This window comes from Salmo salar, chromosome ssa11 (assembly GCF_905237065.1).
Source record: "Salmo salar chromosome ssa11, Ssal_v3.1, whole genome shotgun sequence".
NCBI lineage: Eukaryota > Metazoa > Chordata > Actinopteri > Salmoniformes > Salmonidae > Salmo > Salmo salar.
In genome coordinates, this window is record NC_059452.1 from 69,680,481 (window position 1) to 69,961,275 (window position 280,795).

At 43.6% G+C, this 280,795-nt stretch overlaps 7 protein-coding genes and 1 non-coding gene across 18 annotated transcripts in view; 4 read left to right on the forward strand and 4 right to left on the reverse strand.

Moving 5' to 3' along the window:
* The window catches only part of LOC106562976 (disabled homolog 2-interacting protein), a 256,858-nt gene extending 204,061 nt beyond the window's left edge, over positions 1-52,797 (forward strand). For 6 of the 7 annotated variants that reach the window (XM_014128136.2, XM_014128140.2, XM_014128141.2 and 3 more), the window contains 13 exons: positions 11,559-11,712; positions 12,653-12,751; positions 14,182-14,736; positions 34,401-34,545; positions 36,611-36,755; positions 36,882-37,118; positions 37,291-37,492; positions 38,639-38,829; positions 39,785-40,673; positions 42,572-42,706; positions 44,755-44,957; positions 46,071-46,158; positions 51,741-52,797. In XM_014128136.2, coding sequence (XP_013983611.2) covers positions 11,559-11,712; positions 12,653-12,751; positions 14,182-14,736; positions 34,401-34,545; positions 36,611-36,755; positions 36,882-37,118; positions 37,291-37,492; positions 38,639-38,829; positions 39,785-40,673; positions 42,572-42,706; positions 44,755-44,957; positions 46,071-46,158; positions 51,741-51,908 — 3,211 coding nt within the window. In that variant the 3' untranslated portion in view covers positions 51,909-52,797. The remainder of the gene's footprint in view (positions 1-11,558; positions 11,713-12,652; positions 12,752-14,181; positions 14,737-34,400; positions 34,546-36,610; positions 36,756-36,881; positions 37,119-37,290; positions 37,493-38,638; positions 38,830-39,784; positions 40,674-42,571; positions 42,707-44,754; positions 44,958-46,070; positions 46,159-51,740) is intronic. The other variant, XM_014128138.2, reaches the window with a different exon arrangement.
* trnav-uac (transfer RNA valine (anticodon UAC)) lies at positions 24,396-24,471 on the reverse strand. The gene has a single exon. It is a non-coding gene; the product is annotated as a tRNA-Val (tRNA).
* A 23,428-nt stretch (positions 52,798-76,225) lies between the features above and the next one.
* Positions 76,226-129,024, reverse strand: LOC106562979 (tubulin polyglutamylase TTLL11-like). 2 transcript variants are annotated; one of them, XM_014128145.2, is made up of 10 exons: positions 127,735-129,024; positions 117,478-117,577; positions 115,819-115,952; positions 109,149-109,439; positions 108,609-108,893; positions 107,670-107,765; positions 107,490-107,602; positions 80,555-80,782; positions 80,215-80,321; positions 76,226-78,073 (listed from the first exon to the last, which is right to left on the reverse strand). In XM_014128145.2, exons 1-10 carry the CDS (start codon positions 128,302-128,304, stop codon positions 77,703-77,705), a joined length of 2,295 nt encoding a protein of 764 aa, XP_013983620.1. In that variant the 5' UTR covers positions 128,305-129,024; the 3' UTR covers positions 76,226-77,702. The 2 variants fall into 2 exon arrangements, with proteins under 2 accessions (XP_013983620.1, XP_045545840.1); XM_045689884.1 differs by having other exon boundaries at positions 128,886-129,019.
* A 5,525-nt stretch (positions 129,025-134,549) lies between these two features.
* LOC106562980 (G protein-coupled receptor kinase 5) lies at positions 134,550-168,088 on the forward strand. Its single transcript, XM_014128146.2, has 15 exons — positions 134,550-134,933; positions 150,971-151,060; positions 153,547-153,659; positions 154,112-154,189; positions 154,356-154,453; positions 154,621-154,713; positions 154,809-154,872; positions 155,061-155,201; positions 155,345-155,535; positions 155,805-155,842; positions 157,915-158,004; positions 165,918-166,126; positions 166,709-166,846; positions 166,961-167,098; positions 167,253-168,088. Exons 1-15 carry the CDS (start codon positions 134,882-134,884, stop codon positions 167,400-167,402), a joined length of 1,683 nt encoding a protein of 560 aa, XP_013983621.1. The 5' UTR covers positions 134,550-134,881; the 3' UTR covers positions 167,403-168,088.
* Positions 168,089-170,009: 1,921 nt separating this feature from the next.
* ash2l (ash2 like, histone lysine methyltransferase complex subunit) lies at positions 170,010-181,560 on the reverse strand. The gene is given in 19 exon segments (XM_014128148.1): positions 170,010-170,299; positions 170,427-170,486; positions 172,325-172,423; positions 172,975-173,067; positions 173,226-173,419; positions 173,560-173,727; positions 177,219-177,327; positions 177,329-177,409; positions 177,411-177,438; positions 177,648-177,744; positions 178,345-178,362; positions 178,553-178,628; positions 178,739-178,834; positions 178,976-179,071; positions 179,264-179,358; positions 179,470-179,558; positions 179,747-179,892; positions 179,983-180,049; positions 181,453-181,560. Coding segments are annotated over 19 exon segments (1,779 nt in total). The 5' UTR covers positions 181,512-181,560; the 3' UTR covers positions 170,010-170,191.
* Positions 181,561-188,230: 6,670 nt separating this feature from the next.
* Positions 188,231-189,939, forward strand: pnx (posterior neuron-specific homeobox). The gene is made up of 2 exons (XM_014128150.2): positions 188,231-188,664; positions 189,048-189,939. Exons 1-2 carry the CDS (start codon positions 188,520-188,522, stop codon positions 189,563-189,565), a joined length of 663 nt encoding a protein of 220 aa, XP_013983625.1. The 5' UTR covers positions 188,231-188,519; the 3' UTR covers positions 189,566-189,939.
* A 2,990-nt stretch (positions 189,940-192,929) lies between these two features.
* LOC106562983 (inactive carboxypeptidase-like protein X2) lies at positions 192,930-212,789 on the forward strand. 3 transcript variants are annotated; one of them, XM_014128151.2, is made up of 21 exons: positions 192,930-193,837; positions 196,847-197,155; positions 198,028-198,072; positions 198,297-198,383; positions 198,625-198,669; positions 198,771-198,824; positions 198,922-198,981; positions 199,624-199,701; positions 200,344-200,453; positions 203,959-204,098; positions 204,468-204,552; positions 204,655-204,799; positions 205,765-205,844; positions 206,140-206,263; positions 206,473-206,669; positions 206,875-207,048; positions 207,250-207,381; positions 207,574-207,829; positions 208,465-208,604; positions 211,709-211,808; positions 212,019-212,789. In XM_014128151.2, the coding sequence occupies exons 1-21, from the start codon at positions 193,594-193,596 to the stop codon at positions 212,612-212,614; spliced, it is 3,201 nt and encodes a 1,066-aa protein (XP_013983626.1). In that variant the 5' UTR covers positions 192,930-193,593; the 3' UTR covers positions 212,615-212,789. The 3 variants fall into 3 exon arrangements, with proteins under 3 accessions (XP_013983626.1, XP_013983627.1, XP_045545841.1); XM_014128152.2 differs by having other exon boundaries at positions 198,300-198,383; XM_045689885.1 differs by lacking the exon at positions 198,297-198,383.
* Positions 212,790-217,650: 4,861 nt separating this feature from the next.
* On the reverse strand, positions 217,651-225,301 carry ddx56 (DEAD (Asp-Glu-Ala-Asp) box helicase 56). 2 transcript variants are annotated; one of them, XM_014128154.2, is made up of 14 exons: positions 225,168-225,301; positions 224,501-224,662; positions 223,334-223,488; positions 223,039-223,209; positions 222,107-222,197; positions 221,695-221,936; positions 221,453-221,587; positions 220,995-221,108; positions 220,669-220,763; positions 220,471-220,544; positions 219,125-219,214; positions 218,931-219,036; positions 218,719-218,822; positions 217,651-218,455 (listed from the first exon to the last, which is right to left on the reverse strand). In XM_014128154.2, exons 1-14 carry the CDS (start codon positions 225,222-225,224, stop codon positions 218,375-218,377), a joined length of 1,677 nt encoding a protein of 558 aa, XP_013983629.1. In that variant the 5' UTR covers positions 225,225-225,301; the 3' UTR covers positions 217,651-218,374. The 2 variants fall into 2 exon arrangements, with proteins under 2 accessions (XP_013983629.1, XP_013983628.1); XM_014128153.2 differs by having other exon boundaries at positions 217,651-218,458.
* Between the last annotated feature and the right edge of the window lie 55,494 nt (positions 225,302-280,795).

Consider the following 280,795-nt stretch of genomic DNA (forward strand, 5'->3'; position numbering starts at 1 on the left):
AGAAGCCAAGGTAAGTTGCTAGCTAGCATTAAACTTATCTTATAAAAAACAATCAATCAATCATAATCACTAGTTAACTACACATGGTTGATGATATTACTTGTTTATTTAGCTTGTCCTGCGTTGCAAATAATCGCTTAGGTACATTTACATTTACATTTTAGTCATTTAGCAGACGCTCTTATCCAGAGCGACTTACAGCAGTGAATGCATACATTTCATAGATTTTTTTTTTTTTTCTGTGCTGGCCCCCCGTGGGAATCAAACCCACAACCCTGATGTTGCAAACACCATGCTCTAACAACTGATTTAAACCAAATTGTACATGTTTCATTATTTATTTGAGGCTAAATTGATTTTATTGATGTATTATATTAAGTTAAAATAAGTGTTCATTCAGTATTGTTGTAATTGTCATTATTACAAATAAATAAATAAAAAAAATTGGGTGATTAATCGGCATCGGCTTTTCTGGTCCCCCAATAATCGGTATCGGTATCGGCGTTGAAAAATGGAGCTATGGTTGCTCCAACCATAAACATCAATGCCTTTCTTAAAAACAATACATAAGTATATATTTTTAAACCTGCATATTTAGTTAATATTGCCTGCTAACATGAATTTCTTTTAACTAGGGAAAATGTGTCACTTCTCTTGCAAACAGTCAGGGTATATGCAGCAGTTTGGGCCGCCTGGCTCGTTGCGAACTGTGAAGACTATTTCTTCCTAACAAAGACAGCCGACTTCGCCAAACGGGGGATGATTTAACAAAAGCGCATTTGCGAAAAAAGCACAATCGTTGCACGACTGTACCTAACCATAAACATCAATGCCTTTCTTAAAATCAATACACAGAAGTATATATTTTTAAACCTGCATATTTAGCTAAAAGAAATCCAGGTTAGCAGGCAATATTAACCAGGTGAAATTGTGTCATTTTGCGTTCATTGCACGCAGAGTCAGGGTATATGCAACAGTTTGGGCAGCCTGGCTCGTCACTAACTAATTTGCCAGAATTTTACGTAATTATGACAGAACATTGAAGGTTGTGCAATGTAACAGGAATATTTAGACTTAGGGATGCCACCCATTAGATAAAATACGGAACGGTTCCATATTTCACTGACAGGAAAAATGTTTTGTTTTCAAGATGATAGTTTCCGGATTCGACCATATTAATGACCTAAGGCTCGTATTTCTGTGTGTTATTATGTTATAATTAAGTCTATGATTTGATAGAGCAGTCTGACTGAGCGGTGGTAGGCACCAGCAGTCTCGTAAGCATTCATTCATACAGCACTTTCGTGCATTTGCTAGCAGCCCTTCGCAATGCATTGCGCTGTTTATGACTTCAAGCCTGTCAACTCCTGAGATTAGGCTGGTGTAACCGATGTGAAATGGCTAGCTAGTTAGCCGGGTGCGCGGTAATAGCATTTCAAACGTCACTCGCTCTGAGACTTGGGAGTGGTTGTTCCTCTTGCTCTACATGGGTAACGCTGCTTCGAGGGTGGCTGTTGTCGATGTGTTCCTGGTTCGAGCCCAGGTAGGAGCGAGGAGAGGGATGGAAGCTATACTGTTACACTGGCAATACTAAAGTGCTTATAAGAACATCCAATAGTCAAAGGTATATGAAATACAAATCGTATAGAGAGAAATAGTCCTATAATTCCTATAATAACTAAAACCTAAAACTTCTTACCTGGGAATATTGAAGACCCATGTTAAAAGGAACCACCAGCTATCTCATGTTCTGAGCAAGGAACTTAAACGTTAGCTTTTTTACATGGCACATATTGCACTTTTACTTTCTTCTCCAACACTTTGTTTTTGCATTATTTAAACCAAATTGAACATGTTTCATTATTTATTTGAGGCTAAATTGATTTTATTGATGTATTATATTAAGTTAAAATAAGTGTTCATTCAGTATTGTTGTAATTGTCATTATTACAAATAAATAAGTAAAAAAATTGGGTGATTAATCGGCATCGGCTTTTCTGGTCCCCCAATAATCGGTATCGGTATCAGCGTTGAAAAAAATCATAATCGGTCGACCTCTAATACAAAGTATTGACTTTGGGGGGGAATAGTTACGCACGCTCAAGTTTATTTTTTTTGTCTTATTTCTTGTTTGTTTCATGAGAAAAAATATTTTGCATCTTCAAAGTGGTAGGCATGTTGTGTAAATCAAATAACACAAACCCCCCAAAAAATCATTATAATTCCAGGTTGTAAGGCAATAAAATTGGAAAAATGACAAGGGGGTGAATACTTTCGCAAGCCACTGTATCTGTTAAGCGAAATACCGCAGTGTGCAATCCCAGAAGCAACATTTGTGACCTGCTGCCACAAGAAAAGGTCAACCAGTGGTTCAAAAACACAAATGTAAATACAACCTATATATTTATATATTTCCCCTTCGTCATTCGTACATTCTACTATTTGCACATTGTCACAACAATGTACAGTGGCAAGAAAAAGTATGTGAACCCTTTGGAATTACCTGTATTTCTGCATAAATTTGTCATAAAATGTGATCTGATATTCATCTTAGTCACAACAATAGACAAACACAGTGTGCTTAAACTAATAATACACAAATTATTGTATTTTTCTTGTCTGTATTGAATACATCATTTAAACATTGACAGTGTAGGTTGGAAAAAGTATGTGAACCCCTAGGCCAGGGGTGTCCAACCCTGTTCATGGAGAGCTACAATCCTGTAGGTTTTCACTCCAACCCTCATCTAGCACACTTTCTAATAATTAGCTGGTTGATTAGCTGAACCAGGTTAGTTGCAACTGGGGTTGGAGCAAAAACATACAGGAAGATAGCTCTCCAGGAACAGGGTTGGACACCCCTGCCCTAGGCTAATGACTTTTCCAAAAGCTAATTGGAGTCCAATCAGTGAGACGAGATTGGAGGTGTTGGTTAGAGCTGCCCTGCCCAACAAAAATACTCACACAATTTGAGTTTGCTATTCACAAGAAGCATTGCCTGATGTGAACTATGCTTCGAACAAAAGAGATCTCAGAAGACCTAAGATTAAGAATTGTTGACTTGCATAAAGCTGGAAAGGGTTAAAAAAGTATCTCTAAAAACCTTGATTTTCATCAGTCAGGAGAAAGTTCAGCACTGTTGCTACTCTCCCTAGAAGTGCAAGAGCACAGTGCAGAATGCTCAATGAGGTTAAGAAGAATCCTAGAGTGTCAGCTAAAGACTTACAGAAATATCTGGAACATGGTAACATCTCTGATGAGTCTACGATACATAAAACACTAAACAAGAATGGTGTTCATGGGAGGACACCACAGAAGAAGCCACTGCTGTCCAAAAAAACATTGCTGCATGTCTGAAGTTCGCAAAAGAGCACCTGGATGTTCCACAGCGCTTCTGGCAAAATATTCTATATGCTATCATCGACGGAAAAATGTATTCCCAAGTTTATCAAGATATTTTGCAAGAGAATGTCAGGCTATCTGTTCGCCAATTGAAGCTCAACAGAAGTTGGGTGATGCAACAGGACAACGACCCAAAACACAGATGTAAATCAACAAAGAATGGCTTCAACAGAAGAAAATACGCCTTCTGGAGTGACCCAGTCAGAGTCCTGACCCCAACCCGATTTAAAATGCTGTGGCATGACCTCGACAGAGGTTCACACAAGACATCCTAAGAATTTTGCTGAATTGAAACAGTTTTGTAAAGATGAATGGTTCAAAATTCCTCCTGACCGTTGTGCAGGTCTGATCCACAACTACAGAAAACGTTTGGTTGAGTTTATTGCTGCCAAGGGGGGGTCAACCAGTTATTAAATGCAAGGGTTCATATACTTTTCCCACCCTACACTGTGAATGTTTACACAGTGTGTTCAATAAAGACATGAAAACATATAATTGTGTGTTATTAGCTTAAGCAGACTGTGTTTGTCAGGTGTTGTGACATAGATGAAGATCAGATCAAATATTATGAACAATTTATGCAGAAATCCAGGTAATTCCAAAGGGTTCACATACTTTTTCTTGCCACTGTATGTAGCTTATGTAAAACTGTAAATGTTATACTACATTTTCTTCCCTGTTAATCGTGCAGGTAGCCTAGTGGTTAGAGTGTTGGACTAGTAACCGGAAGGTTGCAAGATTGAATCCCCGAGCTGACAAAGTAAAAATCTGTCGTTCTACCCCTGAACAAGGCAGTTAACCCACTGTTCCTAGGCTGTCATTGAAAATAATAATTTGTACTTAACTGACTTGCCTAGTTAAATAAAGGAAAACATTTAAATATATTTTAAACGTTGTTATTCTCTTTGTGTGTGAAATGTTTACTGTTAAATGCAGGATTGTTTTTGTCTTTGTTTTGTTTAACTTGCAATGTTCGTTTTTGTCGTTGTTGCATGTTTTTCTTGCCAATAAAGCCACTTTGAAGAGAGAGCGAGATCCAGATGAAGGCTGGCCAGCGGATACGAGGACAATGCTGGCTACCATTACAAAGAGCTTCCTAGGGTTATAATCTGCAGCTATAGCTGCTCCGTCCTCTCAGTGCCTTTTTTTTCCTGGAATGCTCTTATACTAGAGAACCAGGACTAGGGCACACACAGATACACACAGGATTAGCATGTAAACCTTCCATAGAGAGCATTATTAAACAAATAATTCCTCTCATTACAGAGTCTATTGACCCAGATTGTCACTGTGCTGCCAGTGGACCAGAGGCTATTGGCTAGTGTTAGCACTAGCTGCATCAGTCAGGAGAGAGTCAGGGGCTAAATGCTAGTGATTAATGTTTGCGCTAGCTGCATCATCCACAGAGACTGATCCTGGAGAATCAGAGGCTTAGTGCAAATGGATATTGTTAGCCCTAGCTGCATAATCTACAGAGGATAATGACTAATTATAGAAAGTATTCACACCCCTTGACTTTTTTCAAAAATGGTGTTACAAATTGGGATTAAAATGGATTTAATTGTCTTTTTTTCCAACAATCTACACAAAACACTCTGTAATGTCAAAGTGGAACATTTGTTATTTTTTGGGGGGCGGGGGGTTCATGAAAAATAGAACTAGTATATCAAATCACATTTTATTTGTCACATGCGCCGAATCCAACAGGTGTAGTTCTTACCGTGAAATGCTTATTTACAAGCCCTTAACCAACAATGCAATTCAAGAAATAGGTAAAGAAATAGGTAAAGAATTAAGTAAAAAATTAAATAGAAAAATGAACAGAAGAAAATTACATAACAATAACGAGGCTATGTGCGGGGATACAGGTTAGTCGGGGTAATTTGTAAGGTGACTATGCATAAATAATAAACAGTGAGTAGCAGCAGTGTAAAAACAAGGGGGTGGGGGTCAATGTAAATTGTCCGGGTGGCCAATTGTTCAGCAGTCTTATGGCTTGGGGGTAGAAGCTGTTAAGGAGCCTTCTGGTCCTAGACTTGGTGCTCTGGTACCGCTTGCCGAGAGAACACTCTATTACTTGGGTGACTGGAGTCTTTGACCATTTTTGGGGCTTTACTTTGACACCGCCTAGTCATATACAGTATCAGTCAAAGTTTGGACAACCTACTCATTCAAAGGTTTTTCTTTATTTTTACTATTTTCTACATTGTAGAATAATAGTGAAGACATCAAAATTATGAAATAACACATATGGAATCATGTAGTAACCAAAAAAGTGTAAAACAGATTCTTCAAAGTAGCCACCCTTTGCCTTGATGACAGCTTTGCACACTCTTGGCATTCTCTCAACCAGCTTCACCTGGAATGCTTTTCCAAAAGTCTTGAAAGAGTTCCCACATATGCTGAGCATTTGTTGGCTGCTTTCCCTTCACTCTGCGGTCCAACTCATCCCAAACCATCTCAATTGGGTTGAGGTCGGGTGATTGTGGAGGCCAGGTCAATTGATACAGCACTCCATAACTTTCCTTCTTGGTCAAATGGACTTTCATTGTTCTTTGCTTATTTGAGCTGTTTTTGCCATAATATGGACTTTGTCTTTTACCAAATAGGGCTATCTTCTGTATACCACACCTACCTTGTCACCACACAACTGATTGGCTCAAACGCATTAAGAAGGAAAGAAATTCCCCAAATTAACTTTTAACAAGGCACACCTGTTAATTGAAATGCATTCCAGGTGACTACCCCATGAAGCTGATTGAGAGAATGCCAAGAGTGTGCAAAGCTGTCATCAGGGCAAAGGGTGGCTACTTTGAAGAATCTCAATCGTGGGTGAAGAATCACAGTCGTGGTTGAACAGGGAGTACAGGAGGGGACTAAGCACTTACACCTGAGGGTCCCCAGTGTTGAACATCAGCGTGGCAGATGTGTTGTTGCCTACCCTTACCACCTGGGGGCAGCCCATCAGGAAGTCCAAGATCCAGTTGCAGAGGGAGGTGTTTAGTCCCAGTGTCCTTAGCTTAGTGTTGAACACTGAGCTGTAGTCAATGAACAGCATTCTCACATAGGTGTTCCTTGATTAGATAAGTATTCAACCCCATGAGGCAATACATGTTAGGATCACCTTTGGCAGGATTACATTGTTGAGTCTTTTTAGGTGAGTCTCTAAGAGCTTTGCACACCTGGATTGTACATTATTTGTCCATTGTTCTTTTTTAAACTCTTCAAGCTCTGTCAAGTTGGTTGTTGATCATTGTTAGACAGCCATTTTCAAGTGTTGCCATAGATTTCCAAGCCAATTTAAGTCAAAACTGTTACTAGGCCACTAAAGAACATTCAATGTCGTCTTGGTAAGCAACTCCAGTTCATATTTGGCATTGAGTTTAGGTTATTATCCTGCTGAAAGGTGAATTTGTCTCCCAGTGTCTGTTGGATAGCAGACTGAACCAGGTTTTCCTCTAGGATTTTGCCTGTGCTTAGCTCTATTCATAATTTATCCCCCTCAAAAAAACTCCATAGTCCTTGCCGATGACGAGCATATCCATGACATCATGCAGCCACCACCAAGCTTAAAAATATGAAGATTGGTAATCAATGATGTGATGTGTTGGATTCGCCCCAAACATAATGCTTTGTATTCAGGACAAAAAGTTAATTTCTTTGCCATTGGCCTCATGGTGAAACCCCTGAGCGGTTTCCTTCCTAGGGTGACTAGGGTGTATTGATACACCAAAGCGTAAAGGGATATTCATTGTCTGCATTTTTTTTACCGATATTCCAATAGGTGCCCTTCTTTGCGAGGCATTGGAAAACCTCCCTGGTCTTTGCGGTTGAATCTGTGCTTGAAATTCTCTATTTGATGGAGGGAGCCTACAGATAATTGTATGTGTGGGGTACAGAAATGGGGTAATTATTTAAAGAAAATCATATTAAACACTATTATTGCACACAGAGTGAGTCCATGCAACTTATTATGTGACTTGCTAAGCAAATCTTTCCTCCTGAACGTATTTAAGCTTGCCATACCAAAGCGGTTGAACACTTATTGACTCAAGACGTTTCAGCTTTAAATGTTTTATTAATTTGTTGACATTTCTAAAAACAAAATTCCACTTTGACATTGTTGGTATCTCAATTTAATGATTTTTAAATTCAGGCTGTAACACAACAAAATTTGGAGAAATGGTGCAGCTCTCCTTCTCTTGATCTCTCTAAGAGGCGTAGTGCTTACATGTCAATTAACATATATAGGTGGTATAGCTGTTGATTGTGTTTTAAATTGGGGGAGAACAGAAATGTGGATGCTTCAAGCTAATTAGCCAGTTAGGACAAAACGGTAATTAGCTTGGTAGGGCACTCAAATATTGTGCACAATATTATGTTTCATTTACTGTTAGTATTATACCTGTAATGGGGCCTTGTCATTGGCTGATGCAGGTGCTTGATTCTATAGCTGGCTTAACCCTTTTTCCCTGTGTGATGACATCATCAATGGTGGCCTTTAAAGTGTCCCAGTATTGTGTGTGCTTTCCAGTGGCTTTATACGTATCTCATAACATCATACTGTATATTGTAGGGATCATCAACTAGATTCAGCCGCTGGCCGATTTGGAACATAATTACAAGTAATTTGTAGACTGCGAATTGACCGCAAGAAATTCCAAACATATATCATATTTGACTTAAACATAATTTCAGACCTTGCTTACATTTGTATACGATCACGTATCTCTCTACTATGTGTGGGAATACTTGGGAACAGATTTCTTCAATTAAAATCACTTGGAGCTGATTTCCTGGTGTTGTTACAGTCTATTATGTCCAACAATGAAAATGCAAATACAGTTTGGGAACCCTGCTATATAGGATGTGTGTAGGATTTTGATTTGGGCTGTATTGTTGACTGTCGGTGTGACATCATCAAAAGTGGCCATGATACGATTGTGGATTTATATGTGTTAATGGAAACCTCCCTCAGCTTCTGTAGCACTACCATCTTATCCCAGACTATATTCTCTCCATAGAACTGTAACTGAACAGAACAGTCTTGTGTGTTTTCAGGTGGCAGTAGAAAGCACTCTCTCAGACAGAGCAAGTGGGTCGATATCAAACACCGTGCCAAAATAAATCTCTTTGTTTTTCCATTCTTCTGTGGCTGAAAGATGGATGCGGGCTTTAAGTCAGTCTTTATTTGAACTGAATGTACTGAGTGTGAGCACTCAAGAGCATTGTAGTCAGCTAGCTGGTATAGATGTGTGTGTGTGTGTGTGTGTGTGTGTGTGTGTGTGTGTGTGTGTGTGTGTGTGTGTGTGTGTGTGTGTGTGTGTGTGTGTGTGTGTGTGTGTGTGTGTGTGTGTGTGTGTGCAAAGCTCCGTAAAACAACACAGTAATTAAACAATTGGCCCTATCTTAATGAGCCTACATTTCCTCATTCAATAATTTGCATATACTGTATATCGTTTTTTTGTATATGTCTGCCAGTTTTTTTTGAAAATTGAAGAAAATTCTCCTTCTGACAACAGAAAACAAAAAATGAGTTGTCTCCTGTGAATGACCATGCTTTTCTTTACAACACTTCACTAGCTGTATATAGACAATAAGATTATACAGCATATGGTTTCAAAGGTAGATCGAAGGTGAGACAGGGCACAACGCAATATATTGTTGTTGTTTAATAGAGATGAAGAAAGAGAGATTTCTCAGAAAGTACCTGAGAACATGTTAGCTGAAGGTGATGGGGAACGTGTGAGTGAACGTGTTTGTGAACATGTGTTGATTTAAGACTGTGTACAGGTAACTGCCAAAATAAAGGAAACTTTCATAGGGCTTTTTTATTATATATATTGTTTTCTTTATGTAACTAGTCAAGTCAGTTTAAACCTCTCTGGGGTATGTGGGACGGTAGCGTCCCAACTCGCCAACAGCCAGTGAAATAGCAGAGCGCCAAATTCAAAACATCAAAAATCTCATAATTCAAATTTCCCACACATACAAGTATTATACACCATTTTAAAGATAATCTTCTCGTTAATCCAACCACAATGTCCGATTTCAAAAAGGCTTTACGGCAAAAGCATAGCATTAGATTATGTTAGGACAGCACCTAGCCAAGAAAAACCACATAGCCATTTTCCAAGCAAGGAGAGGCGTCACAAAAAAACAGAAATACAGCTAAAATGAATCACTAACCTTTGATGATCTTCATCAGATGGCACTCATAGGACTTCATGTTACACAATACATGTATGTTTTGCTCGATAAAGTTCATATTTTTATCCAAAAACCCCATTTTACATTGGTGTGTAATATTCAGAAATGTTTTGCCTCCAAAACTTCCTGTGAATGAGCACATCAATTTACAGAAATACTCATCATAAACTTTGATAAAAGATACAAGTGTTATGCACAGAATGATAGGTAACTTCTCCTTAATGCAACCGCTGTGTCAGATTTAAAAAAAGATTTACGGCGAAAGCAAACTTTACAATAATCTGAGTACAGCGCTCAGACATCAAAACAAGCCATACAGATACCTGCCATTTTGGAGTCAACAGAAGTCACAAATAGCATTATAAATATTCACTTAACTTTGATGATCTTCATCGGAATGCACTCCCAGGAATCCCAGTTCCACAATAAATGTTTGTTTTGTTTCGATAAAGTCCATATTTATGTCCAAATACTTCCTTTTTGTTCAAGCATTCAGTCGAGTAATCCAAATGCACTGTGCTTGCGCAGTAAGTTGAGACGAAAAGTCAAAAAAGTTATATTACAGTTCGTAGAAACATGTCAAACGATGTATAGAATCAATCTTTAGGATGTTTTTATCATCAATCTCCATAATATTCCAACCGGACGATTTCTTTGTCTTCAGAAATGAAAAGGAACACACCTCACTCTCACGGGAGTGCGTGTGATTGAGCTCATGTCATTTTCTTAGTCATCTGATTCCAAGAGCTCTTATTCTCTCCCCATTCACAGTAGAAGCATGAAACAACGTTCTAAAGAATGTTGACATCTAGTGGAAGCCTTAGCAAGTGCAAAATGACCCCACAGACACTGTATATTAGATAGGCAGTCACTTGAAAAACTACAAACCTCAGATTTCCACACTTCCTGTTTGGATTTTTTCTCAGGTTTTTGCCTACCATATGAGTTCTGTTATACTCACATACATTATTCAAACAGTTTTCTATCCAAATCTACATATTTTAGCTTCTGGGCCTGAGTAGCAGTCAGTTTACTACGGGCACGCTTTTCATCCGGACGTCAAAATACTCTCCCCCTACCCCAAAGAAGTTAAGAACAAATTCTTATTTTCAGTGACAGCCTGGGAACAGTGGGTTAACTGCCTTGTTCAGGTGCAGAACAACAGATTTTTACTTTGTCAGCTCGGTGATTTGATCTTGCAACCTTTCAGTTACTAGTCCAACGCTCTCACCACTAGGCTACCCTGCCACGCCGTTGGGTGATCCACGAGCCAGAACAGTGTCTGGAACTCTATTTGAGGGATGCGCACCATTCTTCCAAGAGAAATTTCAGCATTTGGTGTTTTGTTGATGGTGGTGGAAAACAGTCTCGGGTGCTGCTCCAGAATCTCCCATAAGTGTTCAATTGGGTTGAGATCTGGTGACTGAGACGGCCATAGCATACGGTTTACATCGTTTTCATGTTCATCAAACCGTTCAGTGATCACTCGTGCCATGTGGATGGGGACATTGTCATCCAATGGAGGCATAGCTATGGTATCCAAAAGAATGGCCTGACCAGCATTTTTATACATGACCCTAAGCATGATGGGATGTTAACTGCTTCATTAACTCAGGAACCAGCACCTGCTTTCTATATACTTTGCATAACTCATTTACTCAAGTGTTTCCATTATTTTGGCAGTTACCTGTATATGTAGTGATGAGCTGAGGACTGAGGACTGAGGGCGTCCCCTGCCGACATTGAGAAAAGACTTAGGAGCATACCCATGGCTTTCCCTCTTCCTCACTTACAGTGTCTTCTCTTTTCACACACACACACACATCTCTCTCTCTCTTTCCCTCTTTCCCTCTCTCTCTTTCTCTCTCACACACACGCACAACCACCCTCTCCCCCATGCGTGTTAACTAACTCTCTCTCTCCCCCCTCTTTCCCTCCTCTTCCAGATCTCATCTGATGCCGAGGCTGAAGGAGTCTCGCAGCCACGAGTCGTTGCTCAGCCCCGGTAGTGCTGTGGAGGCCGTGGACCTCAGCATGGAGGACGAGGTGCTCATCAAACCTGTTCACAGCTCCATCCTCGGACAGGACTACTGCTTCCAGGTGAGGGTCAGAACACATGGAAACACACACACAGAGAGACACACACACAGACAGACACACACACAAGAGTATGCACACGCATTCACAAACATGCGTGCACTCACATACTCACAGCATCTAGGGCCAGGACTACTGCTTTGAAGTCAGGGGCTGCAAATGTGCAGACACACAAGTGCACACACGCTTGTATACACAAAATGTGCTTTATCCTGGGGAAAGATATTTCTTCAATGAGAGAGATGAACACTAGAGACACATTCACTTGAACACACACCCATATAATACACCTGGCAAGGCCCTCTTCATTGAGAGCACACTGTCACACACACACACACACACACACACACACACACACACACACCCACAGGAGCGCTGCCTTGAGATGAGCCCAATTACCATATGCACACGCACACAGCAGGACCGCGGCTCTAAAACGAGCCCTGCTGGCAGTAGACACGGCACTGAGAGGAGAGGAAAGTGAGTGACTAAGCACTCCATGAGCACTGTGTGAGCAGGCTGAGAGTGAAAAATAACCAGCCATTGTCTAGCACGGACTGAAGAGGCCTTCACTGTTCTCTATCACCTTCATCGCACTGCACTCTCTCTCTCTCGTTTTTTTTTTCTCTCGCATATGCTCTCTATTTCTCTCACTCTTTTTTCTCTCTCTAGTACATTCTCTCTCTTGTCCTCTCTTATGTCCAATCACCACAGAGTACTGTCCAATCGCATCGTTCCTATTTCAGCTCCACCAACCCTCGGTCAGACACCTCATCTCACCGTGTGTGTGTGCGTGTGTGTGTGTGTAGTCTAGTATTCATATACCAAGATAAGACTAGTTGTAGGCATTTTTCCTTCTGAGACTCTATGTCCTGTGCCCTGTATCTGTTTTTTCCATGTATGAAGGACAGTAGTCACTGTGTTGTGTTTCTCTGTGTTTCAGGTCACCACTTCAACGGGAACTAAATGTTTCTCCTGTCGATCGTCAGCCGAAAGGGACAAATGGATGGAGAACCTAAGGAGAGCCGTCCACCCCAACAAGGTGAGACATGATTGACCAAGTGCAGGTTCATAACAAAAGAAATAGATGCCTATACACTGTTGGAGCCTCCATGTTGTTTTAACCAGACAATGTTGCACCAGAAGGTCTTTGTCAGGCTTCTGACAAAGGAAGGGGATAATCTAGTTCAAGTACAGACATTGACAGTCTGGATTCCAAACCTATCACTCACAACTCCACAAGGGCCTGGGAAAGATAGCCAAGTGACCTAATTGGAATTGAGCCATTGAGTCAGACATTTAGACCGAGGCAGTTGGATCATCCACACGGTCTGGGATACAGTATGGTACATCCGCGATGGTGTGATGGGCCTCCCAGTGAGACAGAGAGACAGATCTGTAAAGGGACACAGTCCAAACAGTCTCCAGACTGCCAGTGTCAAATAGAGGTCCCAACGCACATGTTCCCCTCCGCCGCTTTCCTCTCGGCTCAAAACGTTTTCCTTTAATCACAACAGCGCAGAAAGACGGCAGGCGAGCGGCTAACATATGGCTCCCTGCGTCAAGCCCCCCCTAAAAAATGTAAATCTGACAGCACTCTCCCGCTTTCATCTTTCTTTATTTAGCAAACGACTTGCTAATTAGAACTTTAAGGAAAAAGTTTGGCTTGAACCATTGCATTTTGTTTTCTTCTCAAAATACTCTCCTGGCACAGATATGAATTTTTCCATCTCAACCTTGCAAGTTTTTAATTATTATGTGATTTTTCCACAGATTAGACACAGTGTAAGTTTGCATGTCTGTCCATAAACATCAGCGGGAGAAACAGATGTTAAGGCGTTTTTTGAAAAGGGGAGGAAAGTCTTTGTAGTGGGTGTTAAATAACGTGTCATATCCAAAAGAGTCAGAAAGCCATTTTCAGAGTTCTATTCATGAGATACTTATTGTTTTACTGGTTAAATTAAATTAGCATAATGAACTGTGTTTATATGTAGGAGCTACCGTGCAGGCCCATTAACATGTGCATTTTAATCAGCTATTGATCTGCTTATTTATTTTTTATAATTTTCTGGTGGGGGATGTTTAACACCTTAATTGCCCGTTATATGCTAATCTCAACCCACCCTCCCTGCACTCCAGTGAGTCAAGATTTGATCAAGCACACCTCAAGTATTTTTTTATATTTTAGATATGTTGCTGTTATTTTTCCTTTTTTGGAAGGCTCGGAAACTACAATGTTTACTGAGAGAAGCACCACGTTCCCATAGAAAACTGCTAGTGGCACCAATATACCTGCATACTATTTGAGATATGTATTAGATCCAGATCTGGCTACCACTGACCCTAACCGCCCCTCTCCGCTCCCTCAAATATTTCAAAGTATTTGAGTTACAGTGAGTATGTACGAGAGTCTAGACCCAGGTCTGTGATCTACCCCTAAACCCAGCCCTCCCTCTCTCTATCCCCACACAGGACAACAGCAGGCGGGTGGAGAACATGCTGAAGCTGTGGATCATCGAAGCCAAGGACCTTCCTGCCAAGAAGAAGTACTTCTGCGAGCTGTGTCTGGACGACGCACTGTACGCCCGCACCACCTGCAAGCTCAAGACCGACAACGTCTTCTGGGGCGAGCACTTTGAGTTCAACAACCTCCCGGCCGTCAAAAGCATCACGGCCCACCTCTACAAGGACTCGGACAAGAAGAAGAAGAAAGACAAGAACAACTACATCGGACTGGTCAACATCCCCGTCGCCGCGGTGACGGGGAGGCAGTTTATGGAAAAGTGGTACTCTGTGAGCACGCCGACGCCCAATAAGGGTAAGACGCCGGGGCCCATGATCCGGATCAAGGCCTGCTACCAGAGCATGAACATCCTGCCTATGGAGATGTATAAGGAGTTTGCAGAGTACACCACCAATAACTACATGTTGCTGTGCTCTGTGCTGGAGCCTGGCATCAGTGTGAAGAACAAGGAGGAGATGGCTTCTGCACTGGTCCATATTCTACAGAGCACCGGCAAGGCCAAGGTAGGAACTATGTATTCACGCACGACTGTAGGTCGCATATTATTATATTAACTGCCGATCATCAAGATTACTCTTTCACATACACATTTACTTTTATTTTACACATGTTTTGGTTAAATTCGCGGGCAATGTTTACGGTAAAATACTTTGCTCAAGGTAGCAACTGCATCAGGAGTGTTGGCTAAGTAAGGTCAATATCTTTCATCCTCAACATGTAGGTATCAGAACTCAGCCTATGTTCTGTAATACAGTGGTACTCTGTGTCACCAAGTTCAAACTGAAGGCAAGTGAAGCCAATGAATGTGACCAAACTTGACAAAATGCTTTTTTTTTTTTACTTTGACCCGGCCAGACAGGTGATTTCTTGTTCATTCAACAGAGAGTCTTGACTTTTTCCTTTTGGAGTAGATGGCCACATGTTAGTTCGACAGAGGAAGTATTACATCTCAAATGAGCGTTTAATCCATCCTCAGTTCTCCTTAGTTCACTCTCCTGCAGGGTTGTAAAGCTCAGGGATGTTTGGGACGGATGTTCAACACAACAGAACATAACAGAAGAGACGTGATGGGTGTTAGCTGCTGTGTTATTAGGCCTAGATTAACCCACTGCAGTCTTGGCATGTCTACTTTAGTCCTTTTTAAATCTACCACAACAGGGGGCCCTTTTGGAGCGATTATCTCTCATCCATTCAGCAGTCTACACTTTACCACACTGACACACCCTCTCTCGCTCTCTCACTCTTGCTCGAGCTGTCTTATTGGTTATCTACTGCACTTCCTGTCATGAGTCGTATGCACAATTCATTGGCTGCTGCCTCGGTAAGAGAAGGATTCATTGCTCTATTCTCTTTATGTTATTTTCCAGTTGAAGCTCCCTGACTTTCTCTCTCTGACTTTAGAGCGAGACTGCCACGATGAACAATTAGTACTTAAGAGGTCCTGCTGGACCGCAGTAGACTGTCGCTGTCCCTGTTCTGGGTTGGGTTCACACACACACACACACACACACACACACACACACACACACACGTTACAAAGGTACTATAGGTCTCTGGAGAGATGGTCACACTGTTAATTAGACCTAATTAATTACAGTGTCCCTGAAAAGTGTTCAACTTTCGCCTCTCCCTTACCTCTCTCCTCCCTCCCTCCTCTTTCTCCCTTACCTCCTTCCTCCCTCTGCCTGTCGTCTTAAATGGAGACAGGTCGTTAAACTTTAATACCAGCGGAGAGAAGCAGTTTCAAGGTTGATTTACACTGGGACGTCTTTATTTTCCCCCACAGATCTATAGGTTTGGTAGATCACACAATCCCAATGGAAGTATTCCCCTCATTCGCTCTACAAATGTTTATTGCGACCAGACTAATAATTTAAAAGCCAGTAATAGCTTTTAAAGGGATAGACAAAATCAAATGGATACATTTAGCCTGGTCAAGAATGTATTGACTGATTCATTCAAGTAAAGCTGTTTTCCGTTTGGATATTAGTTTGGTTGGCTTCAGCTGTGGTCAGACAAGCAAACTACCCTCCTTCTAAAAGGATTTAACTAATTAAGGAAAACTTAGATATGATGTTGTTTGTCCATCCTCGTTTGGCCATTTCATGTGTGCACACATGCAGTACATTTTTTTAGAACTAGATTACCCTCGAATCCTAGGCTACATTCTCGACGGAGCACTATACACATTGTAGCCCACAGCACCACAACACATCCAAAATATTCCCAACTAATAGTCCCCAAAAATATTCCAAACTATATTTTACCCAGGCCTAATACTATGCTGTGTATTTTCATATCCTGATTTACGCTGTGTGGTTTGTCCTTTTTACAAGCTACAGATTAAGCCTTGGGCCAAACTTCCCTCTGCTCTGCTCATCTCTAAATTATTTTTTGCTGGCTGTCTTTTTCATCCAAGTCGATGACTGCTCCTTGACCGCAGCAACCAAATACACATCTACAAAATATTTGTCATCCACACAATCCTTGAGGGGAACCCATCATATTTTTCATTCGAAGGACTCTGCCATCATATCTGGCCAACGATAGCATCTGGAGAGCCAAAGTTAATTTGGCTGGTTGTTTTTGTTATCACATTCCATTTTTTATTTATTTAAACCTTTATTTAACTAGGCAAGTCAGTTAAGAAAAATTATTTTTTCCTTTGACGGCCTACCAATTACCCGAACGACGCTGGGCCAATTGTGCGCCACCCTATAGGACTCCCAATCCCGGCCGGTTGTGATACAGCCTGGAATCGAACCAAGGTGTCTGTGGTGACGCCTCTAGCCCCTAAATGACAGCCTCTTTGTGTTATGTCTGGCTGTTCTACACCCCGTCTTGTTTATTATTTCGTCTTGTGACTGTGCCGACGTAGTGTCTACAGAACAAGTCTAAACCTTTTGATCCTCTACCTACCTACTCACTCACTCATCCCTTCACCCCGCTGTTGATTCTAATGATGCTGATGTGAAGTCAGTTCTGGTAACATTAGCAGCGTTAACTTAAGAAAGCACGGAGACAGACTTTCCTCGGCGGTGCGTCACGATCAGCTGGTTAATTATGATTACAGTCATTGGGGTGGAGAGACGTGTCTAACACCTGCCCTGTCAGGGGGGAGTCGGTCTCTCTCTCTCTCTCTCTCTCTCTCTCTCTCTCTCTCTCTCTCTCTCTCTCTTTCTCTCTCTTTCTCTCAGGCTGTGTAGCCCCTCTAGTCTCTGTTGATTTGTGTTGAGGAGGGGGAGGGGACTCTGGTGATTACATTGTGGTTGGTTGTTTTTTAGGTGATGATGATGAACACAGTGTTTTCTTTTTTAACACGAAGGAGGTTCGCCTTTGGTGCTTTCTCTCTCTGTCTGTCACTAACACTCTCTCGCCTTCTCTCTCCCCTTCTCTTTCACCTTCTCTCTCTCTCTCTCTCTCTCTCTCTCTGCACTCTCTCTCTCTCTCTCTCTCTCTCTCTCGCTCTCTTCAATTACATTTCAATTCAATTTAAGGGGCTTTATTGGCATGGGAAACATATGTTTACATTGCCAAAGCGAGTGAAATATATAACAAACCACAACGCTCTTCCTCTCTATAGCTCCCTCTCTCGTGTTCTCTTTCTCCCTCTCTCTCTCACGCCTCAGTGCGTTCTAAGTCTAGGGATGTTTGAGAGGTTGTCATTGACTGTTCTTTTTCGCCGTCCAGCCGGATGCCTCGGTTGTCACGGCAGTCACTCAATGCTGTAGGCCCGGGGATCACACTCACACATAACAAGACATCAGAGGGGTAGATGGGAGGTCAATCCCTTGTGTTTACGCACGAGAAAGACTTGTAAATGCTTTATTCGGGGCGTTGCCTTGAGAATGTTCCAGAAAACACAAGGTCCGAGTGCTTCTCTCTCCATCCCTTTATCCCCCTCTCCACACCTTTATCCCTCTCTCCATCCTTTCCCTCGGGCGGCTTGTTCCACTCTCTGACCCGACCAGCATCTCAGTGCACTCACACAGCAGTGTTAGCCGCAGCACACAAACATCAACAACAACAAGACGGCAATGTGTTGGGGTGCCCCCAAGCAGCATTCTCAGCATTCACTTTTCTGTTGGTGAAAATGACTTTGCAAACACTATTGATTTGATTCTTCTTCTCCAGCCCGTTGTGGCAAGTAGGAATAAGGCGCCTCGTCTCGGAGAGGCTATTCAGGGCCTCATCTGAGTCCTATGATTTATACTTATGGAGTACAGCGCTCAGCTGGCCATAGATAACAGAAAGCAGAGAGGTGGTGTCTGCTTCTGCTGTTATTGTTTTTGTTTTACTGCTCCTGGAGGTAAAGGAAACTAACAGACGGTATTAAGTGGCCCTTCATCAGTCAGTCAGATAACAAATTCGCCCTCTCTCCCTCCCTCCATCTTTCCATCTCTCCTTCCTTGCCTCCTTCTCTCCTTCTCCCCCGAGCAACAGAGCTCTCGTTATTTAATTAGATGAAGTGCAGACATCCCCTCTTCTTGCTCAGCGGTCAATTCGGTCTTTGCGGGGCAGCAGCACTGCTAGTCTGCTCGATTCATCGATTAAAACCTGCTGTGTGCAATCGCACGCACGGATGAACACACACGCTGCTAATGAATGTCTCAGGGCACAAGACGGTTTTCTTGGATGCTTGTTGGCGGACAGCTACTGGGTCTTTAACAGTGCTCTAGTTTTGCTACTTCTTTAGGCTCTGGACTGGGAGGTTGTTTTTGTTTATAAACTGGATGGTTCGAGCCCTGAATGCTGATTGGCTGACAGCCACCGGTATGACAAAACATGTATTTCTACTGCTCTGATTACGTTGGTAACCCGTTTATAATAGCAATAAGGCACCTCAGGGGGTTTATACATGTTCCTACCACGACGCTCGCTCTACAGTTTATGTCTGTGATAGAGAGATACTGTGTGTCGAGATGGCGAGAGGGGGAAAGAGAAAAAGGAATGACGAGAGAGGAATGGGGAGTGATGGAGGAGAGAGGAAACGGGGGAGCTAGAGGGACAGATTGCATTAACTGTCAGTTTGAGTTTACCCTTTCAGTCAAACCTGGAACTGGGGTACTATGCAATGGTCTGCATGGGAAATAACCCCCCCCCCCCCCCCAAGTGATCCAGAACCTTCTTTGAAGTCACAGCTGGCACAATATTACCCTCACAAAGAGAGCCAGAAAATATACACTCTCATACAGCTTTGTTTTTGAAGAATTTTCTGGACTTTTTGGGGAGTAAACATATATTCCCACTCAAAATCCTATCTTCCCTAACCCCTAAACCTAACCCTAACTCCTAACCCTAAACCTAACCCTTAACCTAACCCTAACTCCTAACCCTAAACCTAACCCTAAACCTAACCCTTAAGAATAGCATTTTAACAAATTCAAGTCCTGACTTTAAAAAATAATGTTTTCCTGCCTTGGTCAGGACATTCACACGTACACACGTACACACACGTACACACACGTACACACACGTACACACACGTACACACACACACACACACACACACACACACACACACACACACACACACACACACACACACACACACACACACACACACACACACACACACACACACACACACACACACACACACACACACACACACACACACACACACACACACACACACACACACACACACACACACACAAGGGATCCCACCCCCCCCCCATATCTGCAAGGAGCTGATGACATTGGATGAAAGCCCTCCTCCAGCTATCATGGTACTACAGTGTGTTTACCACAGCAGTGATGTGGAGAGGTTTGGTCCTAGCTTCCTGTTGTTGTTCTGCTGTAAGGCTGACTGACACTAGGGCTACGGCCCAAGTAGTGCACTAGGGAATAAGATGCCATTTGAGACACTGCCTCACTCTGTGCCTGTGGGAAGACTGGGATTCATTTTCACCCCCAGCTAGCTCTCCCAGCTGACCCTACTCTGTAATACAATGTACTATACCCTCCATAGGAAGAGAGGGAGTGGTAGAGGAGAGCGGGAGCGGGAGGGAGAGAGGGGGAATAGATGAGAGAGAGAGTGAGAGTGGTTCGTGTCTGCTCCCCTAGAGTCTCAGCCCGGGGCTTCTAAGCCACAGTTATCGATCACCCAAATCGCTGATGTAATCTCTTTTCTTCTCTCTACGCCCTTTCTTTTTTCTATACCTTTTTTTAAAGTTGTCCAGTAGCTTGTCTTCCCTCGTTTATTGGAAAAGCTTCCTGTCTTGCCTTTGGGACTTTATGGTGTTGGCTATTAAACCCAAAATAGAGGCATACACACACAAAAAGAATGTGGTACACTGTGGAAATGATAACAAATGAGTGAAGGAAATGCGAACATTTCTGAAAATGCTGTAAATTATTATTATTTTTATTTTTTATTTTTAACAATCAGAAGAGAGAGAGCCCCATTAAAACCACTCAGAATTACCTTAGGATAATGCACTACTCAAGCATATGTAGAGCTTTTATTATTAAAAAAACATAAAATACAGTAAAATACAGTCACAAGTGAGAAAAAAATTGTGATGTGATATTTTGGCCATATTGCCCAGCCCTAAAGGAAAATGCCAAGACTCTCCCGCTATCTTTCGCTCTCGCTGTCTCTCTCGCTGACTCATTTTGCTATGGAAACACTTTAATAAAAGAGAGAGATCTTCTTTGACTGTTCTTGTCTGTGACAGCCGGGAATGGAATGTGCTCTGTATTCTGAGGGTCAGAGTATATTCAGTGTGTGTGTGTGTGTTATAACCAGTGGTTTGTAACGAGATGTATTGAATAGGTACACCTGGCGCAGGCAATGTCGAAGTCCTGATTTCTTCAGCTATCTTTTTTTGTATCCAGCTCCTGTTTATGTTGACATGTACACATTAACAAATAATGGTTCTAAATAGTACCAGAAAGGGGTTCTTTGGCATGTAATCTTAGTAGAAACCTTTTTGGTTCTAAATACTGTAGAACCCTTTTTGGTTCTATATACTGTAGAACCCTTTTTGGTTCTAAATACTGTAAAACCCTTTTTTGAAGGATTAATAAAGAACCACGCTCATAAGGTTCTAATTTGAACCTGTACGGTACTATAAAGAACCATTTAAAAAGGTTCTATATAGCACCAAAAAAGGTAGCGCTATGGTTACAACCCTTTTTGGGGCTATATATAGGCTATATTTTTTGAGAATCTTTATGGGGAATGGTTCTATAAAGAATCTTTCTCAATCTGAAAGGTTCTTTGTAGATCATTTTGAAGAACCATACAGGGTTTGTTATTCTGGTCAGCCATATTATATTGTTAAAACTCCATAGGCGTTATTATTGTGTTAATTGACAAGGTGAATCAAGTGGACTACCTCTGGAACAGCTGGGGGTCCCTAAGGAGAGAACTGAAAACCACTGACTGATTTAGTCAACTGTTCTCAAGTAACTCAAGGCTATACATGACTCTTTCACAAGACACTGTCACTGGCCATAGTTGTAATATGTAATGGCATAACACAACACATTAGATAAACTGGAATGACACTCTCACTCACGGTTGCACAAAAAGAGCTGTGAGCAAACCACACCCCAAAATATTCTAATGAGCTGCCTCCCCTACATTTTAATTATCACTAAAAGAGCAAAGAACCCTTTTGAGTGAATTGTAAAGAACCATTGGAAAGCTCAAAAGGTTATTTGAGTCATTATTGTTCCACATAAAACCATCACCCTTCCCAAAGAACCCTTGAGGAACTCACATTTTTTTGTGTGTAACACTGTCTTTGTATTGGTAGTTTTGTCATCAAGTGACTCTCGGGCCTCTGTTCCTCTAGAGAGGAAGGATGGATTGATGAGAGAAGGAGTGCTTTCTGTGGCCTTTAAACCTCTGACCTCAGGGATTTGTCATTGTTCAGTGGTGATGGGGACACTCTTAATGGGAAGGGAAAACAAGAAACACTTTCGCCCCAGTAAACAAGCACATGCCAACATGCGCACACGCACACAGACGCTCTCTATCACACACACATCTGCTGTCTCACTACTCCCCCTGAGAAAACACAAGAAAGCTGATCTCCGAAGTGCTGTCAAACACACACACACACACACACACACACACACACACACACACACACACACACACACCCCTGGGATGGTCAAGGCTTTATGAGTTAGGTGCTGCCAGGTAAGACAGTCTGCAGGGAGCCTCTTCTGCTGGAGTTTAATATCTTATATCCCTTTTATACCAAGACGAAAACCCGCCAACTTAACCATGCCATTTTCTTTTTAACGCCTTTTCCTTGTATCTGAAAGGTGAAGCCGGTACTTTTATTTCCACCAAGTGAGGTAGACATGATTGCGGTATTATGTTTAAAACACCCGCCAACGCCTCAGTATAAAGCGTTGCCTTTCATCTTACCGACTTTGGCATGCAATAACCATTTGACACGTACCAACACACAGGTGTGATCATTCTACAGTGGTCCCTGCAGCGTACGCTCAAACCGGTGTGATTAGAACGCTTGTTTAGAACATCCAGTTATGGTTGACGCAACAGTCAGCGTTTGAGCTGGCCACACTGTTTTTTTCACAGAAACATTTTGCACAAACACAGTCCTTCCTGATTGTGACCAGTTTATTTTTCAACGCAACGTTCAGACATTCACAGAAGTAGCGACAGCATAACACAATCATCCAAACCGGAAAATGTAGGCTACATTTTAGTCCTAACGCTAACTGAGGAAAGATTGATTAAACACAAGCGGTCATATTTAGCTAACTCTCAGCTGACAGAAACCATAATATGAGTTAGCTAATAGCAATTACTATTTAATATTAATCAGTCCACGGGTGAGCTCACCATTGACCAAAATAATTGAATAAAATGCTTTCTAAAAATCGAAAGTAATCCGACGATAGGTAGTTTTTGCCCACCGCCATGTTTGTTTTTTTCGCGTCAACCAAAGATAAGAAGAGGAGACAAGATGAGTTTGGTTTGTTTGCAGTATGCATGTTGAAGGGGCTGTGTCGTCTACTATCATTCACTTCCCTTCATTAATTTCCGGAAGTTTATTCGAAAAATGAGTGAACCATCCCTTCACGTCATTTTGTTATGACATCTTTGGTCTGACAAACGTTTATGTGACACCCATAATGCATTTTATAATGTCAACAAACATGGCGCCACACATAGTTGGCCAAATAGCTTAGCATTAGCTCATTATAATCAGTACAACCTTCAAAAACGTATTTTACACACATCACGTGTCCATTACAATCTATGCAAGAATCAGAATGCATTATTTGTCTCCAGTACTTGAAAATGTGAATAAAACAGTAAATACATTATGCTCCATACATACAGTACCAGTCAAAGTTTGTACACACCTACTCATTCAAGGGTTTTTCTTTATTTGTACTATTTTCTACATTGTAGAATAATAGTGAAGACATCAAAACTATGAAATAACACATATGGAATCATGTAGTAATCAAAAAAGTGTAAATAAATAAACCCATGAGTGAGTTGGTGCGTCCAAACTTTTGACTGGTTCTGTACATAGGGTATGCTATGTTAGAAACACTATATAGGCACTTACTTTGATAGAAACACACACATTTCCAAAGTTATTCCCTATTTGTTAGGAAAACAACAATGAAGGCAATCTGAGCGCCAGCCAGAAAATGTGCCAGGGGGAAAACATTTGTGCAAGACTGCGCAAACGTCTGCGCACTTGATCTGGGGAAACACTGGGGATGTGCTTGGGCTCTAGTCGAAGAGAGAAGTTTGTCTGGCTCAGTAAAGCCTCAAAAATAAATTGTCGTCAACAGTGAAATGGTCTATATGAATTAATGAGGAGGCAGAACACACCTCAATTCAAACTGTTGTTAGAAAATGTAACTTGTTTGAAAATAATTTGAAATTAACAAATTGAAACAACCTATACACTACCATTCAAAAGTTTGGGTTCACTTAGAAATGTCCTTGTTTTTTCAATTAAAATAACATCAAATTGATTGGAAATACAGCGTAAACATTGTTAATGACTATTGTAGCTGGAAACTGCTGATTTTTAATGGAATATCTACATAGGTGTACATTTGACATTTTAGTCATTTAGCAGACACTCTTATCCAGAGCGACTTACAGTAGTGAATGCATACATTTCATAAAAAAAAAAAAACATACTGGTCCCCCATGGGAATCAAACCCACAACCCTGGCGTTGTAAACACCATGCTCTACCAACTGAGCCACACAGGACCACCGTGTGGCTCAGAGGCCCATTATCAGCAACCATCACTCCTGTGTTCCAATGGCACGTTGTGTTAGCTAATCCAAGTTTATCATTTTAAAAGGCTAATTGATCATTAGAAAACCCTTTTGTAATTATGTTAGCACAGCTGAAAACTGTTGTGCTAATTAAAGAAGCAATACAACTGGCTTTCTTTAGACTAGAAAGAGGAGTGGGAGGCCCGGTGCACAACTAAGCAAGAGGACAAGTACATTAGAGTGTCTAGTTTGAGAAACAGACACCTCACAAGTCCTCAACTGGCAGCTTCATTAAATAGAACCCGCAAAACACAAATCAACCGTTTCCAGCTACAATAGTCATTTACAACATTAACTATGTCTACACTGTATTTCAATTCTGTGTTATTTTAATGGACAGAAATGTGCTTTTCTTTAAAAAGACAAGGACATTTCTAAGTGACCCCAAACTTTTGAACGGTAGTGTAGGTAATTAGCAGGCAGAGTGTCTAAGGGCAGCGCGGGTGAACTGTCCTGTTGCGTAACAATAACATTTTGGAACAGTGAGTGCATTCTGACATCACACTCATGAAAAAAACTCACGCTGTGGTGACAGAGATATTTGGAACTTACTCGTGAAAATTGTTAAATCATGAGCATTCTATTGTTGTCCCACATCAAACTTGTCCTTGTAGTTATGAAAAGGTATAAACACAAAAACAGCAGTCTGCATGACATCACAGCATTCTGGTCCAAATAGCAACTTTACCTGATATTTTTTTCCAAATCTATTTAGGATATGGAAATCAACCAAAGGGCAACTAAAAGCAACTGTCTAGACAATGGTTTAGTTCATTGCAAGCTATCTAGCTGGATACCCAGCTCATAATTACCAGAACATATCTGACAATGTTTTCAGTTGAACTGTAGCTAACTTTTTATTCATCATATCAGGAAAATTACAAGGTAATAGGTTTTTTTTTTTACAAGTATGACGCGCTAAAAATAGCTAACTTACTATTGTGAATGTAAAGAAATGATAGCAGTGCATTCTGTCGGAGGAATCTAGAACTTAATCAATGCTGGGTTAGTCCGGTTACCATGACAACAGTCGCAAAAACAGGGTCAAAGTTGAATGTCTCTTCTCCCAGCCCTCCCCGATGCCGGCTAAGCACTGGATGTATTAATGGCAAATGCCAACAAGAAAGAGGTAAAAATGGGACTGTTTGAAAGGGGATCATATAAACATTGCCCTTTTTTTTTTACAGGCAACATACCGTGAATCCTGGTTAAATTAGGTAATAGACTTCTTCTCCCCTCTTTCCCTGTCCTTTCTCCTCTCCTCCGTTTATTAACTCTGATCTGTTGAGCTGCACGTTCTTCTCCGGGCTCGCTCATCTCCCTCCTACCCTCCCTCTCCCCCTCCCTCTTCACTCCCTCCTTCCTGCCTCCCTCATGTCTCTCTGCATGGGAGGTTGTGGTGGTAGTGAGGTATAGTCTGGGTGATGGGATGTGACAGTAATATAGAAAGTGTCCCGTTTTTCCTCATTAGCACTGAAGCGAGGGAGGAGGGGGGCGGGCCGGAGGAGAGGGGGAGGAGTGGTGGAGAGAGAGAGAGAGAGAGAGAGAGAGGGGGGGGTTGGAGCTCTTTTTAGGCCCTTGTCTCGGAGTATTAGAGAGGCAGAGTGGGGTTCCTAGTAATACTCTGTTATGAGACTGGTCTCAGCTGGCCCTGTGATTACAACACGCACACGTTTACACACAGACACACACACACACACAGACACACACACACACACACACACACACACACACACACACACACACACACACACACACACACACACACACACACACACACACACACACACACACTCTGCCCTACCAAAGGTTTCTGTATTCCTTGAGTATTGCTAGTCCATTCTAAGAACCACATGATTTAGATTCATCATAGCCCTGTTGCTAAGCTAGGATCAGACCGTTGCATGTATTGAACAGGTTCTGTATTTATCCAGCATCCCTATCAGTACACTACTAAATTTAGGTGAGTGGAGGGGTCATAGTTTGCTCCCGGGACACTGAATCTAAGCTACTTGCCCCCCTCTCTCTCTATCCCTCTTTCTTCCGTTCTCTGCACCCCCTCCCATTTCTCATGCTCCTCTCTCTCTCTTCTGCCCCTGCTCTCTCATCTAACTCCTCTCTAATCGGATAAGAAAAAGGAAAGAAAAGGGGTGGAGATGAAGAGAGAGGGGTGGAGGTTGGAGAAGAGATCATAATTGGGCTGACATTCTCCCAGGGTAAAGAGAAGAGAAGAAGAACCCCTAGTCTAATGGTTGGCCAGGTGGCTGCCCATCCACACAGGAAAGGTCAGGTATCCTCAGGCTACCTTGTGTGTGTGTCTGATCCCTTACCCCTGCCAATTTCCCCAGCAGCGGCTTGACTATTGTCACACCACCCAGAGGTGTGTGTGTGTGTGTGTGTGTGTGTGTGTGTGTGTGTGTGTGTGTGTGTGTGTGTGTGTGTGTGTGTGTGTGTGTGTGTGTGTGTGTGTGTGTGTGTGTGTGTGTGTGTGTGTGTGTGTGTGTGTGTGTGTGTGTGTGTGCGCGCGCACGTGTGGTAACGGAAAGTCTCTCTTTTTATTCACATCCAGCTCTCTGATTGGCTTCCTGCTGCTAGTCTTTGATTTTCTGGGATAACATGCTTAGAACCACAGGACCTGTCTGAGTACCCTCTTTCTCTTATTTCTCTCTAACTTGCTTTCTCTCTCTCTCTCCAGTTTCTTCTCTCTTTCTCCCTCTGCCTCTTCCCTGCCTCGCTCTCTTTCCTCGTCTGTTCTTTATTAAAGACTACGGTACCCCACTGTTTCTTCTCCTCTCTCCCCTCTCTCTCTACATCTGTCTCTTCTCTGCCCCTGCTGGCGTTCTCTCACCCTGCTGGCGTTCTCTGGTTAAGAAGATGTCCAGGGACTTCCCGGCTCTGTCATTTTCAGAGAGTTATGAAGATTTTTCATTATTCCCTATGTGTGTCGCAGATACTGGGTTACAATTGAGTCACACAATGGACATAACGGCATATTAGTTTGGTAAACTGCACACTGGCTGCATATCTAGGCTGAAATGGCCCCCTATTCCCTATGGGCCCTGGTCAAAAGTAGTGCACTATATAGGGAGTAGGGTTCAATTTCAGAGGCAGCTCTACCCTGCTTCCTGCTCTGATAGTGTCTGGTTTGAGTGAGGTTCTGGAAGTGTTTAGGAGGTATTTGCCAGGGCCAGATGGCAGGGACCGGGATGGTCCATGATACCTTTTCCTCTTCCCAGTTTTCCAATTATCCCTAGCCATGCAGATCCCTGCACATTTCACAGATCGACACGCACGCTCCTCACACTAAACTGGGCTCATCTCACACACACACGCAAATTCCCTTAACGAACAGCCCTGCTGCCACAGGCCATTTAGCCATCACCGTCATGTGCTACTAGCTCTCCGCTTGTCCGGTAGTATAGTTCTGAGCTAGGTTAGTTAATACCGAATGGCTTTTGTGGATGATTTTGATAACACATCTCTATATTGCCATTACTGTGTGTGTGTGTGTGTGTGTGTGTGTGTGTGTGTGTGTGTGTGTGTGTGTGTGTGTGTGTGTGTGTGTGTGTGTGTGTGTGTGTGTGTGTGTGTGTGTGTGTGTGTGTGTGTGTGTGTGTGTGTGTGTGTGTGTGTGTGTGTGTGTGTGTGTGTGTGTGTGTGTGTGTGTGCGCGTGTGTGTATTCTAGATAATACAGACTCCCCCATGACTGCGTCAGAAGAAAGAGACAAACCATTATCACAGTGTGAGCCGTAATCACACTGCTATGGGCAGGGCTTGGCACTGTGACACACACACACACACAGTCTCACTTTCTCACTCGACTTCTAATGGGTATAGAAATGGACCGGAAAAATTACACTTTTTCTTTGTCAGTTTAATTTTTTTATTTATCAACATGTGAAATTAAACATAGGGCCATGGCGCCTTAGCAGAGAGCTCCTGTACATTATATCAATATTTGTATCATGAATTCCTTTTTATGGCATTTTTTACCTACAATATATTTGTTTTAAGAATGTGTGGTAACCTGAGTGATGGGTTAGTTCCAGATGGAGTTGCCGATGCGGCCATAAGGGACTCAATGCTGTAAAACAGGGGGAAAAGCATTTCAGATTTACCTTAAGAGGGAGTCCATGTGCCTAGATTTGAGTCTGGTAAAGTTTTATAAAAGAATGAACAATTAATCAGTAGCAGTGCGTGGGTAAAATCACTGGGGAAGCCAAGCCAATAAAAAAAATATATATATATTACAACGTTGTTTGCTCTATAACCCATTTGTTCATACTCCACCGTGATATACAATAAGGCCATGACAACGAAAAGACAACAGTCACACAGTGGCGGAATAATTTCAACTACACGTACGTTTGTTTCATCACAAAACTGGAAAGCAACATCTGTCCGGTGAAGTCCACAAAGCAAATATTGAACGTAACAAACCGTTACAGTGGGGGAAAAAAGTATTTGATCCCCTGCTGATTTTGTACGTTTGCCCACTGATAAAGAAAGGATCAGTCTGTAATTTTAATGGTAGGTTTATTTGAACAGTGAGAGACAGAATAACAACAAAAAAATCCAGAAAAACACATGTCAAAAATGTTATAAATTGATTTGCATTTTAATGAGGGAAATAAGTATTTGACCCCCTCTCAATCAGAAAGATTTCTGGCTCCCAGGTGTCTTTTATACAGGTAACGAGCTGAGATTAGGAGCACACTCTAAAGGTAGTGCTCCTAACCACAGCTTGTTACCTGTAAAAAAGACACCTGTCCACAGAAGCAATCAATCAATTAGATTCCAAACTCTCCACCATGGCCAAGACCAAAGAGCTCTCCAAGGATGTCAGGGACAAGATTGTAGACCTACACAAGGCTGGAATGGGATACAAGACCATCGCCAAGCAGCTTGGTGAGAAGGTGACAACATGATTTGGAAAGGCACACACCTGTCCATATAAGGTCCCACAGTTGACAGTGCATGCCAGACAAAATACCAAGCCATGGGGTCGAAGGAACTGTCCGTAGAGCTCAGAGACAGGATTGTGTCGAGGCACAGATCTGGGGAAGGGTACCAAAATATTTCTGCAGCATTGAAGGTCCCCAAGAACACAGTGGCCTCCATCATTCATAAATGGAAGAAGTTTGGAACCACCAAGACACTTCCTAGAGCTGGCAATCGAGGGAGAAGGGCTTTGTTCAGGGAGGTGACCAAGAACCCAATGGTCACTCTGACAGAGCTCCAGAGTTCCTCTGTGGAGATGGGAGAATCTTCCAGAAATCTCTGCAACACCACCAATCAGGCCTTTATGGTAGAGTGGCCAGAAGAAAGCCACTCCTCCGTAAAAGGCACATGACAGCCCGCATGGAGTTTGCCAAATGGCACCTAAAGACTCTCAGACCATGAGAAACAAGTTTCTCTGGTCTGATGAAACCAAAATTTAACTATTTGGCCTGAATGCCAAGCGTCACATCTGGAGGAAACCTGGCACCATCCCTATGGTGAAGCATGATGGTGGCAGGATCATGCTGTGGGGATGTTTTTCAGCGACAGTGACTGGGAGACTAGTAAGGATCGAGGGAAAGATGAACAGAGCAAAGTACAGAGAGATCCTTGATGAAAACCTGCTCCAGAGCCCTCAGGACCTCAGACTGGGGCGAAGGTTCACCTTCCAACAGGACAACGACCCTAAGTACACAGCCAAAACAACGCAGGAGTGGCTTCGGGACAAGTCTCTGAATGTCCTTGAGTGGCCCAGCCAGAGTCTGGACTTGAACCTGGTTGAACATCTATGGAGAGACCTGAAAATAGCTGTGCAGCAATGCTCCCCATCCAACCTGACAGAGCTTGAGAGGATCTACAGAGAAGAATGGGAGAAACACCCCAAATACAGGTGTGCCAGGCTTGTAGCGTCATACCCAAGAACACTCGAGGCTGTAATCGCTGCCAAAGGTGCTTCAACAAAAAACTGAGTAATGGGTCTGAATACCTATGTAAATGTGATATTTCAGTTTTTTATTTTTAATACATTTGCAAAAATGTATAAATAACACATTTTGCTTTGTCATTATGGTGTACTGTGTATACATTTACATTTACATTTAAGTCATTTAGCAGACGCTCTTATCCAGAGCGACTTACAAATTGGTGCATTCACCTTATGATATCCAGTGGAACAACCACTTTACAATAGTGCATCTAAATCTTTTAAAGGGGGGGGTTAGAAGGATTACTTTATCCTATCCTAGGTATTCCTTAAAGAGGTGGGGTTTCAGGTGTCTCCGGAAGGTGGTGATTGACTCCGCTGTCCTGGCGTCGTGAGGGAGCTTGTTCCACCATTGGGGTGCCAGAGCAGCGAACAGTTTTGACTGGGCTGAGCGGGAACTGTGCTTCCTCAGAGGTAGGGGGGCCAGCAGGCCAGAGGTGGATGAACGCAGTGCCCTTGTTTGGGTGTAGGGCCTGATCAGAGCCTGAAGGTATGGAGGTGCCGTTCCCTTCACAGCTCCGTAGGCAATCACCATGGTCTTGTAGCGGATGCCAGTGGAGAGAGCGGAGGAGCGGGGTGACGTGAGAGAACTTGGGAAGGTTGAACACCAGACGGGCTGCGGCGTTCTGGATGAGTTGTAGGGGTTTAATGGCACAGGCAGGGAGCCCAGCCAACAGCAAGTTGCAGTAATCCAGACGGGAGATGACAAGTGCCTGGATTAGGACCTGCGCCGCTTCCTGTGTGAGGCAGGGTCGTACTCTGCGAATGTTGTAGAGCATGAACCTACAGGATCGGGTCACCGCCTTGATGTTATTGGAGAACGACAGGGTGTTGTCCAGGATCACGCCAAGGTTCTTAGCACTCTGGGAGGAGGACACAAGGGAGTTGTCAACCGTGATGGCGAGATCATGGAACGGGCAGTCCTTCCCCGGGAGGAAGAGCAGCTCCATCTTGCCGAGGTTCAGCTTGAGGTGGTGATCCGTCATCCACACTGATATGTCTGACAGACATGCAGAGATGCGATTCGCCGCCTGGTTATCAGAAGGGGGAAAGGAGAAGATTAATTGTGTGTCGTCTGCATATCAATGATAGGAGAGACCATGTGAGGATATGACAGAGCCAAGTGACTTGGTGTATAGCGAGAATAGGAGAGGGCCTAGAACAGAGCCCTGGGGGACACCAGTGGTGAGAGCGCATGGTGCGGAGACAGATTCTCGCCACGCCACCTGGTAGGAGCGACCTGTCAGGTAGGACGCAATCCAAGCGTGGGCCGCGCCGGAGATGCCCAACTCGGAGAGGGTGGAGAGGAGGATCTGATGGTTCACAGTATCAAAGGCAGCAGATAGGTCTAGAAGGATGAGAGCAGAGGAGAGAGAGTTAGCTTTAGCAGTGCGGAGAGCCTCCGTGACACAGAGAAGAGCAGTCTCAGTTGAATGCCCAGTCTTGAAACCTGACTGATTAGGATCAAGAAGGTCATTCTGAGAGAGATAGCAGGAGAGCTGGCCAAGGACGGCACGGACGGCACGTTCAAGAGTTTTGGAGAGAAAGAAGGGATACTGGTCTGTAGTTGTTGACATCAGAGGGATCGAGTGTAGGTTTTTTCAGAAGGGGTGCAACTCTCGCTCTCTTGAAGACGGAAGGGACGTAGCCAGCGGTCAAGGATGAGTTGATGAGCGAGGTGAGGTAGGGGAGAAGGTCTCCGGAAATGGTCTAGAGAAGAGAGGAGGGGATAGGGTCAAGTGGGCAGGTTGTTGGGCGGCCGGCCGTCACAAGACGCGAGATTTCATCTGGAGAGAGAGGGGAGAAAGAGGTCAAAGCACAGGGTAGGGCAGTGTGAGCAGGACCAGCGGTGTCGTTTGACTTAGCAAACGAGGATCGGATATCGTCAACCTTCTTTTCAAAATGGTTGACGAAGTCATCCGCAGAGAGGGAGGAGGGGGGAGGGGGAGGATGATTCAGGAGGGAGGAGAAGGTAGCAAAGAGCTTCCTAGGGTTAGAGGCAGATGCTTGGAATTTAAAGTGGTAGAAAGTGGCTTTAGCAGCAGAGACAGAAGAGGAGAATGTAGAGAGGAGGGAGTGAAAGGATGCCAGGTCCGCAGGGGAGGCGAGTTTTCCTCCATTTCCGCTCGGCTGCCCGGAGCCCTGTTCTGTGAGCTCGTAGTGAGTCGTCGAGCCACGGAGCAGGAGGGGAGGACCGAGCCGGCCTGGAGGATAGGGGACAGAGAAAATCAAAGGATGCAGAAAGGGAGGAGAGGAGGGTTGAGGAGGCAGAATCAGGAGATAGGTTGGAGAAGGTTTGAGCAGAGGGAAGAGATGATAGGATGGAAGAGGAGAGAGTAGCGGGAGAGAGAGAGCGAAGGTTGGGACGGCGCAATACCATCCGAGTAGGGGCAGAGTGAGAAGTGTTGGATGAGAGCAAGAGGGAAAAGGATACAAGGTAGTGGTCGGAGATTTGAAGGGGAGTTGCAATGAGATTAGTGGAAGAACAGCATCTAGTAAAGATGAGGTCAAGCGTATTGCCTGCCTTGTGATTAGGGGGGGAAGGTGAGAGGGTGAGGTCAAAAGAGGAGAGGAGTGGAAAGAAGGAGGCAGAGAGGAATGAGTCAAAGGTAGACGTGGGGAGGTTAAAGTCACCCAGAACTGTGAGAGGTGAGCCATCCTCAGGAAAGGAACTTATCAAGGCGTCAAGCTCATTGATGAACTCTCCAAGGGAACCTGGAGAGCGATAAATGATAAGGATGTTAAGCTTGAAAGGGCTGGTAACTGTGACAGCATGGAATTCAAATGAGGAGATAGACAGATGGGTCAGGGGAGAAAGAGAGAATGTCCACTTGGGAGAGATGAGGATTCCAGTGCCACCACTCCGCTGGCTCAATGCTCTAGGGGTATGCGAGAACACGTGGGCAGACGAAGAGAGAGCAGTAGGAGTAGCAGTGTTATCTGTGGTAATCCATGTTTCCGTCAGCGCCAGGAAGTCTAGGGACTGGAGGGTAGCATAGGCTGAGATGAACTCAGCCTTGTTGGCTGCAGACCGGCAGTTCCAGAGGCTGCCGGAGACCTGGAACTCCACGTGGGTCGTGCGCGCTGGGACCACCAGGTTAGAGTGGCAGCGGCCACGCGGTGTGAAGCGTCTGTATGGCCTGTGCAGAGGGGAGAGAACAGGGATAGACAGACACATAGTTGACAAGCTACAGAAGTGTTGTTTCTTGTATTATTGTCTCTTGTGTCTTTAGAGAACTGTTTCACTTTGATATCCTTTTTCTTCTGTCCTGATTTTCTCTTTCTTTTCTTCTGTTAACTAGATATTCTTTGTTGTTCTTCGTTAGCTAGCTAGCTTCTTCCAAAAGAGTCCCTAGCAACTGCTTAGCAACTGGTAAACAATTCAGCTAGCTAAGATAACTACAATTTTATGAAAAATAGTTATTTTTCAAAAGCCTATCTTTTTTTGTTTGTTCTTTGTTTGTTGCTTGTTTTTTCTCCTATTCAGTCTTGCAGTTTTCTTTTGCTTTTTTCCGATGTACTTCACTCTAAAAACCATGTAAATTTCAATATTTGTAGGAGCTCATTTTTTCAGCTGCTGCTGCTCAAATTGGAGTTCCGGAACATAATGTATAGATTGATGAAAGGGGGAAAAAACGATTTAATCCATTTTAGAATAATGCTGTAACGTAACAAAATGTAGAAAGAGTGAAGGGCTCTGAATACTTTCCAAATGCACTGTAGTATTGACATTGCTTAGCCTTTTTTTTTTATTATAGCAACTGGCTTAAATCATTATGCATTTATCCCCAGCATTGATTTGACTGTTAGGAGTTGCAGTGTCTTCTGGGAGTTGTAGTCTCATCTCAACATGTTCTCTCTTCCCTGTTTTGCTGTAGGACTTCCTGACAGACCTGATGATGTCAGAGGTGGACCGGTGTGGGGAGAACGAGCACCTGATCTTCAGAGAGAACACTCTGGCTACCAAGGCTATAGAGGAGTACCTCAAGCTGGTGGGGCAGAAGTACCTGCAGGACGCACTTGGTAAGTCTGTCTGCCTCTTTTTCTGAATGTCTTGGTAGTTTGATTGTATTGACATTCCCAGCCTTAGTTACATTAATCCATTTTTGTCCAGCATATTGAGTCATTGAAACTGAGACAGTGCATCCCGAATGGAGGCAGCAAACAATGTACCAGGCCAGCTGTGATTTACAACCTGATAGTAATATTTTATATTGATCATTACATCTGATATTATGATGGTCTGTTTGTTTCATATCTGCAAAGTAGTTCCAACGCTGCCAGTTCCACTTTAAGTTCAGATGTGGCAAATTAGTATGTTTAAAAAATTAAAAAAAATAGAACATTCTCTGAACATTACTAAAGTTTTCTTGTGGTTTTTATGGAATGTTTTCTTAATGTTCTGAGAACAAAATGTATGTTTTTAAATAACATTATTAGAACGTTCCCTCAACGTTACTAAAGTTTTCTTGTTGTTTTTGTGGAAAGTTTTCGTAACGTTCCGGAACAATTTGAGAACATGACTTTAAATAGAACCATGAGGAAACCTGTAGGAAACGTTATGCTGAAGTACTGAAATTCCCATAGAAGAACATTCTCCGAAATATTTGACAACATTCTCAATGTCAAACTAGTTGGAGAACGTTCCTATAACATTACCAAAATTGAAATTAAATATAACCATCTTTTAAGTTTTAGGAAATGTTCTGTTAAAGCAATGAAGTACCACATTTTTTGTTAGTTCATAGTAAAGAGCTTACTGAGCTGTAGTAGAGGTCAAAGGTCATTGAGCTGTAGTGGAGGTCTTAGGGCAGAGAAGGCAAAACCCTCCTGTTCACAGGACTTTCTCTTTTTTTCCCCTTCCCTATCGCACTCTCCCTTTCTCTACCATAAGGTTAGTCCAGTGTTGTGTTATTGTTTGGCTGTGGTCCCGGCGATAAGCCTGGTGCATGTTGCTGTATTTACCTCACCCAGCCTGATTTAGCAACGTACACAGCAGCAGTTTTAGCTGCAGAAAAGCACACGTCCTCCCTGCAAATGCTCTTTCTTTTTCCCTCCCTCTCTCATTTCCCTCTCTGTGTATAGATCTAAAAGGTCTGTCTGTCTGTCTGTCTGTCTGTCTGTCTGTCTGTCTGTCTGTGTCTTTATTTCTGGGGTTGTGTTAAGCATATATTGGCGCCTCAGTGAATCATCCATGTGTGTATTCCTTGGAGCCAATGTGCTTTGAAGCCTACAGTAGGTGAATAATGGAACATCTCATCGCTGCCAAAGATTGACTGGTTCTGGTCTGCCATGCAGGGGTGACATAAGGATGACCAGGAGTAGGGAGAGGGAGAGGGGGAGGGAGAGAGACAGACAAACTGTACAGGGAAAATGATTACACCTTATCACTGTCAAACTACGGATGAGATCTTCTTTTTATAGTCTTACCACATCCACTCTCTCTCGCTCTCTCTCCTCCCTCACTCTCTCTCTCTTCCTCTCTTTAACTCTTGTTCTACTTCACATGGGAAGGACAAGGTTGACAGGAAGGGGGAGAGGGGGGGGTTTGTGGAACGTTGATGGAGCCTTGTCCTAATGTCGTCTGTGTTGTCGTTATGTCGTCTGGTGCATTGACTGAGATTGAGCGCATGAACATCAGTCGTGTTACCTGGGATGACCTGGGTCTCCGCTCAGGTTCACTCAGGGTTCTTATTGTTGGTTGACATATTGTTGCCATTGGATAGTTGGGGACGGTCTGAAGTGATGTCTTGCTTATGGTATGCTGTTATGGTGTGATGTTTTGAATTGAGACACGGTAATTTTGTCAGCGATTCAGTGTCACTTTAAGAAAAAAAATCCCAGCGGTCAATAGCAAAAACAGCCTCCTGGTGGTCAATCATTCTAACTATCGCCAGCAACAAACTGTTTACTGAATGAATGAATGTTTGTGTCTGAATTAATGAAGGTTTGTGTCTGAATTAATGAATGTCTGAATGGATGAATGTTTGTGTCTCATTACTCACCTGTCTCCCTCTCCAACCCTGTTGACTCTCCATACTGACTGAATGTCAGTGTCTGACTGTCTCTCTCTCTCCCTGTGTTATAGGTGAGTTTATCAAGGCGCTGTATGAGTCAGATGAGAACTGTGAGGTGGACCCATCCAAGTGTTCGTCCAATGACCTGCAGGAGCACCAGAGCAACCTGAAGATGTGCTGCGAGTTGGCCTTCTGCAAGATCATCAACTCCTACTGGTAACTACTGGGACACCAGCCACAATACACTACCATTTATCTCTCATGACATTTTAGGAACCACAGGTAACAGTACACTGTCTTATCTCCTCCCTAACGTTGTTGATACTTCCCCCTCCCTGGCAGTGTGTTTCCACGGGAACTGAAGGAGGTGTTTGCGTCGTGGCGACAGGAGTGCAGTAGCCGGGGCCGACCGGACATCAGCGAGCGGCTGATCAGTGCGTCTCTGTTCCTGCGCTTCCTGTGTCCGGCCGTTATGTCACCGTCGCTCTTCAACCTGATGCAGGAGTACCCTGACGACCGCACCGCACGCACACTCACGCTCATCGCCAAGGTTACTCAGAACCTGGCCAACTTCACCAAGTGAGTGTGTGTTGATGGTGTGTGTGTTGACGTTGTCTGTTTTTGCTGTGTTTGTGTGTGTGCCTGCGTGCGTGCAAGAGAGAGAGAGAGCTTGTTTTCTATACGCAGGCACTCACTCTCCCCCCTCCTCTCTCTCGCTCTCTCTCTTTCTTTTTTTCTCCCTTCATCCCAGGTTTGGCAGTAAGGAGGAGTACATGTCCTTTATGAACCAGTTCCTGGAGCATGAGTGGACCAACATGCAGCGCTTCCTGCTGGAGATCTCTAACCCGGAGACCATCTCTAACACAGCAGGGTTCGAAGGTTACATCGACCTGGGACGTGAGCTGTCCACCCTGCACAACCTGCTGTCAGAGGTCGTCTCTACCATGGACCAGGTAGGGCTGACAACCGGGGGGAGGTCAACAATGAATACAAGAGACATTTTGTCATTCGTTCATATACACTTATATCGTTTTTCAAGAATTGAAAGGAGACAGGAGTTTGTCCTGACCACTCAAGGCCCCAGCTATAAGCGGATTTTCATGATCAGAATTGATCAAGAACAACTCTGAGCCCTGGTGAAAGCCTATATAACTAGGCCCCAGACCTTTTCTCTGGTCAGGTCATGTAGTCAGGAAAGACTTCTGGCCCTAATTAAATACGTACTTTGAAAGTACATGCTTAAAAATGTTGTAGTGCATTATCACTACCCTTCAGTATTTAATGATGTACAGGGTGCATTAGCATGTTTACCTAACAACATTCAACAATGTGTGTAGCACACTATTGCTTATATAATACAACCACTGCTATCACTCTCTGTCAATGAAAGTGCACTATTGGTATGCTCTGACTTGCAAATGGATTTGCTGGGGCACCTAGTGCATAAGCCATTGTTCCGTATGGAGAGCCATCCCAGCGTGGTAATTACTAGGTACATTGGGGGCAAAACCCATGGACTCCATTCGTATGTGTGTGTGCTCCATCCGATCCTCACAGAGAACAACACACTTCCCTTTTTATTAAAGAAAAAACTCCTGTCTGTCTCCGTTCGACATCAAGTCCTCCCAGGCTCTGATTCATTATTCAAACTGACGGGCATAATTAGAGGAAGATTAGCACTCTGTAATTGGAAAAATAATACGCCATCTAGCAGCTGACTGACTGATACAGACACGGGGACGGACATTTTGGAGGAAAATAGTTGCCGTCTCATCTGCGATCCAAGGTTTCAGCTAGTGCCTATAAAAGTTGCAACAGCACCACATGAATGCTTAAAATGGCTTCGTATAGTGGAGTAGAAGACGGTGAAGAATGCCATTAATACAGAGTGAGCCTAAGTAGGATGACGTTTGCCCCCAAGCCTAGACACTGATCTAATGTCAGTCTAATGTCTTCCGTACCCCACCGCCCTAATTAGTTATTAGGATTGCGGGAGGTGGAAGTGGATCTTAGATCTTTGCTTAAAGGCCTCAACTTTTATACTGTGCTACCATCACCCCTGACCCCCATCTCTGACTTTTAACCTTTTGCCCCCTCAGACCTCCGCCTCCAAACTGGGGCCTCTACCCAGGATCCTCCGGGAGGTGAACACAGCCCTGACCAACCCGTCCAGTATGACCATGACCGCTCCGTCCCCCTCTGACCGTACGGGGTCTCCGCCCAACGCCGGGGCGGGCTGCAGCATCTCCACCGGCCTGCAGAAGATGGTCATCGACAATGACCTCTCAGGGTAAGGACAGGGTGAGGGTAGGGTAAAGGTTAGGAAGAACAAACAAACAAAAAAAGGAAACGGTATGGGTAAGGATGATTAAGGTGGTCAAGGTTTGCTCTTCAAAATTTCATGTGCGATAAAAGGTAATGAAGATCAACAATGAAGAATGATAATGAAGATCTCTTGTAAGTTCATTTCTTTGTCAGGGGAATGAGATGAAGGTCATTGTTGTCTATTGTGTTCAGCAGTGGTCCAGGATCAATCGGTATAATTAGCCACTGTCGTCGTCGTCGCGCCCCCCTTATCGGACCACGCTATGGTGTGTCGACCCAGTCACAGTCCCTGTCCCGTCCTGTCCCCTCCATTCCTTCCTTATCAGGCTGGCAGAGAACCTGTAACCCCAGTCAGATTTATGGAGGCTGGAGTGAACAAGCCTAGCATTCTAGCAGTCTTTCTTAATTACATCCCATTCACACAGGGAGGGAGGGAGGGAGATATAGAGAGAGGAGAGAGAGAAAGCAGCAGAGAGAGAGAAAGTGAGAGAGAGAGATTATGGGGACATAAATCGTGGTTGTCAAGGTAATCGTCTCCAGACAATAAAGCTTCTGACTGGGTGGTGGAGGAAAGGAGAGGAGGAGGAGGAGGAGGAGGAGGAGGAGGGGAGGGGAGAGAATGAGTGTGGATCACTTAACTTCTCCCTATGACTCACATCCTCACCTGCTGCTGGTTTGCTGTTTTTATACCATGTGTCCTGTTGTGTAGGGTGAGTGTTCATTGGGACTTCACACTTAACTGTTTCTTATGTGTGGGCTGAAGGGTTTGACTGGTCATTTTTCATGTCTGTAAGGGTCAATAGATACAGCAGTGTACAACTGTTTTACAGAATAGTCAAAACCTCTCTCTCTAACTTTGTCATTCCTCCTTTTTACCTCCTGCTCCTCCTCCCCTCAACCCCCCCCCTCTCCTCTCTCAGGTTGGTGGACTTCACCAGGTTACCCTCCCCGACCCCGGAGAACAAGGACCTTTTCTTCGTCACCAGGAATTCTGGGATCCACCCCTCCCCGGCCCGCAGCTCTAGCTACTCCGAGTCCAATGAACCCGAGCTGGGCATGGCCAACGGCAGCAAAAGCCTGTCCATGGTGGACCTCCAGGACCCCCGCATCTTAGAGAGCGGCCCCTCAGACGGACTGGGAGAGGGCATCGTTCCTGGGGGAGTGTGGTCGGCCCGGACCCCCCAGGGTAACATCATTGGAGGTCCTACACTGAGGAGGCCGGTCCAGACCCCCACCACCCCTGGGTCGGAGAGTGCCCCAGGCAGGCCGGCTCAGCTTCTGGCCCCCCTGTCCTTCCAGAACCCCGTCTACCAGATGGCGGCAGGGCTGCCAGTGTCGCCGCGAGGCATGGCCGACTCGGGCTCCGAGTGTCACAGCTCCCACAGTTCCCATAGCAACAATGAGGACGGGCTGGGAGGAGGAGGGAAACACAACACCTTCCTGAACCACGGAGGAGGAGGAGGAGGAGGAGGAGGTGGGGGGAGTAGCGGGGAGGAGTTTGCACGTCGTTCGGGGGAGTTTGTAGGCACGCGGAGGCAGCTGTCACTCACAGAGGCCCAGCCCACCATGCCCAGACAAAACAACGCCGGCCCCCAGCGCAGGATAGACCAGCCTCCTCCGCAGACCACCGTCACCAGGGGCCGCACGCCGCCCAACCTGCTCAACAGCGGGCCCTACCCGCGCCCCTCCAGCGGCAACATGATGTCATCATCGCCCGACTGGCCTGGCAGTGGTGCGCGGCTACGGCAACAGTCGTCATCATCAAAAGGAGACAGCCCCGAGACCAAGCAGAGAGCCCAGCACAAACAGGTCAGGCAACGTATGCTTGTTCAAATGACTGTGTATATGGGATAGCTGTTACAGCGTGGTTCTTGGCTGGCAGTCATGTTGGTAACTTCAAAATTGGCTTTCAGGGTTCGTACCGTATCAGCTTTGAAACATGATCATTTGTCTCTCAATGAGTTCTCAGGCTAAATAAGGCTTTAGATGAACAAATGACGCAGTGTCATGGAACGCTTCCATTAATACCACTTCATCCCGTTATGCGTTGCATGTTGACGATGCCTGTATGTCCAGTGGGTGGTGTCTGAGGCCTCTGTTTATTCTAGTCGTTGGAGCAGCCAGCATGTAATGGCCGTAAACGCCACGCTCAACGTCTCTGCACCGTTTTCACGTGGAAGTCTAATAGCACGGGATCACAGGTAGAGTGATGGATGCAGGCGTAGGTCTATCGTTTCCTGCTTTCGTACGGACGCATCGAGATAGACAGGCTAGTTAGTTTATTAGTTAGTCGTTTTTTGGGTTGGTAGCAGGTCACACGCACACTCACTCAAATCTTGCACTCGGTTATTTGTGTGTGTGTGTGTGTGTGTGTGTGTGTGTGTGTGTGTGTGTGTGTGGCTGTGTGTGTGGCTGTGTGTGTGTGTGTGGCTGTGTGTGTCTCGCTGTTGGGACTGGGAATTGTTCTAGTGTGTGTATAATTGATCTGCTGGCATCCTCAGGCTGTTAAAAATGACCTCATAGTCAGCAGGTCACATAGTCAGCAGGTCACCATCGACCAGGCTGGCTGTTCGATGGTTTCCCCCCCGGTGATCTCTGGCCTCAAGGTGACAGGAAGGACATTTACATTCCCAGTTTCCCGCAATACCCTGCTCCCCCCTAGGGACTGATTGGCTCGGCTTAGTGATTGACTGATTGGTGTAGCCCGAGGGTCGAGGGTTAATGGGGTCGTAATGGAAACCAGACGGACACCATGCGCGCTCTCGGGGATTTGTTAAGCATGTTGTTTTGAATGTCTTCTTCCTTCCTTCCTTCCTCTCTGAATTCCATTAGAGACACATAGTAGGAGGATTAGAGCGAGACATTGAGAAGGAAATCAATTGCTTGATTGAGTCGCTGTCTGGCTGCACTGACTGGTTTTCAGCTCTGTCTGGAGATGCATGTATATTTAATAGAGCTCGATGCTTATATACTGACAAGATTGCAACTATAGTTCTGATCCGTGTCACACAGCTGTAATCAAACCTGGCTTGGTTCTGAGTTTACAAAATGATCCTGTCTCAGTCCAATTTAGAATGCCGTTCCAGAAATGATGATAAGCTATTGTGCATGTCGCCGAACATCACATGAATATGTCACTAACTAACTAACAGACTAACTAACATTATATATTCAGTAGAAATCTCTTGTCTGTCTTGACCTTGGTATTTTTCTGAGAAGTGTCCAATGACAATGAAATGACAGTGTGAGGTTTGAGCTAATATATTTTAATTCATTCAGTTCACCATATCTGAGATTCAAATAAATATATTCAATGTTTCAGTTCCAAAGAGTATTTTGGACTTTGTCTGTGAAATGATCCCACTCTTCTTACACTCCCTTCACAGTCCAAAAGCTCCATCTCCCTCTGACCAACTGTCAGTCACCATAACTGACACATTTAATGACACACACACACACACACACACACACACACACACACACACACACACACACACACACACACACACACACAAACACGACACTCTGCTCTAGTGATCACATTATGTGTTCTTCACGTTCCATATGCATTTCATGCTTATTCCGGTGTGTATGTAATCTGTATGCCGGTGTGTGTGCACCGTATGCCGGTGTGTGTGTGTACCGTATGACGTGTGTGGGCGTCCCACTCGACTCAGCTCATGTGTGTGTTGTGTTGGTTCCACTAGGCCCCCTCCCCAATGAACCCCAATGCGCTGGACCGTACGGCTGCCTGGCTGTTGAATATGAATGTGCAGTATGTAGACCATGAGGGGATGGACCCCGAGTTCAGAAACAGAGAGGATCTCACTCAGGCCGAGAAGGTAACGTCCAACTCCCAAACCAACCTTAACCCCCTCTCAACCTCCCATTTACCTCCCTAACAACACCCCCGTTCCTCAGCACCCATCCTCTACCTCTCCGCCTAACCCTCAACTGTAAGCACTACCTCACTCCCTGTAACCAGTACTCTCTCTACTCCCCTCAACTCCCAATGCCAAGACCTCCTTCCTACCCTTAACTTTTCCCCCTTACAACTTACAATCACTCACAGTAACCCAGCATCTCTAATAACAATACTCTGAATGGTCAAAGGATTTCAACTTTAAGGTATTCTCTTTTGTAATTGTGTGTGTGTGTGTGTGTGTGTGTGTGTGTGTGTGTGTGTGTGTGTGTGTGTGTGTGTGTGTGTGTGTGTGTGTGTGTGTGTGTGTGTGTGTTTATGCTTCCTACTGCTTATTCACTTGCTTCTCATCCCACCAGCTCATGCTTTGACTGGCTGTCACACTCACACCTCGGCTGCACATGATTCATACATGATCATTACAGCTCTATCAAACGTTGAGGAAGTTGGAAAATGCATAACCAATACACAATCAATAATTAACTCCAGCTCTGATGGGATCCTTCAGAGGATGTTTTAAAACTACACACAAAGAAATCATGGTTCCTCAAGGGGATGGTTCTATGTGGAACCATAATGACTCAAATAACCCTTTGAGTTCTCCAATGGTTATTTACAGTTCACAAAAGGGTTCTTTGCTCTTTTAGTGATAATTAAAATGTAGGTGAGGCGACTCATTAGAATATTTTGGGGTGTGGTTTGCGTATCGCTCTTTTTGTGCAACCGTGAGTGAGAGTGTCATTCAAGTTTATGTAATGTGTTTTTATGCCGTTACATGTTATATAAGACTATGATCAGTGATGCTGTCTTGTGAAACACTCCAGGATGGCCTTGTGTCAATTGAGACTGGTTGACTAAATCAGTCAGGTGTTCTCAATTCTCTCCTCAGGGACACCCAGCTGTTTCAAAGGTAGCACACTTGATTCAACTTGTCAATTAACACAATAATAACACCGATGGAATTTTAACAATATAATATGGTTGATAGAAAACCCTGTGGTTCTTCAAAAGGATCTATAAAGAACCATTTAAAAAGGGTTGGAACCATAGCGGAACCCTTTTTGGGTGCTTTATAGATCCTTAGGAAAGGGTTCTTTATACCACCATATAGGTTCCGTTTAGAACCTCTATCTGGTACTATTTAGAACCATTATTGTTTAGTGCGTACCCTTAAATGCAGCTGCAGGATCCAGGATGTGTTTTATTAAAGGGATTTGCTTCTGCTCCTCATTTCTCCCAGCCAGCACAAACTCTCTCCTCTCCAGTACCGTTCACAGGTCCGTCTTCTCCCTCTCATCCCTCCGTCTATTCCCTCCGTCTATTCCCTATTCCCTCTATTCTCCTGGAACAGTGCTCAGCTTAAGTCCTCACAGGCCCAGGTTTAGAGGTTAGGGATCAAAGGCAAGTGCTGGTGGGATTTGGGACATGGAAGGAATGGAAACTTATCCCTCCCAGGAATACTGGTGGCTTAGAAAAGTTTGAAGTTTTACTGTGAGTGTTGGCTAATGGGTACTTATAGTCTTCCACACTTCCAACAATTTTTATAATCCTGCCTAGTGCGAGTTTCAGTTTCCCTTCAATATTTGACAATTGAAAACTTGAAACCAGGTAGACAAAAAATAACGAATCAGATCAGATGCAGAAATTGTGTGACAATGAGGTGATACGCCTGTCAAGGTCTACCGGAAGACCACTTTGATGAGGAGGACATTGACAGTGGTGATAATGTTGACGGTTAATGCCCTCTTTAACCTAGAAATAACAGGACAATTGAAAGAGCTAGTATGGGTCGGCACCATTTGAAACAATTATCGGGTTGGTACTGTTGATGATGATGATAATAATACAAATTCTGACTCTCTCTCTCTCTCCTGTCTGTAGTAATAGGTGGCTGTATTGCCGGTGACTCTGACTCTTCCTCTAACCCTGTCTCTCTCTCTCTCTCTCTCTCTCTCTCTTTCTCTCCAGTACCAGCAGGAGATCGTGGTCCTCCAGGAGAAGCTGCGTGTGTCGGTCCAGAAGCTGGAGGAGTACGAGGCTCGTCTGAAGGGCCAGGATGACGGAGGTCCGAAGGTTCTGATGGAGTACCAGGCACGGCTGGAGGAGTCTGAGGAACGCCTGAGGCGACAGCAGGACGACAAGGACCTCCAGATGAAGGGTATTATCAGCAGGTACGACTGGCGTGGGGGGGGGGGGGGATCAGACCCTTTCCTGACCGACCGGTGAATGTAAAAAAGGAGAGGTAGAGTGGAGGGATGGAGATAACGCCGGAGGTGAAGAAAGAGAGCGTGAGCGTGTGGTAAGAGAGCGAGGACACGCCAAGAGAGAGAGAGGGGGAGGGTGTGTGTCGTACGAGACACGGGGACGCGTTAAAACTAAAGGCTGATTTTACCTAGGTTTGTAGAGACACAAGGGACCTCAAGAGTTAACCAACCCTGTGAGTGGGTTTCATGCCTCGTATTTCTCTGCTTTAACAGAGAAGTGAGATATGTTAGAAGCTTTGTGCAGCAGAGATCTGGAAACAAAAAAAGGGAGAAATGAAGTGATCTACGGGAATTTCGAGAGGTCCAGCCGACCTTCTGATAAAGGACGCGTTGATGAGTATTAAACCGGTCACCTGTGACAAAGTGAAGCGGGCTGTGGTAGCGCGGAATAAAAGGGAAGGAGAGAGGGAGAGAGAGATGGGGGATGTTATCTTCTGTGTGTTCCTGATGTTATCTGCTGGTCTGTGATGTCAGGAGACACAACGCTTCCCTGTTCCCGTCAGATCCTTATCGCACTGCACTCTGCTGTTAGAGCCTACACACACACACACACACACACACAAGCACACAACTCACACACACCTCACATTACTCAATACACACACACATCTCACAAAACTCAATATACTGACATTTCACAAACTCAATTAAAGTGAAAAGTGTTATCCTGATGTCTAAACGCCTAGCAGACCAGTGCCCGAGACACACATACCTCACAAACTAAATTAGAAGCTCTACACTCCTACACACACCTCCTAAATACATAGCAGACGAGCGGGCCCAAGATACCCTCCTTCCTATAACTCTATTCCAGGCTGTGCGGCGTGCACTCCGGCATACATCTTTAAAGCACTAGCAGACCCCCATGTGTCAAGAGTAACACGCTCCTTACACACGTTCCTGCACTGTATCCACACACCTTGGTTCTTACACTGTGTGCGTCCTTCTGTTTGTGTTGCTACTGTCCCTCTAACACAGTGTGTGTGCGTCATGTCTTGCTGTGTACGTGTGTGTGTCCAGGCTAATGTCTGTGGAAGAGGAGCTGAAGAAAGACCATAATGATATGCAGGCTGTGGTCGACTCCAAACAGAAGGTCATTGATGCACAGGTGAGAGTCAGTCGCACGCACACACACACACACACACACACACACACACACACACACACACACACACACACACACACACACACACACACACACACACACACACACACACACACACACACACACACACACACACACACACACACACACACACACACTTACCCTAACCCTTAGTATACTACGACTCTCATTAATACGCGGGTGTATTATCCCCTAATCCATCTCCACTGCATGACAGATTTTCAAGTTGTATTAGTCGTATGTACAATATACACACGGAATGCTTACTTGCAGGTTCCTTCTTGACAGCGCAACAACAGTAAGAAACAATAAAAGATTACAAACATAAAGTAAATGGATCAATAGAATAGAGTAAACATTTTAGCATTAGTATAATGCAGGAAAGCACAATTTATAGTTCAATATTTACACAGAGAAAGTGTTTCAGTTGTGCAGTATTAGCAATAGTAAATAAGAGTGTGCTAGCAGACATTGTGATGGGTGTGTAGCATGAAGGTATATGTGGATGTGTGTATGTGGGTGTGGGTGTGTACGTAGGTGCGGAGAGGCAGTGCAGGTAGTCAGTTCAGTTCAGGAGTTTGATGGCTTGTAGATAGAAACGGTGAACATCTTGAGGTTAGGGTGTGTGGGGTCCATGATGATGCTGCAGGACTCCCTCAGGCACCGTCCTGGATAGGTGGGAACACGGACCCAGTGATGTACTGGGCCGTCTTCACCACCCGCTGGAGGGCCTTGCGGTTGTGGACGGAGCAAATCCCGTAGCAGGCCGGGATGCAACCAGTCAGGACGCTCTCGATGGTGCAGCGGTAGTATTTGGAGAGGACCCGGGGTGGCATGGCAAATTTCTTCAGCTGCGTCTAGAGACGCTGTTGCTCCCTCTTGACAAGAGTGGGAGTGTTGTTAGTCCATGTCAAGTCCTCTTTGATGTGGACACCGAGGAACTTACAGTGCCTTCAGAAAGTATTCACACCCCTTGACTTTTTCCACATTTTGTCGTGCTACAGCCTGAATTTAAAATCTATTAAATGTTGATACTTTTTCTTGTCACTGGCCTACACACAATACCCCAAAATGTCAAAGTGGAATTATTTTTTAAAAAATGTCTTGAGCCAGTAAGTATTCAACCCATTTGTTATGGTAAGCATAAATTAGTTCAGGAGTAAAAATGTACCGTGTGACGTGTGTGGGCTTCCCACTCTGCTCAGCTCGTGTGTTGTGTTGTGTTGTGTTGTGTTGTGTTGTGTTGTGTTGTGTTGTGTTGTGTTGTGTTGGTCCCACTGTGAATACTTTCTTAACAAGTCACATAATAAATTGCATGGACTCACTCTGTGTGCAATAATAGTGATTAACATTATTTTTGAATGAATACGTAATCTCTGTACCCCACACATACAATTATCTTTACAGTTCCTCAGTCGAGCAGTGAATTTCAAACACATTTTCAACCACGAATACCAGGGAGGTTTTCTAAAGCCTCACAAAGAAGAGCACCTATTGGTAGATGGTTACAAAGTTTAAAAAAAAGAAGACATTGAATATCCCTTTGAGCATGTTGAAGTTATTAATTACACTTTGAAAGGTGTATAAGTACACACAGTCACTACAAAGATAGAGGCGTCCTTCCTCACTCAGTTGCCGGATAGGAAGGAAACCACTCAGGGACTTCACACAAGGTCAATGCAATGGTGACATTAAAACAGTTACACAGTTTAATGGTCATGATAGGAGAAAACGGAGGATGGATCAACAACATTCTAGTTACTCCACAATGCTAACCTATAATTGACAGAGAGAAAAGAAGAAAGCCTGCACAGAATAACATTTTTCCAAAACATGCATCCTGTTTCCAACAAGGCACTAAAAGTAATACTGCAAAAAATGTGGCAAAGCAATTAACTTTTTGTCCTGAATACAAAGTGTTATGTTTGGGGCAAATCCAATACAACACATTACTGAATACCACTCTCCATATTTTCAAGCATAGTGGTGGCTACATCATGTTATGGGTATGCTTGTAATCGTTAAGGACTGTGGAGTTTTTCAGGATAAAAAAAAAATTAATGTTATGGAGCTAAGCACAGGCAAAATTCTAGAGGAAAACCTGGTTCAGTCTGCTTTCCACCAGACACTGGGAGATGGATTCACCTTTCAGCAGGACAATACCAAGAAGACAGTGAATGTTCCGGAGTGGCCGAGTTACAGCTCTAAATCTAAGGCAACACCTGAAAATGGTTGTGTAGCAATGATCAACAATCAATTTGACAGTGTTTGAAGAATTTTGAAAATAATTATAGCAAATGTTGCACAATCCAGGTGTGGAAAGCTCTTAGTGACTTACCCAGAAAGACTCACAGCTGTAATCGGTGCCAAAGGTGATTTTACAAAGTATTGACTCATGGGTGTAAATACTTATGTAAATAAGATATTTCTGTATTTCTTTTTCAATAAATTTACTAAAATGTCTAAAAACATGTTTACACTATGCCATTATGGGGTATTGTGTGTAGATGGCCCAAAAATATATATTTAATCAATTTAATCAATGGGGGCGGCAGGTAGCCTAATGGTTAGTGCGTTGGACTAATAACCGAAAGGTTGCAAGATTGAATCCCCGAGCTGACAAAGTAAAAATCTGTTGTTCTGCTCCTGAACAAGGCAGTTAACCCACTGTTCCTAGGCCGTCATTGAAAATTAGAATTTGTTCTTAACTGGCTTGCCTAGTTAAATACATTTAAAAAATTTAATTCAGGCTGTAACACAACAAAATGTGGAATAAGTCAAGGGGTATGAATACTTTCTGAAGGCACTGTAAAACTGTGGTGTGGATCGGGGCGTGTTCCCTCTGCTTCCTGAAGTCAACAATTAAGTTGTTTTGCTGATGCTGAGAGAGAGGTTGTTGTCCTGGCACTACAATGCCAGTTCACGTACCTCCTCCCTATAGGCGGACTCATCGTTGTGGGTTATCAGGCCTACAACCGTACGGTGTCGTCATCAAACTTGATGTAGTTGGTGTCGTGCAAAGCCACACAGTTGTGGGTGAGCAGGGAGCACAGCAGAGGGTGTAGAGCGTTTCACCAACCAATGGGCTAGGATGTCAGCATCTGGTGTGGGCCTTACAATTCTTAATAACTTCCACCACTTTTACACACACGCTACACCACTTTTAGGTAAGGAAGAATGTAACAGGATCATTTACTTGTAGGTCGAGGTTGCCTCAGTGGGATTCTGCTAGGATGGGATGAAGCCAAGTCTCTTGCGACAGTAGAGCTGAGGATAGGTTCTCTTCAGTCGGTGTTTGCTTTCCAAAGAGATCCCATGGGCGTGGCCGCACCTCGCAGAAACTTGATCTCACATCTGTTAGCAAGTTCTGTAATTTATAGGGATACTCACAGGGGGCAGGCATATGATGGTCCGGACAGGGTGGTTCTAAGAATTCAACACATTTTATGATCTTTGAGACAAACCTGAGTCTTCCTCATAAGTGTCCACAGCATGTTTCTACTGCACAGTTTAACAATCTCTAGGATGAAGTACATAAGCCTGTAGGCACCAAACATGATTTTGGTCAAATGTATCCGTTCTATGTTATAGCAAAATACCTGTTATACCCCCTTTAATGACATAAGACAATCAGGAGAAAAATAGCACATTATGCTTCCAGAGTACATTGATAAGAAAACATGTTTAAATGTCCTTCAGACTCAAAAAACTGGCTAGCCATTTAGCCAGTAACAAAAGTAGATCACAAGATGTTCTGTTTTCTGGCCCCCCTCAGGGCCATTCAAAGTCATAAATGGGGAAAGGGAGAGTTTATTTGTCTTGTGATAGCTTGTTACAACACTCATCTGGGAGGGAGGCTTCGGTGGGCAGCACACAGCTGGATTTGCCTTTGTAGTCTGTGTTAGCCTGTAGTCCTTTTTTTATTTTACCTTTATTTAACTAGGCAGTCAGTTAAGAACAAATTCTTATTTTCAATAGCGGCCTAGGAACAGTGGGTTAACTGCCTTGTTCAGGGGCAGAACAACAGATTTTTACCTTGTCAGCTCAGGGATTCGATCTTGCAACCTTTTGGTTTCTTGTCCAACGCTCTAACCACTAGGCTACCTGCCACCTTGCTGCATGTGTCGTGAGTCTGAGTTGTCGAACATCTATTCAAGTTTGAGTCTGTATTGTCTTTCTGCGTTACTAATGGATTTGCGGAGCTTGTACCTGGCTTGCTTTGTACGTGTTGCGCGTCATCGGGGTTCGTTCTGCGGACATTGAATGATGCAGTACAGGCTCTCAGCATGGTATGGATTTCTCTGTTCATCCAGGGTTTTTGGTTGGGGTATGTCCGGATTGTTATTGTGGGTACAACATCATCAACATATTTCCTAATGAAGCCTGTGACAGATAGATTTAGCCAAAGCATTCTCAGGGATAGTTAGTTGGTTGACTATATAAAATCCCAATGAGAGAGGGCTTGGCAGTCTGCGGTGACATAAATCAGTACTGCAGGTCATTATGATAATCTTGGAATGAGAGTTGAGCACTCACACACACGTCCTGTGTTTGCAATGTTTGAACCTCATAGAGAGAGATGCATGTAGAAAACAAAGAAGCCCATGCAGCGCCTAGTCAACTGTGCTCAATATATTGTGTGTGTGTTTTGTGACATCGGCTACAGGACGTGAAGGGTGACAGAACATGGAAATACATTGAGATGTTTAATTCAACCAGTCAGAACTCTGTGGCGGTGACGAGGCTTGAATGGCTGAGCGTGAAACGCGACTCTACGCTTCAGTGTTACAGACTAACTAATATTTACATTAACACTATTCTTCCTTACTTGTCTGCCAACAAGCTTGATTCATTCCTGCCCCTGCCTGTCTGTCAATGGCCGTGACTCATTTTACATTGTAAACTCTGTCTACTTCTGACAGGAGAGTGGCAGCTCTGTGTTGTGGCATAGCATTTTCCGATGCAAACATAGACACTGACGCAAGCTTCAACGTCAGTTAAACAAAGTTGTAGAAATGTAGTTGGAAGACGGCTCAATGTCAACTCACAGACAGCGGTGCACAGACACACACACGTACAAACAGAAGCTCATCCGCACAGTAAAGTAATGGGAGTTGAGTATGCAAACAAAGAGGCGGTGGTAAGGCAATGAGCCGCTCCCTGAGTCAACAGACAGAGAGAATGAATATGGAAAGCTCATTAAGAAGAGAGGGAGAGAAGTGAATAGTGAATTAGAGAGCACCTCGGGTGGATGAACATGAACGCGATGGGACTTCAGATGATACCGTAAACAACACTAACAGGAGCAGGAGCCTACATCTCCATTTTGCCATGAATGCGTCTGGTTGTCTGGCTGGCTGCCTCGCTGGCTGGTTGGCTGCCTGGCTATCTGTGTCTGTGTACTTCACCGCCTATCTTTGCACAGGCCTATATTTGGTATCTCTCTCTTGCTGTTTGCTGCTCTGTCTCACCCCCCTCCCACCGTCTCTCCCGCTCTCTAACCCAGTGTTTCTCTCTCTCCCTCCCCTCTCTCTCTCTCTCTCTCTCTCTCTCTCTCTCTGCAGGAGAAGCGTATAGCGTCTCTTGACGCAGCCAACGCCCGTCTGATGAGTGCCCTGACCCAGCTGAAGGAGCGTTACAGCATGCAGACCCGTAATGGCATATCCCCTACCAATCCCACCAAGCTCCAGATCACTGAGAACGGAGAGTTCAGGAACAGCAGCAACTGCTAGAGACTGATAGAGGGTGTGTGTGTGTGTGTGTGTGTGTGTGTGTGTGTGTGTGTGTGTGTGTGTGTGTGTGTGTGTGTGTGTGTGTGTGTGTGTGTGTGTGTGTGTGTGTGTGTTGCCTGGTGCTTGTAGAGGACACTTCCTTATATGGACACTAAACGGGGGTTAGTCTGAGTGAGGAGAACACTGTGAGGGGCCAAGCAGCGAGGAGGCGGGACTTCAGTTTGACAGACAGCTGACCAAGTCAGTGACAGCGAATCAATGGACAGAGCTGAACAGCAGTGGGCCCTGCAGAGGAGGAGGCGGGACAAGCTGTAGATATGAACTGAACTCTCCATTAATCAACCGATTTGGATGTTTCCATTGGATGTATGCAGTTGCTGGGACAATTTCAGACTCTCTTCCCTAAAGCTTTGGACAAACCACTATATAATCAACACAATGTCTGTCTGTCAGATAGTCACCCAATCCCCTCTCTTCCCCTCTCCTCTGTTTTCCTCTCCTTTCCAACCTCCTCTCCTCCCTTCTCTGTTACGACCAGGTCATGTGGACCGTGTACAAAACAAAACAATAATAACAGAAAAATAATTTATAGCAGTGTTAAATCTCAAAAGTATTTTTTTCCCAATGGTTTATTTAGATCTTATCTCATTTTTTTTTTAAACCAAATAGGAGCTTTGAAATATTTTTTGTCCAGACTGATATTTATTTTTAAGTCCTTGGGTGTGTTCCAAAGTGCCCCGCAATCACGTACAATAATAATACTTTTTGGGGGGAATTTTAGTTTGTGGTTAAAAAGACTGTAAAATCACTATGTGTTAATGTGTTTAATGTGTTTAATTTAGGAAATCTGTTCCTAAGTATTCCCAATAATAAAATAAAAAAAGAGACATACAGTGCCTTCGGAAAGTATTCAGACCCCTTGACTTTTTCCACGTTACGTTAAAGCCTTATTCTAAAATAGATTACATTTTTTTTTAATCTTGAGCAATCTACACACAATATCCCATAATGACAAAGAGAAAACAGGTTTTTAGAAATGTTTGCAAATGTATTAAAAATAAAAAACAGAAATACCTTCTTTACATAAGTATTCAGACCCTTTGCTATGAGACTCGAAATTGAGCTCAGGTGCTTCTGGTTTCCATTGATTATCTTTGAGATGTTTCTACAACTTGATTGGAGTCCACCGGTGGTAAATTCAATTGATTGGACATGATTTGGAAAGGCACACACCTGACTATATCAGGTCCCACAGTTGAAAGTGCATGTCAGAACAAAATACCAAGCAATGATGTCGAAGGAATTGTCCGTAGACCCCCCCCGGCACAGGATTGTGTCCTGGCACAGATCTGGGAAGGGTAACAAAAACATTCTGCAGCATTGAAGATTCCCAAGAACACAGTGGCCTCCACCATTCTTAAATGGAAGAAATGTGGAACCACCAAGACTCTTCCTAGAGTTGGCCGCCCAGCCAAACTGAGCATTCGGGGAGAAGGACCTTGGTCAGAGAGTGTGACCAAGAACCCAATGGTCACTCTGACAGAGCTCTAGAGTTCCTCTGTGGAGATGGGTTAACCTACCAGAAGGACAACCATCTCTGCAGAACTCCACCAATCAGGCCTTTATGGTAGAGTGGCCAGATGGAAGCCATTCCTCATTAAAAGGCACATGACAGCCTGCTTATAGTTTGCCAAAAGGCACCTAAAGACTCTCCGACCATGAGAAACAAGATTCTCTGGTCTGATGAAACCAAGATTGAACTCTTTAGCCTGAATGCCAAGCATCACGTCTGGAGGAAACCTGGCACCATCCGGACGGAGAAGCGTGTTGGTGGGGATATTTTTCAGCAGCAGGAACTGGAAGAATAGTCAGGATCAAAGATGAATGGAGCAAAGTACAGGGAGACCCTTGATGAAAACCTGCTCCAGAGCGCTCAGGACCTCAGACTGGGGCGAAGGTTCACCCTCCAACAGGACAATAACCCTAAGCACACAGCCAAGACAACGCAGGAGTGACTTCGGGACAAGTCTCTGAATGTCCTTGAGTGGCCCAGCCAAAGTCCGGACTTGAACCCAATTGAACATCTCTGGAGAGACCTGAAAATAGCTGTGCAACGACGCTCCCCATCCAACCTGACAAAGCTTGAGAGGATCTGCAGAGAAGAATGGGAGAAATTCCCCAAATACACGTGTGCCAAGCTTGTAGCGTCATACCCAAGAACACTCGATGCTGTAATTGCTGCCAAAGGTGCTTCAACAAAGTAAAGGGTCTGAATACTTATGTAAATGTGATATTTAATTGTTTCATTTTTTATTAGAAAACATTTCTAAACACCTGTTTTTGCTATGTCATTATGGGGTATTGTGTGTAGATTGATGAGGGGGGAAACGATTTAATCAATTTTAGAATAAGGCTGTAACGTAACAAAATATGGAAAAGGTGAAGGGGTCTAAATACTTTCCGAAGGCACTGTATGTAACTGTGTCTCAATGTAATCAAGGTATGAAATTATTATTATTTTCAAATACAATCTTCTTTTGGGCTTAGTTGTGGTCAACTTGCAGTGTACAAATTATTATAACAATGTTCTGGTCCCCAACCATCCGCTCCAAACAAAAATAGTCCCGCAGCAGAATCTTGTTGCCTACTCCTGCCCTACCCAGGGCTGTTCCTGGAGGGCCGAAACACTTCTGGTTTTCATCCTCTCCCTATATAGTGTACTTTGTGAAAGCTATTGGTACATGAAACGCCTTAAGTAAGGAACACATCTCTACTTTGTCCTTCAGACCCCCTATTCCTGCAACAACAAAAAAAGGCACGTCTTACGATACTGTGGATTTGTAAAGGAATATAAATATATTGTACAAATACATCACGCAATGTGTTAAAAACACTAAATCATGACCTATATGTGAAAATATATTAATGAAATGTAAGATAGATGTATGCATATTTCATTTTTCCTCTATAAAGTATACATGAGATATAGTTATATTTGATCATGTCAAATACAAAAGAAGCCCGTTCCAAGGAGTGGGTGATTGAGTGTTTGAGTTGTGTTTTTCCTGTTTAAAAGACTGCAGCTATAGTGTGTATTATTGGGCTTCGGGGGAGACTGCACACTATGCTGTGAGTAGCACCATCAACAGATGAAATACAATGCTGTTTTATTTCTTCTTCTTCTTCTTAACCTTTACTTTATCCAGGTTTTTGGAAACAGACCTGGTTGGATTGAGGTTTGCTTTAGTGCTTCATCAATAATGTTGAATCAACGTTGAAACAATGATGTATGTTGGTTTGTGTGTCGCTTTGCGTTCAGGACCCTGGCCATGGCTGGTCTGATAGCCCTGTAGCACAAGGAGAGAGAGAGAGTTGTGTTGTTGAACACAACATTATACTATACACTGGACTGGTGTGTGTTATGTGTGACCTCACAGGTTAGAATCGTACTCTTTCTTAAAACTCTCCTGTTTGCTAGTTCATGTCAAAGAAGCATGCTGCATAAAGACTGTGACCCCCCCACTTTGCTTCGAGGCATCTATCTCTCCTCTCCTCTTTTTCTCTCCCCTTCTCCCTCATTCCCTCTCTCTCTATTGAATGTGAAGATGCTACTCAAACACACGGTTGGTCATAATGTGGGGTCTAGGCCTATTGTCCCTGAATGATTCTATAGCTACTGATCCGCTTGCTCCTACCACCCCACAGACATTTTCAGCATCTATATTTTGTATATTTTTGTATTCATTTTTCTTACCTTTACAGACGAGTTAGGGTTGAAAAATCTGCATGCTTCATTTTGGCGCTATAACGAATGGTTGCGACGCACTGCGTCACCATTTTTTTTTTTTTTACGTTTCCAATATAGGAAGATGATGAAATGTTGTTTTTATGAGTTGCTGCAGACATGAATTATATGTGATTATATATCATATAAATATATGATAATGATGAGTGTATCAAGAGGCTGGACAGCCTTGGAGACGAGAGTGTAGATAAAATGTTCACAATATTTTTAACTAATGTTAAAAAGAGAGCCTTTTTTTGTAAATGTACCTTGTGTTCAATAATACTGCTGTATCGATTGATATGACATCATGGATATTGTAAATAGCTCAACCAGCCATCTGTCCTGTTCAGTTAGATCTCCAGGTTGTAGCGCAATTGTCTAATCCCCCCCGCATTCAGTATTCTCTTTTTTTATCAAGGGAAAAAAACTTCAAAAGTATATTGCAAAATGTAAATGACTATGTTGACTCTGAGAGGTTTTGGATGATGTCTGGTGTGTAGAGGTCAGTGAGAGTCCAAACGTCCAGCGACCTATGACCCAATCAGGTGTGGTGAGAGAGAAACACAAGCACAAAACCCCATTTGTCATCAGCCCAGCTCTGCACTTTTACAATGGAGGTTTTAAGCATTGATAGAGCTGGATTCAAACCTTATCGGATTTAAATTCAAAGGCAATGTTCCCGCGTTCGCAGAGACTTACTTACTTACTTAGGCCCATCTCTCCTTTGGGAGCTTCCTTGTGGGTTCCAGTATAGCGCTTGCCTGGTGATGTTGGAGGGGAACTTTCGGAGGGTGTGGCCGATCCATCCCCATCTTCTCCTCCGGATCTCCTCTTCCACCGGAACCTGGCTGGTGCGCTCCCACAGGTCAATGTTACTGACTCTGTCCATCCATCTGATGTTAAGGATGCGTCGCAGGCACTTGTTTACGAAGCTCTGAGTTGTTGTTATTGTGGGTTTTGTTGTCCTCCATTTTTCTGAGCCATACAGCATCACTGACTTAACATTGGTGTTGAAAGTGTTTGTGTTTTTATTTTCCTGGAGCTCCAGATGTTTCTTTGGGAGATGAAGGCTACTCTTGCTTTTTGAATTCTGGCCTTACGTCCTGCTCGGTTTCGCCATGTTTGGTGATGCACAGGTAGGTGAAAAAACTGGCATCCTCCAGTGGTTCTTCTCCGAGGGTGATTGGATTGTTAGATTCGTTGTTGATCGTTATCTTGGTTTTGTTTCTGTGGATATGGAGTCTTTGTTGGGATGGTGTGGTGTCCAGGTCTGACGTTTTATCTTGCATTTGCTGTTGACTGTGTGACAGGAGTGCTAGATCCTCCGCAAAGTTGAGGTCGTCCAACTGTGTCCATAGAGACCATTGTATGCCATGTCACCTGTTCTCGGTTGTCTTCCTCATGATCCAGTCAATGGCTAACAGGAAAAGGAAGGGTGACAGGAGACATCCCTGTTTTTCTCCAGTCAGGACTCTGAAGAGTGTGCTAAGCTTGCCGGCATGCACAACCCTGCATGTTATGCCATTATAGGTAGTGCAGATCATTCTGGAAAGCTTCTCTGGTACACCATAGTGTCTGAGGAGCCTCCATAGGGCGTCTCTGTGTCTAGGCTGTCAAATGCTTTCTCATAGTCCACGAAGTTGACATACAGGGAAGAGTTTCAGTCAATGGATTGCTCAAATGTAATGCGGAGCGTGGCACTTTCGTGGAAACTGCATTTACCTGTAAACGCTGCATATGTCTGCTCAATTGGAAATGATCTAGACATTTTAACGTGGATCTTCCGCGATACGGATTGAATCCAGCCCCTAGTCTACGTTCCATAAACACACCCCTGTCTTTTGGACTGCAGAAGTGTGCACTCCTGGCTTGATCAGCCATGTCGTGGAGTGTACTACTGGGTGCAATACTCATATAATTTGCTCACTCAATTTACTTCAATTGTCTATTTTATGCCCAGCATTTTTAGGGGAAAAGAGATTACTGACTGTTGTAGAGAGGACTTAATGAAGTCAAGACTTCTGTCTTTAGGGGTGTGTTCTCTGTAGTCCTCTGTGTAGTCTCTACCTCTAAAGGGAAACAGGAAATTGAAAATGCCAACTTTCCCAAATCAGCTAGTTTAATACTGGTTTAAACTGTCATTATCTATTAGTGTTACCAATGCCTCATAGCATAATGCCACTTCCATAGAAATAGGGAATGCAATGTCCTTCATTTGGCTATCAATTCTAAATCCTCTGTATGTTTCTGGTCACGTCCCACCTCTGTTCCACCTTCATTAAGTTGTTAAAGAATGTAGGAGAGGAGAGTCAGAGAGAGAAATGTGATGATGATGTCTCTGTAGCCACACACACACACAATTATACAGGACATACAGTGCAGTTACAGCCAGTGGGAAAAAAATACTATAAACTAAATATATCTATAAATAAAGTAAAAGATGTATGTTTTCTAATATCTTGTAGAAAATGCTTTTGTAATGATGTTGAAAGTAAAGTATTTGCTGGATTCTGCTTCCTTGGACAACAGTGACAAAACAATAATGTACAGAGGAATTTGTCTGTGTTGACGATATATATATATAAAAAAAACAATGTGGCTGTGCAATTTATGTACATTTGCAACTAGACTTATTAAAGTTTTATTTAGCTATTTTAAGCCTCTGCCTTGTGTGTTTCTTGCCACTGTGGTGAATATATTTCCAATACATTTATATTTTCAATACCAACAATCACGTAAAGGTTATCTCAAATTTATATGCACTTTTCATGTGACTCAGACAAAAAACCTCAACATATTTCCAGCCACAACCTATAATTCAGCCGCAAACCAGTAGATTCAAACCTATAATTTGGTAAACACTGTTTTAGATGATTGATAGGTGTGAAATCAGATACAAATGTACATATGTTCTAAAATGCTCAGTCCAGTATTAGAATGACGATTACGAGAACCATTTAGAGGAGGGGAAGATGGTGGGAGAGAGGTAAACGAGGGAGAGAGCTAAAAGATGAGAGAGAGATGGAGAGAGAGGTAAAAGAGGGGTAGTGAGTGGTGCATGCTCCTCAGCTAGGCTGACCTACATACTGCCTGATTGTTATTCCCCACAGTAACTGGGAGAGAAGATGAAGAGAAGAGGGAAAGAGGGAGAATGCTCCAAAACACGTGAGCTGAAAATGCTCAAAAACTCTATCCTACCTTACCCGAGGTAGACATTTCTTGCCATGTATTACAGTCAGGGCTGGGGAGGTTACTTTCTAAATGTAATCCATTACAGTTACTAGTTACCTGTCCAACATTTTAATCTGTAATGTAACTTTTGGATTATCCAAACTCAGTAACATAATCTGATTACTTTCAGTTACTTTTGGATTACTTTCCCATAAGAGGCATTACTTTCCCATAAGAAGAAGACAAAAATAATCCATCAAACGCATTTGGTTTGTCATCATAGTGGTCTCTGACTTGTGGTCAGACTCGCTCAGGTGGAACAAACGTAAACTTGTGCCTTTTTCCAATGCTTGAATGTCATTGACAGGTGTCAACGTATTTTTTTTCATTTACATCGTTTCTGAATTTAAAAGTAATCCAAGAATGCTGTGTTTACACAGGCAGACCAAATCTGAACTTTTTTCTATGAATTGGTCTTTTGACCAATCACATCAGATCTTTTTCAGATCTGATTGGTCAAAACAGCAATTAGTGAAACAAATATCAGAATTTGGCTGCCTGTGTAAACACAGCCGAAGTAATCATCTAGTTTTTTCTAAGTATCTGTAATCTAATTACATTATTTTTTCTGGTAACATAACTGATTGCAGCTAGTTTATTTTTGTAATCCGATTACATGTAATCAGTTACTCCCCAACCCTGATTACAGTACGTTAAAGTTTGCTATGTGCTACACTTCAAAGAAAATGGCTTAACACCAGTGTAGAATTATTGCCCTGTGGGCCAGTAACAGGCAGTGATGTGCAGTAAGGGTAGGCAAGGTAGGCAGTGCTAACTCTGTGAAAAGACTATAAGATGGCACCGATATACACGGCAGTTCTGCTTCTAGCTCCTAAGTAACTTTGCAGCATTTTTATATATTTTTTGTAATTTCTTTCATTATTAGCCCAGTACGTTGTTTTTGAAAGAACTTCTGACTATCAGAACGGCAGTAACTCACTAGCATTCCTACCATAAATACGACTTTCCCGAATCGGATCCCCCAAGGCAATTTAATTTATCCCAGAGGCTACTCCAAGACACCGCCGGTGGAGAAGAGGTATTCTGAGTGGACTTCTAGTCCGACTCAGGAGGCGTGTACACCATCCACCGCATCCGTGTATATTACTCGCTAATGCTCAGTCCCTGGACAATACAGTAGACGAACACAGGGCAAGGATCTCCTTCCAGAGAGACATCAGGAACTGTAACATACTCTAAAATACTCTCTGGATATACTGTCCCCATCAATACAGTCATCTGGGTTCTCAGTACATCGCGCAGACAGGAATAAATCATTCTCCGGGCAGAAGAAAGGCTGAGGTGTATGTTTCATGATTAACAACTCATGGTGTGATTGTGATAACGTACAGGAACTCAAGTCCTTTTGATCACCCAATCTAGAATACCTCACAATCAAATTCCAACCGTATTACCTCAAGAGAATTCTCTTCGGTTATACACACCTGTATATATTCCCCCTCAAGCCAATACCACAACGGCCCATAAGGAATTACACTGGACTTTGTGCAAACTGGAAACCTCATATCCTGAGGCCGCATTTATTGTAGCTGGGGACTTTAACAAAGTAAATTTGAGGAAAACACTACAGAAGTTCTATCAACACATTGCCTGTTGTACTCGCGCTTCAAAAACTCTCGAGCACTGTTACTCTCCCTTCCGGGATGGCTACAAGGGATCCCACCGCCCTCCCTTTGGCAAATCAGATCATGACCTATAGCCAGAAACTCAAACAGGAAGTACCCGTGCTAAGTTCTATTTACGCTGGTCTGACCAATCGGAGTCCATGCTTAAAGATTGTTTTGATCACGCCAGTGGTAATGGCTGGAGCGAAATCATTGGAATGATATATGTATACCTCAAATACATGGTTTCCATGTGTTTGATGTGTCGTGGTAATTCTAATCAATAATGAGAAGAGAAGGTCAATTACCAATAAGGATATTAACTTTATCAAAAACGTATTGATAAGGGTGCAGGTCAATGCAACACACACATACAAGGTGAATCGATTGAGTCCAAATCAAATGTATTTGTTACATACACATGGTTAGCAGATGTTAATGCAAGTGTAGCGAAATGCTTGTGCTTCTAGTTCTGACCATGCAGTAATATCTAACGAGGAATATAACCTAACAATTTCACAACAACTACCTTATACACACAAGTGTAAAGGAATGAATACGAATATGTACATAAAAATATATAAATGAGTGATGGCCGAACGGCATAGGCAAGATGCAGTAGATGTTATAGAGTACAGTATATACATATGAGATGAGTAATGTAGGGTATGAAAACATTATATAAAGCGGCATTGTTTAAAGTGACTAGTGATACATTACATCAAGATGGCAAGATGCAGTAGATGGTATAGCGTACACTATATACATATGAGATGAGTAATGTAGGGTATGTAAACAGTATATAAAGTGGCTAGTGATAAATTGATTACATCAATTTTTCCATTATTAAAGTGGCTGGAGTTGAGTCAGTATGTTGGCAGCAGCCACTCAATGTTAGTGATGGCTGTTTAACAGTCTGATGGCCTTGAGATAGAAGCTGTTTTTCAGTCTCGTTCCCGCTTTCATGCACCTGGATGATAGCGGGGTGAACAGGCAGTGGCTCGGGTGGTTGTTGTCCTTGATGATCTTTTTGGCCTTCCTGTGACATCGAGTGGTGTAGGTGTCCTGGAGGGCAGGTAGTTTGGACATTTAAGGACATTTAGAAACTTGTCCTGAAGCCACTCCTGCGATGTCTTAGCTGTGTGCTTAGGGTTGTTGTACTGTTGGAAGGTGAACCTTCACCCCAGTCTGAGGTCCCGAGCGTGCTGGAGCAGGTTTTCATCAAGGATCCCTCTATACTTTGGCTCCATTCATCTTTCCCTCGATCCTGACTAGTCTCCCAGTCCCTGATGCTGAAAAACAACTGACATTCAGGCCAAAAAGTTGGTTTCATCAGACCAGAGAATCTTGTTTCTCATGTTCTGAGTCCTTTAGTTGCCTTTAAGTAAACTCCAAGTGGGCTGTCATGTGCCTTTTACTGAGGAGTGGCTTCCGTCTGGCCACTCTACCATAAAGGCTTGATTGGTGGAGTGCTGTAGAGATGGTTGTCCTTCTGGAAGATTCTCCCATCTCCACATAGAAACTCTGGAGCTCTGTCAGAGTGACCATCAGGTTCTTGGTCACTTCCCTGACCAAGGCCCTTCTCCCCCGATTGCTCAGTTTGGCTTGGCCGACAGCTCTAGGAAGAGTCTTGGTGGTTCCAAAATTGATGGAGGCCACTGTGTTCTTGGGGACATTCAATGCTACATACATTTTTTGTACCCTTCCCCAGATCTGTGCATAGACACAATTTTGTTTTGGAGCTCTACAAACAATTCCTTCGACCACATGGCTTGGTTTTGGCTCTGACATGCACTGTCAACTGTGGGACCTTATATAGACAGGTGTGTGCCTTTCCAAATCATGTCCAATCAATTGAATTTACCACAGGTGGACTCCAATCAAGTTGTAGAAACATCTCAAAGATGATCAATGGAAACAGGATGCACCTGAGCTCAATTTCGAGTGTCATAGCAAAGGGTCTGAATATTTATGTAAATAAGGTATTTCTGTTTTTTTGCAAACATTTCTAAAAAGCTGTTTTTACTTTGTAATTATGAGGTATTGTGTGTAAATTGATGAGGACAATTTTTGAATAATGCTGTAACATAAATGTGGAAGAAGACAAGGGGTCTGAATACTTTCCAAATGCACTGTCATGACTTGCCCTTTTTGGTGAAGATCATAGGCGCCAGACCCCCCCCCCTCTCTTCTCTTTCACACCACAGTTTTATGATGGTCATAAATACCTGCAGGAAAACTCTTTCTCCCACTCTTTCAGAAATGGAAGTTAAATCCCTTTGTTACCACAGAGAGAGACATTGCAGTACGGTAACATCAAAATGTTGAATAATGAAACAATATTTCTGTAATCCAAACAGTTGGAAGGGTCCGTGGGTACTTAAAGAACAATCATGTGGAATTCATTACTAGTTTGTGATGTAACTAAGGACAGTAGAACATCTCTGAATGTGTATATTTCCCAGTGATCCGATTCACATCTAGATGTTGTGGAACGTATATGATTAAATATGAAACTATTTGTGAGAAGATGTAATGGGATGTTTTTCATATGACATGTAATTGTTTTTAATATGAAGGCTTAACCAGTCAGTGACATCACCCACGTGTGGTATTTTTTGTTGTTGCTATCTAATGTTTTTTTATCAATGAGTCTGGTGGTTTTTATGCTCAAAATCTAAAAGTGCTTAAACTGCATCAAAACTTCAGAAAAGGCACCAGGGTATGCATGCTTTCCTTCCCATCCATTCAAATTCATTTAAATCGTTGACGAGCATGGCCGTCCCTGACTACAGTCACTCTTAATGGACAGGCTCAGCATAGGTCTTGCTGCCTAGCTTCATTCATTGCATTAAGCCCATTTCATATTTTGCGCATGCGTATTGCCTAAACAAGTTGTGTGGGTAATCCTGGGGTAAGCTCTGCACATTTTGGGCGTGTCTACATCATTTGGCGCTCGCATCCTTTGAACTGAACAAAGCTACAGTAGCTAGCTAGCAAAAACAACCTTGCAAATTGACATTATACTACATTATACAACATTTTCCAAACTTGGTATAATTCAGAGGGGAAGACCAACACCTGCGCTGCTGACCTTCATCAGAGGAAGCGACAGAAATTCATCAGGACAAGAACATGCTCAGGCCCAGGTCCACGAGGTGGCAAAAGGTAGATTTGCCACCGCGGTTTTAGTTTTATATCCCTATATAAAAATAGCAAAAAAGTGAAAATTATTTAGTGACAGGTTGCCGCAAAATCTATGTCTCCACTGCGCTGTATCAGCAACCATGGACAGAGCGCCCCGCGGAGAGTGTGTGTGTGTGTGTGTGTGTGTGTGTGTGTGTGTGTGTGTGTGTGTGTGTGTGTGTGTGTGTGTGTGTGTGTGTGTGTGTGTGTGTGTGTAAGGAGGCTATGGAAAGCCACTGGGCGGTTAGGTAGGCTATGACTCCTTTGGGTTTCCATAAGTGTGAAAAAACGCTACTTATCTGTGGTAGGCTACGTGAATAATGTTGTAGGCTACGTGAATAACGTACTGTGATACGCCTCCGCCTGTAATTTTGATTTTGATTCATAAGGACGGGGTCAAGTTTACATTTGAAGCTGCGTCACTCAACTCTGCCTCACACCCCACCACTACAGAAATTAGTTAGCTTCTTAGCTAGCTGTAAAAGGCATTAGCGTTTTTAGCCTATTTAGCTTCAACCAGCTAATCTGCCACAATGGATCTCAGAAATCAAACCACGAGGCCGCCACCAAGCACAGCAGCGATGATGCTTGAAGAGCTTATCCCCCACCAAAAGTGGCGCCAGGATAACGGCTCAACAGCCCCCTCCAACAGTTCCTGACGATCTCGGAACAGAGGAGCCAGCCCAGGTTAGCCTAGAATCCTAATGCAAACAGGGCCTTCACCCAAGGCGGATATTGTAACTGGAAGCATGCTATTGATACATCCAAATGATTCGCTAGACATGCATCAAGCAAGGAGAATTTTAAAGGTACTTGCACTGTGGAATGAAAAACAAGTTCGAAGTTCTATGGGAAATGAGATGTCAACACTTGTTAATGATAGGCAGCTGGCAGTAACTGATTTTCGTCATTTCCGGTCACAACTTGCAGACTTGTTTACGTGCTGCTGTGCGATTTTGTTGCCAACCTTACTTTGCTACCTGACAACTTTACGTTTTTTACTTTTTAATTACCGTTTATATTTTTAGCTTTTCCCTCACTCAACTCTTTTTCATTCAACTTTTTCACTCCGGACGTTTTATCTGGACATGGTTCGTCAGGACCTCCAACAGCCGAAGCTAAGTAACATTAACATGATGCCTACTAATTGCAGTCGCTGTACTCATAATATACAGGAGAACGATCGCCTTATGGCGAGGATAGCTGTGCTGCAAGCCCAGCTTCAGACGCAATCGTTAGGCAAGGGTAATTTCAGTGTAGGAAAGGATGAAACAGTGTCTGTGCCACCAGTAAGTGCAGATAGTAACGTTAGTATAAATCCCCTCGCACGGTCCCCGCAGCAGGACAACTTTCTCATGGCTTCTGGAAGGAAATGCTGTAGGAATGCTCAACCGGTGTCGCTCATTCAGCCAACAGAAACTTTCAACCGGTTCTCCCCATTAAGCAGCGAGTCGGAGTCAGAGGCCGAGCCTTCTCTGGTCTCTACTCCTCCCGTTCCGGGGTCTGAGACGCCGAAGCTTCCCACCGTTAGCTCTGAAAAATTGAAAACCCTAGTCATTGGCGACTCCATTACCCGCAAAATTAGACTTAAAACGAATCATCCAGCGATCATACACTGTTTACCAGGGGGCAGGGATACCGACGTTAAGACTAATCTGAAGATGGTGCTGGCTAAAGCAAAAACTGGCGAGTGTAGAGAGTATAGAGATATTGTTATCCACGTCGGCACCAACGATGTTAGGATGAAACAGTCAGAGGTCACCAAGCGCAACATAGCTTCAGCATGTAAATCAGCTAGAAAGATGTGTGGGCATCGATTAATTGTCTCTGGCCCCCTCCCAATTAGGGGGAGTGATGAGCTCTACAGCAGAGTCTCACAACTCAATCGCTGGTTGAAAACTGTTTTCTGCCCCTCCCAAAAGATAGAATTTGTAGATAATTGGCCCTCTTTCTGGGACTCACCCACAAACAGGACCAAGCCTGGCCTGTTGAGGAGTGACGGACTCCATCCTAGCTGGAAGGGTGCTCTCATCTTATCTACGAACATAGACAGGGCTCTAACTCCTCTAGCTCCACAATGAAATAGGGTGCAGGCCAGGCAGCAGGCTGTTAGCCAGCCTGCCAGCTTAGTGGAGTCTGCCACTAGCACAGTCAGTGTAGTCAGCTCAGCTATCCCCATTGAGACCGTGTCTGTGCCTCGACCTAGGTTGGGCAAAACTAAACATGGTGGTGTTTGCCTTAGCAATCTCACTAGAAAAAATACCTCCTCCATTCGTGCCATTATTGAAAGAGATCGTGATAGCTCACATCTCAAAATAGGGCTACTTAATGCTAGATCCCTCACTTCAAAGGCAGTTATAGTCAATGAACTAATCACTGATCATAATCTTGATGTGATTGGCCTGACTGAAACATGGCTTAAGCCTGATGAATTTACTGTGTTAAATGAGGCCTCACCTCCTGGTTACACTAGTGACCATATCCCCCGTGCATCCCGCAAAGGCGGAGGTGTTGCTAACATTTACGATAGCAAATTTCAATTTACAAAAAAAAAACAACAACGACGTTTTCGTCTTTTGAGCTTCTAGTCATGAAATCTATGCAGCCTACTCAATCACTTTTTATAGCTACTGTTTACAGGCCTCCTGGGCCATATACAGCGTTTCTCACTGAGTTCCCTGAATTCCTATCGGACATTGTAGTCACAGCAGATAATATTCACATTTTTGGTGACTTTAATATTCACATGGAAAAGTCCACAGACCCACTCCAAAAGGCTTTCGGAGCCATCATCGACTCAATGGGTTTTGTCCAACATGTCTCTGGACCTACTCACTGCCACAGTCATACTCTGGACCTAGTTTTGTCCCGTGGAATAAATATTGTGGATCTTAATGTTTTTCCTCATAATCCTGGACTATCGGACCACCATTTTATTACGTTTGCAATCGCAACAAATAATCTGCTCAGATCCCAACCAAGGAGCATCAAAAGTTGTGCTATAAATTCTCAGACAACCCAAAGATTCCTTGATGCCCTTCCAGACTCCCTCTGCCTACCCAAGGACATCAGAGGACAAAAATCAGTTTACCACCTAACTGAGGAACTGAATTTAACTTTGCGCAATACCCTAGATGCAGTTGCACCCCTAAAAACTAAAAACATTTGTCATAAGAAACTGGTATACAGAAAATACACGAGCTCTGAAGCAAGCTTCCAGAAAACTGGAACGGAAATGGCGCCACACCAAACTGGAAGTCTTCCGACTAGCTTGGAAAGACAGTACCGTGCAGTATCGAAGAGCCCTTACTGCTGCTCGATCATCCTATTTTTCCAACTTAATTGAGGAAAATAAGAACAATCCAAAATGTATTTTTGATACCGTCGCAAAGCTAACTAAAAAGCAGCATTCCCCAAGAGGGGATGGCTTTCACTTCAGCAGTAATAAGTTCATGAACTTCTTTGAGGAAAAGATCATAATCATTAGAAAGCAAATTACGGACTCCTCTTTAAATCTGCGTATTCCTCCAAAGCTCCGTTGTCCTGAGTCTGCACAACTCTGCCAGGACCTAGGATCAAGGGAGACACTCAAGTGTTTTAGTACTATGTCCCTTGACACAATGATGAAAATAATCATGGCCTCTAAACCTTCAAGCTGCATACTGGACCCTATTCCAACTAAACTACTGAAAGAGCTGCTTCCTGTGCTTGGCCCTCCTATGTTGAACATAATAAACTATTCTCTATCCACCGGATGTGTACCGAACTCACTAAAAGTGGCAGTAATAAAGCCTCTCTTGAAAAAGCCAAACCTTGACCCAGAAAATATAAAAAACTATCGGCCTATATCGAATCTTCCATTCCTCTCAAAATTTTTAGAAAAAGCTGTTGCGCAGCAACTCACTGCCTTCCTGAAGACAAACAATGTATACGAAATGCTTCAGTCTGGTTTTAGACCCCATCATAGCACTGAGACTGCACTTGTGTAGGTGGTAAATTACCTTTTAATGATGTCAGACCGAGGCTCTGCATCGGTCCTCGTGCTCCTAGATCTTAGTGCTGCTTTTGATACCATCGATCGCCACATTCTTTTGGAGAGATTGGAAACCCAAATTGGTCTACACGGACAAGTTCTTAGGGATGTCATTCGAAAACATAATGTTAAATTTCACTGCTATGCGGATGACACACAGCTGTACATTTCAATGAAACATGGTGAAGCCCCAAAATTGCCCTCGCTAGAAGCCTGTGTTTCAGACATAAGGAAGTGGATGGCTGCAAACTTTCTACTTTTAAACTCGGACAAAACAGAGATGCTTGTTCTAGGTCCCAAGAAACAAAGAGATCTTCTGTTAAATCTGACAATTAATCTTGATGGTTGTACAGTCGTCTCAAAAAAAACTGTGAAGGACCTCGGCGTTACTCTGGACCCTGATCTCTCTTTTGAAGAACATATCAAGACTGTTTCAAGGGCAGCTTTTTTCCCATCTACGTAACATTGCAAAAATCTGAAACTTTCAGTCCACAAATGATGCAGAAAAATTAATCCATGCTTTTGTTACTTCTAGGTTGGACTACTGCAATGCTCTACTTTCCGGCTACCCGGATAAAGCACTGAATAAACTTCAGTTAGTGCTAAATACGGCTGCTAGAATCCTGACTAGAACCAAAAAATTTGATCATATTACTCCAGTGTTAGCCTCCCTACACTGGCTTCCTGTTAAGGCAAGGGCTGATTTCAAGGTTTTACTGCTGACCTACAAAGCATTACATGGGCTTGCTCCTGCCTATCTTTCCGATTTGGTCCTGCCGTACATACCTACACGTACGCTACGGTCACAAGACGCAGGCCTCCTAATTGTCCCTAGAATTTCTAAGCAAACAGCCGGAGGTAGGGCTTTCTCCTATAGAGCTCCATTTTTATGGAATAGTCTGCCTACCCATGTGAGAGATGCAGACTCAGTCTCAACCTTTAAGTCTTTACTGAAGACTCATCTCTTCAGTGGGTCCTATGATTGAGTGTAGTCTGGCCCAGGAGTGTGAAGGTGAACGGAAAGGCCCTGGAGCAACATTTACATTACATTACATTACATTTAAGTCATTTAGCAGACGCTCTTATCCAGAGCTACTTACAAGTTGGTGCATTCACCTTATGATATCCATTGGAACAACCACTTTACAATAGTGCATCTAAATCTTTTAGGGGGGGGGTTAGAAGGATTACTTTATCCTATCCTAGGTATTCCTTAAAGAGGTGGGGTTTCAGGTGTCTCCGGAAGGTGGTGATTGACTCCGCTGTCCTGGCGTCGTGAGGGAGCTTGTTCCACCATAGGGGTGCCAGAGCAGCGAACAGTTTTGACTGGGCTGAGCGGGAACTGTGCTTCCTCAGAGGTAGGGGGGCCAGCAGGCCAGAGGTGGATGAACGCAGTGCCCTTGTTTGGGTGTAGGGCCTGATCAGAGCCTGAAGGTACGGAGGTGCCGTTCCCCTCACAGCTCCATAGGCAAGCACCATGGTCCTGTAGCGGATGCGAGCTTCAACTGGAAGCCAGTGGAGAGAGCGGAGGAGCGGGGTGACGTGAGAGAACTTGGGAAGGTTGAACACCAGACGGGCTGCGGCGTTCTGGATGAGTTGTAGGGGTTTAATGGCACAGGCAGGGAGCCCAGCCAACAGCAAGTTGCAGTAATCCAGACGGGAGATGACAAGTGCCTGGATTAGGACCTGCGCCGCTTCCTGTGTGAGGCAGGGTCGTACTCTGCGAATGTTGTAGAGCATGAACCTACAGGATCGGGTCACCGCCTTGATGTTAGTGGAGAACGACAGGGTGTTGTCCAGGGTCACGCCAAGGTTCTTAGCACTCTGGGAGGAGGACACAATGGAGTTGTCAACCGTGATGGCGAGATCATGGAACGGTCAGTCCTTCCCCGGGAGGAAGAGCAGCTCCGTCTTGCCGAGGTTCAGCTTGAGGTGGTGATCCGTCATCCACACTGATATGTCTGACAGACATGCAGAGATGCGATTCGCCACCTGGTTATCAGAAGGGGGAAAGGAGAAGATTAATTGTGTGTCGTCTGCGTAGCAATGATAGGAGAGACCATGTGAGGATATGACAGAGCCAAGTGACTTGATGTATAGCGAGAATAGGAGAGGGCCTAGAACAGAGCCCTAGGACCATGCCTCAGGACTACCTGACATGATGAATCCTTGCTGTCCCCAGTCCACCTGGCCTTGCTGCTGCTCCAGTTTCAACTGTTCTGCCTGCGGCTATGGAACCCTGACCTGTTCACCGGACGTGCTACCTGTCCCAGACCTGCTGTTTTCAACTCTCTAGAGACAGCAGGAGCGGTAGAGATACTCTCAATGATCGGCTATGAAAAGCCAACTGACATTTACTCTTGAGGTGCTGACTTGTTACACCCTCGACAACTGTGATTATTATTATTTGACCATGCTGGTCATTTATGAATATTTGAACATCTTGGCCATGTTCTGTTATAAACTCCACCCAGCACAGCCAGAAGAGAGGACTGGCCACCCCTCATAGCCTGGTTCCTCTCTAGGTTTCTTCCTAAGTTTTGGCCTTTCTAGGGAGTTTTTCCTAGCCACCGTGCTTCTACACCTGCATTGCTTGCTGTTTGGGGTTTTAGGCTGGGTTTCTGTACAGCACTTTGAGATATCAGCTGATGTAAGAAGGGCTATATAAATATATTTGATTTGATTTGATTTCCACTTTGACAAACCAATCAATCAATCAAAAGTATTGAAAAATCCCTTTTGACATCAGCAGAGGTCACAAAGTGCTATACAGAAACCCAGCCTAAAACCCCAAACAGCAAGCAGTGCAGATGTAGAAGCACGGGGGCTAGAAAAACTAATTGGAAAGTCAGGAACCTAGGAAGAAATCTAGAGAGGAATCAGGCTCTGAGGGGTGGCCAGTCCTCCTCTGGCTGTGCCGGGTGGAGATTATAAGAGTACATGGCTATTTAAGGCCAGATTGTTCTTCAAGATGTTCAAACATTCATAGATGACTAGCAGGGTCAAACAATAATCACAGTGGTTGTAGGGGGTGCAACAGCTTTTCATAGCCGAGCATTCAGAGGTCGAGACAGCAGGTGCAGTAGAGAGAGAGAGAGCGAGCCGAAAACAACAGGTCCGGGACAAGGTAGCGCATCCGGTGAACAGGTCAGGGTTCCCTAGCCGCAGGCAGAACAGGAGCAGCAGCACGACCAGGTGGACTGGGGACAGCCAGGAGTCATCAGGCCAGGTAGTCCTGAGGCATGGTACTAGGGCTCAGGTCCTCCAGGGAAGGGAGGGAGAGAGAGACAGAGAGTGAATTAGAGGGAGCATACTTAAATTCACACAGGACACCAGATAAGACAGGAGAATTACACCAGATATAACAGACTGACCCTAGCCCCCTGGCACATAGACGTGTTCAGTCAGCACAGATGAAGCATGCTACACTCAAGGAAAGCTCAACTAATCCAACTGGGATTTGAGGGGGACTTTAGAAGAAGATTTCGGCGGGAATGAAAAGCTCGATTTCTCAACTCTTCTGAAAAGTTAACAATCTAGCTGGTTGGTTTTGATCAAAATCTTGGTGGTATAGCCAGTGGCGTCATTTTCAGCAAAAACATAGGGAATAGGGAATAGCAAAAAATAGCAAAATGGGAAGAGAACTTTTATGTTTGTTGTGGTATAGCATGATAGAAGCAGAATTCAATATAATTCCAATGCCCCAGGGTATAGTTGCATATCGGTAGGTTTCATCATAGAAACAGATGGGTTACATTCTATTTCTATGTTTTCTTGGTAGCCTATGGCTTTTCCTGGTTGTAAATGGAACTGTACATATTGGAACCGTGTTTATGGTAGGCCGGCATTGCTTAATTGATTACGTGGGTGGGTCGAATTTGAGCCACGGAAGTGTATTGCCATATCGCAACATGTTGCTGAACTAATGAGCGGCGGGATTTTCTCTGTTTGGAGCGGGCCTATAGGTCTATTTATTTGACAAGGCAGCTGTGCATGGCTGCATCTCACTGTAGTAGGCTGTAGAAGGCTATGTTTTGGTGATTTGCATTCACCTTTTGTTTACTGCGTTTGTTTACTATTAATGTAACTATCCTAAATACAGATCGTGTCCTAACTTTATCAATCTGATATTTTATTTATAGGCCTATAGTAGGCCTACCACTGTTTTGTTCTGTTCGCAATCATTCATTCATTCATTCATTCGCAGTTGTGTCAGTAGTCTAAGCCAAACTGCTATTTAGTATTTTTGTTTTGAATGAATAAGCTACTTTCAGCATTTAGTTTGTATTATTTTGGTAAGATAGCTGTGTGTACGGCTGCATTCACATCGGGTAATTCACCTATTACAAACAGTCTATCTAGCTTGTAGTCTAAATTCATTGCCAAATAGGCCTTGCTTTAGTGTCTAGGGCGCTGTCAATTGTGCTGATACAGCGCAGCGGAGATGGGATGCAGATTTCGTGTCAAACCCTCACCGATTTCAACTGCCCCCTTAGTCACTTTATCCTGGCGCCGGGTCTGGACACGCTGCCCAAGGCCTCTGGATATGATACCTGGCTTTCACAGGCTTCAACCGGTTTCTGCTGATGGTCTATGGAAAGATTTTAAGAGAAACTGATGCACTCTTTCGTGTTCTGCAGCATAAAATAATGGACATGGGGTTCTGCTGTGCACGTATCAGCGAAACGATGAAAGTTGTGGATGCCAGGAGGCAAGTGTTTCTATGATCGGTTTGAGGAGAAATGCACCACACTCGGCCTAACAGACAAAGTAATCTGTAGCAGACGGATATGAGAGGAATGTTTTACATCATTTTGGACAATATCAGTGTTCAAATGAAAGCCAGGTTTGATCATTTTGTCATCCTTGGCCCTACAATCCTGTCACTGAGAGGTTCACTCTGAAGGATAGACTAATGGACTTCATTTACAAGTAAAGTTAGTTCTAAATGCATTTTCTTTTGCAATTTGCGGGTTAGTCAACTGTTGAATAGACAGCATTCCCTTTGATGCATTTGATTTATCAAGCTCGAATTTTTTGATGAGACTGACGTTTTGAACTGCATTTTTCAGTCATTCCGATTATTGATATCAAAAATCCATTAGAACCGTATTTATTATATATTTGTGTGTAATAATATTTCACATAATAATATTATGTGTGAGTGCGCGCACAGTGCATTGGAAGAATTGTAAATCCATTGTGAAAGGCTATGGAGTTTGAAATGAAAACTATTCAGATAAAATGTGTCCATACATTGGTCTTTTATTTCCACCTATTGGTTGTAACTGTGGATGCTACATCGGTCTACAGCGGAGCTCAGTTGTGCAGTGTCATTTTGTCAGATGATACGAAATATGCTGCCATTGGAGGCTCTTTTTAATTTATTTTTATCTTGGCTACATTGGTATTTACATTTGGTGAAAATTGTTTGTCAATTTCAGTTAATAGCCTATATCACTGGTTGTTAGAGCTATCTGTTGTATGGTGAAGTTGGGCATTATCAATGTGTATCTGTGACTAAGGGCTCGACTCAATCCGTATCGCGGAAGTTCAGCGTAACAGCGTGATTGAAATTTAAAGGCAATGTTTCCATGTTAGCGGAGACCGCATTCACGTTAAATGCTGCACACAGTATGTCAGCTCAATCGGAACTTACCTTTAAATTTCTATCGTGCAATCTGTAACACTTCAGCGATACAGATTGAATAGGTCCTTATATCTGGATTTGATCATAGCCAGTGCCTACCCAGCCACGGACCTCACCACACATGCTGTGGACCACATATTAAACTGTGCAGAAAATGTACATTATGTAAGATCTAACAAATCTAAGATTAGACACAAGCAGCCCAGAATGATGCAAAGCAGAGCATTACCATCATCCTATAACATAACGCCTTGTCTTTCCACATACACTTCAGAGGCTGACTCAGGCCTAGGAGCAGGGAGCTAGCGAGAAGTCGGTGGATAGGGAACGGACCTCATTCATAATGCCTCCTCATGCTTATTTCACAGAGATGCCTTTAATTGCTCCCATGAGGCTCACTTAAGGCCCGAATCAGACTTAGGAAATGTACGCCTTTCCTATACATGCCTTTCCTACGCACCTCTCCGTAGTTGGTATTCCGACTTAAGCACCTACATAAGTTAACGGGCGTTGCAGGCGTGATTCCCTTGAGCGTGCTGAATAGATTTAATTAAATCGTTAAAAACTTGCTGGTCAACAGATTTTTTTGTGGAGTTTTCATTCAATAGGGTTTTCAGTACATTTATCTAAAGCAATTCCTTAACTCTAATTAAAGGCACACCAAATGTTTTCTCAACAGATTCACAAGAATATATGGACAGAACAGTTCAGAATATTAGGGGTCAATAAAAGAAATCCATTTAAATACATGCATATTAGTCTCCTTTTCAGCATATTTAAAATACTCTGATCTTGTATATTATTTAGGGTGAGGAAAACATTTATTAATAGTAAAAAAAACGGTTTGGAGAGCTTTTATGGCCAAAATATATTGTTGAATAAAAAAAAATACTGTGGTTTGATTCATCCTGAAAATTGCCATATTAAATAATATTCAATTCGGCTCCTGAGTGACGCAGTGGTCTAAGGCACTGCAGTGCTTGACACGTCACTACAGATCCGGTTCGATCCCAGGCTGTGTCGCAGCCGCGACCGGGAGACCCATGAGGCGACACACAATTGGCCCAGGGTCGTCCGGGTTAGGGGGTTTGGCCGGCCGGGACGACCTTGTCCCATCGTGCTCTAGAGACTCCTTTGACGGGCCGGGCACATGCACACTGATACGTTCGCCAGTTGCACGGGGTTTTCTCCGGCACGTTAGTGCGGCTGGCTTCCGGGTTAAGCGAGCAGTGTGTCAAGAAGCAGTGCGGATTGGCAGGGTCGTGTTTCGGGGGAACGCATGGCTCTCGACCTTCACCTCTCCCGAGTCTGTACGGGAGTTGCAGCGATGGGACAAGCCTGCAACTACCAATTGCAATTGGGTAAAAAGTGTAAAAAAAAAATCTAATAAAATAATAATATTGGAAGGTGCTTAAAGTGTACAATAGGGGTTGAACAGTTAGTCCTATAAATTTACTCTAATAATTATCACTAATCATGGAACTTAGTCGTGAACCTTCATGAACTATGCCAGGCTCCAGGTTTAAACGAGCATTCCATAATCATTCAAGCAGGCTACATTATTGCACAACTTGTAATACGCTAGTCTAATATGATCCACTATTGCTAGGGATACTCAGGAACAACCACATGAATGTGACAGAGGAAAGAATGCTAAAATAACATTGTAATGGAATGATGCTAAATTTAAGGAAATTAACATTCAAATGACAGTTATAAATGTAGGTTATGGGTATAACTGATGGTGGTTACTGATAGTGGCTAACATTTAACAAGATGCAAATGGTAAAAAATGCTGTGAAAAGTCCTGGCATAGAATTAAAACATTCTATAAATCAACTCAGTAGGTTTGGCGCTATAGTGTTATTCATTTGCGCATGGCTACTGAAGCCTATATCTTGGGTCTCCAAATGTTCAAGTACGTTAGCTAAAACCCTAAAACGAGGTGACGTCAGACAAAGCATCGATTGGGTTAAGACGAACCGTCAGTCCAAAACTAGCGGACCAATGGAGACTCATTGTCTACGCCTCCCTCTAAACCCCTCCATTCACGTAAAAATAATGCCAAAACTCGCAATCGAAAATCTCGGCAGTGAAAGCAAAGAAACAGACATTCAAAAGGAAAAATACGAGTAGCGTAACCAAAAGGTAGTACATGCAGGCAAAATCTATTCAATAGGATTGGTGGAAATTTTAACCGAAAACGATTTTTTGCATTCGTTTTCAAATATTAAAAAAAAATATATTTTGTCATAGAATTTTGCTCTCGCTTTAAATTATCTGCTTACAAGTTTTGGGGTTTTGCTTTTGACATTTTATTTTTGTTTCCAATTCTATACATTTTGCTTTCAATCGTTTGGTTTTTGATTTCAACATCCAATATTTCACCCGTCCTCGAAAATTTTTACATTTTTATATTTAACTAGGCAAACAAATTCTTATTTACAATGACGGCCTAGGAACAGTGGGTTAACTGCATTGTTCAGGGGCAGAATGACAGATGTTTACCTTGTCAGCTCGGGGATTCCACCTAGCAACGTTTCGGGTTACTGGCCCAAACGCTCTAACCACTAGGCTACCTGCCGCAGCGCCGCCTACATTCTCAACTTTATTTTTCATGTTCACGATTTATTTTATTTTGAATTCAATACATATGGCTCTAAATTGACCCCATACACCTTCATCCACACTGGCGCAGGAAAATATTTATATGTACTGTACATTCAAAACCTATTGGGAGTTAAGAGATCGTAAAAACAACAATCTGTCAGTATTCATTCAGAGACCAAGAAAAACCCTTTCAACTGGTTTAAATACAGTCCTTTATTCTGTATTGCAGTGCTATGAACAGACGCACAGTACATCCCAATGGAGGTTATGGTTAAGTATCTCTATTCTCAGATGCTGTGGTGGAGTACAGTAGTAGATGGAGCAAACGTCTATAGTCTTAGTAGTGTAGTGTGTGTTCTTAATTATGGGCATGTGGACAAGCAGCAGCCCATATGGTACTGAAGGAACCAATATGATAGCTTTAGTGTTTAGTTTCATTCTCCTGCAAGCAGCAACTGTTTATAGGTGACACTGACTGACGGGAATAAATTATGTTGAGAAAAACGAACAAAATCAAATACAATTCAAAAACATTCCTATGGATACGGATGACACAGTATTCGTAAACAAGCAGTGTTGAATGACAGCATTCTCCTGATACAGTCCTGGTTCTGTCTCATAACTTCCTATTCCCCATGTAGGGTGTCAAAGCAAAGGAGATGTGCTCCTATTGTGTCTGTGGCGGCCATTTTGAGTAACCATCTGTCTCTCTCACTGCTGTTTGTCTAAGGCTGCTATGTTATTGGAGTAGCTGCTGTTATGAAAGGAGAGGAAATGCCCAGTCCCAAATCAAACCATAGCCCATACAACCTATGCACTTCTGGAGATCTGAGAGTATATGATAGGTATTGGCAATTCTTTAATTACTTCACTTTGTCTTCAGATAGGCTGGGTTTTTTTCTTCATATTATTTATATACCATCCAATCTTCTCAGGTGGTCTTCAGTGCATGGGGGTACTGTTGGGCTAAGGGACGATTTGTGATTGGGCGGAACTGTCTGGGAGGATGTCCTTTTCCCTTTGGTACAATGATGAGACATCTCATCACTGATTGGTTCTGTGAGCAGGAACAGCCGAATGGCAGAACCGCTGGCCCTTACAGTTTATGGCCATTATATCAAATACACTAAACACACATGCATGCAAACACACACACACATTTGTGCAAATGTTGTAGGTTCTAAAGCTATCGTGGAAATGCTCAGATCCATACCCGCAACATACACTGTGTGTAAAACTGCAGTACGTGTGTTTCCCTGAAGAGAGAGCGTGTGTGTGTGATTGCTCAGTGGGTTGCTCGACAGGGCTGAAGCGAGACACAACCGACCCTGAAGTTATTAATCAATAATTGCATCTCAAGCAGGGCCTTACAACCAACCATCTCCCCCGCAGGACCTGAGTGGCCTTTCTTGACACACACACACACACACACCTCGTTCTCCCACTTCCTCAACCACCCTGTGGACTTCCTCCTCTTCTTTTTAAGGAAAAGTAATGAATTCCAGAAAAGGCCTCATGGTGCTGAGCCTCTGAGGTCAGCTCCCAACAATCTGTGTCTCTTCTCTCAACAGGACCCCCTGGGGGAATTTGAGCCAGTCTTTGTGTTCCTCTGTTAGCAGTGTGTGTGTGTGGGTGAGCGTGTGTGAGTATAGCTCCTTAGGCCCCAGTCGGGTCAGTTCTCTACATTGCCCTTGTGTGTGGGCCGTAGTCTCTGATGCAGCCTGTAGTCTTGGGACGAGGCCCTGCGCGGGGTGGCCGGGGAGCAGAGCTGGGGGGCCGACAGAGCCTGGCCTGGGGCGGAGGTTGACATATGGTGGGGGTGTTGAGTCCTGCCTGTCTGGGTCCTGCCGCAGCTTACAGAGCGCCTGGTGGAGGCGGTGCTGTCCTCGGGTAGAGCTCCTCCAGGATCCCCTCTTCCCTGGTTCTCCAGCTGAGCCTCACACACCTCCAGCAGGGACACCACCTGCTCCCTCAGGGGGAGGGACTTGAACCGGCGCTGGGCCAGGTAGAAGAAGGCCTCCACAAATGCCTGCAGACCCATCCCTGAGAGGAGACAAATAGAAGAGATGTGGTAGAGGGAGAAGGGTCAGAGGAGAGCGGGAAAAGGAAGAAACAGGGAGGTGGAAGAGAGAGAGTATTTGCTGTGTATCAAACTGATTCTCCCTGATCCTTGAGTCACTCTCCAAAAATGAGTAACTATACTGAACAAAAATATAAAACGCAACATGCAATTTCTAAGATTTTACTGAGTTACAGTTCATATAGGAAATCAGTCAATTTAAATAAATAAATTTGGCCCTAATCTACGGATTTCACATGATTGGGAATAGAGATATGCATCGGTTGGTCACAGATACCTTAAAAAAAAAAAAAAAAAGTAGGTGAGTGGATGAGAAAACCAGACAGTATCTGGTGTGACCACCATTTGCCTCATGCAGTACAACACATCTCTTTCACATTAAGTTGATCAGGCTGATTGTGGCCTGTGGAATGTTGTCCCACTCCTATTCAATGGAATTTGCTAGATATTGGCAGGAACTGGAACACGCTGTCGTACACGTCGATCCAGAGCATCCCAAACATGCTCAATGGGTGACATGTCTTGTGAGTATGCAGGCCGTGGAAGAACTGGGCCATCTTCAGCTTCCTGGAATTGTGTACAGATCCTTACAACATGGGGCCGTGCATTATCATGCTGAAACATGAGGTGATGGCGGCAGATGAATGGGACGACAATGGGCCTCAGGGTCTCGTCACGGTATCTCTGCATTCAAATTGCCATCAATACAATGCAATTGTGTCCGTAGCTGTCCACTAGCTCTCCCACATCCCTCTTGTAAGTAGCTTATGCCTGCCCATGCCATAACCCCACCGCCATCATGGGGCACTCTGTTGACATCAGCAAACCGCTTGCCCACAAGACGCCACGTAGTCTGTGGTTTTGAGGCCAGTTGAACATACTGCCAAATTCTCTAAAAACAACTTTGGAGGTGGCTCATGGTAGAGAAATTAACATTCAATTCTCTGGCAACGGCTCTGGTCGACATTCCTGGTCAAAACTGCACATTTTAGAGCGTGACCTTTTATTGTCCCCAGTTTAACCAGCTTCTTGATATGCCACACCTCTAGGTATCCACATCAAGATGAAGTCAAACTAATAAATCAACCTAACAACTACACACAGAAGCTCTGACTGTCCTAAACTTAAAACACCCAGAACACACCCAGAGACACACCATCCAGGTAGGTACACTACATCTCTTAAATATATAGTACTTGCACATTGCACACCATTTATTCTAGCTTTTACTATTTACCACACGTTTCAAACTGTGCTGTGGTTCTCAATAAAACGTTAGGATGAGTGTGTGAAACACGCGAAGAAAGTGAAAAACAAGGATTGAAGTGAGGGCGAGAGTTATTTTCCTATAAAGTCTCATGGGTGGGGGGGGGAGAAAGCCAGAGAGCGAGAGAGAGAGCGACTTTCTTCTGAGGTGATAAGGGGCTTTTAGCATTCAGCTAAAGTCCTGAGTCAGCGCTTCCCTCTTCCCAAAACACAAAACTTAATTATTAATAATAAATACTTGCCTTATCCCTACCCCTACTCCACAATCCTTCCCTCCCCAACACTGCAACCCAATCATCAGAGAGAGATTGGCTCTGTTTTCCTATTACCCGTAGGGGTAATGACCAAATTCTCACCCCTTGATTTTGGTCTGGAACCAAATATTCAACTCACTCCTCGCGTTGCGTCCTGCTAAAAACTGTCCCGCCATGCCAACCGAGCCCAACAAGAGGAAACTCGAACAGCATTCAATCAAATCGTACCGCTGTACCCCTCTCTTCCTCATCATCCTGCCCCATCTGCATATTTTCAGGTGGAAGCTGGTGAATTATTCAGAGTGGATGCTCTCACAAATGTTGTCACTACGCTGTGAGCTCATTTCAATGATGTGAGAGGGGATTCCGTGAACAGTTAGAGCCAAAAACAAAACCTGGCCAATTCTAAAAAGGTCACAGCTAGTTCTGCCAGAGAGCTGAAGACATGCATTAGCTCCCCCAACTAATGCTTAGTATTTAGTTCAGCGGGCTAACACAATTACGGTTTGTTGTTGTTGGTGGGCAGAGTGATTCGTGACTGGTGAGCTGTGTGAGAGGTGACTTGTGATTGGCTGGAGGGTTACCCGCTTCTCTGGAGTCAGGCAGCATGCTGGCCCAGCGTCGTGTGATGTCGATGTAGAGGATATCCACAGTCGCCATGGAGAAATGACTGTTGCTCAGTTTACAGTTCCTACACACAGACAGATAGTATGGTTTTATGTAGCCTACTGGTTTCATTGAGTAGAAAAAGCACAACACACCATACCATTGGCATCCAAGAAGCGGAATTGCTTGATACAACTGACCAAATAGGTTACTTATTAAAAAGCACCATGCCAAGGAACTAGTTGACAATAAGTACACACGCATACCAATGTAAGCTCTCTGACTCTGTGTGTAGGGGTGAGGAAGAGGAACTAGTACCTGATGAAGGTTCTGAAGCCAGTGGGCCCCAGGCGCATGTTGCCCTTGACCCCCAGGAAGCGCAGGAAGAGGGCAGTGATGCGCTCCACGGTCCGCAGGTAGCTGAACTGCTTGGTGTACTTAGGGAACACCTGCTTCAGACACATAGAGGGCAGGACACGCCCCTCCTCCCCAGTCCCCCTCACTGGTGACCCCAACATCTCCTCCTGCTGGTGCTCTGGGTAGGACCTGGGGGAGGAGAGGGGGAGGGTTATTGATGGGAAGTGGGTGTATCCACTAGATTCACCTATTCTACGGAGGTCAGGTGTGTGTGAGAGTGAGTGAGTGAGAGAAGACAGAGATAGATTGAGAGAGAGAGGTTATTTAGGGGAATTGTGTGTTGATAGGAGGTGATCTATGAGTGAATAAGAGCGGGTATCCATCTTGTGTAGACGCCTATAGTGATGTAACACTGATGCGTGCCTGACCCTATGTACCCAGGCAGCAGGGCTGAGTAATGGCCTCTATAGTCCTTCTGGACATAGGAGCATAAGGCCAGCCTAATGAGTCAGCTGGTATACTGGAGAGGGAAAAGAGAAGAGAAGAGAAGAGAAGAGAAGAGAAGAGAAGAGAAGAGAAGAGAAGAGAAGAGAAGAGAAGAGAAGAGAAGAGAAGAGAAGAGAAGAGAAGAGAAGAGAAGAGAAGAGAAGAGAAGAGAAGAGAAGAGAAGAGAAGAGAAGAGAAGAGAAGAGAAGAGAAAAGAAAGAAAAAAAGAAAGAAGCTGGACAGGGGAGCCGGAGGAAAAGGAGGACGGAAGGTAAGGATATATGGATGGAAGGTTTCACTGCGCTCTGCCGGGAGATTAAATAATCTGTCTATACAAGCACTGTGCTGTGGCTCTTCACTGGAGCAGATAACACACTCATGCCTGGCCCACACGCACGTCGCAAATGTCACCTAAAAGGCCAGCAACCAGACGGACTACAAACAAGACAGAAACTAAGTGGTGAAGAGAGGAAGATGCTAAGCTCTCCTCTCTGTTCCTGGGCCTTACCCAGACGTCTAGGCCTGTCTTAGCGGACCAAGGGAGAGGAGGAGAGAGAACAACATAAGATTCTTATGGTTCAAGGATAAACAAAAGCAATTATTTTTGAATTATGTTAATGTGATGCAGGCCACACGCCTTACTTTCAATTAGTCCTTGAGGCAGGGGAGGAAGAGGGGCCCGAAGGGAGGAGAGAGAGGGCCAGAGAGGACAGAGTGCAGGAGTTCATCCCACCATCCTTCTAGCGGTGCTCCCATGTACTCAGAGAGAGGGACCAGGGGTCTACCACCAATGGCCCACTGTGGCGAATCATTAGGATAATGCACCCACTGCCCGCAGCACCCACACAGGTAAAAGAACCCGCACGCACACAGAGGACAAATGAGGTAGCACTCTCAGCACTCTGGTTTAAATTGCTGTAGGTTATATCTGTATTCCTCTCCTATACAATGGCTGAATATGCTGAAGTAGGCTTGTGTTTAATGAACAAAGGACAACGTCAACAGAAATGTAAAGCCAATCCGGAAAACCAGTCACAAACACAACTAAAAACAGGGGATCAGAGTACCACTTCCCGAGAACAAAACATTTGAGCTTACAATGCAATCTCTAATCCTCACTCTCCCCGCATACCACCTCACCTTCATCTCGACAGGATACTGACTTGTCCAAATCAGCAGCACATTGGGGAAAAACTGTAAATGTTGTTAAAAACATTTTGCTGTTCTGCTCCTTTAGTCGAAGTGGAACAAATCCCTCACACGTGTTCTAGCAGAGGAGACGAACACAACTCGCCCTTCCAGAAGCTGTGTAAGAACTTAGTCTTTCTTAACTTCCTTCTTTCAGAGGTAGGTGGTTAAGTGCTAGCTCTGCTAGGTAGTTAGGAGTTTTGGGCTGCCCTGGTTAAAGACCTAAGAGCAGGTTAATATACATTCACACATGCTGGAAGGAGACAGGGGAGCTCCAGGGATGTACAGTATCTCACAAAAGTGAGTACACCCCTCACATTTTTGTAAATATTTGAGTATATCTTTTCATGTGACAACACTGAAGAAATGACACTTTGCTACAATGTAAAGTAGTGAGTGTACAGCTTGTATAACAGTGTAAATTTGCTGTCCCCTCAAAATAACTCAACACACAGCCATTAATGTCTAAACCGCTGGCAATGCAAGTGAGTACACCCCTAAGTGAAAATGTCCAAATCGGGCCCAATAAGCCATTTTCCCTCCCCGGTGTCATGTGACTCGTTAGTGTTACAAGGTCTCAGGTGTGAATGGGGAGCAGGTGTGTTAAATTTGGTGTCATCGCTCTCACACTCTCTCATACTGACTGGTCACTGGAAGTTCAACATTTACCTCATGGCAAAGAGCTCTCTGAGGATCTGAAAAAAATAATTGTTGCTCTACATAAAGATGGCCTGGGCTATAAGAAGATTGCAAAGACCCTGAAACTGAGCTACAGCACGGTGGCCAAGACCATACAGTGGTTTAACAGGACAGGTTCCACTCAGAACAGGCCTCGCCATGGTCGACCAAAGAAGTTGAGTGCACGTGCTCAGCGTCATATCCAGAGGTTTTCTTTGGGAAATAGATGTATGAGTGCTGCCAGCATTGCTGCAGAGGTTGAAGGGGTGGGGGTCAGCCTGTCAGTGCTCAGACCATACGCCGCACACTGCATCAAATTGGTCTGCATGGCTGTCGTCCCAGAAGGAAGCCTCTTCTAAAGATGATGCACAAGAAAGCCCGCAAACAGTTTGCTGAAGACAAGCAGACTAAGGACATGGATTACTGGAACCATGTCCTGTGGTCTGATGAGACCAAGATAAACTTATTTGGTTCAGATGGTGTCAAGCGTGTGTGGCGGCAACCAGGTGAGGAGTACAAAGACAAGTGTGTCTTGCCTACATGGTGGTGGGAGTGTCATGGTCTGGGGCTGCATGAGTGCTGCCGGTACTGGGGAGCTACAGTTAATTGAGGGAACCATGAATGCCAACATGTACTGTGACATACTGAAGCAGAGCATGATCCCCTCCCTTCGAAGACTGGGCCGCAGGGCAGTATTCCAACATGATAACGACCCCAAACACACCTCCAAGACGACCACTGCCTTGCTAAAGAAGCTGAGGGTAAAGGAGATGGACTGGCCAAGCATGTTTCCAGACCTAAACCCTATTGAGCATCCTCAAACGGAAGGTGGAGGAGTGCAAGGTCTCTAACATCCACCAGCTCCGTGATGTCGTCATGGAGGAGTGGAAGAGGACTCCAGTGGCAACCTGTGAAGCTCTGGTGAACTCCATGCCCAAGAGGGTTAAGGCAGTGCTGGAAAATTATGGTGGCCACACAAAATATTGACACTTTGGGCCCAATTTGGATATTTTCACTTAGGGGTGTACTCACTTTTGTTGCCAGCGGTTTAGACATTAATGGCTGTGTGTTGAGTTATTTTGAGGGGACAGCAAATTTACACTGTTATACAAGCTGTACACTCACTACTTTACATTGTAGCAAAGTGTCATTTCTTCAGTGTTGTCACATGAAAAGATATACTCAAATATTTACAAAAATGTGAGGGGTGTACTCACTTTTGTGAGATACTGTATCTGTGTGTCCTATGTGAGCAATTCAGAAACACTCAGCGTTGGCTGTGGAGGATATTCAGCAGTGTTGAGCAGAGCTGTTGCGGCAGAACAATTAGCGTTGAGTTCTGAGTGGCCTACTGCTGCTCGGGAGAACAGAGAGCGCTTGACATTCATGACTTAGACAAAGAATGTAGAGAGAGACACACACCTCATCCCTCTGCTCGCACAGACTAACTGTCATGTTTCTATGTCAGACTCAGTTTGAACCCATTCTGTCTCAAGACAGTTCTCTAGGAATATCTTTGTATTTGACGTTACCTATTCGATTTGACCTTTATGCATTGCGTGCCACGCTTTGATGAATGACAGAGAGCAGAATAAGGCAGAGAATAAAGACAGAAGTGAAAAACATACAGTACCAGTTGAAAGTTTGGACGCACCTACTCATTCAAGGGTTTTTCTGTATTTGTACTATTTTCTACATTGTAGAATAATAGTGAAGACATCAAAACTATGAAATAACACGTATGGAATCATGTAGAAACCAAAAAAAAAAAAAAAGTGTTAAACAAATCAAAATATATACTGCTCAAAAAAACAAAGGGAACACTTAAACAACACATCCTAGATCTGAATGAAAGAAATAATCTTATTAAATACTTTTTTCTTTACATAGTTGAATGTGCTGACAACAAAATCACACAAAAATAATCAATGGAAATCCAATTTATCAACCCATGGAGGTCTGGATTTGGAGTCACACTCAAAATTAAAGTGGAAAACCACACTACAGGCTGATCCAACGTTGATGTAATGTCCTTAAAACAAGTCAAAATGAGGCTCAGTAGTGTGTGTGGCCTCCACGTGCCTGTATGACCTCCCTACAACGCCTGGACATGCTCCTGATGAGGTGGTGGATGGTCTCCTGAGGGATCTCCTCCCAGACCTGGACTAAAGCATCCGCCAACTCCTGGACAGTCTGTGGTGCAACGTTGCGTTGGTGGATGGAGCGAGACATGATGTCCCAGATGTGCTCAATTGGATTCAGGTCTGGGGAACGGGTGGGCCAGTCCATAGCATCAATGCCTTCCTCTTGAAGGAACTGCTGACACACTCAAGCCACATGAGGTCTAGCATTGTCTTGCATTAGGAGGAACCCAGGGCCAACCGCACCAGCATATGGTCTCACAAGGGGTCTGAGGATCTCATCTCGGTACCTAATGGCAGTCAGGCTACCTCTGGCGAGCACATGGAGGGCTGTGCGGCCCCCCAAAGAAATGCTACCCCACACCATGACTGACCCACCGCCAAACCGGTCATGCTGGAGGATGTTGCAGGCAGCAGAACGTTCTCCACGGCGTCTCCAGACTCTGTCACGTCTGTCACGTGCTCAGTGTGAACCTGCTTTCATCTGTGAAGAGCACAGGGCGCCAGTGGCGAATTTGCCAATCTTGGTGTTCTCTGGCAAATGCCAAACGTCCTGCACGGTGTTGGGCTGTAAGCACAACCCCCACCTGTGGACGTCAGGCCCTCATACCACCCTCATGGAGTCTGTTTCTGACCGTTTGAGCAGACACATGCACATTTGTGGCCTGCTGGAGGTCATTTTGCAGGGCTCTGGCAGTGCTTCTCCTGCTCCTCCTTGCATAAATGCGGAGGTAGCGGTCCTGCTGATGGGTTGTTGCCCTCCTACGGCCTCCTCCACGTCTCCTGATGTACTGGCCTGTCTCCTGGTAGCGCCTCCATGCTCTGGACACTACGCTGACAGACACAGCAAACCTTCTTGCGACAGCTCGCATTGATGTGCCATCCTGGATGAGCTGCACTACCTGAGCCACTTGTGTGGGTTGTAGACTCTGTCTCATGCTACCACTAGAGTGAAAGCACCGCCAGCATTCAAAAGTGACCAAAACATCAGCCAGGAAGCATAGGAACTGAGAAGTGGTCTGTGGTCCCCACCTGCAGAACCACTCCTTTATTGGGGGTGTCTTGCTAATTGCCTATAATTTCCACCTGTTGTCTATTCCATTTGTACAACAGCATGTGAAATTTATTGTCAAGCAGTGTTGCTTCCTAAGTGGACAGTTTGATTTCACAGAAGTGTGGTTGACTTTGAGTTACATTGTGTTGTTTAAGTGTTCCCTTTATTTTTTTGAGCAGTGTATTTTATTTTTGAGATTCTTCAAAGTAGCCACCCTTTGCCTTGATAGCTTTGCACACTCTTGGCATTCTTTCATGCAGCTTCACCTGGAATTATTTTCCAAGTCTTAAAAGGAGTTCCCACATATGCTGAGCATTTGTTGGCTGCTTTTTCTTCACTCTGCGGTCTAACTCATCCCAAACCATCTCAATTGGGTTGAGGTCAGGTGATTGTGGAGGCCAGGTCATATGATGCAGCACTCCACTCTCTTTCTTGGTCAAATAGCCTTTACACAGCCTGGAGGTGTCATTGTGGGTCATTGTGTGGTGAAAAACAAAGCGCAAACCAGATGGGATGGCGTATTGCTGCAGAATGCTGTGGTAGCCATGCTGGTTAAGTGTGCCTTGAATTCTAAATAAATGAAACAGTGTCACCAGCAAAGCACCATCACAACTTCTCCTCCATGCTTCACGGTGTGAACCACACAGAGATCATCTGTTCACCTACTCTGCATCTCACAAAGACACGGCAGTTGGAACCCAAAGTCTCAAATTTGGACTCAGACCAAAAGGACCGATTTCCACCGGTCTAATGTCCATTGCTCGTGTTTCTTGGCCCAAGCAAGTCTCTTCTTCTTATTGGTGTCCTTTAGTAGTGGTTTCTTTGCAGCAATTCGACCATGAAGGCCTGATTCACGCAGTCTACTCTGAACAGTTGATGTTGAGATGTGTCTGTTACTTGAACTCTGTAAAGCATTTATTTGGGCTGCAATCTAAGGTGCAGTTGACTAGTGAAATTATCCTCTGCAGCAGAGGTAACTCTGGGTCTTCCTTTCCTGTGGCGGTCCTCATGAGAGCCAGTTTCATCATAGCGCTTGATGGTTTTTGCGATGGCACTTGAAGAAACTTTGACTGACCTTCATGTCTTAAAGGATGGACTGTCATTTCTCTTTGCCTATTTGAGCTATTCTTGCCATAATATGGAGTTGGTATTTTACCAACTAGGGCTATCTTCTGTATACCACCCCTACCTTGTCACAACAACTGATTGGCTCAAACGCATTAAGGCAAGAAATTCCACAAATTAACTTTTAACAAGGCACACATGTTAATTGAAATGCATTCCAGGTGACTACCTCATGAAGCTGGTTGAGAGAATGCCAAGAGTATGAAAAGCTCTCATCAAGGCAAAGGGTGGCTACTTTGAAGAATCTCAAATATATTTTGATTTGTTTAACACTTTTTTGGTTACCATGTGTTATTGCATAGTTTTGATGTCTTCACTATTATTCTACAATGTAGAAAATAGTACAAATAAAATAAAAAAAACTTGAATGAGTAGGTGTGTACAAACTTTTGACTGGTACTGTATAGTCTGTCCTTGTGAGCTTACGAATGCTGCAGATGTGAAAAGCAGAGAGCGAAAGAGAGAAAGAGAGCTTTACAACTATACTATTCGACAGGCCCAGAAAACAGCAACGACCAATTATCCACTCAACATTTTTTTCATTAGTTGACTGTTAATACAGTCCCAAAGTGTTGTGCATGTCATCAGTCAAGTTGTCAAGATATTGGACTTTCAAGAAGCAAAGTGTCACCAGCCACATCATCAAAATGATTTTCCCCTTTAAATACGGCTCATCTAGGAGAGAAATGATGACATTTCTTGTCCAAAGAAAGTGTTGTCTGACTTTGTTTCTACAAACTGGAAAGTAGATTTACCCTGGATGATTATGTGCGGGTGATGGTAACAGGGTGGAGGCAAGAGAAAGAGTGCACAATAGGTTGAGCAAGAGAGGGAGAGAGAAAAGGACAGAGAAGCTAAAAAAAATTGTGGAGAAATAGGAGAATGGATAGAGTGCAGAGGAGCGATTAGGGTCTACTGTTGGTGCATAGTAGGGCTGAGAGAGAGAAAGAGAGATGGAGAGGAGATAATGTCTGTCCATTGGAAAGGGTAACCACTAAGCCCTCACAGTGCTGAGCTACAGCAAATCAATGACAGAAGAAAAAACCTCATTCCCACCCTTTATCTGTCCACTCTCCTGTCATCCACTCCATCTCTCCCTCCCATATCCCTTTCCATCTCTCGCTCTCCCTCCCACATCTCTCCCTCTCCACTGAAATTGCTGTGGTGGTAGCAGCAGAGTGGCCACATAACTCTTAAACCTGCTGTCACACTGCAGAAGGGGGTTTAACCAGCAGCTAGCGTTTCCAAAACACTCCCTGCCAAGCCAACCGTAGCCAGCTAAGGAGCTAAAACAATCTATATTCCACTTTCTCACAGCAACTTTGTGAATCTTCACCCTCCAGTAACCAACGTGAATACAGAGGCGAGAAAGTAGCATTGATCAACAACTCTGTTGTTGTTTACTAAAGTGTGCAGCTGACTGATTTTCTACTTCTGAATCGGAGCCTTCACTGGATGGGAAAAGACGGATTTAAAGATGAAATGCAGATTCAGGCTGAAGCATCCCATTGAAGTTGAATAGGAGTGTTGGGGAAAAAGAGTGATGACGCAAACCATCTCAATTGGGTTGTGGCCGTTGGTGTCGACCGGAGTGGTGTAAAAGCTCTCTGGAGCAGTGGAAACGCGTTCTCTGGAGTGATGAACGCTTTACCATCTGGCAGTCCGACGGACGAATCTGGAGCCCGAGGACAGCGGTGTTGTCCGAGAGCTTGTTGTTGTTGTTGTAGTTGTAGTAGTAGTAGTAGTAGTAGGATACAGCGTGAAGAGGATAGGGGAACTCACACAGCCCTCACGCAGCCCTAAGTGAAGTGGCTTTTAGTCAGGTAAAGCTTCCCCGGGCTGACAAGGTACAAAATCTGTCGTTCTGCCCCTGAACAAGGCAGTTAACCCACTGTTCCTAGGCCGTCAATGAAAATAAGAATTTGTTCTTAACTGACTTGCCTAGTTAAATAAAAGGTAAAACATAAAAAAAAATTAAATGTACATTTAAAAAAATTAAAAAAAACATTTTAAACAAATAAAAAATATAAATAAAAATTTGAAAAAAAAAAAACACACACACACACATGCACACACACCTTGTTCCGACTCAAATCGCCCTCGCCGACGGCACAGGACACACGTCGTTGCTCACCGCGACACACCTCAGCTCACCGTAGCTCAGTGTAACACCGTAACACAGTCTGTGCTGAAAGATTAATGTGCTAGGTGAGAGTGCTGCATGTCTGAGTGTGTCAAGTGATACCATCAAACCTCTCCATTCTACCTCTCTCTGGGTGTCGGTCGAAGCGTAATTATTCATCCTGCCTGTCTAGCTCTCTCACTCCCTCCTGTCAAACCTCACCAATGTATTTCCCCGCTCTCTATTTTTTACTTTGCCTCTATATTTGACTCCAACTCCATCATTAAGTTTGCTGATGACACAGTGGTAGGCCTGATCACCAACAATGATGAGACAGCCTATAGGGAGGAGGTCAGAGACCTGGCAGTGTGGTGCCAGGATAACAACCTCTCCCTCAACGTGATCAAGACAAAAGGAGACGATCGTGGACTACAGGAAAAGGAGGACCGAGCACGCCCCAATTCTCATCGACGGGGCTGTAGTGGAGCAGGTTGAGAGCTTCAAGTTCCTTGGTGTCCACATCACCAATGAACTATCATGGTCCAAACACACCAAGACAGTCGTGAAGAGGGCACGACAACACCTATTCTCCCTCAGGAGACTGAAAAGATTTGGCATGGGTCCTCAGATCCTCAAAAAGTTCTACAGCTGCACCATCGAGAGCATCCGGACTGGTTGCATCACTGCCTGGTATGGTAACTGCTCAGCCTCCGACCACAAGGCACTACAGAGGGTAGTACGTACGGCCCAGTACATCACTGGGCCAAGCTTTCTGCCATCCAGGACCTCTATACGAGGCGGTGTCAGTTGAAGGCCCTAAAAATTGCCAGACTCCAGCCACCCTAGTCATAGACTGTTCTCTCTGTTACCACACGGCAAGTGGTACCGGAACACCAAGTCTAGGTCCAAAAAGCTTCTTAACAGCTTCTATCCCCAAGCCATAAGACTCCTGAACAGATAATCAAATAGCTACCCAGACTATTTGCATTTATACATTTATTTTTTTACAGATAGCCAGGGGCCACTCCAACACTCAGACATAATTAACAAACAAAGCATGTGTTTAGTGAGCGCCAGATAGGGATGGGCAGTAGGGATGACCAATGATGTTCTCTTGATAAGTATGTGAATTAGACCATTTTCCTGTCCTGCTAAGCATTCAAAATGTAAATGAGTACATTTGGGTATCAGGGAAAATGTATGGAGTAAAAAGTACATACTTTTCTTTAGGAATGTAGGGAAGTAAAAGTAGTCAAATATAAATAGTAAAGTACAGATACCCCAAAAAACTACTTTCATGTATTTTTACTTAAGTACTTTACACCACTGGTGTTCGATGGGGTTGAGGTCAGGGCTCTGTGCAGGCCAGTCAAGGTCTTCCACACCAATCTCGACAAACTATTTCTGTATGGACCTCACTTTGTGCACGGGGGCATTGACATGCTGAAACAGAAAAGGGACTTCCCCAAGCTGTTGCCACAAAGTGGAAGCACATAATAGTCTAGAATGTCATTGTATGCTGTAGCGTTAAGATTTCCGTTCACTGGAACTAAGGGGCCTAGCCCAAACCATGAGAAACAGCCCCAGACATTATTCCTCCACCAAACTTTACAGTTGGCACTATGCATGGGGCAAATAGCGTTCTCCTGGCATCCGCCAATCCCAGATTTGTCCGTCGGACTGCCAGATAGTGAAGCGCGATTCATCACTCCAGAGAACGTGTTTCCACTGCTCCAGAGTTCAATGATGGCGAGGTTTACACCACTCCAGTCGACTGTTGGCATTGCACATGGTGATTTTAGGCTGCTCGGCCATGGAAACCCATTTCACGAAGCTCCCGATGAACAGTTCTTGTGTTTACGCTGCTTCCAAAGGCAGTTTGGAACTCGGTAGTGAGTGTTGCAACCGAGGACAGATGATTTTTATGAGCTTCAGCACTCGGCGGTCCCATTCTGTGAGCTTGTGTGGCCTACCACTTCGCAACTGAGTCGTTGTTGCTCCTAGACATTTCCACTTCACAATAACAGCGTTGACCGGGGCAGCTCTAGAAGGGCAGAAAGTTGACGAACTGACTTGTTGGAAAGGTGGCATCCTATGACAGTGACACTTTGAAAGTCACTGAGCTCTTCAGTAAGGCCATTCTACTGCCAATGTTTGTCTATGGAGTTTGCATGGGTGTGTGCTCAATTTTATACACCGGTCAGCAACGGTGTAGCTGAAATAGCCAAATCCCTAAATTTGAAGGGGTGTCCACATACTTTTGTATTTGTGAATGTCTCTATTCTACATCCTACCTTTCTATGTGCCATCTTTTCTACATCCTACATTTCCTACATCCTACCTCTCTACAGCGTCTAAAGCTGCCTGCTGTTATAATCCACTCTGGTACGTTTGGTTACGGATGTACCTGCACCATCTGCTGAGTAAGCAATGTCTTAGTTCCCCAAATGATGCTGAAAACACATTGTTTTCCTACAGTTAAAGAGAGTCCCTGATCATCGTTTTAAATGCATTCTGGAACAGTAAATGTTGGATAATTAGAGGTATGCTGAGAGAGTGAGCAGTTATTACTCATTAATAGCCAGCCAGAGCAAGGATGAGGAAAACAGAAGTGTATCCATTCCAATTCCAGTGAAACCAGGGAAAACTGCAGAGTTGTTCGAGTTGTTATTGCTTTCCTGCTAACATTGTTATTGCCTGTTCTGTTTTGAGCACACTACATCCCCTGGGAGAGAGAGAAGTAGAGAGATGAACAGTACCAGAAGCTATGGATGGATGGTAGTAAGATCTAGGCCTGTATTCACAAAGCATCTCAGAGAAGGAGTGCTGATCTAGGAGCAGTTATGCCTTTTAGATCATAATATTATATGGACAAATCCCGGATCAGCAATCTGAGACGCTTTGTGGATATGGGCCCTGGCCTTAGAACCACCTTCAGGGTGGGTTTGACACACAGATGTGACCTCACACTAATCTCGCTTGGCCACCCTGCATTACATTGTTCATTTGTTCCCGTGACGATTCCCGAATCAAAAATGTCTCCCATCCATTTTTACACTTCATTTATTTGAATTTTGCAGATCATTACTGTAAATCAGACGTGTTTGGCTGCTGTGGATGGTATGGAGGGGGAGGAATGAGCTTGTCAGTGCGGCTAGTTCAGCATATATCAGATGAAGACATCAGCAGCAAGTTTTGGCCGCTGTTGCCATAGCTGCGTCACGTAGTTTTCTTAACGATGGGTTTGATAGGCATAGAGTTGATAAACACAGCACATGACACACACACACACACACACACAGTGACTCAAAAAAAAGAAGACATGATTAACGTCTTCTCATTTTGTTCACTGTATCGCTCGGCGCTGCACTGATTGCGTGTTTTAGCAACACATCAAATCTAAAATGGCTAAATTAATAAGCATTAGCGCTAGCTAGTTGGGGATAATTAGCGTTTTCCACTACAGGCAGCCATCGGACTCTGTCACACTCCATCTGCACAGCTGACAACACATCTCCACGCAATCACGGCCTCACCTGCCTGACACGATCGCTCACATTTTTGTTCCCGCCTGGCAGAAAGCAGGGGGAGTGTGTACTGTGTGTGGGTGCGTGCGTCTTAGCAGAATACATAAAGGGAACCAAAGCAATTTGATTTGTTGTGTCATTTTCCACTACTTTATAGTTTTCAGCAGATTTCAGCAGACTGAAACGCTAAATCAAACAGAATTGTGGGCTAGAAGACAATCCGAAACTCTTGACGGCTTAAAAGCAACTCAATACTCCCGTCATCTGATATAGAAAACAAGTGGGCTAAGGCAGAAATGACGACAAGGGAATACCAATGCCAAACACCATGACAACTGAAGGTCATAGCTCTCCTGGTAGTAGGAACCATTGTCATTGGTTGTCATTGGTGTCATACATGATATCTATGGCAGTACTGTAACTATGGCATTACACCTTGTTGAGGAAAATAATCCAGAAATCACTTTACTTGTTCAGTTTATTTTCAGCGAACGACTTCACAGAAAGTATGAAATCACTCATAAAATATGAAAATACTGCCCTATTCAGCTGTGATGTACGCTTCACTCACTTTTGTTCAACGGGTTACCAACATATTCAAATAGACATTTTTTCATTATTTTCATGAATTAATTAATTAATTATTTTCATTATATTTCATCCGTCTACGAGATATAGCCCCGACACAAATATAGGGTTTACTACCCAAGCCAGCTGGTCGTTTGTTCTATCGGTTTGGTGGCCATGATGGCTGCCAACATTCTTATCTCTTGCTCGCTAGCTAGCCAACTTTGGCTAACAAAGTTAAACAGTGCTTCCAGAATAACATCAAAGTAGCTGCATTTACATTTAAGCTGTTTTCTAGTGATTTTTTAATATATATTTTTTTAGGGGGGGGGAGACATCCATAACAATGAGATGATGATGCACGATTTCACCTGGCATAGAACACTTGCTCTCTCGCCAGGCCACTGTTCAGACGAGATCGCCAACCACACAGCTAACACAATCACTTCAAAATTAAGCTGGAATGAAAGCAAATTAGCTGCATGTTGTGTTTTTCTATTGATATTTCTTTATGTACATCCATTAAAAAAAAATTATGCCAATTCATGATTTCGACTGGCTAAGAAAAGCTGCCAGCCTGTTTCTTGTCCCGACACGTTGGAGATCAAACTTCAATATTGAAACAAACGTTGCAAACGTTGGAGACAGACGGCAAGTTTATTACAAATCTCTGCTGTTGAAAACCAAATGCTAGACGAAAAGAAAATGGAAGATAATGTCTTGATGCTTTTTACAGTGTAGATCTAGTATATAAACTGCCTGGCTGAGCTGAAAAGACAGTGGATTTAACAGTCAGATGGAAGAGAGTAAAATAGGCATTTCAACATAAGGTTTAGCTGGTGGTAACTTGTGGAATAGACACCGGCTGGAATGCGGTTTTAACCAATCAGCATCCAGGTTTAGCTCCACACCTGTTGTATAAAGAGCAAGAGATATGCAGCGAGGATGATCTAGAATTATAGATATTATACAGGATTATATCAATAAGGTCCTGGTCATGAATATGGTAATAGCTGAAAGGGCATTATCCCCCAGCAGATATTCCTCTCACAGAGGAAAAACTGCCTGATCATAGAAGATATGTGACCGACCGGCTCGATTCGGTCTTATGTAGCAACATGCTAAATTGTATTTTATTTTATTTTTTTACATTGGATAAAAGTAGAGACTCAGAGATATACCATTTTCTATCATACACTACAGTTGAGGAACAATGGGAAAGTAATTCTGCTTTGAATGTTGATAAACTTGTAACCTCACATTTGAGAAAATGGCCCTTGAATGTTTTGGTACCTACTGGAGAGCTCTTCTTTGTCTACACCCATTCAGCATTGTTCACACCCTCTTAAGCTTTAGCCCCACCCATCTCTTTAAGGATTCAAATGTGAGGCTATGTACTAAACCAGTGGTCACCAACCTTTCCTGAGTCAAAATGTATGCAGAGATCTACCGCTCAGATTTTTTATTAACATGACTTAAGAAATGTAAGCCTATGCAACATTAACCAATTAAAAACAATACTGTAGCAGTGATGTTTGTGCAGTAAGCGATAAGTCCAATACATTATCACCACATACTGGCTTTGCTTGAATTTACCTGCCAATGCATTGTTGTTCGGGACATTTAAAAAATATATATATTTCCAAATTTGAGGTAGGCTATATGATCACACCGGTAATAGATCCATTGTTGTATTACTTGTGAGGCACAGCTGAGTGAGCATACATTAAAATAATTAGCTTTTAATTTTACTGGGCTGATGGTGCCTGCATCTGATGATCAGTCTCAGCGGAGGAGAGAGCAGCAGACTGAAGGTCCGTCTCTCAACATCCCTCCACTCTCCCTTTCCTCCACTGACACTGACCAAAAAGGGACACCGTCTTCCAGCTGATAGCGAAACTCGAGTCGCACCGCATTACATCTGCCTCATGCACAAACTCATGTTGTTACTCCTATGAACAGAGAAAGGGAAATATCCCTTGATATAAAAAAATAAAGACCCAAGCCGCTAATAATAACAAAAACAACGCAAACCAAAAGATACACTTTCCTACTCATTCATTATTGCTGCACTGCTTGTTGTAGCGCTGAGTGGAAATAGGAAGAACGCGCATTTTATGGCTTATAAAAGTGTTGAATACAAAGTGTTGACAGTGCTGAGTAAGAACTTAAACATGAACTCACTCATAAAAACAGCAGCTCTTTGCTGTATTCGTTGACAGTCTCTCTCTAGTCATGGTTTTACACGTTTTGAAATCTCACAGTATCAATGTTGCCATAGCTTTCTTTTATGCCTGCTACGTTACTGCAGACTCGGTCATCTGAGCAATCTGATTGGCCAGTGGTGACATAGTGCACTTGATTTCCTTTCCAGGCCCACCGGGAAGGCAGAGCTTGTGCCTTCAGACACATGAAATGGCAACAGTTTGCCCACCTGGCACGCAGGGCAGCTGAATTGGCTGCACCTACTATCAACAGCCTGAGACTAATAAAAAAAAATAGGAACACAAGGCTTTATTGTAGGGTTTCTTACAGAAATGTTTGGCGATCGACTAGAAATGACTTGGAGATCGACAAGTCGATCACGATCACCTGTTGGTGACCACTCTATTAAACAACCAAAGATTTCAAGATTAACAGCTGGTTTATACCACGGGTGTGTTCCTAAATGTAATCTGGAGTGCCAGAAGGCGCTCTGGGTTTGCATAAACTCAGATCCGTTCGTAAATTCAGAGCGTTTCACTCTCGGAGCGTTCAGAGCGCACACTGGATGCTCTGAATGAGGTGTAGGGTTGATTCGAGCGTTCTGCCCTAACAGCAACAGTCAAGCACCCAAGCTAACTGGCTAACGTTGGCTAGCTACCTCCAGACACAAATGAGAGAACAGCTCACTCTGACCATTTTACTCACCGCAAGAGAGCTGGTTAAGATGTTATGTTATCCAGAGCGTTGGTGAATCCAATGTTTACTGACACCGGCCATATTCAACAGGTGTTAGGTGTTTCGTAAATTTGTCAGTTATTCTGCGCTCCGGCACACTCAGACAAGAGTGCTCTTAAATAAAGTAGATCACCAGAGTGAATTTACCAGCTACGTCGATTGACAGTTGTCGCAGTGACATCGTAAACATTCTATTGAAATAGTTACTTGCATTGTGGAGTCTTATTTTTTAGACATGTAGCTAGCTAGCTAAACAATGAAACATAATCCCAACTAATAACGTTACCGCCCTGCATGAATCTGCAGGTAGCTAACCAAAAGGGTTCAATGTCAGCTAGCTAACATTAGGCTATAACTAAACTCAGCAAAAAAAATAAACATCCTCTCACTGTCAACTGCGTTTATTTTCCGCAAACTTAACCTGTCTGGGCTAGGGGGCAGTATTTTCACGGCCGGATAAAAAAAACGTACCCGATTTAAACTGGTTACTACTCTTGCCCAGAAACGGATATGCATATTATTAGTAGATTTGGATAGAAAACACTCTAAAGTTTCTAAAACGGTTTGAATGGTGTCTGAGTATAACAGAACTCATATGGCAAGCCAAAACCTGAGAAGATTCCATACAGGAAGTGCCCTGTCTGACAATTTGTTGTCCTTCTGTTGCATCTCTATCGAAAATACAGCATCTGTGCTGTAACATGACACTTTCTAAGGCTTCCATTGGCTCTCTAAAGCCGCCAGAAAGTGGAATGGGGTGTCTGCTGTCTCTGGGCAAAGTACAGCAGCAGAGTTTGTAAGTGGTCAGCCTGGGGACAGTGAGACTGAGATGCACGTTCACAAGATTTCTAAATTTTTTTCTTTCAGCCTTTGAATGAATACAACGTTGCCCGGTTGGAATATTATCGCTATTTTACGAGAAAAATAGCATAAAAATTGATTTTAAACAGCGTTTGACATGCTTCTAAGTACGGTAATGGGAATATTTAGAATTTTTTTGTCACGAAATGCGCTCGCGCGTTACCCTTCGGATAGTGACCTGAACGCACAAACAAAACGGAGGTATTTGGATATAACTATGGATTATTTGGAACCAAAACAACATTTGTTGTTGAAGTAGAAGTCCTGGGAGTGCATTCTGACGAAGAACAGCAAAGGTAATCCAATTTTTAGTTTAGTGAGCCCCAAACTTGGTGGGTGTCAAATTAGCTAGCCTGTGATGGCCAAGCTATGTACTCAGAATATTGTAAAATGTGCTTTCGCCGAAAAGCTATTTTAAAATCTAACATAGCGTTTGCATAAAGGAGTTCTGTATCTATAATACTTAAAATAATTGTTATGTATTTTGTCAACGTTTATCATGAGTAATTTAGTAAATTCACCGGAAGTTTTCGGTGGGTATGCTAGTTCTGAACATCACATGCTAATGTAAAAAGCTGGTTTTTGATATATATATGAACTTGATTGAACAAAACATGCATGTATTGTATAACATAATGGTCCTAGGAGTGTCATCTGATGAAGATCAAAGGTTAGTGCTGCATTTAGCTGTGGTTTTGGTTTTTGTGACATTTATGCTTGCTTTGAAAATGGCTGTGTGATTATTTTTGGCAGGGTACTCTCCTGACAAATCTAATGTTTTGCTTTTGCTGTAAAGCCTTTTTGAAATCGGACAATGTGGTTAGATTAATGAGAGTCTTATCTTTAAAATTGTGTAAAATAGTCATATGTTTGAGAAATTGAAGTTATAGCATTTGAGGTATTTGTATTTCGCGCCACGCGATTCCACTGGCTGTTGACTAGGGTGGGACACAAACGTCCCACCTAACCCAGAGAGGTTAACATGTAAATATTTGTATGAACATAAGATTCAACAACTGAGACAAACTGAACAAGTTCCACAGACATGTGACTAACAGAAATGGAATAATGTGTCCCTGAACAAAGGTCAAAATCCAAAGTAGCAGTCAGTATCCCCTCCTCATGGACTGCACCAGATTTGCCAGCTCTTGCTGTGAGATGTTACCCCACTCTTCCACCAAGACATTCCTGTCTTGCAGGAAATCACACACAGAACTAGCAGTATGGCTGGTGGCATTGTCATGCTGGAGGGTCATGTCAGGATGAGCCTGCAGGAAGGGTAACACATGATGGAGGAGGATGTCTTCCCTGTAACGCACAGCGTTGAGATTGCCTTCAATGACAACAACCTCAGTCCGATGATGCTGTGACACACCGCCCCAGACCATGACGGACCCTCCACCTCCAAATCGATCCCGCTCCAGAGTACATGCCTCGGTGTAACGCTCATTCCTTCAACGATAAACGCAAATCCGACCATCACCCCCGGTGAGACAAAACTGCAACTCGTCAGTGAAGAGCACTTTTTGCGAGTCCTGTCTGGTCCAGCGACGGTGGGTGCCCATAGGCAACATTGTTGCTGGTGATGTCTGGTGACGACCTGCCTTACAACAGGCCTACAAGCCCTCAGTCCCACCTCTCTCAGCCTATTGCGGACAGTCTGAGCACTGATGGAGGGATTGTGCGTACGGACATTGCAATTTATTGCCCTGGCCACATCTGCAGTCCTCGTGCCTCCTTGTAGCATGCCTAAGGCACATTTCCGCAGATCAGCAGGGACCCTGGGCATCTTTCTTTTGGTGTTTTTCAGAGTCAGTAGAAAGGCCTCTTTAGTGCCGTAAGTTTATAACTGTGACCTTAATTGCCTTCTGTCTGTAAGCTGTTAGTGTCTCTTACATCTAGACGTTCCGCTAGCGGAACACCTGCTCCAATGATGGGCGTGGCGCGAAATACAAAGTCCTCGAATATCCGAAAACTTCCATTTTTCAAACATATGACTATTTTACACCATTTTAAAGACAAGACTCTCCTTTATCTAACCACACTGTCCGATTTCAAAAAGGCTTTACAGCGAAAGCAAAACATTAGATTATGTCAGCAGAGTACCCAGCCAGAAATAATCAGACACCCATTTTTCAAGCTAGCATATGTCACAAAAAAACAAAACCACAGCTAAATGCAGCACTAACCTTTGATGATCTTCATCAGATGACACTCCTAGGACATTATGTTATACAATACATGCATGTTTTGTTCAATCAAGTTCATATTTATATCAAAAAACAGCTTTTTACATTAGCATGTGACGTTCAGAACAGGGCTCCGGGCAGCCGAGCGGAAATGGAGGAAAACTCGCCTCCCTGCGGACCTGGCATCCTTTCACTCCCTCCTCTCTACATTTTCCTCTTCTGTCTCTGCTGCTAAAGCCACCTTCTACCACTCTAAACTCCAAGCATCTGCCTCTAACCCTAGGAAGCTCTTTGCTACCTTCTCCTCCCTCCTTAATCCTCCTCCCCCTCCCCCCCCCTCCTCCCTCTCTGCGGATGACTTCGTCAACCATTTTGAAAAGAAGGTTGACGACATCCGATCCTCGTTGCTAAGTCAAACGACACTGCTGGTCCTGCTCACACTGCCCTACCCTGTGCTTTGACCTCTTTCTCCCCTCTCTCTCCAGATGAACTCTCGCGTCTTGTGATGGCCGGCCGCCCAACAACCTGCCCACTTGACCCTATCCCCTCCTCTCTTCTCCAGACCATTTCCGGAGACCTTCTCCCCTACCTCACCTCGCTCATCAACGCATCCTTGACCGCTGGCTACGTCCCTTCCGTCTTCAAGAGAGCGAGAGTTGCACCCCTTCTGAAAAAAACCTACACTCGATCCCTCCGATGTCAACAACTACAGGCCAGTATCCCTTCTTTCCTTTCTCTCCAAAACTCTTGAACGCGCCGTGCTTGGCCAGCTCTCTTGCTATCTCTCTCAGAATGACCTTCTTGATCCTAATCAGTCAGGTTTCAAGACTGGGCATTCAACTGAGACTGCTCTTCTCTGTGTCACGGAGGCTCTCCGCACTGCTAAAGCTAACTCTCTCTCCTCTGCTCTCATCCTTCTAGACCTATCTGCTGCCTTTGATACCGTGAACCATCAGATCCTCCTCTCCACCCTCTCCGAGCTGGGCATCTCCGGCACCGCGCACGCTTGGATTGCGTCCTACCTGACAGGTCGCTCCTACCAGGTGGCGTGGCGAGAATCTGTCTCCGCACCACGTGCTCTCACCACTGGTGTCCCCCAGGGCTCTGTTCTTGGCCCACTCCTATTCTCGCTATACACCAAGTCACTTGGCTCTGTCATATCCTCACATGGTCTCTCATATCATTGCTATGCAGACGACACACAATTAATCTTCTCCTTTCCCCCTTCTGACAACCAGGTGGCGAATCGCATCTCTGCATGTCTGGCAGACATATCAGTGTGGATGACGGATCACCACCTCAAGCTGAACCTCGGCAAGACGGAGCTGCTCTTCCTCCCGGGGAAGGACTGCCCGTTCCATGATCTCGCCATCACGGTTGACAACTCCCTTGTGTCCTCCTCCCAGAGTGCTAAGAGCCTTGGCGTGACCCTGGACAACACCCTGTCGTTCTCCACCAACATCAAGGCGGTGACCCGATCCTGTAGGTTCATGCTCTACAACATTCGCAGAGTACGACCCTGCCTCACACAGGAAGCGGCGCAGGTCCTAATCCAGGCACTTGTCATCTCCCGTCTGGATTACTGCAACTCGCTGTTGGCTGGGCTCCCTGCCTGTGCCATTAAACCCCTACAACTCATCCAGAACGCCGCAGCCCGTCTGGTGTTCAACCTTCCCAAGTTCTCTCACGTCACCCCGCTCCTCCGCTCTCTCCACTGGCTTCCAGTCGAAGCTCGCATCCGCTACAAGACCATGGTGCTTGCCTACGGAGCTGTGAGGGGAACGGCACCTCCGTACCTTCAGGCTCTGATCAGGCCCTACACCCAAACAAGGGCACTCCGTTCATCCACCTCTGGCCTGCTCGCCTCCCTACCTCTGAGGAAGCACAGTTCCCGCTCAGCCCAGTCAAAACTGTTCGCTGCTCTGGCACCCCAATGGTGGAACAAGCTCCCTCACGACGCCAGGACAGCGGAGTCAATCACCACCTTCCGGAGACACCTGAAACCCCACCTCTTCAAGGAATACCTGGGATAGGATAAAGTAATCCTTCTAACCCCCCCCTTAAAAGATTTAGATGCACTATTGTAAAGTGGTTGTTCCACTGGATATTATAGGTGAATGCACCAATTTGTAAGTCGCTCTGGATAAGAGCGTCTGCTAAATGACTAAAATGTAAAAAAAATGTAAATGTTCAGAACTAGCATACCCACCGAAACTTCCGGTGAATTTACTAAATTATTCACGATAAACGTTCACATAAAACATAACAATTATTTTCCGGTGAAAGCACATTTTGCAATATTCTGAGTAGATAGCCCGGCCATCACAGGCTAGCTATTTTGACACCCACCAAGTTTGGCCCTCACCAAACTCAGATTTACTATAAGAAAAATTGGATTACCTTTGCTGTTCTTCATCAGAATGCACTCCCTACTCCAATAACAAATGTTGGTTTGCTTCCAAATAATCCATAGTTATATCCAAATAGCGGCGTTTTGTTGTGCGTTCAAGACACTATCCGAAGGGTGACGCGCCCGACGCGTTTTGTGACAAAAAAAATGTAAATATTCCATTACCATACTTCGAAGCATGTCAACCGCTGTTTAAAATCAATTTTTATGCGATTTTTCTCGTCAAAAAGCGATAATATTCCGACCGGGAAACCCTGTTTTCGTTCAAAGACGAAAAAATAAAAACATGGTGTCGGCTCGTGCACGCGCCCCCAGTCTCATTGTTCTCTGATCGACCACTATCCAAATGCGCTACTGTTTTTCAGCCATGGCCTGCAAAGTCATCATTCAACGTTTTGCCGCCTTCTGAGAGCCTATGGGAGCCGTAGGAAGTGTCCCGTTACAGCAGAGATCCTCAGTTTTCAATAAAGAGAGTGTAGAAGGCCAAGAAATGGTCAGAGAGGGCACTTCCTGTAAGGAATCTTCTCAGGTTTTGGCCTGCCAAATGAGTTCTGTTATACTCACAGCCACCATTCAAACAGTTTTAGAAACTTTGGAGTGTTTTCTATCCAAAGCTAATAATTATATGCATATTCTAGTTTCTGGGCAGGAGTAATAATCAGATTAAATCGGGTACGTTTTTTATCCGGCCGTGAAAAATACTGCCCCCTATCCATAACAAGTTAACAACCGTTCCACAGGTGCATGTTCATTAATTGTTTATGGTTCATTGAACAGCATGGGAAATAGTGTTTAAACCCTTTACAATGAAGATCTGTGAGCCCAGTTATATGGATTTTTCCAAATTATCTTTGGAAGACAGGGTCCTGAAAAAGGGACGTTTCTTTTTTTGCTGAGTTTAGCAATGCAAATGGCTCTGAGATATGAATAATATTCCTACACAGATCATACACGTAATGTTAACTAGCTAGCTAGCTAACAGTACACTAACTTGAAATATAAAATGACTTTCTGACAAAATTAGAGACATGTAGTATCTGAAAATGTAACTAGCTAGACTCTCTTACATGGATGAAAGCTTCTCCCTCTGTCACGGATGCCATGGTTGCCCTTTGTTTGAAGATGTAATCCGGAGACAGGTGTTTTATACAACAGAATTCTGTGCGTTCTCTTTTCGACTCTGTCTGCATATTTGCAATCAACCCGGCAGAATTCTCTCTCTCTCCTTAGCTATCATAGTCTAATTCCACTGATTTCAATACTCAGTCCTCCAGAAAGCTGAGAACAACACTTATGCAGCTCTACGTCGTGATATCTATTATTATTTTTTACACGTTAGAAAGGATTACCTACATATACTGACCAGCTCATTAATAGACAGAAGCGTGCTACATGGCAGACCAATCTGAACTAATCTCTCGGCATGTCCAGCCAACTCGTTATTTCAGCCAGTCATGGCTAGCGGGAAGGTTGCTGATTTTTTCCGTGGCTAAACCAACTAGGCTGGTGGCATACAAGTTGGTGGCATACAGATGGCATACAAGTTTGTTATTAAGGCACATGAAAGATCACATGTTCCAGAAGTTTACGTTCAAATGGCGCTCCTGTGAAGTAGTGACGTGCAACATGTGCCTAGTTTCCTGAAACGAGTCACAAATGGAAGATCATCGTATAGAGAAAGATGCGGAGAGAGAGAGATCATTCTGACTGTGAAAGCCATGTCTTGATAACCAAGGAAGGGAGAGCGAGAGAGAACAGGGATAGATCAAGACAGAAAGCGAGAGGATGAAAATGATAGAAAAGGGCAGAGAAAGCACAGAGAGAGGCAGAGAGAGAGATACCATTTCGTTATGGTAAGTCTCAATGAAATAGTGGTAAGGGGAGGTTAGTGATGGCCATCCCATGGGCCGCAGAGCATCGAGCTGCCTGCCAGACACACACACACACACACACACACACACACACACACACACACACACACACACACACACACACACACACACACACACACACACACACACACACACACACACACACACGGCAGTCGTGTGAAATTTCATCACGTCTGGGCTGGAATTGAATGTTTCCCTTTAACAGGCTTATGGAGAGCTGCTCACTGGGGCGTTTCTAAAGCTGGCTGGCCAGAGAGACCAGAGGGAGAGAGAGAGAGAGACTTTCCCCTATCAGCAATCCCCAGGTCCAGCCTAGAGCCCAGACCCAGACACGTCACACTGATTGGCTAATATCACCACACACACAGGATGAACTTAGTCGAGATGGAGGGAGGTAGGGAAGGAGAGACTTGGGTCGCTGACACCATCTATGGTAATGGAGGAATGATGCATCTTCACCCTAAGCTTCATCCACATCTCAGTTGAACCCTAACCCTAGCCTCAAACATAACCCTAAACCCAGGGCTCAAAACTGTGATCAAAACACTCGCCTTTGACTTGGCAGTGCGACAATACTTAAAAAAAAAAAAAAATGTATTGGTCGCTAGGGTGCCAGTAAAAACAATGTAGCTGGTCACGCTCATTTTTGCTTTTTTAAATTATTATCATCATGATTTATTCAAGCAAATGTGCAACTGACCAAAAATAAACCATATGAAAGTATCTGCCTGTCCCTGTTTCGCTGTCGGGTGCTGTGTGATTGAGCCACTCCCTCTCCTTGCTGTTAGCACGGAGGAGAGAGTGGTGCATTCGAATAAGCACAACCATATCACCGTTGCTCAAAACGCTATCCTGGGAAATATACCGTTTTCAAAGCAACTACTGTTGTTCCAGTTACATAGAGTAGAGTCACGGCTTTCTGGGAGTACAGCATTTATTTCTCACCTCTCACCCCTCGATTCTTCTTGGACATCTTAAACCTGTCCCTGTCCCAGGCTGTAGCCCCCACTTGCTTCAAGGAGACCGCCATCGTCCCAGTGCCCAAGAAAAACAAGGTGACATGACTATCGCCCCTTCGCACTCACCCCGGTCATCATGAAGTGCTTCGAAAGGCTGGTCACGGCCCACATTAAGGCCAACATGCCAGGCACACTGTACCCACTCCAGTTTGCGTACCGCCAACAGTTCCACGCAAGACGCCATTTCCATCGCTATTCAAACGACCGTAACACATCTGGACAAGAGGAACACCTATGTGAGAATGCTATTCATTGACTACAGTTCAGCCTTCAACACTATTGTTCCCTCCAAGCTCGACACCAAGGTCAGAGCCCTGGGTCTGGACACCTCTCTCTGCAACTGGATCCTGGACTTCCTGAAAAGCAGACCGCAGGCTGTGAGGATTGGCAACAACACCTCCTCCACACTGACTCTTAACACAGGGGCCTGGGGTGTGTCCTCTGCCGTACTCCCTGTTCACCCACGACTGCACAGCTTTGCAGGACACCAACTCCATCAAATTTGCTTCAAGTTTGCTGACAAAACCACGGTTGTAGCCTGATAACCAACAATGACGACTCAGCCTATAGGGAGGAGGTGAGTGAACTGGCATTGTGGTGCCAGGAGAACAACCTCTCCCTCCACGTCAGCAAAACAAATGACTTGATTGTTGACTTCAGGAAGCAGAGGCACGCCCCGATCCAAGCACGCCCCGATCCACATCAACACGACTGCAGTAAAGAGTCAGCAGTTTTAAGTTCCTCGGCGTCCACATCACTGAGGACTTGACATGGACCAACAACACCACCACTCTTGTCAAGAGGGCGCAACAGCATCTCTACTTCCTAAGGCGGCATCCTCAAGCTCTCCACACACCCCAGCCAAGAGCTGTGCCTTACCGTCGGGCAGACAGTATCGGAAGCATGAGGTCTGATAGAAACTCTCGGAGCCTGTTGGTATCTACAAGCCATCAGATTGTCGAAGACTTAAATTGGACGGACCACCTGCACTGATTCTACACACGTTAGCACACACACACTTATTATGATTGCTAAATACTGCACAGTTTAAAACACTTGCCCGCCAATCCCCCCTTCGCCAAAACAAGTGTAAATATTGAACTATAAATTGTGTCTTCCTGTATTATGCATACACACACATTCTACTGAGCCATTTACTTTAGATTTGTATTCTTATTATTTCGTATTGTTTGCTGCATCGTCGAGAAGGAACCTGCAAGAAACCAGGTGTATCCCGTACATACTACTAGTTATATTAGTGGTATGTAGTATATGGTTTTGATGCGCCCGCAGAGCGGAGCACACCACTTGCGGTGACTAGGCCTACCTAAAGTAGCCTGTATAGGCCCAGCGCTGGAAAGTTGTTGTAGGACATTACATTTACTGATTGATGACTCAAATAGCCTACATGGCTATCTAGCAACAATATCCTATTTAGAGTTAGAAATCTAAGTGTTTTGGAGTTCCCACTTCCTCAGGTGGTGAATAATATAGCCCAGGCCAATATGCACAAAAACAACCTAAAAATTCAAGAAAATCTGATAATTCGATAGGTTGCGCATCAAAATATCAATCACGCATTCCCTGGATATGTCAGATGAAATAGCTTACTTGTTTAATCTTAGGCTACCATCTAGGTTTGTCTTACTTGTCACTGGGAAAAAAACATGTGTCTATTGGCTACTGATAGTCTACAAAAAGAAAAAAGGTACAAAAAGACACCTAGCATTTGTCTTGGCTAGCCTACTGTAGTCAAACTTAAAAAGACAGGCCTACTTTGGAAACAAAAATAAACGCAATGCAATTCTAAAGAATAGAGTAATGTCTTACCTTGCTCAAATATGTCATAAAGCTTTGTAGCCTTTTACACTACATTGCATATTTGGTCACCGATAAATGCCTAAAATTGGAACAGTGGCTGTACAGTAACATGCTATACAAGACGTCAGAGCTCTGGCTCTGCGCTGGATGGGGTTTTGACTGAAAGCCGATCTGAACTTGAGCACCTCGCGTGACAAGACGTTGACACACACACACCCCCCCATCCCTCCCGATGTTGTTGTCTGAGTGAGGGAAATACTATAAGTTAAGAGGACTGTATTTTGAACGATAAGATATTGAGGATTATAATAAATACCGCTTTCATGCCATACAAGCAACACCCCCGAGTCCAAATGCGCACTTCACATTTCCGCAGCATAAAAACAAAAATGTCATATAGTTTATGATGTCATAACATTTACGATCACTACGCTTGATGTAAAGTTACATTGTAGTCATTTAGCAGAAGCTCTTATCTTGAGCGACTTACAGGACCAATTAGGGTTAACTTATTTTGCACAAGGGCACATCGACAGATTTTTCACCTAGTCAGCTCAGGGATTCGAACCAGCGACCTTTCGGTTACTGGCCCAATGCTCTTAACCGCTAGGCTACCCTGGGTTGTTCTGAACAGAATGAGCCTGTGTTTGTATATTGTGAAGAGAATTGGCCGGGACACACGCACTTGAACGCACTCATGAGGACTCCTTTCTATGCGCGTCAAAATTACAAACCTGTTTCCTTGAATTGCATTGTGAAAGCCTAACGCTGTGATGTCGTAGAGCCCTGAACCCTAACTTCACGTCCACATCCCAGGTCAATCCAAACCCCATGAAGCTAACCATAGCTTCATGGCCACGTGTGTGCGTGACTCACGTTAGTGATTTCTTCTGAGCAGGGTCCATGAGACGAAGTGTGTCCCTAATGACTCCCACCTTCACCTCCTCATCTACTGGGCTGGGGACGTACTCAAACACCCCCGGGGACACCTGCAACAGACACACCATTAGCACTTCAGAGCACGGCAGTGGTGGTGATGATGATGGTCCTACTCACCTCCTGCTCGTGTTCTATTCTCATACTGGGGTTGGCGTTGACCTCCAGTAAAACTGGCTTTAGGTTCTTCATCAGGAGGATGTCAAATCCCAAGATCTAACACACACACACACACGGTAGAAATGGGCGTTATGTATTGCAAAACACCACATCTAAAACTCAGTCACATTATCCCTAAAATACATCTAGTACCTAAGAAGACATTTTAATATCGTCCATATTAGTGTAGTTTTTCATAACTCCGTCTGAGCTCTCGACACGTGGATTCATGGTCTTTCTCCTTGATACAACTGAAGATAGTGTGAGAGGAAAATTACGTATTTACCCGATTTATTTCATATTAATGGTTAACAACTCATATTTAACTAATAGTAAAGACATTTCTGTCCTACGAGTGTCTGTGTTTTTAAATGGTCTCTACTCTAGTTCCCTGCAGCTAATCTGGGCGTATGGCTTGAGCTTGAGCTGACAAATGAGTTAAAGACTGCATTACAGAACACAAGCATGTGTTTTTACTAGGGATAGCTTAGGAGTAGAACAATCCCTCATTGTCTCAAAATCATCCTTGCATCTGGGAAACTAAAAACAGGGTGGGGTTAAGACAACAACCCCGTGCAGATAACGACTGGATGAACCCAGAGTGGCTTATGATGCCCCAATCTGCATGGGATGGGTGGAACCAATCATGACTAAGCATTTTTAGTGTCAGCTAAATATAGGACTCTGCATTTGTGTAAAGGTTAGGTTACTCAACCAGCCTCATTATTGCAATAATTAATCAATATTGAATAAAGATGATTGGTTGAAGAAATGACAAAGTCTCTCTCACTTGAGTAGAATATTCCACGACAATAGTTATATTATATTGTAAAACCTCTTTCCCATTACATTCACATGACAACTAACTGAATCACACACTCTCCTGTCCCTACTCCGTACCTGGAAACAGGTGGGTCCTGGTTTGCCGGGCGGTATGTCGGCCTGGTAGTAAACCTTGAGCTCAGGAACCAGGGCGATGATCGTCTTGATGACCAGAGAGATGATATCTGACCACACCTTCTTAATGTCCACTCCCTTAGAGGCCAGGCGGTAGAGCACGCTGGAGAAGGTGCGCTTGCTGCCCGACGACAGGCTGTCTGAGTGGACAAAGTTCCCGCTCTGGACGTTGAGGGAGTAGTTGGTCAGGTGCATGAACACATGGCTCAGGTTCTTCTGACTGGGCTCCTAGTGGGGTGGCAGGGAGATGGGAGAAACAGATTTCAGAATTGTATATTCACTCAATGTTTAAAATGCTAGTAGTATGCTTTTAGGCCGAATGGAAGATGAGATATCTTATGTACTGCTTATGAATGCTGTATGCGTCATGAAGTCCATGCGTAGGTACTCTTCAGATAAAGTGTTCCTACTGTTCATACCTGGTATGGCTCGGTGCAGAATGGGTTTATGAACATGTTATAAAGTCATTATGCATGTTCTTACCTGGTATGGCTCGGTGCAGAAACGCGACAGCCCCTCTTTCGCGATATAGATCTCCAGCGGCTCCAGGGACTTGACCAGCACGTAGAGACGGATGTCGAACTTGAGCTTGTCGATGAGCAGGGGCTTGTGGATGTACTCCTGGACCACGGACTGCTTGGTATGTGACCCTGCTATGACCCTGAGGTCGCCGGGGTCACGGATGAGGTAGATGCCGTCCCCCTGGGACCCTCCGTCCGGCTTGATGATGAAGGTGGGCTTCTGGGACAGGTCACTGTCCTTGGCCAGACTGATCTGAGACAGACAGCAACACTCAGAAATAAAACATTGACCAACCAGGAGTCTAAATGGAAGAAGACGTTAAAGGTCAATCAAGCAAGGGTCATCTGATTTGATGTTTAGGGGAAAATGCCAAATATTTTTGCTCTTTAACTTTCAAACCAATTCTCCTCAATGGCAAAGAGGCCAAATCAGCTGGATTGTAAAGGAGCCCCCTCCGAGTCAAATCCCATTACATTTAGTGCTGAAAGATGATAGCGGACTTCCTGTCATCCCCGTAAACGTGACTTAAGCTCATACAGAGTGATATAAGGAGTCTAATCGTATAGCTATTGGCTTCGTCTATGCATGACTGCATCTTTAGCGGAGGACATTATCCTGTCCGTGTCTCTCTGGAAAAACATTACTGCTAATGTCTGTATGGACATTTTTCAATATTCACTCTCTCATGAGTATTTCTGCACCAGTCAGACACCACATCCCAAGGCCAGATATTGAGCTCGGAGGGCTTATATTCATCTACAGCAATTTCCTACATTGGGATTCATTCATATTAACTACATACACAGTCTCATTCCTTATTGTGACCTACCTTGTTTGAAGAATGAAGTAATTCAGACTAATGTTAATACTTAATGCCCTCAGCTCTGATAGTATCCTATGGCACAGCCCCATCAAGGTTAGTCTATGTCTAGTCCAGGGCTCTCCAACCCTGTTCCTGGAGATACCGTCCTCTAGGTTTTCAATTCAACCCCAGTTGTAACTAACCTAACCTGATTCATCTTACCGACCAGCTAATTATTAAAATCAGGTGCACAAGATTAGGGTCGGAGCGTAAACCTACACGACGCGAGCTCTCCAGGAACCGGAATCGGAGAGCCCTGCTGTAGACGGTCTGTGGTTAAGATGCAGAGCCTTTTTTTAAAAGGGGCTGTAGTGCCCCCCTCTGTCGGACTAGCTGAGCTGTATCTTTTTACACTGTGCCCTTTCAATGTCAGTTCATTCACAAAGCCAGTTGAATGACCCATCCACCATTCATCCCTATGCTAGGCAGGGGAGGCCGTCTGAGGACGCACCCTCTCAAAGTCAGTGACCTCCGAAAGGTCAAACACCATTACATTTCCTAGCTCTAAATAATCCTGCGTGCCAACCAGGGGAGAACGACTGCCCCCTCTCATCGAAGCCACAATAGTTCAAGGCCAACTTCTGTACGGCAGGCATTGTTAGCAGAAAACAGGATGTGAATAGGTGAATAGTGAATAGGTCAATCTTCTTGTAAATAATAAAATGTTTCAAAGATAATCAAGGTACCAATAATTGCTTCTTACACAAGATGTATGTCCTTGAACCAATCATTTTAAAAATCACACACAAAATAAGCTATAAAGATAATCGAGTTGCTAATGGGAGCCTGCAGTACCCCGGTCGGCCATCAACTTGAGTTACTCAATGAGAGGGGGCAGCACTGAGCTAGCCTGCAGCATCACTTCCTGGAGTAGCTCAAACTGCACATGTTATGTCTCCATGAGACACCATCATAACCGACTTCATTTGGCTTCAATGCGTTATTAGACATATATGGTGTCACGTGATCAAAGGCTTTATCCATTCATACAGTCAGGTACATAACTATTTGGATATTGACCAAGTTATTATTATTTTACCTGTCTACCACAGCATATTAAATAATGAATATTCACATCTAAATCGGGTGAACAGTGTAGGAATAACAGTACTTTATACATGTGGTCCGCCCCTTTTTAAAGGGACCAAAAGTAAATTGGACAATTAGCTGCTCAGCTGTTCCAGGGTCAGGTGTGTGTTATTCCCTCATTAGTTCATTAACAACTAAGCAGATAAAAGGTCTAGGGTTGATTTCACGTGTGGCATTTGCAATCTGTTGCCGTTAACCCTCAATATGAAGTCCAAAGAGCTGTCACTGCCAGTGAAGCAAGCCATCGTTAGGCTGAAAAAAAATCAAAGCAAACCCATCAGAGAGATAGCAAAAACATTAGGTGTGGCCAAAGCAACTATTTGGTACATTCTTAACCTCTCTTGGGTAGGGGGCAGTATTTTCACGGCCGGACGAAAAACGTACCCAAATTAAACGGCCTACTAAATCGGGCCCAGGAACTAGAATATGCATATTATTAGTAGATTTGGATAGAAAACACTCTGACGTTTCTAAAACTGTTTGAATGATGTCTGTGAGTATAACAGAACTCATATGCCAGGCAAAAACCTGAGAAAAAATCCAACCAGGATGTGGAGGATCTGAGGCTGTAGTTTTTTCAAGTGATTGCATATCTAACACACAGTGACTTAGGGTTCATTTTGCACGTCCTAAGGCTTCCACTAGATGTCAACAGTCTTTAGAAAGTTGTTTGAGGCGTCTATGGTGAACAGAGAGCCAACAAAGGAAGTTGGAAGTTGTCAACTCAGGAAAGCACATGAGTTCATTGGCGCGCATTCACGTGAGGGGTAGCTGTGTTCCAAAACATTTTAAGACATTGGAATCATCCGGTTGGAATATTATTGAAGTTCTAAGTTAAAAAGGCCCTAAAGATTGATGCTATACAACGTTTGACATGTTTGAACGAACGTAAATATAACTTTTTTTTACTTTTCGTCGTGACATTTTGGCCGCGCTTCCTACACTTGGAGTAGCTTACTGAACGCGCAAACAACAAGGAGCTAGTTGGACATAAATTATGGACTTTATCGAACAAAACAACATTTATTGTGGACCTGGGATACCTGGAAGTGCCTTCTGATGAAGATCATCAAAGGTGTGTGAATATTTCTAATGCTATTTATGATTTTAGATGACTCCAAAATGGCGGGTATCTGTATTGCTTGATGTCTTTTTCTGAGCGCAGTACTCAGATTATTGCAAAGTGTGCTTTCCCTGTGAAGCTTTTTTGAAATCTGTCACAGCGGTTGCATAAAGGAGATGTTCATCTATAATTCTTTGAATAACAGTTTAATATTTTATCAACGTTTATGATGAGTATTTTTGTAAATTGTAGTGCTGATTCACCGGCAGTATTGGAGGCAAAATATTTTCTGAACATCACGCGCCAATATAAAAGGCTGTTTTTGGATATAAATATCAACTTGATCGAACAAAAAATGCATGTATTGTGTAACATGATGTCCTAGGAGTGTCATCTGATGAAGATCGTCAAAGGTTAGTGCATAATTTTAGCTGGTTTTCTGGTTTTTGTGACGCCTGTCCTTGCTAGGAAAATTGCTGTGTGTCATTTTCTGTCCTAACATAATCTAACTTTATGCTTTCGCCGTAAAGCCTTTTTGAAATCGGACAATGTGGTTACATTAAGGAGACGTATCTTTAAAATGGTGTAAAATAGTAGAAATTAGAATTATGACATTTTGTGGTTTTGAATTTGGCGCTCTGATTTTTCACTGGCTGTTGAATAGTGTGAACCGTGGGTGGGACGCTAGCTACCCACCTCCCCAAGAGAGGTTAAAGAGAGAGAACACACTGGTGAGCTCAGGAACACAAAAACGCCGGGAAGACCACGGAAAACAACTGTGGTGGATGACAGAAGAATTATTTCCCTGGTGAAGAAAAACCCCCAGTTGGCCAGATCAAGAACACCCTCCAGGAGGTGGGCGTATCTGTGTCAAAGTCAGCAATCAAGAGAAGACGTCACCAGAGTAAATACAGACGGTTTACCACAAGATGTAAACCATTGTTAAGCCTCAAACAGGAAGACCAGATTAGAGTTTGTCAAAAAAAAACATTAAAAAGTCTGTACAGTTGTGGACCAACATCCTATGGACAGATGAGACAAAGATCAACTTTTACCAGAAAGATGGGAAGAGAAGAGTATGGAGAAGGGAAGGAACTGCTCATGATCCGAAGCATACCACCTCATCTGTGAAGCATGGTGGAGGTAGTGTTATGGCGTGGGCATGTATGGCTGCCAATGGAACTGGTTCCCTTGTATTTATTGATTTATGTGACTGCTGACAAAAGCAGCAGTATGAATTCTGAAGGGTTTAGGGCTATATTATCTGCTCAGATTCAGCCAAATACATCAAAACTCATTGGACAGCATGTCACAGTGTAGATGTACAATTACATTTTTTACCTTTATTTAACTAGGCAAGTCAGTTAAGAACAAATTCTTATTTTCAATGACGGCCTAGGAACAGTGGGTTAACTGCCTTGTTCAGGGGCAGAAAAATAGATTTTTACCTTGTCAGCTCGGGGATTCAATCTTGCTACCTTTCAGGTTACAAGTCCAACGCTCTAACCACTAGGCTACGTGCCGCCCCAATGACCCAAAGCACACTGCGAAAGCAACCCAATACTTTAAGGCAAAGAAGTGGAACGTTCTGCAAATGGCCAAGTCAATCACCTGACCTGAATCCAACTGAGCATGCATTTCACTTGCTGAAGGCAAAACGCCCCAAGAACAAGCAGGAACTGACGACAGCAGAGGTAAAGGCCTGGCAGAGCATCACCAGGGAAGAAACCCAGCATCTGGTGATGTCTATGGGTTCTAGACTTCAGAGAGTCATTGACTGCAAAGGATTTGCAACCAAGAATTAACTCACAATTTAATTTAGATTAGTTTGTCCAATTACTTTTAAGCCCCTACAATTGGGGGCTATGTATAAAAATGGTCGTAATTCCTACACCGTTCATACAATACTTTTGACAAAACCCTTAAATTAAAGATGAAAGTCTACACTTAAAGCACACCTTGATTGTTTCCTTTCAAATCCATTGTGGTGGAGAACGGAGCCAAAATGATGCAAATTGTATCACTGTCCAAATACTTATGGACCTGACTGTATATACAGTCATTGGTGCCAATGCTGAGGCTTCAATAAGGGGGCAGGAGGAGTAGAGGGGAGAGGGGGGCTGTATATGTATGCATGTATGCATGCGAGCATTAGAGTATGTGTGTGTTTAACACAGCTGGCGCTGTGGTACGGTATGCGTGTGTGGTATCCTGTGGTATGGTAGGGACCAGGGTGTGTCACAGCCTGTTAGAGAGCGTGTCATTCACTATTAGCAGCTGCTGCTGGCTCTCTCTGCGCTAAACTGCTTAGCCCATGCCCTGTTCGCACTGAGCACGCTCAGCACAGATCCACTGTCCCTGCCAATTACCCCAGAAGTGTGTGTGTTAGTGTACGTGTGTGTGTACACGTGTGTGTGGAATACACAAAGGCCTGTTCACCACTAGTTTGCATGAAATCATTGGACGCAAAACTGTGCCATAGGAGTTAAGACACTGTCTAGTTTGCCATTTTCGACAGATGGGTTAGCGGTACATCTCCAAACTGTGCCAAAGAAAGTTAACTAAGAATAGTAAAACCTCATCATTGACTCAGAGGAGCCAGCGAGCACTTACACTATTTTACAACATCCAATTAAGGTCAAGAGCTCAGCCTTGTGACTGGATGCCATGGGGAGTGAATGTCCCTGGTCCACTATGGAGGACAGTCTCTGGAGGGAAGTAGAGTCTTACAGTGCCAGTGTTTCACCTATTTTAATTTAGTAGGGGCGGGTCGCCAGTGCTAAATCGTTGCCACCACAAAAAAAGATTAATGATAATATATACTCAGTTTATTATGTACACCAATCTAGTACCGGGTCAGACCCACCCTTTGCCTCTGGAACAGCCTGAATTCTTCGGGGCATGGAAACTTTGCTTAATTAGTATTAAGGGACCTAACGTGTGCCAGGAAAACATTGACTGATACTGGAACCAGCGCGCCTGGCACCGACGATCATACCACGCTCAAAGTCTCTTAGGTCACTCGTTTTGCCCATTCTAACGTTCAATCGAACAGTAACTGAATGCCTCGATGCCTGCTTTATATAACAAGCCACGGCCACTGTCTGTGGGAGCAAACCATTTTCATGAATGGGGTGGTGTACCAAATAAACAGTCCACAGAGTATATACTGTATGTTTTTATATAATTTTGGGGATGGTAAAACGTGTTCATTGTAAACTTAAACTACTAAAACCAGATAAAGTATGCAGAAATGATAACGCTATATATAGTTTTTTAATAAGATCATCTTTGAGAACTAACAATCACCCCAAAAAATAGAGTCAGGGAGAATCAAAAATCAACTTGAGTTAGTGTCATGGCATGGGGACCCCGTTGATTTTACTTAAAAAAAATTTACTTAGATATAAGAACACGGCATAAGCCATGGCAAAATGTGTAGAATTGCAATAAATTTGCTTTAAAACAGAGGGCCTCTAAAACCCACACTAACTTTGCCACCGTTGTTGAAAAAAATCCTAGGGGAAACGCTGAGCACAGCTGAAAACAGAGGTGGGGAGACAGGCATTTACACAGGCAGCCCAATTCTAATCTTTTGCCCAATTATTGTCCTGTACCTGTGTGGAGAAGAGCTGGTACTCCTCGGGCAGGATCCAGGAGCGGGGGTAGAAGTTGTACTCCTCAGGGAACAGCTCCTGCATGGTCCTCACAGCTCGGGTCAGGTTGATCTTCCTCAGCATCTCAATCATACCTACAGAACAATTCACAGATGGCCAGACAGAGGCCAAGTTAAAAAGGTACACTACATGACCAAAAGTATCTGGACACATGCTCGTCAAACATCTCATTCCAAAATCATGGGCATTAATATCGAGTTGGTCCTCCCGCTGCTGCTAAAACAGCCTCCACTCTTCTGGGAAGGCTTTCCACTAGATGTTGGAACATTGCTGCAGGGACTTGTTTCCATTCAGCCACAATAGCATTAGTTAGGTCAGGCACTCATTTTAGGCGATTAGGCTCTGTCGGCATTCCAATTCATCCCAAATGTGTTTGATGGGGTTGAGGTCAGGGCTCTGTGCAGGCCAGTCAAGTTCTTCCACACCGATCTCGAAAAATCATTTATGTATGGACCTCGCTTTGTGCACGGGGGCATTTTCATGCAGAAACAGGAAAGGGCCTTCCTCAAACTGTCGCCATAAAAGTGGCACAGAATCGTCTAGAATGTCATTGTATGCTGTAGCGTTAAGAATTCCCGGCACTGGAACCTAGCCTGAACCATGAAAAACAGCCCAAGACCATTATTCCTCCTCCACCAAACTTTACAGTTGGTACTATGCATTGGGGAAGGTAGCGTTCTCCTGGCTTCCGCCAAACCCAGATTCGTCCATCGGACTGCCAGATGGTGAAGCGTGATTTATAACTACAGAGAACGTCTTTCCACAGTCCAATGGTGGCAAGCTTTACACCACTCCAGCCGACGCTTGGCATTGTGATCTTCGACTTGTTTGCGGCTGCTTGGCCATTGAAACCCAAGTTCCTGAAGAAACAGTTCTTGTGCTGACGCTGCTTCCAGAGGCACGCGGTAGCGAGTGTTGCAACCGAGGACAGACTATTTTTACACGCTATGTGCTTCAGCACTCGGTGGTCCTGTTCTGTGAGCTTGTGTGGCCTACCACTTTGCAGCTGAGCCGTTGTTGCTCCTAGACGTTTCCACATACTTTTGTATATATAGTGTATACTGAGAGGTAGAGGACAAGAGAGAAATAGACAGGTGTAAAAGAGGTGATTTGGTGAACCACGTTCAGGTGATTAGCAACCTTGCCCAAGACCTGAAGACTTGCCTAAGATCTTACAAAAAAAGGTTCCAAAAGGGTGGCTGTCTCCATAGGACAACCCTTTTTAGTTCCAGGTAGAACCCTCTGTAGAAAGGGTTCTACACTGAACCCAAAAGGGTTCTACATCACCCGGTGATGTAGAAAGACATTACAATAGTCCGTAATACTTGGTTTTTACCTTGGCATGACAAGGCATTAACAAAGCTGGGCTTTGCAAGGCTCACATAACAGGATGCATGCCAAAAATCTGCCTGACAACAGTGTTTCCCACAATAACATTATACAGGGGGTAGGACCGACTAATACATTTTTAGTTAAAGAGGCACTGGATGTTGAATTGGGAAGCTGGAAAATCATCTATGGGAAACACTGTGACAACATACAAAATGGTGTCCGGCATCTCCCATAGGTTCTTTCCATAAATAGAGGGGATCAGTGTACCTGGGAACTTGTTGACCTGTCCAGAGATGATGTTGTCATTGTCATGGAAAGAGACTCCATGCCAGTAGATGTCACAGGCAGACCGTCTACCCACAGGGAACTGTAAAAGGAAGGAGAGAGATGTTTGAGGGTGGGGTTTTGATGAGGCCATTTGATTGTAACGAATAGAAAAATCATTTCAGGCCAAGGCGTAGGGGTGGCCCTTCCAGTGACACTAGGAGACAGAGCTTATCCTCCCAGTGGGTAAAGTGAATGAGACTGCAATCTTGTGTTAGCTAATCATATACTGTAAGTCTACGGTTAGGAGGAGCCCTGGCAGGGGGACGACATGATATTCTGACAGGATTACAACAACCCTCTGCTGGGGCCTGCCCTGGACCACTGAAACCTTCCTGCTAACCCTTCACACACACACCATGACCCACTCAGAAACCCTTGGGGTCACCAGCGGTGGCAACATACTGTCTCGTCACATCAGACAGAAAATGTAGGTCCTTGTCTGGAATGTACCTTTATGACGGTTAAGTTAAGGAATCTCACAACTCTCTACACATTGTATTTCTATCTGCAATATTTTTAAAATATCCTCATTGCCACCTCAGTGAATAGGCCCAAGGCGCGACCCTTGAAGAAAAACGACTTGAATTTCGGATGTGAACACGTGATCTTATGTGAAGTTAACGTGATAACACGCAAAGCAACGTGATAACACGAAACATGTGAAATATGAAAATCGGGATTTTCCACGTGAAGTCATTTCGTTTTTTTCCTGTATGGGGAGCTACATGCCAGGGGAGGTATAGGACCATCCCGTGCGAAACGGAATAAATAAAGAAAGAGTGCGAGAGAAAACATGCATGACAGACAAAGCCTGCTATAAATACAATCTCGTAGATTTCGATGTTTAACCACCCCTTAATCTTATCAGCCAATTGGGTCACATTAATTTGGGCAGTATCTAGTGGAGGAGGGGGAAGAGAGACGGGAATAGCCCCATCTGAGAGTGCATTCCAGAACAAACACACTAACACATGCGCACACACACACACACACAAAGAGTCACTTGTGGACATTGCGTGATTTGAGTGAATAATGAACAATTCTAGTTCCCCTGGCACCATCCCACAGTTCAGAAGAGGACATGAGCTCATCTTCTTAACATTCAATCATAATTGGCTGAGAGACATTGGCATGAATTAGCAGACTTGTCTTGGCAAGCCTGATCATTCCTCCCGATCCAGCCTGGTAAGGTTGCCTGGCAGTGGGCACGTAACAGTTGTATAACAAGACCTGGACTCTGCCTGTCTATTCTTTCACATCATACTAAAGTTGGAGTTGTTAGGCAAGCTATCCATGTCAACAACACTACCCCGTGGCCGAAAACACCAAGCGGTTAAGTCAGCACTTGGCACACGTGGCTATGTATGGTGTTGTTGGTAGAGGACAAGTGAGAGACAGACAGGTTTAATAGAGGTGACTTGGTGAACCACGTTCAGGTGATTGGTAACCTTGCCCAAGACCTGAAGACTTGCCTACACTCTTAGGAAGAAAAAAAAGGGTTCTTTGTCTGCCTCTATCGGACAACCCTTTTTTAGTTCCAGGACAACCCTTTTTTAGTTCCAGGACAACCCTTTTTGGTTCCACAGAAAGACTAAAATAATTTTATTTTAATCCATAAAAGGTCAATGATGACAGCCTACTGTCTTTTTATTTTTTCTCAACCTCACTTCGCAAGTAAAAGAAAACAGAAAGATAATCTATCAGATCCAAATTAAAAAACAGACATTATCCTCCCTATTTCACGTTTGACTCTCTTTCTCCCTCTCAATCTGACTCTTTCCTGTGCAGCTCCCTGAGGGGAATATAATCATATTGGATTATCAGAGATTACCTCTAATCATTTCCTACCGTTAAGAGAAGGCCAGACGCTGAAAGTCAGCAGGAAGATGCCTCTGAGGCTTCAAAAGTGCTGTGCCATCAAAACCACCCGGTTAGACAGCGGCCAGGATGTTAGGCCTGGTTTACTGAAACATTATGGCCAAGCCTTATAGGCTACACTAACTCAGTGAGCAAACCATGGATTAGGACCCTGCCCAGGGCCTATTATAGTACTATAATCTAACGAACAAAATGCCCTTAGTGACAGTCAATGATACAGAGGGCTTGTTCCCCCATAGCAGAGCCAGGCTTTGGACAGTTTCTCTCATGCAGGCTGAAGCTACTCTACACAAGACTAGCCTACGCCTGGGGAATAACACCAGCGTCGGTTCTCATCCTATAAAAAAAAACAAAAAAAAAAAGATATCAGGAAATGGATAGCAGTGAGTGGGTGTAGTGAGCGACTGAGGATAATGTCTAACGACAGATGACAGTAGGGTGGGTCATCTGCAGTGGAGCATGGATCAATAACAACCGTAGAGTGCGGAGTAGTATAGGAAATGAGAGGAGAGATGGGTCACTTTCTCTCTGCCGTCGATCAATACATTTAGGCTTAGCGGGAAGACTGTGCGATTCTCCCGCTGTGCATCTCGTCTATAGGCCTAGGCTACGTCATGTTTGAGTATTCGTCGAGGCAATGCACCGCAAGCATATCCAATGTCATGTTAGGCTACTGGCAAAACTCTAAACTGCATGTTCCTTACTGGTTATCAGTGAAAAGCTGAGTTGAGAACCAGAGCCGTACAGTAAATGGCTCTGGAATCAACTAACTAGACCTGCTTCCTGCCGTAAGAAGGAATGGGGGAATTAGATGTCATTATTGTAATGTAATTATGGTAATTGAATATAGAGGGAGGAACCGCTCTCTGAGTTCACATATGGGTCAAAATCTTCAAAGAGCTACTCAGATAATAAATTACATTAGATAATCAAATCGTTCAAGTTCCTCTTCTCCATACACCTACAAAAGGTCAAAGTGTCACTCAAAACATGTTAAGCTGAATATTCTCTTGCCACTGAAAGGTGGGTGGGCCTTAACATACTTTCCTACCTACACTAGTGTAATTCCTTATGAAACTAAAATACCATGATTTGGGGGATTTTCACAAAATGTAATCCATAGAACGGTCTTTTGGAGGAAGGATTATTGACATATATATCTTAAAACATAATTGAGAAGTAATTTATGACACGTTGGCCTCCATTATTCATTATATACACACACACACACACACACACACACATTTCATTTATGAAAATTGAAAAAAATATATATGTAAGAAAATTGGTATTGAAATCAAAATACCAAATCATATTACAGAGCAAGTTTCATATGACACCAACTTTAGCTTTTTAGCACCTACAGATTAAACAGAGTTTTAAAGGAGGCCTGGGTAAGGCCAAAATGCCACAAATATTCCAACTTAAAATGATTTATGTAAATTATGCTTTAAGATACAAATATCAGATTTACAGTACCAGTCGAAAGTTTGGCCACACCTACTCATTCAAGGGTTTTTCTTTATTTCTACATTTTAGAATAATAGTGAAGACATCAAACCTATGATATAACACATGGAATCATGTAGTAACCAAAAAAAAAGTGTTAAGCAAATCAAAATATATTTTATATTTGAGATTCTTCAAAATAGCCACCCTTTGCCTTGATGACAGCTTTGCGCACTCTTTGCATTCTCTCAACCAGCTTCATGAGGTAGTCACCTGGAATGCATTTCAATTAACATGTGTGCCTTGTTAAAAGTTAATTTGTGGAGTTTCTTTCCTTCTTAATGGTTTGAGCCAATCAGTTGTGTTGTGACAAGGTAGGGTTGGTCTTCAGAAGATAGCCTTATTTGGTAAAATACCAACTCCATATTATGGCAAGAATAGCTCAAATAGACAAAGAGAAATGACAGTCCATCCTTTAAACTTCTCAGGGCTACGTGGGATGCTAGCGTCCCACCTGCGGGACACACTATTCAACAGCCAGTGAAATAGCATGGCGCGAAATACAAAACAGCAAAAACCTAAATTTCATTTTCTCAAACAATCAACTATTTTACACCATTTTAAAGATAAGACTCTCGTTAATCTAACCACATTGTCCGATTTCAAAAAGGCTTTACGGCGAAAGCATAAAATTAGATTATGTTAGGACATAAACTTCACCAAAAAAAACACAGCCATTTTCCAAGCAAGGACACGCATCACAAAAACCAAAAGTACAGCTAAAATATTCACTAACCTTTGATGATCTTCATCAGATGGCACTCATAGGACTTCATGTTATACAATACATGTTTGTTTTGCTCGATAAAGTTCATATTTATATCCAAAAACAGCATTTTACATTGGCGCGTGATGTTCAGAAAATGTATTCCCACCAAAACCGCCGGTGAATGTGCACATCAATTTACAAAAATACTCATCATAAACGTTGATAACATTTACAACAGTTATTGAAAGAATTATAGATACACTACTCCTTGACGCAACCGCTTTGTCAGATTTCAAAATAACTTTACGGAGAAAGCACATTGTTCAATATTCTGAGTACATAGCTCAGCCATCGAAGCAAGCTATACAGCTACCCGCCAAGTTCTGGCATCAACAAAACTCTGAATTAGTATTATAAATATTCTCTTACCTTTGCTGATCTTCGTCAGAATGCACTCCGAGGACTCCTACTTCCACAAAAAATGTTATTTTTGTTCGAAATACTCCATATTTATGTCCAAATACCTCCGTTTTGTTCGTGCGTTCAGGTCACTATCCAAAGGCATAACGCGCGAGCGCAGTACCAGAGACAAAAAGTCAAAAAGTTCCATTACCGTTCGTAGAAACATGTCAAACGTTGTTTACAATCAATCTTTAGGGTATTTTTAATGTAAAAATGCGATAATATTCCAACCGGACAATAGCGTATTCATTCCAGGAGAAAAAGAAGGAACGGCACGCTCGCGTGCTTGCGCATCACCAAGCCCTTTGTCCTCAGGCAGTCCACTCATTGACTGACCTACTATTCTCTGCCCAGTAACAGGAGAAGGATGAAAAAAACTTTCTAAAGGCTGTTGACAGCCAATGGAAGCCTTAGGAAGTGCAACGTGACCCCACAGATATTGTAGTTTCGATAGGGATTCAAAAGAAGAATTACAATTCTCAGATTTCCCACTTCCTGGTTGGATTTTTCTCAGGTTTTTGCCTGCCATATGAGGTCTGTTATACTCACAGACATCATTCAAACAGTTTTAGAAACTTCAGAGTGTTTTCTATCCAAATCCACTAATAATATGCATATTCTAGTTTTTGGGCCCGAATAGTAGGCAGTTTAATTTGGGTACGTTTTTCATCCAGCTGAGAAAATACTGCCCCCTATACTCAACAGGTTAACCTGTTAGGGCTAGGGGGCAGCATTTGCACGTCTGGATAAAAAAAATGTACCCGATTTAATCTGGTTACTAATCCTACCCAGTAACTAGAATATGCATATACTTATTATATATGGATAGAAAACACTCTAAAGTTTCTAAAACTGTTTGAATGGTGTCTGTGAGTATAACAGAACTCATTTGGCAGGCAAAACCCTGAGACATTTTCTGACAGGAAGTGGATACCTGATGTGTTGTATTACCTTTAAACCTATCCCATTGAAAAACACAGGGGCTGAGGAATATTTTGGCACTTCCTATTGCTTCCACTAGATGTCACCAGCCTTTACAAAGTGTTTTGAGTCTTCTGGAGGGAGATCTGACCGAACAAGAGCCATGGAACGATGATGTCCCATTAGACACCTGGCGCGCGAGTTCATGTTGGGTACCCTCGTTCCAATACGTTATAAAAGAGTATGCATTCGTCCACCTTGAATATTATTCATGTTCTGGTTAAAAAGGCCCTAATGATTTATGCTATACAACGTTTGACATGTTTGAACGAACGTAAATATATTTTTTCCCCTCGTTCATGACGAGAAGTCCGGCTGGCTTAGATCATGTGCTAACAAGACTGAGATTTTTGGACATAAATGATGAGCTTTTTTGAACAAAACTACATTCGTTATGGACCTGTGATACCTGGAAGTGACATCTGATGAAGAGAATCAAAGGTAATGGATTATTTACATAGTATTTTCGATTTTAGATCTCCCCAACATGACGTCTAGTCTGTATCGCAACGCCGTATTTTTCTGGGCGCAGTGCTCAGATTATTGCAAAGTGTGATTTCCCAGTAAGGTTATTTTTAAATCTGGCAAGTTGATTGCGTTCAAGAGATGTAAATCTATAATTCTTTAAATGACAATATAATATTTTACCAATGTTTTCTAATTTTAATTATTTAATTTGTGACGCTTGACTTGACTGCCGGTTATTGGAGGGAAACGATTTCCTCAACATCAATGCCATAGTAAAACGCTGTTTTTGGATATAAATATGAACTTGATAGAACTAAAAATACATGCATTGTCTAACATAATGTCCTAGGAGTGTCATCTGATGGAGATTGTAAAAGGTTAGTGCATCATTTTAGCTGGTTTTATGGTTTTGGTGACCCTGTCTTTGAATTGACAAAACATTACACACAACTCTTGTAAATGTACTGTCCTAACATACTCTAAATGTATGCTTTCGCCGTAAAACCTTTTTGAAATCGTAAAACGTGGTTAGATTAAGGAGATGTTTATCTTTCAAAGGGTGTAAAATAGTTGTATGTTTGAAAAATTTGAATTTTGACATTTATTTGGATTCAAATTTGCCGCTCTTGAAATGCACCTGCTGTTGATGGAGTGCACCACGGGTGGCACGCTAGCGTCCCACCTAGCCCATAGAGGTTAAGACATGAAGGTCAGTCAAAGTTTCTTCAAGTGCCATCGCAAAAACCATCAAGCGCTATGATGAAACTGGCTCTCATGAGGAAGGCCACAGGAAAAGAAGACCCAGAGTTACCTCTGCTGCAGAGGATAAGTTCATTAGAGTTACCAGCCTCAGAAATTGCAGCCCAAATAAATGCTTCAGAGTTCAAGTAACAGACACATCTCAACATCAACTGCTCAGAGACTACGTGAATCAGGCCTTCATGGTTGAATTTCTGCAAAGAAACCACTACTAAAGGACACCAATAAGAAGAAGAGACAAGCTTGGGCCAAAAAATACAAGCAATGGACATTAGACCGGTGGAAATCTGTCCTTTGGTCTGATGAGTTCAAATTTGAGATTTTTGGTTCCAACCGCCGTGTCTTTGTGAGACGCAGAGTAGGTGAACGGATGATCTCTGCATGTGTGGTTCCCACCATGAAGCATGGAGGAGTAGGTGTGATGGTGCTTTGCTGGTGACACTGTCTGTGATTTATTTAGAATTCAAGGCACACTTAACCAGCATGGCTACCACAGCATTCTGCAGCAATACGCCATCCCATCTGGTTTGCGCTTAGCGGGACTATCATTTGTTTTTCAACAGGACAATGACAGGACACCTCCAGGCTGTGTAAGGGCTATTTGACCAAGGAGAGTGATGGAGTGCTGCATCAGATGACCTGGCCTCCACAATCACCCGACCTATACCCAATTGAGATGGTTTGGGATGAGTTGGACCGCAGAGTGAAGGAAAAGCAGCCAACAAGTGCTCAGCATATGTGGGAACTCCGTCAAGACTGTTGGAAAAGCATTGAAGCTGGTTGAGAGAATGCCAAGAGTGTGCAAAGCTGTCAAAGGCAAAGGGTGGCTACTTTGAAGAATTTCAAATATAACATATTTTGATTTGTTTAACACTTTTTTGGTTACTACATGATTCCACATGTGTTATATCATAGGTTTGATGTCTTCACTATTGTTCTACAACATAGAAAATAGTAAAAAATAAAATAAAAACCCTTGCATGAGTAGGTGTCTAAACTTTTGACTGGTACTGTATGTCAACAATCCTTCCTCCAAATGACCCTAAATATGGATAGAAATTTGCGAAAATCCCCCCCCCCCCAAAAAATGATATTGTTCTGTTCTAGTTGTGAGAAATCACTCACTACACCTCAGCACTGCATGCCTCAAAACTCTTTTCAGACTGACAGGCGATCAGTTACGCCTTTGACTATGTTAAAGATGTGTCTGTCAGAACAAAGGGTAACGTATAGGGCCTCAAGCTACAAGAGTTTTGAAACCAGATCAGACGTGCTGAGGCGGACTTGGAAAGGATTACGTTTCTACGCATGACGGTCATCCATGGTGATAGAAAAGAGAGTTGTTTACCTCTCACAAACTCCTGGGTCTCATGTATAATGAACCACACTGTTGATAATGGCTGAAGGCAGGTATTAATTGCGTCACATTCAATGCCTGTAGGGCCGAACAGATGGAGCTCGCCTGGCGACGTGAGGGGACCCGTATCAATTAGCCATCTCATAAATGTATTAAAGACATTCCTTTCCATTAAGGACAACTTTCAGACGGCACATACCCAGGTGCAGGCTGTGTAAACGTATACTGGACTTGGAGCGGTCAGGCCGGTGTGAAAGGGTTAACAGAGACCGTGTGACCTCAATGTGTTGTAGGACGCTGTCTATCAACACTTTAACATTGAAGAATATACTATTCTTTATCAAGCCCTTGAGGGACAAAAGACTATGAACAGATTAAAACTGTCGATGCAACAAAGATTAATGGGGTGTATAGTGGTAGCTGCTATACCTGTTATAACATTGTTGTTCCTTTATATAGTTGTTATAGTAATTTATGCCGTTTGTATTATTACGTAAGCGGAATAAGCGTCAGTCCTACAGTAAACTGGAGTCGTGCACCCCTGATAGATGTAGGCCACTCACGGCCGGCCCGCACATTAGGCAGGATTAGGCGGCCGTCTATGGCGGCAGATTGACGCGGGCGGCCTTTTCTGAGGTAAACTGCCCAACAACAACACATAAAACCTCACATAATCCTGCCCCCAAAAACAATGACAATTTACTTCATCCAGTGGCATAACGGCTTTTTAGGTTGAGTGTTGATGTCGCCCTGTGATAAGCAGTGCCCACTTTGTCAAAATATGATGCTTGTCCATTCCCAGCGTGCCTCTCCAGGGTGCCGTTGGAGAGACGCGCCGCTGCGGCGCTCTACCAACGTTCAGTCATAGAAATACATTAATATAAATGACGTAGGAGGCAAAGGATATGGCAGAAAGAGTATGTGGCCTTTTTTGTAGCCTACAAGCTGGAGATACAATGTATAACGATGTAATGAGACAGACACTTTATATAACAGGTTTATCCAGTCAAATAGCCTAACCTAAATGGCCAGGTCAAAGTAACAGGACAGGTCAAAGTAACAGGACAGGTCAAAGTAAAATGGACAGCCTTTTTTTATAAATGGTGGGCCTACCACATGGATGAGTACCAGTGGAGGCTGCTGAGGGGAGGACGGCTCATAATAATGGCTGGAACGAAGCAAATGGAATGACATCAAACACATGGAAACCATTTGTTTGATAGTATTCCCCTCCAGCCATTACCACAAGCCTGTCCTCCCCAATTAAAAAGGTGCCACCAACCTCCTGTGATGGTCATTCATACAATTCCATTGAGGGCTGACATGGTAAACTACACCCCAGTTAACAAGAGCCAACGTCTTTTGGATGTTTGTTTTTTTGGTCTTGACCAGACATCTTTTTTTTTTGGTGTATTACAAACGGTAGGCTTACCACATAATTGGGTATTCCTAAAATTAAATTTCAGGTAACACTGTAGGCTACACCTCAGTAAGCACAGGCCGACTCCGACTGGATGCTTTTTTTGGTGCAGTCCGGACCGGCCTTGACATCCACGGACATAGATTTTTGGTCCGGACCAAATCTGAACCAATCATAGACATCTATATTTGGTTCAGATTTGGTCAGGTCTGGACCAGCCTTGATTTGGCCCAAACATAGACGTCTATAAATTACGTCTTTTCAACTTTCATTCAGAACCTAAAAATGACCTAGTTTCAACTTCCGGAAAATAAGTATTTTTCAATGTCCGGAAGATGCCTTCTCAATGTTCTGGAAAATATGTATTCTAAACATACGGAAAATAGGTCTTTTCACCTTTCATTCAGAACCTAAATTGAACACAACTTCAACATCTGGAAAATACGTATTTTAGACATATTTTCAATGTCATTTAGCTTATTGGGACTATACTAGTTTTGCAGGGGCCACATTTTTTGGTCTCGACTAGGGCGGCGGAATGGCAAGGACCGGCCCTGAGGCTTCTGAACTCCCTAACTTAAGCACAGAGACAATGATGACTATCTATAGCCTACATTTTGGCAATAAATATTAATCAATGAAGCAAGGACTTACCTCTTTCCATTTGAGCTGCCTGATGCTGAGCTTCAGTGCCTCCAAAGAGGTTTTGGCTTTGAACGTGTCCACGGTGACTGGCTTCCTCCTCTTCGCAACTTTGTTGGCGTCCTCTTTGTTGTGTGGGCCTACTTTGATGTCTTCCGGCAGGTGGATGGGAACAGTGTTACCATTTGTTTCCGTCTTCCCCTGCAGCATCTTCCCAGTCCCTTTGATTTGAAGCATCTGCTGTTCATTGTCTTTTCGATTCACAGGTTTCCCCGAATTGGCATTGGAAGCTACTATTGTCCCTTGCAGTGCAGGGACTGAATCCTGCTTGGTGCAGGTGTTCTTCTCATCTTTGCCTAGTTTGCTCCTACTTTTACTCTGATTCCTGCAAGTGACAGAGGTCTTGGGTGTTTCCCTTTGGGCTGCGGGGGTACCACTAGCCTGGATTGGGGAGACAGATGCGGGCGAGGATGCCACCAGCACCTCATCCTCGATTATATCTGCCTCCTCCTTCTCCACACCCTCGCCTGATGATTTCATTTGTTCGAGTTGAACCTTCACTTTTACATAATGATCACTCATTATACGAATCAATACCACAAGGCAGGGCTCGGCAATAATGCACAGCCCGAAAATAATGTGTGTGCCAGTGACAAACAGAATTTTGCATAGCTATCCAGTCACACGCTAGCTACAGTGTAACCACTCGTGGACCGGCTTGTCTAACGTTACAACGGTGCCGACAGTTCAGCTAGACTGCAGATGATTCAGTGAAACCGCCCATGGACGAAGCCCATGTCAGCTGTCATCATTAAGTTACCTAGTAGCTAACTAAGTAAGGCTTTAAACTAGGCTATTGTAAGTGACGTTTGGGCAAAATCTTCCCACAATATATAGCTAACGTTAGCTAGCTAGACACTTTGTTTCATCCCCGGAAAGCAAATGTTTGTTTAGGTTGCGATAGCTGGCTATCATTATTCAATCACTGTGGCTGAATAGAGTAAATTGCAGGGCTAGCAGGCTAGCTAACACCAGTTGACATTGCTGGCTTGACTGCCTCACACCGCTAGCTTGCACCTAGCGAACAATAATACATCAATTGTCTTTTGTGTCATCCACAGAATAGAATTTCGCCATTTCATCTACAGATTGTATCGAGTTACCTTTCAAATGCATTGATAGGTAGTGAATATCGTCCGATCATCGGGACAAGACTGTCGTGCAGCAGATGTGCCCCTGCCAGGCTGTCACTGTGCCTGGGTCGGTGGAAGAGTCATTTTGACAACAATTATGCAAGGCCAGCAGCACAAATGATGACGTCACTTCGTATGGAAAGACTGAAACCTTCAAAATAAAAGCCCGCATTTCAAAACATTGCAAATGTGAATAACTCATTCAAAAGATAAGACATTTTAACCAATGTCCATTTGTATTGTGCTTATAAGGATGAGGAATTTATGGAAAAAATTATGCTTCCCCCCCAAAAAATGAACGCCACTATCGAAGAATACAATGTTCAGACTGCTATGTTCACAATATTGGGCTGTACAGAAAAAACTATTTTATGTGCAGAGGAAAAAGATGGGTTGTGGCAGGGTCTGTATACCCAGTAGGGCCTGTAGAATACCCAGCAGCACTTTCTATTCCACTGACTACATTCACTGCAATATAGGCATACTATAGGCATATATTATAGGCACATAAATTACATAATTGCTTATAGAGAAACAAATATTCTATGTGTCGAAGTAAACGTCGCGTTGGGATTACTCAGTAGGGTCTGTAGAATGTATACAGTACCAGTCAAAAGTTTGGACACACTACTCATTCAAGGGTTTTCTTTTATTTTTCATATTTTCTACATTGTAGAATAATAGTGAAGACATCAAAACTATGGAATAACACATATGGAATCATGTAGTAACCAAAAAAGTGTTAAACAAATTAAAATATATTTTATATTAGAGATTACTCTATACTCCTCTGTAAACTGGTCATCTCTGTATACCCGTCGCAAGACCCACTGGTTGATGTTTATTTATAAAACCCTATTTGGCCTCACTCCCCCCTTGTCCCCCTCTGAGACAACCCAGTTGAGATGGTTTGGAGTGAGTTGGACTGCAGAGTGAAGGAAAAGCAGCCAATAAGGGCTCAGCATGTGTGGGAACTCCTTCAAGACTGTTGGAAAAGCAGTCCTCATGAAGTTGGTTGAGAGAATTGCAAGAGTGTGCAAAGCTGTCATCAAGGCATAGGGTGGCTACTTTGAAGAATCTCAAATATAAAATATATTTAGATTTGTTTAACACTTTTTTGGTTACTACATGATTCCATATGTGTTATTTCATAGGTTTGATGTCTTCACTATTATTCTACAATGTAGAAAATAGTAAAAATAAAGAAAACCCCTTGAATGAGTAGGTGTGTCCAAACTTTTGACTGGTACTGTATAAGGTGTTATTTCTTGGGGGACTGTGGTATAAATACCCAGCTGCACTTTATACTGCACCCACTACATTCACTGTAATACACTATAGGCCTATAAATTGCATAGTAGGAAGTGCTGCTGGGTATTTACACAACAGTCCCACAACAAATAACACCATATTTAGATTATACAGACCCTACTGAGTGTTCCCAATCGCACTTTTACCTCGGCATGTAGAATAGTTTTTTTTTGTATCTACAAGCCAATATGTAAAAGGTTTCCAAAGGGATTCTACGGTGATCCCCATAAGAAAACCCTTTTTGGTTCTTGGTCAAACTATTTTGAACCAAAAATGGTTCTTCAATAGGGTTCTCCTATGGGGACAGCCGAAGAACCATTTTAGTTTCTAGACAGCATATTTTTTCTAAGAGTCTAGTGTAGGCTTATTGCATTGCAAGTGAATGGAGTGTGGGTGGAGTCGAAAGTGCTGCTGGGGTTTTAGACCTCAATCCCCCATGAAATAGCACAATATATAGATTATACAGACCCGACTGAGTATTCCCAACCCCAATTTTACCTCGGCACATAGAATAGTTTCTCTATAAGCCAATATGTAATTTACAGGCCTATAGTGTCTTGCATTGCAGTGAAAGGACTGGGTGGAGTAGAAAGTGCTGCTGGGTAATTAGACCTCAGTCCCCCAACAAATAACACCATATATAGATTCTACAGACCCTACTGAGTATTTCCAACCTCACTTTTACTTTTTACACATAGAATCGTTTTTTTCTCTATGAGCCAATTTGAGTCAATTATGTAAATTATATACAGTGTAATGCATTGCAGTGAATGGAGTGGGTGGAGTACGTAGTCACCAGCACTCTATATTAAACTCATTGATCAGCACAAGAGACCAACTGAAGTTTTGCAGACTCTATTGAGTAATTCCAATTACATATACAGTACATGACCAAAAGCATGGGGACACCTGCTCGTCAAACATCTCATTCCAAAATCATGGGAATTAATATGGAGTTGGTCCCCCCTTTGCTGCCATAATGGCTGCGGGGACTTGCTTCCATTCAGCCACAATAGCATTAGTGAGGTCAGGCACTGATGTTGGGCGATTAGGCCTGGCTCGCAGTTGGCCTTCCAATTCATCCCAAAGGTGTTGGATGGGGCAGAGGTCAGGGCTCTGCGCAGGCCAGTCAAGTTCTACCACACCGATCTTGACGAGCCATTGCTGCATGGAACTCGCTTTGTGCACGGGGGCATTGTCATGCTGAAACAGGGAAGGGCCTTCCCCAAACTGTTGCCACAAAGCTGGAAGCGCATAATCGTTTATAATGGCATTGCATGCTGTAGCGTTAAGGTTTACCTTCACTGGAAGTAAGCAGCCTAGCCCCAACCATGAAAAACAGCCCCAGACCATTATTCCTCCTCCACCAAACTTTGCATTTGGCACTATGCATCCGGGCAGGTAGCATTCTCCTGGCTTCTGCCAAACCCAGATTTGTCCGTCAGATTACTGTTTCCACTGCTCCAGAGTCCAATGGCAGCGAGCTTTACCCCACTCCAGCCTACGCTTGGCATTGCGCATGGTGATCTTAGGTTTGTGTGCGGCTGCTCAGCCATGGAAACCCATTTCATGAAGCTCCAGATGAACAGTTATTGTGCTGACATTGCTTCCAGAGGAAGTTTGGAACTCGGTAGTGAGTGTTGCAACCGAGGACAGACGATTTTTACGTGTTACCCGTTTCAGCACACTGCGGTCCCGTTCTGTGAGCTTGTGTGGCCTATCACTTCGTGGATGAGCCTTTATTGCTCCTAGATGTAATAACAGCATTTACAGTTGACCGGGGCAGCTCTAGAAGGGAAAGGTGGCATCCTATGACTGTGCCACATTGAAAGACAAGGAGCTCTTCAGTAAGGCCGTTCTACTGACAATGTTTGTCTATGGAGATTTCATGGCTGTGTGCTCGATTTTATACACCTGTCAGCAACAGGTGTGGCTGAAATAGCCGAATCCACTCATTTGACTGGGTGTCCACATACTTTTGTACCTAATGTGTATTAGTGTTTTATTTAAATTGTATTTCTTTAAATATAGCCTACACAATAGCTTTTAACATACCAGTATTGGTGAGTAAACCTTCTAAAGAAATGCTGGTATAAATAATATAATATCCATTTATCCATTTATTTTTCCAAAGGTGGTTCCAAAGGCGACTCTTATTTTGAAAAGAAATGCACCATCGTGCTGCCAGCATGATATCCCGCTTCCAGGAGGAGAACGGTCATCTAATTTTGTTGTACGGTGGACAGCGCCTATTTTTTTTATCCCCTTGACAACGCAACTGACGGAAAAGTTTGAGGGACAAAACAGTTGACAAGCTGGCAGTGCTGTAGTTCTATTACCAACAGAGGACGTGCTTTCTCTATTTTAGGTACATTTATCTACTGTTTCTCCGATATGCTGCCAATGTGTTATTTCTAACAACACTCCCTCTACGCGGATTAGTGACGCGGAAGGTGTGGTGAAGTATTAGTGGTTGTGAAGGTTGCACAAGTACCTGTATTGTGCCCACCCTTAAGACAAAAATATTGCAGTCAGACTACTGTGGTATTACTGCAGAAAACACGTGTTCAAAATACGTTTTTTTACTACAGTAATTTTGCAGTGTAACTTTTTTCAATTTTCGCCTAAAATGACATACCAAAATATAACTGCCTGTAGCTCAGGCCCTGAAGCAAGGATATGCATATTATTGATACCATTTGAAAGGAAAGACTTTGAAGTTTGCAGAAATTAGAAATTCATGTAGGAGAATATAACACATTAGATGTGGTAAAAGATAATACAAAGAAAAAAACATGCATTTTCTTTTTGTTGTTCCATCATCTTTGAAATGCTAGAGAAAGATCACAATGCATTATTCCAGGTTAGGCGCAATTTCGATTTTGGCCACTAGATGGCAGCAGTGTACTTGCAAAGTTTTAGACTGATCCAATGAACCATTACATATCTGTTCAAAATGTTGTATCAAGTCTGCCCAAATGTGCCTAATTGGTTTATTGATACATTTTCAAGTTCATAACTGTGCACTCTCCTCAAACAATATCATGGTATTATTTCACTGTAATAGCTATTGTAAATTGGACAGTGCAGTTAGATTACCAATAACTTAAGCTTTCTGCACCTAACAGATATGTCTATGTCCTGGGACATGTTCTTGTTACCTACAACCTCATGCATCCTGTAGAGGATAACTGCAGTTCAACTGCAGTACACTTTTATCATTTTTTCATGGCTTGCCTTTGGCAGCAACTTAGGGTACTAGGAGCTAACTAGCCCCCCTAAGAACAATGTCTAATTGCTGACACAAAAAAAAAAACATTTTGGAGAAAAAAATGTGGATGTTAATGAAGATCATGCTTAGGCGAATAAACTATAAAGGGAAATAAATGTTTTTGTTATTTCATGGGGGGTGCCAGTTACCCCGGTACAACGACAGAAGATTATGGCATGGGGTTTCACACAAGTGTGTTAACATCCATTCAGTCAGTTTTATTTAGAAAATATTTAGTAAGTAATACTTAAAAGCTAAATCTAGTTGTCTTATTTTAATTATTTAAATAAAATATGGGGGATAAATGGTGTTGCACATGTCACCATTGATATCCACACTATGAGGAGATTTGATGTAAAGTCCCTCTTTAACTCACATGCACATTCATTTTCTTTGTTCTTTCTTTGTTGTTCCTTTTCCATACAATCCATTATGTACAATTGCACTAAATCTCAGCCGTCTTAAAAAGGAAATTCAGGAGCACAAGGTTTTCAATTGTTGTTTTCATGAATTCATGAAAAAATATTAATTGGAATATAATATTGGAATGGAATATAACTAATAACAGTAAATAACATTGGAATATAACATTTAATAACAATAACTCATTAATTCAGTGTAACATTGATGTGGCAACTCTCTTATGCTCTGCTATTGCACGGTTCTAGGTGACAAATAAAGCAATCCCCAGTAAAATTGGAGAACAATTTATGAGCCTACCTGTCTGCACTGCTCACGCCTAATCCAGCCCCCACCTGTGACTGAAAACAGGGGGAGAGATGCCAATTGAAAAGTTCTCTCTTAAAAACATAGCTAGCTAATTTATATAACATAAAATGCTGTGTAAATTAGCTAAAAGTGGATTACTTATCTTAAGGCTTTAAAAAAAATAATGATATAAATATCTCCAAAAGTTGTGATGAAACAGAGGAAATGTTTTATTGAGCAAGAGCAGTGGCAGCCAGGGAAATTGTTGGGGAAATAATTGGTGACATCTTGTGGTCTTAATGTGATTTACGGGGGGGGCACTTACCCCACCCCTGTGATGCCGCTGCCGGTGCACCTGGGCGCACCTGTATTCGTGTGGTCGGTTACTGTAGGCCTAAACGCTGACAGATTGAACGCTTTAGCCTAGTCTACTTTATCCCACTTTTTAAACAAGTTTATGTTAGGGTAGGGTCGGCTACTGCGTTTTTAGATCGGTATTTGGTTAAGAAACACTTTCACAATTTATGGAATCTATCTCCACATGAGAACGAGAACCAGGCTATGCGCGTCATCTGTAGAATGGATGGTGGTTAAATCTGTCACTGCAGACGGATGGTTTGAATAAGGAAAAGGAGAGAAAAACGAAAGTTGTTCCAGACCGCATCCCTCTGCAACAATGGAAATAGATGGTATGGTTGCAAACAGCGCACTCCTCCGTGCCAGGGAAGGTAAGAAAGATATAGGAAAAACGACTTCTGCCATTACCATACAGAAGCAAGAAAACATTTTCTTCAGGAAATTACATTTTTCTAGCTGTCACTTGTCAACATGTCTGTCTTTATGTATTCGTTTTATTTAACCATGGAAGTCAGTACTGATGCGTCTACAGTTAGTTGTACAATATATTAGTTTAAGAAGTTTAGAAAAACATAGCCTATTTACACCTAACTCAAGCAGTACTGTTTTCAGAGCTCAACATTATTCCAGTTTGTGTTGCCCTCTGTTACAATGCTGTGTTGCCACATATGAGTAGGGGGGTTACAGTAGGCTACAGGCAGTGGCGATTTTAGCATGTACATCTTGGTGGGGCAAACTAAAAACATTTTTTTATGCATGCCAGCAAAGCCACTACACAACACTAAACAATACATTCATTGCACCATAAAGGTGACCACAAACTGTTAGGGCCTGCATAATAGGGCCTGCATAAAGCTGTCCCAACAGCAGAGCTTTCTTTTCAACATGATGAAGTGAAGGAGCCTTGTCTGGCAGCGAAACAGTTCATTCAGACTCATTTACTGGCTTTTAAAAAAAAATATAGCTGATCTGGCTGACTTGTTTAAACAAATGTGGTTTCTACTGACAATTCAGATGTACAAACTATGGCATAAGGGAACGACGAGTGGAAAAGAGGCAATCCATAATTTCGAATTAAGCCATTATAATGAGCGAGCTAGGACGGATTTAGTCAATATATCTATTTGACCAGCACTTTTGAAATGTACAGTGACAGGACTCAGAATATGGGCAGTCCTTACATTATTCTCCCTGTACACCAAGTCAGAACCGAAGGATAAATCAAATCAAACTTTGTCACATGCGCCAAATACAAAAGGTGTAGACCTTACCGTGAAATTCTTACTTACAAGCCCTTAATCAACAATGCAGTTCAAGAAAGAGTTAAGAAAATGTTTATCAAATAAACTAAAGTAAAAAATTTGAAAAAGTAACACAATAAAATAACAATAATGAGGCTATATACAGGGGGTACCGGTACTGAGCCAGTGTGCGGGGGTAAAGGTTAGTGAAGGTAATTTGTATATGTAGGTAGGGGTAAAGTGACCAGTGGCGACCCGTCATTCAGGGCAGGTGGGGCTTTGAGACCCACATTTTTAGCAAACAATTTTAAAAAATACAAATAATATATATGGTCTCTTTTTTGTTTTCTTGAGTAAGGCAGCTTCAAAATGCAAGTGTTTCAGCCTAGCTCAGTGCTTTCTGTGGTGGTGGGGTGGGCCTAGCAGAAAATAAGAACATTGCGCCGTGATTGGCTCAGTGTTCTGTCACTCATGGGGACCTTACGCAATCGCCAAGCTTAAGTCCTTAGTAAGGGTAGACATCCAACATTTCAGCCCTGTGGGTACTGTCATAGAGTTATATTACAAGTGCCCTTTCAAGAAGGCTCAAGGTCATTGACCACAGAAATGACGTCAAATCACATTATATGTACAGTAGCTTTGATTGGACTGGTCATGTCAACATCTTACTTTCACAATCTTAGCTAGCAGTCATCATCATGAATCAAGTCTACTGGCAAATCCTGTTTAATCCTTGTCATATGAAGATAAATAATTAAGAGAAAATACAGATAAAATGTATCGGCGCTCATAAACATACACAACAATTTAGAGATCGCAAATTCAACAATGAATGGTTTGTAAGGAATCGGGGACAGTGGCTAACTGCAAGCATTGCAACTGGGAAGTCGGGAATAAACAAGCTCAAACTGGGAAAATACGCTTTGAACAGTCATTCAACTCAGAATTGTAAATCCGGCATCTTTCTCTTTGGTGACAAAATTTGCCCACAAAGGACCACCACATTCCTGTTCAGGCACATCACAACAACGTGAGTCCAAAAATGTATTTTGCTTCGTCATTAATTATGTAAGATGCCAGGGAGATATGTATACTGTAGCTAAGAAAGTAATACTAAGTGTATGTTGTGTAGTAAGCTGTTAGTAAGCCCATGTGCCTCACCCTAATAATTTGGTCTGTTTTCACCAACGCGGTATTGTAAAGACATCGTTCGTGGCTGGTGTGCTGCTTTGACAGTGCTACTGATAGTAGTGGTGGCGTTTGGCTTGCACATGCAAATTCAGCACACACAACCTTCTATAATAGAATTGTGTTATTTGACCTGTCAAATGAAAAGCTTATTTAACGCGTCAAATCGTGTTATATGACGTGTATCCTTTTTGACACAAAGACCCAAACAGCGTTCAATGTGCCTCACCCTAATAATTTAGTCTATTTTCACCTCTTAATTTCACCTACTGTTCTAACTTGATGGTGCACATGTAGCCTATAATATGTTTTAGAGAAATGTAATCATCGAATATTGTAAGAGCTTTCATTGTCTGTTTATAGGCCCCCTTTATTTATCGTACGGTTCTGACCTGTTGTACAGGGAGTACACTGTAAGAATGGCCCATGTTCTGAATTCTCTCGCTGTACATTTCAAAAGTGCTGAACAAATAGTTATATTGACTACGTCCGTCGTCGCTCGCTCATTAATGTCTATATCGAAACTACGGTTTGCCTCTTATCTGCTTGTCGTCCCCTTATGCCATAGTTTGTACATCTCAATTGTAAGTAGAAACCACATTTGTTTAAGCAAGTCAGCCATATCAGCTATGATTCTTTAAAAGGCAGTAAATGAGGCTGAATGAACTGTTTCGCTGCCAGACAAGGCTCCGTTGAAAGCTAGGTGTAGCAGTGGTAAGGTGCTGGGACTCTGCTGGGACAGCTTTATGTAGGCCCGAACAGTTTGTGGTCACCGTTTGTCATCGTTATAGTGCAATTAATGTATTGTTTAGTGTTGTGTAGTGGCTTTGTTGGCATGCATCCCACATTTTAGTTTGTTTTCCCCACCAAGCATAGATAATAAACAGCGAGTAGCAGCGGTGTAAAAACTAATGGGGGGGTGGGTCAATGTAAATACTCCAGGTGGTCATTTGATTAATTGTTCAGCAGTCTTATGGCTTGGGGGCATATAAGCAGACAATGAAAGCTCTTACAATATTCAATGATTACATTTCTCTAAAACAGTCTATAGGCTACATGGGCACCATCAAGTCAAATTAAATCAAACTTTATTTGCCACATGCGCCGAATACAAGTGTAGACTTTACTGTGAAATTCTTACTTACAAGCCCTTAACCAACAGTGCAGTTCAAGATGAAAATATTTACCAAGTAGACTAAAATAAAATGTTATAATAAAAAGTAACACAATAAGAATAACAATAACGAGGCTACATACAGGGGTTACCGGTACCGAGTCAGTATGTAGGTGGGGGCGAAGTGACTATGCATAGATAACAAACAAACAGCAAGTAGCAGCAGTCTACAAAAGGGGGTGGGTGGGGTCAATGTAAATTGTCCAGTGGCGATTTTTGTGATTTGTTCAGCAGTCTAATGGCTTGGGGGTAGAAGATGTTGTGGAGCCTTTTGGTCCTAGACTTGGCGCTCTGGTACCTTTTGCAGTGCGGTAGCAGAGAAAACAGTCTATAACTTGGAGTCTCGGACCTGTCCCCTTAGCAGAAAAACACCCCCAAAGCATAATGTTTCCACCTCCATGTTTGACGGTGGGGATGGTGTTCTTGGGGTCATAGGCAGCATTCCTCCTCCTCCAAACACAGCGAGTTGAGTTGATGCCAAAGAGCTCCATTTTGGTCTCATCTGACCACAACACTTTCACCCAGTTGTCCTCTGAATCATTCAGATGTTCATTGGCAAACTTCAGACGGGCATGTATATGTGCTTTCTTGAGCAGGGGGACCTTGCGGGCGCTGCAGGATTTCAGTCCTTCACGGCGTAGTGTGTTACCAATTGTTTTCTTGGTGACTATGGTCCCAGCTACCTTGAGATCATTGACAAGATCCTCCCGTGTAGTTCTGGGCTGATTCCTCACCGTTCTCATGATCATTGCAACTCCACGAGGTGAGATCTTGCATGGAGCCCCAGGCCGAGGGAGATTGACAGTTCTTTTGTGTTTCTTCCATTTGCGAATAATCGCACCAACTGTTGTCACCTTCTCACCAAGCTGCTTGGCGATGGTCTTGTAGCCCATTCCAGCCTTGTATAGGTCTACAATCTTGTCCTTGACATCCTTGGAGAGCTCTTTGGTCTTGGCCATGGTGGAGAGTTTGGAATCTGATTGATTGATTGCTTCTGTGGACAGGTGTCTTTTATACAGGTAACAAACTGAGATTAGGAGCACTCCCTTCAAGAGTGTGCTCCTAATCTCAGCTCGTTACCTGTATAAAAGACACCTGGGAGCCAGAAATCCTTCTGATTGAGAGGGGGTCAAATACTTATTTCCCTCATTAAAATGCAAATCAATTTATAACATTTTTGACATGCGTTTTTCTGGATTTTTGTTGTTGTTATTCTGTCTCTCACTGTTCAAATAAACCTACCATTAAAATTATAGACTGATCATTTCTTTTTCAGTGGGCAAACATACAAAATCAGCAGAGGATCAAATACCTTTTTTCCCTCACTGTAGATGTTCTTTTTGTCCAGGTGAGAAAGGGCAGTGTGGAGTGCAATTGAGATTGTGTCATCTGGGGATCTGTTGGGGTGGTATGCAAATAGGAGTGGGTCTAGGGTGTCCGGGAGGATGCTGTTGTTGTGAGCCATGACCAGCCTTTCAAAGCACTTCATGGCTACCAACGTGAGTGCAACGGGGCAGTAATCATTTAGGCAGGTTACCTTCACTTCCTTGGGCACAGGGACTATGGTGGTCTGCTTGAAACATGTAGGTATTACAGATCGGTCAGGAAGAGGTTGAAAATGTCAGTGAAGACACTTGACAGTTGGTCCGCGCATGCTTTGAGTCCTGATAATTCGTCTGGCCCAGCGGCTTTGTGAATGTTGACCTGTTTAAAGGTTTTGTTCACATCGGCTACCGAGAGCATTATCACACAGTCATCCAGAACAGCTGGTGCTCTCGTGCATGCTTCAGTGTTGCTTGCCTCGAAGCGAGCATAAAAGGCATTTAGCTCGTCTGTCCACTTCCGTATTGAGCGAGTCACTGGTACTTCCTGCTTTAGTTTTTGCTTGTAAGCAGGAATCAGGAGGACAGAATTATGGTCAGATTTGCCAAATGTAGGGTGGGGGAGAGCACCAGCTGTTATTGACAAAAAGACACACACCCCCACCCCTCGTCTTACCAGAGGTAGCGTCTCTGTTCTGCCGGTTTATGGAAAATCCACCTAGCTCTATATTGTCCGCATCTTCGTTCAGCCATGCCTTGGTGAAACATAAGATGTTACAGTTTTTAATGTCCCGTTGTTAGAATAATCTTAATAGTAGGTCATCAATTTTATTTTCCAATGATTGCACGTTAGCAAGAAGAATGGAAGGCATTGGGAGTTTACTCGTTCGCCTCCGGATTCTCAGAAGGATCCCCGATCTGCGTCCCCTTTTCCAGCGTCTTTTCTTCATGCAAAAGACGTGGATCTGGGCCTGTTCCAGGGAAAGCAGGATATCCTTCTTGTTGGACTCGTTAAAAGAAAAAGTTTCTTCCAGTCCGCGGTGAGTAATCACTTTTCTGATGTCCAGAAGTTATTTTCGGTCATAAGAGACGGTAGCAGCAACATTATGTACACAATAAGTTAAAAAACAAGTTACACAAAACACACAAAAAAATAACTAAATAGCACAATTAGTTGGGAGAATGTAAACCGTGTTCTTCAATGCCATCTTAACAGTAAGAACAGTCAGAACAGTAGGCTAAATTATGAGGTAGGAAAGGGACCAAATTATTAGGGTGAGGCACTTGGGCTACTAACAGCTTACTACACAACATACACTTAGTATTACTTTCAGTATACATATTTCCCTGGCATATTACATAATTTATGCAGCAGCATACAAGACAATTTTGGACTCACCTTGTTGTGTTGTGCTCACTTGAACAGGAAGGTGGCGCGGCGGTCCTTCTTGTGGGCTCTAGAAAGAGGCCCGAAATCCTGACTTGGAATTCCGAGATGGATGACTGTTCAAAATTATTTTCTGTATTTTCCCAGTCTGAGCTAGTTTTATCCGAGTTTCCAGTTGTTTTGAACGCGGCAGAAGTCATGCTGGATTGACAGCATGGCCAATATATTAAAACTTTTCTGGCCCATGGCATTACCCCCCTTTTTTAAATATCCAATTGGTAGTTATGATCTTGTCTTATCGCTGCAACTCCCCTACGGATTTCTTCTTGACACACTGCTCACTTAACCCGGAAGCCAGCCGCACCAATGTGTCGGAGGAAACACTGTCGAACTGACGACCGAAGTCAGCTTGCAGGCCCCTGGCCCGCCACAAGCAGTCGCTAGAGCATGATGAGACAAAGAAATCCCGGCCGGCCAAACCCTCTCCTAACCCGGACAACGCTGGGCCAATTGTGCGCCGCCTCATGGGTCCCCGGTCACAGCCGGCTGAGACACACCCTGGGATCGAACCCGGGGCTGCGGTGGCGCCTCAGCACTCATTGTTGAATTTGCCATTTCCAACTTTGTTTATGTCCAATGGCCGATAGGCACCGATATGTTTTATCGATAATTTATTTTCATATGACAAGGATTGAAAAAGATTTGCCAGTAGATTGCCTACTTGATGCATGACTGCTTGTCTAGCTTGCTCGCTAAGATTTTGAAAGTATGATGGTCAGTCCAATCAAAGCCACAGTAGATATAACGTGATTTGACATCATTTTATCTGTGGCCAATGACCTTGAGCCTTCTTGGATGGGCACTTCTAATGTAGGTTTATGGCAGCACCCAAGTGGCTTGAATTTTCTAGCTCTACCTGTAGATTTTGCGGTGAGGTGTCCCCATGAGTGACAGAACACTGAGCCAATCACGGCGCAACTAGAGAACATTTCCAACCTCTACACACCATATTTTCCGCTGGCTGCCCCACCACCACAGAAGCACTGAGCTAGGCTGAAACACATGAATTTTGGAGCTGCCTTACTCAAGAAAGCAAAAAGAGACAAATGTTTGTATGCAGCTTTTGTAAACTGATATGTGACATATATTAATACCAAAATAACATGCAAAACAGGAAAAAAAATCTATATATTATTAGTTTTTAGTTAAACATGACCCTGAATAATACGTCGCCACTGGCTACAGGCCATGCCCTGCTTTGTGGGATATTGCGGTGCACCCTTGTTATTCTTAACCTGATATACAGTACTAGTCAAAAGTTTGGACACACCTGCTTATTCAAGGGTTTTCCTTTATTTTGACTATTATCTACATTGTAGAATAATAGTGAAGACATCAAAACTATGAAATAACACATATGAAGTCATGTAGTAACCAAAAAAATTGTTAAACATATCTTGTTTAAGGGAAGATCCAGATGCAGACAGTGTCAAAGTAACAAACGTTTATTACTAGAGCAGGGGGCAGGCAAAACAACAGGTCAAGGTACAGAACGGCAGGCAGTCTCAGGGTCAGGGCAGGCAGAGGTCAATAATCCAGTGTGGTGTGACAAGGTACAGAATGGCAGGAAGGCTCAGGGTCAGGGCAGGCAGAATGGTCAAACCGGGAAAACAGGAACTAGAAACAGACAAGAGCAAGGGTAAACATACTGGTAGGCTAGACGAACAAAACAAACTGGCAACACACAAACAGAGAACACAGGTATAAATACACTGAGGATAATGGGGAAGATGGGCGACACCTGGAGGGGGGGTGGAGACAAGTACAAAGACAGGTGTAACAGATCAGGGTGTGACAGTAACCCCCCTCTAGGGGCGCCACCTGGCGTTCTACCTGGGCACATGAGTGGTTGACCAGGATGCCGGCGTTGGAAATCAGTGATGAGGCCTGGGTCCAGGATGTCCCTAGCGAGGACCCAGCACCTCTCCTCCGGCCATAACCCTCCCAGTCAACCAGGTTCTGGAATCTCCTGTCCCGAGGTCGAACATTCAGGAGACGCCTCACCGTGTACACCGATTGGCCGTCAATGAGACGGGGGAGAGGGGTGAGCCTGAAAACAGAAGACAAAGGGCTGTGAGACATGGGTTTGATTCTAGACACATGAAAAGGTGGATGTATAAGGAGGGTACGGGCCAACAGAAGACGAACAGCAGAGGGGCTAATGACCTTGGAGATGGGGAAAGGACCGATAAACCCGGGGGGAAAGTTTGCGGGACTCCACCCGCTCTTGCTCAGGGAAGAGCGGGGTTTGATAACCCAGGGAACACTCAAAGGGCGAGAGACCCGTGGCAGAGCAAGGAAAGGTGTTGCAGGCGTATTCGACCCACACTAGTTGCTGGCTCCAGGTGGTGGGGTTGGTGGAGTCCAGGCAGTGAAGAGTCATCTCCAAGTCTTGGTTGGCTCGCTCCGACTGGCCGTTGGACTAGGGATGGAACCCGGAGGACATGCTGGCCGACGACCCAATGAGTGTGCCGAACGCCTTCCAGAACCGGGACGAGAATTATTATAATTTTTTTATTTAACCTTTATTTAACTAGGCAAGTCAGTTAAGAACAAATTCTTATTTACAATGACAGCCTACCCAGTCGGAGACCATGTCCAATGTGAGTCCATGGATCCGGAAGACGTGCTGCACCATGACCTGGGCCGTCTCTTTGGCAGAGGGTAGCTTGGGGAGAGGAATGAAGTGGGCAGTTTTGGAAAACCGGTCAACTACTGTCAGAATGGCGATGTTGCCATCAGACGGGAGGAGACCCGTGACAAAGTCCAGGGATATGTGAGACCAGGGACGGTGAGGGACAGGCTAAGGTTGAAGGAAACCAGCCGGAGCTTGCCGAGGAGTCTTGTCCTGCGCACAGATCGTGCATGCGGCGACGAATGCAGCGACGTCATGGCCACTAAAAGCATTGTCGCACAAAGGCCAGGGTTTGACGGGAGCCCGGGTGGCAGGCAAGCCTGGAGGAGTGGGCCCACTCCAGGACCGAGGAGCAGACCACGTCAGGAACAAACATTCGGTTATCTGGGCCTCCCCCAGGGTTCTGCTGGGAATGCTGAGCCTCACAAACCTGCTTCCCTATTCCCCAGCTGATTGCAATCGCCAGGCATGAGGTGGGAAGGATGGTCTCGGGTTCTGGGGTTGTAGCCGTGGGTCTATAGTGGCGTGACAGAGCATCCGGCTTGACATTCTTGGATCCCAGTCGGTATGAGAGGGAGAAGTTGAACTGGGAGAAAAGCAGGGCGCCACTAGCTTTCCTGGAATTGAGATGCTTGGCGGGGCGGAGATATTCAAGGTTCTTGTCCAGGTCCACACAATGAATGGATGTTCCACCCCCTTCCAGCCAGTGCCTCCACTCCTCCAACGCCATCTTCACCGTGAGGAGCTCACGATTCCCCACATCGTAGTTCCTCTCCATGGCGTAGAGGCGATGGGAGAAGGTGGCGCAGGGATGTAACTTGAGGTCCAGGGCAGAATACTGGGACAGGACAGCCCCCACTCCAACATCCGAAGCATTGTCCTCCACTACGAACTGGCGGGATGGGTCAGGATGAACCAAGATGGGAGCTGTGGTGAAACCGTGTTTGAGATCCCGAAACGCCCTGTTAGCAGCTGGGGACCACGTGAACGGAACCTTGGGAGCAGATCAGTCAATAAGGGGATTGTGTCGCTGGAGCCAAGAGAATCCTAACATCACGGGAACCTGAGGAGACTTAACTTCTCTAGGGTAGGGGGCAGTATTTTGATGTCCGGATGAAAGACGTGCCCGTAGTAAACTGCCTGCTACTCAGGCTCAGAAGGTAGGATATGCATATATTAGTAGATTTGGATAGAAAACACTCTGACGTTTCTAAAACTGTTTGAATGATGTCTGTGTATAACAGAACTCACATGGCAGGCAAAAACCTGAGAAAAATCCAACCAAGAAGTGTGGAAATCTGAGGTTTGTAGTTTTTCAAGTGACTGCCTATACAGTATAAAGTGACTTAGGGTTCATTTTGCACTTCCTAAGGCTTCCACTAGATGTCAACAGTCTTTAGAACGTTGTTTCATGCTTCTACTGTGAATAGGGAGAGAATAAGAGCTCCTGGAAATAGATGACAGAGAAAATGACATGAGCTCAGTGACGTGCACTCACGTGAGAGTTAGCTGTGTACCTTTTCATTTCTGAAGACAAAGGAATCATCCAGTTGGAATATTATGGAAGATTTATGATAAAAACTTCCTAAAGATTGATTCTATACATCGTTTGACATGTTTCTACGAACTGTAATATAACTTTTTAGACTTTTCGTCTGAACTTAATGCGCGAGCACAGCGCATTTGGAGTACTCGACCGAACGCGCTAACAAAAAGGAGGTATTTGGACATATATATGGACTTTATCTATAATTCTTTGAATAACAGTTTAATATTTTATCAAAGTTTATGATGAGTATTTCTGTAAATTGATGTGCTCATTCACCGGAAGTTTTGGGAGGCAAAACATTTCTGAACATTACACGCCAATGTAAAATGGGGGTTTTGGATATAAATATGAACTTTATTGAGCAAAACATACATGTATTGTGTAACATGAAGTCCTATGAGTGCCATCTGATGAAGATCATCAAAGGTTAGTGATTAATTTTAGCTGTACTTCTGGTTTTTGTGACGCCTCTCCTTGCTTGGAAAATGGCTGTGTGGTTTTTCTTGTATAGGTGCTGTCCTAACATAATCTAATGATTTGCTTTCGCCATAAAGCCTTTTTGAAATCGGACAATGTGGTTGGATTAACAAGAAGTTTATCTTTAAAATGGTGTCAAATAGTTGTATGTTTGAGAAATTTGAATTATGAGATTTTTGTTGTTTTCAATTTGGCGCCCTGCTATTTCACTGGCTGTTGGCAGTGTGTCCCGCAGGTGGGACGGTAACATCCCACATACCCCAGACAGGTTAATGAGCAGGAATTGGATTGTCTCGCTGTTGTTCCCTGACACAGATTGGTTGATGGAGGTGGTATTGTGGGTGACCCGGCCTATAGAGCGGCTGTCCAGCACTCTAACGTCCATGGGAATGGAGAGGGGCTGAGTGGGGATGTTCAACTCGGACGCCAGGGTAGTGTCCATAAAGCTCTCATCGGCCCCAGAGTCGGTAGTTCCCGAGCTGCAAGCTCATCCTTTGCTTCCTCCGATACTCCGTGCAGGAACGTGTCGAAACAGTGCTTCCGGATTCCAGGCACTCTCAGCTGCCAACGTGCGGAAATCCACTGCTAAGTTTGCCACACTGCGGGAGTAACTTCCAGGCAGCCTCCCTCCCGGACAATGGAGTATCGAAAACCGGTCCGAGGGGAAGCAGGAGGGCTGCAGCTCGATGATGAGGGAACACTGAGCGAGAAACACCGACAGGTGCCCGACCCTCCATCGAAGCGTTCCGGGGGAAGTACTGAGGGGCTGGGAGGTTACCGTCGTGGTAGGCTGTCTAACAGAAAACCCACGGAATTGCTCCAGCAATGTGTTCAACACGCGGTCATGGCGTTCAGTCCAATGTCTGGAACCCTTCCATAAGACCACGAAGCAACACCTCGTGCCTTCCAATGGTGGCTCCTTGGAAGGAGAAGGTGTTGCGGAGCTGGTCCAAGTCTGCTTGGTCAGTCATGACCAGTTCGTACTATCAAGTTTGAGGGAAGACCCAGATGCAGACAGTGTCAAAGTAACAAAAGTTTATTACAAGCACAAAGACAGGTGAAATAGATCAGGGTGTGACAAAACAAATCAAAATATATTTTATATTTGAGATTTTTCATAGTTGCCACCCTTGAATGAGTAGGTGTGTCCAAACTTTTGACTAGTACTACATTATTATGAATGTCCCGTACAGTGAGCTCCATAAGTATTGGGACAGTGACAGATTTTTTTTTTTTTGGGCTCTGTACTCCAGCACTTTGGATTTGAAAATATACAATGAATATGAGGTTAAAGTGCAGAATGTCGAATTTAATTTGAGGGGATTTTCATACATATCGGGTCAACCGTTTAGAAATTACAGCACTTTTTGTACATTTTAGGGGACCAAAAGTTAAGCATTTGGTCCCATATTCATAGCACGCAATGACTTCAAATTTGTTGGATACATTTGCTGTTTATTTTGGTTGTGTTTCAGATGATTTTGTGCCCAATAGAAATTCATAACCTGAGAGTACGGGTCCCAGAGAATGTTATTCCCTTCTGAGGAACAATGTATGTGGTGAAGGAATCTCTTAGAATTAACATGCAGGTATTTTCTACAGTACTACTTCCTCTGCTTTCCTCAGCCCCCCCCCCACACACAGAAATAGGAATATAAAAGCCTGTTCTAATACTTAAGAAAAGCATCTCACCTTCCTCCATTCCTTGAAGGAGAAACGAGGAGGCACTTCAAAAGGCATTCATCAAATTCTTTAGAAGCAGAATGTAATGAATGCACATTCTGTCATTGTTGTAAAAGCAGGTAGAAGACAGATGTTTCTATTAATAAATGACCTGTCTGTGGGTCATGGGTAAAACATATCTGTATACAGTGGTGTCCAGAATGATTGGATCCCTTGATAAAGATGAGGGGTGTGGTTCCTGGCCTTAAGGTCTATATGTTGGAGTTCAGGCTTTGAAAAAAGGTTTAGGCGTTTAAAAAAAGTTGAAGTTGGAAATTGCATCAATCATATTTCATGGCTTTGAGAAAGGGGTCACAAACCCTCCCACTTACAGCTATACCATAGTATTGGTAATGAAGATGAGAAGTACAGGCCAGAAGTAAAAGCCTCAACCAGTACAGGCCAAACTGAAGCGTCTTGAGTTTTGTTTGCGTGTTCTACAGCCGTGTAAAGATGGGGAGGGGGGGGACTGGGAGAGGCAATGGAACATTCATAACGTTTTTTAGGAAAGGCTTTTGTAAAACATGCATCTTACATCAGATCCTCTTGAAACTTTCTCTGTAAGCGAACTTTGATTAAGTTTTTATATGGTCTATCATTGGTTTCTCTCTCTTTTCATTGTCAGTATCCTTTTTCAGCGTGTTGATATCTGTAACATCCATAACGGTTCTGGATGTGATGGGTATTGTATGTATTATATCATAGTTTCAGAAGCATGTGAATTCACTACATGCTTTGTGCTTGTTCTGTGATATACGGTACATTCGGAAAGTATTCAGACCCCTTGACCTTTTCCACATTTTGTTACTTTACAGCCTTAATTCTAAAATGGATTAAATAGTTTTTTACCCCTCATCAATCTACACACGAAACCCCATAATGACAAAGACAACAGGTTATGAATTTTTGCAAAATTCTGAAAGAATTTAAACTGAAATATCACATTTACATAAGTATTCAGACCGTACCAGGTTTCCTCCAGATGTGACGCTTGGCATTCAGGCCAAAGAGTTCAATCTTGGCTTCATCAGACCAGATAATCTTGTTTCTCATGGTCTGAGAATCTTTAGGTGCCTTTTGGTAAACTCCAAGCGGGCTGTCATGTGCCTTTTACTGAGGAGTGACTTCCATCTGGACACTCTACCATGAAGGCCTGATTGTTGGAGTGCTGCAGAGATGGTATTCATTCTGGAAGGTTCTCCCATCTCCACAGAGGAACTCTGGAGCTCTGCCAGAGTGACCATCAGATTCTTGGTCACCTCCCTGACCAAGGCCCTTCTCCCTGATTGCTCAGTTTGGCTGGGCGGCCAGCACTAGGAAGAGTCTTGGTGCTTCCAAACTTCTTTCATTTAAGATTAATGGAGGCCACTGTGTTCTTGGGGACCTTCAATGCTGCAGATATTTTTTGGTAACATTCTCCAGATCTGTGCCTTGGCACAATCCTGTCTTGGAGCTCTATGGACAATTCCTTTCACCTTATGGCTTCGTTTTTGCTCAGACATGCACTGTTAACTGTGGGACCTTATATAGACAGGTGTGTGCCTTTCCAAATCATGTCCAATCAATTGAATTTACCACAGGTGGACTTCAATCACGTTGTAGAAATATCTCAAGGATGATCAATGAAAACAGGATGCACCTGAGCTCAATTTTGAGTCTCATAGCAAAGGGTCTGAATACTTATGTAAATAAGGTATTTCTGTTTTTTACTGTTAATACATTTGCAAAAAAATCTAAAAACCTGTTTTTGCTTTGTCATTATTGGGTATTGTGTGTAGATTGATGAGGGAAAAAAATTATTTAATCAAATTTAGAATAATGTTGTGACTTAACAAAATTTGGAAAAAGTCAAGGGGTCTAAATACTTCCCGAATGCACTGTGTTCTTCAGACTTTTACTGAAGCAATTGTTGATATCTTGAAAATTATGGGTTCTAGCTAAGATTCTCTTGGAAAATATATGCTGAAATACATTTGTCATATATGGCAGTACTGTTTTTTAGATAGAAAGATAAGTGTCCTTTTCAAAATATACTGACTTCGTCCAGTGTCCAGAAAAGTGGATTGGCAGTATAGGCACGTCTATGGTCTTATTTGCATGCTTTGTGACAATATTTCAGAAACATTTAAATATTTCAAAATGTTTTATTTAACTGGTAAAGGTACATTTATAAATACATCAAGAGGAAAAAAATGACCTATTAGGGTGTGGTGCCTGGCCATATATTATCCAGGCTACATGTTAAGTATGCAATCCTAATATAATATGCCTTCTACAGGACTTTTTAAAAACAGCCTAAATGACAACAAATGTGTTGTGATAGATTTTGATCAAGACATTTTAAAGATTTGAATGTCTAATTCAGACTCTGTAACATCCAAAGCGGTTGTTTTTTTCCTCTATAAAGTACTAATGGAAATGACACATTTCTTTTAATTATTGTTTTTGTGTTTCACCAAGCCTTTCCTTCCAACTGACAATGCATATTTTGACCTAAGATCTACAAACTCAGACTTTTGCTTATATGTTCAGTCTGCCCAAAAAAGTTTGTCCATTTCATGTAACATACATAACGTTTCTTATTGGCTTTTTTTGGGTATACCCTCCCCAAGGAGTACTGTAGACACCAGTGGAGGCTGTTGAGGGGAGGATGGCTCATTACCACGAGCCTGTCCTCCCCAACTAAGGTGCCACCAACCTCCTGTGGTAGGCACACGCATCAAAAGTTGAATTTATATTTTGTTTGTCCATTCTGTGAGACGTTAATGTTGGGATTTTGCGTGAGGTCACAAAACAGGTTGGACTCCTCTCTAGATTCTATCTGTCATTGACATCATCAGTAGGGGACACCTGTAGGGCAGGAAACGGCTATTTTTTTGCACTGTGAGTATGTGTGTGTTTTTTTTTTTTTTTTACTATCCTTGTGGGGACCAGAAATTTCGGACAACTTCAGACAAGTGGGGACATTTTGCTGGTCCCCACAAAGAAAAAGGCTATTTTAGGCTTAGGGGTTAAGTTTAGGGTTTGGTTTACAATTAGTGTTAGAATTAGGGTTAGGGGTTAAGGTTAGGGTTAGGAAAAATAGGATTTTGAATGGGAATCAATGATTTGGTCCCCACAAGAATTGTAAAACAAACGTGTGTGTGTGTGTGTGTGTGTGTGTGTGTGTGTAGGATGCAGTGCTACTGTATGTGGGCTCATAGGCTTTGTTCCTGCTCCTAGACCTATTTATAGATCTCTCTTTTGGAGTGGATGGATGCCAGGGCTGGAACCTGATTGACAACGAACAACTATACACACACACACACTGGAAGGCTGTTGTTGACAGACTGATAGTAATCTATTTCCAGTGTGTTGAGGTGAACGAAAAGGTAAACAGAGCAAAGACCTTCAGGTTAAGGTTGTAACTGCTCAACTAGAAGCCTGAATCGGTCCAGTTATCAAATATGAGATGTCTTGGTCTTACTGCTGATATTGTTTATCTATTTATTTTATTTCTGAAGCCCCCTGCTAACATATCACACACAATACATAACCCAAAGGGTTGAATGAACTCACATGCTTTTGGGTAAGAAAAACAGTATGCTATGACAGCTCAGCTGTAATATCAAATGTCTTCTCATTCTTCTCTACCCTATTGCATCTCTCTCCAGGTGGAGGAGGAAAAGGCAGGAGTCGGAAATGGAAAAAGATGCTGCGCTTCCCTCACATCAGCCAGTGTATGGAGCTGGGCAACACCATCGGTCAGTGTGTGTTTGTGTGTGTGTGTGTATATATATATATATATATATATATCAGGGCTGTGCTCCGTTCATCATTTTGGAATTGGCTCCCATTCAACTCATGAGTTGAAATTTGAATTGAATTTACCACACCCAACAGGATGTAGAATTTGAATATGAATATCAGGAAGTAGAATTTAATTTGGTTCAATTCAAAGAAATTCCACTCAATCGTTGAACATGAGAGTTTCATTGAATCTGACAGGTCACACTTCCAGATAACAAAGAATATCTAACTTTTCTCTGGAAACAATGTTCATATGCTCTTTGAAACTTAATAATAGCCAATTATATTTCCACCAACCATTTCATTTGTTTGGAAAATAAATGTAAGGCCTCAGGGTCAACTTGAGGGTTAAACGAATGCATTCTGGGAAATGTATTATTTTTCCCATATTGAAGTGATTACTGAAAAAAAATAACTTAGAAAATTCACATGCAGGTTTTGTTTTCCTTGATCATACATTTTAAGGTTTTGTCCTGAAAATCTATTGTTTCAACAATATTTCATACGCATGTACAGTTGAAGTCGGAAGTTTACATACACCTTAGCCAAATACATTTCAACTCAGTTTTTCACAATTACTGACATTTAATCCTATTAAAAAGTCCCTGTCTTAGGTCAGTTAGAATCACCACTTTATTTTAAGAATGTGAAATGTCAGAATAATAGTAGAGAGAATTATTTATTTCAGCTTTTATTTCTTTCATCACTTTCCCAGTGGGTCAGAAGTTTACTTAAACTCAATTAGTATTTGGTAGCATTGCCTTTAAATTGTTTAACTTGGGTCAAACGTTTTGAGTAGCCTTCCACAAGCTTCCCACAATAAGTTGGGTGAATTTTGGCCCAGTCCTCCTGACAGAACTGGTGTAACAGAGTCAGGTTTGTAGGCCCCCTTGCTCGCACACGCTTTGTCAGTTCTGCCCACAAATATTCTATGGGATTGAGGTCAGGGCTTTGTGATGGCCACTCCAATACCTTGACTTTGTTGTCCTTAAGCCATTTTGCCACAACTTTGGAAGTATTCTTGGGGTCATTGTCCATTTGGAAGACCCATTTGTGACCAAGCTTTAACTTCCTGACTGATGTCTTGAGATGTTGCTTCAATATATCCACATAATTGTCCTGCCTCATGATGCCGTCTATTTTGTGAAGTGTACCAGTCCCTCCTGCAGCAAAGCACCCCCACAACATGATGCTGCCACCCCCGTGCTTCACGGTGGGATGTTGTTCTTCGGCTTGTAAGCCTCCCCCTTTTTCCTCCAAACATAACGATTGTCATTATGGCCAAACAGTTCTATTTTTGTTTCATCAGACCAAAAAGTGTGATATTTGTCCCCATGTGCAGTTGCAAACCGTAGTCTGGCTTTTTTATGGCGGTTTTGGAGCAGTGGCTTCTTCCTTGCTGAGCAGCCTTTCAGGTTATGTCGATATAGGACTCGTTTTAGTGTGGATATAGATACTTTTGTACCTGTTTCCTCCAGCATCTTCACAAGGTCCTTTGCTGTTGTTCTGGGATTGATTTGTACTTTTCACACCAAAGTAGATTCATCTCTAGGAGACAGAACGCATCTCCTTTCTGAGCGGTATGACGGCTTCGTGGTCCCATGGTGTTTATACATGCGTACTATTGTTTGTACAGATGAACGTGGTACCTTCAGGCATTTGGAAATTGCTCCCAAGAATGCACCAGACTTGTGGAGGTCTACAATTTCTTTTCTGAGGTCTTGGCTGATTTCTTTTGATTTTCCCATGATGTAAAGCAAAGAGGCACTGAGTTTGAAGGTAGGCCTTGAAATACATCCACAGGTACACCTCCAATTGACTCAAATGATGTCAATTAGCCTTTCAGAAGCTTCTAAAGCCATAACATAATTTTCTGGAATTTTCCAAGCTGTTTAAAGGCACAGTCAACTTAGTGTATGTAAACTTCTGACCCACTGGAATTGTGATACAGTGATTTATAAGTGAAATAATCTGTCTGTAAACAATTGTTGGAAAAATTACTTGTGTCATGTACAAAGTAGATGTCCTAACCGACTTGCCAAAACTATAGTTTGTTAACAAGAAATTTGTGGATTGGTTGAAAAACGAGTTTTAATGACTCCAATCTAACTGTATGTAAACTTCCGACTTCAACTGTATATAACGACATGGTTGATGTTTTATGTACAATATGTATATTTGTATAGACTACACCTAATATACAATAGAAGAGGCATTTGAATTTCAATTAATTTCACTGAATTCAGTTCTATTGCCTTTAATACCAATTTCAATTGGAATTCTGTATCGTGTTCACTACTTCAATTCAAAATGATTTACGACGCATTCTCAATTCAATTCTGAATTGAGCACAACCCTGGTGTGTATGTGTGTCTATGTGCATGTGTGAGTGCAAGTTTTGTATTTGGAATACTGTATGTTTGTAATGTGTTTGTTTCAGCGAGAGACTACTCCAGTCTGTGTGTGAAGCAGCCTATTGGCAGACAACTATTCTGTCTCTTCTGTCAGAGCAAACCTGAGCTACGGCACTGCAACTCCCTACTGGACAAAATGGTATGATCCACTATATAGGCCTTATTCACTATGAAGGAGGTGGTATGGTCCATTTTGGGGGAGATGATCCGACTGAATGCTGCGAGCTGATGTTAAAGTACACTCTGCTGAAAGACCTGTGTCATAGCAAAGTGATGCCATATTTCCGAAGGGTGTGTGTTTTGGGCGCACGGCCAGGAAAGAGTTCTAATATGATAACTTTGTTTGAAATGTAAAGTATGTTACAGTATGCAGATTACGAGTTAAGTCTACTGGGTTATAAATAACTCTGTTATTCATATCTCTAATGTATTTCCTTATTGGCCTGGACTCAATGGCATGCTGAGATTTAGTGACCTGGGTCGTTCATGAAGAACGATCAAGCGATCAGTGACAGATACTAGACAGGGATCTTCAAAATTCATGTTGACAAAACAGGAATCACAAGTGCAGATGTCTTTGAATTTTTCCAGGGGGAGTATGAGGTGCAATCAGATGAAGATAGGAAGAGTTTTGGAATGCAAATCATTAACAGGTTCCTCAGTAGACAGGTACCGTCTTTACACACACACACACACACACACACACACACACACACACACACACACACACACACACACACACACACACACACACACACACACACACAAACACACTAAAGGTTGATTTCTCACTTTAGATTTGTGCTAAATAACTGTGTGTATGTTCTCCTGCCAGTCATCTGAGTGTGTACAGGTTGTGGAGAGCTATGGTAAGAGGTGCAGAGAGAGTCTGGAGGTGTGGCACGGTAGAGACATCTTCATTGACTGCACAGAGTGAGTCTGACCCTTATCCTAACCACAGATGTCTAAACCCTGACCTCCCTCTTACTCCAACCTTCCCCATGTTGCTCTCACCCTTCCCTCCACTATCTTACCCAACACATGTGAGTAAATGTTTGTTCTGGGAATTAATTCACCCTTCTTTCACTGTGTGATTACAGTGACCTCCATGAGTACCTGAGCGGTGACCCCTTCCTTCAGTACCTGCAGAGCATGTACTTTGAGCGTTTTCTGCAGTGGAAGATGGTAGAGAGGTCAGTGCATATGGACGGGTGTGTGTTTGACTGAGTAATCAAACTAAGTGAGATATGTCCCCCCAGCCACTAAATGTGTATTTCTCTCCCCCCAGACAGCCCGTTACCAAACACACCTTCAGACAGTACAGGATGCTGGGCAAGGGAGGCTTCGGGGAGGTTAGGCTTCTTTCACTACAAAACAAACATGTTTTCACAAAGTTTTGGAGCGAAATCAAAACTCTGAAAACATAGAGCCCAAATCCAACTTGAGATGCAAATTATTAACTACAATTTTGATAGTGAGGATTCAGCTCACACAATCTCCGCCTCCCCATCCTTTTCTCCCTTCCTCCCCTCTCCCCCAGGTGTGGGCATGCCAGGTGCGAGCCTCTGGGAAGATGTATGCGTGTAAGAAGCTGGAGAAGACTCACATGAAGAAGAGGAGAGGAGAGGCCATGGCCCTCAACGAGAAACAGATACTGGAAAAGCTCAACAGCAGATTTGTGGTAGGGTTCTTCACACAATCGGACTCTCTCTCTCTCTCTCCATCCTCTTCTCTTTCTTTCCATCCTTTTCTCTCATCCCCTCTTTTCTTTTTGTCTCTCTATGTCCTCTCTTCCCCTCCATCCTCCTATAACTCTATCTCTAGGTGAGTCTGGCATATGCGTATGAGACCAAACAATCTCTTTGTCTGGTGCTAAGCATAATGAACGGAGGAGACCTGCGGTTCCACATCTATAACATTGGTCCTCCAGGCCTGGAGCCGGCCAGGGTCCAGTTCTACGCTGCTGAGGTCTGCTGTGGTCTCCACCACCTCCACCAGAGGAACATTGTCTACAGGTCAGTAGACACTGGCTCTGTCCTGATACTACACTCTTTTCCAGAAGTGTGCACTTGGACACTCCCCTTCATGGATTTTAAAAGCATAGGATTGGTGTAAGCATTGACTGGAAGGAGTTCCCCCGTTGTTAAATCTGTGCGAGAAATTGTTTGCACACTTCTTGCACACTTCTGGAAAAGGGTGGAGAATTGGAACACGACCAGATTAAAACAGATTGTGACATTGAAAAGGCACTGTACTGACTTCTGTCTTTTGTTTTTTGTTTCAGGGATCTAAAACCGGAGAACATACTTCTGGATGACAATGGTAGGCATACTTTAATAATATAATAATAATTCAGGAGCACAACTTTAGTTTTAGAAGTGGGGGGGGACATTATTATTATCCAGTCAGATAAACACTCCAAACAAAAGTTGAAAGTTGCGCCCCTGTCGCAACCTTATCTGTGCTTCACGCCCAGATCAGATCACTCTTCCATCAATGCAGAATCTAGTTTCTCCAAGCAGGATATCCTGGTGACGTAATTTCAGATTTTCTTTTCACACAAACGGTTGGTCTATCAGCAAGTAAGTTAACAGTGTGTGATAAGCAGGTCTAGTATATATTTAGATCAACTTATTTGCACCTGTTCCAAGCTTGGCAGTGTGTTGGAGGCACCCGTAGATGATATCAACCATACCACTGTAATTAGTAACTACCTCACAGGACACACACACACTGCCAATGTCACCTGCCAGAAACATCCTACTCCTTCCCTCATATACAGTGCATTCGGAAAGTATTCAGACCCCTTCACTTTTTCCACATTTTGTTACGTTACAGCCTTATTCGACATTGGATTACATTGAATAGGGGGGGAAAACTATCTACACCCACTACCCCATAATGACAAAGCAAAAACTGGTTTAGTAACTTTTGCAATTTACTAAAAATAAAAACAGAAATCACATTTACATACCGTAAGTATTCAAACCCTTTACTTAGTACTTTGGCAGCGATAACAGCATTGAGTCTTCTTGGGTATGATGCTATAAGCTTGGCACACCTGTATTTTGGGAGTTTCACCCATTCTACTCTGCAGATCCTCTCAAGCTCTGTCAGGTTGGATGGGGAGGGTCGCTGCACAGCTATTTTCAGGTCTCTCCAGAGATGTTTGTTCGGGTTCAAGTCTGGGCTCTGGCTGGGCCACTCAAGGACATTCAGAGACTTTTCCCCGAAGCCACTCCTGCGTTGTCTTGGCTGTGTGCTTAGGGTTGTTGTCCTGTTGGAAGATGAACCTTTGCCCCAGTCTGAGGTCCTGAGCGATCTGGAGAAGATTTTCATCAAGGATCTCTCTGTACTTTGCTCCGTTCGTCTTTACCTCGATCCTGACTAGTCTCCCAGTCCCTGCCACTGGAAACATCTCCACAGATGTGACGCTTGGCATTCAGGCCAAAGACTTCAATCTTGGTTTCATCAGACCAGAGAATCTTGTTTCTCATAGTCAGAGTCCCATGGGTGTCTTTTAACTCCAAGAGGGCTGTCATGTGTCTTTTACTGAGGAGTGGCTTCCATCTGGCCACTACCATAAAGGGCTGATTGGTGGAGTCCTGCAGTGATGGTTTTCCTTCTGGAAGGTTCTTCCATCTCTATAGAGGAATTCTGGAGCTCTGTCAGAGTGAACAGCGGGTTCTTGTTCACCTCCCGGACCATGGCCCTTCTCCCCCGATTGCTCAGTTTGGCCGGGTGGCCAGCTCTAGGAAGAGCCTTGGTGGTTCCAAACTTCTTCCATTTTAAGAATGATGGCCACTGTGTTCTTGGGGACCTTCAATGCTGCAGAATTTTTTTGGTATGCTTCACCAGATCTGTGCCTCGACACAATCCTGTCTCGGAGCTCTACGGACAGTTCCTTCGACCGCATGGTTTGATTTTTGCTCTGACATACACCGTCAACTGTGGGACCTTACATAGACAGGTGTGTGCCTTTCCAAATCATGTACAATCAATTGAATCACGTTGCAGAAACATCTCAAGGATGATCAATGGAAACAGGATGCAACTAAGCTCAATTTCGAGTCTCATACCAAAAGGACTGAATACTTACGTAGATAATTCAATAAATTTGAAAAAATTCAAAAAACCTCTTTTCGCTTTCTCATTATGGGGTATTGTGCGTAGATTGATGAGGAACGTTTTTATTTAATCAATTTTAGAATAAGGCTGTAACGTAACAAAATGTGGAAAAAGTGAAGGGCTTTGAACACTTCAAATGCACTGTACTTTGTGTTCCATGATTTTCCCTGTCATGGGAAAACGATCTATTATGTGAAATCATCTGTGGCTACCATACTATATGAAATAATGCCCCACTTAACCCCTCCCCTCACCTCCTCTCTTAGGGCACATCCGTATCTCAGACCTGGGCCTGGCGGTGAAGCTATCTGAAGGGAATCTGGTACGAGGCAGGGTGGGGACCCTGGGGTACATGGGTACGTGGCTCTAACCTACTGTACACTTACAGGTTGTAGTGGTGATTCCCTGTGAAAAGCCGCTGGCACAGGAGAGAGCCGTCCATAACACGACCACAAGAATCAACTTTCCAAACGTTACTCTTGTCGGGTGAAGTTCCCATTTATTGCGCAAATAAAATATAAATAGCTCCAATACACACATTCCTATACAAAAGGTGCAGAGAGAAGCATTTTATAAGCTGTATCTGTGATATGGTTAAGAACTGTAAGCGCTCTCCTCTCAATTGTGCTTACCCTTCCTGGTCACCTGTGCCACACACACACACACATACACACACACACACACACACACACACACACATACACACACACACACGACCAATGACCCCATCATATAGTGTACAAAACAAGTTAAAATAGCCCTTGACAGACAACACATAAACAGGCCAAAATGGCTCCTACACACCGGCCCCTAATTGTTCTCTGATTTACGGAAGAAACAATTACACAAATTACACAATGTATGTGTGTGGATGAGTCTTCATGGAGGGATGATCTTTAGGACCAGAGGTTGCTAGCACTTTGCCCCTGTTCAGCATAACAAGTTAAGTTCTGTAGTAGCTTCTGAATCTAAGACACTGCATCTCAGTGCAAGAAGCATCACTGCAGTACCTGGTTCGAATCCAGGCCGCATCACATCCGGCCGTGATTGGGAGTCCCACAGGGTGGTGCACAATTGGCCCAGCATTGTCCGGGTTTGACCGTCATTGTAAATAATAATTTGTTCTTAACTGACTTGCCTAGTTACATTTTAAAAAGGGAGCTTCACCCCAGTGTGCCACTCCTGTGTGTAGATGGGCAGTAACAGCAGGGCAACCAATCTGTCCTGGGTTGCCACCACCTTCTCCTAAGGTACCGCCAAAGACCCACACCAATCGGATACATCTCCAACACGGTCGTCACCAGCAGGGTCGATGGCCTGTGGAGCATCGCTGCCAATCCACCATTTTGGAGTTTTTATCTGTCAATTTCTTACATGTTATCAGAGCAGTGGTTCTCCACTTCTTCCTTTACAATCCATCTTCATCTCATGCAGCCCACTCACCAGAATGTTTGATTATTCAATAACATGACGCCACTCTTTGCCTTTTCACCAATGCGAAGATAATACAGAGCCCAATACTCTGTTCTAATGTTCATAAATGAAGCATCAACATACTGGATAGCATTTCCCTATGAAACACTGACTCCAATTCCTATTCCACAACGCTTCAATTTACAAAACAAAATGTTCAACTTGCATCGCGCAACACAAGAGTTTAGCACACATACCAATGTGCTTTGATGAGCAATGGCGCGGAAGATTTGGCTCCCGGACTCTTCTCGTTTTGCCGGGAAATGTTTGCCACAATCCTTGTTCGTTGTCACAGGCATAGCATGAGTGATTCCAATAACCTGACATTCTGCATGCAATGATCCATTAGTCCAATTTCCAATCAGAGTTAAATTCTGACTTTTTATTTTATTTTATTAACCCTGACAGGCACGATGACTAAGATGCAATCAGGATTCCCGGCCCGTGTGTGGCTCTCAGCATCTCCATCCAAATGTGGCTCTCCGTTTTCATATATTTTGCAGCGGTTTACCTTTTTGTAGGTGATGTGCAACATGGTAGGATGTTTACGTGAACAAACTTTACGGGTAAGTCTGTGTGCATCCTTTGCTCATATTTCCAGGGGTCAGACAACCGAAGCAGACTCCTATGGGTCTTCAACAAGTCCAACTTCTCTTGATGTGGCTTTTTGTTCAGTTCTGTGCATGTGCCTGGACTGTGTTCTCTTTGACAGAACGGACACTGCCAGAGTGCCGCACCAGAGGGATTGCCAACCCAGCTCTTCACTGTTTTCACAGCTGGTGTGACACTGATGGCAAAACCATCTTCCCTCTTTTTCAAAACACTTGGCCTATGTACAGGTCCTGAACCTCCCTTCACTGCTGAGGTGGGGGGTTTCCCTTAGGTTTCCAAACACAGGATGTTATGCTATCCTGGCTTGGCAATCAACAAAGGTAACCAGATCAGCAAACCTGGCTCTTCTTCCATTTCTCTTGTAGGTAGCCGACCCTCTTCAATTTTCTTTAAACTTTTATGGCAGATTTGAGACTATAGCTCTCATTTGTTGGGCTGTCCATTTCCTCCCTATATTGAACATTATCCATAGTGTTGAGGCATCCAGTGAGAAAAACTTCGGAATCTTCAACCCTGATTGGCGACCAGCTTAGAACCTTCTCAATGTAAGCTGTGGCGATTCTATACTCATCTCCAGTGGTTTTTTTCAGAAGCCTTTTGGCATCTGCATAATCTCTGTCAGCCTCCACATGTTGGCAACTGCAGACTAGATGTCTAGGTTGGCCCAGGGTGAATTGCTCCAAAAAGTACAGCCTGTCTTTGGTGTTCTCCGTACTGTCTTCAATAGCATGTTCAAAGGCACGAACAAAGAACCTGTAGTCTAAGAGAGCTCTCAACTCAGAGCGCGTATCCAACAGAAGACACACACAAACTAAAGTTCCACAATCTCAAAAATTCCCGAATTCATCCAACACCTCGAGCAGATTGAGTAATAGAAAGAGTAACCACACTTCATAACCCTTCTCCACAGTGAGTAGCACGAAGCGGAAATCAAAATCAGTCAGAGTTACACTAGCTTCAGTCAGTGTTGTAGTACCCGAGACCGGTCTCGAGACCACATATTGATTGGATACATTTGTACTCGGCCTTGACTCGGTCTCGGACAGCGAGCACTCATAATTTCTTCCCGAGACCAGCCTGAGTAAAAAACTCAATTATCAGCATCTATTAAGTCAGTGCATAAAACCACTTTGCCAGATATATACACTCCTTTCTTGAAACATTAATACAGTATCTTAACAGCCGTTATATATTTTATAGCCATGTTTGCACAGTGGTGAACCTATAGTCTTTCATTGTGTGACAGGTTTGTGATTCTGAAAGGACAGAAATGTAATACCAGCATACTAATGTAGGCGAGTATACTTTTCGTCAAACACAAAAGGGCCAGTGGTGTAGTGGAGGCTATAGGCTGGTATAACATGCTAACCACACCACTCGCTCACGTAATGCGAGCGTTGCAAAATAAATGTACACATAAGTTATTCAATCATTGCATCCAAACTGCTCACGAGCGTCTGCGTAGCCAGGCGCTAAAATATAACTTGGTTCTATTTGTGACGCTTGACACGATACAAGTCCTGCCTCTCCCATCTCCTCATTGGTTTATAGGAGCATATACCCAAGTGGGTGATTGAAGATGAACTGAGGTCCACACTCCAGTCCAGTTGGTGGTGGTAATGCACCTAAAAGTTGGTTGCCAACCACCATATAAAGTCCAAAGAAGACAAAGACTGAAGGAGAGATTACGAGAAACTAACTCGGTTTACTCTTTTATCTGTGGATTAATTGTCGGAGTAGAGGACCTTGTGCATTTCAGGTAAAATAACAACCCAATGTTTATATCCCAGGACAAATTAGATAGCTAAATCGCCATGAATGTTTATCCAGGCTATATCACAACCGGCCGTGATTGGGAATCCCATTGGGCGGCGCACAATTGGCCCAGCATCGTCCGGTGTAGGCCGTCATTGTAAATAAGAATGTGTTCTTAACTGGCTTGCCTAGTTAAAGGTTAAATAAAATTTAAATATGCTCTGTGTGACTGCTGTTTTTCTATCGGCCCTATGCAGTGGAGGAGTGGGTATACTCAAATTTTGCCAAGAAGTTCCCACACGGCCCGCCCAGCAAAGGAAATGCACCCTGTGTGAAAAATCCTGTTTTGTTTGTTTTCCTATAGATTTTTCTGATTTTCACTGCCAGTAGTTTTATTTTTAAATATAAAAAAAATGTTACAATTTGATGGTCTAAGTCTACAACAACGCTTAAACCACATCAATCTGATTGGGTGGGCCAGTCAGGGCCTGGCTCACCAGTGTGTGGGCCTCTGTCCACCCAGGCCCCATCCATATCTACGCCCCTGATGCAAATAGCACATGAAGACAATTGCACATCACAAATAACCTACTAACCAACACCTCAGACTAAACTTTTTCAATACCTGGTTTGCATACCCATTGTTGCCTTAGCATTTACTGTCAGATATAAATTGAAACGTCTTTCCTACCCTACCGGCTACCGATGTCATTCTTCGTGAGCTGCTCCATGCCAAAACCAGTTGAGCTGCACACACTTGCTGCCTGCAGATGATATTCCGTTGAAAGTAAGCTATGTGTGCGGCGCATATGTGAATATATTTCATGTACTTTGCAATTGTGTAGGCAACTTTTTGCATGATTTCTCTATTGTACTACATAATAATAAGTCGTATACCTCCACTACACTACTTCGATACGCATCAGTAGGGAATAAGAAGTGAATATACGTAATGCCCACTGAAAAAAAAGTGGGTGTACGGCTTACATGCTGACTAGACGCGATCAGGACAAGCAGGTTGAAATATCAAAATGAACCCTGAACCAACTATATTCATTTGGGGACAGGTCAAACATGACATTTATTTTACCTTTATTTAACTAGGAATCGAACCAGGGTCTGTAGTGACACCTCTAGCACTGAGATGTAGTGCCTTAGACTGCTGCGCCACACGGGAGCTCCCATGACGTTTAAAGGATAAACAGTCCATTCACTCAGACGTAAAAGGCTGTAGAGGTCCCAATCATAAGAATACAAAAACACAACCATTAAGCATTTCCCAAATCGAAATGTACAGCTATTACTTCCCAAAGAAACATCACATTTAGCACACAAAGTAACCAGTGACAAAGTTTAAAGTGGAGCTGTCAGCATTTTAATATGAAACAGACAATCATATCAGTCAAAAATATAAAACTCCCAGTTAATGCTACAAAACCAACTTTATAAAGAGGTTTTAAAAATATGTTACAGTTATCTCAACTTTCCATGACGTACACTAAGGAATTGTTAGCCGAATAGATGGATGCAGTTCAATGCATGATTAATAGAATTCACCAATACATTTATTGATATTCCAAAAAATATTACTATCAGGTTGTAAATCACAGCTGGCCTGGTACATTGTTTGCTGCCTCCATTCGGGATGCACTGTTTCAGTTTCAATGACTCAATATTCTGGACAAAAACAGAAATGTAACTAAGTCTAGGAATGTCAATACAATCAAACTAGCAAGAGCAATCATCACAAGTCAGTCATAACGTGGCTAATAGGCTAGCATATATATTTATGTAGCAAGATAAAAACACAGAGCCTAACAGCTAGCTAGCTGCTTGGAGGATGTCATGTCATGGAAGGAGTGGGTGAGTGACTGACTTTTTCCCCTCATATTGTTTTTCGGTGGATAAACACAGCTAGAGATAGAGGTTTCATTTGGTTAGCTAGCAATAACTTGAACAACTGTTATCCAGTTAGCATATCTCTTTCGTTCACACATTTACTCTGGCTATCTACTCCGATTTCAGAGCACTCTCATCTGAGTGTGCCAAAGCGCAGAACAACTGATGAATTTACGAACTCTCAACACCCGCTGAATATGACCGGTGTCAGTAAACGTAGGCAAAAAAAGTAATAGTCAAGAACGCCCTAGATAACATGTAAACAGCCTAACCAGCTCTGCTACAGTGAGTAAAATGGTCAGCGTGGGGTGTTCTCTCATTTGTGTCTGGAAGAAGCTAGCTAGCCAACTTTAGCCAGTTAGCTTGGGTGCTTGGTTGGGACAAGCAAGAATTGGCAGGCGAGCTGCAGTAGGTGGAGGAGACTACAAATCCCCATCTTTTTTCAGTGCAATTTTGATGGCCAAGTAGCTGAAAAAGTTTGAGAAGGTTTATCTAATGTTCCTTCATTAGATTTTAGCTCATCTTGCTCTGGCTAGCGTTAGTTGTTGATTTCGTTGTGTGTGATGTGTGTGAGGGAGACTACCTTTTTCATAGTTTGATCAATAAGACGGTAAAGTTCCCAAATGTAAGAGGACTCCCGTGGTGTTTACATATTTACAGAAATCCATCTAGGTGTATTTGGTGGGTTTTGGTGAATGTGTTGTAATGATCTAAAGTCACGCTGTTGCAACTGACTGTAAAAACAGTTAATTTCAAAGTGAATGATGACAGGCCCGTGTGGCAAATACGGGGAATTTCCGGTGCATGTGTTGTGTGTCTCGGAGTGGTGAGCACAATCAGTGTGGGCTTTGGGGGAGGCCATTGTGTGTGTGTGTGTGTGTGTGTGTGTGTGTACTGGGCCATTGTGGGCTTGGGGGAGGCCGTTGTCTAGTCCCGTGGGTGTCCTTGGACATGCACCTGCATTATGAATGCATGTCTGTATTATTTTCTGTATCATTGCTATGGTTACACCATCAATATAATCTATTCCCTTAAGTATGTGTCAAGAAGGGGAGGAGAAACCAAGTAGATGGTCATAGACAGACTAGAAGTAAGATCAGGAAACAATAGTGGGCAGAATACCAAAAGATGTGGATCATATACATAAAGAGGAGTGACTATGAATGTTGTGTCAAACTGAAACTGTATATAAAGTGATCTCAGTCTGGGACCGGCAGTTGCTCCGTGGACCAGTTCGGCTTGTTACTGTGTAATAAAATCAATATTGAATTCACAAGCTCCGGTGTCTAAGATATATTTTTAAGAAGTATTTCCGACACAAATGGCTTGTTTGTATAAAGGCCTACTGTAGCTCTGATTGGCTATAGTGCACCAGTCTGTGTAGACCGGTCCTGGACAACACAGATGTTTTTATTCAGGTTTATTTACTGCAGTGTATTAATTGTCCAAATGCACGACCGCTTTCCCACTCTATATGGCTATAGAATTTTCATAAATGCCTTAGTATATGTAATTCTCTAACATTCTAAGAATTTATGAAAACATTAAAATGACCATATCTAAGTAGTCGCTTGTCAGAAAATGTTTTTTTAAGTGTCATATTCTTCCTGGGGGTTTATATTAACTGATTTTAAGTTGCTAAAATGCTGTCAGTACCACTTTAAGTGCAACAATGTTTACATTTACATTTAAGTCATTTAGCAGACGCTCTTATCCAGAGCGACTTACAGTAGTGAATGCATACATTTCATACATTTTTTTCTCTGTACTGGTCCCCCGTGGGAATTGAACCCACAACCCTGGCGTTGCAAACACCATGCTCTACCAACTGAGCCACACACACAAGTTATTTTCAAAGAGATAGCTAACAGCAAACGAGCTGCAATAAAAAAAATGTAAAAACAGTTCCACTCACCAGATGGTGATCATTTGAAACTTAATTTCTTGTTGAAAGTTATTCCTGAAAAGGGAGAAGCTAACAAATTAGCAACAACATCCTCTTTGATAACACCTGCTGCAGCCGCTGCAAACTAGCCAACAACAAAAGCTAGCTAGCCTGTACATGGGAACACTACTGCTCGCTATTGCATAGTAAGCTGTTGGCCTTCAAGAAGACAAAGTTCCCCTAAATTATTGTAAAAATGGTCCCATCCATTAAGTCAAAATGTGATTAGTTGATTCCACTTCAACATTTTGCCCTAATACAGTTGAAATAGTGGACATTTTGAACTTTTGTGATGGCGATTTGACAAAATTACAATCATGGTCTTGAAGTTGGCTCCAAAACAGGCTGTGTATTCATATCTTGCGGACTTGAAAAGGTGCAAGGTATATGAAATATCATTACAATACTTGCACACTGTTTAGATGCCAAATACCCACAGTGGTCAAAATGAATATATATATTTTTTTTTATATTCACATTTTCCTTCCAGATGTTGTATTATCACTAAGTCTCATTAAAGATCTAATTTAGGCGCAACAACAAACAGGGAGTGGACATTTCCAAACCCATCCCTCTTTCCCTCAGCTCCAGAGGTGATTGGCCATGAGTACTACGGGATAAGCCCTGATTGGTGGGGCCTGGGCTGCCTTGTGTACGAGATGACGGCCGGACGATCCCCGTTCAAGAGACAAGGAGAGCAATTGACGGAAAAGGAGATGGAGAGAAGGATACAGGAGACGGAAGAGAAGTACAGGAAGACATTTAGCAGCGAGACAGAAGACTTCTGCCGCTCTGTGAGACTAGATTTTTGCTCAGCTTTGACCTGAAGCTTGTCAACTAAATGTAGTTCAAATGTAAATGTAACTGCCAACATAAAGGAAACACCAACAATAGGTCTTAATAGGGCATTGTGCCACCACCAGCCGCCAGAACAGATTCAATGCACCTTGGCATAGATTCTAAAAGTGTCTGAAACTCTGATGAAAGGATGCAACACCATTTTCCCCCTGAGAAATTCCCTAATTTGGTATTTTGTTGATGGTGGTGGAAAACACTGTCTTAGGCACCACTCCAGAATCTCCCATAAGTGTTATTGGGTTAAGATCTGGTGACAGAGACAACCTTTAAACACCCTATGTTCTTTTGACACCCCTCTTTGAAAGTCACTAAGATCTCTTATAATGGACAACTGCATTTTTATACATGACCCGAAGCATGGGTCAGGAACCACGTGTGGAAGCACCTGCTTTCAATATACTCAAGTGTTTCCTTTATTTTAGCAGTTACCTATAGTTCTATATTATAACTGCATCGATGCTTTTCTCACTCTCTCGCTCGCACTAATCCTTCTCTTTCACTCCCCACCACTCTCTCAGCTGTTGACCAAAGACCCGAGACAGAGGTTGGGGTGTCGAAGGTGTGGGGTGGAAGGGGTCAAGTCCCATCCCTTCTTCAGCACCGTCAACTTCAGGAGGCTGGAGGCCGGAGTCATTGAGCCACCCTTCAAACCAAATGTACATACCCTATCTGTAACCACTAACCTCTCTACTTGTTAACCCCCAACTATAGCCTTAATCCTAATGGAAGGCATGTCGTCATCATCCCCATCCTTCCCTCCCTCTGTCCAGCCCAGGGCGGTGTACTGCAAGGATGTTCAGGACATTGATGAGTTCTCCACAGTAAAAGGAGTCATTTTGGAGAGGACAGACGACGACTTCTACACTAAGTTTAACACAGGCTGCGTGGCCATACCCTGGCAGACAGAGGTAAAGTCAACTGCAGCAAATTACCTTTGATTTAGTTACATTTTGTTCAATTCAATCTATCACAAGGTTAGGTATGGTTACACAAGGTTAGGTATGGTTATGTCATAGGCTAATAGAGATCACTCCCTTCTCTCCCCCCCGTCTCTCTCTATAGATGATAGAGATGGGTTGTTTCAAGGAGCTGAATGTGTTTGGCCCTCAGGGTTCTAGACCCCCTGACCTGGACTGGGACCAGAATCCTGCCCCACAGAAACCTAAACGTAGCCTGCTGGACCGCATCTTCCACAAGACACACACCCGTTGATGGATGGGCTTCCTCTGCAACTTTTGTTGTAAATGAGAATATAGAGTAGAGTAAAATGAATATATATTAATGATTTGTTGGTGTTGATGATCAACCAGTTAGTACGGTAGGCCTTTTTTTTTTTTAAACCTTTATTTAACTAGGCAAGTCAGTTAAGAACAAATTCTTATTTTCAATGATGGCCTAGGAACAGTGGGTTAACTGCCTTGTTCAGGGGCAGAACGACAGATTTGTACCTTGTCACCTCGGGGATTTGAACTTGCAACCTTTCGGTTACTAGCCCAACGCTCTAACCACTAAGCTACCCTGCCGCTTTCTGCAAATCAACAACCCAAACACAGCCAAAGAAGAACAAGAATCTGTGGCAATATTTTGTCACTTTCTCTCCGGCATTTACAGAACGGCATTCACAGAACGCACACTTTTAAGATGAAGGGATAAGACGGCTTTATATAAGAGATGTCTTAAAGATGTCTCTGTCACACACTCGGGCCATACTGTCTATCATTCACCAGCACAGGCCAAAGGGACCATCCCCATTCTATCATACTGAGGAGACGCGGTCTTATTCCTGTAAAACACTCATTTAGAATGAGAACAATCAAAGGGAACCCTAAGACAGTGTTTTGATTTTGTACCTACCTGTGTTTTGTATGTAACCTCAGAATAAAGAGCCTGAAAACAAATCTTTCCAAAAATCTTCTTTATTAAAACCAGTATGAATGTAAAACATAACATCGTAAAAAAAAAAACTGACCAAACTACTTGGTAAAACAATCATATTTTACATCTACGAGACCTGCTAGCAGCTACACTACATGACCAAAAGTATGTGGACACCTGCTCGTCAAACATTTCATTCCAAAATCATGGACATTAATATGGAGTTGGTCCCCCCTTTGCTGCTATAACAGCCTCACACACTCTTCTGTGAAGGCATTGCTGCGGAAACTTGCTTCCATTCAGCCACAATAGCATTAGTGAGGTCAGGCACTGATGTTGGGTGATTAGGCCTGGCTCGCAGTCGGCGTTCCAATTAATCCCAAAGGTGTTCAATGGGATTGAGGTCAGGGCTCTGTGCAGTCCAGTCAAGTTCTTCCACACCGATCTCAACAAACCATTTCTGTATGGACCTAGCTTTGTGCATGGAGGCATTGTCATGCTGAAACAGGAAAGGGCCTTCCCCAAACTGTTGCCACAAAGCTGGAAGCACATAATCGTCTAGAATGTCATTGTATGCTGTAGCGTTAAGGTTTTCCTTCACTGGAACTAAGGGGCCTAGTCCTAACCATGAAAAATATCCCCATACCATTATTCCATCGCCACCAAATTTTACAGTTGGCACTACACATTGCGGCAGGTAGCATTCGCCAAACCCAGATTCGTCCGTCGGACTGCCAAATACTGAAGCGTGATTCATCCCTCCAGAGAACGAGTTTCCACTGCTCCAGAGTCCAATGGCGGCAAGCTTTACACCACTCCAGCCGACGCTTGGCATTGCGCATTGTGATCTTAGGCTTGTGTGCGGCTGCTCGGCCATGGAAACCCATTTCATGGCGCTCCCGACGAACAGTTCTTGTGCTGACGTTGCTTCCAGAGCCAGTTTGGAATGCGGTAGTGAGTGTTACAACCAATGACCGATAACGCACTACGCCCTTCAGCCCTCGTGGTCCCATTCTGTGAGCTTGTGTGGCCTACCACTTCGCAGCTGAGCCTCAGACTTCGTTATTGCTCAACGCTCCTAGACATTTCGACCTTCCAATAACAGCCCTTACAGTTGACCGGGGCAGCTCTAGCAGGGCAGAAATTTGATGAACTGACTTGTTGGAAAGGTGGCATCCTATGACGGTGCCACGTTGAAAGTCACTGATCTCTTCAGTAAGGCCATTCTACTGCCAATGTTTGTCTATGGAGATTGCATGGCTGTGTGCTCGATTTTATACACCTGTCAGCAACAGGTGTGGCTGAAACAGCCAAATCCACTAGTTCGAAGGGGTGTCCACATACTTTTGTGTATATATAGTGTATTATGACAAAAAACAATACATAGGCAACTGAATCGGTTCATTTGAAGAGAGAATGTCTGTCAATAAGACTACCTGGGGTGCTGACAAACGTTAGATATATTAAACTGGATAATGAAATTGAAACTTAGTTGGGTCAAAACAATGTACAGATTTGTTCCTTTTGTGGAAAATTTCAAAATTTTTAACTTCATATTCATCATCTCCACTCCAACATATGTGAAAATGGCACGTTTCTATGTTTTGTAGTAAAAGGAAAATAAGTGTTTCCAATTAGTAGGCAATGCCTACTCGTAATTGGTTAAAATCACATGATGCACACCGATGATGTCATTGGAAACACAACGTTCTCTATCTTTTTTACTACAAAACATAGAAACGTGCCATTTTCACATATGTTGACGTTGGGGTGATGCTGGAGATGATGAACACTTCCCTTTAACTGTTTATGCATACTAGTACATGAATTTACAGTGCTGAAACACCTGGAAGTGCTTCATAAGCTAAGAGTGTTATGTTCAGACACATGTAAAAATCAATGTCAACTGACATCAAAGTCTCCCTATTTCAGATCACACACATCTTTTCCATTAGGATTTATTCAAAGTTACCAATGAAGGTAATGTTTAGGGGACGCCACAACGAGAGTACAGTGTGTCGGTGTTCAGGTCGACATCAATCCACCTATATCTGCTGGAATGGACTCCTCCGTGCCTTTGTCCGAGCACTCAACTGGCCGTCTGTGTGTTGAGCTCTGGTGTGCGCTTATCCTTCCCAGGGCGGGCTACGTCGTCCGTCCACGTCTGTCTCTACGTGGTACAGCATGTCAGCCAACGTGTGTTCGATCACCGCTCCCCAACCCATGTCACTCATCTGGGGGAGACACACAAACGGACACCAATTAATCCCATCTACACCTCAAATGACGTCAAAACGCCCAAGTACTGTATCTCTATTGCTTGTCTAATCAAATAAAAAGCATGCATGATTGTGTACTCACTGGCTGGTACTTGATGACCTTTGGAGGGTGTTTGAAATGTGGTCCAAAGTTAACGGACACCTGGGAGAAAGGAGGGACAATCAACATAATGTGATTCAAATGGAAATCCCTGAAGTAGATACTGGGCTATATCAGAGCACAAAACTTTGGGGCATTGAATTATTTACAGTGCTGTAGGGCAGGGGTTCTTAAACTTTTTCAGCCTGGGACACAAATGAGAAATTCTGTGTTTTTCCTGGGACCCAAGCTTAGGACAATATGCAACTATACATAAATATCGGTACATTTCATTGCCCTTATGCCTAAAACAAATGCAATACAGACAAAAACAAATAACAGTGAAATTAAAAATCCTTATAAATATATATTCATGTTTATTTTCCCCCATTAAAAACACTCGTACATATCTATCTAGGTTGCAACTGTTGCTGATAAAATACAATAAATCATTTAAATTCTGAACTGGAATAAACTGATTGATCACATCACACAGATGTAGACCAGAAAACACACACAGTCCTAATGAGAGCATGTCTATTCTGGGCTCCGATTTTGACAGTGTAACACTGAGGTCATGCTCAGCCTTAACTGTTTCTGTACTTGTTTTTTAAGTATGTCAGAGTTGAGAACCCTGACTTGCATAGGTATGTGGTGCCAAACTGGACCAGAACATCTACTACTTTCTCAGTCAGGCAGGAGACCACTTCCTGCTGTAGATGAGCAACCCAGAACTGTGTGTGTGTGTTTGCCTCAAAAAGCATCTTGCTTCAATCAGTTTATTCCAGTTAAGAATAAAAAATATGATTATATTTTAGCAGCAACAGTTCCATCCTAGACTAGTTTTCAACAATCATTTCTACAGTAAGATGTACATTAGGCCTGATCATCTTCATCTGTACTGTTACTAGGGTTGCACTATCAGTACATAGCTTGCTTTGGCGAATGTTAGCTATTAGCTGTGTACAAGGACATGGGATTGTTTGAAAGAGAAACTCACATCTACTACTATGACAGTTAGTACGCCCTTATTTCTGCTTATTATCATGTTATAAAATGACAATTTATTTTACCTTTATTTAACTAGGCAGGTCAGTTAAGAACAAATTCTTATTTTCAATGAAGGCCAAGGAACAGTGGGTTAACTGCCTTGTTCAGGGGCAGAACGACAGATTTGTACCTTGTCAGCTCGGGGATTCGAACTTGCAACCTTACGGTTATAGTCCAACGCTCTAACCACTAGGCTACTCTGCCGCCCCAACAATGTCTTGCTAGCTGACTTACTTTCCCACGTTTGAAGCACCGTTTCCTGAAGCATTAAGCCCTGTTCTGAAAGAACTCCCATCATGCTGTGGATGTTTGGTCAAGACGTGTCGTTTTATTAATTTGTTTGTTATGAGATAGTCATTACTATGCACTTCCCCGCACAAAACACATTGTGGACGCTCCTCGTTATAAGTTTGTATGAATTGAGCTCAGTCAGAACTTGTGGCTAGCATGAGTCCATTTGATGACAGCGGTGAGTGATGGCGAATGGGAATAACAAGTCAGTGACTTGAACAACAGCGCTGCATCATGTGGGTCGCCGAGTGATCTTTAAAGAAAACTGCAGAAAAAAGTTCCGGTACACCGCGAAGCACACGGGCATCTCCCTCTCACACTTCCGCAGCTGCCAAACTGAGCAGAGACCGCTGCTAAGCAGAGATCACACTGAACAGAGAGAGCAAATGCACTTTGCCAAATCAATTTCAGTAATTAATGAAATAATTATAAATTTACTCTGACACGTCGCGACCCATTAACAGGTCCGTGGGTCACGACCCATACTTTAAGAAAGGCTGCTGCAGATGGAGATAGAGAAAATAGAACCCTTCAAACAGACACACACACACAGCACTAACCGTGCAGCCCCTGTAGAGAGAGATGGCAGGGAAGTAAAGCCCCTCAAACAGGTTCTCATAGGCCTGACCCTGGTTCACCCCGTTCTTATAGAACAGCATCTAGAAAGAGGGAAGAACAGAGATTTCAACAAATGGAAAAGCCGATTCCTATACCTACTGTCAACAAACGTTTGATATTGACAAAAATTGATTGAGATGATCCAAATTCATCAACATTCCAAATGGTACATCCAAAATGGCCTATGGTTGCCACTGCTTTGAATGATCTACTGGTTCTAGTTGTGTGTTCCGCTGCTTTCAATGATAAACTGGTTCTAGTTATGTGTTCCGCTGCTTTGAATGATCTACTGGTTCTAGTTGTGTTCCACTGCTTTGAATGACCAACTGGTTCTAGTTATGTGTTCCACTGCTTTGAATGATCTACTGGTTCTAGCTATGCGTTCCACTGCTTTAAATGACCAACTGGTTCTAGCTATGCGTTCCACTGCTTTGAATGACCAACTGGTTCTAGTTATGTGTTCCACTGCTTTGAATGACCAACTGGTTCTAGTTATGTGTTCCACTGCTTTGAATGATCTACTGGTTCTAGTTATGCGTTCCATTGCTTGAATGTCTGAGATATTGGTTCTAGTTCTATGCTGGAGCCTCACCCTGCTGGGGGTAACAGTCTTCAGGCTCTTCTCTGCCTTGTCCACATAGTCCTTCTCCTCAAAGTAAAGGTAGCTCTTAAACTTAATCAGCGCCTGAGAGAACACAAAACACAAAGGAATGAGCGGTCAAGTCTCAGAAAAACAGAGAGTGGATGTCTTATGATTAGCAAATATCATTGGAATATTTTATTGATTCTCAGTTACTCATTAATCAACTATAGTATTTGAAAAATATATATTTTTTAAAGTACCTTGTCTTTGTACGTGTCAGGCAGTGCCTTGGCTGTCTCAGTGCCGTCCGGTAGTTCTACGAAGAAGCCCAGAGTGTCTCCTTGTCCGTAGCCTGAGGAGTAGTGTTTCCCCACAGACTGGTGGAAGCGTGTCCCTTTCTTACTACGCCATGAGTAGCTGAACTTATCATAGCCCAGAGGGGCCTGCAGGTTACCTACAACACACACACACACACACACACACACAGGGAGACAGGACATGTTTTAACGTGTAGTATCGAGACCAACTAGATATAGCTGCGGTGTTTGTACCTGTCTCTCAGTGCGTGTGAGTGCGTGTCTCTGTAGTATCTACCTAGAGGCTGAGACCAGCCCAGTCTGGCTGCGGTGTCGGCGGGCATCTCATCGATGGAGACCTCAAAGTACCAGGATCCTTTCCTGACACCGTGGGAGGCTCTGACCATGCTGTAACCCTTCTCCCCTGTCACTGTCAGACGGTCATCTGAGATTTTCAGCTGGGGGGCTGCATACACAGACAAATCAAATCAACGTTTGTCATGTGCACAGAATACAGCAGGCGTAAAAAGAACAGTGAAATGCTTACTTGCAAGCTCTTCCTCAACACAGTATTCAATGTAAAGAAATGGAAAACTGTCAAATCCAGAATAGACTTAAAAAACATGGAATCAATACTAAGTAAAAAAAAAAATGCACACGCTATATATATAGATATTCAACAGAGTGCGATCTCTGTTGAAGTCGGAAGTTTACATACACCTTAGCCAAATACATTTAAACTCAGTTTTTCACAATTACTGACATTTAATCAGAGTTAAAATTCCCTGTTTAAGGTCAGTTAGGATCACCACTTTATTTTAAGAATGTGAAATGTCAGAATAATAGTAGAGAGAATGATTTCAGCTTTTATTTATTTCATCACATTCCCAGTGGGTCAGAAGTTTACATACACTCAATGGGTATTTGGTAGCATTGCCTTTAAATTGATTAACTTGGGTCAAACATTTTGGGTAGCCTTCCACAAGCTTCCCACTATAAGTTGGGTGAATTTTGTCACATTTCTCCTGACAGAGCTGGTGTAACTGAGTCAGGTTTGTAGGCCTTCTTGCTCACACATGCTTTTTCAGTTCAACCCACACATTTTCTATAGGATTGAGGTCAGGGCTTTGTGATGGCAACTCCAATACCTTGACTTTGTCCTTAAGCAATTTTGCCATAACTTTGGAAGTATGCTTGGGTCATTGTCCATTTGGAAGACCCATTTGCGACAAAGCTTTAACTTCCTGACTGATGTCTTGAGATGTAGCTTCAATATATCCACATAATTTTCCTTCTCATGATGCCATCTATTTTGTTAAGTGCACCAGTCCCTCCTGCAGCAAAGCACCCCCACAACATGATGCTGCCACCCCCGTGCTTCACGGTTGGGATGGTGTTCTTCGGCTTGCAAGCCTCCCCCTTTTTCCTCCAAACATAACGATGGTCATTATGGCCAAACAGTTCTATTTATTTTCATCAGACCAGAGGACATTTCTCCAAAATGTATGATCTTTGTCCCCATGTGCAGTTGCAAACCATAGTCTGGCTTTTTTATGGCGGTTTTGGAGCAGTGGCTTCTTCGTTGCTGCGCGGCCTTTCAGGTTATGTTGATATAGGACTCGTTTTACTGTGGCTATAGATACTTTTGTACCTGCTTCCTCCAGCATCTTCACAAGGTCCTTTGCTGTTCTGGGATTGATTTACACTTTTCGCACCAAAGTACCTTCATCTCTAGGAGACAGTGTCCTTCCTGAGCGGTATGATGGCTGCGTGGTCCCATGGTGTTTATACTTGCGTACTATTGTTTGTACAGATGAACGTGGTATCTTCAGGCGTTTGGAAATTGCTCCCAAGGATGAACCAGACTTGTGAAGGTCTACAATATTTTTTCTGAGGTCTTGGCTGATTTCTTTAGATTTTTACATGATGGCAAGCAAAGAGGAACTGAGTTTGAAGGTAGGCCTTGAAATACATCCACAGGTACACCTCCAATTGACTCAAATGATGTCAATTAGCTTATCAGAAGCTTCTAAAGCCATGACAACATTTTCTGGAATTTTCCAAGCTGTTTAAAACCTGTTGGGGCTAGGCAGTATTTGCACGGCCGGATAAAAAACGTACCCGATTTAAACTGGTTACTACTCTTTTCCAGAAACGTGAATATGCATATAGTAGATTTGGATAGAAAACACTCTAAAGTTTCTAAAACTGTTTGAATGGTGTCTGTGAGTATAACAGAACTCATATGGCAGGCCAAAACCTGAGAAGATTCCATACAGGAAGTGCCCTGTCTGACCATTGTTGTCCTTCTGTGGCATCTCTATCGAAAATACAGTATCTCTGCTGTAACGTGACAATTTCTAAGGCTTCCATTGGCTGTCTGAAGGCGCCAAAAAGTGGATTGGGGCGTCTGCTGTCGCTGGGCGAAGAACTGATGCAGATTTTGTGAGTGGTCAGACTGGGGACAGTGACACTGGATATGCGCGTTCATGAGAATTCTCCATCTTTTCTTTCAGCCTTTGAATGAAAACAACGTCGCCCGGTTGCAATATTATCGCTATTTTACGAGAAAAATCGCATAAAAATTGATTTTAAACAGTGTTTGACATGCTTCTAAGTACGGTAATGGAATATTTAGAAAATTTTTGTCACGATATGCGCTCGCGCGTCACCCTTCGGATAGGGACCTGAACGCACGAACAAAACGGAGGATATTTGCACATAACTATGGATTATTTTGAACCAAAACAACATTTGTTGTTGAAGTAGAAGTCCTGGGAGTGCATTCTGACGAAGAATAGCAAAGGTAATACCATTTTTCTTATAGTAATTCTGAGTTTAGTGAACGCCAAACTTGGTGGGTGTCAAATTAGCTAGCCTGTGATGGCGAGCTATCTACTCAGAATATTGCAAAATGTGCTTTTGCCGAAAAGCTATTTTAAAATCTGACACCGCGATTGCATAAAGGAGTTCTGTATCTATAATTCTTAAAATAATGTATGTATTTTGTGAAGGTTAATCGTGAGTAATTTAGTAAATTCACCGGAAGTTTGCGGTGGGTATGCTAGTTCTGAACATCACATTATAATGTAAAAAGCTGGTTTTTGATATAAATATGAACTTGATTGAACAAAACATGCATGTATTGCATAACATAATGTCCTAGGAGTGTCATCTGATGAAGATCATCAAAGGTTAGTGCTGCATTTAGCTGTGGTTTTGGTTTTTGTGACATATATGCTTGCTTTGAAAATGGCAGTGTGATTGTTTTTGGATGGGTACTCTCCTGACATAATCTAATGTTTTGCTTTCGCTGTAAAGCCTTTTTGAAATCGGACAATGTGGTTAGATTAACGAGAGTCTTGTCTTTCAAATGGTGTAAAATAGTCATATGTTTGAGAAATTGAAGTTATAGCATATTTCAGGTTTCTGTATTTCGCGCCACTCGATTTCACTGGCTGTTGACTAGGTGGGACGCTCACGTCCCACGTAGCCCAGGGAAGTTAAAGGCACAGTCAACTTAGTGTATGTAAACTTCTGACCCACTGGAATTGTGATTCAGTGAATTATAAATTAAATAATCTGTCTGTAAACAATTGTCGGAAAAATTACTTGTGTCATGCACAAAGTAGATGTCCTAACCGACTTGCCAAAACTATAGTTTGTTAACAAGAAATTTGTGCAGTGGTTGAAAAACAAGTTAATGACTCCAAACTAAGTATGTAAACTTCCAACGTCAACTGTATACACACACACACACGATATCAGTACCATAAAATGGAAATAAAAGACACACACACAAGCACAAAGACGCCCACACCCACCCACCCGCCCACCCGCCCACCCACCCACCCACACACACTATTCTCAGAGAAGGTGAAATACATTACTGGGTAAGGCTAGTAAGAAGAAGCCCATCTCCACTACATTAAAGTAGGATTTCCTATGTGTGTGTACCTCTGTCGTGCAGGGCTAGCAGTACTCTCTCGTAGAGACAGGCTCTGTAGAGGTCTCCGGGGATGGGTTTCCCAGCCCAGCAGTCCAGCTCGAGTTTCTCTGGGTCGGGGGGCGTGGGGGTCCGGCTCTGCTAGGATGTAGCGGTAGCCATCTTTGTTGAAGGGGTGCTCCAGGGGGTAACCATGGGGGGGGTAGACGCTGGGCCGAAAACAGAGGGTCACTACAGAGGGGAAGGAGAGAGGAAAGAATGAGAGAGAGAACAGGATTGTGTGTATTTGGGATAGAAAGAGAAATGAGGTGGAGGGAAAGAGAAGGAGAATAACAGAGAGAGAGAGAGAGAGAGAGAGGAGAGTTGCATATTATAATACATCCTATATCTCTTCAGACCTATAAGAACACCAAGGACATATGTTTCAGTCTGTGTTGTACCTGCGTGTTCTCTTGGCTGCTCCGGCTGTGGCTCCCTCCTGTTGCTGCTGCTTACGCTTGGCTCCTCTACCCTTCCCTGGGCCGGGGGCCAGACCACCTTCACACGACAAATACACAAGTTACAATATAGAACACACACACTTTCAGCAAAAAGTCACCGAAGAGGCACAAGCATGGATGGAGCAGGGAGGGACACCACATATTAGGGTGAAAGGAGAGTAGCAGCCACACAGAGGAAGTCAGGGGATTATTTCACACCATTTCGCAGCTGCATCCCAACAATAGCAGCCTCCTTTGGTCTGTCCTTTACCACTCATCACTGGGTACGGAAAGGAAGACGAGGCTGTTCCAGAGCATTGGGATGAAGCCCGGGAACTCAGGAGCAGAAAGCCAGAGGAAATGAAATCATTCAATCAGTCCACTAATCAAAAGCCAGATCAGAAGGGTAAAAGCTTCAGGGCACCAAGCATAAGCGCAGAGCAGGTGAGGGATGGGGTTTCCATTGGAGTAAGGTGAAGTTGCCCATTGACGCTGATCTAAGGTCAGATTGCATTTTGCCCCTTAATTGTTTAGCTAAGGAATGTGGGAGGGTAAGCTAATCCTAGATCTGTGCCTATGGCAACCTCTAACCGGAAAGTTGTGATTGCACAAAACACAGAGCTCAGAGGTAGATGCCAAACCACCACATCATATTCACCTGAGAAAAAAGGTCCACCTGGAACGCAACACAGCATGTACAGAGCATTTATAACAGGACAACTCCTTAGGGCTTTAGCGTGGAATTATGCTCTGTGACACTTTGATAACTAATTCCATGAAAAACCTTGTGTGTGACATGTGTTGTGTTTTTGATGCGAATGTGTGTTGATGTGTTTAGCGAGTGTGTTGGTATGTTTTGAGCTTACCGTTGAGCCCTCCAGGAGTGGGAGCAGTGGTAGTCTGTTTCTGGTTGTCGTAAGATGGTCCAATGTTGCCCAGATCCTGAGATGAAAAATCAACCAACAGTCAGCCTCACAGTGAGTGAGTGAGTGAGTGAGTGAGTGAGTGAGTGAGTGAGTGAGTGAGTGAGTGAGTGAGTTGTGTTTTCCTACCTGGTCCAGCAGGCCAAACTTGGGGTAGTCCTCCTCTGGGTCCTTACTGCCTGGGTCTGGATGCTCCTTCACCAGGAACACATCCCGCTCTTTACTCTGAAACACAGTAAAATCAACTAAAGACGTGATTCTAAAGAGAAAGCCCGGCTACTTTTTCAATGGTGCAACAGTGAACATTTGGTGTGACGTGTGCAGTTTGGTGCATGTGTGTAAGTCGGTGGTTGGTCATAGAATCACCATGGTTTTGACGATGTTGTTGGGCCAGGTGAGCTTTCCAGGTCTCTGTCGGGTGGTCATACACTCCCAGTATTTATCAATGAACGGGATGATGTCCTGCAAGGAGAGAGGGGGAGGACAGGAAAACACGAAGAAAACACATTCGGAGTCTTTAAGCAGGTGCAGAGAACAGAAAAACATACGCAAACGACTGTGTCGTATCTTGGCGTGACATGTATTGCCAAGCATTTTCAAAAGATCACATTGGCTTTCAAAGTGGATTATGTAGGGACTGTTGAGAGGACTGACCTTGTCTTTGGAGAACATAGTCTTGGGGTGCTCCTCCTGAGTCCTGGACCTCCATGTGAGGTTAGCCAGGGCAGTCAGACACATCTCCTTCAGGTCTGGAACACACAGCGACACTCAGTCAGAACAAGCAATCGATAACAGACCATCGATAATCCCCAAGCTCACACATGCACACAGAAGTGTATCAGCTGAATGAGAACACCTACTGGCTGGTTTCCTGAGGAAGTAGGTGTTGCCGCTGTGATGACACACGTTACAATGGAACACATAGTTGGTCATGAAAGGCAAACAAGTCCTGGAGAGAGAGGGGGAGAAAGACTCATCAAAAAACCTTGACCCTGATATGTTAATCTCAGCCAGTACCTGGTTAGTCGAGCTACAGGGAGCAATTTAAAAAGGTCTAACAAGCTTAGTCTTAAAATCAGTTGGCCAAAGGCCTCCATGATAAGAGAGAGATTGAGTTGCTCAGTGAGTCAGACGTACGCGGTGTCGATGCTGAAGGTGTCGGCTGTGAACCACTTCATACAGAGAGCACACTGCAGCTCCACCTCTCCCTGGTGCCTGCTGCTTTCCTCGTCCCCAGAACCTGTCTGGGTGTCAGCCGCCTCCATACCCTCACCACCCGTGTCCTGAGGAGAACGCAGGGAAAAGGGTTAGCTACTGTCTGTCTGTTTGAGAACAGGGATGCCCAGATAACTGCTGTATAAGAGGTGTAATACCATGGCCTCTTTGCCATTTGATGACTCAGTGTCCATGTTGCCTGTCAGGTCCCCAAATCCAGCATCACTGAAAGTAAACAAACATATCAACATGAACATTAGCTTAGCTTCCACTATGTATTTGTTACAAATAATTCCCTAAGCTCTAGACCTTAGCTGAATCTGGTAATGAATGATGTGGCTGTTGAACAAGTTGAGACTAAATTACTTGGTGTTACCTTAGATTGTAAACTGTCAAGGTCAAAACATAGATTGAATGGTTGTAAAGATGGGGAGAGGTCTGTCCGTAATAAAGAGATGTTCTGCTTCTTTGACACCACACTCCACAAAGCAAGTCCTGCAGGCTCTAGTTTTGTCTTCTCTTGATTATTGCCTAGCCATGTGGTCAAGTGGTGCTAAGACAGACCTAGTTAAGTTGCAGCTGGCCAAGAACAGAGTAGAGCATCATTGTAATCAGAGGGCTAATATAAATACTATACATGACAGTCTCTTGGCTAAGAGTTGAGAAACTGACTGCATCACTTTTTATAAAAAACAACGTGAAAATTCCAAATGATTTGCATAGTCAACTTATGCACAGCTGACACACACACATACCCCACCAGACATGCCACCTGGGGTCTTTTCATAGTCCCCAAATCCAAAACAAATACAAGAAAGCTTACAGTATTATATAGTGCCATTATTGCATGGCACTCCCATCTCATATTGCTCAAATTTAGAGCAAACCTGTTTTTGTTTTTTTTAAACAGATAAAGCAACACCTCACAGCACAAGAACTGTCCCATATTTGCCCTAGATATTTTGTGTATGTATGTAGTTATGTCCTTGAACTGTTCTTGTCTATTAATGTTCTGTATTATGTAATGTTCTGTGTGGACCACAGTACGAGTAGCTGCGGCTTTCGCAACGACTAGTATTATGGATCCTAAAAGAATACCAATGCTGACAGCTAGGATAAAGCGCTCAAAACTCGTTTATTTCGTATTTTGGATAAATGACAGCTTGTGCACACAGACAAACGTTATTCAGCACTATAAGTAACATCTTTACTTTTGTGAGTAACGAAAGTAATAGAGAAAGATGCAGAACCCCACTGAAGAACGTTCAGCCTTGGCTCAGCATCCGCAAGCCACACGTAACTCCCCGGACCTGAGCTAGCTATTATCACTTGGTTTGCTAGTTAGCTAGGTTCTGCGGGATTCATGCTAGAGATTTATTTAGTAGCAAATATTCGACAAGGAAATCAACCTGTTCTTTTATGCTTTAGTTAGTGTATTGCAAGTTAGCTTACAAGTTGGGCATTTGAATGAGACATCTAACGTTGTTAGCTTGCTAGCCAGCTAGCTTCAGTTCAGTTAGGTAACGTCAGCGGGATAGCTTGTTGAGCAATAATTATCTGGTTGTCTAGCATCAAACTTACACAACAAACAAAGCGACTACCCTTTCCCTGTTTTAACGGAGACTTACCAGTCTCCAGTATCTGGTTCAACAACAGAAGCACTGCCCGCTTCTCCTTCCGACGCCATGTTTCAAATCTATGAAATATGACATCTCGCGAGACGTTTTGGTGTAAACTGACGCTAGACGCCAAGCGCTGATCTGGAGTCAGTTTCAGCTTTTCGCATGTAAACATTATACATGCATTGGGGTAGGGGAAATATGATCCTATATCAGTGACAATTAAGTAGAAACTTCTGTGAGTGTGCCATGAAATTGTGTCGCACTGCTCGGATGGTAGTTTCTAATTGGAATCCTTGGGACGTCCCTACCCTAAACCCAAACCCTTGCCTAACCATAACCTTAACCCTTATATCAATTACATTTACATTTACATTTAAGTCATTTAGCAGACGCTCTTAACCAGAGCGACTTACAAATTGGTGCATTCACCTTATGATATCCAGTGGAACAACCACTTTACAATAGTGCATCTAAATCTTTTAGGGGGGGGGTTAGAAGGATTACTTTATCCTATCCTAGGTATTCCTTAAAGAGGTGGGGTTTCAGGTGTCTCCGGAAGGTGGTGATTGACTCCGCTGTCCTGGCGTCGTGAGGGAGCATGTTCCACCATTGGGGTGCCAGAGCAGCGAACAGTTTTGACTGGGCTGAGCGGGAACTGTGCTTCCTCAGAGGTAGGGGGGCCAGCAGGCCAGAGGTGGATGAACGCAGTGCCCTTGTTTGGGTGTAGGGCCTGATCAGAGCCTGAAGGTATGGAGGTGCCGTTCCCTTCACAGCTCCGTAGGCAATCACCATGGTCTTGTCGCGGAAGCGAGCTTCAACTGGAAGCCAGTGGAGAGAGCGGAGGAGCGGGGTGACGTGAGAGAACTTGGGAAGGTTGAACACCAGACGGGCTTCGGCGTTCTGGATGAGTTGTAGGGGTTTAATGGCACAGGCAGGGAGCCCAGCCAACAGCGAGTTGCAGTAATCCAGACGGGAGATGACAAGTGCCTGGATTAGGACCTGCGCCGCTTCCTGCGTGAGGCAGGGTCGTACTCTGCGAATGTTGTAGAGCATGAACCTACAGGATCGGGTCACCGCCTTGATGTTAGTGGAGAACGACAGGGTGTTGTCCAGGATCACGCCAAGGTTCTTAGCACTCTGGGAGGAGGGGACAAGGGAGTTGTCAACCGTGATGGCGAGATCATGGAACGGGCAGTCCTTCCCCGGGAGGAAGAGCAGCTCCGTCTTGCCGAGGTTCAGCTTGAGCTGGTGATCCGTCATCCACACTGATATGTCTGACAGACATGCAGAGATTCGCCGCCTGGTTATCAGAAGGGGGAAAGGAGAAGATTAATTGTGTGTCGTCTGCATAGCAATGATAGGAGAGACCATGTGAGGATATGACAGAGCCAAGTGACTTGGTGTTTAGCGAGAATAGGAGAGGGCCTAGAACAGAGCCCTGGGGGACACCAGTGGTGAGAGCGCATGGTGCGGAGACAGATTCTCGCCACGCCACCTGGTAGGAGCGACCTGTCAGGTAGGACGCAATCCAAGCGTGGGCCGCGCCGGAGATGCCCAACTCGGAGAGGGTGGAGAGGAGGATCTGATGGTTCACAGTATCAAAGGCAGCAGAAAGGTCTAGAAGGATGAGAGCAGAGGAGAGAGAGTTAGCTTTAGCAGTGCGGAGAGCCTCCGTGACACAGAGAAGAGCAGTCTCAGTTGAATGCCCAGTCTTGAAACCTGACTGATTAGGAACACGAAGGTCATTCGGAGAGAGATAGCAGGAGAGCTGGCCAAGGACGGCACGTTCAAGAGTTTTGGAGAGAAAAGAAAGAAGGGATACTGGTCTGTAGTTGTTGACATCGGAGGGATCGAGTGTAGGTTTTTTCAGAAGGGGTGCAACTCTCGCTCTCTTGAAGACGGAAGGGACGTAGCCAGCGGTCAAGGATGAGTTGATGAGCGAGGTGAGGAAGGGGAGAAGGTCTCCGGAAATGGTCTGGAGAAGAGAGGAGGGGATAGGGTCAAGTGGGCAGGTTGTTGGGCGGCCGGCCGTCACAAGACGCGAGATTTCATCTGGAGAGAGAGGGGAGAAAGAGGTCAAAGCACAGGGTAGGGCAGTGTGAGCAGGACCAGCGATGTCGTTTGACTTAGCAAACGAGGATCGGATATCGTCAACCTTCTTTTCAAAATGGTTGACGAAGTCATCTGCAGAGAGGGAGGAGGGGGGGAGGGGGAGGAGGATTCAGGAGGGAGGAGAAGGTAGCAAAGAGCTTCCTAGGGTTAGAGGCAGATGCTTGGAATTTAGAGTGGTAGAAAGTGGCTTTAGCAGCAGAGACAGAAGAGGAGAATGTAGAGAGGAGGGAGTGAAAGGATGCCAGGTCCGCAGGGAGGCGAGTTTTCCTCCATTTCCGCTCGGCTGCCCGGAGCCCTGTTCTGTGAGCTCGTAGTGAGTCGTCGAGCCACGGAGCAGGAGGGGAGGACCGAGCCGGCCTGGAGGATAGGGGACAGAGAAAATCAAAGGATGCAGAAAGGGAGGAGAGGAGGGTTGAGGAGGCAGAATCAGGAGATAGGTTGGAGAAGGTTTGAGCAGAGGGAAGAGATGATAGGATGGAAGAGGAGAGAGTAGCGGGAGAGAGAGAGCGAAGGTTGGGACGGCGCAATACCATCCGAGTAGGGGCAGAGTGAGAAGTGTTGGATGAGAGCGAGAGGGAAAAGGATACAAGGTAGTGGTCGGAGATTTTGAGGGGAGTTGCAATGAGATTAGTGGAAGAACAGCATCTAGTAAAAATGAGGTCAAGCGTATTGCCTGCCTTGTGAGTAGGGGGGGAAGATGAGAGGGTGAGGTCAAAAGAGGAGAGGAGTGGAAAGAAGGAGGCAGAGAGGAATGAGTCAAAGGTAGACGTGGGGAGGTTAAAGTCACCCAGAACTGTGAGAGGTGAGCCATCCTCAGGAAAGGAACTTATCAAGGCGTCAAGCTCATTGATGAACTCTCCAAGGGAACCTGGAGGGCGATAAATGATAAGGATGTTAAGCTTGAAAGGGCTGGTAACTGTGACAGCATGGAATTCAAATGAGGAGATAGACAGATGGGTCAGGGGAGAAAGAGAGAATGTCCACTTGGGAGAGATGAGGATTCCAGTGCCACCACCCCGTTGGCTCGATGCTCTAGGGGTATGCGAGAACACGTGGGCAGACGAAGAGAGAGCAGTAGGAGTAGCAGTGTTATCTGTGGTAATCCATGTTTCCGTCAGCGCCAGGAAGTCTAGGGACTGGAGGGTAGCATAGGCTGAGATGAACTCAGCCTTGTTGGCTGCAGACCGGCAGTTCCAGAGGCTGCCGGAGACCTGGAACTCCACGTGGGTCGTGCGCGCTGGGACCACCAGGTTAGAGTGGCAGCGGCCACGCGGTGTGAAGCGTTTGTATGGCCTGTGCAGAGAGGAGAGAACAGGGATAGACAGACACATAGTTGACAAGCTACAGAAGTGTTGTTTCTTGTATTATTGTCTCTTGTGTCTTTAGAGAACTGTTTCACTTTGATATCCTTTTTCTTCTGTCCTGATTTTCTCTTTCTTTTCTTCTGTTAACTAGATATTCTTTGTTGTTCTTCGTTAGCTAGCTAGCTTCTTCCAAAAGAGTCCCTAGCAACTGCTTAGCAACTGGTAAACAATTCAGCTAGCTAAGATAACTACAATTTTATGAAAAATAGTTATTTTTCAAAAGCCTATCTTCTTTGTTTGTTGCTTGTTTTTTCTCCTATTCAGTCTTGCAGTTTTCTTTTGCTTTTTTCCGATGTACTTCACTCTAAAAACCATGTAAATTTCAATATTTGTAGGAGCTCATTTTTCAGCTGCTGCTGCTCAAATTGGAGTTCCGGAAATCATCAATCATACCATACCATAACCCGTTTTACATTTCAACTTAAATTGGGTCAGAGGTGAACGTCCCAAGGTTCCCACTTAGACTTTTCTCTGCTAGGATGGTCCGTATAAAAAAAAAAAAAACACTCTGAGTGCAGCATTATTGTAAAACAGAAACACAGCTGATTAATGAAATTGCATTCTAAACTGAAGATTATGATTAGGTTATTATTGGAGTCAGGTGTGTTAGCTGGGGCTGGGTCAAAACTGTAACACCAATCAGGCCCTCGGGGACTGGAATTGCTGTAGAACATGTTTTTTAGTCAAAACCCACGTCTATAAATGAAATAGCAGTTTCTTGTTTGAACACATAAGCTTACATTTATGACCACAGACAAACCCCTTCCTAATGTGTGGTTAAACATGTCTAAAACACCTTTATTACCACCATCAATGCTATAATGCCCTTCTGATATTTATTGGCAGTTTCCTCCGGCTTTACCATGAGGACAGAAGGGCACCATTATACCCCATAGGCGTGTGGCCAAAAGTGTGGCAGACAGATAGACCATAAAGGAATCCTAATGCTGTGGAATGCTAAAAGCACCCCTGAGTGTGGTTAGAAGGGCTTTTAACTGTTGTTAAGGAGATTACATATTGTAGGTTCTCCTCCTTTTCGCTCTCTTATTGTAGTGGAGCCCATCTGTGAGGTAGAGTGGAGAGAGGCAGGTCGAATGGGGGGGGTTAAGGAGGAAAGGGCTGAGGGGTAGTTATGAATGGGGTACCCCCTGTATGCCCATTCAATTCTCAATTACACCATGACTGTCAGGATACATACATTTCACCCACTGTAGCCTAGGCCCTACCATCGGTATAGCTAATGATATCTAACCACAATGCATGATGTCTATCATGAAACAATGTTGATGGGTAAATTCAACCTTTATTTAGGCTTTACTAATAGACACAAAGGATAGACCTGGGCCTGGTTAAAGTTAAAAAGTATGCTGTATAATCTAGAAAACCTCTGCCACTTCCGGTCTTCTTCTTGCCCTCCCCCCTCCTTATCCTCACCTCATTCTCACCCCTCTCCGTCAGATTTAGATCAGATACCAGTTTTATTAGATTTTTAGCAATATGGAAGGTCATGTGAAATGTAAGGTAAATACACTCACTTTTGAAGTCAAGATTATGTCAAGAATATAGAATAAAGTTGATGCAATAATACTTAGGACTCTTTCTTCGACTCTGGGTAAGCCAGTGCATGGTGTGGGTTGGCAAGTTTGATGCTCTTCACCACACATATCATAAATGGTCCCCCCTGGTCTCCTCTGGTCCTGCTGGACAAAGGCATGGGTCAGGGAGGGTCAGGCCCACTGGTGACATCTGCTAATTGTCCCGGTGGGCCGGCCTCTCTTCTCCCCTCAATACCAGCCGCTCTGTAGGGGTCACTGCTGGGAGGACGCTGGCAGATGCCATCCTGCTACCCCACCTTTACGATCTGGCCTGCTCCAAGGGGTCAGGTCATTTAACCCCCTCATATACCCCTTCGGACCACTCTTCGGTTGGAGCCTCCCCCCCCCCCCCCCTTTACTCATTCTCTGGAGACTACAGATCAGTAGAAGTCATATTACTACTGTACAGCTAAGGACAGGACTATTACTAAGGCTTAAAAGTGCTTGGTGCAATAATAGACCATTCCTGATAGAGGATGCAGATATACAACATGTAGGCTGCAAATAATGTATATGTAACCGATGTGAAATGGCTAGTTAGTTAGCGGTGGTGCGCGCTAATAGCGTTTCAATTGGGTGACGTCACTCGCTCTGAGACCTGAAGTAGTTGTTCCCCTTGCTCTGCAAGGGCCGTGGCTTTTGTGGTGCGATGGGTAACGATGCTTCGAGGGTGACTGTTGTCGATGTGTGCAGAGGGTCCCTGGTTCGAGCCCAGGTAGGGGCGAGGAGAGGGACGGAACCTAAACTGTTACATATAGTAGGCCCTACAGTTATTTGGAAGACTTGTAGACTGCACTGAGCTGCACCACCTAAACAAAGTTTGCACTTATCAGTGGGCTTGATTATTATACAGTAAAAACTTCCCGGTGGATCTCTCTGTGGTCATATTATGCTCTGTGGCTGATGTTGCTTTCATCTCGGTTTGGTTGATATGAAAGAGACTAAGAGATTTTGTATAGACGTTTGTTGACTGGTTTGAACTGCAACCTACAACAGTCCACAATCGGATCGCAATATTTTCCCACTTCGACCCCAGCAGGTGTATTTTGAAACGTTGGAGAAACTGTACACCAATGAATAGCATTTGGAGAACCAATATCAAGGGATTTTTAAACGAACTTTCTAACAGTAGGCTACAGCAGCACTTGGAAATAAATGAACAAAAAGGCACAACATGTTTCCCAATGATAAAAATCAGTCTAGTTTCCTCCTGTTGAACAGGCAGATGGGCACTCATAATCTTGTTAGTTCTAATTGTGTGGCCCTCTAATTATAGCTAAGTACTTTGTCTGATTAGACTGACTACAAAGCTATACACTTTAACCACATTCAATAAAAAACCCAAATGCCTCTATTGATATTCGTGCACAAGTGAAGCAGCAGAATTTTGCCTTACAAATCCCTCTGAGTAGAGTCGATTAATTAGCATTACAACACGCGTTTACGTGTCCTACCAGCGTAAAATCACACAATTGCAAATAACGACAACTCAAACGACAAACAGGAACACGGTTGTAAAGAAAGGGGCACATTTTAACCAGATGCCCTGCAATAAGTAACCCAGCTAGCTGAGCGCGAGGGGCACATTTTAACCAGATGCCCTGCAATAAGTAACCCAGCTAGCATTAGCATTTAAAAGTACCCGCGCGGGGGTTCCTTTTTCCGCGCACGAATCGATATCGTGTGTGTGTGTGTGTGTGTGTGTGTGGCGCGTGCCAAATGTAGGCACGCAGGAAGAAGGAGCGTGTGTTTTGTCTTGCATTGCGCAGTGACTTGTCATTGTGGACCTTTACTGTTTTGGAAATGTAAATGTTATGCTTGTGATGGGCGTGTTCTTGACCTGTATAAATAGATGTGGCGAAAGGGCCACATGCATCAGATCACAGGGAAGCAAGGTGGATATAAGACACGCGCGCAGTGGTAGCCTACTCGAGTTCTCTGCCACCTTCTTCAGCGAACAACGTGCCTTTTCGTCCAATTTTACAGAACACAAAAAATTGAAATGCAGCCAGACAAGTTGCTGCAGGTCAGCAGAACCTCTTTCTCTGTAGCAGACATCCTGGATCCGTCTAAATTCACTGGGAGACCAAGCATTACTCATCCAAACCATGGTTCAATTGAGACTGACGCAGCGAGAGGGACCCCAGGTGAGATATCTGTTATTCTATCTATTTATTTTGAAAGCTTAAGGGCTTTAAAGCTTTACAAATACATGAATGGCTTCGAAGCTATTTACTTACTCGTGAGCTGTTGCTTTTTATAAATATGATCCTTGGACTGAGGTATAGGTTTTAGACAGAAGTTTAGTTTAATAAGAGTATCCTCCTACGTTAGATGCAGTAGTATTAGTTTTATCCCAGTAGAGGTCAGTGTTGGTTTATTTATTATTGGCCCAGCCTCAAACTAGTATCATAATGACAAACTTTCATGAAAAGGTTATTTCTTCGTCAGCATTCAACTAATATCATCATAACTGCTGATTTTTAAGAATGGATGAGTTCCTGCCCTAAACTCACTATTTTCTATTCAGATGGGGCAGCCATTCCTGAACGCCAATCCAGAGTAGAATTCCCAAGTGGTCCAGCAGCCAGCGAATGCTCCACCACAGTGGAATCAGCTATGTCGTCGGTAGCGAGCGAGGCCCATCCTGCATCTGCGTTCCACTGTCTGGAGAGGTCAAAGGGCAAGTTGCGGCGGGTCCGGACAGCATTCACCCTGGACCAACTACGCATTCTAGAACATAGTTTCCATAGCAGCCACTACCTGTCTGTATTTGAGCGTTATGCTATTGCTTCGACACTCTGTCTCACAGAGAACCAGGTGAAGATCTGGTTCCAGAACCGACGCACCAAGTGGAAGAAAGAGTGTGAGGGGAAAGGGGTGCCTGAAGAGCAGCTCCAGTGTGGAGTCGGATACCCCTCACCACCTCCTGTCTATCCGACAACCCTGCCACTATACAACACTATGCATTGTCACCAGGGACCACAGATTCAACTATTCACGCCACCAAGCTTCCTCGTTCCACAATACCACCGTCATCCGTATTAAATGAGAAAGGATGTAGCCTGTTTGTAAGAGCTAACATTGGTGTTTGTAAGGAGATTGACGTCAGAGTTCACAGTTTAGATACTATAACCTGCTCTATCATAAATGTATTTGTGCAATATACTATAGTCCACTGTAAATGAATGTAAGTATTTATAATGAGTTACTATTTATGTGCTGTTTGAAAGCCAGTGGGAAAACTATGCCAAGCTATCCTGTAATGTGCCAAAAGATTATTGCTGTGACATGTTGACTGATAGGCTTATCTTTCTTACTGTTGAAAGCTTTGAAGTTATTTTGATACATTGCCATGCATGAAGATGACATATTTTTGTACTGTACAATGAGTGTTCTTCCAAATAAAATAAGTAAATCAATCCTGCATTTTTATTACGCAAGAAAGACACGCACAGATGGAGCGGATATGCTCGTAATAGCCGCCAGTCCTTCTAGTGGTTTCCTGGTCTCAGACGAGAGACGGCACCACTTGGATGAGGAATGCATCCAATCAGGCCAGCAGGAGCACACACATATATATACACACACTGGATCCAAACAGCCAGAGCACATCAGTGTGTGACCAAACACGTGCTCTGTGTTATCGGGTCATCAGATATTAGATCCCCCCTCCACCACCTCCCTCACTATCACCAACCCCAGCAGAATAATCACTAAGGAGATGCAGCTATTAAATAATCCTTGTTATGCTTCTTAGGTTTTCTTAATGTGGATCGGTAGGTTATGGCTCCTCACAAATAAGCAGATCTAAATGTTCAGGGTATTTTAGGGCAGCCCTAATATGACCATTCAGAGCACTGCAATCTGTAACTTCCAAGTGTCACTCAAAAACCAAAGAGGAACAGTAAAATAATAGATATACCCATTGGTGTAAATCGCTCTTTGGCTTTGGTTGTTTCACAGCAATTTCCTTGTACTTTGTCATGTAGCCAAAGGGGACAGACAGTCCGAGACAGAAGTTAGAGAGCACTTCAAGTTATAAGGGAACTCGTTGACGGTGCTCTGTAACCACCGAGATAGAGAGATCTCTCTAACAGAATATTAACACTTATGCTCTTTACATGGAAGATCTTTCCATGTAATAATCTCTGTCCATTACATCCATCTGAACTATAGCAGATTGTTTTGTTCTAGAGATCTTAGAGGAGCAGAACTCCTCCTTGACCACCAGGCACCTCCTCCAGGACCACTATTACAACCAGATGGATCCACCGCAAAAGAATGCACAACAGGGAGAACATTATGTTAACTCAAACAGATAGAAAATGGCAACTTGAATTTCTATTACATTTAAGAAACAAACCATTTTTTCTTCCAGAATTAAAGAACAACATCCACATGGATTGTGATAGGATATTTGATCTCTGGATTGATTTCCGTGGGTATATACTTTATTGGTTCTGTTGATATACTGTATGTGGTAGCTGGTACCAGGCTGTTTGTGTTATCATTCATGTTTCACATGACAAAGAGTGGCAAGGAGTGGAATGATAGCACAAACAGACTGGTACCCAGGCTAATATATGGGTCATTGGATGGTCTTCTTCATTGGGTTAAATGTAGCTCGTTGTCCTTGCTTTGATAATTGGACACAGCCGTTGGGCAGAGTGTCAACACTGACTCTGTCTTTAACAATGGAGGGTGGGTTCTCTGGTTCTCTCCATGAAATGATCTCAGTCACTGTGGGACTAATATAAGACTTAGTCCAATAGTTCAGGCGCGCACGCACGCACGCACGCACACACACACACACAGTTGTAGGCCTATCACAGTCACTAACAGCAAGGCCAAATGTGTGTAAGTGAACAGAAGAGAGAGAGACGAGATCTTATGGAAATAAATTGCCAATTTTCCATGAGACACACAGATACAGATGATACAATAGAGACATCAGTATGACTGATTGGGTGACTGGTTACATGCTACAGTAATAATGTAGAAGGTATTTTTCCGTCCTTGAGGCTTCAACATAGATGTATCTACCAAATCATAAACTGTACAGGAATTCACAACCCATTAATTTATAACTTTTATACATGATCAAATGTACGACATGTGATAACCAGGTATGTAGAGCTAAGTACATACACTGCTGGATTACCTCCCAGAGTTCATAGCGTTTTAATTCATGTTCACCGACTTCTGACGATCTGTGAATAGCAGACTTCTATCGTTTCTTTGCACATCAGATCAGATGTGTTCTTTGATGCATGGCAATACAAAGGAATGTCCTCCTGCTGACATTCTGCAGTCTGACTCACTGCTCCAGTGTAGAAATGGAGAACGTAGATATCCCAGCACATCTGGCCTAGAAATAGAGCACTTAGACATCACAGCACATCTGACTGCCATTACTCTCACAGGAGAAATAACTCTCTGTAACTCAGTGGCCCCTAGACTCAGTAGTCCCAGCATGAGTTGGGGTCATACTAAATGTATTAACTGTAAGTCACTTTCGGTAAAAGTCTATGACGAATGAATAGTAACAAACATATTTCTTTGTTATTAGAGTATATCGACCAAAGCAAAGCTGTAGGTTCTTTCTCATTCAATGTTTCTAGCCAGAACCCAGAGAACTTTGAAGGAATGAACTGCAAGTCACCGCTATGTCCCGACCCACCTTTGGGAACCAGTGTAGCTTCATGTATTTTTTGGGGGGAAATTCACTTTCAGCTCACACTCTCCTTTCCACCCTTTCTCTCTCTTTTTTTCTCTCTCTTTCTCTCCTCTTTTCTGCTTGAGAGCAGAGTAGGCGAGAGGGATAGGTCCTGACATCTCCTGTATGACCTGGAGGCATGTGAAGCTGAGCTGTGTTGTTTTGGTGTGTGTGTGTGTGTGTGTGTGTGTGTGTGTGTGTGTGTGTGTGTGTGTGTGTGTGTGTGTGTGTGTGTGTGTGTGAGGGTGTGTGTGTGTGTGTGTGTGTGTGTGTGTGTGTGTGTGTGTGTGTGTGTGTGTGTGTGTGTGTGTGTGTGCAGTCTTCTAGCAAGTCTGCTGAAGCACTCATATCCAACCACACGGAGTGGGTACATTCTTAAAGATGGAATGAGTTTTCCTCTCCAACAAATCATTTCATGTGTAAATACTGTTGTTTTTCCCGGAACACATTGAACATGTTGACCTAGCTGGACAAAATGGATTCACTATTTTGTCTTTCTGTGCAAATGCCTTGTCAATTGTCAACTTTTGTCAACTTTTGAGTCTAAACGTTCTTTAAAAGTTTTTTTCTCATTACTATTCTTCTCTTTTCTCTTTTCTTTCTCCCTCTCTATCTCTCCTCCTCTGGAATGTGAAGTGTGGAAGGCTCCTCCCCTGTGTTTAGTGAAGAGAGGGAGAGGGGGATAGAGGGAGAGGAGGAGAGGGGATAAGAGAAGAATGCCTACAGAGGAGTGAGAGGGAGAGGAACAGACGGGAGCCAGGAGGTGTGCTGTGTAACTGCTTCTGAGACTCCAGACTCCTGCATGCATCTGCGGTTCCTTTACTTGGTCTCTGCCAGGAGGCTGCTTAAAAACCCTGAGCCCACAGCTATATCCTCCTCCTCTCTTCTCTCTGACACACCACCAAACAAGACTAAGTTCTATACACATCTGCACACCAAAGTGTTCACCACAGATTCTACAAACCAAAACTTTCTACACAGCAAAGATTTCGACAATCTTTTCTTCAGTCTCCTGGCTCTTAGAGACTCTTCACGCTCTTAGAGACTCTTCAAGACAGACTGACTCCGGCGGAGACTTCTTCTAAACCTGAGGACTGTTGGATGCTCATCTAGCACATGCAGGTCATCTGTTAGCTGACTACTCTGACTGGTCTGTGTGAGAGACTGTGGGTGGCCTGAGGATTTTGTGCATCACGGAAACATTAGGTGGCCTATTTGGTCTGCAACCTTGCCTTTGTTTTGTTGGTGCAACCAGAGTGACTGAGGAATCTTCTCTTGCACGGCAGATAAGGCCTTTGTAGAGCTGGGGTCAGGTTGCACTGCGAGTTCTGGTCCTGGTTCTGAGTGTAGTAAGAAGATGAGGGGTGCAGTGTTGAGTTTGTGGGTGTCTCTGGCCCTGTGCTGCTGGGTTCTATGCTGGGCTGGAGGTGTAGAGGGACAGGAGACTGCACGTGTCCAGACACAGGTGAGACAGGCTGGACCTGTGGCACATGGGAGAGAGGTGGAGGAAGACAGGGAGGTGGTTATGATGGACGACCCTGGCGTGGAGGTGGAGGAGAGCAAACCAAAGAAGAAGAAATCTCCTGAGGAGGTAGAGGCAGGTAAGAGGTGGCTCCTTCAGTTCTTCTTCTTCTTCTTTTTTTGTCCTCTTTCTCTCCTTGACTGTATCTTCATGGTGGGCCATCAACCAGCAATCCCTGTAACAACCTCTTGGGAACAAACTTACCAAAGGCTTGGCCCAGTTTTCCCCTTGTTGCGTCTTGCTCACAAACATGCGTGGAGACCTTGACAGAGGCACTGATCCTGGTCCAGTAGAGCTCCCAGATGAATGCATCCCACACACTCCTCTCTGAAACGTGTGCATAGAGCCAACCAATGTAGTGTGTCTCATCCAAACCCAACATGCCTGATGCTATCGAATCTGAGAGAGGAGGGTAACTGAGCTGCAGCACTTTTCTATCATGTTGTTTCTCTATAGTTTAGATATGTAATAATAGTACTAAGTCATTCCTTGAGCATCTTACTGTCAAAAATTACAATTTCTCACTCACAATTTCTCACAGGCAGTGGGAAACATCCCAGTTCAGCAGTGTGCATGTGTGTGTGTGCTTGTGTGTGTGTGCGTGCTTGCATGTGTAGATGGCAAACACATCTGGTCTGGCTCATGGTAGAAGCGGGGTGGTAAGGGGTAGAAGCAGGGTGGTAAGGGGTGGTTCAGTGGGTTTCCTTTCCATCCCTTCATCATCCTTCTTTTTATAACCCTTCTCTCTTTACCCTCCTCTTACGTCCCTCTTCCCCATCCCCCCTTTATCTCCATCCTCTCTACACTCTCCATTGCATGGGGAAAACACACAGTTATCTGTCAACAATATGTTTTCAGTGAGACTGTTGACGTCTAGACTCTGTAGTGCAGTAGTCTTTATTATCCACCAATTATCTCCGAAGACCAATTTTCTAAGAGGCATGTATACATATACATATACATACAGTTCACTTAAAAAGTTTTACAACTTTCTGTTGTAGTGGAAAAGTGGGAAGATTCCCTACAGTGGATTCAACCGGTTCGTAACCATGTGGTGTTTAGCTGATGCAGAGTTGTGTTCACTCTCAGCGGGAAGAAAGTGTATGTTTCCGGTTTTCAAGGATACAGTATTTTCAACTTAACTTCCTGTTTCCCCTGAGAAACGGATCCGGGGGGACTCCGCTCAGGTGTCTTTTCACGCTTTCTACATTAGGTTAGGTTGTGAGTAAGTGTGTGGTGCGTGTGTGTGTGTTGTTGCGTGTGTGTCTGCATGCATGCCTGTGTGCGTGTGTGCGTATGTGTGGCAAACACTACAGTAATTCAGGGATGAGGGAGAGGGTTACTGTGATATACACTTACTTAGCAGTCTGACAGCATTTTCGTGGCAGAACCAACACATCTTGGGTTTCACACTTTATATCATTTATCTGAGAGAAAATATTGCATTGTTTGGCTATCTGATTGAATACATTATAACATCTTTCTGCATACCCAGGCCGTCAATTTCCAGAAGATTTGTGTAAAATACAAAAACATTTCACAGTAAGCAGAGAGACTTTATGACTGGGCCCAATTGTAACAATGGAATTGATGTTTAATGTCTGCACTATTACATTTTCCACTGCAAGCCACAACTCTGCTAGTTCTTTCCAAATCCGTTCCAGGCTGTTAGAATGAGGCTACATAAAAAAGGCTGAGTTTGCAGAACCGGGAACCACTGAGTGATCTTTCATTATGGTTGTGCTGCAGGGAGATACAATTATGAACAAAAATTGCTTGATTTATGTATTTAACTTGTGATAAAATGGCATGATTCACAGTGCCAAAGATGTCTCACAGGGATCCAGGAGTGCTTCCTTGTTTATACCTTCAGATATCCACGTATCTTCATGGACAAAACAGCCTTCTTCAGGCTTGAGTTCTCACTTATTCATTGGTTAACAGCACTTGAGGAAAATCCTTACCTACCAATAGAATGTTAGTGGAAAAGGTGCGTAGACAGAGAAAGAGCAGACCGTTTCCTGGGCAGTGTGTTTAGCTGGCCTGGCTGTGTGTGTGAGGATGTTGACATTTATATTTTAGACAGCTAGGTAATGCTGTGATCATGGAACCATACATAGCAGGGCTGCAGGAGCAGGTCTACTGAAGTCTACTGGGAGAAAACAAGCACTTCTTTGTCTGTATCAGTCCTGTGTCTGTCTGCTAGTCTGGGGATAGTTATGTTGCTACTCTGTCTGTTACAGTCCTGTGTCTGTCTGCTAGTCTGGGGATAGTTATGTTGCTACTCTGTCTGTTACAGTCCTATGTCTGTCTGCTAGTCTGAGGGCAATTACATGGATGGCAGTGGTTGACTAGTCTCTTTCCACAGCTGCAGTGTCTCTGAGTATGGCAAGTCTCTGAACACTTTTGATTACAAACTAGTTTAAAAAAAGGTTTGTTAACCATAAGTAAACTTCTTTTAAATCATTATATGAAATAGTAGTATTCCACAATACTTTCCTGGGTGAGCACTGTAGCTCTACAACTCAACTTTTTGCTTGGTGCGGGGACTGAAATGTAAATTATTATACCATTAATGAAGCATTATCCACAAGCCACAACGAACCAACCAGGAACAGTTGGACAGCTGTCGACACTCAGAGAGTTGAAGGACCGTCAACACAGTGGGTTTGAGCTTGGCCAGCTGGCTGCCTGGCCTGCAAACCAAAACAAATCAGTGACCTGGCTGACCCTGTCTGTCCGTACAAGGGTTCAGCTTCATTACTGAACCATTGAGCCCTGTGGGAGAGGGGGAATGTGTTCAGACCTGTCCTTCAGGAAATAGGAAAGAGAAGAGAGGGAAAGATAGGGCAAAGGGATACCTGTGGAGAGATTTCTCTCTCTCTCTCGCTGTAGCTAGTGGTCCCGTTTTCTGTTCCAACCTTTTATTCTCTTTCTCTAATTTGCTGGATGGAGCTAGGGTGTAGTAATGGTGGTTGTCATTTTTAATTTGAACGCTTTTTCTCACACTATCTCTCTCTCTCTCTCTCTCTCTCTCTCTCTCTCTCTCTCTCTCTGTCTCTCTCTCTCTCTCTCTCTCTCTCTTCAGCCAGGGCAAAGAAAGCTGCAGAGAGGGAGGCCAAAGCCAAGAAGCAGAAAGCCCCCAAGTCACCGAAAGCCACCAAGGCACCCAAGAAGCCCAAGGCTACCAAGGCACCTAAAGCCACCAAGGCGCCCAAGAAGCCCAAGGCTACCAAGGCACCTAAAGCCACCAAGGCACCCAAGGTCACCAAGCCCAAAGCTACAAAGGCCTCCAAGACGACTGGAAGGAAGGACGAAGGGGTGAATCCGGTGGCCAGAAAACCCACTTTGGAGGAAGAGGAGGAGAAACTGCTGATTGAGCTGGGCTGGGACAGATGTACTTATAGAGGCTTTAATAATAATGTTACAGATGTACTTATACAGAGGCTTTATAATAATAATGTTACAGATGTACTTATACAGAGGCTTTAATAATAATGTTACAGATGTACTTATACAGAGGCTTTAATAATAATGTTACAGATGTACTTATACAGAGGCTTTAATAATAATGTTACAGATGTACTTATACAGAGGCTTTGATAATAATGTTACAGATGTACTTATAGAGGCTTTAATAATAATGTTACAGATGTACTCATACAGAGGCTTTAATAATAATGTTACAGATGTACTTATACAGAGGCTTTAATAATAATGTTACAGATGTACTCATACAGAGGCTTTAATAATAATGTTACAGATGTACTTATACAGAGGCTTTAATAATAATGTTACAGATGTACTTATACAGAGGCTTTAATAATAATGTTACAGATGTACTTATAGAGGCTTTAATAATAATGTTACAGATGTACTCATACAGAGGCTTTAATAATAATGTTACAGATGTACTTATACAGAGGCTTTAATAATAATGTTACAGATGTGCTTATACAGAGGCTTTAATAATAATGTTACAGATGTACTCATACAGAGGCTTTAATAATAATGTTACAGATGTACTCATACAGAGGCTTTAATAATAATGTTACAGATGTACTTATACAGAGGCTTTAATAATAATGTTACAGATGTTTATTTGATTTATACAGCGCTTTTCTAGGACCCAAAGATGCTTTGCAATATCACGTTAGTCTTTCAGTGCAGCTGGGCTGTAGGTTGAGTAGACAATATAGTCTTTTAATATAGTGTGTTGGTTTGTGACTGAATAGAACGGTTGGTGACTTAACAGAACTCTCTCTGCAGTGATTCCACCTGTGACTCCCAAGGCGCCCAAAGAGCCAGGCCAGGGTAAGAGATGGTTTGATATAAGACAATGGGATCACATATGAGAAATCAGCTTATCTCTGTGCTATGAGCTGGTTCTTTTCGCGTTAGACCTTTGAAAACAAGCAGGTCACGTCAATGTAACTTTTCAGTATAATCTCATTCATTCGCAATGCGCAGGTATTGTAGCCAATAGTTCTCTGTTGACTCTGCGTTGGGGTTTGTGTGTGTGTGTTTTTTCTGTCCAGTAGACAGGAGACCCTCAGGGCCCACACCTCCCTCTACTGGCTCCAAGACTCTGACAGAGCATGACCAAGATTACTGGGATGCCAAGCGTGCGTCTGACTTGACTCAACAGTCACTTTCAATCCAATCTTCTCTGTTTTGATGCATGAGTTCAGCTTGGCAGAGATTATGATCATACGTCATCTATAAGAAATGACAAAAAAAGCAAGACACTAATATTGTCAAAGCCTAATGTTCGTGACAGTTGAGAGGAAACACGTTCGTGTAGAGTACAGAAACAGAAAACTGTTGTTGTTCAGCCCTTTAAGACATCTAAACGTCTGTTTACAGCTGACAGTGAGAGGACCACCACTGAGGTCATTATGTATGTACCAGGTAACAGCCAATCCCGTCACGTAACAAATTACAGAACTAGTTTCAATCGTTTATTTTGCATTTATTTAACATGCACACAAATAAATACATTTTTCTTTCAGAGGAAACCACCGTGCCGCCCATGCCCTGGTACGAAGAGTATGATTATGCAGATTGTAGGTACACCACCTGTCTGTCTGGTTATTTATCATGCTGTGTAAGAGCACTCCCATCTGTAACATCTAACCTCTTGCTCTCTTTCTCTCTCCACAGTGGCAGCTAAGAAGCTAGAGGAGGAGGCAGAGAAAGCTCGCAAGGAGAAGGAGGAAAAAGGTCTGAATCCCTTTGATCTTTCTGTCAGGAAGAACCCTGTAGCTCTGTCCCTTTAGGACACCCTTACGTGTTAATTCATCACTTAGACGACTGGGTTGTTTATGGGACAAGGTATGTTATATCCTGTGGATTGCGATGTTGTCAATATCGGGGAGTGGAAGGACAGAAGTCAATCTCCATGTGGCTGTTGGAGAGAGAATGGGGTGGATTGAGAAAGAGAGAAAGGGGGAGAGGGAGAGCGATAAGGAAAATAATAGGGTTTATCAAAACAGCTGCTGTCACGTGTTGGGGCCCTGGGCCTCAGTATCAGTGAGACAGACAAGGGGGGAGGGATGAAGAGAGGGAAGAAGGGAGGGAGGGTAGGAGGGGGGTTGGGGTTAATTTTGAGTGTGTGCAGAGCAGGCTGAGCGATTTCAAGTGTACATTTGATGATGTAAAGTGGAGTTAAATTCACCACTCAGTGTAGGCCTATCAGTACAGTTTCATAGAGTAAACTGAGCCGTCTGTTTATGAGAATATGCAGACTTATTGGAGGGTAATGGAATGGCAGTAACTGTGCAGTGCTATACCGGCAGCACATATGAAAGTACAGTATTTGATACTTGCTGAGCTGGAGAGTAATGGCGGTGTCTTGCACCACAGTGGAGCGGCTGAGGAAGATGTGGGAAGAGGAAGAGGAGGAGAGGCTGAGGCAGATCCCGTTACACGCCGAGTCCAAGAGTAAGAAAATCACCTCAATACCGGTTTTCATAATCATATTCATCAATGATCAGCTTCAACTTTACTTGAACCCCTAACCCTATACTCCCAACCCTTCCCTACAGTAAATGTCTCGGGCACAGTCTTTGATATGTGAGTGTTTATCTGTCGCAGTTAGATACTGTTGGAATGCTGGCCTGTTTTCTTCTGTTTCCTGTAGTAACCTTGTTTTCTCCCCAATCAGCCTTCTGATCCGGCCAGAAATAGATGTTTACTGTACAGTCAGACTGGGAGACGACTCGCCTGTTCTCTCTCTTTCTCACTCTCTCTTTCTCTTCCAAGTGCCAGATCTGAGACTCGTGTTATGGCCTCCGAGACCTCATAAAAAGGAAAAAGAATGCTATGAGAAAGCAAAAATCTTTTGCCGCACTTGAAAACAACCATTCCCTTATTTCCCTTTCAGAATTCAAAAAAGCTTTGTGTGTGTTTGTGGGTAAGTGTGCGTGCGTGTGTTTGTTTGTGTAAGATGTGGTCAGTATTGGACTGTGTTTTTAGCCTGTTGCTCTTGACGACTACAGACCAAAACATTTAGCATGGCTGACTGAACTGTTTGTTTTGGAGTGTGTCCCATTAGTTTTCAGTTGTCTTGTTTGGTTTTCTCAGAATGCCCTCCTCTAGGCCTGGAGTCCCATCGTGTTGATGATGACCAGCTGCTGGCCTCGTCTCAGTCTCACCACGGCTTCTCAGCTCAGAGAGGCAGGCTCAACATGCAGGTACACAGAGTACACTATACTACACTACACTATAGTATAGAGATACACAGTACTACACCATAGTATTGCCTTGTCTCAGTCTCACCACGGTTTCTCTGCTTAGAGGGGCAGGCTCCACATGCAGGTACACACTGTATTCTATAATATATACTACATAACATACACACCATAGTACTGCAGATATTTAAACTTAGAATACTACATACTGGACACCAAATAAAATAAAATGTTATTGGTCACATACACGTGTTTAGCAGATGTTATTGTGGGTGTAGCAAAATGTTTGTGTTCCTAGCTCCAACAGTGCAGTAGTATCTAACAATTCACAACAATACACACAAATCTAAAAGTAAAAGAATGCAATCAAGAAATATATAAATATTAGGACGAGCAATGTCGGAGTGGCATTGACTAAAATACAGTAGAATAAAATACAGTATATACATATGAGATGAGTAAAGCAGTATGTAAACATTATTAAAGTGACTAGTGTTCCATTATTAATGTGACCAGTGATTCCAAGTCTATGTATATAGGGCAGCAGCCTCTAAGATGCAGGGTTGAGTAGCCAGGTGGTAGCCAGCTATTTAACAGTCTGATGGCCTTGAGATAGAAGCTGTTTTTCAGTCTCTAGGTCCCAGCTTTGATGCAACTGTACTGACCTTGCCTTCTGGATGATAGCGGGGTGAACAGGCCGTTCCTCGGTTGGTTGATGTCCATGATGATCTTTTTGGCCTTCCTGTGACATTGGGTGCTGTAGGTGTCCTGGGGGTCAGGCAGTGTGCCCCCGGGGATGCGCCGCACCACCCTCTGGAGAGCCCTGCGGCTGTGGGTGGTGCAGTTGCCGTACCAGGCGGGGACACACCCTGACAGGATGTTCACAATTGTGCATCAGTAAAAGTTTGTGGGGGTCTTACAGGCCAAGCCAAATTTCTTTAGCCTCCTGCCGTTGAAGATGCGCTTTTACGCCTTCTTCGCCACACTGTCTGTGTGGGTAGTCCATTTCAGATTGTCAGTGATGTGTACGCGGAGAAAATTGAAGCTTTCCACCTTCTCCACTGCGGTCCCATCGATGTGGATAGGGGCTTGCTCCCTCTGCTGTTTCCATTGTTGGTAATCAGGCCTACTACGGTTGTGTATTCTACAAACTTGATGATTGAGTTGCAGGCATGTGTGGCCAAGCAGTCATGGGTGAACAGGGAGTACAGGAGGGGGCTGAGCATGCACCCTTGTGGGGTCCCTGTGTTGAGGGTCAGCGAAGTGGAGGTGTTGTTTCCTACCTTCACCACCTGGGGGCGGCCCGTCAGGAAGTCAAGGACCCAGTTGCACAAGGCGTGGTGCAGACCCAGGGCCCCGAGCTTAATGATGAGCTTGGAGGGTACTATGGTGTTGAAGGCTGTGCTATAGTCAATGAACAGCATTCTTACGTAGGTATTCCTGCTGTCCAAATGGGATAGAAGAGTGTGCAGTGCGATGGCGATTGCTTTGTCTGTGGATCTATTGGGTCGAATTGAAGTGGGTCTAGGGTGTCATGTAAGGTAGAAATGATATGATCATTAACTAGCCTCTCAAAGCACTTCATGATGACAGAAGTGAGTGTAACGGGGCATTTAGTTCAGTTACATTTGCTTTCTTGGGTACAGGAACAATGGTAGACATCTTGAAGTACGTGGGGACAGCAGACTGGGATAGGGGGAGATTGAATATGTCCGTAAACACTCCAGCCAGCTGGTCTGCGAATGCTCTGAGGACGCGACTAGGGATGTCGTCTGGGCCGGCAGCCTTGCGAGGGTTAACACGCTTAAATGTTGTACTCACATCGGCCACGGAGAATGAGAGCACACGGTCCTTGGGTGCAGGCTGCGTTGGTGGCACTGTGTTATCCTCAAAGCGGGTGAAAAGGGTGTTTAGCTTGTCTGAGAGTAAAACATTGTTGTCCGCGACGTGGCTGGTTTTCCCGTTGTAATCTGTGATTGTCTCTTGTCTGAGCCGTTGAATTGCGACTCCACTTTGTCTCTGTATTGACGTTTTGCCTGTTTGATTGCCTTACGGAGAGAATAATTACACTGTTTGTATTCGACCATATTCCCAGTCACCTTGCCATTGTTAATGCGATGGTTCACGCTTTTGCATTAAGTTTTGCGTGAATGCTGCCATCTATCCATGTTTTCTGCTTTGGGTAGGTTTTAATAGTCACAGTGGGAACAACATCCCCTATACTCTTCCTGATGAACTCAGTCACCGTCAATGTTATTCTCAGAGGCTACCCGGAACATATCCCAGTCTGCGTGATCAAAACAATCTTGAAGCATGGATTCCAATTGGTCAGACTAGCGCTGAATAGACCTTAGCATGGGTACATCCTGTTTGAGTTTCTGCCTATAGGAAGGAAGGAGTAAAATGGAGTTCGGATCTGATTTGCTGAAGGGAGGGCGGGGGAGGGCCTTGTAGGCATTTCGAAAGGGGGAGTGTTTTACCAGAGTGAGTACTACAGCAAATGTGTTGATAGAACTTTGGTAGTGTTTTCCTAAAATGTTCTTTGTTAAAATCTCCAGCTACAATAAATGCGGCCTCAGGATATGTGGTTTCCAGTTTGCATTATGTCCAGTGTAGGTCCTTGAGGGCCGTCGTGGTATCGGCTTAAGGGGGAATATACACGGATGTGACTATAACCAAAGAGAATTCTCTTGGGAGGTAATACGGTCTGCATTTGATTGTGAGGTATCCTAGGTCGGGTGAACAAAAGGACTTGAGTTTCTTTATGTTATCACAATCACACCATAAGTAGTTATTAATCATGAAACATACATCACCGCCCTTGTTCTTCCCGAAGAGTTTTTTATTCCTGTCTGCACGATGTACTGAGAACCCAGCTGGCTGTATGAACGGGGACAGTATATTCCGAGAGAGCCATGATTCTGTGGAAGAGAGTATGTTACAGTCCCTGATGTCTCTCTGGAAGGAGATCCTCACCCTGAGCTCGTTTACTTTATTGTCCAGAGACTGAACATTAGCGAGTAATATACTTGGAAGTGGTGGATGATGTGCACACCTCCTGAGTCGGACTAGAAGTCCACTCCGAATAGTTGTTCTCTGCTGGCGGCGTCTTGGAGCAGCCTCTGGGATAAGTTCAATTGCCCTGGGGGGTACGAACAAAGGATCCAATTTGGTAAAGTCATATTCCTGGTCGTAATGCTGGTGAGTTACCGTCGCTCTGATATCCAAAAGTTATTTTCGGCTGTATGCAATAACACAAAAAATGTTCTCGGCTAATAATGTAAGAAATAACACAAAATACTAAATATTGCAAAGTTGCTTTGGAGCTAGAAGCAGAGCTGCCATGTCTGCCGGCGCCATCTTGCCACCATAGTACTGGAAAATGGGCACAGGTTCCTCTCAAGGTTCATTCCTCCCTAGGGAGCTTTTCCTTCCAGCTATCTCCTCAGTTATATCTTTAGGGGATGCTGCATGATTGACCAGTGAGAGGATTATTTTGTCTCCCCAGAGTTCCGGTGATGACGACGGTGTGTACGGGGGTGCGTGGTGCGCAGAGCCAGAGGAGAATAACCACTGGTTTGAGGTGGACGCTCGCAGAGAGGTGGAGTTCACTGGAGTAATTGTACAGGGCAGGAATTCAGACACAGCGTAAGTCCTGCTGTCCGGGATCACTGCCCCGGGGTCACTGCACTGTTCACACAACCAGGGCCAGTTGGAATCCCCATTAGCCTGCACAATTGATTTGAAATGAACAACACATGAAATGAATCCAAACCAAACAACATACACATCAATAGGTTTTTTATCCATTAGATAAGCAGAATGCTGCAAAAGTGATTATCGGGAAAAAGTAATAGGAAATTGAATATTTCCTGTGGAACCAACTGGCACTATGAATGTTAAAGATTACACAATTTGGATATTCGTATGACTTGTAAAGTCTCTTTCTCGCTCTCTCTCTCTCTCTCTCTCTCTCTCTCTCTCTCTCTCACTCTTCTCTCTCTTTCTGTATTTCAGGGAAGATTTTGTGTCCACGTTCCACGTGTCCTTCAGTAACGACAGTCGTGATTGGACGGTGCTCCACGATGGCTATGCTGAGTGGGTGAGTAACCTCTTAAGATTGGTCAGCGCAGCTGCCAATTTATTATCCAATTTATCTCTCAACTTTCCTCCTCTCTAATCTTTCCCCTCTCCATCCCTCCAGTTGTTCTATGGCAATGTGGATAGGGACACTCCAGTGATGGTGCAGTTTGATTGGCCAATCGTGGCACGTTACATCCGTATCCTTCCCCAGAGCTGGAACGGTAGCCTGTGTCTCAGAGCTGAGGTCATGGCCTGCCAACTGCCAAGTGAGTACAATACAATACATAACCCCATCACATCAGTGAAAACATCCCCTCCAAAAACACCAGAACCTCATCACATCCCTAACTCCATCACCTCCCGAACCTTGTGGTGGCTAATTTCTGCATTACCAAATGAGGAGAGTTATAAACTTCACACACCAGTCAGAGTTATACTTAAACTACATATTTAATAATAAGAGCTTTGCAAAAGCCCTTGACTTTCAATGATGCGCTATCTCTAATGAACCATTGAAAAGTGTCTACACAAAAGTACAAAGATCTTTTATAGCCAAGATACACCCCTCTCAACGTACATGACGAACCACAGATACATAGAATGGGTCACAAGGTTAAGTTTTGTATGAAAGATATCTATAAAACATAGCAGACAGCAACTGCTGTGTCAACAGTTTTCATTGTATAGACCAGTGTCTGGTCCTCCTACTCCAAACTGGAACCGTCTCTCCCTGGTACGGTATAGAACAGAACCATGTTATCTGGAATGCTCTTTAGGCTTTATTACCCAAAGACATCGTAAATCTCCTCTGTCAGTGCTATCTCATAGAGGCCCATCCTCAGTAAGACACACACACATATGTAGACAATGTTCCATTCTGTCCTCCTCCCTTCCTGATATTCTGCATAGCACCAGGGATATGTGAAAGACAAGCCTGACCTCTCCCCTCTCTGGGCCCCAAGTGACTGAGCCCCAGCTGAGGGAAAAGTGCAACTGCCAACATTCATTATCCAAATGGATACATTCTAATGACAAGTATCTCACATAAGCATATTATGCAAATAAAACATCTTAATTATCTATGTTACCCAACTAATTCTGATTCATCCGCCACAACTAAAATGATCATAATCACGCCAACAACCATCCCCGTTACTCTCCCATGAATGATATCGCCCATATGAATTCCACCACATGCTTCCAATGTTTGTCCTCCCTTCACTCCCCGCAGGCAGCTTCCGTAGTGAGAATGAGGTCCACCCCACAGACGACCTGGACTACAGACACCACAACTATAAGGACATGAGACAGGTGAGTCTGAAATGAGAGTGGGGCACAGGTGGGTATGTCAGGTGAGATAGCCACTGTCCCTCTTTCATCTCTCCCTCATCCCTCTCCTCTCTCTCTCCTCCTCTCCCACTCTTTCCTCCTGCTCCCTCTCCTCCTCTGTCACGCCCACCTAACACATCACTCTCCTCGCTCCCTCCATCTTTCCATCTTTCCCTCGATCTCTCCCATCTCCCTCCCTCCATCACTCCCACATCTCTCTCCTCCCTTCCTCTCTCCCACCTCCCTTCTCTCTCCTCCCTCCCTCTCTCCTTCCCAGATGATGAAGGTGATAAATGAGGAGTGTCCTAACATCACAAGGATCTATAACATTGGGAAGAGTTCTGCTGGCCTGAAGATGTACGCCATGGAGATCTCTGACAACCCCGGGGAACACCAGTCAGGTGTGTGTGTGTGTGTGTGTGTGTGTGTGTGTGTGTGTGTGTGTGTGTGTGTGTGTGTGTGTGTGTGTGTGTGTGTGTGTGTGTGTGTGTGCGCGAGTGAGTAATAGGTGCGAGTGAGTAATAGGTAATAGCCATACAGCAACAGAACTCGCACACATACTAAGTGATCACAAAACACTGTCACATAAAGACATCATCTTACTCAACAGGTGAGCCGGAGTTCCGCTACACGGCGGGTCTCCATGGCAACGAGGCGCTGGGGCGGGAGCTGCTCCTCCTGCTGATGCAGTTCATGTGTAAGGAGTACAATGACGACAACCCCCGAGTGCGCCGCCTGGTGGAGGGTGTGAGAATACACCTGGTTCCCTCACTCAACCCAGACGCCTACGAACTGGCTTACGAGATGGTGAGGGACCTGGGCTCATTCCAGAAAGATGCTCCAACAAGGGATATATATTAATTGATGAAACTGGAACCAATGTAACATTACATAATGTTCCATATCCAATTTCTCTCCCCTCTAGTCCCAAACTGCCTGCTCTAAGAAGTGTATTTGCAATAATCTCTCCAATAGAGATCGCATTTTCTCACCTCTCCTCTCTCGTCTCCAGGGCTCTGAGATGGGGAACTGGGGTCTGGGCCACTGGACGGAGGAGGGATACGATATCTTCCAGAACTTCCCGGACCTCAACAGTGTTCTGTGGGGGGCAGAGGACAGGGGCTGGGTCCCACGCATTGTACCCAATCACCACATCCCACTCCCAGAGAACTTCCTCAATGGCTCTGTGGGTGTTTGGGCTCGAGACGTTGTTGTTGTTTCTGTTATTGATTTTGTACTGTTCAATTTCCAATTACACTACAGTCTCTATTTTCTCTCTCGCTTTGTCTCACTCTTTCTCTCTCTCTCTCTGCAACTTCCAATTATACTACAGTTTCAATTTCTGGGGTTACATCTCTATTTTCTCTCTCTCTCTCTCTCTTTGTAGGTTGCCCTGGAGACCAAAGCTGTCATTAACTGGATGGAGCGGACCCCATTTGTGTTGGGAGCCAATTTGCAGGGGGGAGAAAAAGTGGTGGCATACCCGTTTGATATGCAGCGGCCTCCAAAGGCTGCAGGGGTGGGTTCAGTTGTGACTGAAATAAGATAAAGCAGGAAAAATAATATCCTATATTGGGAATCTTTATCTAGGGAATTTCAGACGTACCCATAGATTTATATCTGCACAGGGACCCAAGAGAATAGGATCCCATTTCCAGCCCTGCTATCTTCTATTACATTAACATAATCTGATTCCTGTGTCTTTCAACAGACGTTGGGGTCTCGGCGTGGGTCTCGAACCGGTATGGACCATGAGATGAATGAGGAAACCTGGGCCCGGATGCAGCGTCAGAACGGGGACGCGCTACGGGAGACGGCAGATGACACCATGTTCCGCTGGCTGGCCATGTCGTACGCCCACAGCCACTTGACCATGACGGAGACCCAGCGGGGCTCCTGCCACACCGACGACATCTCTGGGGGACAGGGCATCATCAACAGGGCCAGCTGGAAACCTGTGGTGGGGAGTGAGTATCAATGGGGACGGGGACAGACGTGAAGAGTGGAGGAGAGGCGAGAGAAGAGAGGAATCTGAAGGAGGGCGCGAGAGAGAGATAGGGAGAAAAAAGGAGAGAGAGTATTGAGGTAACAAAAGTTTATTACAAAAACAGTGGGGCAGGCAAATGACAGGTCAAGGGCAGGCAGAGGTCAGTAATCCAGAGCAGAGTCCAAAAGGTACAGAACAGCAAGTAGGCTCAGGACAGGCAGAGGTCAGTAATCCAGGGTGGTGTGACAAGGTACAGAACATCAGGCAGGCTCAGAGCAGGCAGAATGGTCAAAACCGGGAAAACAGGAACTAGAGCAAGACAGGAACACGGGGAAAATGCTGGTATGCTTGATGAAACAAAATGAACTGGCAACAGACAAACAGAGAACACAGGTATAAATACACTGGGGATAATGGGGGAGATGTGCGACACTTGGAGGTGGGTGGAGACAAGCACAAAGATGGGTGAAACAGATCAGGGTGTGACAGAGAGAGGAAGAAAGAAGTATGAAGAATCAGGTTAAAGAGAGAGATAGAGAGAAGCAGAAAGCGTTAAGAAACTCCTAATTAACACTATCTCATGTTTTATACTTCCCTCATGATTTAAACCCCCAGGTATGAATGACTTCAGCTACCTGCACACCAACTGCTTTGAGCTGTCCGTCTTCCTGGGCTGTGACAAGTTTCCACACGAGAGTGAGCTACCTCTGGAGTGGGAGAACAACCGAGAGGCACTACTGTCCTTCATAGAACAGGTCAGAATACACACTACAAAGACAACATAAATTAATGTTTAATATTATCTTGTTTTTAATGTATTTTACTGTGCCTTTTGTTACTTTATGTTATTTTATGAAAGTTTGGTATTTGGTATTTTGGTATTTTATTAGGAGCCCCATTAGCTGTTGCAAAAGCAGCATCTACTCTTCCTGGGGTCCACACAAAACATGAAACATAATACAGAATGACATAATACAGAACATCATTAGACAAGAACAGCTCAAGGCCAGAACTACATACATTTTTAAAAAGGCACACGTAGCCTACATATCAAGGTATACACACAAACTATCTAGGTCAAATAGGGGAGAGGCGTTGTGCTTCGAGGTGTTGCTTTATCTGTTTTTGAAACCAGGTTTGCTGTTTATTTGAGCAATATAAGATGGAAGGAAGTTCCATGCAATAAAGGCTCTATATAATACTGTATGTTTTCTTGAATTCGTTCTGGATTTGGGGACTATGAAAAGACATGTCTGGTGGGATAAGTGTGTGTGTCAGAGCTGTGTGTAAGTTGACTATGCAAACAATTTGGGATTTTCAACACATTAATGTTTCTTATAAAAAGAAGAAGTGATGCAGTCAGTCTCTCCTCAACTCTTAGCCAAGAGAGACTGGCATGCATACTATTTATATCAGCCCTCTGATTACAATTAAGAGCCGCTCTGTTTTGGGCCAGCTGCAGCTTAACTAGGTCTTTCCTTGAAGCACTGGACCACACGCCTGGACAATAATCAAGATTAGACAAAACTAGAGCCTGCAGAACTTGCTTTTTGGAGTGTGGTGTCAACAAAGCAGAGCATCTCTTTATTAGGATAGACCTCTCCCCATCTTTGCAACCATTGAATCTATATGTTTTGACCATGACAGTTTACAATCTAAGGTAACTTAGTAATTTAGTCTCTTCAGTCTCTTGTTCAACAGCCACACCATTCATTACCAGATTCAGCTGAGGTCTAGCACTTAAGGAATGATTTCTACCAAATACAATGCTCTTAGTTTTAGAGATGTTCAGGAGCAGTTTATTACTGGCCACCCATTCTAAAACAGACTGCAACTCTTTGTTAAGGGTTTCAGTGACTTCATTAGCTGTGCGTATATGGTTGAATCATCAGCATACATGGACACACATGCTTTGTTTAATGCCAGTGGCAGGTCATTGGCAAAAATAGAAAAGAGTAGAGAGCCTAGAGAGCTGCCCTGCGGTACACCACACTTTACATATTTGACATTAGAGACGCTTCCATTAAAGAAATCCTTTGAGTTCTATTAGATAGATAGCTCTGAATCCACGATATGGCAGAGGTTGAAAAGCCATAGCACTTAAGTTTTTTCAACAACAGGTTATGGTCAATAATATCAAAGGCTGCACTGAGATCTAACAGACCAGCTCCCACAATCTTCTTAATATCAATTTCTTTCAACCAATCATCACTCATTTGTGTCAGTGCAGCACATGTTGATTGCCCTTCTCTATAAGCATGCTGAAAGTCTGTTATTAATTTGTTTACAGAGAAATAGCATTGTATTTGGTCAAACACAATTTTTTTCCAACAGTTTGCTAAGAGCTGGCAGCAAGCTTATAGGTCTGCTGTTAGAACCAGTAAAGGCCGCTTTACCACTCTTGGGTAGCGGAATTACTTTGGCTTCCCCCCAGGCCTGAGGACAAAGACTTTCCTCTAGGTTCAGATTAAAAATAGGACAGATAGGAGTGGCTATAGAGTCAGCCAACATCCTCAGTAGCTTTCCATCTAAGTTGTCAATGCCAGGAGGTTTGTCATTATTGATCATTAACAATAATTTTTCCACCTCTCCCACACTAACTTTACAAAATTCAAACTTGCACTGCTTTACTTTCATATTTGTGTTTTTATGCATGAATATAATTGCTCACTGTTTGTCGTGGGCATTTCCTGCCTAAGTTTGCCCACTTTGCCAATGAAATAATCATTAAAATAATTGGCAACATCAAATGGTTTTGTGATGAATAAGCCATCTGATTTGATGAAAGATGGAGTTGAATTTGACTTTCTGCCCATAATTTCATTTAAAGAACTCCAAAGTTTTTTTCCATCATTCTTTATATCATTGATCTTGGCTTCATAATAAAGTTTCTTCTTTTTGTTGAGTTTAGTCATATAATTTCTCAATTTGCAGTAAGTAAGCCAGTCAGATGTACAGACAGACTTATTAGCCACTCCTTTTGCCCATCTCTTTCAACCATACAGTTTTTCAATTCCTGATCAATCCATGGAGCCTTAACAGTTCTAACAGTCAGTTTCTTAACAGGTGCATGTTTATCAATTATTGGAAGAAGCAATTTCATAAATTCATCAAGTGAAGTGTCTGGATGCTCCTCATTAATCACATCAAACCAACAAATATTTTTAACATCATCCACATGAGTAACAGAAAAATCTCTTATAATCTCTTATAAACTATTTTAGGCCCAGCTGTTGGGACTTTGGCATTCCTGGATATAGCCGCTATATTGTGATCACTGCATCCAATGGGTATGGATATAGCTTTAGAACAAAGTTCTACAGCATTAGTAAAAATGTGATCAATACATGTGGATGATCTTGTTCCTGTAGTGTTTGTAAACACCCTGGTAGGTCAATTAATAACCTGAACCAGGTTACAGACAGTGGTTACAGTAAGAAGCTTCCTCTTGAGCGGACAGCTTGGTGAAAACCAGTCAATATTCAGGTCCCCAAGAAAGTAAGGGTGGCAGGTAGCCTAGTGGTTAGAGTGTTGGGCCAGTAACCGAAAGGTTGCTGGATTGAATCCCTAAGCTGACAAGGTAAAAATATGTTGTTCTGCCCCTGAGGAAGGCAGTAACCCACTGTTCCCCGGGTGCCGAAGACGTGGATGACGTTTATGGCAGCCCCCGCACCTCTGATTCAGAGGGGTTGGGTTAAATGCGGAAGATACATTTCAGTTGAAGTCATTTAGTTATACAACTGACTAGGAATCCCCCTTTCCCTATATGCCACTGAGTAAATGCTGTACTTGATTGAATTGCGCCCAGTGATGTCATCTGAGCGTTGAGCCCTGATAGAGGTTCTGTTTCCTGTGCCAGGTGCATCGTGGGATAAAGGGTATAGTGAGGGACATGGAGGGCAAACCTCTGGCCAATGCCACCATCTCTGTGGAAGGTATCAAGCACGACGTCAAGACTGGTAAACCTGCATTTAACCACACACACACACAGCACATCGCAGAGGAAGACCAAAGACAAATGTACACGGTAGTTCCTTCCAAAATGATTATATAACATGACATTTCTGATCCTCTCGCTCTCTCTTTCTGCTCCCTCCCTTTCTCACCCCCTCTTCCTCCCTCTTCATCTGTCTCTATCTCTTTTTCTCTCTCCCCTCTCCCCCCCGTAGCTGCAGCCGGAGACTACTGGCGGTTGTTGAACCCTGGGGAGTACCGTGTGATGGCCCGCGCCGACGGCTACACTCCCCAGATCCGGCTGTGCATGGTGGGCTACGACTCCGGAGCCACCCCCTGCAGCTTCACCCTGGCCAAGTCCAACTGGGATCGCATCAAGCAGATCATGGACCTCCACGGCAAGAGGCCAATACGGCTTGTCACCAAGGCACCGCCCCAGGCAGGAATTGACATCAGTGGTGGAGCCGTTGGCAGCATGAACACCACAAAGACGGACACCGGTGGCAGGGCGGCCGACTCCCAGAATGCTAAGAATCTCCGCCGCTTACGGCTGATGCGCCTGCGCCAGCTGCGCCTGCGGAGACTCAGGGCCAACCTCTCCACCACCACGACCGTTGCCACCACGACCACCACACCGGCCCCCACGACGACGGCGGAGCTGGTGACCGAGAGCACTACTTCCTGGTATGACTCGTGGTTCCCTGTGGAGAGTTCGTACACAGAGCCCACGCAGGCCGAGATCCTCACAGAAATCCAGGATTCAGAGCCCACACAGGACTACACCTTTGATTACAAGTTTGATGATTACTAAATTTAATTGAATTGCTAAAGTAACAAATTACAGTTTGTAAATACACAATCATGGGCTAAAAGGCATTATTCAAATTGTGGGAAATAAAAAACAACTTTAATTCTGTCCTGTGTTGAAAGACAATATTGTAACTGCATTTTTGTAGCACTTTTTATATTAAAATAATAATACTTTCTTTGTGCTCTTCTATTAATGTCTCATGATGGTTTTACATTTATTCTGATATATTTTTGTGACGCACACACATTGATCAGAGAATAGGTCACATTCTTTCTGTGCTGATCAGGGAGTCAAAGGCATGTTATTGGTATTATTTACTCAAGCAAGCCTACTCTGAGATATCTAGCCTTGCTATTATGTTGCGGGTCAATTTGATTCATTTCCACTTTTGAGTTGTCTAAAATACTAGTTAACCTCTCTTTTTCTCCATGAAATTAAATTACTTTTCCTCATTTAGGGTCATGAACCTCATGAAGTCATGAAACTTCAAAATGTGGACACACTGATGTGTTGTGGGATGTCTGTCTAGACTGTGTATAAAACATGATGTTGGAGGTCATTTTGACCCAGAGGCTTTCATGTGTATAGATAAATCCAAAATAAACAAGTGTCTGATGTATTTTGTTTTGACTGGTTCTGATTGCACTTTTATAATTATGCTTCGGTTAAAATGAGTTTCCCAAGCTTCTCCTTCTCAGAGCGAGAGCAGCTGATCTCTGACACAGACACTCAAAAATGAGCTCCGAAAGATGTTCAGTCAATGAAGCCTTATCCCAAATTCTGGACTGTGACCGTCAAATAGAAGAAGAGGTTTCAGAGACAGAGGACATTTCAGAGATGGAGGACGATGCTGTTGGTGATCCAGATTGTGAATTTTTCTTTGGTGAAGAGGATTCAGAGGAGGAGTCTGCCATACCATCCCCTCCATCAGATGAGAGAGAGAGAGCATGCAACAACCATCATCCAGAGAAGAGAGGACAAGGAAGTCTAAAGATGGTAAAATAGAATGGTCACCATCACCACAACGAAGTCAAGGTAGACTGTCAGCTTCCAATGTAATCAGAGTTGATCCAGGGCCTACACGATTTGCTGCCACTCGAGTCCATGATATACAATCAGCTTTTGAGCTCTTTTTACCCCCAAGCAATAGAGAAGATTGTACTGGACATGAACTTGGAGGGGAGCCGTGTGTTTCAAGAGAACTGAAAGCCACTAGATCGGATTGACTTGCATGCGTACATTGGATTGTTGATATTAGCTGGAGTGTACAAGTCAAACAGAGAAGAAAAGGCCAGCCTGTGGAATGAAGAAAATGGAAGGCCAATATTTCGGGCAACAATTTCTCTGCAAGAATTCCAAATAATTTCTCCGGTGATTCGCTTTGATAACCGTGATACTAGACCCGGTCAATGTGAAAGAAAAACTAGCTGCAATCAGAGATGTATGGTATAAATGGTTGGAAATTCTACCGTTACTGTACAATCCTGGTACTCATGTTACAGTGGATGAACGCTTTGTTCCATTCTCCCATGCGCCACAGGTCCAGCCTGTCTCACCTGTGTCTGGACACATGCGGTGTTCTGTCCCTCTACACCTCCAGCCCAGCCCAGAACCCAGCAGCACAGGGCCAGAGACACCCACAAACTCAACACTGCACCCCTCATCTTCTTACTAGCCTCAGAACCAGGACCAGAACTCGCAGTGCAACCTGACCCCAGCTCTACAAAGGCCTTATCTGCCGTGCAAGAGAAGATTCCTCAGTCACTCTGGTTGCACCAACAAAACAAAGGCAAGGTTGCAGACCAAATAGGCCACCTAATGTTTCCGTGATGCAGAAAATCCTCAGGCCACCCACAGTCTCTCACACAGACCAGTCAGAGTAGTCAGCTAACAGTTGACCTGCATGTGCTAGATGAGCATCCAACAGTCCTCAGGTTTAGAAGAAGTCTCCGCCGGAGTCAGTCTGTCTTGAAGAGTCTCTAAGAGCTTGAAGAGTCTCTAAGAGCCAGGAGACTGAAGAAAAGATTGTCGAAATCTTTGCTGTGTAGAAAGTTTTGGTTTGTAGAATCTGTGGTGAACACTTTGGTGTGCAGATGTGTATAGAACTTAGTCCTGTTTGGTGGTGTGTCAGAGAGAGAAGAGGAGAGGAGGAGGATATAGCTGTGGGCTCAGGGTTTTTAAGCAACCTCCTGGCAGAGACCAAGGAAACTTAGATGCATGGAGGAGTCTGGAGTCTTATCAGCAGTTACACAGCACACCTCCACCTCCGGAGTAGGGCTGTTTAAATTATGTTTAGTCACCTGTCTCTTTTAAAAAGTCAATCAGGAGATTCGATTAAGCTGGACCGGGTGCCCAGGTGGGTGGAGTTTGCACCAGGTGAAAAGTGAATTTGTTTTGGATCCAGGCTACTGCCCCGCTCTGGCCGACGGTGAAGTCGGCTCAAAACAAAGTGATGTAGGTTAAGCACGTGGAGTAATGAGTAGGAATCTGTTTCTATTTGCAAAAGTGATTGCTTTCGATTAAAACGCTTTATCTGCCTATCCAATGAAAACTAGTTTGAAAATTCAAACATATACAGTATATACTGTATATAAAAGGATCACGTCTAGAGGAAACCTGGCACCATCCCTATGGTGAAGCATGGTGGTGGGAGCATCATGCTGTGGGGATTTCTTTCAGTGGCAGGGACTGGGGGACCAGTCAGGATCGAGGGAAAGATTAACGGAGCAAAGTACATAGATCCTTGATGAAAATCTGCTCCAGAGGTTTCTGGACCTCAGGTTCCCCTTCCAACCGGACAACGACCCTAAGCACACAGCCAAGACAACACAGGAGTGGCTTCGGGACAAATCTCTGAATGTCCTTGAGTGGCCCAGCCAGAGCCTGGACTTGAACCCGATCGAACGTCTCTGGAGAGACCTGAAAATACCTGAGCAGCGACGCTCCCCATCCAACACGATAGAGCTTGAGAGGATCTGCAGAGAAGAATGGGAGAAATTCCCCAAATACAGGTGTGCCAAGCTTGTAGCATCATACCCAAGGCTGTAATTGCTACCAAAGGTGCTACAAGAAAGTGCTAAGTAAAGGGTCTGAAAACTTATGTTATATGTGATATTTCAGTTATTTATTTTTAATACATTTGTAAAAAATAAATATAAACCTGTTTATGCTTTTTTTATTTGTGGGGTATTATGTGTAGATTGATAGGGGATTATTTATTTTATTTAATCCATTTTGGAATAAGGCTGTGACGTAACAAAATGTGGAAAAAGTCAAGGTGTCTGAATACTTTCCGAATGCACTGTATATTCATAGTATGTCTACCTCAATTATCTTGTACCGCTGCACACTGACTGGGTACTGGCACTCCCTGTACATAGCCGTGTTATTTTCTACTCCCTATGTGTGTGTATATATATATATATATATATATATATATATATATATAGTAGTCCAAGGGCATGACTAATATATATATAGCCATGTTATTTTAAATCAGTATTTAACTGTGCATTTATTCCTCGTGTCAGTTTCTATTTAATTTTTTAAAATCTTATCTTTAACTCTGCATTGTTGGAAAAGGACCTGTAAGTAAGCATTTTACTGTTAGTCTACACCTGTGGCTACAAAACATGTGACAAATACAATTTGATTTGATGCCATGTTGTCCTCTTCATCAGGTTCTGTTTTTATCTGTCCAGTTGAGGGGCTGGGTAGTCTCCCTCTGTTTTCTTCACTTTGGGTTAGGCTTCTCACACAAGCAATAGTGAATATGGGGTCTTTAGCGTCAAACTCCATAGCTTGAAACTGCTCTTCCTTCTGACCGGTCCTGAGTTCGTCCTGTTTCTCTTTTAATATGTGTGGGCTCTGGGTCCTCTTGCCCTAGACTGGGGCTCCACTCCTGTTCAGTGCAGCTTCCCAGAGGAAACCTCTTCACAGACTGGGGGAGTGAGTTGATGGGCCAGGGGGTCTGAAAAATGAAATATAGCCACCTATAAATCAAGGAATAATTAGTGATATTTCAATCAGACATGGTTTCCATAGTTATCTTTATGTACCCTGAGGTTCAAGCAGAAATACTGCTAGCTGGAACATAGAGTCAACAGTCCAACAAAAGACTCTAATGACTACTAGCTTATGTTAGTGCAGCTAGCTAGCTAACATTGGTGAATCTGCTGCTGATACACTTGATCTGATTTGATTATTCTTTTAACAAAACATTGTCTGATTTATGTTATATTTAGCTAGTTGATACAAACCTGTCCTCTTTTTGCGGTTGATTGTGCTGTTTTCTGGTTATGGTGACTTAATTGCACACACGACTGGAAGTAAGAACTGATCAAGTTGTTTGACTTGGGTCAGTACAATCCAGAATCCATGGGACATCCCTACCCACTAAACTTAACCCTTTTAAATTAATGGGTAGTGACGTCCCAAGGATCCCAGATAGCATGGAACATTAGACTTTTGGGGTGATTGTGTTCTAATTCTCTACCTAAATCCCCCGGACTTGCCTTCTCTCTACATGTAGGCCTGGACTGTGAACTGATTCTATGCCTGTCTCTGGAAACTGGATGGCCCAAAAAAATGAGTCATGCCCTTGGACTACTAAAATAATCCATGGTATAACTCCCTCCAGGCCATGGCACGCCCATGCCTCCGAGTACACGCTTCATGGAGAAGGGTAGTGAATCACACCACAGCACAGCCCCACTATGTGCCAAATGTTCTATACCATCATTCAGGTTAAGCTGCCTACCAACCATGTGTGCAGCATGCCTTTGACACTTGGAACATTCTATCCAATATCCTTGTTTCATGGTTAAAACCCATGAAATGTAAAACAAGATATGGCCTTGCGATTATGATCTATTCAATTCTTTTAAACCATGTCATGACTTTTGGAAATTCCTCTAGCTTTTCTACAGTGTCCACTCGTATAGCACCACTTTGTGAATACATCCAAAGCATGTCCCCAAACAACCTTTCTTTAGAGGGAGAGACCTCTGGGACTGACATGATTAATAGCAAACTGCTTAAAGAGCACAAACCATTTAATAAATCTTACACTTTGTTGAATTCTTATGTTACAAAGAAACAATACCCACACGTAACCATCTGAAATCACAGACATTTCAAGGTACATCATATGTGTAGTAAAACAGGTGTTGCATTTCAGTTACGGAAGTAAATTGAGATTCCAATTCAATAATAGAAAATGACTTATTGAAACGAAGTGGCAATTTTCATTCTTCGAATTAGGATTTGGAACACTAGTGAAGGTAATTTGCATCAGTGGAAGTTCAGAGTAATGCAGTCATTATTACATTACTGTGATAAACACCTGTTGTGTTGAGGGAAGGCACATTCCGTTGAGTTCACAGAACGTTTTCTAACCAGACAATGTTTCCTAACCAGACAACTCGTATGTCGGTTCACTGACAGAGGAGTAATGGTGCTGCTGGTAGGTTCCTCAAACCTGGGTGGTATTCATTAGTGCACACCGGTTCAAGACGGAGCAAAACTCAAATAAGCGTTTCTTATTGGAAAAGTTCAGGCAGTCCCGCCCTGTTCCAGTCAGTTTTCTTCCGTTTGGGGTCTAGTGAATACCACCCTGATGTTGGACACTCCGGCTGCATCTCAGTAGTCTACAATGGCTTCCTCAGCTCGTCTCCTCTCCATCCGAACTGATCTGGAAACTGGTGACGTCCTAGGCTAGCTGTGCAGAGCAGTCGGATTGGTGCACGTTGACACGGAGGCCTAGGATTTGCCAGCCTTGCCCCCTCGGCTCCTCCCCCCAATGTAGCGGAAACTCTTCAAGGGGTTCTTGCCTCGGAAGTCCTTCTAGGAAGAAAAAGGGATGAGACGGGTTTAGACGGATCAGAGTATCCATTACAGTTTTGAAAGTAAACGCTTGCTTATTGTTTGTTGCTCCCAGTGTGAAGGAAATAATGGGAAAAAAGCTAATGGAATGTCTGCAACTGTTTGCAACTCCCCAGCGTGGTCTTTGTTGAGCTAGGTTAGGGTTAAGGCTAGGGGTATAGGGTTAGGGATTATGCTAGGGTTAGAGTTATGTCTGGGCTAGAGTTAGTTCGGAACCTTACCTTAAAGGTTGTCTTGACGACCCCGTCAGGTTTGGGCTTCTCTCTCCTCTTCCTCCTCTTCCTGCCGGACATTGGGTTGGCCACTCCCCTCAGCATCGGAGGGACTGAATCGGGCCAATGAGAATATTGTTTACATATCACCATAAGCTGAGTGTAAGGTTGAAAACCATTATTGATAGGAGAGAGGTCCCTAAGCAATGTGTGTGTCTTACTGAGGTATTCTGGTACGTTCTTCAGGTGTGGCTTGATGACAGCAGGGTGCAGGTCTTTGTCGTGCCTCAGCAGCTGCAGGTCTCGGGGGTTGTCCTCAAAGTATGTCTGAGTGACAGAACAACTGACCAATCAGTGCCATGGAAAAGGAAGCGAAACAGAAAGGGGAGAAGGAGAGAGAGAGAAGCCCACTCACCTTGAGTTTCTCTGAGTTGAGCAGCTCCTGTTTGATCTCTTTCAGTCTGGCCTCCCTCACCGCCTGCTTAGTCACTGACCGCATGGCATCCTAGACACACACATGTATTCATACCAAATCAAAACTCTTATACTACCTGGTGTATAGCCCACAGCTTTTCATACCGCACCTGCCCACACCCACTGGTTCTGTCCAACTCCCAACTGCAAAAACTGGTCCCGAACCCAACCGCAGTCCCACAATGTTATTTTAGGCGTATGTGGCTCACTTGCCAGCCATATCAAAACACGCAAAAATAACCTAAGTAGTAGATTAAATTACCAGACATTCTCACATGGCCCATTATATTAGGCTAATCAGTATTACTGGGCTATATCAGCCAATAGGCTAGACGTAGTTTGAAGAGAGCAGAGTTGGAGAGACTTGCACTTTCTCTTGAGCTACGTTTTATAGCCTAACTTTTAGGAGCAGGACGATTTTCAGATGGAGACAAATGTGGGTGATCAATATTTATTTATAGGCAATGTAGTAAACTATAGCCTAATCATATTTAAGAAGTACATTTCCTTGGAAAGTTGCCCCATACTTCTCTGCCCATGCATAGGCTGTATCCTACTCTAATTGAGACCACACACACACAAACCTGATCTCGCAGGTATGGCTACTGAACCGGAAGCAGCGAGAATGACGACAGCGACACTTTCTACGTTTTGCATTGTCGTATAGGATATAGCCGACCTCCTAAGAGGACGATTTGCAGGCAGAGACAAAATGGGTCATTTGTATGAAAATGAAAACCGCTCGCGTCGCTCACCATGCTAGCCTACACACGCGCGTTCCGCCTTTATCCCATCATGCCATTTTTGGATTGCTCACTCACGTTGGTTGAGCGGCCTCCACATCTTTCCGTGATCCATATTTATTAGTGAAACTCAGTCTAATTCTATTTAAAACTACATTTCCTTGGAGAGATAACCGCCACGTGACTCTCCGACCCACGCAAAGGCAGCCTACTCTCTTTCATTGACACCACACATATACTTAGCGCGCTTGATCTCGCACGCCGACCAGGGTTACTTAACTTCAGGAGCGAATTGTACAACAACAAAAACATGCTTTTAACACAATAGATAGGCCAACTCATGCAAAGCAGAAACACAACCGTTCCCAAATGATCTGCGGAACAACAAAAATAGTTGGAATCCCAAAGTTGTCCGTCTGACCGCACACTCCCGACCGCAGCGTGAAAAATCCAGACCGCTCAGCAATGATCTCTGTTGGGACCCGCAGCCCTCTAGTGTGAGGTGGACAGGTGTGATATAACATCCCAGGTGTACTGTACGTACCCGGCAGCGGTATCTGAAGCCCTCAATCTCCTCCATTTTAAACCCGTACGGCTTCAGAGCGCACTCGGCGTTATCTGAAAAACGCACAACACAGAGATGCTAGGTCAGACACACACAGACTACCGTTACATCCGCACGGAGAATAGGTCCGTCACAAATACAGACTACCTCAGATAGAAACACAGTGCCTGAGCGTACCTCCCATGAGTGCGTCCTCCACATCTGCCAGTAGGGGGAGCTCTGTGTGTGAGATGAAGGTGAGAGCGGTGCCTGGGTTGTCTGCTCGTGCCGTTCTACAGAAGGAAAAGGTTGAATTGTTGAGCTTTACCCAATACCTTCATCCTTTGAGCGGAGAGCTCAGGGGCAAATTTTTAATGGCACCCTCTTCTAGAGCTCTGCTCAAAAGTAGTGCACTACAGGAGCAATAGGGCGTGATTTGAGATGTAGCCTTTGTGGGTTATTTCAGAGGTGCAGGCTTGTTTCTTCAAAATTGGGCAATACAATTGTATTCTGTTGACACTGACCGTCCAACACGGTGGATATAGGACTCCACGGTGGTGGGGAAGTCAAAGTTGATGACGTTGGAGACATTCTGGAAGTCTATTCCTCTGGAGACGCCGTACTCCTTGTCCTTGGCTCTGTGGGAGTCAGGTGTGAGAGGTCAAGGGTCATTGTACCATCACCTGGGGTTTATTACCTATGAACCGAACCAAACGAAGCGGGGAGCTATGTGAATTTGTCCAATAGAAACTCGATTCCGTTGCGAAACGTTTTGCTACAGTGTACACTAATGATTACCCCCCCACCCCACCCCGCATTAGCGCAGAGTTGAAGAACAGCTTCCTAACTAAGTGGCTCCTTCTCTGCTACAACAAATAGCTTCAGTCCAACTGGGCACAAACAGTATCATTTCAACTCTGGATAAGGCGTTAAGAATGACCGACTGCTAAATTACTAAATTGTATGTTGCGGTATCCCATACCTCCCTGCATTCTTCTTCTTCTTCCCTTTCCCCTCGGCGGCCTGCACTGTGGTGGTGGGATCAGCCAATGCCTGCTCGTCCGTGGCGATGATATAATCATAGAACCCCTGGTTAAACTGGGTGATGATGTGACACCTGGGGAGACGGGGCGAGAGAGCACAGGAAAGTGTTCAGATTTTGATGGATAAACAGATGGATGTCAATCAACACCCGCATGGTTCCTTCCCACCCTCCCTCCTCACCTGGAGTGGACAGGCAGCTCAGAATTGAGTACACAGGTGGGGATGCTGAACTGTTCCAGGAACAGTTTGAGTCTGTAGCACCTTTCCACTGCCCCAACAAACACCAGGGTCTTGCCCTGAACCAGGTGCAGTTTCAACAGGGTGTAGATGAGCAGGAACTTATCCTCTTCCTCACACTGAACACTGTACTGCTGCAGCTGGGAGCTGTCTGGCAGCTGGGAGCCCTGCAGCTTTAGAATCACCTAGGACACACACACACACACACACACACACACACACACACACGTATGAGAGGAATTCTGACAGAGAATATGCTATTAAAGCAGGGCCGTGTTCAGTTGGGCACACCGTCGAAAAACGTTTTGAAAAGGAAGACTAAAATGAGCACTACTCTTGTTTGTGTTTTTCTTACAGGATTGTGCAGCAGCAGTTCCTTCAGGGCCTGGACATCCTCACTGAGAGTAGCGGACATAAGGAACGACTGGTAGATCTTCGGCAGGTGGCTGATGGAACGACACATACAAATTTACAAAAAAAGTTACATGGGAAAGGGAGATTTCCCTCTAAACAGGTTTCCATCCAACCTTTTTATGCGAGTAAAGTAAATGTCACGACAGGCCTGATGGAAACAGGAAATGTGTCAACTAAAGAAAATTACCCTAGACTAGGTGGGGTCTTTTTTGTGTCTGCAAAGATAGTTCTACGAGAAATGGCGGCGGAAACCCCTTTATTGCGAAAAGATTGATATAATAACCATTGTATCGAAGCAAACGGAGTCAAGGAACGATATGTCGTGTGGTCCTCCCACCGCGATTCGAGTAAGCACGCACTTTATTAGGCTACAGATGAAATAAGTTGTGACGAACTTCACAGGGTGGTGGAAGTGCACGGTGACGAGGTTTGATGCTGCTTTTCAAATGAATATCGAGGGTCTTACTCTGGTGGCATGATTGACTGCCATGTGACAAATTTTGTTTTTGTTATCTTGCTCTTATCCATAATAATCTCATCATATAGGTAGTCTTCCCGCACTATCTGCAAGCTATTGGCTAGAGAACACCTGCTAAGACCAGAGTGGGCAAACATTTAACCGCAAAAGTTATTTGTATGTGCACTGTTATTGTGCACTGTCATCGCGCACAGTCCTTTATGCCAAACACGTCAATTTGATGGAAACATCTCGTTGGGGAAATGAGCATATTGATTTTAGAATATTCACATACATCTTTTGCCAATTGGATGGAAATCTAGCACATTTCAACATAACCACTCACAAACAGTAGTCCATCATAGATTAGTGACACTATCAGAGTGTGTGTACGTCTCTCCGTCTTGGTGTCTTACCACAGCAGGCTCTTGAGGTCAGCCTCGAAGCCGAAGGAGAAGAGCAGGTCAGCCTCATCTATGACTAGGGTCTCCAGCGAGGCCTGCAGGTCCAGGCTATGGGCACTGAGGTGGGCCAGCACCCTAGAGGGGGTCCCCACTACCACATCTGGCTTCTCCATCAGGATGGGCCTGCCATGAAAACACACACACACACACGCATAAAGACTACACATCCTTCTTCCCAGGCATTGATACAGAGACCAAAACAATGTATCCTGTAACAATATGTCAGATGACAGTTGAGCAAACAGACCTCTGGGCAGACAGGTCAGCCTTGCCGGAGATGTCTGCCACCCTCACGTCTCTGGCACAGTAGACAGTCAGCTGGCGGATCATGGCCTGTACCTGCTGCCCCAGCTCCTTGGTAGGAACCAGGATCAACGCTCTCACTGCCTGCTCACGGACATTCTGGAGAGAACACACACACGCGCGCAAGGTTCAAGCTGCTCCCCCTCGCTACATCGCCTACCACTATGATAACTACGGATTAGTCTTAGCCCAATCGAAGGGCTATGCCACTACTACCAGAGATGGTCTAACGCACAGGTGTCAAACTCATTCAACGTATGGAAGACTCAAGTCTCTTTGGGTTTCCACTCCTCCCTTGTACTTGATGGACCAAAGAATAATCAATTAAGATCACTGGTTAGTTAGGAACTGCACTCACCTGGTTGAAGTCTTACTTGGCCACGCTCTAGCCTCTAGGAATCAGAGTGAAAGACTCCTCTCTCTCGTCTAACATTTTGTGAACAGTCCCATGAATGTACTCTACCTGTTGTTCTGATTTTGTCATGTAGGAGTCATGTAATGGAGACAAAATACCCAGAGAGTAGAGTTATTAACCTGACTTTCAGTATGCTGGTCTGTACATCGGTTTGTATTTTCAATGCGAACGCAATTAGCATGCGACTTGCATAGTATGTCAACAATGGCCGAGTTTAACCCGAAGCACAGACCAAATGTTATCCCACGCAATCAGCAGGCAAATTTCACAAGCACTTCCAGGTGACTGCAAAGGAACACGCTTCGGTCGACAACGATCGGTTACATGCAGCTATTGTTCACAAATTGTGCATCACATGAAACTCATCAGAACCTACCGGTGCTACAAAACGTTGGGTAAACAACATTTTTCCTGTGGCTACCCCAACCACACTTCCTACAGCCAAACGTACCAACAGCACAGACAACCAGTAAAGTACGCTTAAATATCATTTTATTCAACATTCTGGCTTGTTGAAACTATTGAAGATTTTTTAAAGCAAATTATTTTGGACTGATAGCCATGGAGTACCCATGGTAACAGTGATGTATAGACCGCAGCCATACCACCCTTCATCCGTGGAATAAGTTTGACACCCATGGTCTAATGTTATAAACCCCTTGATACAGTATGGCCTTTACTACTACTACTTCTCACTTGTTTGGATGACAAGATACGCTGGATGACGGGCACAGCGTAAGCAGCTGTTTTTCCTGAGCCAGTCCTGGCCCGGGCTAGAATGTCCTTGCCCTCCAGAGCCAGTGGAATGGCTTTCTCCTGGATCAAAGTGGGCTGAGCCCAGCCCAAGTCCGCCAGCGCCTAGGTGGGGGAAAAAAATAAGTGTCTTAGTTACTAGCTAGGAAATCATATCAGAACAAAATGCTGTGGGACGTTATATGGCCTCATTCGTTTATTTCTGAAATATTCTGCTTGACAACTTCTTGAATTTCCTGTATTTAAGGTGATTGTTTAAATAACTAGCTAACTAGTTACATATCGAAATAACGTAGTTACATGGCTAACTAGGTTAATTCTACGTCCCATTTAAAATCGAATACGTTGATATCCAGACAGATTGATAGGCAAAGTAAACACTTTTACATGGTAATTTGTAAGTCGCTCTGGATAAGAGCGTCTGCTAAATGACTTAAATGTAAAATGTATCTAGCTAACAGTTAGCTATCGTTAGCGGGGTATGTTAGCTATCCTAGCAATGTCTAGTATCAACTGGCGTATAGTTCTCAGATTTATATCACAATTGAGGTCAGGCAATTGAACAATTAATTTATCCTCATATAGTTTCACAGGAGAGAAGAACATCTACCTTCAAAATGCGATCATCTATGCCCATTTCATGGAACTGCAGCCTGTCGGTAGCCATTTCTTGTCTCTACTGCTTCCACCAGGCTTCGACACGTGTGTACGTCGCTTGACTTCTACGTCATCCATCACTTGAGCAGGGACGCGTAGACATTTTCTATTTGTTTTTACGAAAGGCAACATTATTCCCGTCAATTAATACATTTTCGAATCTATATTTTGGCCGTTTTTAATTCGTTAAAATATTTACAAATCACGTATGCAATCATAAATAAAATTGATTATTATACCACAACTCAATTTTGTAAAGACCAGTAAACTCTGGATGGCGATATTAGACTACTTTTCCTTAAAAGCACACGTTTTTAATCTCGAAACATGATATATATTCCTTTCTCCAAGCAGCAGGATACTATGCTGACCGCAGGAGCCACGGGGCACGAACGCAGATATTTTTCTCACTCAAAATATGTCCCCTGCAAAGTGCAGTGCAACTGTTTTTCACAGCATTGCAACCATCTATGAAAAAATAAATGAATAATTTTGACGTATTTAAGCAAAACTTAGCAATGCAATACACTGTATATGGGATACTTATTGGGTTGTAGAGAAAAAAAGTAATGTCTCATAAACTGGGGTGTGAAATACTCAGTAGGGTCTCTACTAACCAAATATTGTTTTGGGGGACTATGTTACATTACCTGCTGCTGGCTTTTCACTCCGCCCCTCCATAGCCCCCAATAAAATACGTTATATTTGGTAAAAAAAATATTGGCTTGTAGAGAGTACTGTTCTACCGGTCTCGACTAAAGTGGGGGTGGAAAATAGAAAGTAGGGTCTCTACTAACCAAATATGGTTCGTTTTGGAGGTAAACTGTAGCGAACATATCCAGCAGCACTTCGTTCTCCACCTCCTCCATAGCCTCAAATGCAATACACTGTAATACACTGTACATGGGATACATAGGTTATTGGGTTGTAGAGAGAACTACTCTACCTGGCTCAGCTAAAGTGGGTGGGTCTCTATTCTCTACTAACCAAATATGGTTCGTTGTTGAGGAGGACTGTGTCTTACATATCCAGAATCGCAGCTTTAAATTACCTGGTAATATCCACGGTCCTGAAATCAATACACACTCAACAAAAAATAAAAGAAACCAAAACGAAAATCTCATTTATTTACAAGTGAAATGTAATGAATATTAACAAGGCTATTAGGACACAGTATAATCACACTTTCTGAACAGGAATGGAGAAAAGGATTTACAAGTTGTAGGCTGATATGTGCTGCTCATCTGTCAAGGTTTGTTGGTAGGGTCACATAATTCCATCCATGTCAGCAGGAAGGCTCAGATAATGAATTATACTCATGAGGAAACATTCTATAACTGCAGGTGGCAGTAAATCACCAACCTTGACTTTATACCTCGTCAAACAACACACTCCAGATGGCAGTATGTACCCTTTCAGTTTGTTTACCAACTCATTTTTATTTTTTACTAGGCAAGTCAGTTAAGAACAAATTCTTATTTACAATGACCAGCTCCAAAGACCTGTAGAGAGAGAGCATGAGGGAAAGGGGGATAACTAGTCACAACAATGCATTCAACTGAAATATGTCTTCCGCATTTAACACAACCCCTCTGTCAACATCCACATCTCAGGGCCCATTTAACTGCCTTGTTCAGGGGCAGAGCGACAGATTTATACCTTGACAGCACAGGGATTTGATCTAACAACCTTTACTGGCCCGGTTACTGGCCCAACGCTCTAACCACTAGGTTACCTGCCGCCCCTCGTAGAAGTATTAGTAGAAAATGGACTACTTCAAAATGGAGATGGGTTAGGGTTTGGCCGGGGTAGGCTGTCATTTTTTTAAAGCACTCGGCCATCCCGTTCTGTGAGCTTGTGTGGCCTACCACTTCGTGGCTGAGATGCTGTTGCTCCTAGATGTTTCCACTTCACAATAACAGCACTTACAGTTGACCGGAGAAGCTCTAGCAGGGCAGAAAGTTGACGAACTGACTTGTTGGAAAGGTGGCATCCTATGACGGTGCCACGGTGAAAGTCACTGAGCTCTTCAGTACGGGCCATTCTACTGCCATTGTTTGTCTATGGGGATTGCTAGTTTTAATCACTCATCATTATTAATGATTAACGACTAAAACTGCTGTAATTTCTAAATGTAATCTACAAAACAAACTAAAATAAAATAAAAACCATCATGAATTATGTTTCGTTTTAGTTTTTTGGGGGGCAAAAATCTAATGGCGTTTTCAAGTTTTTTTTGGGTGAGAGAGATATATTTGTATATATCCAGCGTACACTTAAATCCTGGGAAAATTGGTTCCTGTTTCAGTCATGTCTTTTGTCATGTTCGTGTGGGTAAAACAAGAACACCCTAATGATTGGTTGACAATAGAGCCTCCCGCGAATCAGGTGATGGCTGCATGGGGCAGTTGGTGAGAAGCAACTGCAGTCAAAATGACCTTGGATCACATCATTTTTGTAAAGTTCATGTACAGTGCCTTCAAAAAGTATTCAAAACCCTTGATGTTTAACTGCCTGAATTTAAAATGGATGAAATTTAGATTTTTTTGTCACTGTCATACACACAATACCCCATAATGTCAAATTGGAATTATGTTTTTCAACATTTTTACAAATTAATTGAAAATGAAAAGCTGACATTTCTTGAGTCAATAAGAATTCAACCCCTTTGTTATGGGAAGCCTAAAAAAGTTATAATGTGCTTAACAAGTCACAATAAGTTGCATGGACTTACTCTGTCTGCAATATTAGTGTTTAACATGATTTTTAAATTACTACCTCATCTCTGCATCCCACACATACAATTATCTGTAAGGTCCCTCAGTCAAGCAGTGAATTTTAAACACAGATTCAACCACAAAGACCAGGGAGGTTTTCCAATGCCTCGCAAAGAAGGGAACCTATTGGCACATGAGTAAAAATATTAAAAAAAGCAGACATTGAATATCCATTGAGGATGGTGAATTTATTAATTATACTTTGGATGGTGTATCAATACACCCAGTCACTACAAAGTTACAGGCGTCCTTCCTAGCTCAGTTGCCGGAGAGGAATGAAACCGTTTAATGGCAGTGATAGGAGAAAACTGAAGATGGATCAACAACATTTTAGTTACTCCACAATGATAACCTAATTGACAGAGTGAAAAGAAGGAAGCTTGTACAGAATACAAAATATTCCAAAACATGCATCCTGTTCGCAACAAGGCACTTAAAGAATGTGGCAAAGCATTTCACTTTTTGTCCCGAATACAGTGTTATGTTTGGGGAAAATCCAATAACACAATAACACATTACTGAGTAGCACTCTCGATATTTTCAAGCATAGTGGTGGCTGCATCATGTTATGGGTATGCTAGTAAGAACTGGGGAGTTTGTTAGGATAAAAAAATGAATGGAGATAAAAACAGGCAAAATCCTAGAGAAAAACCTTGTTCAGGGTGCTTTCCATCAGACACTGGGAGATGAATTCACCTTTCAGCAGGACAGTAACCTAAATCTACACTGGAGTTGCTTACAAGAAGACAGTGAATGTTTCTGAGTGGCCGAGTTACGGTTTTGACTTAAATCTGCTTGAAAATCTATGGCAAGACCTGAAAATGGATGTAGGCACTGTAGGTGTAAAGGACATCACGCTGCTTGCTTAGCGAGTATCACTTCCTCCTGATTATGCTCGCACCGAGGCTCGAACCCAGTATCTATGCCTTGCTAGCACACGTGACCACCCTCCCGAAGTATCTTACCAGTCGGCACCACACTAACAGCTAGCTATTTGCTGGCATAAGTGGGGACACTTCAGGCTGAGGAGTACGTTTTACACATCCCCATGTACTACACTTGCACCTGTCTGACAATTTTTCTCCCCAGAATGCAACACACTTTGAAAGGCGGTGACCAACGATGGTCATCGACTTGACAAAAGTGATCTGCTTGATCGTGGCCATTGAGATGAGCATGCTGCAAGGCTTTGCTCTCACAAAGTCACACAGAGTATCTGTGCATATGCAGAGCTTCACGCTGCTACAACGTGGTAACCAAAACGGCGGAGATGTTGAGCCTCGTGCTTCCATGCTCCTGGTTGTTGTGGAAAATTACCCACTGCTACAGTTTACTTTGTGCGTCTGCATCATCTTGTGTCATCTCGCTAAGTCAACCTTTAAACTTAACCTAACCTATGACCTGACTAATCACCTTATGCAAACAAAAGGCAGACAACAGGGTTGAATAGAGAGACAAAGATTTTAAAAAAAGGTCAACTCGGCCAGGTAAACTACTCCTCATCCTCTCTTTCTTCCTCTTCCTCCATCTCTCCTCAGACGTCAAAGTGTCCTCCTCCTCTTCTGCCCTCCATGATGCCAGCACACTGACAGAAACCAGGCATGCTGGGTAGCAAGCCGCAGCCTCTGCTCAAATCTCCCAAGATCCCCCCTCTCATCCCCAGCATATGCCACTCTGAGGCCAAGCGTGAGTAGACCAAAATCGCACCCTATTCTCCATATAGTGCACTAATTTGGCCAAGATCCACCTAGGGTCACAGAAAGGCCATAGAAGTTGTGAACTATATAGGGAATAGGGTTCCATTTAATATCTCTCTCTCTCTTTGCAATGTCAATCTCTCACTCTCACTCTCACATTCTCACTCACTCACTCACTCACTCACTCACTCACTCACTCACTCACTCACTCACTCACTCACTCACTCACTCACTCACTCACTCACTCACTCACTCTCTCAGAGGGATTGCTGCAGACTCCATTTTGTGTGTGTGGGGGGGGGATTGATGTTTGATGGCTGGGGCAGAGGCACCAGAAAGAGACCCGCTGAGGTGTGTGATTTGTCTCTTTGTTCACCTCAAAGGAAGATGTATGTTCTGTGAGATTGGGCCATGTGTACGTGTATGTGTGTTTCAGGGTGGACAGCAGAGTGAGGGGTTGTGACCAGAAGAGGAGGAGGTGGAAGGAGGAGGAGAATTGAGCTCATCCCCCAAAAAACTCCACTACCACACCTCAAAGTCCTGCCCTCTTCCCCTGCTTCCCCAGAGATTGGTGAGTCCACCTGTCATTCATTAATTTATCCAATCAGTCATTCAACAAATTTGTACATCTGGTAATTGATCCTCCCCTCCCTTCTCCCTGTCTCCCTCAGTGTGTCCTGTGACAGTCTAGAGCTACAGCGTCGCTACCCCCACCTCCCTCTTCTGCCACCTGACAATCAACTGGATTGACAGCTTTCCTACTTGTTTTGTTTTGCCCTTTTCCGCTCTATGTGGTACTCCATCTACAAACCAGTGACAGTGAATTGGAATGAACAACCCTCCCTCTCTCTCCAGCAGGTATAAGTGTTTCTGTTACCTGATGTCTGGCGGATGGTACCTACAGAGGAGGACTACAACACATTCAGAACTCAACATCAGATGTGTGTGACCTTGTGTTTGTGAGTGAGTTCCATCCGTATCCTCTAGTAGTCACAGCTCGCTGCTGTTCTAAAGCTTTGAGAATGTCTGTGTATCAGGAGGGGGCCCCTCTCCCTGCCAACCTGTGCCTGGTTACGAAGCGTAGTCCTGGGCTAGCCCTCTGCCCCCCCCCCAACATGATAGATGTATTGTTTTCTAAACCTGCTTTAGTCCTGCTCACTTTATCCTTTTTCTCTCTTTTTCAGGAGGATGAGTGGATAAAGAAAGAGAGCAGCGGAGGATAGGGAGGAGGAGACTGATGACGACAGAGAAGAGAAACAGAGGAAGAGAGAGAGCGAGAAAGAAGTCGGTATGAAGATACAAAAAGACTGGTTTGGGGAAAGTTATATGCCAGAGGCTGTGTGTACTAAAATTGCATTATATTGTTCTTAATTCTTTTCAGAGAAGTTGGGAGAGGGGATAACATATGAGAGATTAGACTGCCTCTTAAAGCACAATGTAAGTCCCACATACACTGTGAAGACTAGAGTCGCTCAAGAGAGAAAACTACTATACTTCATGGTTTCTCATCTCTCTCCCCCCTTTCTCACTCATCTCTCTCCCTCTCTGTAGGTGCTGTCGCGTGGGGTGTTGTTGGCCTGTGTGTTCTTTGACCGACAGCTCACCGGCAGCGTCAGGCGAGCTGACCTTCACAACATCTAACTGTCACTAGGGCTGTGGCTCACACCTACCCAGGTGCAGGAGTTGTTGAATAAGGTGTGTGTGGAGGGACAATGTCCATACAAGATAGCCTCTCGCTGGGAGGAGCCAGAACCTAATATCAGCATGGAAGGCTATGCATTCTCTTATCTAAAATTAGATGAGAATTCTAAGGAATTCCTATGGCCAAGCCTTCTCTGTGTCTATGTGTCAGGCGATTGCCTCAAGGCCAGGATGTAAAGTGGATATTCCAACGGCCCTAGAGCTATGAGATCAGAGGTGTTTACACAATCAATTTAAATAACGAGAAATGGCCTCACTTTTACTCTCCTGTTGGATGATAACATTGTGAATGACCATTATACACACGCACACACACACACACACACACACACACACACACACACACACACACACACACACACACACACACACACACACACACACACACACACACACACACACACACACACACACACACACACACACTGAGCGAAAGAGTGGTGGCCAATAAAGATAAGGATCTGTACTTTACTCTGTTTCTACAAGATAAATATAGATATTGAATAGATAATGACATAATGGACAAACAGAGATACTGGATACATCTACCTTCTTTACATGCCACAGTTTATGTAGGGTACGTTTTTGACCATGACACCACTTAGGATAGACAATGACAAAGTCCTTGTTTGAACCTTTACACAAACACGTTCATAAACAGTCATGTAACATACAGTCGTGGCCAAAAGTTTTGAGAATGACACAAATATACATTTTCACAAAGTCTGCTGCCTCAGTTTGTATGATGGCAATTTGCATATACTCCAGAATGTTATGAAGAGTGATCAGATGAATTGCAATTAATTGCAAAGTCCCTCTTCGCCATGCAAATGAACTGAATCCCCCAAAAACATTTCCACTGCATTTCAGCCCTGCCACAAAAGGACCAGCTGACATCATGTCAGTGATTCTCTCGTTAACACAGGTGTGAGTGTTGACGAGGACAAGGCTGGAGATCACTCGGTCATGCTAATTGAGTTCGAATAACAGACTGGAAGCTTCAAAAGGAGGGTGGTGCTTGGAATCATTGTTTTTCATCTGTCAACCATGGTTACCTGCAAGGAAACACGTGCCGTCATTATTGCTTTGCACAAAAGGGCTTCACAGGCAAGGATATTGCTGCCAGTAAGATTGCACCTAAATCAACCATTTATCGGATCATCAAGAACTTCAAGGAGAGCGGTTCAATTGTTGTGAAGAAGGCTTCAGGGCGTCCAAGAAAGTCCAGCAATCGGGGCACCACCAGTACAGAGCTTGCTCAGGAATGGCAGCAGGCAAGTGTGAGTGCATCTGCACGCACAGTGAGACAAAGACTTTTGGAGGATGGCCTGATGTCAAGAAGGGCAGCAAAGAAGCCACTTCTCTCCAGGAAAAACATCAGGGACAGACTGATATTCTGCAAAAGGTACAGGGATTGGACTACTGAGGACTGGGGTAAAGTCATTTTCTCTGATGAATCCCCTTTCCGATTGTTTGGGGCATCCGGAAAAAAGCTTGTCCAGAGAAGATAAGGTGAGCGCTACCATCAGTCCTGTGTCATGCCAACAGTAAAGCATCCTGAGACCATTCATGTGTGGGGTTGCTTCTCAGCCAAGGGAGTGGGCTCACTCACAATTTTGCCTAAGAACACAGCCATGAATAAAGAATGGTACCAACACATCCTCCGAGAGCAACTTCTCCCAACCATCCAGGAACAGTTTGGTGACTAACAATACCTTTTCCAGCATGACGGAGCACCTTGCCATAAGGCAAAAGTGATAACTAAGTGGCTCAGGGAACAAAACATAAATATTGTGGGTCCATGGCCAGGAAACTCCCCAGACCTTAATCCCATTGAGAACTTGTGGTCAATCCTCAAGAGGCGGGTAGACAAACAAAAACCCACAAATTCTGACAAACTCCAAGCATTGATTAAGCAAGAATGGGCTGCCATCAGTCAGGATGTGGCCCAGAAGTTAATTGACAGCATGCCAGGGCGGATTGCAGAGGTCTTGAAAAAGAAGGGTCAATACTGCAAATATTGACTCTTTGAATCAACTTTATGTAATTATCAATAAAAGCCTTTGACACTTATGAAATGCTTGTAATTATACTTCAGTAATCCATAGTAACATCTGACAAAAATATCCAAAGACACTGAAGCAGCAAACTTTGTGGAAATTAATATCTGTGTTATTCTCAAAACTTTATCCACGACTGTTTACAAACATGTTAAGTCTCTCTCTTTGTGTGTTCAAGTAACTGTGGGCTGTTACGTGGAGCTCCTATAAAGGAGAGGGCGTATGGCTGGAAGTCTGGAGGGTCCAGGGAGGCAACACCAGGCGTGGGGGGTGAGGCGGTGTCCGACAGGGGCAGTGTGGTCAACATCCCCAGCCTGCTGCAGGCCCTGGAGGCAGCAGACGGGACAAGGCAAGCCCCGGAACTCAGCATCACAGCCCTACAGGACACACTGGGTTATACATGCACACGTACCTCTCTCTATTTTCATTCTCTCTCTCACACACACGCTCACACGCTCACACGCTCACTCGCTCACTCACTCACTCACTCACTCACTCACTCACTCACTCACTCACTCACTCACTCACTCACTCACTCACTCACTCACTCGTGACGACTTTAGAACAGGAAACCAGGGCCATTTGGAGGAAGTGAGCGCATGGAGACACATCAAATCAAATTTTATTAGTCACATGCGCCGAATACTACAGGTGTAGACCTTACAGTGAAATGTTTACTTACGAGCCCCTAACCAACAATGCAGTTTAAAAAATACGAATAAGTATAAGAAATAAAAGTAACAAGTAATCAAAGAGCAGCAGTAAAATAACAATAGCAAGACTATATAAAGGGGGTACCGGTACAAAGTCAATATGCGGGGACACCGGTTAGTCAAGGTAATTGAGGCAATATGTACATGAAGGTAGAGTTATTAAAGTGACAATGCATAGATGATAACAACAGAGAGTAGCAGCGGTGTAAAGGGGTAGTCTGGGTAGCCATTTGATTTGATGTTCAGGAGTCTTATGGCTTGGGGGTAGAAGCTGTTTAGAAGCCTCTTGGACCTAGACTTGGCGCTCCAGTACCGCTTGCCATGTGGTAGCAGAGAGAACAGGCTATGACTAGGGTGGCTGGAGTCTTTGACAATTTCTAGGGCCTTCCTCTGACACCTCCTGGTATAGAGGTCCTGGATAGCGGGAACCTTCGCCCCAGTAATGTACTGGGCCGTAAGCACTACACTCTGTAGTGCCTTGCGGTCGGAGGCTAAGCAGTTGCCATACCAGGCAGTGATGCAACCAGTCCTCTTGATGGTGCAGGTGTATAATCTTTTGAGGATCTGAGGACCCATGCCAAATCTTTTCAGGCTCCTGAGGGGGAATAGGTTTTGTCGTGCCCTCTTCACGACTGTCTCGGTGTGCTTGAACCATGTTAGTTTGTTGGTGATGTGGACATCAAGAAACTTGAAGCTCTAAACCTGCTCCACTACAGCCCTGTCGATGAGAATGGGGGTGTGCTCGGTCCTCTTTTTCCTGTAGTCCACAATCGTCTCCTTTGTCTTGATCACGTTGAGGGAGAGGTTGTTGTCCTGGCACCACACGGCCAGGTCTCTGACCTCCTCCTTATAGGCTGTCTCGTCATTGTCGGTGATCAGGCCTACCACTGTTGTGTCATCTGCAAACTTAATGATGGTGTTGGAGTCGTGCCTGGCCGTGCAGTCATGAGTGAATAGAGAGTACAGGATGGGACCGTGCACACACCCCTGAGGGGCCACTGTGTTGAGGATCAGCGTGGATGTGTTGTTACCTACCCTTACCACCTGGGGGTGGCCCGTCAGGAAGTCCAGGATCCAGTTGCAGAGGGAGGTGTTTAGTCCCAGGGTCCTTCGCTTATTGATGAGCTTTGAGGGCACTTTGGTGTTGAACGCTGAGCTGTAGTCAGTGAATAGCATTCTCACATAGGTGTTCCTTTTGTCCAGGTGGGAAAGGGCAGTGTGGAGTGCAGTAGAGATTGCATCATCTGTGGATCTGTTAGGGCGGTATACAAATTGGAGAGGATCTCGGGTTTCTGGGATAATGGTGTTGATGTGAGCCATGACCAGCTTTTCAAAGCACTTCATGGCTACAGACGTGAGTGGTACGGGTCGGTAGTCATTTAGGCAGGTTACCTTAATGTTTTTGGGCACAGGGACTATGGTGGTCTGCTTAAAACATGTTGGTATTACAGACTCTGACAGGGAGAGGTTGAAAATGTCAGTGAAGACACCTGCCAGTTGGTCAGCGCATGCTCGAAGTATATGTCCTGGTAATCCGTCTGGCCCTGTGGCCTTGTGAATGTTGACCTGTTTAAAGGTCTTACTCACATCGGCTGCGGAGAGCGTGATCACAGTCTTCCGGGAACGGCTGGTGCTCTCATGCATGTTTCAGTGTTATTTGCTTCGAAGCGAGCATAGAAGTAATTTAGCTCATCTGGTAGGCTCGTGTCACTTGGCAGCTCTCGGCTGTGCTTCCCTTTGTAGTCTGTAATGTTTGCAAGCCCTGCCACATCCGACGAGCATCAGATGGTTTAGTACGATTCGATCTTAGGTCTGTATTGGCGCTTTACCTGTTTGATGGTTCGTTGGAGGGCATAGCAAGATTTCTTATAAGCTTCCGGGTTAGAGTCCCACTCCTTGAAGGCGGCAGCTCTAGCCTTTAGTTCAGTGCAGATGTTGCCTGTAATCCATGGCTTCTGGTTTGGGTATGTACTCACGGTCACTGTGGGGACGAAGTTATCGATGCACTTATTGATGAAGCCAATGACTGATGTGGTGTACTCCTCAATGCCATCAGAGGAATCACGGAACGTATTCCAGTCTGTGCTAGCAAAACAATCCTATAGCTTAGCATCTGCTTCATCTGACCACTTTTTTATGGATCGAGTCACTGGTGCTTCCTGCTTTAATTTTTTCTTGTAAGCAGGAATCAGGAGGATAGAATTATGGTCAGATTTGCCAAATGGAGTGCGGGGGAGAGCTTTGTATGCATCTGTCACGCCCTGACCTGAGAGAGCCTTTTTTATGTCTCTATTTAGGTTTGGTCAGGGTGTGATTTGGGTGGGCATTCTATGTCCGTTTTTCTATGCTTTGTATTTCTTTGTTTTGGCCTGGTATGGCTCTCAATCAGGGACAGCTGTACATCGTTGTCGCTGATTGGGAGTCATACTTAGGCAGCCTGTTTTCCTTTCGGGTTTGTGGGTAGTTCATTTCGGTTTAGTGTTTTGCACCTGACAGAACTGTTTGGCTGTCGGTTTCTTGTTTTTTTTTGTTTAAGTGTTCTATCTTTAATAAATTCATGATGAGCACTAACCACGCTGCGCCTTGGTCTACTCTCTTCAACGACGGTCGTTACAGCATCTCTGTGTGTGGAGTAAAGGTGGTCCAGAGTTTTTTTTTCCTTAGGAGCGTTTCCTCTGGGTGTGCGTTTTCCTGTTTGCTTATGGCAGAATACTGCTCATTGAGTGCGGTCTTAGTGCCAGCATCAGTCTGTGGTGGTATGTAGACAGCTACGAAAAATACAGATGAAAACTCTTTAGGTAGATTGTGTGGTCTACAGCTTATCATGAGATACTCTACCTCAGGCGAGCAAAACCTTAAGACTTCCTTAGATATCATGCACCAGCTGTTATTTACAAAAAATACATAGTCCGCCGCCTCTTGTCTTACCAGACGCCGCTGTTCTATCCTGCTGATACAGCGTATAACCAGCCAGCTGTATGTTGATAATGTCGTTGTTCAGCCACGACTCTGTGAAGCATAAGATATTACAGTTTTGAATGTCCCGTTGGTAGTTTAATCTTCTGCGTAGGTCATCGATTTTATTTACAAAGATGGCACGTTTGCTAGGAGAATGGAAGGCAGTTTATACGATTCCCTACAAATTCTCAGAGGGCAGCCCACCCTCCGGACCCTTTTTCTCCGCCTTCTCTTCACGCAAATGATGGGGATCTGGGCTTGTTCCCGAGAAAGCAGTATGTCATTCATGTCGGTTTCGTCGGACTCGTTAATGGAAAAAAAGGATTCTGCCAGTTCGTGGTGAGTAATTGCAGTTAACATGTCCAGAAGTTATTTTCTGTGATAAGAGACGGTAGCAGCAAAATTATGTACAAAATAAGTTAAAAAACAAGTTACAAACAATGCAAAGAAAAAACAAAAAAACACAATTGGATAGGAACACGTAAAACTTCAGCCTTCTTCTCCAGCGCCATCTTTTTCACATTGGTGTTCCCGTTAGTGAAATGAAAGAAAATTAAGTATGGGGCAGAGGGATAAGGCATTCTGCTTAGTAAGCATAGTGAGTAGGAATGAAGGTCAGTCAATCTGGAAAATTTCAAGAACTTTGAACATTTCTTCAAGTGGAGTCACAAAAACCATAAAGCGCCACAGGAAATTATGAAACTGGTTCTCATGAGGACCGCCACAGGAAAGGAAGACCCAGAGTTACCTCTGCTGCATAGGATAAGTTCATTAGAGTTACCTGCCTCAGAAATTGCAGCCCAAATAAATGCTTCACAGAGTTCAAGTAACAGACACATCTCAACATCAATTGTTCAGAGGAGACTGCGTGAATCAGGCCTTCATGGTCGAATTTCTGCAAAGAAACCACTACTAAAGGAGACTTGCTTGGGCCAAGAAACACGAGCAATGGACATTAGACCGGTGGAAATCTGGCCTTCGGTCTGATGAGTCAAAATGTTGAGATTTTTGGTTCCAACCGCCGTGTCTTTGTGAGATGCAGAGTAGGTGAATGGATGATCTCTGCATGTGTGGATCCCAACGTGAAGCATGGAGGAGCAGGTGTGATGGTGTGGGGGTGCTTTACTGGTGACACTGTCTGTGATTTATTTAGAATTCAAGGCACACTTAACCAGCATTGCTACCACAGACTTATGCAGCGATATGCCATCCCATCTGGTTTGCTCTTAGAGGGACTATCATTTGTTTTTCAATAGGACAATGACCCAACATACCTCCAGGCTGTGTAAGGGCTATTTGACCAACAAGGAGAGTGATGGAGTGCTGCATCAGATGACCTGGTCTGCACAGTCACCCGACCTCAACCCAATTGAGATGATTTGGGATGAGTTGGACCGCAGATTGAAGGAAAAGCAGCCAACAAGGGCTCAGCATATGTGGGAACTCCTTCAAGACTATTGGAAAAGCATTCCAGGTGAAGCTGGTTGAGATACTGTCAAGAGTGCACAAAGCTGTCATCAAGGCAAAGGGTGGCTACTTTAAAGAATCTCAAATATAAAATATATTTTGATTTGTTTAACACTTTTTTGGTTACTACATGATTCCATATGTGTAATTTCATAGTTTTGATGTCTTCACTATTATTCTACAATGTAGAAAATAGTACAAATAAAGAAAAAACACTGAATGAGTAGGTGTGTTAACTTTTGACTGGTACTGTATATACTTTAGTATACTGTACTTGAAATACCAGGATGTCATATCAACACAAAATAAAATCACTATACTGGTCAAATAATATAAATACCATCAACGGATAAATACTATACAATCAAAAACCAGTGCACGTTTTCTGGAATCTGGAACAGAATTTAGCTGTTTAGGAAAGGAATGTTTTTTTGTAGATCTAATTAAGTTATAATTAGAATTCAGTTTAAGTCTGACTGAGCAATAAGAGGGCAGACAGACGGCCTCTTGACTTCATATTCTACCACTAATAAAAGTATCCACTGTGAATAAACTGATAGAAATCAGTGCAGTTTTTACCTGATGAAATGTTACTTTAAACAAAGAAAAGGAAGTACTCGCGGGAAAACCACGTGTTTGGAAATGTGACTGTCACCATGTCAGAGGCCGTGTGATTCAGAGTGTGTGCCTGTGTCAAAAACGGTGTTATGCTTCCGTCAGCGATTGGGCAGGAAGGCATGTGACAGAACAACCATTTCAGCTCTTGATCACTCCACCAGACAGGTCCTTTGAAGCTCAGTTGGTAGAGCATGGCGCTTGTAACACCAGGCTTTTATGTCTGATCACACGAGAACAGAATTTATCACCGGCTTCAGTCAGTTTCTATAGTTTTCAATATATATATATTTTAAATCAAAATAAAAGCCAGAAAAACAGACAGAACATACACAATGTCCAGATAGAAACACAGTGTGTAGAACAGACATGCCTGTCTGTCATGCAGAGCTAGTAGTGGCATCAGGTCTGTGTGTTGCAGCCCATCGAGTCAGCTCCAGGATGAGGTGTTTTTGGGTGAGAAGAGACACAACTGGAGGGGGTATGCCCTCTAAGACCAATAGTAAGACTGACTGATCCTGCAGCCTGTTCTCTCACCAGACTACCATTAAACATCATTTGAGGCCCAGATCCTTTAGCGAACTGGTGGAATGAACACAACTCAACTCAAGCTATCTTTGGCTACAATTGCTGCTCAAGCTTTTTACCACCCAGCTAGCACACAACGTTCTGAGAACCATATGTTTCTTAGAGCTTGGTGAGAGCGTATTTGACCTATGGTTATTTTGCATACAACCTTCCCACAACATTCTGTGAATGTTGCAGGGTAGTTGCTTGGCTTTGGAACATCCTTAGCACATTTATTAAGGAAATGTACAAAAAAAATACTTTTTGGGTATTTCATTACATTAACTGAACGTTTCCTAAAAGTTCAAATATGGTTACATTTCATTAAAATGTTGGTAATGTTCTAGGACCGTTCTCCAACTGGTTTAACATTGAGAATGTTCTCAAAAAGTTAATAGAATGTTAAGGAACAACGTTCTTTTGTGTGAATTTCAGTACTTCAGCATAATATTTCCTACAGGTTTCCTCATGGTTCTATTTAAAGTCATGTCCTCAAATTGTTCTGAGAACGTTAAGAAAAAATTCCATAAAAACCACAAGAAAACTTTTGTAACATTGAGAGAATGTTTTAAGAATATTATTTAAAGGGATAATCCACCCCAGAAATAAAAATCATGAACCTCCTGTCAATTTGGTGAAAGCTTATTTTTTAAATATTTTATTTCACCTTTATTTAACCAGGTAGGCCAGTTGAGAACAAGTTCTCATTTACAACTGCAACCTGGCCAAGATAAAGCAAAGCAGTGTGACAAAAACAACAACACAGAGTTACACATAAACAGACATACAGTTAAAAACACAATAGAAAAATCTATGTACAGTGTGTGCAAATGTAGAAGAGTTGGGAGGTAAGGCAATAAATAGGCCATAGAGGCAAAATAATTACAATTTAGCATTAACACTGGAGTGATAGATGTGCTGATGCTGATGTGCAAGTAGAGGTACTGGGGTGCAAAAGAGCAAGAGGATAAATAACATTAACAATATGGGGATGAGGTAGTTGGGTCTGCTATTTACAGATTGGCTGTGTACAGGTAAGCTCCTCTGACAGCTGATGTTCGACTCCAGCTTCAGTGATTTTTGCAATTCGTTCCAGTCATTGGCAGCAGAGAACTGGAAGGAAAGGCGGCCAAAGGAAGTGTTGGCTTTGGGGATGACTAGTGAAATATACCTGCTGGAGCGCGTGCTACGGGTGGGTGTTGCTATAGTGGCCAGTGAGTTGAGATGACAGTGGGTTTGGCGACGAATATGTAGTGAGGGCCAGCCAACGAGAGCATACAGGTCGTAGTAGTTGGTAGTATATGGGGCTTTGGTGACAAAACGGATGGCACTGTGATAGACTACATCCAGTTTGCTGAGTAGAATGTTGGAGGCTATTTTGTAAATGCCATCGCCTTAGTCAAGGATCGGTAGGATAGTCAGTTTTATGAGGGTATGTTTGGCAGCATGAGTGAAGGAGGCTTTGTTGTGAAATAGGATGCCAATTCTAGATTTAATTTTGGATTGGAGATGCTTAATGTGAGTCTGGAAGGAGAGTTTACAGTCCAACCAGACACCTAGGTATTTGTAGTTGTCCACATATTCTAGGTCAGAAGCGTCCAGAGTAGTGATGCTAGTCGGGCGGGCAGGTGCGGGCAGCAATTGGTTGAAGAGCATGCACTTAGTTTCACTAGCATTTAAAAGCAGCTGGAGGTCACGGAAGGAGTGTTGTATGGCATTGAAGCTTGTTTGGAGGTTTGTAAGCACAGTGTCCAAAGAAAGGCCAGATGTACACAGAATGGTGTCGTCTGCGTAGAGGTGGATCAGAGAATCACCAGCAGCAAGAGCGACATCATTGAGATATACAGAGAAAAGAGTCGGCCTGAGAATTGAACCCTGTGGCACCCCCATAGAGACTGCCAGAGGTCCGGACAACAGGCCCTCCGATTTGACACACTGAACTCTTTCTGTGAAGTAGTTGGTGAACCAGGATGTCATTTGAGAAGCCAATGCTATTGAGTCTGCCAATAAGAATGCGGTGATTGACAGAGTCGAAAACCTTGGCCAGGTCGATGAAGACGGCTGCAGAGTTCTGTCTATTATCAATAGTGGTCATGATATCGTTTAGGACCTTGAGCATGGCTGAGGTGCACCCATGACCAGCTAAGAAACCAGATTGCATAGTGGAGAAGGTACGGTGGGATTCAAAATGGTTGGTGATCTGTTTGTTAACTTGGCTTTCAAAAATTTTAGAAAGGCAGGGCAGGATAGATATAGGTCTATAACAGTTTGGGTCTAGAGTGTCTCCCCCTTTGAAGAGGGGAGGGGTAGCCAGGAAGAAAGCATGCCAGCCTTAGAAAAATGCTTATTGAAATGATTGATTATAGTAGATTTATCGGTGGTGACAGTGTTTCCTAGCCTCAGTGCAGTGGGCAGCTGAGAGGTGCTCTTATTCTCCATGGACTTTAAAGTGTCCCACAACTTTTTGGAATTAGTGCTACAGGATGCACATTTCTGTTTGAAAAAGCTAGCCTTAGCTTTCCTAACTGACTGAGTATATTGGTTCCTGACTTCCCTGAAAAATTGCATATCGCAGGGGCTATTCAATGCTAATGCGGAATGCCACAGGATGTTTTTGTGCTGGTCAAGGGCAGTCAAGTCTGGGGTGAACCAAGGGCTATATCTGTTCTTAGTTCAATTTTTTTTGAAGGGGCATGCTTATTTAAGATGGTGAGGAAAGCACTTTTAAAGAGCAACCAGGCATCCTCTACTGACAGGATGAGGTCAATGTCCTTCCAGGATACCCGGGCCAGGTCGATTAGAAAGGCCTGCTTGCTGAAGTGTTTTAGGGAGCGTTTGACAGTGATGAGGGGTGGTTGTTTGACCGCGGACCCATTACGCATGCAGGCAATGAGGCAGTGATGGCTGAGATCCTGGTTGAAGACAGCAGAGGTGTATTTAGAGGGCAAGTTGGTCAGGATGATATCTAAGAGGGTGCCCATGGTTACGGATTTAGGGTTGTACCTGGTAGGTTTCTTGATCATTTGTGTGAGATTGAGGGCATCTAGTTTAGATTGTAGGATGGACGGGGTGTTAAGCATGTCCCAGTTTAAGTCACATAACAGTATGAACTCTGAAGATAGATGGGGGGCAATTAATTCACATATGGTGTCCAAGGCACAGCTGGGTCTGAAGGGGGTCTATAACAAGCGGCAACGGTGAGAGACTTGTTTCTGGAAAGGTGGGTTTTTAAAAGTAGAAGCTCGAATTGTTTGGGCACAGACCTGGATAGTACGACATAACTCTGCAGGCTATCTCTGCAGTAGATTGCAACTAAGCCACCTGTGGCAGTTCTATCTTGTCGGATAATGTCATAGTTGGGGATGGAAATTTCAGGATTTTTGGTGGCCTTCCTAAGCTAGGATTCAGACACGGCTAGGACATCCGGGATGGCGGAGTGTGCTAAAGCAGTGATTAAAACAAACTTAGGGAGGAGGCTTCTAATGTTAACATGCATGGAATCAAGGGTTTTACGGTTACAGAAGTCAGCAAATGAGAGCGCCTGGGGAATGGGAGTGGTGCAGGGGCTAAGGCTTGAGCTAATGCTCAAGTTAACATTAGTAAGTAAGCCAAAACACTGTTAGTCTGTCGAAATAACATTCGCCGTTTTCCACTTGTCAGCCACATAGTTGCACTTGAACTAGAATACAAGCAAGCGATGTTCCCACCAAAAAAATGTCACTGAGCAAATGTCAGGTCTGCTGAGTGCAAACTTGAACAATGTGAAAATTCTGTGCAACTTTAAATCAAATCAAATTGTATTGGTCGCATATACGTGTTTAGCAGATGTTATTGCGGGTGTAGCAAAATGCTTGTGCTTCTTGCTCCGACAGTGCAGTAATATCTAACAATTACACAACATATACCCAATACACACAAATCTAGTAAAGGAATTCAGAACATACAAATGTATGAACGAGCAATGTCAGAGCAGCATAGAATAAGATACAGTAGAATAGTATAGGATACAGTATATACACATGAGATGAGAAACGCAAGATATGTTGACATTATTAAAGTGACGAGTGTCCCATTTATTAAAGTGGCCAGTGATTTCAAGTCTATGTATATAGGCAGCAGTGTCTATGTGCTAGTGATGGCTATTTAACAGTCTGATGGCTTGAGATAGGAGGTGTTTTTCAGGCTCTCGGTCCCAGCTTTGATGCACCTGTACTGACCACGCCTTCTGGATGATAGCAGGGTGAACAGGCAGTGGCTCAGGTGATTGTTGTCCTTGATGATATTTTTGGCCTTGCTGTGACATCGGGTGCTGTAGGTCTCCTGGAGGGCAGGTAGTTTGCCCCCGGTGATGCGTTGGGCAGACCACCCTCTGGAGAGCCCTGCGGTTGTGGGCGGTGCAGTTGCCGTGCCAAGCGGTGATACAGCTGAACAGGATGCTCTCGATTGTGCATCTCTAAAGGTTTGTGTGGGTTTTAGGTGACAAGCCAAATTTCCTCAGCCTCAAATAAAATAAAATAGCATTTTTCACATGTGCCGAATACAACAGGAGTAGACCTTACAGTGAAATGCTTACTTACAAGCCGTTAACCAACAATGCAGTTTTAAGAAAAATACATGTTAAGTAAAAAATTGAAAATAAAGTAACAAATAATTAAAGAGCAGCAGTAAAATAACAATAGCAAGGCTATATACAGGGGGTACAGGTACAGAGTCAATGTGCGGGGGCACCGGTTAGTCGAGGTAATATGTAGAGTTAAAGTGACTATGCATAGATAATAAACAGAGAATAGCAGCAGAGTAAAAGAGTGTGTGGGGGGGGGGCAATGCAAAAAGTCCTGGTAGCCATTTGATTAGCTGTTCAGGAGTCTTATGGCTTGTGGGTAGAAACTATTGAAAAGCCTTTTGGACCTAGACTTGGCGCTCCGGTACCGCTTGCCGTGCAGTAGCAGAGAGAACAGGCTATGACTAGGGTGGCTGGAGTCTATGTCAAATTTTAGGGCCTTCCTCTGACACTGCCTGGTATAGAGGTCCTGGATGGCAGGAAGCTTGGCCCCAGGGCCGTTCCCACTACCCTCTGTTGAAGCTGGCGCTATTGTGCCTTCTTCACCACACTGTCTGTGTGAGTGGACCATTTCAGTTTGTCAGTGATGTGTACGCTGAGGATCTTGAAGCTTTCCACCTTCTCCACTGCTGTCCCGTCGATGTGGATAGGGGGATGCTCCCTCTGCTGTTTCCTGAAGTCAACGATCATCTGCTTTGTTTTGTTGACTTTGAGTGAGAGGTTATTTTCCTTGCACCGCACTCCCAGAGCCCTCATCATTGTCTCGTCATTGTTGGTAATCAAGCCTACTACTGTTGTGTCATCTGCAAACTTGATGATTGAGTTGGAGGCGTGCCACGCAGTCATGGGTGAACAGGGAGTACAGGAGGGGACTGAGCACGCACCCTTGTGGGGCCCCAGTGTTGAGGATCAGTGAAGTGGAGGTGTTGTTTCCTACCTTCACCACCTGGGGGGGGGGGTACTATGATGTTGAATGCTGAGCTATAGTCAATGAACAGCATTCTTACATATGTATTTCTCTTGTCTAGATGGGATAGGGCAGTGTGCAGAGTGATGGCGATTGCATTGTCTATGGATCTATTGGGGCAGTAAGCAAATTGAAGTGGGTCTAGGGTGACAGGTAAGGTAGAGGTGATATTATCCTTGACTCGTCTCTCAAAGCACTTCATGATGACAAAAGTGATTGCTACGGGGCGATAGTCATTTAGTTCAGTTACCTTTGCTTTTTTGGGTACATGAACAATGTTGGCATCCTGAAGCATGTGGGGACAGCAGATTGGGATAGGGAGAGATTGAATATGTCCGTAAACACACCAGCCAGCTGGTCTGCGCATGCTCTGAGGATGCTACAGTCGATATGTTGATAGAACTGCTGTTAGAACTTCGGAATCCTTTTTCTCCAATTTGCTTTGTTAGCTACAATAAATGCAGCCTCAGGATATGTGGTTTCCAGTTTGTATAAAGTCCAGTTGAGTTCTTTGAGGGCAGTAGTGGTCTCAGCTTGAGGGGGGGATATACACGGCCGTGGCTATAACCGATGAGAATTCTCTTGAGAGACAATACAGTTGGCATTTGATTGTGAGGTATTCTACATAGCTCAACATTAATAACACAGCCCCCAACAACCCAACCTTGCTGTATTTACAGAAAACAACCCAACTATTGACTCAATGCTTGCAACCCAGCAATTGGGTCATCCAAACAACGCAACATTTTAGAGTGTAACTTACCTCTCAAAGCCATGCATGGAAGAAGCCTTGACCTGTCTGGTGCACACATATTTCTCGGCCCTCAGTTTGATTGAAGGCCTTCATCTGTATTTTTTCCTTGTAACTGATTGCTTCCAGTAAGAGAGAATTAACATCACATGATCAAGATGAGCTAGCTACTAATTTAAAGCAATGAAAGATCTCATTGTTACAAAGAATGTATGCATGGGCTACATTTATGATAATAATGCATGCATTTACTTACCTAATCAATCTTTAAGACGATACACAAATGTATTTCAACAACAAAAAAAGTGTTACAACTGAGTGCACCACAAACATATGTCCAGGGTGAATAGAGAGTACAGGATGGGACCGTGCACACACCCCTGAGGGGCCACTGTGTTGAGGATCAGCGTGGATGTGTTGTTACCTACCCTTACCACCTGGGGGTGGCCCGTCAGGAAGTCCAGGATCCAGTTGCAGAGGGAGGTGTTTAGTCCCAGGGTCCTTCGCTTATTGATGAGCTTTGAGGGCACTTTGGTGTTGAACGCTGAGCTGTAGTCAGTGAATAGCATTCTCACATAGGTGTTCCTTTTGTCCAGGTGGGAAAGGGCAGTGTGGAGTGCAGTAGAGATTGCATCATCTGTGGATCTGTTAGGGCGGTATACAAATTGGAGAGGATCTCGGGTTTCTGGGATAATGGTGTTGATGTGAGCCATGACCAGCTTTTCAAAGCACTTCATGGCTACAGACGTGAGTGGTACGGGTCGGTAGTCATTTAGGCAGGTTACCTTAATGTTTTTGGGCACAGGGACTATGGTGGTCTGCTTAAAACATGTTGGTATTACAGACTCTGACAGGGAGAGGTTGAAAATGTCAGTGAAGACACCTGCCAGTTGGTCAGCGCATGCTCGAAGTATATGTCCTGGTAATCCGTCTGGCCCTGTGGCCTTGTGAATGTTGACCTGTTTAAAGGTCTTACTCACATCGGCTGCGGAGAGCGTGATCACAGTCTTCCGGGAACGGCTGGTGCTCTCATGCATGTTTCAGTGTTATTTGCTTCGAAGCGAGCATAGAAGTAATTTAGCTCATCTGGTAGGCTCGTGTCACTTGGCAGCTCTCGGCTGTGCTTCCCTTTGTAGTCTGTAATGTTTGCAAGCCCTGCCACATCCGACGAGCATCAGATGGTTTAGTACGATTCGATCTTAGGTCTGTATTGGCGCTTTACCTGTTTGATGGTTCGTTGGAGGGCATAGCAAGATTTCTTATAAGCTTCCGGGTTAGAGTCCCACTCCTTGAAGGCGGCAGCTCTAGCCTTTAGTTCAGTGCAGATGTTGCCTGTAATCCATGGCTTCTGGTTTGGGTATGTACTCACGGTCACTGTGGGGACGAAGTTATCGATGCACTTATTGATGAAGCCAATGACTGATGTGGTGTACTCCTCAATGCCATCAGAGGAATCACGGAACGTATTCCAGTCTGTGCTAGCAAAACAATCCTATAGCTTAGCATCTGCTTCATCTGACCACTTTTTTATGGATCGAGTCACTGGTGCTTCCTGCTTTAATTTTTTCTTGTAAGCAGGAATCAGGAGGATAGAATTATGGTCAGATTTGCCAAATGGAGTGCGGGGGAGAGCTTTGTATGCATCTGTCACGCCCTGACCTGAGAGAGCCTTTTTATGTCTCTATTTAGGTTTGGTCAGGGTGTGATTTGGGTGGGCATTCTATGTCCGTTTTTCTATGCTTTGTATTTCTTTGTTTTGGCCTGGTATGGCTCTCAATCAGGGACAGCTGTACATCGTTGTCGCTGATTGGGAGTCATACTTAGGCAGCCTGTTTTCCTTTCGGGTTTGTGGGTAGTTCATTTCGGTTTAGTGTTTTGCACCTGACAGAACTGTTTGGCTGTCGGTTTCTTGTTTTTTTTTGTTTAAGTGTTCTATCTTTAATAAATTCATGATGAGCACTAACCACGCTGCGCCTTGGTCTACTCTCTTCAACGACGGTCGTTACAGCATCTCTGTGTGTGGAGTAAAGGTGGTCCAGAGTTTTTTTTTTTCCTTAGGAGCGTTTCCTCTGGGTGTGCGTTTTCCTGTTTGCTTATGGCAGAATACTGCTCATTGAGTGCGGTCTTAGTGCCAGCATCAGTCTGTGGTGGTATGTAGACAGCTACGAAAAATACAGATGAAAACTCTTTAGGTAGATTGTGTGGTCTACAGCTTATCATGAGATACTCTACCTCAGGCGAGCAAAACCTTAAGACTTCCTTAGATATCATGCACCAGCTGTTATTTACAAAAAATACATAGTCCGCCGCCTCTTGTCTTACCAGACGCCGCTGTTCTATCCTGCTGATACAGCGTATAACCAGCCAGCTGTATGTTGATAATGTCGTTGTTCAGCCACGACTCTGTGAAGCATAAGATATTACAGTTTTGAATGTCCTGTTGGTAGTTTAATCTTCTGCGTAGGTCATCGATTTTATTTACAAAGATGGCACGTTTGCTAGGAGAATGGAAGGCAGTTTATACGATTCCCTACAAATTCTCAGAGGGCAGCCCACCCTCCGGACCCTTTTTCTCCGCCTTCTCTTCACGCAAATGATGGGGATCTGGGCTTGTTCCCGAGAAAGCAGTATGTCATTCATGTCGGTTTCGTCGGACTCGTTAATGGAAAAAAAGGATTCTGCCAGTTCGTGGTGAGTAATTGCAGTTAACATGTCCAGAAGTTATTTTCTGTGATAAGAGACGGTAGCAGCAAAATTATGTACAAAATAAGTTAAAAAACAAGTTACAAACAATGCAAAGAAAAAACAAAAAAACACAATTGGATAGGAACACGTAAAACTTCAGCCTTCTTCTCCAGCGCCATCTTTTTCACATTGGTGTTCCCGTTAGTGAAATGAAAGAAAATTAAGTATGGGGCAGAGGGATAAGGCATTCTGCTTAGTAAGCATAGTGAGTAGGAATGAAGGTCAGTCAATCTGGAAAATTTCAAGAACTTTGAACATTTCTTCAAGTGGAGTCACAAAAACCATAAAGCGCCACAGGAAATTATGAAACTGGTTCTCATGAGGACCGCCACAGGAAAGGAAGACCCAGAGTTACCTCTGCTGCATAGGATAAGTTCATTAGAGTTACCTGCCTCAGAAATTGCAGCCCAAATAAATGCTTCACAGAGTTCAAGTAACAGACACATCTCAACATCAATTGTTCAGAGGAGACTGCGTGAATCAGGCCTTCATGGTCGAATTTCTGCAAAGAAACCACTACTAAAGGAGACTTGCTTGGGCCAAGAAACACGAGCAATGGACATTAGACCGGTGGAAATCTGGCCTTCGGTCTGATGAGTCAAAATGTTGAGATTTTTGGTTCCAACCGCCGTGTCTTTGTGAGATGCAGAGTAGGTGAATGGATGATCTCTGCATGTGTGGATCCCAACGTGAAGCATGGAGGAGCAGGTGTGATGGTGTGGGGGTGCTTTACTGGTGACACTGTCTGTGATTTATTTAGAATTCAAGGCACACTTAACCAGCATTGCTACCACAGACTTATGCAGCGATATGCCATCCCATCTGGTTTGCTCTTAGAGGGACTATCATTTGTTTTTCAATAGGACAATGACCCAACATACCTCCAGGCTGTGTAAGGGCTATTTGACCAACAAGGAGAGTGATGGAGTGCTGCATCAGATGACCTGGTCTGCACAGTCACCCGACCTCAACCCAATTGAGATGATTTGGGATGAGTTGGACCGCAGATTGAAGGAAAAGCAGCCAACAAGGGCTCAGCATATGTGGGAACTCCTTCAAGACTATTGGAAAAGCATTCCAGGTGAAGCTGGTTGAGATACTGTCAAGAGTGCACAAAGCTGTCATCAAGGCAAAGGGTGGCTACTTTAAAGAATCTCAAATATAAAATATATTTTGATTTGTTTAACACTTTTTTGGTTACTACATGATTCCATATGTGTAATTTCATAGTTTTGATGTCTTCACTATTATTCTACAATGTAGAAAATAGTACAAATAAAGAAAAAACACTGAATGAGTAGGTGTGTTAACTTTTGACTGGTACTGTATATACTTTAGTATACTGTACTTGAAATACCAGGATGTCATATCAACACAAAATAAAATCACTATACTGGTCAAATAATATAAATACCATCAACGGATAAATACTATACAATCAAAAACCAGTGCACGTTTTCTGGAATCTGGAACAGAATTTAGCTGTTTAGGAAAGGAATGTTTTTTTGTAGATCTAATTAAGTTATAATTAGAATTCAGTTTAAGTCTGACTGAGCAATAAGAGGGCAGACAGACGGCCTCTTGACTTCATATTCTACCACTAATAAAAGTATCCACTGTGAATAAACTGATAGAAATCAGTGCAGTTTTTACCTGATGAAATGTTACTTTAAACAAAGAAAAGGAAGTACTCGCGGGAAAACCACGTGTTTGGAAATGTGACTGTCACCATGTCAGAGGCCGTGTGATTCAGAGTGTGTGCCTGTGTCAAAAACGGTGTTATGCTTCCGTCAGCGATTGGGCAGGAAGGCATGTGACAGAACAACCATTTCAGCTCTTGATCACTCCACCAGACAGGTCCTTTGAAGCTCAGTTGGTAGAGCATGGCGCTTGTAACACCAGGCTTTTATGTCTGATCACACGAGAACAGAATTTATCACCGGCTTCAGTCAGTTTCTATAGTTTTCAATATATATATATTTTAAATCAAAATAAAAGCCAGAAAAACAGACAGAACATACACAATGTCCAGATAGAAACACAGTGTGTAGAACAGACATGCCTGTCTGTCATGCAGAGCTAGTAGTGGCATCAGGTCTGTGTGTTGCAGCCCATCGAGTCAGCTCCAGGATGAGGTGTTTTTGGGTGAGAAGAGACACAACTGGAGGGGGTATGCCCTCTAAGACCAATAGTAAGACTGACTGATCCTGCAGCCTGTTCTCTCACCAGACTACCATTAAACATCATTTGAGGCCCAGATCCTTTAGCGAACTGGTGGAATGAACACAACTCAACTCAAGCTATCTTTGGCTACAATTGCTGCTCAAGCTTTTTACCACCCAGCTAGCACACAACGTTCTGAGAACCATATGTTTCTTAGAGCTTGGTGAGAGCGTATTTGACCTATGGTTATTTTGCATACAACCTTCCCACAACATTCTGTGAATGTTGCAGGGTAGTTGCTTGGCTTTGGAACATCCTTAGCACATTTATTAAGGAAATGTACAAAAAAAAATACTTTTTGGGTATTTCATTACATTAACTGAACGTTTCCTAAAAGTTCAAATATGGTTACATTTCATTAAAATGTTGGTAATGTTCTAGGACCGTTCTCCAACTGGTTTAACATTGAGAATGTTCTCAAAAAGTTAATAGAATGTTAAGGAACAACGTTCTTTTGTGTGAATTTCAGTACTTCAGCATAATATTTCCTACAGGTTTCCTCATGGTTCTATTTAAAGTCATGTCCTCAAATTGTTCTGAGAACGTTAAGAAAAAATTCCATAAAAACCACAAGAAAACTTTTGTAACATTGAGAGAATGTTTTAAGAATATTATTTAAAGGGATAATCCACCCCAGAAATAAAAATCATGAACCTCCTGTCAATTTGGTGAAAGCTTATTTTTTAAATATTTTATTTCACCTTTATTTAACCAGGTAGGCCAGTTGAGAACAAGTTCTCATTTACAACTGCAACCTGGCCAAGATAAAGCAAAGCAGTGTGACAAAAACAACAACACAGAGTTACACATAAACAGACATACAGTTAAAAACACAATAGAAAAATCTATGTACAGTGTGTGCAAATGTAGAAGAGTTGGGAGGTAAGGCAATAAATAGGCCATAGAGGCAAAATAATTACAATTTAGCATTAACACTGGAGTGATAGATGTGCTGATGCTGATGTGCAAGTAGAGGTACTGGGGTGCAAAAGAGCAAGAGGATAAATAACATTAACAATATGGGGATGAGGTAGTTGGGTCTGCTATTTACAGATTGGCTGTGTACAGGTAAGCTCCTCTGACAGCTGATGTTCGACTCCAGCTTCAGTGATTTTTGCAATTCGTTCCAGTCATTGGCAGCAGAGAACTGGAAGGAAAGGCGGCCAAAGGAAGTGTTGGCTTTGGGGATGACTAGTGAAATATACCTGCTGGAGCGCGTGCTACGGGTGGGTGTTGCTATAGTGGCCAGTGAGTTGAGATGACAGTGGGTTTGGCGACGAATATGTAGTGAGGGCCAGCCAACGAGAGCATACAGGTCGTAGTAGTTGGTAGTATTTGGGGCTTTGGTGACAAAACGGATGGCACTGTGATAGACTAAATCCAGTTTGCTGAGTAGAATGTTGGAGGCTATTTTGTAAATGCCATCGCCTTAGTCAAGGATCGGTAGGATAGTCAGTTTTATGAGGGTATGTTTGGCAGCATGAGTGAAGGAGGCTTTGTTGTGAAATAGGATGCCAATTCTAGATTTAATTTTGGATTGGAGATGCTTAATGTGAGTCTGGAAGGAGAGTTTACAGTCCAACCAGACACCTAGGTATTTGTAGTTGTCCACATATTCTAGGTCAGAAGCGTCCAGAGTAGTGATGCTAGTCGGGCGGGCAGGTGCGGGCAGCAATTGGTTGAAGAGCATGCACTTAGTTTCACTAGCATTTAAAAGCAGCTGGAGGTCACGGAAGGAGTGTTGTATGGCATTGAAGCTTGTTTGGAGGTTTGTAAGCACAGTGTCCAAAGAAAGGCCAGATGTACACAGAATGGTGTCGTCTGCGTAGAGGTGGATCAGAGAATCACCAGCAGCAAGAGCGACATCATTGAGATATACAGAGAAAAGAGTCGGCCTGAGAATTTAACCCTGTGGCACCCCCATAGAGACTGCCAGAGGTCCGGACAACAGGCCCTCCGATTTGACACACTGAACTCTTTCTGTGAAGTAGTTGGTGAACCAGGATGTCATTTGAGAAGCCAATGCTATTGAGTCTGCCAATAAGAATGCGGTGATTGACAGAGTCGAAAACCTTGGCCAGGTCGATGAAGACGGCTGCAGAGTTCTGTCTATTATCAATAGTGGTCATGATATCGTTTAGGACCTTGAGCATGGCTGAGGTGCACCCATGACCAGCTAAGAAACCAGATTGCATAGTGGAGAAGGTACGGTGGGATTCAAAATGGTTGGTGATCTGTTTGTTAACTTGGCTTTCAAAAATTTTAGAAAGGCAGGGCAGGATAGATATAGGTCTATAACAGTTTGGGTCTAGAGTGTCTCCCCCTTTGAAGAGGGGAGGGGTAGCCAGGAAGAAAGCATGCCAGCCGTAGAAAAATGCTTATTGAAATGATTGATTATAGTAGATTTATCGGTGGTGACAGTGTTTCCTAGCCTCAGTGCAGTGGGCAGTGCAGTGCAGTGGGCAGTGCAGTGCAGTGCAGTGGGTGCAGTGGGCAGTGCAGTGCAGTGCAGTGGGCAGTGCAGTGCTCTTATTCTCCATGGACTTTAAAGTGTCCCACAACTTTTTGGAATTAGTGCTACAGGATGCACATTTCTGTTTGAAAAAGCTAGCCTTAGCTTTCCTAACTGACTGAGTATATTGGTTCCTGACTTCCCTGAAAAATTGCATATCGCAGGGGCTATTCAATGCTAATGCGGAATGCCACAGGATGTTTTTGTGCTGGTCAAGGGCAGTCAAGTCTGGGGTGAACCAAGGGCTATATCTGTTCTTAGTTCAATTTTTTTTGAAGGGGCATGCTTATTTAAGATGGTGAGGAAAGCACTTTTAAAGAGCAACCAGGCATCCTCTACTGACAGGATGAGGTCAATGTCCTTCCAGGATACCCGGGCCAGGTCGATTAGAAAGGCCTGCTTGCTGAAGTGTTTTAGGGAGCGTTTGACAGTGATGAGGGGTGGTTGTTTGACCGCGGACCCATTACGCATGCAGGCAATGAGGCAGTGATGGCTGAGATCCTGGTTGAAGACAGCAGAGGTGTATTTAGAGGGCAAGTTGGTCAGGATGATATCTAAGAGGGTGCCCATGGTTACGGATTTAGGGTTGTACCTGGTAGGTTTCTTGATCATTTGTGTGAGATTGAGGGCATCTAGTTTAGATTGTAGGATGGACGGGGTGTTAAGCATGTCCCAGTTTAAGTCACATAACAGTATGAACTCTGAAGATAGATGGGGGCAATTAATTCACATATGGTGTCCAAGGCACAGCTGGGTCTGAAGGGGGTCTATAACAAGCGGCAACGGTGAGAGACTTGTTTCTGGAAAGGTGGGTTTTTAAAAGTAGAAGCTCGAATTGTTTGGGCACAGACCTGGATAGTACGACATAACTCTGCAGGCTATCTCTGCAGTAGATTGCAACTAAGCCACCTGTGGCAGTTCTATCTTGTCGGATAATGTCATAGTTGGGGATGGAAATTTCAGGATTTTTGGTGGCCTTCCTAAGCTAGGATTCAGACGGCTAGGACATCCGGGATGGCGGAGTGTGCTAAAGCAGTGATTAAAACAAACTTAGGGAGGAGGCTTCTAATGTTAACATGCATGGAATCAAGGGTTTTACGGTTACAGAAGTCAGCAAATGAGAGCGCCTGGGGAATGGGAGTGGTGCAGGGGCTAAGGCTTGAGCTAATGCTCAAGTTAACATTAGTAAGTAAGCCAAAACACTGTTAGTCTGTCGAAATAACATTCGCCGTTTTCCACTTGTCAGCCACATAGTTGCACTTGAACTAGAATACAAGCAAGCGATGTTCCCACCAAAAAAATGTCACTGAGCAAATGTCAGGTCTGCTGAGTGCAAACTTGAACAATGTGAAAATTCTGTGCAACTTTAAATCAAATCAAATTGTATTGGTCGCATATACGTGTTTAGCAGATGTTATTGCGGGTGTAGCAAAATGCTTGTGCTTCTTGCTCCGACAGTGCAGTAATATCTAACAATTACACAACATATACCCAATACACACAAATCTAGTAAAGGAATTCAGAACATACAAATGTATGAACGAGCAATGTCAGAGCAGCATAGAATAAGATACAGTAGAATAGTATAGGATACAGTATATACACATGAGATGAGAAACGCAAGATATGTTGACATTATTAAAGTGACGAGTGTCCCATTTATTAAAGTGGCCAGTGATTTCAAGTCTATGTATATAGGCAGCAGTGTCTATGTGCTAGTGATGGCTATTTAACAGTCTGATGGCTTGAGATAGGAGGTGTTTTTCAGGCTCTCGGTCCCAGCTTTGATGCACCTGTACTGACCACGCCTTCTGGATGATAGCAGGGTGAACAGGCAGTGGCTCAGGTGATTGTTGTCCTTGATGATCTTTTTGGCCTTGCTGTGACATCGGGTGCTGTAGGTCTCCTGGAGGGCAGGTAGTTTGCCCCCGGTGATGCGTTGGGCAGACCACCCTCTGGAGAGCCCTGCGGTTGTGGGCGGTGCAGTTGCCGTGCCAAGCGGTGATACAGCTGAACAGGATGCTCTCGATTGTGCATCTCTAAAGGTTTGTGTGGGTTTTAGGTGACAAGCCAAATTTCCTCAGCCTCAAATAAAATAAAATAGCATTTTTCACATGTGCCGAATACAACAGGAGTAGACCTTACAGTGAAATGCTTACTTACAAGCCGTTAACCAACAATGCAGTTTTAAGAAAAATACATGTTAAGTAAAAAAATTGAAAATAAAGTAACAAATAATTAAAGAGCAGCAGTAAAATAACAATAGCAAGGCTATATACAGGGGGTACAGGTACAGAGTCAATGTGCGGGGGCACCGGTTAGTCGAGGTAATATGTAGAGTTAAAGTGACTATGCATAGATAATAAACAGAGAATAGCAGCAGAGTAAAAGAGTGTGTGGGGGGGGCAATGCAAAAAGTCCTGGTAGCCATTTGATTAGCTGTTCAGGAGTCTTATGGCTTGTGGGTAGAAACTATTGAAAAGCCTTTTGGACCTAGACTTGGCGCTCCGGTACCGCTTGCCGTGCAGTAGCAGAGAGAACAGGCTATGACTAGGGTGGCTGGAGTCTATGTCAAATTTTAGGGCCTTCCTCTGACACTGCCTGGTATAGAGGTCCTGGATGGCAGGAAGCTTGGCCCCAGGGCCGTTCCCACTACCCTCTGTTGAAGCTGGCGCTATTGTGCCTTCTTCACCACACTGTCTGTGTGAGTGGACCATTTCAGTTTGTCAGTGATGTGTACGCTGAGGATCTTGAAGCTTTCCACCTTCTCCACTGCTGTCCCGTCGATGTGGATAGGGGGATGCTCCCTCTGCTGTTTCCTGAAGTCAACGATCATCTGCTTTGTTTTGTTGACTTTGAGTGAGAGGTTATTTTCCTTGCACCGCACTCCCAGAGCCCTCATCATTGTCTCGTCATTGTTGGTAATCAAGCCTACTACTGTTGTGTCATCTGCAAACTTGATGATTGAGTTGGAGGCGTGCCACGCAGTCATGGGTGAACAGGGAGTACAGGAGGGGACTGAGCACGCACCCTTGTGGGGCCCCAGTGTTGAGGATCAGTGAAGTGGAGGTGTTGTTTCCTACTTTCACCACCTGGGGGGGGGGGGGTACTATGATGTTGAATGCTGAGCTATAGTCAATGAACAGCATTCTTACATATGTATTTCTCTTGTCTAGATGGGATAGGGCAGTGTGCAGAGTGATGGCGATTGCATTGTCTATGGATCTATTGGGGCAGTAAGCAAATTGAAGTGGGTCTAGGGTGACAGGTAAGGTAGAGGTGATATTATCCTTGACTCGTCTCTCAAAGCACTTCATGTGAACAAAAGTGAGTGCTACGGGGCGATAGTCATTTAGTTCAGTTACCTTTGCTTTTTTGGGTACAGGAACAATGTTGGCATCCTGAAGCATGTGGGGACAGCAGATTGGGATAGGGAGAGATTGAATATGTCCGTAAACACACCAGCCAGCTGGTCTGCGCATGCTCTGAGGATGCTACAGTCGATATGTTGATAGAACTGCTGTTAGAACTTCGGAATCCTTTTTCTCCAATTTGCTTTGTTAGCTACAATAAATGCAGCCTCAGGATATGTGGTTTCCAGTTTGTATAAAGTCCAGTTGAGTTCTTTGAGGGCAGTAGTGGTCTCAGCTTGAGGGGGGGATATACACGGCAGTGGCTATAACCGATGATAATTCTCTTGAGAGACAATACAGTTGGCATTTGATTGTGAGGTATTCTACATAGCTCAACATTAATAACACAGCCCCCAACAACCCAACCTTGCTGTATTTACAGAAAACAACCCAACTATTGACTCAATGCTTGCAACCCAGCAATTGGGTCATCCAAACAACGCAACATTTTAGAGTGTAACTTACCTCTCAAAGCCATGCATGGAAGAAGCCTTGACCTGTCTGGTGCACACATATTTCTCGGCCCTCAGTTTGATTGAAGGCCTTCATCTGTATTTTTTCCTTGTAACTGATTGCTTCCAGTAAGAGAGAATTAACATCACATGATCAAGATGAGCTAGCTACTAATTTAAAGCAATGAAAGATCTCATTGTTACAAAGAATGTATGCATGGGCTACATTTATGATAATAATGCATGCATTTACTTACCTAATCAATCTTTAAGACGATACACAAATGTATTTCAACAACATAAAAAGTGTTACAACTGAGTGCACCACAAACATATGTCCAGGGTGTTGCCGAATCCTCCCAATACAGTTTTGCTCTAATGTCAAATCAACTCATATTGTTGCAAGATAGCTACCTTAGCTTTTGTGCTAGCTAAAATGATACTGAACCTTGACAATAGGATATTGACATGCATATTGCTATTAAAAAACAGCAACGTGTTCACCTAAAAATACAAGTGATTAGGCAAATAATTAGTTAGCTAGCTACCTATCGCATGAATTGTGCAAAAATATGATAGCTAATGTTAGCTAGCTAAGCGCTAGTTAGTCAGTCAGTGGCGCTGACAGATTGAAACTAGTAACAACATGTGTTTCACTCTTTCCCATAAAACATGGCATTGCTAACTATGCATCATTTAGCTAATAAAATGTAAAAATGTATTAGGAAGTTTAATTAATAAGTTAGACACTCACAGGACAACTTTGGTAGGTACTGTAGCTAGCTAGATAGCTTGGTTTCCATTTTCCAACAGATGTTTCTAATCCCATTGATTGGTTACTGGTTTTGGAACTCATGTGTTCACCAGAAACAGCTTCTGGTAAACTGTTTGCCACTAGTGGCAATAAATGTTGCTTCCACGGGTTTGCCATGGATTCAAATAGTATCTTGAGAGAATTGTCTGCCAGAAAAAAACCTCTGGCGAACTATTTGACACTGGTGACAATAAATATTATTGTTGCCAAAAGTTTCCCGCAGATTCACCACTAGTGCCAAACATTTGCAAACTTTTGGCAACATTTAGTAACACACTATTTAGTTTGCAGCAAATTTTCCACAAACTTACGGGAAGTTTGCAGAAACAAATTCATTTTTGTAAGGGTGCTACACCAAAACTTATACGCCGGAGAAGTGGGGTGCTAGTCAGACTCAGGCGGCGAGCAAACTATCCACCACTTCCGAGTATATTACTTGCTCAGTCCCTGAACAATTAAGTAATTAAGTAGACAAGCTAAGGGCGAGGATCTCCTTTCAGAGACACATACTCTGTTTTCCGGATAAATCATGGTTCTTCATTCATCATGCAGACAGGAAGAAAGAAGAGGTGGAGGGTTATGTCTCATGATTAACAACCTAAAAAGGAAACACCTGTGGTAAGGAACTATTCAACGTCTGACCAATTGTAATCTATGCTTCAAGACTGTTTTGATGACACAGACTGGGAAATGTTGTGGCTCGCCTCTGGGAATACTGTCGACGTATACACTGACTCGGTGACTGAGTTCATCAGGAAGAGCATAGAGGATGTTGTTCCTACTGTGATTATTAGAACTTATCCAAACCAAAAACAGTGGATAGATGGCAGCATTCGCGTAAAACAGAAAGCACGAACCATCACATTTAACCACAGCAAGGTGACTGGGAACATGGACGTGTAAAAACAAACCATCTAAGACCTACCAAGCTGCGTCCTCAGAGCATGTGCAGACCAGCTGGCTGGAGTGTTTACGGACATATTCAATCTCTCCCTATTCCAGTCTGTTGTCCACACTTGCTTTAAGACGTCCACCATTGTTCCTGTACCCAAGAAAGTGAAGGTAACTGAACTAAATGACTATAACCCATAGCACTCACTTCTTTCATCATGAAGTGCTTTAAGAGGCTAGTTAAGGATCATATCATCTCCACCTTAGCCGACACCCTAGATCCACCACAATTTGAATAGTGCCCCAACAGATCCAGGAATGAAGCAATTGCCATTGCACTGCACACTGCCCTATCTCACCTGGACAAGAGGAATACCTATGTAAGAATGCTGTTCATCGACTACAGCTCAGACTTCAACACCATAGTGCACTCCAAGCTCATCACTAAGCTCAGGGTCCTGGGTCAGAACCCCTCCCTGCACTACTGGATCCTAGACTTCCTGATGAGCCGACCCCAGGTGGCTCGGTCCCGTGTGGCTCAGTTGGAAGAGCATGGTGTTTGCAACGCCAGGGTTGTGGGTTCGATTCCCACGGGGGACCAGTACGGGAAAAAAATTGATGAAATGTATGCATTCACTACTGTAAGTCGCTCTGGATAAGAGCATCTGCTAAATGACTCAAATGTAAAAAAAATGTACACGTAAAATGTAGGCCATTAGGGCTGTCCCCGACCAAAAAAATCTGTTATCTGTTCTTTTGACCAATCAATTGGTGGAAAATTACATTTTCCCCATATATATATTCTTGCTTTAATAAAATCAACTATATACACTGATCTTGTCTGATGCTTTTAGCACACTTTTTGATGAATTAGTTAAAACATATAAATGACTCTAGAGGAAGCCACAGATCAACATAACCAGAAGAAAAAGTGTTCCCGACATGACCGTCCTCCTCCTGCTCCTGCTGTCCTTCGCAGATTCTGCTGTTAAGCTCCCGAAGTTGCCGGTAATACACCAGGTGTTACACCAAGGGTCAGCAACCTTTGCCTAACGGAAAAACCACATGATTTCACGTGGAAATCACATGATTTTGGAACACTTCACATGAGACGATATTTCACATGAAGTTTCACGTGTGGATTTTCACCTGATCACATAACCTTTCACACACTTTCACATGAGATTTCACAGGCCCTGCAAACAATGTTTTTGTTTTGTTATGATACACGCACACGGTGCTGCTAACATCCAGTGTTTTCAACGTACATATTTGACACACTTTGAATACATTGCATATGTTTATTTATATAGTGATTATTACTCAACCAAACTCCCATCTACACAACCATGTATAGTGCCTTTGGAAAGTATTCAGACCCCTTGAATTGTTCCACTTTGTTACGTTACAGCCTTTTTTTTTATCCTCGGCAATCTACACATAATACCTTATGTATATAAGTATTCAGACCCTTTGCTATGAGACTCGAAATTGAGCTCAGGTGCATCCTGTTTTGATCATCCTTGAGATGTTTCTACAACTTGATTGGAGTCCACCTGTGGTAAATTCAATTGATTGGACATGATTTGGAAAGGCACACACCTGTCTACATAAGGTCCCACAGTTGACAGTGCATGTCAGAGCAAAAACCAAGTCATGAGGTCGAAGGAATTGTCCATGGAGCTCCGAGGCAGGTTTGTGTCGAGGCACAGATCTGGGTAAGGGTACCAAAACATTTCTGCAGCATTGAAGGTCTCCAAGAACACAGCGGCCTCCATCATTCTTAAATGGTAGAAGTTTGGAACCACCAAGATTCTTCCTAGAGCTCGCCGCCCAGCCAAACTGAGCAATTGGGGCATCGGTTTGTTGGTCACTGACAGAGCTCTAGAGTTCCTCTGTGGAGATGGGTGAACCTTCCAGAAGGACAACCATCTCTGCAGCACTCCACCAATCAGGCCTTTATGGTAGAGTTGTCAGACGGAAGCCACTCCTCAGTAAAAGGCACATGACAGCCCGCTTGGAGTTTGCCAAAAGGCACCTAAAGACTCTCAGACCATGAGAAACAAGATTCTATGGTCTGATGAAACCAAGATTGAACTCTTTGGCCTGAATGCCAAGCGTAACGTCTGGAGGAAACCTGGGACCATCCCTACGGTGAAGCCTGGTGGTAGCAGAATCATGGTTTGGGGATATTTTTCAGCAGCAGGGACAGGGAGACTAGTCAGGATCGAGGCAAAGATGAACAGAGCAAAGTACAGAGAGATCCTTGATGAAAACCTGCTCCAGAGCTCTCAGGACCTCAGACTGGGGGCAAAGGTTCACCTTCCAACAGGACGACCCTAAGCACACAGACAAGACAACGCATGAGTGGCTTCGGGACAAGTCTCTGAATGTCCTTGAGTGGCCCAGCAAGAGCCCGGACTTAAACCTGATCGAACATCTCTGGAGAGACCTGAAGATAGCTGTGCAGCAATGCTTCCCATCCAACCTGACAGAGCTTGAGAGGATTTGCAGAGAAGAATGGGAGAAACTCCCCAAATACAGGTGTTCCAAGCTTGTAGCGTCATACCTAAGAAGCCTCGAGGCTGTAATTGCTGCCAATGGTGCTTCAACAAAGTACTGAGTAAAGGGTGTGAATACGTAAAGTGTCTGAATATGCTAAATGTAATGTCAATTTTGTATTTTTTGTTGTTGTAAATAAGCAAAACGTCTAAAAACCTGTTTTTGCTTTGTCATTACAGGGTATTTTGTGTAGGTTGATGAGGGAAACAACTATTTAATACATTTTAGAAAATCCTGTAACCTTACAAAGAAGTCAAGGGGTCTGAATACTTTTCAAAGACACTATGTGAAAGGAACTGACTTCGCCTGTATTCCTACATGTTGGACTTCAAAGTACATGTCAGCTTTGTTAAAAATACACTCAAGACAAACTATTATATTTAGTATAGTGATTCAGTAGTAACATTAAAATAGAATAATGTTCCCCACCAAAAGTAGACAACTATACAGAAAACCCTCAAATTTCTGATATAAGTAAATTAAATCAATGATGAAAGAAAAGTCTGAATAACTGACAACTAAAATAGCAGTGCAGATGGCCCTCTTTTGCTAAGTGCAGAAATGTATTATAGGTAATGAATGTTTAGAGGAACGGTGCAGACTTTGTGGGGCAGCAGAAAGATTGATGTACCTCAAATCTCAGATGGGATCATGTTTCACCTGAGCAGCGATAACGGATGGAATTGCACATTTGAAAACGTGATCACGTGGAGTTCCAAAAATCACATGATTTTACATGTTAAATTTCATGTTTCATGGGTGAAATCATGTGATATTCCACATGTGAAACCATGTGGTTCAACATGAAACTACACTGTTAGCTATTGCTGTTACTTACGTGGTACATTTTACAGTCATTATACAGTACATTTCTACAGTAATAGGATACTGTATTAGTGTTTTGCTATACACTTGGGTCATTTTTGGCCCATCCTGCAAATTAACTTGGCATGCCTCACATGCAATTGCATTTAATCTTATAGTATACAGTGACAAGAAAAAGTATGTGAACCCTTTGGAATTACCTGGATTTCTGCATAAATTTAACATAAAATGTTATGATCTTCATCTAAGTCACAACAATAGACAAACCTAGTGTGCTTAAACTAATAACACACAAATTGTATTTTTCCTGTCTATATTGAATACAGAATTTAAATATTCACAGTGGAGGTTGGAAAAGGTATGTGAACCACTAGGCTAATGACTTCTCCAAAAGCTAATTGGAGTCAGGAGTCAACTAACCTGGAGATGAATCAATGAGATGAGATTGGGGATTTTGGTTAGAGCTGCCCTGCCCCATAAAAAGCACTCACAAAATTTGAGTTTGCGATTCACAAGAAGCATTGCCTGATATGAACCATGCCTCGAACTTCTGAGAGCCTATGGGAGCCTTAGAAAGTGTCACGTTACAGCAGAGATCCTTTGTTTTGGATAGAGATGACAAAGAAGGCCAATAAATGGTCAGACAGGGTACTTCCTGTACACAATCTTCTCAGGTTTTGGCCTGCCATTTGAGTTCTGTTATACTCACAGACACCATTCAAACAGTTTTAGAAACTTTGGAGTGTTTTCTATCCAAAGCTAATTATATGCATATTCTATCGGGTACGTTTTTTATCCGGCCGTGAAAATACTGCCCCCTATCCATAACAGGCACACTAGGTACACAACCACACTTGGGATTTTTTTACGCATAACCTCTTAGATGACAGCAACCTGAATTTCCTGCTTTGCCACCAGGTCAGAAATCAGACACAGATTTATTGGCAAGAATAGATTTCTGCACTTTGCTAAAAGTTGCCCGGAATTAAAGTCATTAACTCAGGGACACTTGACATTAAGACCTAGATTCAAACAAATCAAGCGTAAACACGCAATAGACGACACCCGCATAGCTGGTGTTTTGGCGGTGTCGGAGGTGTAACTGCATTAGAGCTGTCAAATTGTTAAAGAAAATAATGAGGATTTCTATCAACCTTATCGAGGTGTAGATTAAAAACTGTATCACATTCCAGTGTTCTAACTTGTAAAAAAGGCTGCATGGGATTTGTCTTAATGCAGCTCTGTGCAGCCAATGGCAATTTCCACTTCAGGTATAATGCCGGGAGACACTTGTGGATTTGACATCTCTAACGCAACGCCACCTCCGGCACAGCAGAAACAACCGGGTGTTCGCTATGTGGATCTGATCAAATCTAGCCCTAGGTGTGCGAAAATGCTGTAGGTATTTGAACGTAAAAGGACAAGCAGTCCATAAACTCTGACATAATAAGCCAGTAGGGCCCAATCATCAGAATACAAAAACACAACCATTAAGAATTTCCCAATCAAAATGTACAACTATAACTTCACATAAAAAAAACATTTCACATTTAGCACACAAAGTAACCATTGACCTAAAGTTTAAAGTGGAGCTGACAGCGTTTTAACTACTTTGCAGATATGAAACAAACAGACAATCATAATATCAGTAAAAAATATCAAATTCCCTGTTTATGCTACAAAACCAACTTTATAAGACAATTTTAAAATATGTTACAGTTGACTCAACTTTCCATGACGTACACTAAGGAATTGTTAGCAGAATAGATGGATGCAGTTCAATGCATGATTAATACAATTTACCAATACATTTATTGATAGTCCAAAAAATATTACTATCAGGTTGTAAATCACAGCTGGCCTGGTACATTGTTTGATGCCTCCATTTGGGATGCACGGTTTCAGATTAAATGACTCAATATGCTGGAGAAAAACAGAAATGTAACTAAGTCTAGGAATGTCAATACAATCAAACTAGCAAGAGCAATCATCACAAGTCAGTCATAACATGGCTAATAGGCTAGCATATCTATTTCTGTAGCAAGATAAAAACACAGAGCTAACATTAGCTAGGTGCTAGGAGGATGTCATGTCATTGGAGGAGAGGGGGAGTGACTGACTTTTTCCCCTCATATTGTTTTTTCGGTGGATACACACAGCTAGAGATACAGATGTCATTTGGTTAGCTAGCAATAACTTGAACAACTGTTATCCAGTTAGCATATCTCTTTCGTTCACAAATTTAATCTGGCTATCTACTCCGATTTCAGAGCACTCTCATCTGAGTGTGCCAAAGCACAGAACAACTGATGAATTTACAAACACTCAACACCCGCTGAATATGACAAGTGTCAGTTAACGTAGGCAAAAAAAGTAACAGTCAAGAACGCCCTAGATAACATGTAAACAGCATAGGTAACCAGCTCTGCTAGTGCGAGTAAAATGGTCAGCGTGAGGTGTTCTCTCATTTGTGTCTGGAAGTAGCTAGCTAGTTAGCTAGCCAACTTTAGCCATTTAGCTTGGGTGCTTGGTTGGGACAAGCATGCATTGGTAGGCAAGCTGCAGAAGGACAAGGAGGCTACAATTCCCCATTGTTTATCAGAGCAGTTTTGACAACCAACTAGCTGAAAAAGTTTAGAGTGTTTATCTAATGTTCCTTCTTTAGATTTTAACTCGTCTTGCTCTGGCTAGCATTAGTTGTTGATATTGTTGTTGATTATGTGCATAACTGAGGGAGAGAGAGCCTACATTTTCATGGTTGTTTGATCAATAGGACTGTAAAGTTTACAAATGTAAGAGGACTCCTGTGGTGTTTACATATTTGCAGAAATCCATCCAGGTGTATTTTGTGGGTTTTGGCGAATGCGTTCTAATGATCTAAAGTCACGCTGTTGCAACTGCCTGTAAACACACAGTCCAGTTCAAAGTGAATGATGGCAGGCCTGTGTGGCATATGGCTTGTTTGTATAAAGGCCTACTGTAGTTCTCATTGGCTTTGTGCAGACTCCGGTCCTGGACAAGACAGATGCTTTTATTCTGGTTTATTTACTGCAGTATCTAATAATTGTCCAAACGCATGGCCACTTTCCCACTCTATATTGCTATAGAATTTTTACAAATGTCTTAGTATACGTAATTCCCAAACATTCTAAGATTTTATCAAAACGTGAAAATGGCCATATCTAAGTGGTCGCTTTTCAGAAAATGTTTTAAAAAGTGTCATATTCTTCCTGGGGGTGTATATGAACAAATTGTAATAAGATTTCATGTTGCTAAAATGTAGTTCCACTTTAAAAAGTTTCACACACTTAAGTTAATTTCAAAGAGATGGCTAACAAAAGAAAGAAAAAACACAGTTCCACTCACAGATGATGATCATTTGAATCTTAACTTATAGTTGAAAGTTATTCTTGAAAAGGGAGTAGCTAACAAATTAGCAACAATACCCTCTTTGATAACACCTTCTGGAAACCACAGCAAACTAGCTGACAATAAAAGCTAGCTTGCTAGACCGTGGTAAAACTACTGCTCGCTATTGCACAGTGACCTAGCCTTCAAGGCAGAAGTTTCCATAACAACGGGTCCAACCATTAAGTCAAAATGTGAATGGATGATTCAAATCAAATCAAATGTATTTATATAGCCCTTCGTACATCAGCTGATATCTCAAAGTGCTGTACAGAAACCCAGCCTAAAACCCCAAACAGCAAGCAATGCATGTGAAAGAAGCACGGTGGCTAGGAAAAACTCCCTAGGAAAAACTCCCTAGAAAGGCCAAAACCTAGGAAGAAACCTAGAGAGGAACCAGGCTATGAGGGGTGCCCAGTCCTCTTCTGGCTGTGCCGGGTGGATATTATAACAGAACATGGTCAAGATGTTAAAATGTTCATAAATGACTGTTACGTTCCCCAGTTTCTGTGTTGTAGTTTGTACATTTGTGTTATTCTGTTTCCTTTGTTCCCAGGGGGGAAGGGGAAGGCACCTAGGGAGTGCTTAGGCAAGAGGCCCGCGGGCATACATATACCCGTAGTAGTTTACTGTCTATGCACACTAGGAAAGACCTGGGCGGACCATCCCCTGTATTTTGGTTAGTGCACCAGGTGGTGCTAGATAGGTAAGTAGTGGGTAGTCAGGTAAGGTAGGAGAGGGGGCTTTGATATTTACTTTCTTTGCTTTGGTTCCGTCCAGCCCCTTTTTCCCAAACCTTACCACGTGAAGGAATAAATTCCCTGTTAACGGTATTCTCTGCCTATTCGTCATACTTGTTCACACCTACACTTCCCTACCTTATTCACAACAAGGAGAGTTGAGTTGTAGCAGGGTGTTGCGTTCCCTCTTTCTAGAGGCGTGCGTAACATAATGGGGGCTCATCCGGGATACCATTAAACCCCCCGGACCCTGCTGCACTGAGCTTTCTGTGATTTGTGAGTAAAGGGTGACTAGTTTAGTTTGTAGTTAGTTCAGTGTTGAGCGTCATAGCATTAGCTATTTGTTGGCTCTTGTGTTTGGTGTAGTAGTTTACAATGGCTACTTTTGATGTACAATCCTTTTTGGATAACCCGTCGTGGGAGGTGTTTAATAAGTGTCGTAAAAGTGATTTAATGACCTTGGCTGACCATTATTCATTGTCTATTTCGCACAATTTAGTTAAGGCGGAGGTTAAGAAACTAGTGTTAAATGTATTGTTAGAAGAGGAGGTGCTTGTGTTACCGCTGCCTGAACCTACTACCCCTGTAGGGGATGTTGCTGCTCCTGTAAGCCCGTCGGTTTCTGAGACCGAAGGCGAGGCTAAAGCTCCAGCCACATTGCCCCGTTTTGATCCGCTCTCCCCACTGTCAACTGGTGATGCCAGAAGGGATGTCCGTTCTATACAGTTTCAACTGGAAGCGGAAGAGAGAGCCCAAATTAGGCGAGAAAATCTCCAGTTAGAAATCTGTAAAATAGAGGCTGAAAAAGAAAGAGAACAGCGGCAGTTGGAAATCTGTAAAATAGAGGCTGAAAAAGAAAGAGAACAGCGGCAGATGGATTTCAAAATGCGCCAAATGGAATTGGAGGCAGAGACAGCGAGGCTAGCCTTTGTTCCTACTGTGCCTGTTAGTGAGTCGTCCTCACCAGCTGGAGCTTCCAACACGTTTGACATTAGTAGGCAGATTGCCTTAGTACCTTTGTTTAGAGAATCAGAGGTTGACTCCTATTTTTGTGTGTTTGAACGTATAGCCGTAGCCTTGAAATGGCCTGAAGAAGTATGGTGCTTATTACTTCAGTGTAAATTAACTGGAAAAGCCCAAGAGGTTTTATCAGCGCTACCTTTGGAAGATAGTTTGAACTATGAAGTGGTCAAAGCTACCGTTCTTCGTGCTTATGAGCTTGTGCCTGAGGCATACCGACAGAGATTTAGGTCTCATAGAAAGTCTCCTAGTAAGACTTATGTGGAATTTGCTAGAGACAAAGGAAATCTGTTTGATAAATGGCATGCTGCTAGTAAGGTAACTGATTTCAACTCTCTCCGGGAGTTAATTTTGTTGGAAGAGTTTAAAAATTGCTTACCCGAACGCATTGTAGTATACCTAAATGAACAGAAAGTATCCTCCCTGTCAGAAGCGTCTGTGTTGGCAGACGAGTTTGTGTTGACGCACAAGAGTGTGTTTTCGGCTCATACTGAGAGTAGAGCTACTGAGTTGCCTACTTTTAGTCCCAGTCGGCCCACAGTATATCAAGCACGCCAGAAAAATGAGCGTCCCTGTTTCTATTGTCATAAAGTGGGACATGTGATTAATGAATGCTTCCTACTAAAACGCAAACAAGGGATGCCTTTTTCGTGCCAAGCCGCCAACAGGTGTTGGGCTAATTCGTACTGTTGTGAGGTCTGAAATAAAACAGGTGCCTCAGAGTAAATGTAGTTTGAAAGTCTCAGTACCCGACCGCAGTTACGAACCGTTCATTTTTGAGGGGTTTGTGTCCATAGCGAATGACGAAGCATCTCAGCGTCCTGTTAAAATCCTTAGAGATACAGGGGCGGCGCAGTCATTTATATTGGTTGATGTGTTGCCCTTATCCGACAATACATACTGTGGTTCCAGTGTGTTAGTTCAGGGTATTGAAATGGGTTTTGTCCCAGTGCCGTTGCACTTTGTGAATGTACACTCTGAGTTAATCAGTGGAATATTCAGAGTAGGGGTACGTCCTAAGTTGCCAGTAAAAGGTGTGACCTTTATAATGGGTAACGATATTGCTGGAGGAAAGGTAGTACCCATATTGGAAGTGTTGGATAAAAGTGACCACTCTCTCTCCAATGAGTTGGCACAGAGTTATCCCCATGTGTTCCCCGCTTGTGCTGTCACTCGTGCTCAGGCAAGACAAATGGGTGACGTGATAGATTTGTCAAAAACTGTTTTGTTTAAAGAAGTTGATCAAGAGGATGGGTTGTGTACTACCTCTAAGAAGCTGATCACCTCTGACAAACAGCCCGGGGGAAGTGAAATCGCGCCCCAATTACATGACATTCTTTTGACTGTCACCCCGAGAAGGTGATTGAATGTCAAAAGGGAGACATCAGTCTTCGCAAGTGTTTTGCTTCGGTAACTTCCATTGAGGAAGCTAAAACTAAAGAGACTGCCTACTTTATGGAAGCAGGAGTTTTGATGCGTAAATGGGCAGCTCATGACACCGTTAGTGACTGGAGTGAAGTGTGTCAAGTGGTTGTTCCTACACCATTCCGACAGCAGGTGCTGTCACTCGCCCATGACCAGGCGTGGTCCGGACACTTAGGGATCACGAAGACTTATAACCGAGTCCTTCGACATTTTTTTGGCCAGGTTTGAAGTCTGACGTTGTCCAATTCTGTAAGACATGCCACGTATGTCAACTCACTGGGAAAACGAATCAAACAGTTCCACGTGCGCCGCTCTGCCCGATTCCTGTGGTGGGGGAACCGTTTGAAAAAGTGATAATTGATTGTGTAGGTCCATTGCCGAAAACCAGGTCAGGTAACCAGTTCTTACTAACAATAATGTGCAGTGCTACTCGATACCCAGAGGCTATTCCTCTACGGACAATAACGGCTAAGACTGTGGTGAAGGCATTAGTGAAGTTCTTCTCTACGTTTGGACTCCCTAAAGTAATCCAAACTGACCAGGGATCCAACTTTATGTCAAAGCTGTTCTCTAGTGTGTTAAAGACGCTGTGTATTTCCCATCAGGTCTCCAGTCCGTATCATCCAGAGAGTCAAGGGGCTCTCGAACGCTGGCATCAGACGCTGAAGGCAATGCTACGCAAGTATTGCATGGATACCAGTACTGATTGGGATGAGGGGGTGCCCTTTGTCTTATTTGCTATTAGGGAAACAATACAAGAGTCCTTAGGGTTCAGCCCTGCTGACCTTGTGTTTGGACACACCCCACGGGGTCCGCTAAAGGTTTTGAAGGAGCATATCTTATCTCCTACACCCAGTAGCGCCCCTAAAAATGTGTTGGATTATGTCAGTAAGATGCGGGAGAGACTGCACGCTGCAGGTGCATTAGCCCAAAAGTCTCTCTCCTCTACTCAAAAACGCATGAAGTTGCATTATGACAAAAAGGCTGTTGGCCGTTCTTTTGCACCAGGTGATCAAGTTTTAGTTTTGTTGCCAATCCCTGGCTCATCTCTGTCAGCACGTTTTTCTGGACCATATCTTGTGGAAAAGAAACTCAGTGACACCAATTATGTGATAAAGACCCCAGATCGGAGGCGTTCTTCCCGAATGTGTCATGTTAACATGCTGAAAGCATATTATATGCGTGATTCTCCCAAAAGCTCCTCAAGAAAGCCTGTCCAGCCCGCCGTTTCCAGTGTGGCTGCGGTGGTGCTGAAGCCTGGCTGGTATCTAGAGGAGGATAAGGAGGATGGGTTGGAGTTACGCCATACGTTACAGCAGTGTGAACGCTTATGTAATTCAGAGATGCTGAAAAAGTTACCATCTCAAATGGAACATTTGGATAAAGACCAAACTAAGGATCTTATCTTATTGATAAACAGTTTTCTCACTGTGTTTCAGGATGTTCCAAGTCGCACGTCCATCTTGGAACATGACGTGGATGTGGGGGACGCTGTTCCTATAAGTCAGCATCCGTACCGGGTTAATGCAAAGAAAAGGGAGGTAATGAAAAGTGAGGTAGCTTATTTATTACAGAATGACATGGCAAAACCCAGTAACAGCTCCTGGAGTTCCCCGTGTATTCTTGTTCCTAAGCCTGACGGTACGTCTCGCTTATGTACGGATTATCGTCGAGTAAATGCCGTTACAAAGACTGATTCTTTTCCTCTACCTCGCTTAGATGACTGCATTGATAGAATTGGCTCTGCTGCTTACGTTAGTAAATTAGATTTGCTAAAAGGTTATTGGCAGGTGCCGTTGACCTCTCGAGCTTCTGACATCTCGGCTTTCGTTACGCCAGATAACCTCGTACAATATTCTGTGATGCCCTTTGGAATGTGTAATGCACCTGCTACTTTTCAGCGGTTAGTTAACATTGTTTTTGCCGATGTACCAAATTGTACTGCTTATCTTGACGATGTGGTAATACATTCGTCTACTTGGTCTGATCATTTCGCCACCTTGAAAAGTGTGTTTCAGCGGTTGGCGAATGCTTCTTTAACCCTCAATTTGGCCAAGTGTGAGTTTGGGAAGGCTACAGTGACTTACTTAGGGAAACAAGTGGGACGAGGTCAAGTGCGCCCAGTAACTGGCAAAGTGGAAGCAATTGTTGCTTTTCCTGCTCCCACGACTCGCCGCCAGTTGCGCAGATTCCTGGGGATGGTAGGTTACTATCGTACTTTCTGTAAGAATTTCTCGACGGTAGTAGCTCCCCTTTCATCTCTGCTTAGTCCGAAGGTACCATTTAAGTGGTCCCAGGACTGTAACTATGCTTTTGAGTCCGCTAAAGCGCTACTTTGTAGTGCCCCAGTGCTTGCCACCCCCAACTTTGACAAACCTTTTAAGTTGGAGGTAGACGCTAGTATAGTGGGGGTGGGTGCGGTTCTCTTGCAGGAAGATGAAGATGGAGTGGATCGACCCGTCAGTTTCTTCTCCCGTAAGTTCAACTCGTGTCAGTCAAGGTACTCCACAATTGAACAGGAAACGCTGGCTTTATTGCTAGCATTACAGTTCTTTGAGGTATATGTGGGTTCCAGTGCCTTGCCTGTAATGGTCTTCACGGACCATAATCCTTTGGTGTTCTTAAAGCAAATGTACAATCAGAACCGCCGCCTTATGCGGTGGGCTCTGATTGTACAAGGATATAATGTACAGATAGCCTATGTGAAGGGCTCGGCAAATGTGGTTGCCGACGCTCTATCACGGGTTTAGTAACTGGGGAAGCGTTGATTTTTGTTATTGCAAACTGTATGTTTGCATTTTTTGTGGTGGGCGTGTTACGTTCCCCAGTTTCTGTGTTGTAGTTTGTATATTTGTTAGTGTGTTTCAGGTAATGGCTTCCTGAAGTTCTCCAAGCAGCTGATTGGGCAATCAACATTGATTGTTTGGAGAGCTGACCCCGCCCCCTCATCAGGACGCAGCTGTCTCCAATTACTAACTTCTTCTGAAGCTATATAAGCCCCAGTTCTGTTGCTCAGGAGGGAGATGATTGCTGAGAGACAAGGCTAATGGCTGAGGGTTATAGCATGTTGGTTGTTTCCAAGAATTTTGGTATGTACTGTGTCCGTTGTTGCTGAGGGAGCTGATTGGTTGTGTGTGTCAATAGGATGCAGTGTTTTGATTATTGACTTACATTTGTGTAATTCTGTTTCATTTGTTCCCAGGGGGGACGGGGAAGGCACCTAGGGAGTGTTTAGGCAAGAGGCCCGCGGGCATACATATACCCGTAGTAGTTTGCTGTCTATGCACACTAGGAAAGACCTGGGCGGACCATCCCCTGTATTTTGGTTAGTGCACCAGGTGGTGCTAGATAGGTAAGTAGTGGGTAGTCAGGTAAGGTAGGAGAGGGGGCTTTGATATTTACTTTCTTTGCTTTGGTTCCGTCCAGCCCCTTTTTCCCAAACCTTACCACGTGAAGGAATAAATTCCCTGTTAACGGTATTCTCTGCCTATTCGTCATACTTGTTCACACCTACACTTCCCTACCTTATTCACAACAAGGAGAGTTGAGTTGTAGCAGGGTGTTGCGTTCCCTCTTTCTAGAGGCGTGCGTAACAATGACCAGCATGGTCAAATAATAATAATCATAGTAGTTGTCGAGGGTGCAACAAGCACGTCCGGTGAACAGGTCAGGGTTCCATAGCCGCAGGCAGAACAGTTGAAACTGGAGCAGCAGCACGGCCAGGTTGACTGGGGACAGCAAGGAGTCATCATGCCAGGTAGTCCTGAGGCATGGTCCTAGGGCTCAGGTCCTCCGAGAGAAAGAAAGAAAGAGAGAAAGAGAGAATTAGAGAGAGCATATTTAAATTCACACAGGACACCGGATAAGACAAGAGAAATACTCCAGATGTAACAGACTGACCCTAGCCCCCCGACACATAAACTACTGCAGCATAAATACTGGAGGCTGAGACAGGAGGGATCAGAAGACACTGTGGCCCCATCCAATGATACCCCCGGACAGGGCCAAACAGGCAGGATATAACCCCACCCACTTTGCCAAAGCACAGCCCCCACACCACTAGAGGGATGTCTCCAACCACCAACTTACCGTCCTAAGACAAGGCCGAGTATAGCCCACAAAGATCTCCGCCATGGCACAACCCAAGGGGGGGGGCGCCAACCCAGACAGGAAGACCACGTCAGTGACTCAACCCACTCAAGTGACGCACCCCTCCCATGGACGGCATGGAAGAACACCAGTAAGCCAGTGACTCAGCCCCTGTAATAGGGTTAGAGGCAGAGAGTCCCAGTGGAGAGAGGGGAACCGGCAAGGCAGAGACAGCAAGGGCGGTTCGTTGCTCCAGCCTTTCCGTTCACCTTCACACTCCTGGGCCAGACTATACTTAATCATAGGACCTACTGAAGAGATAAGTCTTCAGTAAAGACTTAAAGGTTGAGACTGAGTCTGCGTCTCTCACATGGGTAGGCAGACCATTCCATAAAAATGGAGCTCTATAGGAGAAAGCCTTACCTCAAGGCAATTGCTTAGAAATTCTAGGGACAATTAGGAGGCCTGCGTCTTGTGACCGTAGCGTACGTGTAGGTATGTACGGCAGGACCAAATCGGAAAGATAGGCAGGAGCAAGCCCATGTAATGCTTTGTAGGTCAGCAGTAAAACCTTGAAATCAGCCCTTGCCTTAACAGGAAGCCAGTGTAGGGAGGCTAGCACTGGAGTAATATGATCACATTTTTTGGTTCTAGTCAGGATTCTAGCAGCCGTATTTAGCACTAACTGAAGTTTGTTTAGTGCTTTATCCGGGTAGCCGGAAAGTAGAGCATTGCAGTAGTCCAGCCTAGAAGTAACAAAAGCATGGATTAATTTTTCTGCATCATTTTTGGACAGAAAGTTTCTGATTTTTGCAATGTTACGTAGATGGAAAAAAGCTGTCCTTGAAACAGTCTTGATATGTTCTTCAAAAGAGAGATCAGGGTCCAGAGTAACGCCGAGGTCCTTCACAGTTTTATTTGAGACGACTGTACAACCATCCAGATTAATTGTCAGATTCAACAGAAGATCTCTTTGTTTCTTGGGACCTAGAACAAGCATCTCTGTTTTGTCCGAGTTTAAAAGTAGAAAGTTTGCAGCCATCCACTTCTTTATATCTGAAACACAGGCTTCTAGCGAGGGCAATTTTGGGGCTTCACCATGTTTCATTGAAATGTTCAGCTGTGTGTCGTCCGCATAGCAGTGAAATGTAACATTATGTTTTCGAATGACATCCAAGAGGTAAAATATATAGTAAAAACAATAGTGGTCCTAAAACGGAACCTTGAGGAACACCAAAATTTACAATTGATTTCTCAGAGGACAAACCATTCACAGAGACAAACTGATATCTTTCCGACAGATAAGATCTAAACCAGGCCAGAACTTGTCCATGTAGACCAATTTGGGTTTCCAATCTCTCCAAAAGAATGTGGTGATCGATGGTATCAAAAGCGGCACTAAGATCTAGGAGCACGAGGACAGATGCAGAGCCTCGGTCTGACGTCATTAAAAGGTCATTTACCACCTTCACAAGTGCAGTATCAGTGCTATGATAGGGTCTAAAACCAGACTGAAGCGTTTCGTATACATTGTTTGTCTTCAGGAAGGTAGTGAGTTGCTGCGCAACAGCTTTTTCAAAAATATTTGAGAGGAATGGAAGATTCGATATAGGCCGATAGTTTTTTATAATTTCTGGGTCAAGATTCGGCTTTTTCAAGAGAGGCTTTATTACTGCCACTTTTAGTGAGCTTGGTACATATCCGGTGGATAGAGAGCCGTTTATTATGTTCAACATAGGAGGGCCAAGCACAGGAAGCAGCTCTTTCAGTAGTTTAGTTGGAATAGGGTCCAGTATGCAGCTTGAAGGTTTAGAGGCCATGATTATTTTCATCATTGTGTCAAGAGATATAGTACTAAAACACTTTAGTATCTCCCTTGATCCTAGGTCCTGGCAGAGTTGTGCAGACTCAGGACAATGGAGCTTTGGAGGAATACGCAGATTTAAAGAGGAGTCCGTAATTTGCTTTCTAATGATCATGATCTTTTCCTCAAAGAAGTTCATAAATTTATTACTGCTGAAGTGAAAGCCATCCTCCATTTGCGAATGCTGCTTTTTAGTTAGCTTTGCGACAGTATCAAAAAGACATTTCGGATTGTTCTTATTTTCCTCAATTAAGTTGTCAAAATAGGATGATCGAGCAGCAGTGAGGGCTCTTCGATACTGCACGGTACTGTCTTTCCAAGCTAGTCGGAAGACTTCCAGTTTGGTGTGGCGCCATTTCCGTTCCAATTTTCTGGAAGCTTGCTTCAGAGCTCGTGTATTTTCTGTATACCAGGGAGCTAGTTTCTTATGACAGATGTTTTTAGTTTTTAGGGGTGCAACTGCATCTAGGGTATTGCGCAAGGTTAAATTGAGTTCCTCGGTTAGGTGGTTAACTGATTTTTGTCCTCTGACGTCCTTGGGTAGGCAGAGGGAGTCTGGAAGGGCATCAAGGAATCTTTGGGTTGTCTGAGAATTTATAGCACAACTTTTGATGCTCCTTGGTTGGGATCTGAGCAGATTATTTGTTGCAATTGCAAACGCAATAAAATGGTGGGGCGATAATCCAGGATTATGATGAAAAACATTAAGATCCACAACATTTATTCCATGGGACAAAACTAGGTCCATAGTATGACTGTGGCAGTGAGTAGGTCCAGAGACATGTTGGACAAAACCCACTGAGTCGATGATGGCTCTGAAAGCCTTTTGGAGTGGGTCTGTGAATGTTAAAGTCACCAGAAATGTGAATATTATCTGCTATGACTACAAGATCCGATAGGAATTCAGGGAACTCAGTGAGGAACACTGCATATGGCCCAGGAGGCCTGTAAACAGTAGCTATAAAAAGTGATTGAGTAGGCTGCATATATTTCATGACTAGATGCTCAAAAGACGAAAACATCATTTTTTTTTTTTTTGTAAATTGAAATTTGCTTTCGTAAATGTTAGCAACACCTCCGCCTTTGCCGGATGCACGGGGGGTATGGTCACTAGTGTAACCAGGGGGTGAGGCCTCATTTAGCACAGTAAATTCATCAGGCTTAAGCCATGTTTCAGTCAGGCTAATCACATCAAGATTATGATCAGTGATTAGTTCATTGACTATAACTGCCTTGGAAGTGAGGGATCTAACATTAAGTAACCCAATTTTGAGATGTGAGGTATCACAATCTCTTTCAATAATGGCAGGGATGGAGGAGGTCTTTATACTAGTGAGATTGCTAAAGCGAACACCGCCATCTTTAAATTTTGCCCAACCTAGATCGAGGCACAGACACGGTCTCAATGGGGAAAGCTCCACTAAACTAGCAGGCTGGCTAACAGCATGCTGCCTGGCCTGCACCCTATTTCATTGTGGAGCTAGAGGAGTTAGAGCCCTGTCTATGTTCATAGATAAGATGAGAGCACCCCTCCAGCTAGGATGGAGTCCGTCACTCCTCAACAGGCCAGGCTTGGTCCTGTTTGTGGGTGAGTCCCAGAAAGAGGGCCAATTATCTACAAATTCTATCTTTTGGGAGGGGCAGAACACAGTTTTCAACCAGCGATTGAGTTGTGAGACTATGCTGTAGAGCTCATCACTCCCCCTAACTGGGAGGGGGCCAGAGACAATTAATCGATGCCGACACATCTTTCTAGCTGATTTACACGCTGAAGCTATGTTGCGCTTGGTGACCTCTGACTGTTTCATCCTAACATCGTTGGTGCTGACGTGGATAACAATATCTCTATACACTCGCCAGTTTTAGCTTTAGCCAGCACCGTCTTTAGATTAGCCTTAACGTCGGTAGCCCTGCCCCCTGGTAAACAGTGTATGATCGCTGGATGATTCGTTTTAAGTCTAATACTGCGGGTAATGGAGTCGCCAATGACTAGGGTTTTCAATTTGTCAGAGCTAATGGTGGGAGCCTTCGGCGTCTCAGACCCCACAACGGGAGGGGTAGAGACCAGAGAAGTTTCGGCCTCCGACTCGCTTAATGGGGAGAACCGGTTGAAAGTTTCTGTCGGCTGAATAAGCGACACCGGTTGAGCATTCCTACAGCGTTTCCCTCCAGAAGCCATGAGAAAATTGTCCGGCTGCGGGGACCGTGCGAGGGGGTTTATACTAACGTTACTATCTGTACTTACTGGTGGCACAGACGCTGTTTCATCCTTTCCTACACTGAAATTACCCTTGCCTAACGATTGCGTCTGAAGCTGGGCTTGCAGCACAGCTATCCTTGCCATAAGGCGATCGTTCTCCTGTATATTATAAGTACAACGACTGCAATTAGAAGGCATCATGTTAATGTTACTTAGCTTCGGTGTTTGAAGTCCTGATGAACCATGTCCAGATAAAACCTCCGGGGTGAAAAAGTTGAATGAAAAAAGTTGAGTGAGGGGAAAAACTAAAAATATACGGTAATGAAAAAGTAAAAACCGTGAGGTAGTCAGGTAGCAAAGTAAGATCGGCAACAAAACGCACAGCAGCACGTAAACAAGTCTGCAAGTTGCCCTAATACAGGTGAATGGCAGAGCGTTTATCTAGCTTCTGATGGCCTAGCCAATGGCTGACCTAGATTAATCTCTCCAGAGACGAGCAAAGAAAATCCTGTTAAAAAAAAATATCATGAATTTAAATACAGCTATCATTCATGTAACCAAATTATAGAGTTCAAAAACCATATTAATAGATCGCTTTTTACAAATAATGTTTTGTTGTTACATTTAACTGCCGAAAATGCTCTTATCGAGGTAATTTCTTTAGTAGGTGACGTCAGAGGTCAGCATGTGGGAGAATTTGGAGAAGATGCATTTCCCACTAGTAATTACCAGTCAGAGGGCCATTCAAGTGGATTTTTACCAGTCGTATGTGGTAAATTCCCACTTCCCACTTGGAGACGAACGCAGCATTAGGTACAATCATTACTACACTTTGAAATGTAGGCGGGACAATGTGCTAGTGGGGCTTATTAGCATATTTGGGGGCATGGTCTAAAATATTTTGTCTTTTTGCCAACCTTCAGTGTGAATGGTGTACCATTTTAAGGGGTTTGATTGTTATGTTGATAAAAGTTAATCCCTTTTTTCCCCACATTGTCAGTTCTGCAATATTTATACGATCTTGTGACAATTGAGATTTGCATTGTTAAGAGGTTACTGTACAATTTATACTAGCTTAATGACAGCTGGTTCACTGAAAGTTACTGTTTAATTGTCAATAATTTACTGTCAACTAGTTACAAGTGAGTTATAGTAACTTACTGTAGCTAATCCATCATACTCACTGACCTGATGGTGTGGTAGGAAAGTGAGTATTACAATTATATGGAGACTAGCTATACATTTATTTTGTGTTGTAGAATAGTGTGGGTGTGGGGGGGGCACACACTTAATGTTTTGTGAAATCTTTTGTGAAATGTAATGTTTTTAACTGTATAACTGCCTTAAATGTGCCTTGGCAGCAGCTAATGGGGTTCCATAATGAATAAATGAAATACAAATTAAATATCTTTTGGCTCTTTTGTATTTCATGCAGCTTTTTTGTCACAGGGTTTCATTAAAACAGCTCATACTTTTACATAATAATTTGTACACTTTAAAATAGCATAATAGGTGTTAAAAACAGCATTGAACATTTACAAAAAGTATGCGTTGTTATTTAAAACAACAAAGCAACCTAAGATAGAAGTACTTAAAAAAAATATCCAATCTGTAAAATCCATTTAAAATGTGCACATATGATTAAAACAAGAGTATACATTTTTGAGGCATGAAAACACGTTAAAAAGTCACTATGTTCAAAAAGCTGTCTTCTGTCCTTTGTGTAGGAACAGGGTGAGTCCTTATCAAACTCGCCTCCTCCTGCTCTTCTGAATCAACTCCGTCCCATTCCTTCTGGGCACAGATCCCTCCTCTCGGCGCCGTAGCACTGTCAGGCCGTGGCTACCGGTACCTTAAATGTTGCGGGAGACCCTTTGTCTGGTGTTGAGGCATCCTTTCGTCCATGGCTATCAAAGTCACTGCCTACGGCTAGTCAACACGCTATTCCTGATATAACATGTCATTTTTTCTTTTGAAAAAGTTTTATTGTTGAATTTTCTTTAAAAACAGCTCGATTATATTTTTATAGATCATTTTATACACATAAAAACGGCATAAAAGCATAAAAAACAGCATTTGAATATTACATTTAAATTTGTTAAAAAGTACATGTTGTTAAAAACAATAGAAACAACCATGAATAAAAGTACTTTTTCTTGTAAAACATCCAATCTGTAAAAGGCATTTAAAATGTGTACAAATTATTTAACAAGGGTAAAACATTTTTAAGACATGAAAACATGTTAAAAGTACATTTATTATAAAGCTGTCTTCAGTCCTTTGTACAGGAACGGGGTAGGTCGTCCTTACCAAACTCGCTTCCTCCTGCTCTTCTTTCTTTTGGGAAAGTTTTGTTTCATTTCCTTTAAAACAGCTCATATACATTTTCTACACATAAAAACAGCATAAAGCAGCATTTGAGTATTACATTTAAAGTTGTTAAAAAGTACATGTTGTTAAAACAATAGAAACAACCATGAATAAAAGTACTTTAAAAGTACTTTTTCTTATAAAAACATCCAATTCTGTAGGTGCTCTACCTTCATCAGCATAACCATCAAACTGTCATTACACTTTTTGGTGTTTTGTGTAACAGTCTCTTTCCATTCACCACTGTTATGAGGCTGTAAATATGTTGCAAGTGGATGAATCCGCTTGGATAGCCTAGTGAAGGAGCCATTGAAAGTGTTTGTTTGACAGTCAGATAAAAAACATGACTGGTTGTGTTTATGCCACAATAAAAGGTAATACATTTTACAAGTGAAATTACATACAATATCTTTATGACTATACCCATAAAGATCTTATTTAATTTATATTAATATGTAATTCTATGATTAGGCCCACAAAATGTTTTGGAGCACGTGCAAGGTCCCGTACCCGGAATAAATTTGATCTACTTTCACCCTTGCTCTACATCAAGTGTCCTTTAGCACTGCTAGTTTTAAGCTAATGATACTTTTGTGGTGATAATTGGACAATTATTTTCTTGATTCTGTGCAGTTTGTGTGACGTGCAGAAATGTATTCTCGCCAATAAGTCTGTGGCCATATTTCTTTCACACTCACAAATCTGGTGGTGTAGCTGCACTGTAGCGGTCAGGGGGATTTGTATAGCATGTCTTGTTCACTGCCTGTAATTATTATTGTCTTACATGATGTATGCTCTGGCAGTGAGTTACCCTGGAGTAGCAGAGCTTAATGCCAAGCCTAATGTACTGCAATCTTCTAATAAATAAATGGTTAACGAATAAGTGGTGTTTTCTGTCCTAACTAAAGCTTCCCTTTTACAATTTCTTTGAGGGCCTGGAGGATTCAAACACGAATCTGAAACTGTAATGTGTATGTCAGTAAATCAGCCTTGAGTGTACAGATTTGCTGCCTTCCGCGGGGCTCTTTCGGTCCAGAGCGTTTCACCAGAATTTACACATGGCATTATTATTTTCTGTCTGTTGTTTGTCTGTCTGCCTCATAATTCACAACTGCAACACACAAGGTGACTGATCAATATGTTGTGCTCCATCTTCCTTTTCACACCTGGGGCCTCATTTATAAAATGTGTTTC

Excerpts from the sequence above, each read along its gene's own strand:
- ddx56 (XM_014128153.2), bottom strand. The coding sequence starts at position 225,224 with ATGGCTACCGACAGGCTGCAGTTCCATGAAATGGGCATAGATGATCGC. Across the intron at positions 223,489-224,500 it reads GTATCTTGTCATCCAAACAA|AATGTCCGTGAGCAGGCAGT; the intron begins GTGAGAAGTAGT and ends TGTTCTCTCCAG. Across the intron at positions 221,109-221,452 it reads AAGAAGAAGAATGCAGGGAG|AGCCAAGGACAAGGAGTACG; the intron begins GTATGGGATACC and ends TGACTCCCACAG.
- LOC106562979 (XM_014128145.2), bottom strand. The coding sequence starts at position 128,304 with ATGAGTGATCATTATGTAAAAGTGAAGGTTCAACTCGAACAAATGAAA. Across the intron at positions 108,894-109,148 it reads TCTGCACCGAGCCATACCAG|GAGCCCAGTCAGAAGAACCT; the intron begins GTAAGAACATGC and ends CCACCCCACTAG. Across the intron at positions 107,603-107,669 it reads GAATAGAACACGAGCAGGAG|GTGTCCCCGGGGGTGTTTGA; the intron begins GTGAGTAGGACC and ends TGTCTGTTGCAG.
- pnx (XM_014128150.2), top strand. The coding sequence starts at position 188,520 with ATGCAGCCAGACAAGTTGCTGCAGGTCAGCAGAACCTCTTTCTCTGTA. Across the intron at positions 188,665-189,047 it reads CGCAGCGAGAGGGACCCCAG|ATGGGGCAGCCATTCCTGAA; the intron begins GTGAGATATCTG and ends TTTTCTATTCAG.
- LOC106562983 (XM_014128151.2), top strand. The coding sequence starts at position 193,594 with ATGAGGGGTGCAGTGTTGAGTTTGTGGGTGTCTCTGGCCCTGTGCTGC. Across the intron at positions 204,553-204,654 it reads ACGATGGCTATGCTGAGTGG|TTGTTCTATGGCAATGTGGA; the intron begins GTGAGTAACCTC and ends CCATCCCTCCAG. Across the intron at positions 207,830-208,464 it reads CTGGAAACCTGTGGTGGGGA|GTATGAATGACTTCAGCTAC; the intron begins GTGAGTATCAAT and ends TTAAACCCCCAG.
- LOC106562980 (XM_014128146.2), top strand. The coding sequence starts at position 134,882 with ATGGAAATAGATGGTATGGTTGCAAACAGCGCACTCCTCCGTGCCAGG. Across the intron at positions 134,934-150,970 it reads ACTCCTCCGTGCCAGGGAAG|GTGGAGGAGGAAAAGGCAGG; the intron begins GTAAGAAAGATA and ends ATCTCTCTCCAG. Across the intron at positions 166,127-166,708 it reads CAGAAGACTTCTGCCGCTCT|CTGTTGACCAAAGACCCGAG; the intron begins GTGAGACTAGAT and ends CCACTCTCTCAG.